At 41.7% G+C, this 240,671-nt stretch overlaps 7 protein-coding genes and 1 long non-coding RNA gene across 37 annotated transcripts; all 8 read right to left on the reverse strand.

Moving 5' to 3' along the window:
- Positions 1–376: 376 nt before the first annotated feature.
- Positions 377–45,366, reverse strand: LOC117245836 (F-box/WD repeat-containing protein 7-like). 2 transcript variants are annotated; one of them, XM_033609395.2, is made up of 14 exons: positions 45,108–45,366; positions 41,312–41,896; positions 20,980–21,062; positions 20,547–20,685; positions 19,070–19,204; positions 17,641–17,764; positions 15,015–15,151; positions 14,803–14,916; positions 10,778–10,959; positions 9,928–10,153; positions 9,597–9,663; positions 8,093–8,236; positions 7,352–7,501; positions 377–7,266 (listed from the first exon to the last, which is right to left on the reverse strand). In XM_033609395.2, exons 2-14 carry the CDS (start codon positions 41,855–41,857, stop codon positions 7,133–7,135), a joined length of 2,181 nt encoding a protein of 726 aa, XP_033465286.2. In that variant the 5' UTR covers positions 41,858–41,896; positions 45,108–45,366; the 3' UTR covers positions 377–7,132. The 2 variants fall into 2 exon arrangements, with proteins under 2 accessions (XP_033465286.2, XP_033465287.1); XM_033609396.2 differs by lacking the exons at positions 41,312–41,896; positions 45,108–45,366 and adding an exon at positions 25,386–25,684 and having other exon boundaries at positions 379–7,266.
- A 1,163-nt stretch (positions 45,367–46,529) lies between these two features.
- On the reverse strand, positions 46,530–49,992 carry LOC117246000 (C-X-C motif chemokine 10-like). The gene is made up of 4 exons (XM_033609648.2): positions 49,713–49,992; positions 48,080–48,200; positions 46,907–46,984; positions 46,530–46,809 (listed from the first exon to the last, which is right to left on the reverse strand). Exons 1-4 carry the CDS (start codon positions 49,774–49,776, stop codon positions 46,776–46,778), a joined length of 297 nt encoding a protein of 98 aa, XP_033465539.1. The 5' UTR covers positions 49,777–49,992; the 3' UTR covers positions 46,530–46,775.
- Positions 49,993–54,881: 4,889 nt separating this feature from the next.
- Positions 54,882–96,516, reverse strand: LOC117245814 (uncharacterized). Its single transcript, XM_033609358.2, has 14 exons — positions 96,274–96,516; positions 69,533–70,010; positions 69,167–69,337; positions 68,999–69,060; positions 66,388–66,490; positions 66,204–66,289; positions 64,819–64,919; positions 64,267–64,337; positions 62,104–62,211; positions 61,796–61,866; positions 61,460–61,577; positions 61,167–61,331; positions 60,585–60,680; positions 54,882–60,424 (listed from the first exon to the last, which is right to left on the reverse strand). The coding sequence occupies exons 2-14, from the start codon at positions 69,839–69,841 to the stop codon at positions 58,085–58,087; spliced, it is 3,801 nt and encodes a 1,266-aa protein (XP_033465249.2). The 5' UTR covers positions 69,842–70,010; positions 96,274–96,516; the 3' UTR covers positions 54,882–58,084.
- A 2,292-nt stretch (positions 96,517–98,808) lies between these two features.
- LOC117245928 (arfaptin-1-like) lies at positions 98,809–120,582 on the reverse strand. Its single transcript, XM_078163964.1, has 8 exons — positions 120,355–120,582; positions 115,107–115,200; positions 111,140–111,236; positions 110,388–110,500; positions 110,085–110,306; positions 109,433–109,590; positions 107,924–108,098; positions 98,809–106,028 (listed from the first exon to the last, which is right to left on the reverse strand). The coding sequence occupies exons 2-8, from the start codon at positions 115,164–115,166 to the stop codon at positions 105,876–105,878; spliced, it is 978 nt and encodes a 325-aa protein (XP_078020090.1). The 5' UTR covers positions 115,167–115,200; positions 120,355–120,582; the 3' UTR covers positions 98,809–105,875.
- Positions 120,583–124,146: 3,564 nt separating this feature from the next.
- Positions 124,147–134,275, reverse strand: LOC144459634 (sialoadhesin-like). 4 transcript variants are annotated; one of them, XM_078163953.1, is made up of 7 exons: positions 133,463–134,275; positions 132,719–132,751; positions 132,477–132,610; positions 132,261–132,381; positions 130,035–130,181; positions 129,753–129,884; positions 124,147–127,027 (listed from the first exon to the last, which is right to left on the reverse strand). In XM_078163953.1, the coding sequence occupies exons 1-7, from the start codon at positions 133,722–133,724 to the stop codon at positions 126,966–126,968; spliced, it is 891 nt and encodes a 296-aa protein (XP_078020079.1). In that variant the 5' UTR covers positions 133,725–134,275; the 3' UTR covers positions 124,147–126,965. The 4 variants fall into 4 exon arrangements, with proteins under 4 accessions (XP_078020079.1, XP_078020078.1, XP_078020081.1 ...); XM_078163952.1 differs by having other exon boundaries at positions 130,035–130,286; XM_078163955.1 differs by lacking the exon at positions 132,719–132,751 and having other exon boundaries at positions 130,035–130,286; positions 132,807–134,275.
- A 155-nt stretch (positions 134,276–134,430) lies between these two features.
- On the reverse strand, positions 134,431–222,059 carry LOC144459616 (protein NLRC3-like). 25 transcript variants are annotated; one of them, XM_078163782.1, is made up of 13 exons: positions 221,934–222,059; positions 220,848–220,994; positions 219,129–219,233; positions 218,692–218,927; positions 216,686–218,477; positions 215,125–215,301; positions 210,525–210,701; positions 191,035–191,208; positions 181,461–181,634; positions 173,634–173,807; positions 138,283–138,456; positions 135,875–136,048; positions 134,431–134,616 (listed from the first exon to the last, which is right to left on the reverse strand). In XM_078163782.1, exons 2-13 carry the CDS (start codon positions 220,973–220,975, stop codon positions 134,610–134,612), a joined length of 3,492 nt encoding a protein of 1,163 aa, XP_078019908.1. In that variant the 5' UTR covers positions 220,976–220,994; positions 221,934–222,059; the 3' UTR covers positions 134,431–134,609. The 25 variants fall into 25 exon arrangements, 24 of the variants coding, with proteins under 24 accessions (XP_078019908.1, XP_078019907.1, XP_078019909.1 ...); XM_078163781.1 differs by having other exon boundaries at positions 216,686–218,480; positions 221,934–222,058; XM_078163783.1 differs by lacking the exon at positions 219,129–219,233 and having other exon boundaries at positions 216,686–218,480; positions 221,934–222,058.
- On the reverse strand, positions 158,392–166,178 carry LOC144459650 (uncharacterized). 2 transcript variants are annotated; one of them, XR_013488490.1, is made up of 6 exons: positions 165,799–166,178; positions 165,142–165,224; positions 162,572–165,007; positions 160,800–161,807; positions 160,170–160,262; positions 158,392–159,506 (listed from the first exon to the last, which is right to left on the reverse strand). It is a non-coding gene; the product is annotated as an uncharacterized LOC144459650 (long non-coding RNA). The 2 variants fall into 2 exon arrangements; XR_013488489.1 differs by lacking the exon at positions 165,799–166,178 and having other exon boundaries at positions 165,142–165,326.
- Positions 222,060–223,173: 1,114 nt separating the features above from the next.
- Positions 223,174–238,555, reverse strand: ppm1ka (protein phosphatase, Mg2+/Mn2+ dependent 1Ka). The gene is made up of 9 exons (XM_033609512.2): positions 238,401–238,555; positions 236,088–236,251; positions 234,912–235,088; positions 230,336–230,508; positions 230,136–230,236; positions 229,136–229,301; positions 226,747–226,891; positions 226,497–226,631; positions 223,174–223,957 (listed from the first exon to the last, which is right to left on the reverse strand). The coding sequence occupies exons 2-9, from the start codon at positions 236,196–236,198 to the stop codon at positions 223,826–223,828; spliced, it is 1,140 nt and encodes a 379-aa protein (XP_033465403.1). The 5' UTR covers positions 236,199–236,251; positions 238,401–238,555; the 3' UTR covers positions 223,174–223,825.
- Between the last annotated feature and the right edge of the window lie 2,116 nt (positions 238,556–240,671).

Genomic DNA, 240,671 nt, shown 5'->3' on the forward strand with positions numbered 1-240,671 from the left:
TAGCTCTGACTCCATCTTTATGCTAAGCTAAGCTAAGCTAACTACATGATGACACTTTCAGTTGTGTTAATAATAATGATTAAAATCCAGTCATATAAAATACTTCACTGTGATTACTCTGCAGCACGGTGGTGCAGTGGTTAGCACTGGCGCCTCACAGCAGGAGGGTTCCTGGTTTGAACCAGGAGGCGTGGGTTTCCTCCAGGTGCTCCAGCTTCCTCCCACAGTCCAAAGACATGCAGGTTAACTGGTGAGTCTAAGTTGTGTCTCTGAGGTAATTTTGTGTCTGTGGATGTTTTGTCTTTTTTGTAGTCATTCTGTGTAATATCTCTGTAGTGATTGTGTGTCTCTTCTTGGTTGTTTTGTGTCTCGTTGTTGTTTCATGCCTCTCTCCTGTTTTTCTTTGTAGTTTTGTGTAGTTCTGTAGTAACTTTGAGGCTTGCTAGTTGATTAATTTAAGCATCATTTTACAAATGAAGGCCTGGGGGGCCCCTAACCCTTTGGCCCCTGGACCCAGTGGGTCTGTTAAGTAATCAGTTACATACAGTAATATGTCATTACCTTTTGTTTTTGCATTCTTCTGCATTGAGCGACTTTACTTTCGATACACTGTGAAATGTATATACTCTTACTGAACTAACGTTTTCAATACAGGACTTTCACTTGTGACGCCGGCCTGTGACTGAGTGGTGGTGGTGGTACTTTTACTCCAGTAAAGATCTGAACACTTCCTCCTCCGCTGACAGAACTACAAACACCTTGATGCTTTAATATCGTTCAGCTCTGAAACCTTTCTGCTCCTCTGCAGGTTTTTGTGGAAAAACCTCTGACGTGTAGTCGCACTGCCCTCCGGCGTGGTTACCATGGTAACCTCCCCATCAGTTTCTGGGCCAAACAGGATGAAACACACACACACACACACACACACACACACACACACACACACTGAGTTTGTTTTTTCTTATTAAGTTGTATTTCTGCAGAGAGCTTCACTCTGATTTACATTTTCGCGCACACACACACACACACACACACACACACACACACACTGGTAAATACTCATTCATTATTCAGATATTATTGAAAACTTTCTCCTTCATGTTAAAATGAATGTTTGCCCTATTTTTACACGTTCAGCTGATCTGCTGTGCGCTGATTAACAGACTCTCAATCTTACACCAGCAATTAATGGGAACTAATTAATTATAATTATAATATAATTAAGTATAATTTGATTATGACAAATTAAACACTGTCTCTGTTTCCCACATAATTAGTGCCAAACAGTGGTGGAAGAAGAGGCAAAACTACAGTGTAAAACTACTCCCTTACCCACGGTATCTCATTAAAGTCCTGCATTCAAAACCCTCAGTTTAGAGTGTGGGTGGAAGAAGTGCTCTTTACTCAGGTTTGCAGCCATTTTCTGTCTCTTTGTAGTTGTTTTGTGTCTCTTTGTAGTTGTTTTGTCTCTGTAATTGTTTTGTGTCTCTCTGCAGTCAGTTTGTGTCTCTTTGTAGTTGTTTTGTGTCTGTAGTCATTTTGTGTCTCTTTGTAGTCATATTGTCTCTTTGTAGTTTTGTGTCTCTTTGCAGCCATGTTTTGTGTCTCTCTGCAGTCATTTTGTGTCTCTTTGTAGTGGTTTTGCCTTTTGCAGTCTCTTTGTAGTCTTATTGTCTCTTTGTAATTTTGTGTCTCTTTGCAATTGTTTTGTGTCTCTTTGTAGTCATTTGGTGTCTCTGCAGATATGTTGTGTCTCTGCGGTCATTTTGTAACTCTGTAGTTGTTTTGTGTCTCTTTGAAGTTGTTTTGTGTCTCTGCAGATATTTTGTCTCTCTGCAGTCATTTTGTGTCTCTTTGTAGTTGATTTGTCTCTGTAATTGTTTTGTATCTCTCTGCAGTCAGTTTGTGTCTCTTTGTTGTTTTGTGTCTGCAGTCATTTTGTTTCTCTTTGCAGCCATGTTTTGTCTCTTTAGAAATTGTTTTGTGTCTCTTTGTAGTCGTTTGGTGTCTCTGCAGATATTTTGTGTCTCTGTGGTCATTTTGCAACTCTTTGTAGTTGTATTGTCTCTTTGAAGTTGTTTTGTGTCTGCAGATATTTTGTCTTTCTGCAGTCCTTTTGTGTCTCTTTGTAGTCTTTCTGTGTCTCTTTGTAGTTGTATTGTGTCTGTAATTGTTTTGTGTCTCTCTGCAGTCAGTTTGTGTCTCTTTTGTAGTCTTTCTGTGTCTCTTTGTAGTTGTATTGTGTCTGTTTGCAGCCATTTTGTGTGTCCCTAGTCATTTCAGGTATCTTTGTAATTGTAATATCTTTAAGCGTCTTTGAGTATCCTGAAAAGCGCTATGTAAACCCAGTGTATTATAGATCTGTTAAATAATGCAAATTACTCCCTCAGAGTTGCAGGCACATAAACAGCACAATAACCAATCAATAATTTATTATCAAGTTAAGAAAACATAAAACTGTGTAGATCAATTAAATTACCTCTGGACTTTGGAGGAGCATGTGTTTATGTTTCAATGTCAAGCAGAGAAAATACTACATATATATAAATCTGATAAAATACATATGCTGGCTGATATAACTCACAATACATGACAGTTAAATCATGTTTGCCTTAACTTTAAAACATTTTTCTACTTATCTAGCTGTCTCATAAGCATTTTCTTTAAATACATGGTGTGTAGAATTACATTGTAAATACATAATGGATCATATATAGATTTTATACTCACCGAGCTGCCAGTGCTGCTGCAGATTCTTGTAAAAAAAAGTCTTGTTAAAATCAGGCGTACAAAGTAAAATTTAATGTGTATCAAAAATTACAGGAATGTCCTGATTGGGCTCATCATAACTAAAGTGAAATAAACTGTAATAATGAAATTACTTCAATTAATAGATTCTATTTCTGTGCATCCTTAAATGGTTTTTGGAAGAAGTATTCAAATCCTTTACTTCAGTATTGATACTGACAAAATACTTGAGTACAAGTTTCTGCATTCAGAACCTTATCTAAGTATTTTCAGCAAAATGTACTTAACATGATCAAAAGTAAAAGCAGTCTTTGTGCAGTAAAATGTTTCAGAAATCTCTCTGTGAAAGAACACGTCGACCACTCAGCGTTTTTATAAAACTCATCTTTATTGATCCACATTCATCCCTCCATCCTCATCTCCTCTCTCCATATTTTCTGTTTCTCTTCTTATAAAAAGCTGAATATTTACATCCTCTTTGTGTTATTTACACTATTTTACACGATGACGTCACCAGAGCCTCACACCTGCAGAAAGATCAACTTTCACCGCATGGAAACATCACCCAGACCTCTGGTGATTGGCTGGAGGTGTTGCCTGGCAACGGCAGCTTATGTTGGATTAATATCTGGTAAGGGGAGTTGTTTTAAATCATTTATGTATTTTTTTCAATATTTGATAAGCTGAGGAGAAACATGAGGAGTGACCCTTTGGAGATTTAGCTTTGAACGCAGCTAAAGACAGATGAATCAAAGGATTGTATAGAGGCACAGGAAGGACAAAATCATTTAAATTCTTTTTTTTTTTTGTATATTGTGAAATATAACCGAATGAAATGAAATTAAAAAAAACAGAAAAATTCAGATGTTTTTTTATTCAACATTATTTAGTTGTGATTAAATTTCACAATTAAGTGGTCATTAAATGGCTTTTTCTGTGCTTCCTTAGTCTTTTTTAAATGTTGATTTGTTTTTCTTGCTAAATTACAATTTAATTATGAGCTAAATTCAGACATTTATGGCAAAGAAAAAGGGAGTTCATGAGTTGTTAGTAAGCTGAGGGAGACACGCGACCATTTACAGATTTTGATTAAAAGAAAACAGCTGCTGCTGTCTGATGACTCAAACTCCGGCTATGGAAGCACAGAAGGGACAAAGGAAGTACATTTTCTATATTTTATATTGTGAACTACAATCTGAATTTTTTTTGAAATGGTGAAACCTGAAATTACCCTTTTGAAAATCTAAAATGATGTAAATGCAGTGGTAGAGTTCAGCTTGAAGTATTCAGTAGTAATTAAACTTCATAAATAAATTGCCGATTAATTAAATGTCCTTTCTTTGCTACGCTAATCTTTCTGCATATTGATCTTCCTGCAATTTTCCGGGCTGTAGAGAAAAATTATGAGAAAAATTTGAACAAGAATCACTGATTAGAAGAAACCGCTTTAAACGTAAAGTTGGTTCATTAAAGCTATTTTTTTCTGATTTTAATTTCAGTTTCTTGCAATAAAAAGTATCTTATTTTACATTTAGCAAGACAAACTACAACATGTTGAAGGAAAAGCCTGATTACTGATTGAAACTAGTTGAGTGTACGGGTGATTTAGTGTACGGGTGATTTAGTGTTCGGCAACCCTACAGATCTGCACTGTGTTCTTTGACTCGTCAGCAGCAGAAACTCAGGTGTTACTAACAGCATTAACGATGGCACGTTTTCTGTCTTTACTTTCACTTTTGGCGCGAACACACAGACTGAGGATTTGCATTTTGAGCCAAACTGCAGCGTGAATCACTGAAACATGTGAGTGACTTAATGTGCAGTGCACTTGTAAAGGTTTTATAGAGGTGACGAGCAGCTTTGAGCGATTACATTAATCCTCCTCTGCTTTTAAAATAATGGTTTTTTAACCTTCAAAACAGGCGGCTGTGAAGCTTGAATCAAAGCGAGGGTTTGGTTTGCAGATGTAAGACTCTGGTTGTGACGGGATTATACTGGTTTCCACTTCAGTCCTCTCCTCTCTGCTGGATGGGAAACTTTCACTCCAGCCACTTTCACCAGTTGAGATAACGGCCAGCGTTTCCTGCGCCGCCATCGGCTCACAAACATATGTTACAGTACTGCAGGGCCGACACACATTAAGGACGTGCAGAGGCAACGGAGACGGGCAACTTCATGGGCAACTATGTAAAAAAACAACGGCAACAGAAAAATGCCTGCTATGACAGTACGATGGTGTATTAGGGCAATCATAGGTAAAACATTTTTAAATAAAATTAAATTGAGCCAGGGGAGGAGTAACAGTCACAGACAGCTCAGAGTTTTCAACATTAAAGTTGTAAATTTACCAGAAAATAATTTGGATATTCTCTGAGATTAAAGTGGTAAATTTATGGGAAACAAACAAAAAAAAAAAATAATTTTTTTTTAAATAATTGCTAAGATTAAAAATTCATAAATTTGTGACCAAAAAAATTAAGAAATTTCAAGTTTGAGTCGTAAATTTACGAGAAAAAAATCACAAATTTATAACAACTTAAAATCTCTGAGATTAAAAAGTGATAAATTTGCAAAACAAAAAACAAATGAATTATTTCCTGGTTTAAAGTTGTTGAGATTATAAAATCATAAATGTGCATGAAAAAACTGTGGCTGTCCAAGATTTGTATCATAAATTCAAAACTCACAAATTTACCATAAAAGAATTTGAATACTCTCGGAGATTATAAAATCATAAATTGGTGAGAAAAAAGAAGAATCTTTAAGATCAAAGTCGTAAATTAATGCGTAAAAAACAACCCTGAATATTCTCTGGGATTTAAGTGGTAAATTAATCAGAAAAAAAAATCTAAAATTTATGAGAAAATCTTTTTAATATTCTCTGAAAGTCATAAATTTGTGACAAACACTCGTAAATTTATGGCTTTTATCTTAAATTTCTGAGAAAAAAAAACGTTGATATTGTCCAAGATTAAAGTGGTAAATTTGTAATGGAAAAAAAAAAACCTCACAAATTTACAATACTAAATTTCAAATATTCTCTAAGATTATAAAGAGATAAATTTGAGGGAAAAAAAAAAACGAATGATTTCTGGGTTTTAATTTGTAAAATTTACAAGAATAAATGGACATTCTCTGATACTGAAGTGGTAAATTTACCAAAAAACCTCAAATATTATCTTGACTTGAGATTGTCAAGTCATAAATCTGCATAAAAATATCCAAGATTTATGTCATAAATTAAACACAAATTTACCATAAAGGACTTTAAATATTATGAGATTATAAAATCATAAATTTGTGAGAAAAAAAGAAGAATTTTAAGATCTAAGTCATAAATTTACGAGAAAATATTGAATATTCTCTGAGATTAAAGTAACAAATTTACTAGGAAAAATAGTGTTTGTTCTTTTGTTTTTTGTCAAGGAACCACGTTTTGTGTAAACAGTGTGCATTCAGCAGCTTTATACATCCCAAAAACTGAAAATAAAAAGCCAATGTTGGCTCACATGGGACACAAACCCTGGTCCCCTGGGTGAAAGTCCTGTGCTTGACTCATTCATCCAACACAAATTCCTCACTACAGTTTGTCTTGTAAATTTTGTTGATTTTTCTTGTGAAATTTCGACTTTAATCTTTGAAATTCTAAGGTTATTTATTATTACCCCAGTACCCTGCTCTATTTTTTTTTTAACCTACAGTGGCCCTAATAAGCCGCCGTAGGTTGGCTGCTGGTATGAAAACAATACTGATTCAAAGCAACATTGCCCGTCCCATTGCCTCAAGAAGTTGCCCGCGTGTCTCTGGCCTTCAAGATTTGGTACATTTGGATTGTTATGTTTATCGGCGTTGTAGAGCTCCTCATTGGTTCAGCAGCAATAGAAGTCAATGCCCTCGTCCCTCCATCGGTTACATTCAACCATCCATCCATGAACATCCATCTGAATCGTTTTTGATCAGCACGTATCCGTATGTCTGTCTGTCTGTTTGTCAAACATTCACCGTGTGTCGTAGAAAAGAACGTACATCCTTGTTTCTGTCCGTCAAAGCGGCAAAAACATTCATTTGTCGCCATGTTTGCGATGGTCATTTGGGTGATTGTGGCGTCCAATATGGCGTCGTCCATGTCAGTGCAGCTATATGAAGTCAAAGTTTTGATATTTTGGCCATTTTTGTATCATCCACATTGGGTATCCAGGTCATAGTGGATGTTCTGTCCGTCCAGCTGTCCTCCCAATGTGTCCATATGTCTGCCGGCCAATCAGGATGTGTTGCGACATTCATACCTGTCTGTCTGACAGCTGGAGGAAGCGGATCCAGCCATGACTTTGGTCAAAATGAAATTAACTTCCAAACTTCTTTTATGGCGTCTTTGCTTCATTCCTCACTCCGTCTCCTTCTTCTTGTCGTCCAGGTCGAAGTCCAGCACCAGCAGTTTGGTCTCCTCCGTCCCGTTCCTGCTGCCGGCAGCACAAACCAGCCGAGTATCGGACGCTCTGATTCGCCACACGACGCCACCTGTCGAGAGACAACGAGTGATTGATTTAGACTCAGGTATCTGTAACAGGTGAGTGTACAGCAGATGGTGGTGGTGGGTCCTGACCTGATCCGCGGCTCTGCAGGGCCACCACGTCTCGCAGCCAGGCTCCGGTCTTCAGGTCCCACAGTTTGACCGTCCCGTCGTCGGAGCTGGACAGAACCAAACCTCTGCAGAACTGCAGGCACGTCACCGCCGACTGGTGCTTGTTGGGACCTGAAGGAAACACAAGATAAAGTTAATCCAACAGAAACTGGCTCAGTGAGCTTTCCAGCTCCTCCTGGAGGACCCCAAGGTGTTCCCAGAGCAGATGAGATTTATAATCCCTCAAACATGTTCTGGGTCTGCCCCGGGGCCTCCTACCAGTGGGACCTGCCCTTAACACCTCCAGCGGGAGGCGCCCAGGAGGATCCTACGGTCCTATGTACCGTAGGATTGTGAACGCAGGACTCTTACATGTAACAGAGTACTTTTTTCACCGTGGTATTGCCACTTGTACTTCCTTCCTCTTCTTGTTTCCACTTGCTATAATGAATTACCTTCATGTCCTCTTTGTTCCCTCGTCTCCTCTCTCCGCATCTTAAAATAAACTTTAGCTCTGGTTTTACTTTATTTCTGATTCACTCTTCTTCTCCCTCGTCTGTGTTCTGTTCCCTGTTCCAGTGTTTCCTCTCCGTCTCCAAGAGGACTGCAGACTTGTGTGTTTTAGCGCTGACTCGGCCGCCATCATCTCACCTTCACGCTGCTCTCATTGTTCCCTCTGACACAAACCCTCTCAGGGACGTCATTGTTCTCTCACTGTCTCACCTTGCAGTGTGTGGAGGCACTGTCCCGTCCGCACGTCCCACACTCGGACCGTCGAGTCGGCGTTCCCCGACACAAGGATGTTGTCACGCAGCTCCATGCCGCTGGTCAGCGATTGGTGGCCCGTCAGCGTGTGGACACACCCACCTGGACGGGACAGTTTCAGGTTAGCGGTTTAACTTCGAATAAACAGGTTTATTTTAAACCACAATGTGCAGATTTATTTACACGTTTATAAAATCTTTTAAATTATTTCGACGAGTTTTTGACGACATAATCACTGAAAACTGGTTGATTTCATTAGAAAGAAAATAATTTTGGTTTACATCATACGGAAGCCAAGAGGAGCCGTGATTGCAATTTTTTTCAGTTGTTTATTTTTTTTTTTGAAAGAATGAACCATTTTTATTTCAGTTAAATGCATTTTGAGAAAAAGGAGTAGGCTGAAGCCCCGGGCTTATTTTTCCCTATCCTATATTTTGTTATTTGGAGATAACAAAGATTATTTTCTTGCAATAACAGTTTAATTTATGTAGATTCTCAAAAAAAAAAAGGTTGTTTTCTCGATAAAATAAGATAATCTATCACAAAAAAATGACTTTTTGACTCATTTCTTGTTTGATTGTGGCCAAATATGACACCTGACTCCAATAAACATTAGAAGTAATAAAAGCTAAACAACATTTTGTTTTCTGATTTGAACAGTTTTCATTTTTGTTTTAGATAATGTCATTTAAAAAAAAATTGCAAGCACTGCCTTTCCCGGCTTCCATAACTTTAAATTTATGTAGATTCTTACTTGTGTTGTAATTTGGTCTGAATTTTTTTTTTTTTCGTTTTATCTGACTTGAAATTCCAAATACTATTAAAAGTCTTTTTGCACCTTAACATATTTATAATATTTCACCGTGTGTATACATGTACGTAACTATATATGTTCCATCCTTTAGCGGTACTTAGTACATGATATGTTTTATTTTATTGTTTAATTCTTTTCTAATTTTGTTTATAAATGTTCTGCGTGTGTAGTGTGGAGATGGCTTTGACTGTGTTTTATTGTGTAATTTATTATTGTATAATATTAATAGGGATTTTATTTGGTTTATTTCAAAGCTAATGGACACAATTTCTTTAATGAAATGTAATAATCTTTAATTATTCTATTTCTAATTTACAGTGTAATTTTGTGATGATTGTTTTATAATTTATGGTACATATTTAGCTCTTAGCTAACTGCAAGAACAATAAATCCTTTACTAAACACTAGAATGTTGGAGAGGTGTTGATGTTACAATATATTTATTGTCATCAGCATAAAATGGGTTGAAAAATACTGGAACACTTTACCACATCGTAACAGCCTTTTAAATGACGATAAAGATGCATCAGCCTCTCAGAACAACTGATAATTTTCAGACTACATGTTCCTGATGAACTGGTTAATTTTTAACCAAGCGTATATTTACGTGCTGATTTAATTTATGTGTGAACTAAAGAGTGTCTCTACCTGTCTCTGCGTCCCAGACTCTGATTGACGTGTCCAACGAGCCGCTCACCACGAACACACCATCAAACTGCGAAGACAGAGAAGATATGATGAGTTAATAACACACAGGGACGTCATGTCTCATATAGAAAGGTGTAAGCACACTTAGCAGGACGTCAGCTCTGTGATCCAGCTGCTTGTTTGTTTAATTCTAAACTCAGAGAAAATGTGATTTTTATGAGAACAGATCAGGTTAGAATCAGAGTTTTATTTATTAATAAAAGGTCTTTACTATGTATGAGCTCTTCTCATATACGTGTGTGTGTGTGTGTGTGTGTGTGTGTGTGTGTACCTGCAGTGAGTACACTCTGTTGGTGTGCCCCTGCAGCGTGTGCAGACACGCCTCTGTCTCGGGGTCCCACACCTTCACCATGTAGTCGTAGCCGCCCGACACCACGCGGCGCCCGTCGTACTGAACGCAGCGCACCGCCGCCACGTGGCCCGTCAGCACGTGCTCGCAGCGGCCCGTTGACACGTCCCACACGCGCAACGTCGTGTCCCGGGAGCCCGACACCACCCTGAGAGACAGAGGGAGGGATGACATCACTGCAGCGCCGGCCAATCAGGGCAGTTTCAAGTTTGTCTTATTAAAATGAGAGTCAAGTGTGTGTGCTCACGCTGTGATGACCCAGTTCATCATCTCAGTGTGTGAGTGTGTGTGTGTGTGTGTGTATTGTATGTGAATGGTCCATGCATTGTGTATGTAGTGTGTAGATGTGTGTCTCTGCACGTGGTGTTTGCGTAGTGTGTGTTTATTTATAGTCTTAGCATGATTTATAATGTATGCGTGTGTAATTAATGTGTAGTTGTGTGTGCTTATTGTGTTTGTGTGTCCTTCTGTATGTATAGTGTGTATGTGTGTGTGTGTGTTGCTTTATGTTGTTAGTTTTGTTTGTGTTTATGAGAGTGCGTACAATGAATATACTCCACTGATGTTATACTGGTTGCCATGGAGACAAGCAGCAGGCAATGGGCATGTGTGTCAGTAGAGTACATGAGTGTGTTACTCTAAGTGTGTGTGTGTGTGTGTGTGTGTGTGTGTGGTAGAGAGTCTTTTTCTGGTTGTCATGGAAATGAATGCAGCAAAATGTTAGGTGTTCCTAAAGCGTGTGTGTGTGTGTGTGTGTGTGTGTGTGTCTTACCGGTTGCCGTGGAGATGCATGCAGCGCACAGTGGACGTGTGTCCGTACAGCGTGTGGACACACTCGCCGCTCTCGGCGTCCCACACGCGCAGCGTCCGGTCGGTGGAGCCGCTGATCACCGTGGCGACCGCCATCTGACTGCACCACACGCCGCCGGTGTGACCCGTCAACGTCCGCAGACACTGAGAGACAGAGAGCAACACTTTGATGAACAGATGCTCGTTATCGCTCTTCATTAAAGGAACATTCCACTGGTTTTATCAGTTGCATCGTGTCGTGACCCTGATGATGTCACAGTGATGTCATCGGGGTTATCTCAGCTTGGGCACAGACACTACATAAGTGTTACTTTCTTTTTAAAATCTGTGTTAAGATCTGGAGCGCATGCAGTCTGACATGTTGCTGTTGTTCCTGGCTTCATATGAGCAGAGGACAACTCTGCTAACTGCTACGCTAATTCATACAATGTAAAATGCCATAGACTTGTGCTAATAATATTAGCATGTTGTATTCGTGGGGGAAAATTTATAACCAGCCATTATAAATTCATATTAGTTCTTACTTTGTTGTTGTAATTTGGTCTGAATTTTATTTTCGTTTAATCTGACTGGAAATTCCAACTACTACCAAAAGTCTTTGCACTTTAACACAATATGTTTAATTTTATTGTTTCATTCTTTTCTCATTTTGTTTGTACACTTTCTCTTCGTCCCTCTTCCTCCATAGTTTTGCAATCCGTGCAGCTGCGCAGGCTATCATCAGGGAAAGTAACATGATGCGTTGTGCAACAGACACAACCATCCATGTGAAACACAGTGCACTGTATAGTTGTGCTGGATTTAACAATTTATTTGAGGTACTCAGCAAATCGTTTCAGCCCTGATTAAAACCAGGACGTAAGGTTGAAATTTTATTTTTACAAGAGCTTTACCCAAAAGAGAGACACTGACTTCAGTAACTGAGCTAAAACCACAAGACTGTGAACTCTAAAATGAATAAATTCACTGCTCACTCATGTGTTTCACTCATTTCTGTGTGTTGCACCATAATTAGCACATTTCACATTAAAATGCCCATTTACTGAACATAATTACACAAATCCCATCAAAAAATAAATTAAAAAATAAATTAAAATCCAGATTAGGTGACACTGCTAATTAAATTCAACAATTACATCCATCTTCTGTTAATTAAAGTGCAAATAAAGTTCATGTGCGTGTGTGTATACGTGTGTATGTGCGCTGAGCGTGTGTGTCGTAAAAGTGTGTGTCAATATTTGTTCCTTTTTCACAGCTTGAGGAGAGAGAAAGAGAGAATGCAGTTTCACCTTGAAGGTGTTGTAATGGTGGTTGCCGCGGCAACAGAGGGAAACTTTGCCTTGGCAACTGTTGCTGAGAAAGAGGAAGGTGTGTGTGTATGTGGGGGGGTGTGTGTGTGCTGCAGTACACAGTGAAACTACTGTGTTACTACTGCGATTATCGGCAGTGGGCGACCGTCAACCTGTCATCATGTTCCTGATCATAAAGATAATGTAACCGCCGTGAATTTTTTACAGGGAGACGAGCGGAAACACACGCCTCGTCATGCCTTCGGGGTATAGAAGTGGGTGTGTGTTTTTCTTTCTGCAGGGTGCGCGCACACACACACACACACACACACACAGAAACACACACAAACTAAGGCACACACTAAAGGGCAGGTCTAGACGCAGAGGAGAGCAGGTGTGTCTGGTTAAAGAATGTTCTACCGAAACCACATCGACAATAAAACACAGATCCTTTACTGCAGTAAAAGTACAAATACTTCACTGTGAAAATACTCCACTACAAGTAAAACATTCAAAACCTTACCTCAGTAAAAGTGTATGTCTGCTGAATCTACATATTAAACTATTCTGATGTCTTTGGATTCATGCTACTGCTGCATTAATGTGTGTGTTGTATTTCACAGCTGCAGACGTTTGAGGCTGTGCTCACTCTAAATGGAAATACACACAATTTACAGATGAGAGCAAAGACAGGACCGGCGTGTGACGGCTAACATACAGGCTAAAAGAGAGTCTTTGGACAAACACTGTGGACTGTCTCCTTGCCTTTAACACACATAAAGGTTGAGGACTCAAACAGAGGAGCCTCGGGCTGTCAGTGTATACACACTCTGTTTAAATAACATCTCAAAGACACACCCTGACTAACACAACTGGTCCGCCTGACACTAATCTATTCTATTCTACTGCTTTCTTCTCTATTCAGCCACATAAGCTTCATAGTATTCTGATGGGTCATGCTGACCTACATTAAAAGCCTCTGTTCTCTTCTATTATATTCTAATTCATGATGCTGACTGACTTCTAAGGGCGACACACACACACACACTCTGTGCTGTGTGACACACTGGCTGCGTCACACAGCACTACACCAATTGATGCAAAGGCTGCAACAAAATTCTGGATTAAATCCAGGTCGTTAAAATGTTAGAAAATGGTGAAACATGCTTTAAAATGACTGCTGATAATGCTTTCAACATGGATGCTGCTGTAACAAAGCTACTTATTCTAAAACACAGACGCTTCACACACATCTTCAACCCGACAGCACAGAAGATCTATACAATCAGCACAGTTTCAAGATCAGTGTCACCAACTCAGTCTCTGACCAAATGTCTCCCCTTCTGTTCCTGAGATATGACGTTTAATAATGACCAGAGAAGTGTTTTATGCAGAACATGATGATGTCACAGTGAAGTTGACCTTTGACCTTTTGGATATAAAATCTCATCGCTTCATTATTTTATCCTGTTAGACATTAGTGTGAAGTTTTGTCGTAATTAGCGAATGAATTACTTATGACAAAAAATGTGATGAGTGGGGTCACAGTGATATTTCACCTTTGACCACCAAATTCTAATCAGTTCGTCGCTGAGCCAGAGTGGATGTTTGTGCCAAATTTGAAGAAATTCCCTCAATGCGTTCTTGAGATATTGGGTTCTTGAGAATAGGGCAGACACAAGGTCACAGTGACCTTGACCTTTGACCACTTAAATCTAATCAGTTCATCAGTGAGTCAGAGTGGATGTTTGTGCCAAATTTAAAGAAATTCTCTCATTGCACTATGAGATATTGTGTTCATGAGACCTTTGACCACCAAAATTTAATCAGTTCATCCCTAAGTCCAGATGGACATTTGTGCCAAATTTGAAAAAAATTCCCTCAATGTGTTCTTGAGAATAGGGCTGACACAAGATCTCAGTGACCTTGACCTTTACCACTAAAATTTAATCTGTTGATCATCACTGTCAGTGGAAATTTGTGCCAAAATAAAAAAAAGAAAATCTCAATGCATTTTTGAGACATTGCATTCACAAGAATAGGACAGACACAAGGTCACAGTGACCTTGACCTTTAACCACTAAAATTTAATCTGTTCATTGTTGAGTCCAAGTGGACATCTGTGCTGAATTTGAAAAAAAAAATCCCTCAATGCATTCTTGAGATATCACGTTCACAAGAATACAACAGACCCAAGGTCACAGCGACCTTGACCTTTAAAGCACTAAAATTTTATCTCGTCATTGTTGACTCCAAGTGGACATTTGTGCTGAATTTGAAAAAAAAAATCCCTCAAGGCGTTATTGAGATATCACACTCACAAGAATATGACAGACCCAAGGTCACGGTGACCTTGACCTTTAAACACCAAAATCTAATCAGTTCATCACTGACAAGAATGGACGTATGGACAGATAATCCGAAAACATAATGTCTCCAGTCAAAGCTGTTGCCGGCGCAGAGGCTTAAAGACTTGTTTCTACGGAGACTACTGGTAAATGTAATTATGCAGCACTACAAAGTCGTACCAACTGCTTACAGCACACTGAGCAGTATAACGATACTACGATGTAATCTTAAGAGACAAACCAGACACCTCCCCAACACACACATACACACTTGTGTTTTATAGCTGAAGCAGCAGAAAATCATAATTTGCATAATCAATATGTCTGTCTCTGCTGACACTGCGCTCTACCTTGCCGGTGATGGCGGACCAGACTTTGAGCGTGTTGTCATCAGAGCCGCTGACAATGAGGTCACCACTGAACTGCAGACACGTGATCACGTGGTCATCGTGACCTTTCAACACCTGCAGAGAGAGAGGGACAGAGACCCGGATTTAATGTCACTAATCCATGTTTACATATCAAATACACGCTTGTCAGCTGGATCAGTGTGACTGTGTACCATGGGCTCCCGTGTGTCTCCCTTCCTCCAGTTGTTCTCTATGCGGTGTTGTCTAATGTAGGCCGATTTCCAAGGACTGACCGCCACACCTGGCCGTGAGCACTTCCTACGACGAGTTGACGCATACTCTGACACACCTGTGGAGAGGACGAAAGACAGTTTTGATAACCGTTTAATCATTCAAGTAATTTTTTAAAGCAAAATATGTAAAAATCATACTTTACTATACAAACACACACTAGAAAGAAATAATCGCTGAAGAAAATAATGTAACGTAAAAAGTTGCTGTAGTTTGTTGGCAACTGTGCAGTGTAAGCTAACGTGCTTTAATAATGGTAGTTGACTTCAATTAACACTACGATTATTTACTCTTTTATTAACGGTGTAAACGAACAGCAACTCAAACAACTTAAATATTACAGTTTTGTAAGCACTGCTAAATGCTAAGCTAACAGATACAGTAGCCTTAACTGGTCCTCCAAAGATAAAGACATACATTTCAACTCATCATTTAAGCTAACGCTAGCTGTTGTAGTGAAATTACAATCAGATAAGCTAGCAAACATGGCTATTAAAATGGCTGGCTAGAGTTATAAGCTAATATATACTATAAGCTAACATTAGCCACAGCAGTTGTCACTATCATAAGTTTAATTAGCACAACTGTTACAACTGCTGTCTAAGCTAACATTAGCTACTGTAGTTTCACTGATATGACAGCAGTGTAAGCTAGCATTAGCTGCTGTAGTTTCCCTAGTATGACAGCAGTGTAAGCTAACCTTAGCTGCTGTAGTTTTACTAGTATGACAGTAGTGTGAGCTAACATTAGCTGCTGTAGTTTCACTGGTGTGACAGCAGTGTAAGCTAACATTAGATGCTGTAGCTTCGTATCAGTGAAACTGCAGCAGCTAATGTTAGATTACACTACTTCGTATGAAGCGAGTCAAAACAAAATACTGTAGCGTTCAAACTTTCACGAGTAACGCAACGTGAGAATTCGCTCCAACACTTAGAATGAGTATTTCTGAACGCACCACTCGCATCATCTTCCTCCACTGTCTAAAACAAGCCAACAGAACTTGCTAGCCAGCACTAATGTCTGAGGAGTATCGTTGTGCCTCCAGCTAAGCCCCGCCCCCTAAAAATCATACTGTTTTTTGTGATATAAGCTGCCAAATGTTACCAACATGTTGGTTAAATGCTCTAAAAAATAATATTCAAAACACCTTCGTTGTAGAATCCATTTCGTTTCCTCATTACGACTTAAATCTCATGAAAACACCAAAATCAGTAGAACTGCTACTGATACTGCAGCACAACTTCTGCGCCATCCTACAAAAACCATCATCCATGCAGCTCTCTACACTAAAAGAGGGAGGCCTTCATATGGACTCTTTATGTGAACACGGTAAACACGATCCGAACTGTAGACTGCAGTAGTCTGAGCTAATATAAGTTTGGTTGTATCACCATAATATCGGATAAACCAACCAAAACTTCTCTACCTTTCATTCATGTGTAGAAGAATCTGATATGAGTTCATGTACCATCAGCGCTAACTCCATTATTATTTAACTGGCATTGTGCTAATGCAGATTATCAGCATTTATATTCTCACAGAGTGCTGGCTAATGCCAACAGTGATCCCACTGGTATGACAGGGCTGTAGTGCAAATACAAATTAGCCTTATTTATGAAGCTGGTGGGCTGCAGTTAACGCTGGCTTCATTAGTATGGCTGTGGCGTGGTGCTAACGCTAGGTAGGCTCATTGGTATGGCTGCTGAGTGCTGGCAGTGAATCTCGGCTGACTGGCAGAACGCCCAGAGAGAAACACACACACACACACACACATATACACGCACCACACAGGCACACACACAGAGCCACTGCATTGCGCTGAATGAAGGTGGAGTGACTGACTGACTGTGTGTGTGTAGCTGTATTTGCATGTTACACTCAGGTTAGAAAGCACTGTACATCCAGTAAGCTCCTGCCTTCTCTCCTGTTTTTCATATCTGCCCTGTGGAAAACACCTCCAGAGTCCGTGCACAGGCACCACATGATGAACGCTCACAGCCACGACAGGAAATACAACAGTTTCTCCTCATTTTATAGGTTTTGGAGACGATTCATCAAGATGTGTCGAAGCAAACGCAATCAAAGAGTGAAGAGGAGGGAAAGGGCGGGACGCTGTGCTGCACAGTCAGTGTTCCATCATTGGAAGTTTGCTTCCATAATTAAAGGACAAGTCTGGTGATGCATAACAAACACAAAGGCCTAATATATATCTTCTTCCTCAGCGCAATAGAGCTCCATTGTTTCCCATTAAAAACACATCAGTGAGCCACACTGCTGCACTGGGTCTCGTCCCTTCATCATCATCAGCACACACTGTAAATCATTTTGACTCAGTCCTACATACACCATCCTGCTGCCACAAATGTGGATTAATCCGCCATTGAAAATAGTCCCCAATACATGCTCCATTTCCTCCTGTTTGTCTAATAAAAACGACACTCAGCAGCTGTTTAATGAAACTACAGAGACCTGATTTGAGACCAGAGCTCTCATTCCCCCAGCAGAGTACACCCAGTACATGGCGCACTGTGTCTTTACTCTGTTTACCTTCTTCTCGGCACTTCTCCCTCCACAGCAGGTTGTCTTCAGCCAGGATCCTCCAGTACCTGCAGGTCTGAGCGGCCTGCAGCAGGTCTCTGGGAGCCAGGAAGGTCAGCACGTACAGAGCTAACTGCAAACACACAGACACACACATTTTAAACACTGCTGTGTCACTGATATACATGTTTCATATCTGTTTTATTATAGATCACATTATAGGACCGTGGGGGAAGAATTATTCAGATCCTTTACTTAAAGGTCCAGTGTCGAGGATTTCTGTCAGAAATTAAATATAATTTAATAAGTCTGTTTTCTTTAGTGTAAAATCACCTGAAGATAAGAATTGTGTGGAACCTTACTATCGTCTCGTTTGAGGACACTGGGACTTTATTATCGCCTAGTTGAAGGATATTGGGGTTCTATTGTTGTCTCATTTGAGGACATTCGGACTTAATTGTCGTCTCGTTTTAGGACATTTGGGTTCTATTGTCTTATCGTTTGAGGACATTGGGACTCTATTGTCATCTTGTTTGAGGACAATGGGACTTAAATGTCCTCTCGTTTGAGGACATTCAGACTATCATCTTGTTTGAGGACACTGGGACTTAATTGTCATCTTGTTTGAGGACATTGGGACTTAAATGTCGTCTCATTTGAGGACATTGGGACTTTATCATCTTGTTTGAGGACACTGGGACTTAAATGTCCTCTCGTTTGAGGACATTCAGACTTTATCATCTTGTTTGAGGACACTGGGACTTAATTGTCATCTTGTTTGAGGACATTGGGACTTAAATGTCGTCTCACTTGAGGAGATTGGGACTTTATCGTCTCGTTTGAGGACATTCGGACTTTATCATCTAGTTTGAGGACACTGGGACTTAAATGTCCTCTCGTTTGAGGACATTCAGACTTTATCATCTTGTTTGAGGACACTGGGACATAATTGCCATCTTGTTTGAGGACATTGGGACTTAAATGTCGTCTCATTTGAGGACACTGGGACTTTATCGTCTTGTTTGAGGACATTGGGACTTAAATGTCGTCTTGTTTGAGGACATTGGAACTCTACTGTCATCTCGTTTGAGGACACTGGGACTCTACTGTCGTCTTGTTTGAGGACATTGGGACTCTACTGTTGTCTCGTTTGAGGACATTGGGACTTCAATGCCATCTCGTTTGAGGACATTGGGACTCTACTGTTGTCTCGTTTGAGGACATTGGGACTTAAATGCTGTCTCGTTTGAGGACATTGGGACTCTACTGTTGTCTCGTTTGAGGACACTGGGACTGTGCTGTCGTCTCGTTTGAGGACACTGGGACTCTACTGTCGTCTCATTTGAGGACATTGGGACTTAAATGTTGTCTCATTTGAGGACATTAGGACTTGAGTGCGACGATATCTGTGTGTGTGTGTGTGTGTGTGTGTGTGTACCTCTTTGGGCAGCAGGGATATGAAGTCTCTCTGGAACTGAGGCTCGATGACCTGCATCATGTGTTTCACCTGACTGGTCTCACACCTGTCAATCAACTCGTCCAGAGCCAATAATCTCTCAGGACCGCTCCACGTCTGCGGGGGGTGAAGAGGAAGAACATGAGGAAGACATTTTGCTCTATTTGAGTGTGTGTCTGAGAATATTTAAGCATTTCTGTCTATTTGTGAGTGTGTGTATGTATGTGTGTGTGTGTGTGTGTGTCTGTGTGTGTGTTCTTGTATCCTCTGTTTGTGTGTTTCAAAGACTTTCCACGTCTCTGAAATTGTTTGAACTTTTTCCCCAAGCTACAAAACACAGATCCCTGATTTTCATTTGCATGTGTGTGTCTGTACTTGTATGTTTTTTTTAATATTATTATTAGTTACATAAGAGCAGCTCGGAGGCAGCGCTCCTCTAACGCTCAGTGTTTACGTGCAGCAAGCGGAAGATATTCACATACACACTTAACGCAGCACATCAAGGGATGCAATGAGTGTGTGTGTGTGTGTGTGTGTGCGCACATTAGTGTTGTCTTGGGAAGTAATCCAGTTGTATTTTGTTCCAGCTCATCAAGTATGACAAGTATCTATCATGAAACATGCTAGATAATGTGGGATGACGTGCTGACATTGACCTTTAATAAAAGCAATGAATTTCCCCTCAGGAGGATTAATAAAATAAATAAACTTAAACTTAACTTAAGCCCTGCCCCCGCCTTAGTTACTGTTGCTATGCATGTTAAAGTCCCGTTCTAGAACTTCCGTTCAACAGAATTTAGTTTTCAACGATACCAATCGCAGTTTTAACATTTGACATTCATACAAATAAAACAGCTTCTTATTTCGAGACCCTGACTGTTTATTTTGTGGCTAAAATGAAAACTCTATAGCCATCTAGCTAATTAAGCTAACGTTAGCTGCGATGTTATTCATAGCCCTGTTTGGATGCTTACTTCACAAAAACATACTTGGACAAGCAACAAAGAATTCAAATCTGTGTTTTCATTTTCATATTTTCAGCTGAATGTAAACTTCCCCAAATCCCAAGAAGATCTGCGGAAGCTAACATTGGCCAAAACTCCAATAAATTAGCATCTTGGCTCCCACACAGTGAATGCTGTAGTCCTGAATGGGGATTTTTCTAGCATAGCCTGAAACCCTAAGTAATAGTTAGCCAACGATGTGCTCCTCTGCTTTATAGGTAACACCAGTTTACTGCTGTTGGTAGTAAGCTAGTTAGCAGGGAATGCTAACAACAAAATGTGTTTTTGTTTTTCGAAAAGCTACAAAAAAAAGACCTCACCCTCCAACGAGAAATCAAAAGCTGCTGTGCCTAGTTACTGTTACTAAGCTATGATAGGATGATCACTGTTTGGAGGAGGGTTTTAGCTAACTCTTAATTATGCACTCAGTGTAAGGAAGTGACATGAGTCCTGACCTGGAAGGTATGAAGCCAGTCCTGCAGGCCAGAGGGGGGCGGGCCGGAGGTGACTCGCCGCCGCTGAGCCGAATGCCCATTGGCCAGCCGTAGGTCACCAAATGTTGTTGGTGTGGTGGCCTGAACCAGACTGGAAGGACTGGGGAGAGAGGAACAGGGATGTTAGCATCTGTACCAGTTAGCATTTCCAATGTGTAGTGAATTACCAGCTTACAAAATGCTTAAAAAAAGTTGCTATGATGAACAAACGAAAATTGTTTTTAGTTCCACTTATGTTCATATCCTGTTTTGCTAACAGAATGCTAATTATTTGTTTATTACAACAACAATAAGCTACTGCATTTACTCCTCGTTTGCAGTTAATAGCTGTTAAGAGTTTAAACATAAAGTTCCTATAGTCATCTATGGGTTAGTTACACAATCTGTGCTGTACCTGAGGTATCCATTGCCCTTGCAGTGCTTCTTCCCTGAAGGAAACGGACGGCCATCTGGACCATGATCCAACTTCCTCTTCATCTGGTGGGAAAAAGAGAAACAATGAGAGACAGTAGCGCTCACTGGAGGTTGGTGACAACATATACAGTCCACACAGGGTGGTAACTGGGGGGTCATTAGGGTCAAATAGCAATTTTTGCCCCAGGGCCCTCTAACCGGTTAATCCAGCCATGTCCTTCTTCTATTGAAATCTATCAAAATATATTATATTGTATTAAAATTCTATCTGGATACAAGACATATGAAATTACAGGTGTTAAAGGACAGTAAACAGTTGTTGCAGAGTCCACGACAATGAACAGATTCTATAGCATCTCTATAACATTACTGTAATGACTTATGATGCATGTATTCTAATCAGTTAGGAGCACACAGTGACTGTACTGTGACCTATGTGTAATTGTGCCAGGATTTCCTGTGTAGTATCCCTTTATAATCCCTAATTACACAATGTAGGAGAGTATCAAAAATGACCCCAAAATGCAGTTAACATGAGCTGCACTGTGTAATGTCTCTCTTTTACTTTGTTTTTATGGGAAAAGGAAGCAATAAAATGTCAATTTCTCGGGTTATATATTTCATACATTTTTGCTGTTTCATACACCATATTTGACCCCAAATTACATTTACAACAGCTGTACTGTGTAACATCCCTCTTTTACTTGTGTTTTAATGGTGCCAGGAGGCAAGAAATATAAATTTCTAAGCTTGTAGTTTGAAGCTGTAGAGAAGAACGAGCATTGGATACTTGAAATTTGTCTGATTTTAATTCACAGTCATAGATTTTTGACGTTTCATACACCATATTTGACCCCAAAATGTAGTTTACATGAGCTGTACTGTGTAATAGCTCTCTTTTACTTGTGTTTTTATAGGAAAAGGAAGCACAAAATGTCAATTTCTTAGGTTTTACTCTTGTAGTTTGAAGCTACATATACAGACAAGCATTGGATGCTAAAGTTTTGCTTGATTTTCATACAATTTCATAGATTTTTGCTGTTGCTGTTTCACTTGTGTTTTAATGGCATAAGGAAGCAAAAAGAAGTCAATTTCTGAGGTTTTGTTCTTGTAGTTTGAAGCTACGCACATGAACAAGCACTGGATACTAAAGATGTGTCAGACTTTGATTCATTTCACCGATTTTTGTGGTTTCATAGACCATATTTGACGCAAAAAAATCAACTGTACTGCTTGATATCCCTCTTTAACTTGTGTTTTTATGGTTTTTGGAAGCAACAAAAATGTCCATTTCATAGGTTTTAATCTTGTGGTTTGTAGCGTTAAGATGAACATGCATCTTTATTCACTTTGATTACTATGCACCAAAATACCAAGGGAAATTCCTTGTATGTGAAAACCTATCTGGCAAAAAAACCCCGATTTCTGTTTCTGATTCTGAGACACATTAAACTGCATGTGTCGAGGAAATGAGTTCCTACAAATGCTTGTGGGTTTCTGGGATGTTCCTGTGGTCAAAGAAGGGACCAGTCCACATTAATAAAAAGATGCAGATAAACTGCAGCCCTCTGTGTTACTGGAGAGACACTGAAAACACCTACGCTGTTAAGTAACACAAACGCAACCACCCAGAGGTCTGAATCAGCCTTCCATCCCTTTCCTCTCTGTGTCTCTCTCTCTCAGTGAATGAACGCAGGAATGCAGAAAATCGCAGGAATGTCACCGGTGCAGCACTCGTCTAAAATAGAGCAGCACGCGCTAACAGGCTGCTGCGCACGCACACGCACACACATACACACACACACACACACACACACACAGGAGGCTGGAGATGTACGGGACAGTGTGTGAGTGTGTCCTCCTTCCTCTCGGGCATCATAACTGGCTGCATAATCTGTGTCACTTTTCAAAATAAAATACAAGCAGACACTGAGTATTTCAGTCTGTAGATCATCACTGAGGCCAGAATTGAACCCCAAACCTCCCACAATGTCAGTGCTTCAACATCAACAACATACGGCTGTAATTTCAGCTCTTAACTCTGACCTAAACTCATAATCTGCTTTTCATTTTCTGACTTTTTTTCACCCTAATGTCGCTGGCTTTTTATAACAGATGTCGCGTCTGTGTGGATTTCATTAAGCCAAAAAGAAAAACTTCACCCGAGGATGAAAAACAACAAAAATGTGTTTACTGTTAAAACCAGAAGAATTCAGCTCTGCTGCGTGACATCTGTTTGTAAAATCTCTATTATATCCCTATAATAAACTATTCAATACTTTTACGGTGTTTGTACTTCTGTTGGCATCACTGTGGTGTTGCTATAGGGACTTACAGTGTGGCTATGATACATAAAGCAACGCACAGTAACCTTATTGTTCCTCTTGTACATTTTAAAGCTTTAACATCTCTATAACACAACTGTAATGATTTATGATGAGTCCATGATAATCAGTTAAGAGTACGCTGTGACCTTACAGTGACCTGTGTGTAATTTTGCTGGGATTTACTGTGTAATACTTCTATAATCTACATTTTCACAATAGATGGAAGCAAAGAAAGTCACTTTCTTTGGTTAGATCCGTGTGGTTTGAATCTGGTTAGACACACAAACATCAGATACTAAAGTTTTGTCTAACTTTAATTCATTTTCATAGATTTTTTTCTGTTTCATACACTAAATTTTACCCCAAAATGCAGTTAACATGAGCCATACTGTGTAATATCCCTCTTTGACTTGGGTTTTCACAGTGTAAGGAAACAAAAAATTGTGAATTTCTATGGTTTCAATCTTGTGGTTTGTAGCTGTAAAGATGAGCATGCGCCAGATACTACAGTTCTGCTTGATTTCTAATCCATTTTCATAGATACAGTTTCATACACCATATTTGACCCAGCAATGCTGTTTACACAAGCTGTACACTATGGAATCCCTCTTGTAATTGTATTCTCAAGGTGTTGAGAAGATATGTTTTCATTTTTAAGGTTTTAATTTTGTGATTTGAAGCTGTAAAAATGAATATGCATTGAATACTAAATAATTTTTGCTTGATTTGAATCTATTTTTATAGATCTGTACTGTTTCATACACCACATATGACCCAAAAAGGCAGTTTACAGGAACTGTACCATGTGGTATCCCTCTTGTATTTGTGTTCCTACAGTTCAGGGACTTGAAGTTTTGGTTAATTCTAATTCATTTTCATAGATTTTGGCTGTTTCATACACCATATTTGACTCCAAAATGCAGTTTAAATGAGCTGTACTGTGTACTCATGTTTTTATAGAGTAGGGAAGCAAAACTGTCCATTTTTACAATTTTAATCTTGTCGTTTGTGCTATGTCTTGCTTAATCTTAATTAATTTTCATACATTTTTACCGTTTCATACATCATATTTGACCCAAAAATGCAGTTAAAAGGAGCTGTACACGGTGGACATTTGTGTTCTCAAAGTGTAGGAAAGAGATATTTTCATTTTTAAGGTTTTAATCTTGTGATTCGCAGCTGTGGAGATTAATATGCATTGATTACTAACTTAATTCATATTCATACATTTTTTCCTGTTCAATACAGCATATTTAACCCCAAAAATACAGTTTATAGGAGCTATGCAGTTTTATATCCCTTTTGTCTTTGTAGAGTATGGATGCTTTATTTTCAGTTTTTAGGGCTTTAATTCTGTAATTTGTGGCTGTAGGGATAAATATAGATTGTATACTAATGTTTGGTTGATCTAAAGTTAATTTTCATTGACTTCTGCTGTTTAATGTACTATTTTTGACCCAAAAATCCCCTGGTCAGCAGCTGCAGTGTGTCATATACCACTTTGAGGGAAGTGGAAGGTTTTAATTTTAGCATCAGATACTCAAGTTGTTTGATTTTTATACATTTCATTTCATTCACAGGTATTTGCTGCTTTATTCTCCTGTCATTAAACATATTTTGCAGCAGTTTTAAGCAGGATTCAAACCCTGAACAATGCCTTGCTCACTGGCTCTGTGTGTTTACCTGCTGAGGCTCAAAGCACAGACACCTACACACACACACACACACACACAGCTGGGTGATCAATAATCAATAATGCAATCACAGAGAAAGAGATAGCGGCAGAGGAAGGACATGATATGAGGAGTCTCTCTTCCCCTCTGCCGGTTCCGCAGTGGTCCACACACGCGCGCACACACCGACACACGCACGCGCCACTGAGGCATTCCGCTGTCAGAGAGAAACGCCTTGTCATCCCGGTGCTGTCCGAGCCTGACAACCTCCAGTTCCTGCACGACAGCTTTCAATACATTCACGGCAACGGAGCTCGAGCCGCAGCTGCTGACATCAGCTGCTGACATCAGCTGATCGATCAGCCCTTCCTATGATCAATACTCACTTTGTAGAAGATGAGCTTCAAGGTGCCGTAGAAACCCATGGCTGCCCCCGGTAGGTACAAGCCTCCCGGAGACTGTAGAGGACTGTCAAAGATGTGTAATACAACTAGAAATGTTATTTAGAGCGATTAAATCCCGAAATCCAAAAGAAGTGTATCCGAGGATCAGAGGGCGTGACGTCAACAATCCATCCAGAAGTATAAAGGGTTCAGTGGACAGGAAACGGTCCGCGTGGAGCGCGTGCTGCTGCTGCTGCTCCAGGATTCAGTCTGTCTGCTCAGACTCGACCTCCACAGGAACACGCAGGGACATGCCTCTCTGTGCCTCGTGAGGGAGAGGGGTGGAGCCGCGTGCAGCGCGCGTGTGTGTGTGTGTGTGTGTGTGCGTGTGTGTGTGTGTGTGTAGGGAGCAGCACATTCTATTTAGAATTCTGAGGAAAATGTACCAAATGTTCTGACGTCAGGAGTTCAAACGTCACAGCCAACAGGTGAATGTTCACATGTAGCCCTGACAGGTAAGTTAAAGCTGGGGTATGCAGTTTTATAGATGAAGGTAAAATGCTTCAGAATTTTAAAATACACCCTCCTCTTAAAGGGTGTGCCGTATCACCTCATTCACGATAACACGGGCCCGGTCTCACTGTGAAATCGGCGAAATCCGGCGCTTGGGCAGTGACTTGCGGCGTCAGAAAACCAGCAAAAAAAGGTGCTCTTTAACGTCGGCGTGATACGAGGCCAGTTGCTGATAGCATTCTAACACACCATGGTAAACATTATACCTTCTACACACCAGTGTGTTAAGCACTGCGACTGTGAGCATGTTAGCAAAGGGAAGTAGCAGTACCACTGTGTACAAATGTTACAACTCTGTTACAAGTAAAAGTACTGCAAACTTTTACCTGCATACAGCATTCAGAGCATATCTATGATTCATTGGTTGTCTGCACATGGCTCTCAACATGGAGGTAAATGAGCCATTGGCTAGTGGCTAGCAGTGCTAACAGTACAAATGTTAGCTAATGGTGTTATTGCGAGGGGGACTGGAGAGTGGGCGCTACACTTCAGCGACAACGTGTGAATTGACCTATGGCTAAGCCACGCCCCCCTCCACTCACTCGGACAAACTATCAACATTCAGTGACGGGCGCTATGGCAGGTGTCACAGTACACGGCATTTCGCAGGAGGCAATTGATGATTTTTGGGGACATAACGATCAGATGTCATTGAGAAGTAACCAAAAGGGCCTAAACTACACATTGGAGGGATATATTCATCATTTTATTGTTGAGAAGGTCGATGAAAAGCTTAAATTACAAGCCAAAATTTACAGGTCACAGTGTACGCTTGTGAACCGCATCTGGTTGCCGTCACCATCAAAGACAACAAGTTAAAGTGCCACTGAAGTTAAGGTTTTTGGCTCAGAATATGAGAAAAGGATAACGGCCTTTTTACCATCTTTACCAAGAGTGTCTCTCCGTTAGTTTGGTGCTACAGTATTTACACTGAATCATTCAGCATAACGTTTGCCAACCTTTGTTATCTCTGCCATTACAGATAAGTTAATGAAGCTAAGCTCCAGAAGTTAACGTTAGCTTAACTAGAGCCCTTTGGACAACAGCTAACAATGATGTGCTATCACCAAAGTACAAAACTAGAACAAAATAGGCTAATGAACTCCCAGCAAACAAGGTGACATGATGAACAACGCAGCTAGGAGCTAACGTTAGGCTAACTTTAGCTAACGTTAGCTAGAGATGTTGAAGATAACTTTATATTTCTTTCCAGCAAAGTGACAATATGTTGCCTCAAACACAACGTTGACTTACCTTAGAACAGATGTAGACATCATTGTTAATCTTATTCACGTTGAGTTGATGTTGTGGTCTAACGTTACCACACAACTTTATCCAAAGGAGACACTTTTCTCAGTTGAGATGTGGTTTAAAGTGTAAAAAATACACCTGGTCGCCCAGCCTCTCAGGATACCTTGTGTCAGAGTTGCATGTACCCCATGCACACCGTTTGACCATTTTTAAACTTCAAATCTCAGAAAAAGCTCATAAAACCGAACAAAACTGACTTTCTGTAATGCATTTCAATGGACGTCCAGGCAGAGAATGTCCGAGTGTATGGGAATGGCTATACGCACTGTGATTGGCTCATCGTGTTTGAGGGCGGGACTTAGCCATAGGTCAATTGGTTGTTGGAGTTCAGATTTCTCAACTCCTGAGAATAGGCGTATGTATAACTCGCTTCATTTGCACTGCTTAGTTAGTGTATTTCCAATCAATGGCGCCACCTGGTGGAGATTTCACTGCACGCAATTGGATAACACTACAACCAATCAGAACAATACACGGGATGACGTATCCAGAGCGTTACCAGCGGAGCTAACTGGTAGATTAGACTCCTGCCGTATCCGGTCGGCAAAACAACAAAAACGTCCTTCTTGCAAAGGAGAGATTCGAGCGACATCTTCTGTTCCTCTTTTAGAGAAAAAGCCAAGTCTAACTCGTTCATTGTAGCCTATATCAGATACACCAATGTGATTGGTGCAGCTCGGCTCCAAGGGCATGGGTAATGAGCATCATTACTGATTGCCAGAGTGACTCACTGAGCAAATTCAAATTGTGCTCTCGCGGGAACTCTGGATTTCCAGGGTAACATTTACATACAGTCTCTTTCAAAATAAAAGCACTACGTCGGTACAACACTGCAAATTGATTTTTTTTTTTTTACCCCCAACAAAAACACATGGCTAGGTTTAGGAAAAATAGGGTTTAGCTAGAAAACTTAGAAGAAAGTTAGAATCTTACGGGACATGAACATGGCTTTCTCAGGTGAAAGTGTGTTTGTTGGACCCATCCACCACCACTCCCACCCGCCCCAGTTGGACTTTCGCCACCTTAACTTGCATCTCTGTCCCACCACATTTCCCCGACGCCACCGGCACCGTTAAACTATAACAGCAACTGGCCTCGTATCACGCCAACGTTAAAGAATGCCTTTTTTGTTGGTTTCTGATGCCGCAAGTCACTGTCCAAGCGCCGGATTTCAACAACTTCACAGGCTTGTGTTATTGTAAATGAGGTGATATGGCACACCCTTTAAGAGGAGGGTGTATTTTAAAATTCTGGAGCGTTTTACCTTCATCTATAAAACTGTTAGAATGCTAACATTGGCTAATTAGCACCAAGCACAAAGTAGCTGAGGCTCATTACTTTTGCAGGTATTTGATCATAAACCAAAGTAATGGACAAACTGTGCTCGTTGAAAGGTCAGAGGATCACCAAAGTTCTCACAGTTCACCCTCAGGGGAACATGAACCATAGTTCAAAGCAAAGCGTCCACTAATCATTTAAATATTTCAGTCTGAAACAAAGTGGTGGGCCGACCAAAGGACCGGCATTACCAGACGGACTAGAAGCATTATTGAAATGTGCCCAGCAGGAGGTTTGTCGGAGGTCAACGCTTTCTCACAGCTGATTGACCTCAGAGGTCGTCACACTGAAACTCCCACAGGCTCACACTCGCACATCAGGCAGCATTAGGAGCTGCTGGGGGGTAATTTGGGAGGCCAAACCTTCACCCAGAGCCGGAGGCGACAAAACACTCAACACCTCCCTCCTCCTCTCTCACCTGTTCACCTCCTCCTCTTGTTGTTTTCTCCCCTATGTCTCTCCACCTCCTTTTCTTTTACTTTCTCTTTACCTGGAGGCCTCAGGTTGTCGACACAAAACCAATCAGTCCTCATTCTCTTCTCTCGGCCTGAGTCTGTGTGTTATTTCAGTCATAAATGTACCCCACACTTACAAAAAAGAGAAAGGAACCTGCAATGTAAACTCAGGTGTCCAGAAAAATAGAAACACCTGTAGAGTGTAATGTTGCAGCCCTGCAGCCGCTCCGATCTGCTGACGCCGAGACGTGTTGGTGATGGTGTTGTGCCGCGTCGTATCACACTGACAGGTGTTTCCAATACTTTGTTCTCCAATGTATGTTAACTGAACATTGGAAACACCTTTCGGTACAATGCATTCCAATCCTGCAACGTAACACAGAGTTTTACCTGCAGACCTCGTGTGCTACATCCTCACATTTCAAACACAACAAGTGATCCTGATCAAGCATCGGCGGTGACGTGCCGAACAGATCGTTTATTGGCTGTAAATAATTATTCACCTCAGATACAACCTCCCCACGCCATCTGCCGACTGTTCGACCCCCAGGGCTCCATCCTACTCCTCAATCAGCCTCACCAGGCCCCAGATGACCTTTGACCTCTGGGCCTGTTAATCTGTAAATCTCTATATGTGTCATCATATCAGTTCCTACCACTGATCAATCCCATAATGTCCTGGACTCCTTTAATCAGTCCTCACTTCCTTTTTAATTCCTCTTTCCTTTCCTCCCCCATTTACCTCCCTTCTGTCTCTTCTTCTCTGTTTCTAATTTCCTACCTCTCTCCATCCTTCTTTCCTTTACGTCTGTTACTAATTCCTACCTCCTTCTTTCTCCTCCTCCATCTCTCTCTCTGTCTCCATATTGTCATAAATCTAAACTCTCCCTCTCTCTGCTTCCAATTTATGTCCTTTTCTTCTTTTTCCCCCAACCCTCTACTCCTCTGTTGTTTTCTCACAGTTTAGGTAAAACATGCTGCATTAAGAAAACAGATCGATTTTGGATGTTTAAAAACATTTGCAAAAGATTAAATCATATCACATCTGCCTTTAAATGTGAGGCAGTTGCAGGTGCACTGAAATGTACGTTAACGACAGCGGCCGTCAGTGGTGGAAGAAGTACTCAGATCTTTTATTTAAAGGTTCTGTACGCAACAGGCTAACAGACGCCAACAGAAGTAAAGAGAAGCTAACAGAAACCAATAAACAGATGCTAACAGAAGCTAACATAGGCTAACAGAAGCCAACAGAGGTAAAGAGAGGCTGACAGAAACCAACAAACAGAGGCTTGCAGAAGTTAACAGAGGCTAACAGACGCCAACAGAGGCTAAAAGGGGCCAACAGAAGCCAGCAGAGGCTAAAAGGGGCCAACAGAAGCTAACAGAGGCTAACAGACGCCAACAAACAGAGGCTAACAGACGCCAACCGAAGCTAACAGAGGCTAAAAGGGGCCAACGTAAGCCAGCAGAGGCTAAAAGGGACAAACAGAAGCTAACAGAGGCTAACAGAAGCCAACAAACAGAGGCAAACAGAAGCCAACAGAGGCTAACGGAGGCTAACAGAGGCTAAAAGGGGCTAACAGAAAACAACAGAGGTAAACACAGGCTAAAAAAAGCCTAACAGAAGCCGACAAACAGAGGCTAACAGAAGGCAACAGAGGCAGACAGAGATGAGCAGGGGCTAACAGAAGCAAACAGAAGCTAACAGACACCAACAAACAGAGGCTAACAGAGGCTAAAAGGGGCAAACAGAAGCTAACAGAGGCAAACAGAGGCTAACAGAGGCAAACAGAGGCTAAGAGAGGCTAGGTGGGGCTGAATTTAATAACTTTAAATCAAAGACTGTAAAAATAATGACCATATGTACAACAGTGACCATATTTAGGCGAGAGGGTGGAGCTCTAGAGGAACAAGCTGTGGGTCTGACTGAGAAGTTAAGGACACTATCAGCAGCCTGTCACTTAAAGCAACCTTGACCTTAATTGTGCATAACTTTAAGCCTTAATAATAATAATAATAATAATAATAATAAAATCACCCCAGAAGTAGAAAGTAGCGTGAGTTAATACTTCAGCTCAGTACTTAGTTACTTTTCACTGCTGGTAGTTATAAAAATATTTCTCTTAATGGTTAGGAAAACAACAATCAGTAATAATGTATTTCTAAAAGCGTCTCTTTTTTCATGTGTTTCTTTGCTGCCCTTTTGTTTTGTTTTTAAAACTCTCTCTTCTTCTGTGGTATGCAGACCCACTGACTCTCTCCCTCTGATGGCCTTGTAAAACCTGAAACTGGTGTGTGTGTGTGCGTGTGTGTGTGTGTGTGTGTGTGTGTGTGTGTGTGTGTGTGTGTGTTATACATTAAAACAGCTGACTCGTTCCCACACTTGCGGACTCTGTGTGTATGTGCTCATGTTTGTGTGTGAGTGTGTGCATGCGCATGAATGAGTCCTCTCCAGGAGTGAATGATGACTTGGGAGTGTGTGTCCGTGACTGTGTGTGTTTTTGTGCATTTTATGCTCGGAGCTAACTACCGTCAGACTGGAAACAGAGGAAACCACTTCAAAGACTGAAGCAGATGTGGCCTCTGTTTGTAGTGTGTGTGTGTGTGTGTGTGTGTGTGTGTGTGTGTGTGTGTGAGAGCTAGCTGGATTAGCCTGCAAGTGTGTGCAGAATCAATAAAGATTGAGAGAGGATCAGAGGAATGTGTGAGGGATTGATCTTCAGCAGCTGATGTTTCATCTCTTCCTCTCTGTGTATCTACTGAGTGGAGTTCAGTAGATACTGACTCACTAGCTATGTTTCCATCCAAAAGTGATTTGAATCATTGGGAAATGCGCATTAAAAGAGATACGAATCAGAACCGGAAACAAAACAAGTCTCGCATTCTTCTTCTATGTTTTCTGGCGGTTGGCAACCAGCTTGTAAATGCATTACCGCCTTCCCGACCCGGAGTGTGGATATCACCATGGAGAGAGGTGCGCTACGTCCGATTTAATTCGAACATAACTGTTTCCATCCTCCGTTTTGTGAATCAACATTTTTTCGAATCAACCAAAACCTGGCTAAAGCGAGCGTATTTTAGTTTGTGTGAATCAGGGGATTTTAATTTGAATTTTGGAGTTTCCATCATAATTTTCCGATGCAATACTTCTAGATGCGCATCTAAACAGGCTGATGGAAACATGGCTACTCTCAGCTGCTGTTTCACTACATTTTATCTATCCAAAAAAAAAAAAAAAAAACCATTAAAAAACCAACATCGAAAACTTCAGAGGTCTCCAAACTCAAAGACCAACAGTGTTCAAAGTGGTGTTTGAACAAAGTTCACTAACCAAATATGATAACAGAAGCTAACAGAGGCTAAAATAGGCTAAAAGACACCAATGGGCGCCGACAGAGGCTAACAGCAACTAACAGAAGCCAACAGAGGCTAACAGAGGTTAAAAGAGAATAACAGAAGCCAACAAATGTAAACAGAAGCTAAAATAAGGTAACAGAGGTAAACAGATGTTAAAAGAAGCTTACAGAGAGTATCAGAAGCTAACAGAGGATAACAGGTGCTAACAGGGGCTAACGGACACAAACAGAGGCTAACAGAAGCTAAACAGAGGCAAACAGAGGCTAAAAGGAGCTAACAGAGGCTAACAGGGGATGGCATGCCCTAACTTAAGCCAACAGAGGTAAACAGAGGCTAAAAGGAGCTAACAGAGGCAAACAGAGGCTAAAATGAGCTAACAGAGGCAAACAGGTGCTAACAGACACAAACAGAGGCTAACAGGGGCTAACAGACACAAACAGAGGCTAACAGAAACCAACAGAGGCTATCAGAAGCTAACAGAGGATGACATACCCTAACATAAGCCAACAGAGGCAAACAGAGGCTAAAAGGAGCTAACAGAGGATGACATACCCTAACATAAGCCAACAGAGGCAAACAGGTGCTAACAGGGGCTAACGGACACAAACAGAGGCTAACAGAAGCTAAACAGAGGCAAACAGGTGCTAACAGGGGCTAAGAGAAGCCAACAGAGGCTAACAACGCTAAAAGAGGCTAACAGGAGCTAGCGTTTATGAATATTTTAACTGTGGTATTTCTACTTTTACTTTACTACAATATCAGAGTAACTCTGGGACCATTCCTAAACTTAGATACTTTTTTCAGAGGAAATATAAACCAAGATGACCTTGCAGCTGCTGTGCAGTGAAAACAGTACAAACATTGAATATAACTCATGTCCTCGTACAGTCTGTTCCCAGGAAGTGGACCTGTGAAGACTTTTAGCCCGAGCTGAGTGTGTGTTTTGACAGTAATGACACGGCGAGCCGTCAGATTCTGAGCTGAGCGATCTAACAAGCTGACAGGATCTAAACACAGACGCTGCCGTGTTTCTAGTGGGAAACATTACAGAGGTGCAATGCAGCAAAAAACAGGTGCTGTACAAAGCAAATAAACACTACGGCTGCAGTGTGTGTGTGTGTGTGTGTGTGTGTGTGTGTGTTCATCAATAATGAATGCAGGGAGTGTTGCAGGGATGTAAGAGACTTAGTGCTCATGCATATTTTAATGAGTAGCTGTGTGTCTAAGCTGCAATCGTTCTCAGGGGAGGAATCAGGATTCAACAGTGTTAGAGGGAAGGATGAGGAAGAGGAGGAGAGGAAGGAAGGATGGAAGAGAGGAAGACAGGAAGGAAGGAAGGAAGGAAGGAAGAGAGGAGGAGAGGTCAGGATAGAGGAGAGGATGAGAGGAAGGAAGGATGGAAAAGAGGAAGAGAAGTCAGGGTGCTGGAGAGGAAGAGAGGTCTGGACAGGAGAGAGGAAGACAGCAAGGAAGGATGGAAGAGAGGAAGAGAAGTCAGGACGGGGAAGAGAAAGGAATGATGGAAGAGAGGAGGAGAAGTCAGGACAGAAGAGAAGAGGCGAGGAAGGAAGGATGGAAGAGAGGAGAAGTCAGGATGGAAGAGAGGACAAGAGGAAGGAAGGAAGGAGGAGAGGAGAAGAGGAAGGAAGGTTGGAAGAGAGGTCAGGACAAAAGAGAGGAGAAGAGGAAGGAAGGATGGAAGAGAGGAGGAGAACAAGGAAGGATGAAAGAGAGGAGAGGGAGGAAGGGTGGAAGAGAGGTGCAGAGGAAGGATGGAAGAGAGGAGAAGTCAGGACAAAAGAGAGGAGGAGAGGAAGGAAGGATGGAAGAGAGGAGGAGAACAAGGAAGGATGAAAGAGAGGAGAGGAAGGAAGGATGGAAGAGAGGAGGAGAGGAAAGAGGGATGGAAGAGAGGAGAAGTCAGGACAAAAGAGAGGAGGAGAGGAAGGAAGGATGAATGAGAGGAAGAGAGGGAGGAAGGAAAGGGATGGTGTGTGTAAAACAAAGAAACGATTTTCAGAAACTCTGTTTCCAGTGTTGACGACTAGACAGAGTTTTTGTCCCGTGACATCAGAGGGTGCGCCCTTCTCTCCTTCATGAGGCATCACAGCTGAGGTGACATTTTGTTCAATGGCGGCCGGGGTCAAACAGTGGTGTGAGTGTTTCTGCTGGTTAGCTAAACATCCACCTATCATGTTATGTTTCAATACTGCCCAATACTGCGCTCACACGCAGTTCTTTGCGTAAATGTGCCGTAATGTCTGAACAAAGCCGTGAGTGATTAATGTCACGTGACAAAAAGACATCACTTTTACAGCTCCGTGAAGACAGCAATGTTTCGTGCCTCATGTGTGAAAAGAAACTGGCTGACAGGAACTCCAGAGAAAGAAAAACAGAGCGGGGGAGCGCGAGAACGACTGAAGACTGAGGGTTTTACAGGCATTCTTCAAGTGTCGCCTTACATGCTGTAAAACAGTGTCAGGACAGATACAACGAGGAACAGGTGCTCTACTGTCGTGTCTACAAACACGCAGGTCAGTGAAACACCCACCGATGGAAACGCAGTGCTGTACGGTTGCCATAGTGATGATGCAGACAGAGAAGAAGACAGGGGAATTTGTACACCTGGTCTGTCTGAGCCACTTCCTGTTTCCTCCTTCCTGATTTAGTTGTGGTTATAGTTTACAGTACAAGTGTATTTTATGAAATCATTGAAAAAGGCTGAGTGAAAAAAAGAACAGCACCGACTGTGTTTTATCTGAATCACCTCTGAAACTTGTCATTTTATCAAAGTTAAATAAATCTGGTGTTGTGCTCACTGATGAATGTTTCCAGAGACATAACCAGGATTTTAAAGGTCTAGTCTTAAATTGAAGTCCCCCAACACACCTAGAAGAAAGCCTTTAAAACAGTGATACTCTGGGTGCTGGGTGGCTAATTATTTGTGTAATAATCATTAATGCTTGTTTGTTAACTGGCCTCCTTTGCAAAAATGGCCCCTGGGCAAAAATAAGTCTCCCTGCTGTAAAATCTTTTAATTTTGAGCACCATAATCCTTTTAGTTAATTGTTGAGTCCAAGTGGACGTTTGTGCCAAATTTAAAGAAATTCTCTCAAGGACTTCTTGAGATTTTGCATTCATGAGAATAAAATCGCAGTGACCTTGACCTATGACCATTAAGGTCTCATCAGTTCATTGCTGAGTCCAAGCAGACATTTGTGCCAAATCTGAAGAAATTATCTCAAAGCCTTCTTGAGATATTGCATTCATGACAATAAGATGGATGCAAGGTCAAAGCAACATTGATGTTTGAGCACCATAATTCTATGACTTCATCATTGAGTCCAAGCGGACACGTGCCAAATTTGAGGAAAATCCCTTGGTGTGTTCTTGAGATATCACATTCACATGAATAAGACAAACGAGGTCGCAGCAACCTTGACCTTTGACCACCTAAATCTATGAGTTCATTGTTGAGTCCAAGTGGGCGTTTGTGTCAAATTTTCAGAAATTCCCTCAAGGCTTTCTTGACCTTTGAGCACCATAATCCTACTGGTTTATCGTGAATACTGAGTGGACATTTGTGCGAAATATGAGGAAATTCCCTCAAGGCCTTTTTGAGATTTTGAATTCATGAGAATAAGATCACAGTGACCTTGACCTATGACCACCAAAGTCTGATCAGTTCATTGTTGATTTCAAGTTGACATACGTGCCACGTATAAACAAAATAAATAAATCCCTTGATAAGTTCTTGAGATTTCACATTTACATGAATAAGACAAATGAGGTCACAGCAACCTTGACCTTTGACCACCAAAATCTGTGAGTTCATTGTTGAGTCTAAGTGGGCGTTTGTGCCAAATTTGAAGAAATTCTCTCAAGGCCTTCTTGAGATTTTACACTTTTAATAATAAGATGGACACAAGGTCACGGCAACCTTGACCTTTGAGCACCATAATCCTACTAGTTTATTGTTAAGTCTAAGTGGACTTCTGTGCCAAATTAACAGAAATTCTCTCAAGGCCTTATTGAGATTTTGCATTCATAAGAATAGGACAGACATAAGGTCACGGCAACCTTGACCTTTGAGCACCATAATCCTATCACTGAGTCCATGTGGATGTTTGTGCCCAATTTAAAGAAAATCTCTTGCGGTTCATGAGAATGGAACGGACAGACGGATGGGCAGCCTGTAAACGTAATGCCTCTGGCCACGCCTCTCTCTGGCGTGGAGGCATAAACAAATGCTGACCATAGGAAAAACCTCTTCGGTGGACACAGCCCCCGAGAGAGTAACTGGCTCAGTTTTAAATACGTAATGTCAATTTAAACGTGAGCAAAACTTGGAAATGAAACGTGACTCTCGTATCGATTAAAGAAAAACTGGAGGCTGAATTATTATTCTCCTCTGACGACGTGTCGCGGTCAGAGTGTGGACGTGAAAGAATATAATTAATTTTCAGGCCACAAAGAGACTTCACTGTAACCGGAAGGTCGTAGGTTCAGACCTCCGTCCTGCTGACGAGCACAAGACTCCAGGAATGCTGCCGCAGCTCGAGGAATGTGTGTGTGTGCATGTGTGTGTGCAGTGCGCTGACTTGGCGGGATTGGTGTGGACCTAGCTGTCTGGAAAGCTGCCCGGATCTGGAATGTGACCCCGTGCACACACAGTATGAGGGTGTGTTAAGGTGTGTGAGAGTAAAAGAAACAGAGGCTAACTTATGATGGGATCCAAAATGAAACACACTATCTGCTGGATTAGGGCTCGGTGATGTGGACAACAATTCATATGTCGGTATTTAGAGGCTGACTGGTGATACATGATATATATCTCGGTATTTTCTACGAAACGGGCAACATGTTTTTAGCTGCAACTTAAAGCCACATTTGAGGTGTCACATGCAATTTTATAAAAACAGACTGATCAACAGTTACACCTGCAAAACACTAGTCAGCGGCAGGGTTCAAAACACACATTATACACACATTAAACATGGCTTAATAGAGACAATTTCAAACACAACTCAGCTTCACTATAACTCGCAGCATTCACAGACAAACACTTGTCTTTATCTGGACACATTTTCCCCACAAATACAACATGCTAATGATATTAGCACAAGTCTATGGCATTTTACATTGTATAAATTAGCCTCGTGGCTAGCGGAGATTTCCTCTACTCATATAAAACCAGGAACAACAGCGACATTTAACAAAGGTAACGTTACAAAAATCTGGCTCCATTACAGCTCACAAGGTTCACTGACAAAACAACTGTCTTATACTAAACACGTTTTACTAAAACATATATAGCATGCTAACGTAATTAGCACAAGCCTATGGCATTTTACATTGTGAGGTAAAACCTTAATTTGTGAATTGTGTCTTTTTTCTACGATTTCTAATCAGATTTAAGGCCTTTGCACACTTTTTCGTCATTGAAATTTTTGGAGAGCCGTGCAGAGTTTTATTAGTAAACTGTAACTTTATCATAAGAGGATGTTTTGCTGCCTCTCACAGCAGCTGGAGTCTGAGAACAAATAACTTCATTCACTGGGCCGACTGCCGGCGACTTTTAAGGTGGAACGTTAACTTGTAATGTTACTCAATGCATGAGTTGATGACGTGAATCCATCATCTTAAATTTCACTGTGACAACTTTGACCATCACTTTAGTTTGTATATGACACACACTTCTAGTAATGAGTGGATCTTCAAGTGTTTATCTTACTATGTAATGATGAAAACTCTGTGTGTGTGTCTGTTCCACATTTTTCTCCTCACTGACTTGGTCAATCCATGTGAAATTTGGCACAGTGGTAGAGGGTCATGGGAGGATGCCAATGAAGCAATATTACATCAATTGGCCAAAGGGGGGCGCTATAGCAACCGATTGAAATGTCAAACTTTGAATGGGCATATCTCATGCCCCGTATGTCATAGAGACATGAAACTTTGCACAGAGATGCCTCTCCTCATGAGGAACACATTTGCCTCAAGAACCCATAACTTCCACTTATATAGATTTTCCACCATTTTGAATTTTTTGAAAAACACTTCAAATGGATCTCTTCCTAGGAAGTTTGAGCGATCTGCATGAAACTGGGTGAACATAATCTAGGGACCAATATCTAAAGTTCCCTCTTGGCAAAAAGTGGAAAACTTACTAAAACTGAGCTTCTATAAGGCAATGAATATTGCGGAGGGCGTGGCTCATCACATAAAGGTGTATAACATCTCAAGGGTTTCACCCATCACCACGCAACTTTGTAGGCATATGACCACACATAATCTGAGGGGACCCCTCCATTATTGACCCCATCAAACAAAATGGGGGCGCTAGAGAGCTCATTTCTTATCTAGGCCTAACCGCCATATGGATTTTTACTAAACTTGGTAGATATGTAGAACAGGACGCCTCAAGGTGACTGGAGAAATTTAACTCTAATTGGCAACTGGGTGGCGCTATAACAACAGAAAAATGCTTCAAAATGGCTAAAATGCGACCGATCGCTGTGGCTCCCCCTGTGGACCAATGTTTTGTTTTTTTCTAATTGTTGGCATGACTAAGTCATGGTATGGTATGCTGTACATAATCACTGAAACTGTCAGTGTGTCATTCTGTCAGTCAGTCATTCTGTCTGTCCCACGTTTTTCTACTCACTGACGTGGTCAGTCTATGTGAAACTGCACATAGGCATTGAGGATTGGCATAGGTAGAAGGTGACAAAGCTACCAATGGGTATGGACTAGTATATGTTATTTTAGACTGAGTTATATGAACTCCATATATTCTAATCCTCACTCTGAGAAAAAAAAAGCATTGTGAAGTGTTGTTCCTGTGGGCTACAGCAACACTAAACCCCTGAGCTTGCCTGAGAAGGACTAAATGCACAAAGCTGCTATTTTTAAATATCCCATGGAGAGAGACTCTCACTGCAGCCTGTTCCATTTTGTTCTGAAAATGTCGGCGTGCAGCCTCGTTCTGTGGACGATAAACCAGGTGCAGACTTCCACCTGTGTCACCGCTTTTGAGGAAATACAGTGAGTGGTGGACGGAGCAGTGAGTGACAACAACCCCGCCCACATTTAAGAGGACTATTTGTGGTGGAAACACTAAACAGACCGAGGGTCTAGGTACCATGTCTGAAGGGTTACTGTTGGTTCTAAAGGCACCATACTGAAAGTGTTCGGTGGAAACAAGGCGAAACATTGATGCAACAGGTTTAATAATCTGATCATGTCAGACATAGTAACAGACAGTTCACAGCACAATGAATACCTTTACTGAAATATTGTGAGTTTAGTTAGCTGTTAATAGCTCTGCCCTTTGACCCCGACAGGATGTTGAATGCACGACTTCTACACTGTTGTACTGGTACCTGTAAAAGTTCAGAGTACTTCTTCCACCACTGCTATGAGAAATTAAATGTGCGTGTCCACATACCGGACATACCACTGCAGCTCTAATGTGCTTCTGTTCACACCGGTCATCTGATGCCAGAGCATGTGTGTGTGTGTGTGTGTGTGTGTGTGTGTGTGTTTAATCCTCTATATGTGTAGTAATCTAGAAAAAAATGCTCTTAGATTACAGAGCATGTCTCACCAGATTAGTGCCCCAGTTTTTCCAATCTGTCTGACTGTCCGACACACACACACACACACACACACACACTTGAACATCACCAAATCTGAGCTTCAATAATCAGCTTTGATTTTAATAACAGCGCTGCCTCTAGTGGTCACAGAGAGCACTACACGTTCACTACTCATCAGGTGTCCCAGCATGAGGAGGGTGTGGTAATGGTTCTGTACCAGTATGGCTGTGTGTGTGTGTGTGTTAAGCTAACAGTTCCCATGGGAGGAGACTTCATATCCCATGATCCCGATGGAGGAATCTGAGGAATGTTGACTGCTGCACATTCCTGCACACACACCTACTGTCTGTGAGTGTGTACTTGTACGTTACTGAAGTATTTCCACTTAACACAACATTATAATTTACTCCACTACATCTCAGTGGACAATATCAACTGGAAACAAAAATGGATCAAATTCTTTCTGACCCCAGAAAACACAGTGTGCAGCACAGTTGGTAAATTTACAGTTGGCTCTGTCTCATTAACTAACTTCTGTTAAATGTATTTACCATTAACTCATCTATATAAAAGCAATAAGGTGGAGGGGAAATGAAGTCAAAGAATATAACAAAATAAAACTATAAATGACTCATTATTTGGGAAAATAAACATTAAATTGTCTTTAAAATGCAGTATTTTTTTCAAACTTAAAAGTAAGAGGAGAACACACACTTTGTCACACACACACACACACACACACACACACACACACAGCAGCTGGTGTTCCCCTTGTTTATAAAGACGACAAAACAGGAGACACAATGGCACCTGAACGCCACACACACAAAGACGCTGACATCATCGACTGGTACCTGAATGCCACAAACACACAGGTCGCACAGAGCCAGGTGTCGCGTCTTCATCTGTGTTATAAAAAGAAGTCTGCTGTGTCGTTCATAGAGTGTGTAACGTCGCCACCTGCTGGCTGAACCCGCACATTGACACTGCTTAACTTTCACTGTTGTTTTACCGTGATGTTTGAGCTTCACTGTGCTGCGCTGGTGTCGTTTACTGAGGACATGTGACATGTGAGTGTGTTCGGAGCCAATCATTGGTCCAATCCAGCTCACTCAAGTGTGATGTGGAACGTTGTCTCTGACAGTTGCTGTTGCACTACTCTTTATATGTCTTCGTATACAACAGTGGTTGTAAAAGCTTGAATTTGTAATCGAGTAAAAGTACTCAGTTATGTTCCTTCACTGTTAAATCCCAACTGAGCTCTTGTTGAAACAGACTTGAGGAACAGTCCTACCTGACTCTGCAGGTGAAGCGATGGTGACGTCATTTCTGCCTTCTCCTCCTCCTCCTCTTCCTCCTCTCTTTCATCGCAGTTTGCCTCCTCCTCATCCTTCTCCTCCTCTTTCACTGCTTCTGTCTCTCCTTCCTTCATTACGTCTCCTCCGTCCTCTGTCCGTGTGATCTGATTGGTCGTCTCCGTGCCAAAAGGCTCGGACGGACAGGACTCATCCTCGATGGTGACTATGGCGACTCTGACCTCGTCTTCCTCCCCGTCCTCGCCTCCTCCTCTGTCTCCTCTTCCTCGGCACACAGAGGAGGTGAGGAAAGGAAAGGAGGTGAGGGAGGAGGAGGCAGAGATCGGAGTGTGTCCACCAATCTCTTTGTCTTTGGCACCTGCCTTCATCATCATCTCCTCCTCCTCCTCCTCCTCGTCTACCTCCTCTTCTCTCCTCCTGGGTGGGGTTTTTAGTATTCTGTCCTTCTCTCCCAGCCCACTTGTCCTCTCTTCCTCCGCCTCCTCCTCTTCCTCCTCTCTCCTTTCTTGGTGTTCTCTGTCCATCTTTGGTTTCGTCACACAGCAGCAGGAGAGAGAAGCATCCTGAAAAAGACACAAAGAGAAACATCAGGACATTAATTACAATAATTGTGACTAGAATTACCACCCAGAGGTGTACGCCTCCACACACCAATCAAATATCTCTGACAGTTTACACCATGTCAGTGAAAACATGAGGAAAAGATCAGTGTCACCAACTCAGTCTCTGACCAAATGTCTCCCCTTCTGTTCCTGAGATATGACGTTTAATAATGACCAGAGAAGTGTTTTATGCAGAATATGATGATGTCACAGTGAAGTTGACCTTTGACCTTTTGGATATATTCTGGATATCAACCAGTGTTTAAGATTCAGGGGGATTTAAACCCATTTCCAAACACTTTCATGCGGACACACCAAACTGACATCAAAGAACTAGCGGTGACGAAAGCCAACTGCTGCGTCGTCTACGTTGCCTCACGTCGCCCTGTGTCAGTTGCATTTGAACTAGGGTTGGGATCCGGATCCGGTTCTTTTTTGGAACCGGGTCCAAAGTTCCGGTTCTGGAACCGGTTCCATCACATTTGGAGTAACGGTTCCTGCAAACGGTTCCTAGATTGTAAAAAAAAAAAAAAAAAAACAACGTCACGTGTATTTCCATTAGAGTGCGGCACGGGCGCATATTTCTGTCCGAACCCGACCGAGCCTGACATTATCTAATCACTAAAGCACTGAGTTTGTGTCACACAGTTGTTATGGTTACAGGCTATTTAACAGGCCGGGCGTGCGCCGTGGGTGCTCAGCTGCGGAGAGGGAGACCTCCGTGTTTGAGACGGGAGTGGGCGGCGGGAGGTCCGAGGCTTCCAGCGAGGGGAGAGGGAAAAATATAACAAAATAAGATAAAATAGGAAGACCTGTCTCCCTCTTTTATTTTATTTTTAGCGTTTAATCAAGGCGGAGGCTGGCGGCGGGAGGTCCGAGACTTCCAGTGAGGGGAAAGGAAGAAACAAACAGCCAATGTGTGTGTGTGTGTGTGTTCTGTTCAGGTGTTGTCACGTAAATAACAGTGCCCAAGCATGAATGCATATAAGTATTTTTTATTACACTGCTGTGGTTAATTTGAGGTAATTATGTTACTGTAGAAATCAGAGAATCACTTTTTGTTGTTATATATTCTCAGGGAGATGATACAAGCTCTAAATCTGAAATACACACCACACACAAATGTGTATTTTCATCTAATTGTACTGTGCAACAGTTAGAATAAAGTTTTTGTATTTGTATGATTGCATTTGTGTTTATTATATACTTGTTTAAGTATAGCAAGTATAATGGATATAATGTAGGAATCGGTAAGGAATCGGAATCGTTAAAATCCTAACGAGTCCCAACCCTAATTTCTGCGCCTGTGTGAGAGAGAGCGGCGTGAGAGAGTGATACATCCTGTCAGCCGAGGGGTTTCCTATCTGTGCAGCCGAGCACCGCAGCACCTCCACAGACTATTACATCCAGACGGTCCCGGTGTTTCCTCCTCAGGCTCCACTTCACTCAGCTGCCCGATAAACCCGCTGCTTCTTCCCACTTTAACCTGAATAACAAACCAGGGCTCGGTGCGCCGGTTGGATCCAAACGGAGAGCTGGGGCTAGCTGGGAGGCTAAAGGCCCTGACACACCAAGCCGACGGTTGGCCGTCGACCAAAGTTGGGCCGTCACACTTTAACCTGAATAACAAACCAGGTTAGCTGGGAGCATGACCGGAGGGAAGCACAGCCAGTTAGCCTCCACTAGCCTCCCAGCTAGCTCCGGCTCTCCGTTTGGATCCAACCGGAGCACCGAGCCCTGGTTTGTTATTCAGGTTAAAGTGGGAAGAAGCAGCGGGTTTATCGGGCAGCTGAGTGAAGTGGAGCCTGAGGAGGAAACACCGGGACCGTCTGGATGTAATAGTCCGTGGAGGTGCTGCGGTGCTCGGCTGCACAGATAGGAAACCCCTCGGCTGACAGGATGTATCACTCTCTCACTCCACTCTCTCTCACACATGCGCAGAACGTACGTGCTACTTGGCCGTCGGATGTAGTCCGTGTAGTGTGTTCAAATACAACTGACACAGGGCGACGTGAGGCGACGTAGACGACCCAACAGTTGGCGTTCGTCGCCGCTAGCTCTTTGATGTCAGTTTGGTGTGTCCGCACATTAACTGGCTGTGCTTCCCTCTGGTCATGCTGTGGCTAACACTCCGCTAACCTCACAGCTAACCCAGTTTGTTATTCAGGTTAAAGTGGGAAGAAGCAGCGGGTCTGTGGGGCAGCTGAGTGAAGTGGAGCCTGAGGAGGAAGCACCGGTTAGCCCTGGTTTCAATACAGGCAGATTCACTCGCTACAGGGGCGAGGAAATAAAACCTGAACAGCCAATCAGAGTGATCTCTGTAATCGACAAGCTCCATTGCCGATTCAACATGCTTGACTAGTGCCAACGGTGCGGGACACACCGCAAAGACGAGGGCGACAGACGCTCACCGACGGCCGATGGTGTGTCAGCACCTTAAGTCTCCGGCAGTCGGCCCAGTGAATGAATTTACTTTTTCTCAGACTCCAGCTGCTGTGAGAGGCAGCAAAACATCCTTTCATTTTATAGTTACAGTTGACTGCAGTGTTCACAGCTCCACCTTTCAGTACCAGATCTGTGTGCTCGGTACCCCAACAGAGGGGGGACCAAACATGGGGACGGTTCCATTGGGACCATCCTCAACTTTTCACAGTGGAAACAGAAACAAACTGAACCGTACTGCTCGGTGCAAACCGGGCTGTAGAGGCCTGTAGCTGCAGACTGAGACCATCTGAAACTTCTCCCAGTCAGAGTTGTTGAGGAGGTTTTAACCGGGAGCTGACGAGGACCTGCTCCCTGTGTGGATATACACGGCTCACTCTGAGGTAACAAAACACAGCGATTCATATTTTCAGGTGCTCAAACACTGAAGGAAACAGACTCATTATATTATATTCCATGACAGCATGTCCTTGTCCAGTGCTGTAAACATCTTACAGTGCTTCAGTAACTCACATCCTGTGTGGAAATACAACTCTGGGTGTTTTCACTTCAGTTTTATGTTGCTTCATACTTCCCTACTAACGTTACACCTCAGAAGTTAATGCTGTTCTTCACAGACACATGAATGCAGCAGGAACATTTACTTCACAGCTAAACTTTACTGAAACACCTTTAACAGACTTCAGTAATGTTAGTTTAGAGATAAAGTTGTAAAATAAACCAGACTGACCTTTAATAAACGCAGAGTTCTCTCCTCCGGACTTTAAATTTTAAACGCCGGGATTTCTTCTTCTTCTTCTCCTGCTTTATTCCTCGTCTTTTCTTCTTCTGTGAATATTTCAGCTCAATATCCAACCCGTCATCTCCAAGTTAAACTTCTCCGCTGCAGGTTTGTGTTTTCATTCAGAGACTTGTTTTTCTGTCACAAACTAAAAACATACCAAACTCTTCTCTGCGCTGCTTCGCCCCGCTTGCACATGGAGCTTTGTTTGGCGCCGTTTGATGACGTCACGAATCTGGTCACGCGCCCCTCAGTGTTTTTTTTCCCCAACAAAAAAAATGTGTTTTTATTTTATTTAATTTATTCAATCTTTATTATTAACTCAGACAAAATAATCATCAACTTTTAGTCACAATACAAAAATCTAATAAAAAAAATTCACTATACTTCCTCTACTGTATTATTACTGTCATTATTATTATTACTATTAATAATAATAATAATAATAATAATAATAGTACATTTAATTTGTATCATTATTATTATTATTATTATTATTATTATTATTATTATTATTATTATTATTCTTGTTATTATTATTGATAAACAATTTGTTTTTATTATTTCTTAAAATAATGATCAACATATAGTCCCAACCATACTTCACTATACGTCATTATACTTACTACTTATTACAAGCCTCTACCATAATATTATTACTATTAATATATATTTTACCATTATGGGGTCCTTTCACTCTGTTTTACTCTAGTTACTGTTTTAATGGATTTGAAATGTACTCTATTACATTTTTATTGTCTCAGTGCTTAATTGTTATTATTATTATAATAATAATTATTATTATCATTATTATTGTTCTTATTATTATTATTGATTTATTTATTTTTAATCTATTTTTTAATTGTCATTATTAACTTCTTAATTAAAAATTAAATAATTATTAACTTTCAGTCACAATACTTTTGGCCAGTAAAATTCTTCTTCCTTCTTCCTTCTGTCTTTCTTATTCTTATTATTCGCATTTAAAACAATAATGATATAGTAGAGGCATAGTTTTGAATCAAAAAGCAAGTCTAGTGAAAAAATTTGATAATTATTTAGTCTGAGATAATAATTAAAATAAAAATGATAAAATAAATCAATAATAATAATAGAGAAACAATAGAAATTTAATACAATAGATTTAAATACTATTCAAACAGTGATAAGACTAACAGAGTAATATAAAATTAAAGAACCACATAAAATATAGACCAATAACTATAATAATAATAATAATAATAATAATTATAATAATAAAAAACATAGTCCAAACAAAAAAAAACAATAAGAGAGACAGACATAATCATATAATAATACTAAAGCAGTGTCAGGCTCAGAACAAAAAACAATCACTCAATGCTTCTTTGATTTTTATTTTTTTTATTAATTAAAAAACACCTAAATTCCCAAAATACAGAAAACTTGGTTCACAAGTCACATTTAAAAAACAAGGAAATAAAATAGAGCGGAGACACAGTCTCAGTGCTGTCAGTATAAATATGAGATAAATAGATATAAAGCTTTCACTCATGTCACGTCTACATTCACTGAAGGTGCATTTGGTGGGTCAGAGGTCATCAAACTTCTCATTGGTCCATGCTGGTGGACGGGAGCTCAGTTGATCAGGCTGTGGTGAGTTTTCGGTTTCCTGTATATGACAATAAAACAAGCAGGACGCACGTTAGACACGTCACAACACTGACAGATTATCACTCAGAGGATGAGGATGGGATTCATGCACTCACACGATGGAGGCCAGGAGTTTCTGCACAGCGTTCAGCTTGGGGTTCAGGCAGTAAGGAAAGCCGTTTTTGTTGGTGACCCTGTTGAAACGGACGGTGGAGGTGAGGTCAGACATTAAATGTAAACTGTTAGATAAATACGTCAGGCAGGACTGAAGTTGACTGTTATGAACTGAGGCAGAACCAGTGGCGTGAGGAAGTTATAACGGGCCCTAATTCACGCTGTCGTGCATCTTGACACAACCAAAGACTTGACACTGGACAACATCAGCAGACACATTACCCAGCAATCATCGCTGCAAATCTGACAAAAATATCAAAGAGTGTAAGAAATGAACCATTTAATTGAATAGTTTGTGAAGTATAGCAGTTTTTAGATCAAGCAATCGTTTACCCTAAAATGAAAATAGCGTTGCAGCCAGATCCAGTGCGACTGAAGTGAACGGTGACCAGTTTTAAAATGTCAAAAAAGAACACAAAAAACCCACAAAATGTCTCTGTGCTGCTCGTGTGGTGTAATCCAAGTGTCCGTAAGCCACGACATTGAAACTTGACCTGAAAAGACACCATTTACGCAACGTTTTTAGCCTAAATGTCAACTGTAGCCTCTCAGACCAGAGCAATGGCGCTAGATGGGATCAACGAGATCTCTCTCTCTGTTGTGTGAGTCGCTTCCTGGTAGCGTGTGAACACAGGTGTGCAGGTATTGTGAGATCTCGTTGATGCCATGTCGCACCGGTATTTGTGTACCTCACGAACATGCGGGCAGCTTTGGTCTGAGAGGCTACAGTCGACATTCAGGCTAAAAACGACGTCTTTTCAGGTCAAATTTGAATGTGGCGGCTAATGGACACCACACGAGCAGTATGGAGACTTTTTTTTTGTTTTGTTTTTTTTTACACTTAAATACTGGTAATACATGAGCACAAAAATATCTTATTATCAAATCTCTTTTTGTATTTATTTCAAATCAAATTTATTTATTTATTTGGGTCTCCATTAGCCACCACGAGGTGACAACTCTCTCTTCCTGGGGTCAGTACAAGGGAACACAATGTGAAACAAACATTTTAATTAAAAATCCAAAAAGGGAACAAGAACGTGCAAAATACAAAACCAAAGACAGAAAAATAAGTCAGCAACCATCAACACTGGCATTAATTAAAGATGTCTTACACAATCTCCACTCTGTTGCAGAAGATGGTCGCTTGGTAGATCTTGACTTCCTTTATGTCAGACATCGATCTGATTCTGTTCCTGACGCGTTCACACAGACACCTTCCTGACTGGCGGTCCACTGTACGGAGAAAGACAAGGGACAAAAAAAAACATTTAATAAGAATTCTTCCACCAAAACATGTATAAATGTAGCCTATAAAATGACAAACAGCTTCTTCTTTCCCAACTTTGATCGTTTCTGATCCACTCATGAGCCCATCGTACGTCAAAATGTCCCTGAGGCCTAAATGAAAATAAACTACCTGTAGCTAATAAAACATCAGATTAAAATATGAGCTAATTTGTGTTCTGTAACATGTTGTACATGTGTTATAATAATCATATAAATCAATAAAAAAACATTACAAATTAACTTGTTCAGAGGAATAAATAATAAAATATTAGTGTAAAATAATAATAACATTTACAACGTAATTTCTTTCCTTTTTTTGTCCCAGGGAAACACAGGAATCCACACAATAAAAAATAAGAAAATTAAGTTTTAAAGTCATTCAGTCCTACATTACACTAACTTTAAATACGCACAAATTCAATAATACACATTTATGAAACGACCTTTAACGACCTTCTTTCACATGAAAAACAGCTTTTTTATTATTTGCTACTATTTTTTTATTTACTATTTTACAAGTGTCTCACCCAAAGCTACAATTTACAAGGTAACATTGAACACATCATGAGAATATTAGAATTTACGTTCACCTGATATAATGTTTTACTGAATAGAGCTTGAACGGGTCACAATGCAAATCAATGCAACCTCAACGAGCTGCTTAGAGGTAATGATAACTAGCTGCTAACTGCTAACAGCTAACAGCTAACTTAAGGAGCTCTCCTCCTGCTGATGTCATGTTCCTTCTCTCCACATCCACTCCTCTCAGTAGTGCTGTGATAATTGAGTGAGCATCAGAGCACTTTTCCTTTGGGTGTTCCCGTGACGTCAGATAACTCCGCCCATCTCCCCCAGAGAGCAGGTGAAGTGCAACAATCTGGGGAGGGGGGCTGGGGGCCCAAAATATGCCTCACTGTTATTTAGTAGGCTTTGCTCTGGAGTTATGTTGTTGTGACATTATGTCATATTTCAAAATAGCTCAAAATGACTCAAAAATAAACAGATTCCCCCATCTGTGGCGTCCCCTGTGGCTGACGGCGCCCTTAGCATTCACCTAGGCTGCCTATGCCACGGCCGGCACTGCCCGTAGGTTTAGTTTTAGTGTATCCTCTCTGTGTATATATTTAAAGAATAGTATCCTTTAATTTAATTTAATCGAATTTGATTTAATTTAATTTGATTAAATCGAATTTAATTTGATTAAATCGAATTTAATTTAATTTGATTTAATTCAATTCACTTTAATTTCATTTAATGTAATTTAATTTAACTTAATTTAATTTGATTAAATCTAATTTAATTGAATTTTTTTTGTTTGTTTTGGTTTTTGTTCTCTGCCTCTTATGTTTTTGGATAAGTCATCTGTTGATAAAAACAAATCTTTGATAAAACAAACAAAGTACGGAATGAGCCCCACATTGTCTCTGTCAGAGTCACTAATACTGAATAAACACTCACTCTGAGCTGTAGAGATGCAGATGATGACAGCCAGGAGCAGAAACACCTTCATGATGTGGGACATGTTTGGTTTCCTCTGTGGTCGAGACGACGCTGCGGTGCGGGAGAAGAATCTTCCTCTGGTGAAGGTGATAGCAGGAGGACTGTGAGGCTAGGAGCCTGACGGTCAGCTTAAAAACTCTCATCAGACACTGACCTCATCGCACTTCCTGTCATCAGGGAAATTTTTCAGACTGGAAAGTGAAACCGCAAACAAACCGCAAACAAAAGGAAACCAGACTGGTTCTGCAGCCTTTCACTGTGGCTACATCACTAACAGCTCTGCCAGAGAAAGATTTTAAAAGTACATTTGAATATTACATATGAGAATAAGAGGATAAAAACAGTGGTGCAACTAAACTTGTACTCACACCGTTTTGTTTGTTATATGTTCTATAAACCCTCGGTTTGCAAAATTAAGGTGACACAAAGATGAGTTCAGGGCTTGTAGGTGACATTAGTTTTCCTGTTTATACGTACATATGTTTCATACAATAATCTAAAACTACAAGTATAAACTGTGTTGTCCTCTCAAAGTTCTATTAACAGTGTGGTGGTACAAAACCAACACCAGAACAGAGCAGTCAGAACTTTACAACGATCAGATTGTTACAAACAAACCAGCACTTTATTGAGATACTTCAAATATTTATGATGAAGTTATGATCTTAAAACTGCTCTGATAATGTACAAAATCATTTACTGAACTGTGTTCAGAGGTTGTTTGACATCAGACAGAGCCAGGATCATTACTGTGTGTGAAGCATCTGGAACTTTGTTTTTGTTTCCGTCTTGTTTTCTGTTTTTGTCCTTGTGTAAACAAAGTTTTGAAACCCCGTTTCGAGAAGGTTGCCGTATAGCACATGAGAATATTCTGTATAATAAGCTTCAGCTTCAGCTTCAGCCCACTGCTTTTCAGTCATTTCTTTCTGTCACTTATTTTTATTTATTCCCTTTTATTTGCATTCTTTTTGGAAAATTGTTAATATACACAACAATGAATACATTCAGATAAATATATATATGTATATATATATTTACATACGATCAGCATTAACGCGTTCATTGCAATGCAATCAAGGTCCAAATATAAATAGCTCGGAACTTGGCTTTAGTGCCAGAGCATTGCCGGTTCAAGTCCCCGTACGGACACAGTACGGACCGTGGACTTTAAATATGGGTGTGGAAATTACACAAATCAGCTTCACTATAACTCGCAGCATTCACAGACAAACACTTGTCTTTATCTGGACACATTTTCCTCACAAATACAACATGCTAATGTTAGTAGCACGATATGGCATTTTACATTGTAAAAATTAGCCTAGCAGCTAGCAGACTTTTCCTCTACTCATATGAAGCCAGGGACAACAGCAACATTTAACAAAGGTAACGTTACAAAATTCAGCTCCTTTACAACTCACAAGGTTCACTGACAAAACAACTGTCTTATACTAAACACGTTTTCCAAGCAAATACAACATGCTAACGTTATTAGCACAAGCCTATGGCATTTTACATTGTATAAATTAGCCTAGAGATGAGCATAGATTTCCTCTGCTCATATGAAACCAGGATAAATAACACACAAGACTTAAAATGCTATTTTTGTGGAGGCTTTATTGTCTTCACAATTTATTGTTTTTTATCTGTGAAGTTAAAGGAAATAACAGTTTCGTTTCCACTGAGGGAAATGGTTTCAGCTTACAGAGACAGACAGGAGGTCTGCGGCACCACGACGTGTAGTTACATTTTTGTGGAGGTGCACATCAGGCTACGCTGTAGATACAGCCTCGACTTGACACAGAAGTATAAATCCCATGTCACACTGTAAACTAAAAATGACAATAAGCATAAACACCGACAAAAAGAGGCATTTGCATTTTGGATTTTGGAACATCTAAACTTAACTGTTAACTACATACCACTCCAACTCAAAACTTCAAGTCTGAGCTGCCACCCACGAGCTTTATATTTGGTAACAAAACACTGATGTTCTGTTGATCTTTACAAGATCCCACTAAAGTCTTCACGTTTATTTGTACGTTATGTGTCTTTAACAATAAGCAGGACGCTGAACCAGATCCTGCTTAAGGCCCCTCAGAGGTCTAAGGTCGGCCCTCCACTGTCATGACATTTGAAGAGTGAATATGTCTCAGCATTAGATTCTGATCTTCATTTCCTTGTTATATTCTGTAGCTGTCAGACAGATGTACGAGTCATCTTCCTAAGGTCATGGGTTTGAAGGAAATGTTGGTTTTAATAGAAAGTGTGTTCTGATGTTAGCTTCAGGTTTACTTCCCCTTTCAGTGTTTCAAAGTGGAGTCACATCACAACGTGTTTTTCGCTCTCTATTTTTGATGTTCTTCTCTTTTCCTCTGTATTTTAGCCACAAGGATGGAAAAACAATCCCTACTTTTCTGTAACGTGTACTGCCGGCTGCCGGAGAGCTGATGACTGTTTAGACAGAACGATAAATGATGCTAAAGGTTCAGAAGGTGTCTAAGAATGCTTTAAAAGCAGGTTTCTGCCCGGGGGAAGTCACTCATCTCCAAAATGTCAGCTTTCAGAAACAGGCAGGTTTTACAGGGTCGGTTCACCAAACTGCAAAATGATGTCATATTTTCTCTAGCCACGCAGTAAGTTTTGGTTTTACCTGCCCAGATTTTGAGATCTCCTTGAGGGGTTAATGCAGAAGTGTCAGAGGTTCCCATCCATCCATTTTCAACTGCTTATCCAAAGCCAGACGTCCCTCTCTCCAGCAACACTTTCCAGCTCCTCCTGGAGGACCCCCAAGGTGTTCCCAGGCGAGATGAGATATGTAATCCCTCCAGCGTGTTCTGGGTCTGCCCAGGGGCCTCCTACCAGTGGGACGTACCCAGAACACCTCCAGCTGGAGGCGCCCAGGAGGATCCTGATCAGATGCCCGGAACACCTAAACTGACCCCTTTCAAAGCGAGGGAGCAGCGGCTCTACTCCGAGCTCCTCACCCTGTCTCTAAGGCTGAGCCCAGCCACCCCACGGAGGAAACTCATTTCGGCTACTTGTATCTACGATCTCATTATTTCAGTCACTACCCAGAGTTCATGACCATAGGTGAGGGTTGGGGCGTCGATGGACCAGCATTCTCAGAACCCATTGGCTGTATTCGGCGTCTGACTTCCAGCAGACGGCGATACAGCCTCTGGGGGCAGACCCCCGATTTTTTGGCATTCCGGTTTGATTTGGGTGGAGGAGGCGAACTTCCGTTTCTGACTTCCGTTTATATATAAGTAAATATGCTGAACCATTGCGATGGATTCAGAGTTTGCAGTGACGCCAATTATGTTCCACCTTGTTGATTCACCACACGGACCATTTAACCTGGCAACAACTGCAGCCGGCTCAAACGTGATTGGTCAATATCACGTGGACTACAAACAGCCTACAACCGGAAACCAGGGCTCTTCCGCTCTTATTCTGGAGGCAAGATCTCCGGGGTTTGCCTACAGATTCTACATTCACTGAATGTAGAATCTAGAGACGAATGGACCAGTAAATCAAAAGCTTCACCTTCCACCTCAGCTCCCTCTTCACCACGACGGTTCGGATCACCGCAGACGCCACGCCAAACCGCCGATCCATCTCACGCTCCATTCTACCCTCACTCGTGAACAAGACCCCGAGATACTTGAACTCCCTGGCTTGAGGCAGTGACATCCCTCCCAACCTGGAGAGGGCAAACCACCGGTTTCCGACAAGAGAACCATGGCCTCAGGTTTGGAGGCGCTGACTCTCATCCCGAGGGTGCATGTGTCACAAAATATACTCGTTGGAGTTGAGCCAGGCCTGCGCAGATTTGATCACAAGCAATCGCCACTCAATGCATGCCGGCTAGTTTTGTGTCCGACTTCATCCTGACTTGCTCTGACGTATTACAAAAGTGGACAGCGATAATCCTGCAAGAGCGAGGTTGCTGAACATAAATCACAGACTGTCTGTAAAACATAAAACAACTGGAGACTGAGAACAAACTAATATACGAGTCTGATTATATTCTAATAAATCACCATCATATCTGACAGGATGTGAGTGTTTCTGTGACTTCCTGTACAGACTGAAGGCCGCCTGATCTCATCCACTCTCCAGACGGGCGCAGTTCATCTCCAACGAGCTTACTGAATATCTTAAAACCCAGGCAAGTAAAAGGAGAACTCTCTGCACAGCTGGAAACCCCTCTGAGGTTAAGAGTGAAAATACACTACTTCCTGATCTGGGTGAACTGATCCTTTAATCATGGTGACAGTGCATTTTAAAGTGTGTTTCTTCATGGGAGCAAATAATCTTACAGTTTATCTTCAACATGATCATAGATGTTTGGACTTTAAAATCGGTTTATAGTAAAAACGTATTCTTTCCTAACCCTGGAAACAGGAAGTGAGTTCTGCAGAACCCTTTCAAAGTGACGCTGTGCTAATTTAAGACTCGGGATCTTCCTTGACTCACAGAGCAGTCAGAGGGAGTTTTATACGGAAGCCGAGGACGGTTGTGCTCGCATCCTTTTTTTTTTTCGTGCTTGTCATCATTTCCTTATTTCCTGATAACAAAGGTCATCTTCTCGTGATAACGGGTTCATTTGTGTTGATTCTCTGGAAACTTTTTTATTTTTGTTTTGAGATGTGACACAAGATCATTGACAGATATAAAACTGAAGTATGAAGACCAGAGTGTACATGAAATGTGTTTGGGATTTTTCGGCAGACAATGTAATGTTTATACTTAGTGTCTGTCAGTTTCTTATTGCTCTGTATTATGTAAAAGGAACTGATAAAAATAATGAATGTTAAAAGGGTAGTTTAAATAAGCTACGGCTTCAGTTTACACCTTTTTGGTCCTTTTTTTTATTTTATTTTAATCTTTAGCTCGTTAATGCTAAAAAAAAAAGCATCAAACTAAAATTTAACAAAAAAAAAAAAAAAAAAAAAAAAATTAAATTAAGTAAAATAAAACACAATTTCCAGATGCTAAATATTATTTTGGGTGACTTATCTTAAAGCAAAAAAAAAAAAAAAGCAAAAAAAAAAAAAGAAAAGAGGAATATATTAAAGACAGATTGAGCTCTGGTGAACAGAAACAAACTGTGCAGCATGCTGGAGGAATATTACTTTATTAATTAGCAGATAGATTATATTATATATATATATATATATCAAATATTAACTTCATACATACATAAATAGAGATACATAAACATACAAATATCGTCATATGAACAAAGTTGGCACTGCAGACTTTTCCCAGTGAGTCAGACACTGTTGGTTTGAATCAGAGACACTTTAAACATCCCCTCGTCTAAACTAATCACTCTTTTCTTTTACACTTCATGATTCTCTGTGATTTATCTAAAAATTTCTTTAAAATACAATAAAATCATTTTATTTTAATCAGGCCGGACGTACAGGGATTGCTCAGCGTGGTTAGTGACGTTAAAGGTGCAGGATTTAATATAAATTTAAGACATAAAGTTAATCAGGAGGAGACAGAAAAAGAAAACGGGACTCAGTCACGTCAGTTAACCAGAAACACTGCAGAAATGAAAAATATCATTACACATTTAGAGACACAGACATTTATTTTCTTTTTTCATCTTCCCTTGAAAACTGACCAATGTGGCAGCTGATTTTTTCATGTTTGATTTTCTTGAGAAGGCAAAGTACCAGCCTGTCGGAGAAGTTTCCAAGTCACCCAGGTCATGGTGATCTTAAGTGCTCTATCGTAGGCAACTGGACTTGTTGAGTTTCTTGAAGATGTTTCGCCTCTCATCCAAGAGGCTTCTTCACGTCTAACTGACTGGTGCGGAGTCACAGGCTTTAAACTCTGTGTGGGTGTGACCCTTACACAGTTGCTGAGGTCTCAAAAGAGTGTAGTGTCAGGAATAAGCATGTCTGTTGTTCCTTGCCTGTGGTGTGTTGCAATGTCTGTGACCTCTCAACAAAGTTAGGGCGTTCAGGCCTCTAAACCGACTCTTGTGTGGTGACTCTCCTTGCTCCAGGTTAGCTTTGCCTCTTGCTGTTGTATTTAGCCCTCTAGATCACATGCTGTTGACCTGGGACACTTGAAAAAACAGACGAAACTACGTCTTGCAAGGGCGCAGGTTGAGGAGTAGTTTGGTCCACGGAGGATAGTGCACGTCTCCAGATGTGGAATGCAGAATTTATCAAACAGCAACAGTCCACAGCACAGAAACACTAAGGTTTACCTCCAATTCCAAATTAATCTTAAAGTGAGGGCCTTCATAAACGCACTGCAGTGACACGTCAAAGTAAAAACAAAACTATGTCCGGCAACTTTTAAGGTGGAACGTTAACTTGTGATGTTACTCAATGCATGAGGTGACGACGTGAATCCATCAGCACACCTTAACTTTCACTGTGACAACTTTGACCATCACTTTAGTTTTTATATGACACACACTTTTAGTCATGAGTGGATCTTCAAGCATTTATATAAATTAATTTCGGCCGGGTTATATGAACTGCATATATTCTAATACTCGCTTGAAGAAAAAAAAAGCATTGTGGAGCGTTGTTCCTGTGGGCTACAGCAACACTAAACCCCTGAGCTTGCCTGAGAAGGACTAAATGCACAAAGCTGCTATTTTTAAATATCCCATGGAGAGAGACTCTCACTGCAGCCTGTTCTATTTTGTTCTGGAAATGTCGACGTTCAGCCTCATTCTGTGGACGATAAACCAGGTGCAGACTTCCATCTGTGTCACCGCTGATGAGGAAATACAGCGAGTGCTGGACGGAGCAGTGAGTAACAACAACCCCGCCCACATTTAAGAGGACTGTCTGTGGTGGAAACACTAGGGTCTAGGTACCATGTCTGAAAGTGTCTGGTGGACTTAAAGGATTATATGTGAAAACACCCTTAGAGACATCTTCCAGGCCTTCACTGGATAGCGCTGTCAGTTCTTCAAATATCAACTCCGTCTTAGATTTAAGTGCATCAATGGCAAGGGCGTAGGAACCGGGGGGAATATTGGAGACAGGCGCATTTGTCCCACCCAAAAATTATACCTCAGAGGAAAAAAATATTTTATTTTAAAATCTCTAACTCACTTGCCCCCCCAATGTTAAACTCATTCCTACGCCCTTGATCAATGGTGAAGTGAATCTGTCTCACTCTCTCATTGGGCAGCTGGTTGGGAGCCCTCAGATGGACTGCTGCAGCCCTGTGTCCTTTCGCCAAGTGTAAGCTGTTCGGCAAGATCCTGTGTTGCCTGCATCTAAAACTGAAATGCAGGTGGTTCCTGTAATCAGTCAGCTTCCTATATGTTCTTTCAAATTCCTGACATTTTTCCTCTTGTGACTCCAACGACCGGTGTAAGGGTTCACACCCACACAGAGTTTAAAGCCTGCGACTCCGCACCAGTCCGTTAGAGCTGAAGAGGCCCTTAGGATGAGAGGTGAAACATCTGCAAGAAACTCAAGCAGGTCGAGCTGCCTACGATGGAGCACTTAAGACAAAATAACTGCCATGAAAATGAAAGTGGAAGCAGTATAAATGGGTGTCAATGCAAGTATAGAAGCCTTGGTGACCTTTATATGACTTCAAAGCTCTTAGGAAAAGGAACTTATGTGTTAATAATAATCCAGCTGGTGGGGTTTAACACATAGGAATCAGAAGCTTTCCTTTACTGTATATTACTCGTGTTGGAGTGTCGCTGTTCTTGGTGAAATTCACCAAATGTAGCCACGAGTTAAGACACTTTGTGGACTTGATATAAACCCATTTCAGGCCGACAACATGTATCCAGTGCAGAGGATGAATGAGCCTTAAGAGTTCTGTGCCAAAAGTGTTTGTTGGAAACGTGGTAACAAAGAGCTTAGGAAGGTGAGTGCTAAATAAAATGCATGTTGGAGTCCAAATTAGTCAAAGTCAAAAGATTTCGAGTTCAAGCAAATAAGTAATTCTAATAAGTAAATTGTTTCATCACTATCATGTTTCACGTGGCACTGCTGGAACTGCCTTTATCCTTTAAGTGTACTTACTGCAGGGCTCTTAAATGGGATGCATCCTTTGACCACCGGCTTTAGTGCATAGGAGATAAAGTTCTTTAAAATACAACGAGGCCTTCAACCTCGCCTGTGTCTGTGCTTCTCATTGGAACGCAACCTTCTGTTTTTCTGCGGCTAAACTTGAGATGTTTGCTCAGGAATGTGTCCTTGCTTCCTACATAAATAAGAGTCCTTTCTTCATATTGGAATGTATCCTCTGACTTTACGTCCACTAAAGAAAGGTATAGGAGACACTGCTTCTGTTGGAATGCAGCCACCGAATTGCTCTTGTTATCTCCAGCTCGGCCTGGAGTCCCTGGAGTGAGTTGACTTGTCAGAGAAGTTTCCGCTGTTGGTCCGCCGGTGGCCTTTAGGAGGAGCTGGCGAATTGTGGACGGGCGAGCGAGTTGATGCCCTGATGCTCTGAGACCTCAGTGGGGAGGAGGACGAGGAAGATGAGGATGGGTTGAGGAGATCTGAGGATCTGGAGGTGGCAGGGACTCTTAGTGAGCCTGTACGGGTGAAAGGCATAGCGAAGGAGGAGGTGGTTTTGGGGGAGGATTTAGGGGAGGAGTCAGAGCCAGTGTGAGGTGAAGGAGCAGGAGGAGCAAGGGTAGTGCGGGTCCGTCTGAAAGAAGAAGAAGCGGTGCTTCGGGCGAAACCTGGAAGCGGTGATGATGACGGGGTAGCGGCTTTGTGCAAAGGTGTAACAGGCGCACTGACGCTGCCTCCACCTCCTTGAGAGAGCGCACGCAGCGTGGAGCGACACATCTTCTCCTCCGGCGGAGGTTTGGGTTTTGTTAACGGCTTTCGGACAGACGGCTTCCTTTGCAAGTCCTGGTTTTTCTCTCGAGCCGACGCCTGTGTACCTGGAACCCTCTGGTCTTTTGAGTCCTTGGGGTCTGGTGCCTTGTTGATACTGGAGCGCCGGGATGAAGGCGCAGTCGACGGCTTCTCTCCTCGCCGGACAGAGGTGCTGCTGAGATTGGAGGCAGTCGGTGTTGCAGTGCTTGAGGAGCCTCGCTGTTGGCCTGGAGGCTTTTCAGGGCGTTTAACCAAAGAGGAAGCGCCTCGGCTGGTCCTGGAGATTGGAACAACCCGCCTCATGCCCTGGTTCTCAGAGTTGGTGAGGGTGCGGACTGGTTTACATTTGTTGCCGGTGGTGGTGGCTGGTTTCATCCCAGGGGGTCGAGTTTTAGAGGTAGGGAGGTTCTTTGAGGATGATTTGGACGAATTTTCTGCCTTTCCATTAGTGGAGGAAGCTGCTTCTGTGTTTTCACTGGTTGCATGACAGGAAGCAGTCTCGTCCCTGCTCTGGTCACCTGTTGACTGTTCTTGGACAGTCTCCACATCTCTCTCCTCATTGGTGGAGCCCTCTGCTTCTTTCTCTTGATTGGCTGCTTCTTTAACTTCCTCAGAGGCACCTGCAGTGGATGCAGGCTCTGCAGGCTCTGCAGGGTGCCACCTAGGGGAAGAGGCTGGGTGCGACGGGTCGTCACAGCGGGAGACAGGCACCGGTTGGCTGCTGATGGGTACAGGCACTGGCTTCTCATTGGCCAACTGAGGTTCTGAAGGCGTGCGATTGGCTGGGGCAGAAGACACTTGTTTGCTTCCTCCCTGATTGTCATTTCTAAACTGATCCTGCTCAGTTTGTGCATGTGTGTTGTCAGTGTGCGTGAGCTCGCCGGCTGCCTCGCACACACCTGTCACACACCATACAACCACCGTCTCCTCTCGTCCTTCCTCTTCCTCTCGTTTTGGCAAGGAAGAGCTAGTCTCTGATTTTTCTGCAGGGTAATTCTGCGGCTTCTTGTCCACCTCTTCTTCTAAATCTGTGATCACCACATCGTCCCGGTGATGGTCATGGAGGCGACTTGTGTCGTTGTGACCGGTCATGGTGGCGACCTTGTCGAACACTTTCAGCTCAGGCACCAGCGTGCATTTCTCTAAAACCACAGACATGTTTCCTGTGGTAGAGGTGTTGCATTGGAACTTCTCGTCACTGCAGGAGATCCTTCCACGAAGATCAGGATCAGCTTTAGCGAGTTCCCCCCTCAAACCAGACTGTTGATCTGAAAGCGTTCCGAATCGATCTTTGCCGTTGTTGTTGTGGTCGGATTGCTGGTTCGAATCAGAGGTAGTTTTGACCTTAGCTTTATCTGTGGTGTTCACTCGAGTCTGGGTAGCATCGAAGCTGAGGTAAGTGGCGGTTGTATGGTTTTGCGTGCTCAAAGAAGTCTTGGGAGGCGAGGAGGAGGTTTGAGGCTGCTGGTTTTGGGGGAAGCTGAATGATGGGACTCTTAGCGTCTGAGGGGAGAGTCCTGGACTTCTGAGCTCTGGTGAGGCCGATAGAAAAGCTGTCCTCGCCTCTTTGTGTTCAGGGGTCGCCATCCCCAGGAGCGTGGTCAGTTCACGGTCTGCGGCAATGGACGGCGAGCTGGATGGGGAGTGTCGCAAGCGTCGTAGGCTCCCTGAGCGCCCCAGAGAATTATGGGAGTTGTTTAATAAGGGTGAGCGGGGGCGGTACTTAGGGGTCAGGAGCTCCATCAGCAGCCCGGCCTCATCATGTCGTGACATGGCAGATGACATGTCCGTCTCGCTGCTGCAGCGCAACCTGAAGGCTCCACCCACCTACAACAGAATCACATTCATCACCAGTCAGGCAGTTTTTTTTAATAGTATATTTTTGCACTTTGTTTAAAGTCATGAAACAAACCAATAAGTCAAATTCCTTGTAGGTAGAAAGTTACTCAGCAATAAAACGTATTATCATATGTGTGTGACCTCCTACCTCCTCACCGCCGGCCCATGAGTGCCTCTTCTGCTCCTCCAGCTCCTGTATCCTCCGGCGCCGCGCGGCCTCCTTCGCCTCCCTCTCCATGTTCTCCTTCAGAGAGACACAGATTTAGTTTTTTATCATTTCACAACTGCAATGTCTCTCTTTGAACACCAGGTGGCAGCAGAGGTCAGCTGTGCTCTGTATGGTGACACAGGTCCAGCTGCCAGATAGTTACTGTGCTTAAATACAAATTCAGAGTATCAGTACTTGAATGTAATAATTTATAATTCTACTTTTCTACATCCCAGAGGGAAAAATTATTATTATTATCATTATTATTATTATTATTATCATTATTATTATTAGTACTGCACTACATTTATCTGATGGCTTTATCAATTAAGATTTTTTTTACACACAATTTGAAGTGTTAATAATAATAATAATATGATGTTTAGTTATTAATTAGTGTTGTCACAGTACTGGAATTTTTAACTTTGATACGATACCTTTAAAAATATCAACACTTGTGGATAAACAAAACAAACAAAACTCATCTAGGTAAAAGTTTTGCTGATACTTATGTATGTGTACCTTGACAGCATGCGAGAACTTGGAGCAGAAGGTGTTGAAGATGCCGAAGCAGTCGTCCAGCCTGAACGTGTCTCTGTCTTCACAGAAGAAGTCGATCAGCTCGTTGCCCTCCCTCCTCAGCTGCTGCCGACTGCCGCGCAGCGAGCACAGAGACGAGGTGGCCGACTGAGACGCAAACAAACCCATGCAGAGGCGTGAAAACACAGCACGACACAGTGACTACATGGTGACAGAAACATACTGTGTGCAGATTCTCTGAAAGTTGTATGAACAAACTGCAGTGTCTGTTTCACCTGCAGGAAGCCGTCAAGTTGCTGCAGCAGCTCCGTGTCTCTCTGGACATTCTCCTCTACTGAGCGCGTGCGAGATGTCAGCCACTGAAGCTCAGCGTCCAGCGTTTCCACGGAGATCCTACAAAAACAAAAATATTGTGTATGTTTATTCACATATTGGCTCTGTTTTGCCGTTATCACATCAACTTAACGAGTTAGTATTATTATATTAATATCAAAATTACAATCAACACTCTCTACTGTGCTAAATCTTCTCCTTCCTCTGATGGGGCTGATGGGAAATGTAGTCTTAATTTGTATAACTGAAGTGCTTAGAATGTAACTAAGATGTGTGACCTGGCTGCAGGCTGGACGTGACTCAGCTTCAGAGGAAACTCCAACAGCTTTGTGTCTTTTTTCTGGGCTTCCTGAAGGAGAGAGAAGAATTGGTACAAGATCTGAGTCCTCACTGACATACTGCATACACTCGCCCGTAACAACAACACCAACAACACCTCAACACAGGTTTGACACCCTTAAATGGCTCTTAAAGTATCCTCGCAGTTCAAGATCTAAACCTTAAGTGATCCTCACAAAAGAACATGTACCACACCACACACACACACACACACACACACACACACACACACACACAGGTTACTGACCAGAGCGACAAAGTGCAGCAGGTTCATGCCTGGTTTGTTGGCCTTGGTGTCGGCCAGAGACAGAAGGGAAGACAGCTTGAAACCCACTGCGTTTCCTGCGTAACCTCCCTGCAACACACACACACACACACACACACACACACACACACACACACACAGAAAACACAGCAATTAGACACAAACACAATCCTGCAATGTAGAACTATTACAAAATAAAGCAAAACAACCACAAATATACGCAACACTACTACAACACGACATAAGACAACTAGATATGATACAAAGATACATATATTACTACAAACAACAACAAACAACTGCACAAAATGACCACAAAACCACCAGAAACAGACGCGAAACAACAACTTAGTTGGTCAAATGATTACAAAATAAAGCAAAACAACCACAAAGAGACACAAAACAATTACAAAGAGAAACAACACAACCGCAAACATACATAAAACAACCACAAAGAGACACATGACAACCACAAAAATATACAAAGCAATTAGAAAACGAAATAACATAGCCACAAAGATGCACAAAACGACTACAAAGAGACACAATACAACCGCAAAGATTCACAAGACAACCACAAAAATACATTAAACAACCACAAAAAGACACATAACAATCACAAAAATACAAAAAGCAATTAGAAACAGAAACAACATAGCCACAAAGATGCACAAAACAACTACAAATGGACATGAAAAACCCCACAAAGAGACACAAGACAACCACAAAAATATGCAAAACAATTACAAAGAGAAACGCCACAACCACAAAGAGACACTAAATGACTACAAATGATGAAAGACAGCCACAAAGATACATAATACAACCACAAAGATCTGCAAAACAACTAAAAAGAGAAACATTACAGCCACAAAGAGATACAAAATGACTATAAAGGTGCACAAAACGACTACAAATAATGAAAGACCTCAACAAAGATACATGACAAAACCACAAAGAGACACAAGACAGCCACAAAGATACGCAAAACAATTACAAAGAGAAACAACACATCCACGAAGATGCACAAAACGACTACAGAGGTACAAAACAACCACAAAGATTCACAAGACAACCGCAAATGATTCAAGACAACCACAGAGAGACATAAAAAAAATTAAAAAGAGACCCAACACAACCACAGAGACAAAAAACAATTACAAAGAGATACAACAATCACAAAGACACAAAATGACCACAAAGATGCACAAAACAACCACAAATGATGTAAGACAACCAAAGACACAAAACAACCACAAAGAGACAACACAACTACAAAGAGACACAAAATGACCACAAAGATACACAAAACAACCACAAAGATTCCAACGACAACCACAAATGATGCAAGACAACCACAAAGAGACAAAAAACAACCACAAAGACACATAAAAAAATACAAAGAGACCCAAGACAGACACAAAGAGACACAAAATGACTACAAATGATGCAAAACAACTACAAAGACTCACATGACAACCACAAAGAGACACAAAATGACTACAAATGATGCAAAACAACTACAAAGACTCACACGACAACCACAAAGAGACACAACACAACCACAAAGAGACATAAAAAACTACAAAGAGACCCAAAACAACCACAAAGAGACACAAAATGACTACAAATGATGCAAAACAACTACAAAGACTCACACGACAACCACAAAGAGACATAACACAACCACAAAGAGACATAAACAACCACAAAGAGACACAAAATGACTACAAATGATGCAAAACAACTACAAAGACTCACATGACAACCACAAAGAGACACAAAATGATTACAAATGATGCAAAACAACTACAAAGACTCACACGACAACCACAAAGAGACACAACACAACCACAAAGAGACATAAAAAACTACAAAGAGACCCAAAACAACCACAAAGAGACACAAAATGACTACAAATGATGCAAAACAACTACAAAGACTCACATGACAACCACAAAGAGACATAACACAACCACAAAGAGACATAAAAAACTACAGAGACCCAAAACAACCACAAAGAGACACAAAATGGTTACAAATGATGCAGAACAACCACAAAGAGGCATAAAACAACCATCTCCACCTCCTGCCCTCCTCCTCTGTTCGTGGTCTAATCATTTGTGAATGCATTTTTCCACTCACGGCGTTGAGGATGTTTCCAGCCTGCAGCACCAGGTGGAGAACAGCATGGAGCTCCTCACAACACATTAACTCTGGAGGAGAAAGAAGCCTTTATTTGCATCAGCACGCAAACAAACACACAAACAAACATCACCTGCTTAAAATCATCGTGTGGAAAATGAGATTCAAGAAAAGAAAAAGAGGCGGTGGCACATAGATACAGAGGAAAACATCTTCTCACACACACACACACACACACACACACACACAGCTTATAATCCTGTGTGCACCAGAGTGTGTCATCGACAGTGTTAGCATGTGGATGGTTAGTTAACAATTCAGGCAGTTATCAAGTTCACACACACACTGCTATAAATAGTCAAGGTGTTAGTCTGTAATGTGTGTGTGTGTGTGTGTGTGTGTGTGCGTGTGTGAGATGGTTTGATGAAGCGCTGTCTCTGCAGGTTTTAAGATGCTGAAGTCTCAGTGTGTATCAATCATTTGCACCGAACATGGAGACAAAACAAAGAAAACACGACTCAAAATATCACCTGACCGATCCTTCGGTTTTACCTCTGGTGGCCGAACGAAGAATCCTAATGTCTCGTTTCATGGCCTCGCACACTCCAGGAAACTCCTCCTTCAACAGCATGGACTCAATACGGACCGAGTAACTAAACACAGAGAAAACAATACATTATCATCCGACATTTTATAAACCTGTGTGACCTCATGAGGGACAACAGGGGACGCATGAGGGTGAGGAGAGAGAACTAAAAGCTCCTTAAAAGTGTTTTTATGTCAGTCCCTTCCAGCTACGCTCTCCCCGCTGGACGCTGCTGTTAGTCGCTAATGTTTCTCTAAATTAAGAGCACCCATCAGCTGCTTCATGGCCCATCAGTCTTTGCACCATCTGCTGCCACCAGAAACTCTGAATGCATTTGTTCTGGAGGAAGTCTCTTCAGATCCACAGAAAAACAACAATGTGTGTGAATGTAACAAGGAAAATAACGAAAAGAAAAGACCGACTACTCAAATTAAAGGACATAAATAAATAAATAAATAAATAAATAAACAAATAAACTAAAAGAATACAGACACAAGTCGTACATATCTGGGTAACAATTCTATGAAAGCACACATTTAAGTTTATTTTTTTGTTGTTTTAAATCAGAAGTATCGACCAATATATTGTCAGATTTTTAAAAATCTTGAATGTTGATATCAGTATTAGCTTTAATAAAACAGTACTGCTTGGGCTCTGACAAAAAATTATAATTATTTTCTGAAAGAAAATGAAGTAAAAAGTTATGCCACACACCAACCAATAAATAGATAAATAAATAAATAAATAATAAAAACAGTGTAAAAAATCACCCCAAACATACACAACAATGTCCCCTCCACATGCCAAAAACATCGAATAAAATAAATAAAAATTCTTAAAAACTATGTAAAAAGCCCCTCCACCACACACCAAAAAATATTTACAAAAATAAAAGAAAAGAAAAATGAAACATCCCCCTGAAAAAATAAATACATAGATAAAATACATAGATAATACCTAGAATATTAAATAAAGAAAATTAAAATAATGTAAAAAGTCTGCCCAACACACAAACGCCTGATAAATTAATCAATAAATAAAAGAAAAAAATAATTTAAAAAATGCTGTCATATAAGAAATAAAACAAATTAATAAAAATAACACACCAATAAATAAATAAGTAAATACAGAAAGAAAAAAAAATAAGAAAAAATAAATAAATTAACCCCCCCCACACACACATCAAAAAAAAAAAAAAAAAAAAATAAATAAATAAAATAAATAAAATAGATCTGTTGATAAAATGGGGCCCAGCTCTCTCTCAGGATGAGAATTAACTCCCTGATCACCAACATCACAGGTGACCGACAGCAAAAGTGCCTGATGGAGGTCAAAGGTCACAGCGTTTTACCTGGGGAGCTGAACCAGCAGGTACACAAAGGAATCAGCCAATGAGAGCTTAGAGACGTCGCCGCGGTACCCCTTCAGCTTCTTCACCTTTGGGAGAGAAAACACATGAAGAAGAAGAAGATACTAACATGATGTCATTAACGTGTGTGTGTGTGTGTGTGTGTGTGTGTGTGTGTGTGTGTTACCTCCTCTATCTCCGGCAGCAGCTTCAGCAGCTCTCTCAGAGGCTCCGCCCCATAAGGCTCACTGTTGCCACGGTGAATGTCGTCTACTATCGTCTGATTGGACCTTGAGGAGGATTTTACATTCAATAATAAGTCAATCAATGGAGAACTAATCGTCAGATATATTGATAACTGATTCATTTATCAGTCAGAAACTGAACATGTGTGACTGTCTGTTTTCTTTCACAGTAAACTGAATATATTTGTGTTTTGCACTGTTGGTTAAACAAAACTACATATTTAAAGACATCACTGAGCACTTGTGATCAATCTATCTGTCAGTGTGAAGGGCGGGTTGATCACGTCCCGTACAGATGTCCGTGTTTTAAGGCGGACTTCCTGTTAATGATTTCATCAGCTCAGTTTGCATAGTGTGAATAAAACTGTCACAGCATGTGAAATAGTTTATCATCATGAGACGACACTACTGTTATATTTGCTGGTAGTTTCTGTAAGACAGCAGCAGTGTGTGTCCCTCATGCCTGTATGTCCCTCAGTGTGTTTGGAAACATGTCGACACAACACAAACACGCTCAGGACACTTTGTGACTCCCTCAGTGTTAACAAACCAAACCCTCCTAGGTTATGGATCTCATTTTGTCTCCCTCTGAGTCTGTGCTTTCTTTTTCAACCGGGATGCAAAACAACTGAGTTGTGCAGTGACTTAAAAGTCTGGATTTTTATTTGACATACGGCTGCAGAGTCAGACCTCTCCAGCTCCTTTATAACGTCACCAGTTTAACAGACGTTCCAACAACATAAATTCAGTTATTCCTCAAAGTCACAGCAATGCGACATTTTGCTTCTCTTTGTAGTTCTTTTGTGCCTCATTTGTGTCTCTTTGTAGTCCTTCTGTGCCTCTTTGTTGCTCTTTTGTGTGTCTGGAATTTTTTATCTCTTTGCTGTTTGTGTCTTGTAGTGGTTTTGTGTCTATTTGTAGTCATTTTGTGTCTCTTTGTGGCTGTTTTGAGTCTCTTAAAGGCCGTTTTGTGTCTCTTTGTAGTCCTTTTGAGCCTCTTGGTGGTTGTTTTGTGTCTCTTTGAAGTCCTTTTGTGTCTCTATGTAGTCCTTTTTTGCCTTTTGTAGTCCTTTTGAGCCTCTTTGTGGTTGTTTTGTGCCTCTTTGTAGTCCTTTTGTGTCTCTTTGTAGTCCTTTTATGTCTCTTTGTAGGCCTTTTTGTGTCTCTTTGAAGTCCTTTTGTGCCTCTATGTAGTCCTTTTGTGTCTCTTTTGTAGTCCTTTTGAGCCTCTTTGTGGTTGTTTTGTGTCTCTTCGAAGTCCTTTGTGTCTCTTTGAAGTCCTTTTGTGCCTCTTTGTAGTTGTTTTGTATCTCTTCGAAGTCCTTTGTGTCTCTTTGAAGTCCTTTTGTGCCTCTTTGTAGTTGTTTTGTGTCTCTTTGTAGTCATTTGATGTGCCTTTGTGGCTGTTTTGCGTTGTTTTGTGGTTATATTGTGTCACTTTGTAGTTCTTTTGTGTCTTGTTGTAGTCATATTGTGTATCTTTGTGGCACTTTTGTGTCTCTTTGTAGAAGTTTTGTGTGTCTTTGTGGACTTTTTTTAATCTCTTTGTTGTTTGTGTCTCTGTAGTGGTTTTGTGTCTCTGAAGTCATTTTGTGTGTCTTTTAGGCTGTTTTGTCTCTTTGTGGCCATTTGATGCGCCTTTGCGTTGCTTCGTGGTCATATTGTGTTTCTTTGTAGTCATACTGTGTGTCTTTGTGGCTGTTTATATAATTAATATATTAGATTTGATTATTTATTTCAGTGACATCTTTAAAGCTGTGCGGGCCTGTTCAGTATCATCACTGTCCTCTAACATGACTTGGAACCAGTCACATGTTAACGAGCGTCTCCGTCTGCACTCTGTCACCACATGCTGGCATCACCACATCTGTTTACCCACAACACCCCTGGATGAGGGTGAGGACACACTCATCACGCCATCATGTCATCACGCACACACACCACCACCCTCTCTGTTAGAGTGACACCCTGGGTCATAGAGGTGATATTCGGTTCTCGAGTAATGTTCCTGTAAACTCCCGTCCATGACTGACATGTATTGACTGATCCACATGGAGCCAATCAGACAGCACAGGTATTACCCACCAGCATCGGCCAGAGAGAGAGGTGTAACCTGGTCAAGACCTTTTCTTATTTATCTCCTCTGAGAATCAAACCTGTGATCTTTAACATACAAGATGGTCTGTTGCTTTTCATCCTTCGATCTGACTTTCAGGGATGTTGATGTTGGATTTTATTTCCTCCAACTACATGCCCATTAGCCACTTGGCACAATCATTCCTGCTTTGCAGACAGCGTCATTAACAGGCGGCTCGCTCAGTGTGTGACGTGCACTTGTAGATAAAATATAGGCCTATATTAATGAAGGTTCATCAGTACGGTTTTGTATTTCTCTGTAATGTAGCACAGTGTTAACAATACTGTACTGTACAATACAATACTGTCTATTTTCAGAGAGAATTTCATTGACTTCTGAAACATTTGTTTGGAGAATATTTCTCTTCAGGTAATGTAAAGTAAAAAAGTGTTTGAGGTCACAACGTGAGATTTTACCTCTTGAACTGTTTGAGGAAAATCCCGATGTTCATCCCTCGCTTAGAGTCTAGGATGCAGACCTGACAGAGTGACAGACACACAGGGAGGTAAAGGTGAACAGGTGTCAGTTTGAGGTGAGAACCCAGTTGGAAACTGTCCACACGCACCCTCAACAAACACACACACCTCCTCTTTGGCCTCTCTGAACGAGCTCCTCGTCTTCCCTCCCCTGGTGGGCGTGGCCTCAGTGTTTGACTGATTGTCGTTTTGACCAAACAGCTCTTCGATGGTGCGGACGTCGATCTGGTACTGCTGCTGCACTCGGCCCTGAGTCCACAGGTTGGCCCGCCCCTTCACCTACAGAACAGAACAAGAACCAGGTCCAAAGGTCACTGCGGATCACAATTAAAACTAACCACAGTTAAACCAGGAATAGAAAGAGACGGCCTTGTAAAAACAGGAAGTCAGTAAGAACTGATGTTATGATACTCAAAATACTCAAAATATATACACTCTGATATCAAAATAATAAAATAAAAAATGTGACTCTACCTGATCCTCTGGTATCGTCTTCCAAAAGAAACTCCTCACTCTCTTCTTCTTCCTCAGGCCTCCTACAGGATCTCCTAGCCCTGGAAGCAGGGGTGGAGGAGGAGGGGGAGGGGGAGGAGGAGGAGGAGGAAGAGGAGGTGCTGGGGGAGGAGGGGGAGGAAGTGACAGTCTCGCCCGATTGTCCTCGACATCAGAAAATCCAGACGGAGGATGATGGGGAGACGTTGGCACGGTGATGGCCACGCCCTCCTCCTGGAGGAAGAATCCCTGCCTCTCATTGGCCGGGGAGACGCTGCCCATCACGTGCATCACCGTGGCCGATTGGATGGGAGCAAAGAGGGGAGGAGGCGGAGGGTTTGGTGGCGGACAGGTTGGTCACCGAGGTGATGGGTGACCATGGCGACGGGTGTGGTGATGATGAAGGTGGGTCATCACTTTGAGATCATCAGAGGTTGCTGAAGGTCAGAAGATCAGAGAGCTGGAGAGAAAGAAGGACAAAAAACTATTGAGAAAAACTTAGTCTGACAATTTGGGAACTTGTTACTCTGATGTCTGTTCATTAAATATGAAGCTACAGTCAGAAGTCTGTGAGCTCAGCTTAAGCTAAAGACTGAAGGAGTGACAAAATTACTTATTTAATGCCAAATCATGGTAGTTTTGTTGTGTAATCCTAACCAGGTAGCTTTATTGCATAAATCTAACCAGGTAAATTTGTAGCGTTAACCTAATCAGGTCATTTTCTTGCATTAATCTAACTAGGTTTTTGTTGCGTAAACTTATCCAGGTAGTTTTGTTGCGTTAACCTAACAAGGTTTTTTGTTGCATAAACTTAACCAGGTAGTTTTGTTACGTAAACCTTACCAGGTAGCTTTGTTGAAAAAAAACTAACCAGGTCATTTTCTTGCGTTAACCTAGCCATGTAGTTTTGTTGCATTAATCTAACCAGGTCGTTTTGTTGTGTAAACCTAACCAGGTAGCTTTATTGCATAACTCTAACCAGGTAGTTGATCTGTGTTAACCTAACCAGGAAGTTTTGTTGCATTAACCCAACTAGGAAGTTTTGCTGCGTTAACCTAACCAGGTTTTTGTTGCGTAAACTTAACCAGATAGTTTTGTTTTGTAAACCTAATCAGGTAGCTTTATTGCATAATTCTAACCAGGTCGTTTTGTTGCGTTAACCTAACCAGGTAGTTTTGTTTTGTGTTAACCTAACCAGGTAGTTTTGTTGTGTTAACCTAAATAGGTTTTTTGTTGCGTTAACCTAGCCAGGTAGTTTTGTTTTGCGTTAACCTAACCAGGTAGTTTTGTTGTGTTAACCTAAATAGGTTTTTTGTTGCGTTAACCTAGCCAGGTAGTTTTGTTTTGCGTTAACCTAACCAGGTAGTTTTATTGTGTAAACCTAAATAGGTTTTTTGTTGCGTTAACCTAACCAGGAAGTTTTTTTGCATTAACCTAACCAGGTAGTTGCGCTGTGTTAACCTAACCAGGAAGTTTTGTTGCGTAAACTTAACCAGATAGTTTTGTTTTGTAAACCTAACCAGGTAGCTTTATTGCATAATTCTAAGCAGGTCGTTTTGTTGTGTTAACCTAAATAGGTTTTTGTTGCGTTAACCTAACCAGGTCGTTTTGTTGGCTTAAACTAAATAAGTTTTTGTTGCGTAAACTTAACCAGGTAGTTTTGTTGCGTTAACCTAACCAGGTAGTTTTGTTGTGTTAACCTAAATAGATTTTTTGTTGCAAACTGTGTCAGTTTCATGACGTTAAGGACGTGTTTAAAACAGCAATCGTTAGAACTGCAACGTACGTCATTACATCATGTGTAATAAACTGTTGAATGATATTACATGAAAATTTACTTAAACCATCAAATACTTTAAATTAAATGTTTTATTAAATCGACTAATGATAAATGGAATAATTGTTTCAGCTGTACTTGTATAAACTGTTTGGGGGTTAATTTAGAACAAAACATCATCTAAAGTTTGTTTTGTTCATTAAAAACAAAGCTAAAGCTGTCAGATTAATATATAAGTAAAACAAAAGACTAAAGTACAGTGCAAGTACCTTAAACTTGTACTTGAGTTCAATACTTGAGTAAATGTACTTGGATACTCTCCACCACTGTACCTGGTAGTGTAATTTCACACAAAAGCACAAAGATAAAGTACAATAAAAGAACAGTGTTTGGTGTTCCCAGCCTTCTATAACATGCAGATAGTGACTTTACTGAATTATTTATTCAAATATAAATTACAGATGATGCAGATGGTGTCAGAGGAGGAGCAGTGCTGCTCAGCTAAATGTACACTGAGTCTCCTGCAGAGAGATAAATGACTCGGAAAAATACAGTTGGCACGTGACCATGTTGGACTCGTGCTGTTTTATTCAGAGAGACTGGTTCAAGTGTGTATGTAAATGTGTGTGTGTGTCACTTTCAAACACCACTTATAATTAAAATGAATTCATAACTTCATGTTCAACATTAACCTTTGTGTCACGATTGTGTTTGTTTTGCTGTGAACGATCAAAGAGCATCATTGTCCCCCTCCTCACACACACACACACACACACACACACACACACACACACACACACACCTTTCATTCACACCTGCTCCGCAAACATCACCAGTCTCACCTGAATGTTCAAAGGTGTTTCTTTTGTGACTGGATGTTAATTTAAGAACAAATTAAAATGAAGCTGCAGGAAAAGGACACAGTACTTTTACTGATCAGGGCTTATCTGTTATAATTTTAAAACGGTGTTTGGCTTCGCCTGTTCAACCACAGGACCACTGCTGCTGGATTGTCGGGAACCAAACACTGCGATGACACAGAGCTGGTTGAATATCAGCAAAGTTTCCCTGCTTTCCTTCACTGGTTCCTGTACAGCAGGGTCGGTCTTTGTTTCACTGTTATAATCATTAAAAAGCAAAAGCAGCATGTGTATACATTCAGTAGGCTATATCTTCAGTAGCTAGCTAGCTAACCCTACACTTCTCAGGGTTTGATTTTGGTTTTGGAACAGGGAAGAAACGTATATCTTTTTCCAACCTCTCCAGGTAACGAGTATCATTAATACACGACGTGCCCCAGGCACAACATTTAGCTCCAAATCCACAAAACCAGCCTGAAAATGAAGGAAATCTGAAATGACTGCATTAGAGTCAATGGAGCACAGCTGTGTTGTTGTTGGACTCTGGTCTGAGCCGGCCTGATGCTACGCTATGATTGGCCAGTCTGTGTCCAGGGGCGGGACTTAGTGAAGGTCGTGCACATGCACGCCACATTTTTCAATGAGTCAAAGGTCCATTTGTTAAAGTTGTTTAAGCCACAGGCCATAATACTGTCATATTCACAACAAAATGTTCTATGTATTCAAAACAACAACAAAAAAACATACTAACATAAAATAAAATAGAATAAAATAAAATGCCATTTCCATTGTGACATAAATGCAAATAAATGCAAGTAAAACTAAATCTTTCAACACCTTTCTTTACTTTTCGAACTTGGAACACGCCATTTTCATTCAATCTAGGCTCCTACTGCTGGCAAAGTATCGATAAGCGTACCGCTTCAAAAGCAAAAGTAAAGAAAGTGCCGTTCTCGCTAACAACCTATCAGCACATCGTTGACATGGAGATGACCGCCCATTTACACATGCTGACCAAACCAAAACACACACAGTGAAGGAGTCACGTGTTCAGCTCGCGGTCCACAAATAGGCGGCCAATTGCGGGCCACTGCCATAGACACTTCTATTGTTAGTAAACAGCATGACGTTTTTTGTGGGCGGGGCTTAGCTGTAGGACTCAACTTTCTGTTTTTGTTCGACTAAAACTCCAAAATCCAAAAATCTTTCAATTTACATTAAGCCCTAAAGAAGACAGCAAATCCTCACATTCGAGCAGCTGAAATCAAACAATCTTTTTTTTTTTTTTGGATAATAAAACGTCATATCAGAAGTGTTGTTGATTAATTTTCCTTCGCTCCGCTAACATATTCTGAGTATTTCTACTCTGCTTTGTTGACATGACGTCACTTCTATCAGCTTTACTGTACTCACTGTTATCTTTCACATTTTTATTCCAGGTGTTTTGACTGTCTCTTTAAATGCTTGTGCTCACAATAATAAGAACATTTACTCCACTGTACAGGAAGAGACTTGGGGCAGGAAGTCCATATATGGCTCTCATCAGTTAGACTAAATTTCTGCATTGCTATATTATTTAACACACACACACACACACACACATACACAGGGGTGATTCCCCCGTGTGAAGTTCTGGATACATGTCGACAAAGATGTACACTTCCTGCTGATGAATTAAAGATGAGTGTGAGTGTGTGTGTGTGTGTGTGTGTGTGTGTGTTACATAACCTCATCTCACATCTCTGTTTGATCGCTGGATTTCTTCCATCAAACTTCAAACTTAATCATGCTAACAATGTGTGTGTGTGTGTCGGCTGTAATACATTTCAGTCGTGACCTGATTGCTGCTGATCTGTTTTCTTACTTGGGGAAACACTGTTGCCTTCTCCACCAAACCCCATTTAAAGATGTAGTTAATTTTATGCTGCCTTGCTCGTGGGCAAAATCAAGTGTCTAGGATGAGTATTTTTCAGACTATTGTAGATATGAGATTAATTGACGGAGCGGGGGGAAAAAAAGACATAAAAAAAGAGCAGAAAGTAGCGTTTTCACAAAAAAAAAAAAAAATCAAGATTATTTTTATTTTAGTGTTTTGCTGTGATGGTATTAGTAGTTTTCCTTAAAGATCCAGTATGTAGGATTCAATTGATTAAAATATTCAATCGCAATTAATCACATGATTGTCCATAGTTAGCTAGCTAAATGTAAAGGAATATTTTTAAGGTCTTTAATACTCTTATCAACATGTTAGTGGACAGATATGTTTGCTTTATGCAGATGTAGATTATAATATTACTGCAACAATCCAAAACAATGATAAATACTGTCCAGATATAATATAATAAGTTAGTTTTCTTTAGCACAGAATCACCTCAAAAGACCAACTGTTGTGTTTCTGTCTATATCTGCTAAGGATAGACCGATACATCGGCCGGTCGATATATTGGGCCGATATTTGAGTTTTTTACTTGTATCAGCATCGGCCGATACGCGCGTGGGTTCGCAGATTTATTTTTCCCTGGCATGATTTACAGACAGGCATCCACGGGCAGCTCTGTGTTGCCGGAAGACCCTGCAGCGCACATGCACCGAATCCTACTGTGTACAGTAGTTGTTGTTTTATTTATGCTTCAGCTTAAATATTTGTTTATTTTATAAAGACATTACTGGAAGATTTAAGAGCACTGAACTCTTTCTTTTTTTATTTGAATGTATAATAATAATAATAATAATAATAATAATATTCTACCTGTTCTACCTCAACTTTCCATCTTGTTTTAGTATTTTTTACTGTTCAATAAATGTTTCTTATTTTAAACTTGAGACCTGTAATATTTGTTATCATTGTGTCATTTTTTTTATGTAAATTGAGGGAGCAAAAGCAGTATCGGCCCCAAATATCGGCTCAAGAAAATCGGCAGTCCATAATCGGTCATCGGCTAAGGGTGATGGAAAAAAATCGATATCGGCATCGGCCCTAAAACATCCATATCGGTCTATCCCTAATATCTGCACAGGGAGCAGGTCTTCGTCTGCAGAGACACCATGCTGCACTGCCATGTTTGTACTGTAGCCCAGAACAGACAGGGACATTTGCGTTTTCGTGACAGCCACCATAGTTAGCAGCATCTGCGCATCGACGAGATGCGTAACGTGAATCTAGTGTGACTTTAAGTCACAGTCAAACAGCTGCAGAAACAACCTGTAGATTTTGTGCAGAGTCACAGCCTGTGAAGTTAATATTTTACCTGCCTGCGTGGTGTTAATTTGAATCTGAGAGCTGAAGACAGACGCACTACAACAATCCTGTTCAACCAGCTCTGTGCTTATTATCATGCATTTAACAGACTGTTGCTTTTTACTGGAGACACACAGCTGACAGTTCATCATACTAAAATCAGTCCGTCGGCGGACAGTTTGTCAGAGAAATCATTGGAGGACAAAACAAGAGGAGGAGGAGATTTTTCATGCACTGTCACTGTCAGTTAGTCATTGTCTGGTCGTCAGCAGTGGTTTTCTTCCTGCTCTGAGCCGCTGTGCTCTCTGTATCCAGGTCACTGCTGGAATGTGGAGCAGAGACATCGGATGGATGCATGGAGGGATCATAATTGGGTCGGCGGCTGAGAAAAGCTAACTAACGAGAGTTCGTTCCAGCAGCTCAGCTCAGTTCAGTGTCACAGCAGATTTCCCAGCATGCATCTGAAACTGAGCCACACCACCAGCCTGCGTCACCCGAAGGTGTCGTTGGCAGCCCGAGAGTCGTGACAGCATCTGGAGCTGATGTGAAAACTCTGAGGAGCTCCCTGTTTAGCAGTTTCATGTAAATACACAGCGGTGGAAGAAGTAGTCTGATCCTTGACTCAAGTTAAAGTACCTGTACAACAATGTAAGAATCCTCCATTGCTACTGAAAATCCACATTTAACTATCAAAAGTAACCGTGCAGAAAATCTGCTCCTGTGACTGATGGTGTTGATAGTAGTAGTAGTACTAGTGGTAGTAGTAGTAGTAATAGAAGTAGTATTGGTGACAATGGCACTAATAGCAGTTGTAGTAACATCCACTGTAGTGGAATACTATACATAGTATTCAAAAAAGCAAAATATAAAAATACTGCAGTAAGTAGTTGTGGCAACATTAGCATTAGTCATACTACTCATAATAGTAGTCCTTGTACTTATTACAGACCATAGCAGCAGTAGTGGTAGTAGTACAGAAGGTTATACTACCACTAGTTTTGGTATTAGTAGTAGTTGCCATAGCCACGGTGTTGAAACAGTAAAAATATCAAAAATAATTGTTCCTGCAGTAGTGGTAGTAGTAGTAATATTAGTGAAGGCCATGGTATTGAAATACAAAAAATATTATAAATAATACCAAAATGTAAAAATATTGCAGTACATAGTAGTAGCAACATTAGCATTAGTTGTAGTATTACAGTACTTATTTAGGAGCAATAGTGGTAGTAGTACTTGTAGGAACAGCAGTGGTAGAACCACTAATTTTGGTGTAGTAGTAGTCGTTGTCATAGCTAGAGCAGTGAAATAGTAAAAAGTATTAGAAAAAATAAAAAAATAAAAAAATTATTGCTGCAGTAGTAGTAGTGGTGGTAGTACTGAAATATTAAAACTATCAAACATAATTCTAGTAGTAGTAGTAGTAGTGTTGAAACCTCAAAGCTATTAAAAATACCTGTTGTAGTAGTAGTGGCCGTAGTAGTAGTAGTATTGAAACCTTAAAACTATTAAAAATAGTAGTTCTAGTAGTACTAGTAGTGGTGGTGGTGGTGGTAGTAATAGTAGTATTGAAACCTTAAAACTATTAAAAATAGTTTTTGCTGTAGTAGTAGTGGCCATAGTAGTAGTAGTAGTATTGAAACCTTATAACTAATAAAAACAGTAGTTTTAGTAGTACTAATACTAGTAGTAGTAGAGGAAGTAGTGGTGGTGGTAGTAGTAGTAGTATTGAAACCTTATAACTGATAAAAATAGTAGATTTAGTAGTACTAGTACTAGTAGTAGTAGAAAAAGTAGTGGTGGTGGTGGTGGTGGTAGTAGTAGTATTGATACCTTAAAACTATTAAAAATAGTTTTTGCTGTAGTAGTAATGGCTGTTGTAGTAGTAGTATTGAAACCTTAAAATAGTAGTTTTAGTAGTACTAATACTAGTAGTAGTAGTAGTATTGAAACCTTATAACTGATAAAAATAGTAGATTTAGTAGTACTAGTACTAGTAGTAGTAGAAGAAGTAGTGGTGGTGGTGGTGGTGGTGGTAGTAGTAGTAGTATTGATACCTTAAAACTATTAAAAATAGTTTTTGCTGTAGTAGTAGTGGCTGTTGTAGTAGTAGTATTGAAACCTTAAAAATAGTAGTTTTAGTAGTACTAATACTAGTAGTAGTAGTAGAGGAAGTAGTGGTGGTGGTAGTAGTAGTAGTAGTATTGAAACCTTAAAACTATCAAAAATAGTAGTTCTAGTAGTACTAGTAGTAGTGGTGGTAGTAGCAGTAGTAGTAGTAGTAGTATTGAAACCTTAAAACTATTAAAAATACTTTTTGCTGTTGTAGTAGTGGCTGTAGTAGTAGTATTGAAACCTTATAACTATCAAAAATAGTAGTTCTAGTAGTAGTAGTAGTAGTAGTGGTGGTGGTGGTAGTAGTAGTAGTAGTAGTAGTAGCAGTATTGAAACCTTGTAACTAATAAAAATAGTAGTTTTAGTAGTACTAGTACTAGTAGAAGAAGTAGTGGTGGTGGTGGTGGTAGTAGTAGTATTGAAACCTTAAAACTATCAAAAAATAGTAGTTTTACTAGTACTAGTACTAGTAGAAGAAGTAGTGGTGGTGGTAGTAGTAGTAGTATTGAAACCTTAAAACTATCAAAAAATAGTAGTTTTAGTAGTACTAGTACTAGTAGAAGAAGTAGTGGTGGTGGTAGTAGTAGTAGTATTGAAACCTTAAAACTATTAAAAAATAGTTCTAGTAGTAGTAGTGGTGGTGGTGGTGGTGGTGGTAGTAGTAGTAGTAGTACTGAAACCTTAAAACTATTAAAAATAGTTTTTGCTGTAGTAGTAGTGGCTGTAGTAGTAGTATTGAAACCTTATAACTAATAAAAATAGTAGTTTTTGTAGTACTAGTAGTGGTGGTAGTGGTGGTAGTAATAGTAGTATTGAAACCTTAAAACTATTAAAAATAGTTTTTGCTGTAGTAGTAGTGGCCATAGTAGTAGTAGTAGTAGTAGTATTGAAACCTTATAACTATCAAAAATAGTAGTTCTAGTAGTAGTAGTACTAGTAGTGGTGGTGGTGGTGGTAGTAATAGTAGTATTGAAACCTTAAAACTATTAAAAATAGTTTTTGCTGTAGTAGTAGTGGCCATAGTAGTAGTAGTAGTAGTATTGAAACCTTATAACTAATAAAAACAGTAGTTTTAGTAGTACTAGTACTAGTAGTAGTAGAAGAAGTAGTGGTGGTGGTGGTGGTAGTAGTAGTAGTAGTAGTATTGATACCTTAAAACTATTAAAAATAGTTTTGCTGTAGTAGTAGTGGCTGTAGTAGTAGTATTGAAACCTTAAAAATAGTAGTTTTAGTAGTACTAATACTAGTAGTAGTAGTAGAGGAAGTAGTGGTGGTGGTAGTAGTAGTAGTAGTAGTAGTAGTACTAGTAGTAGTATTGAAACCTTAAAACTATTAAAAATACTTTTTGCTGTTGTAGTAGTGGCTGTAGTAGTAGTATTGAAACCTTATAACTATCAAAAAATAGTAGTTCTAGTAGTAGTAGTAGTGGTGGTGGTGGTGGTAGTAGTAGTAGTAGTAGCAGTATTGAAACCTTGTAACTAATAAAAATAGTAGTTTTAGTAGTACTAGTACTAGTAGAAGAAGTAGTGGTGGTGGTAGTAGTAGTAGTATTGAAACCTTAAAACTATTAAAAAATAGTTCTAGTAGTAGTAGTAGTAGTGGTGGTGGTGGTGGTGGTAGTAGTAGTAGTAGTACTGAAACCTTAAAACTATTAAAAATATTTTTTGCTGTAGTAGTAGTGGCTGTAGTAGTAGTATTGAAACCTTATAACTAATAAAAATAGTAGTTTTAGTAGTACTAGTACTTCTACTACTACTAGTACTAGTAGTAGTAGAAGAAGTAGTGGTGGTGGTAGTGGTAGTATTGAAACCTTAAAACTATTAAACAAAAAGTAGTAGTAGTTGTAGTAGTTGCTGTAGTATTGAAACCTTGAAACTATTAAAAATAGTAGTAGTAGTAGCAGTATTGAAACTTTAAAACTATTAAAAAAAAAGTAGTGATTGTTATTGTAGTAGTAGTAGTAGTGGTAGTAGTAGTAGTATTATTGAAACCTTAAAACTATTAAACAAAAAGTAGTAGTAGTAGTAGTAGTAGTTGAAGTAGTTGTTGTAGTATTGAAACCTTGAAACTATTAAAAATAGTAGTAGTAGTAGTAGTAGTATTGAAACCTTAAAACTATTAAACAAAAAGTAGTAGTAGTAGTAGTAGTAGTAGTTGAAGTAGTTGTTGTTGTAGTATTGAAACCTTAAAACTATTAAAAAAAGTAGTGATTGTTATTGTAGTGGTAGTAGTAGTAGTAGTGGTAGTAGTTGTAGTAGTAGTATTATTGAAACCTTAAAACTATTAAACAAAAAGTAGTAGTAATAATAGTAGTTGAAGTAGTTGTTGTATTGAAACCTTGAAACTATTAAAAATAGTAGTAGTAGTAGTAGTAGTAGTATTGAAACCTTAAATCTATTGAACAAAAAGTAGTAGTAGTAGTAGTTGAAGTAGTTGTTGTTGTAGTATTGAAACCTTAAAACTATTAAAAAAAGTAGTGATTGTTGTTGTAGTAGTAGTAGTGGTAGTAGTAGTAGTATTATTGAAACCTTAAAACTATTAAACAAAAAGTAGTAGTAGTTGTTGTTGTAGTAGTTGTTGTTGTAGTAATAGTAGTATTGAAACCTTAAAACTATTAAAAAAATAGTGATTGTTGTTGTAGTAGTAGTAGTAGTGGTAGTAGTTGTAGTAGTAGAAGTATTATTGAAACCTTAAAACTATTAAGTCGTAGTAGTTGTTGTTGTAGTAGTTGTAGTATTGAAACCTTGAAACTATTAAAAATAGTAGTAGTTGTAGTGTTGAAACCTTAAAAATACTTTTTGCAGTAGTAGTTGTAGTAGTAGTATTGAAACCTTAATGCTATTAAAAATAATTGTAGTAGTAGTAGCTGATGTAGTTGTGTGGTAGTAATGAAACCATATAACTATTAAAGATAGTAGTAGTAGTAGTAGTAGTGGTAGAAGTAGTATTAATAGTAATGGTACTATTAAAACTATAATTAAAACTAACTGTTACAGCAGCAGTAGTAGTTGCAGTAATACTAGCAGCACTAGTAGTAATAGTGTTCACAGTAGAAGTCGTAACAACACCAGTAGTCACAGCAGTGCTAACAAAGCCAGTGGCAGCAGTAATAGTAGTACTAGTGTTACTGTGATAGCAGTGAAAACAAAGTTGTTAAACTGAGTTCAATCATCAGTTCACACACTGACTCCTCATCAACCCCACGACCTCGTTAACCAATAAGAACCCTCCGTGTGAACCGGGTCAGCAGTTTGGCCCCGGTCTATTTTTACACTCTGAGACGCGTGATTGGATGATGTCAGTGATGTCACGGTCACTGGAGTTAAACTGGCCCCCCTGAAAACTGTTAAAAAGAAAGGGAAAGGTTTTGTTTTTGAGCGTTTGAGGGTGGAGAGATGAGAGAGGACACACACACACACACACACACACACACACACACACACACACACAGTGACCCCGATATTGTCATCTGCGAAATAAACAAACTGCCATTGTTTGTAACCTGGTCTGTTACCACGACGATCAGTGGCACTCTGACTGGTTGCCACAGTAGCACATGGAAGCTCCACTCCTTAGCATCTAAAACACACACACACACACACACACACACACACACACACAGACACACACACAGCTCTCCTGCATTCTCTCTCTACAACAGAAAGCATGATGAACCAAACCTCATTGTAAATTCTACTAATTTTGTGATGTCTTTTCTTTAAAGCAAATTCATCCAACCTTTAAAATTAACTCTGATATTTTCTGAAGGATTAACACGTGCTTGTCAATTCAGCTCAATAAGATCACCAAGTAATGTTTATTTTAATGGACAGGCACACCGCAAAAAAGTGTGTTTTTACTTGATGTACAACTAATTGCCCTCCAGGGACAAAATAAAGTTGAAGTTGAAAAAGAGATTTGGTGAAAAGGCTGAATCTGAACCACAGCAATATCCACATAAATAATAATATCCATTTTGTTTTTATCAATGCACCAACTCCACCTCAGCCAAATATGATAACTTTCTTTCAGCTGCTTTTCATATTTCAGCTTTTTTCCACACATATAAAGAACATGCGGATGGAAGTAGATGATGCAAACATACTTACTGATGAAAAAAAAGACAAAAAATCACCTAACTGTCACGATCAAATTTGCATTTAATTAATTAACTAAATGAAGCTTAAGCCTCCTTTTAACTTGTCAGATCTTGTGTACGTGTCAGAGATTACAGGGTTCTTTTATTTGTCATTTTCCACACAGAGTTGCACAGTGAAATGTAAATTCTAGCACTTTCACATTAATCAAACATAGAACTGCTCCTTAACACAAATAGCTAATCGGCCAATCACGTGGCACTCAGTGCATTTAGTCATGCAGACATGGTGAAGACGAGCTGCTGAAGTTCAAACTGAGCATCAGAATGATGAAGAAAGGTAACCTCTCTGTCATTGGGGTTAATGGGAGGTACCAGTTGCTATACCAACAGCCAGTGGAGCTGGACTGGGAAGCCAATGTGGCCGCCAGTGAAAGTGCAGAGTAAAACTCACACACACAAAAGTCACTGCAAACCTGTTTGAGAAATAATACACTGACAAATATTTACACTACAAATTCATTTGACCTCTCCTCTTGTGACACACACACATACACACACACACACACACACACACACACACACACAATACAAACCTTTCACTGAACAAACAACATGACCTCACACACACACACACACACACACACACACACAAACAGAACTGAAGATGACTCACGCCATGTGCCAAGTTATTATTACAAGTGATGAGTTATGAAACAAGGTTATCTGGAGGTTTTAGAACCTGTCAAAGCAAAGTGTAAAATTTAAAGAACTGACTCTGCGACTGATGTTTCATGATGCGTGAGATTATCATCAGTGGTGGAGCAGGATGTTACTGCTGCAGCTGGTTCAGTGGTTCCCAACATGAGGGGTCGGTCCCTCCACAACAGTGACCTCATCTCTACGCGTCTTATTTTGACACATGGACAGAAGAATGATGTCAAGGCTTCTGCCTTTGCTTTGATTCTTGACACAGAGGGGGGTTGGTGATTAGGGTTAGGCAACAAAACTACTTAAGAGTTAAAATAAGATTCCAGTTGACTAACGACTGATTGACTGACCGAGCACTCGTGATTTACAACTGACTAGGGACTGACTAACAACTCACATGAATGAGTGAATGCTGACTAACAACTGACTATTGACTGGTGATTAATGACTGACTAGCGACTGACAAACGACTGATTAATGACTTACGACTCACATGATGGAGCAATGACTGACTAGGGACTGACTAACAAAATCACATGAATGCTGACTAGCAATTGATTAACAACGGCAAATCACTTTAGTGAGTGACAACTGACTAGCAGCTGACTAATGACTCACGTGGATGCTGACTAACAACTGAATAACGACTGAACGAACGACTCAAGATTTCCTGACTAGTGACTGACAAACGTCTGATTAATGACTGACTAGCAACTCACGTGACTAACGACTGACTAGCAATTGACTGACGAACGGCTGATTTACAACTGACTAATGACTCCCACGACTGACTGACGACTAATTAACGACTAACTAACAACTTGCGTGATTAACAACTTACTAGTGACTGACAAACGACTGACTAACAACTCAAGTGGATGCTGACCAACAACTGATTAACGACTGACTAATGACTCGTGATTAATGGCTGACTAATGATTCATGTCATTGACTTACAACTGACTAGCGCTCATGTGATAAATAACTGACTAGGGACTAGTTAAGAACTCACATGACTACTGACTAACAACTGATTAATGACTGATCAGCGACTGACTACTGACTAATGACTGATTAATGGTGGACTAACGACTCACGTGATTAATGACTGACTTATGACTCATGTGATTGACCAACAACTGACTAGCGAGTGACTAAAAACTCACCCAACTAACTCATGACTAATTAATGACTGACTAAAGTGATTACTGACTGACTAGCGACTAACAACTCGCTTGATTGATTGACAATCGCCTAGCAAATAGGGCTGCAACGATTAGTCGACTAATCGATGACTAATCGACTATTAAAATAATCGGTGACTATTTTAGTAGTCGACTAATCGGTTTGGGTCATTTTTCATAGAAAAGTACTATAAAGTACCCCAAAATACTCTTACTGCAGCTTCTTACGTTTAAATATTGGCAGCTTTCCCATGACTGTCAACTAAAACCCTTTGGCGTGAGTACGATGTGATGTACGAAGTGACGTACGAAGTGGCGTGACATAATTTTGGGGTTTGGGAGAGACAGACCAACATTTTTCAACATTTAACACATTTTTCGATAAAATGATTAGTCGACTAATCGAAGAAGTAATCGACAGATTAGTCGACAATGAAAATAATCGTTAGTTGCAGCCCTAGTAGCAACTGACCAGCGACTCACATGATTAACAACTGACTAGCAACTGACTTAATGACTGTTTAATGACTTAATAACGACTCAAGTGACTACTGACTAACAACTGATTAACGGGTGACTAATGACTCGTGATTAATGACTGACTAGCAACTTACTAGCCACTCACGTGATAAACAACTAACTAGCGACTGACTAATGACTGATACACTCACATGATTGACTAACGATTCAACTGCTTATCGACTGACTAAAGGCTAACAACGCATTTGACTAACGAGTGGCTAATGACGGTCACGTCAGTCGTCAGTCGTTAGTCACGTCACGTCACGTTACAATGACTGATGTAATTGTTTGGCGTGATTAACAACTTAAAAAATTACTCAATGTTGACTTTTGGTTTCACAAGAGACACGAACACCGGTCTGATGGGTCTCCTCCCACCTGCTCCAAGTGGATTTCCCGCTCTTTACACTCCGTCTAATAAAGATGTGGATGGGTTTACAGGGGGCTGGTTGAAAGCCTGTGGCGTCTCATACAGATGCCAAAGGCTGCACTGTGCCCTCGCAGGGCGCTTTTTGACGCCCGGGCAGTGAGGCCAGGGCTCCCTTCAAAGGCTCGGCAGATAAATCTGAGGGGTTGTGTGAGGATTGATGGGAGAGGAAGAAAGAGGAAAAAGAAATCAAGTTGATACTCAAATGCCTCTTTTTTTAAATGGACCTTGTTCAGCCTCAGACAGTTATTCAAACGTCACCAGGTGAGAAGTTCAATTGTCCTTCTGGTTGAACTGTAAACAACTGATCGACATCTGAAATGTCAAAAAGGTTGAGAACTGCTGGTTTAACCTTTAACAACATGTTGTATTTTATAATCTTGTTATGTACAAAATCTGATAAACAAATTTGAATTCATGTTTCTTACTTTTTGGATGATTATGGTCTTTTGTTCAGATTTGTTGACCATGACAAAAATATAGAATAACAGCAGCCTTGTCCTTTTCACCACAGCTCACGAAGCAAAAGTTTCCAGATGACTCAGCAGTCCACAGGTGTGTCTCGGACGCAGGTGAACCACCTCCAACTCAATTAAACGAGAACAAAGAGTTGCTGGTGGAGTTTTACAGGACAGAACATCTCCAAACACAACACTAAGTGTGCAGGGAGTGGACGCAGACGTTATCCATTATCTCAATGAAAAGTTGCCTGGGACTAAAGACACTGAGGTCAAGTTGGAGTTGTAGTATAAATGACCTGCAGCAGGAACACCACCACCACCACCACTACTATCGGTTCACTGCTGACAGCAGCTGTCAGTCATGTTAATGTCTTTTTCCAAAATGCAGCAGCTGTCATTTCATTTCTGAACTTTCTCTGGTGACTCGGCGGAAAAAAAAAATTGTCTTTGGCATTTTAATATGAAGCTAATGTGAAAGTTTTGGATCCAGCGTGGTGAGCTGGGACAAAATAAGTGCTGGTTTGATGAAGGAAAGAGGACAGATGAGACGCCCAGACCCTCACAGCTAATCCACTGAGGTTGAGTTCAGATAGTTTCCAGCCTGACACGAATGTTTGTGGACGGAGACTCCATCACTGTGACGTCCGACCACTTTATGCTGATACAGTTTGACTTTCTGCAGGTGACACTGTTACATTTATAACTTACTGTGTGGAAGTTTGAGGAAAAACAGAGAAAACAAGTACAAATACAAACTCACTGGTTTTTAAATTAAAGACTTCAACGAACATTTACATTACCTGGAATTTACTTACTTATTACTGAATTTTGTGAAGTTGTTACAAATTAAAAATGACAAGAGCAGTTGACCTGTTCTTTCTCAGTGTTGGCAACTTAAGTAAACCAAGCTAGTTTGACTTAACGCGATCATGAGCAGGCTGTTCCAACAAATATTTTGTATGATTTCCTACTAAAAGCAATGCACCCAAGTTCGTACATATCCAGCGTATTTTTAAACGCTGCAATCACATGACCAATGCACTGACGGAAGTAAACAAAGAAGCAGTCCCAAATAAACAGACTTTCACCCATGACCTTCCCCTGGAGTCGTGTGCTCGGATCCATGTGAACTTTGAGTCATTTTAAGGTACGTCCTCACCACGTCTCTTTTCCTAAACCTAACCACAGTAACTTTACGGTAATTACGTAACTGTACGTTAAGGGATGTAGCGTAATGTCATTCATGGGGCGCAAAGTTGTAGGATATCATACGAACAGTTCTATGAGAATATGTTGTCATAACAAAGAGGATTTTGCATTTGGTGGAGTCAACATATCTGTGTTCAAGAACATACAAATGTGCTGGACTAGTTTGCAGCCAGCAGCATTATACTGATTTATGGCAAAATATAACAACTTATGTGGCCGATATCGATATATCCAATTTTTCCCCACCTAATTTACAGAGTAACTTAAGCGTAATCATTATATTAACGGACATTTTCAAGGGAATCTGGTTCCTAGATTTTTTTTTTCAGTAAGATCAGCTTGTCAGATTTTACAGTGCATGTTTTTTAAACTGTAAATCTTTGAAAAATTCCTAATTTGTAAACGTGAATTTGTTCTGAAATTTGGCGAATGATTCAACTCCCATATTTTGGAATTTTATTGATGGACTATTCAAAACACGTGTGCTCTTTGTGGTCATTCTTTAAGAAAATGCAGTTTTAATATTTTACCATGATTCGTGTGCTGTTTATGACCAGATTTGCTGCTTTAATGTTGTGCTCTGTAAAAAGTCATGTAAATAAGTTCTTTGGTTATAATTGAAATTTTCTATATTCCTTATGTCCTCCTGTGTCTGTTTAGCCATTATAATGAACAGGTTCTGATTTTTTATCATTAAAATAAACTCAAAATGAGTCACTCGTGTTCGGCAGGAAAGCGCTTACAGACTGAAAGTGTTAGAAACAGCAAGTTGAAAAGCATCAGTTGCAGCTACAGCAGTCAGAAAGAGAAAATTACTATAACATCATTTACACCTTTTCAGAGCAGGAAAGGTTTACACCCTGACAGCATCGTGTTGATGCTGTTTCTAGAGCTCTGAAGGATAAATTAGACAATCAGGGAGCAAACAGCTCCAGACAGCGGCTTGTGAGTCACAGCAAGCTGCTTTAAATATTTTTTTCCTCTCTCTTGTGATTTCTTCAGGTTTACAGGCCGGCTGGTTGTTGCTCAGCAGTCTGACAGATAAGCTCCCACACTCTCTCTAGCAGTGACAGATCTCCCAACGCCTCAGTTTGAGGATTACAGCAGCAGGTCAGCAGACTGAATACATGAGTGTCAGGCTGAAGGAGGAGAGCATACAGATTTCCAGAAAATGACTGAAAACTGCACACAAGCTCAGAAACCCTCCAGACGCCTTCCTGAATCCATAAATCCATAAGTTATCCAGGACCTGTTTTAGCTATAGAAATTATTTTCCAGGTCAAGAAAGGCTGTCCGAGAAATAATCCAGGCCGTCTCTGCCTAAGCATTTCATGGACAAAATGATTCTGAAACTAAACCACAAAAAAAAAAAAAAAACTTTCTTAATGTACCTTATGAATTACCTGACTGGAAAATATCCCAGAAGCTGCCAACAAATAATCATAAACATGATCAAAAATCATCCTGAAACTGCTTAAAAATCTGACAGAAACTTTTCCAGAAGTGACCAGAATGTCTCCAGAAGAAAGATCTTTAAAAAAAAAACAAAAAAAAAAAAAAAAACACCTAAAAACCACAAATACAACTTTGCACAAATTGAATATTTTCCAAATCCTAACAAGTTATCCCTAGAAACGAAAGCCTACAACCACAGGCTCTTTGGGCCTGTACTTACTCAATGCTAACACCAGTATGCTAACATGGTCACAATGACAATAATCTTCCCAGAAATAAGCAACAAACATCAAAGAATCGAAGAATCAACCCAGAAACAACCAGTAAATATTAAAGAACATTTCAAGATTCTACCCAGAAGTAACCAAAATACATCCAAGAAACCATCATGCCCTGTTTGTACATTTTCCTAGAGTAATGCACCACTATTCCTCTATAAGCAGAATTCATGTATAACCCACTTAATTAAGAGGCAGGTTGGGGTGGTGGAGGGGTCACAAAACACAGGACTTTCTCCCAGAAGACTGATGTTCATAACCATATGAACCGTTGTCAGAGCTGGCTCAATTCTCTGACAAACAAACGCAAGAGGTAATGTAACTTCAAGTGATATTTATTTAACAAACGTAGTCAACAGAAACTAAGGCTAACAAAATACAACAATCTATATCTGTAATGTGGAATGTCAGCAGTGACTGCGGGTGCATGGCTGTGTGTGTGTTGGATGCAAACTAAAATGAAAAGGGATAACAGGTGAGCTGCAGGGTCAAGCCGGGAATGGGAAGCCAAGAGAGAGACTGGGCGGATTCCACAGGTGTTCATAGCCGCAGCCCCGCCCACTAAGGCACACACCGGAGGCCCATGATCAATCGCGCTCTGAAACAGAAAGGAGAGAGGGCGAGCAAGACACCACATACGCACACATACAGATCTAAACAACCCCACCCCACTTGGGGTTGTCACACTGTTTGAGTTAAGGTACATCGTCACCATGTTTCTCTTCCTAAACCTACCATACATAACTTTACCTGCCTAAACCTAACCTACATAACTTTACGTTAAGTACGTAACGTCAATCATGATATGCTAATTCATTTGATAGCATACAACCATGGTATGTGCATTTTTGTAAGATATATAAGCTGTTGTATGAAGATGTGTTGCAAGAATCGACCCAGAAATTACCAATATACGCCAAAGAAATCACCTAAGAATCTGCCTAATAAATATCTAAAAAACAATCAAATAATCTACCAAATACATATCAAATGAATATCCATGAAATTATCTCAGAATCTATCAACAAATATAAAAAAAATCCAAGACTACTCAAAAACTAGCCAAGAAATCTTTCAAGAATCTACCCATAAATAACTGATGAATATCCAAGAAACTATCCAAGTCTCACATATAACCAATACATATCCAAGAATATATCAAATTAATATCCAGGACACCATCCAAGACTTAACCCAAAAACTAGCCAAGAAATCTACCCATGAATAACTGAAGAATATCCAAGAAACCATCGCAGTCTCACATATAACCAAAATTAAAAAAAAAAAAAATCAAAGAAATCATCCAAGAACTACCCAGAAATTACCAACAAAATATCTAAGATACCATCCAAGAATATAACAAAGGAATATCCAAGACTCTACCGATAAATATCCCAAAAAACAACACAAAACTTTACCCAATAAATATTCAAGGAACCATCCAAGAAGATACCTAGAAATTATTGACATATATCCAAAAAAAAAAAAAACAATCCAAGGCTTTACCCAAAAACTAGCCAAGAAATCTTTCAAGAATCTTCCCATAAAACACTGATGAATATCCAAGAAACTATCCAAGACTCATATATAACAAATAAATAACCAAGATATCATCCAAAAAGCTATCCAGACATTACCAAAAAAAATATCCAGGAAACCATCCAAGAATCTACCATAAAATTATCGACAAATATCCAAAAAACAATCCAAGACTTTACCCAAAAACTAGCCAAGAAATCTTTCAAGAATCTACCCATAAATAACTGATGAATATCCAAGAAACCATCCACGAATCTACCAAATGAATATCTATTAGACACCATCCAAGACTTTACCCAATAAATCAATCAATTCAAGGAACCATCCAAAAAGATACCTAGAAGTCAAAGACAGTTATCTAAGAAACCATCAAAGAACCTACCAAATGAACCTCCATGAAACCATCAAACAATCTACCCCAAAAATATAATATCCAAAATAAATGAACAAAAATTAGCCAAGACTCCACCCTGGAATTACCAATGAATATCCAGCAAACCATCAAAGAATCTAACCTCGAATTACCACTTAACATACCCAAGAACCTTCCCAGTAACTATCTGAGAAACTACGAACAAACTATTTCCAGAAACTATCCAGAATCACAGGCCGAGCACAAATACAGAGTAACCATGGAAACCCAAATAAAACTCTCTGCGGAGGAGAAGGCCTCTGTCTTATTTACCAGACAAACAACAGTAAACGTGTGTGTGTGTGTGTGTGTGTGTGTGTGAGATGGTGACTCGGGGTGAAGCGAGGACCCCCCACATTGCTGTGGCTCAGAACTGCTTTTTAAACAACATTAGCATGAAAAACACATCAGATTTGGCTCAGGTTTTTGGGCTCCGACGTGCCAAGAAAGTGTTAAAAAGTAAAAAAAAAAATCCCCTTTAAATCTCTCTGAGTGACTGATGGCTCCTTTTATTCAACAGAGGAAGTGAGAGATTAAAGTTTACTGCTGTGTTTTACAGTCTGACTGAGCATCGCTCGCCCCTGGGGTTACCATGGTGACAGAAAGCAAAAGAGAAGACAGGCAGTCCCGAACAGCGTCCTGTATCTAAAATGTCACCCTGTTGTATCTTCACCGGAGCTCCAGGCGGGTCAGGGGGTCGGACTGAATGCTCAACCGGCTGAGGGGAGCGCCGCGGCTGGGAGGCCCCGAGGGAGAAGCAGCAGGAGACACAACCACATACACACAAACACACACACACTTGTTTGTCTGCTGGAGGAACCACACACTGGACGGATGAAAGAGAATTTGTGAGACCTCACAGTCTCATAATCACAACAAAAAGAAGTCTGGTGCCAAGACGACATGTTGCTGGATGGGAGTGAAGCGCAGGCTGCAGCAGGAAGTTACTTATCACAACAGTTTCACCTGTTGATCCCATGTAGCAGATAGCTGACTGTTTAATGCAGCAGATAAAACAAAAAGGTCTGATTTGGTCGACTGGAAATTTCCTTTACAGACAAACTTCTGTGATGCTGAGTCAGTGTCAAAATGCTCTTCACTCAGTCCCTCCCTGCTCACTTTTCCTACAGAGACCTCATTTATAAAGACACACTTAAATTCATCTTAAAGGTGGAAAAAATGAGCGCAGTTCTGTTGGAATGATGATAAAAACACTCCAGAGAAGACGAATGTTCAGGCGCGAATAAAACAATATGTGTGAGTGAATTACATATAATGTAGCGATGCAATTAGACGCGAATTCACGTCGGCCGGCGCTATGGACGCGAAGCAAATGATGTGCTTCTTCGCAAGAGTTGAAAAATCTGGGGCTGTACTCACAAAGCTTCCTCAAACAAAGAGTTGCTCCTAGTGATGAAATTCTAAGGATGATTTTAATGAAATGCTACAGATTAGATCGTAATATGTGTGGTCAATCTAGAAGTTTTTCTTTGCCTAATTTAGGAGTTCTCTGAGAGTGTTGTCAGAATGTTTGTGAATACAGCCCCTGAACTTCAGTGACCGATTCGCACCTCGATAACCAATCAGCACTGAGATCCTCTGGGGACGTATGACGCCGAGGACGTACCGGCGGAAGTTCATTCGTCGGAAAAACGGAGGAGACGCTCATCGTGTCGGTCTGTGGCTGCCCAGAGCTCTATGACATCACGTCCTATTTCTTTAAAAAAAGGAAGAAAAAGGAGCTCGCCTGGAGGAAAGTGAGTGAGTCAATTGCGCCTCCAAGTGGTGAAAATCCGGTATTACCGACTTGATGCGGTTTTTCACAAAAACCGGACCGTTTTTTTTTTTTCCTCATACCGACCCAACCCTACTGGTAAGTTGTGGAAACATTTGTCTGTTACTTGTTTCCAGCTACTTTACGAGCAAGTTAGCACTACCCCAGTTAGCATAAACCGCTACATCCTCTCTCGGGATAATTTGTGTCTTTTGGGCTCTCATGTACACGTGATTTCACGCGCATATGAAGCGAGTCAACACAAAACATTCTAGGGACACGAAAATTTGCATCATGTTTGGTGTGAACACAACATTAAGTTTACAATGACCCAAAAACACAAGCGTGTTTCTCATCAAGGTTTGAACTTATAAATACAGAACGTCTGGTGCAAAAGCCGACGTTTTAGTCCAATAGAAGCAGCTCGGTGGATTTCACATTCGCTAAATTCACCGGAAGAACACGATTCGTGAGAGGTCAAAGGTCAGGCTGCAAGAAGTGTATGATAGAGTGTCAGTGAATGTGAATGGAGCCTGGTGGAGTCAGTAAGTGCGTTTCCATTAACCCTAGAAATGCGCACAATCTAAATATCGCAATAAAAGACTGGTAATGGAAACACCTACATTTCGAAAAAACACTCAGATATCGAGAAAAAGTTTTTACGCTCTCATGAGGTGGTTTTTCAGACGTGTCAATATAGAAGTATATCGCAAAAGTGTAATAGAAACACTTTTTTCGCAAATATACGTCACCGGACATGACGATGGGGGGGTCACATGACCGGTTCAGGGTTCACTCATTCAAACAAGATGGTTTGGACGGAGGTGGAGACCGAGTATTTTCTTGAGCTAACTACCACTCGCTCTCTTCGTCTTCCGTTGTAGACTTCTGCAACAGCAGCAGTGGCAACCAAGATGATTGTTCCAGCTCGCAAGAGATTTGGAATGTCCATCGTACTTCCGCAAACAAAGTGGAGTCTCGCCGGACGAGATTTTACGAGAATTACGGCTCATGTGCAAAACACCTTTTAATGGAAACACCTGCAAGTCGCAATTGTACTTTGTCGAAACTTTAGAAATATTGCATTTATTTTGCGCAAAACTGTGATGGAAACGCGACTATTGTCTCGCAGCACAGGCAAAAACAAGTACACATACTTGGGTTTAGGGCTCCACGTGTCGCGATGTATTTAATGGCCTCCACCCTGAACGCCATCTATGTTTGAGGGCAGTGATGGTTACATTTGAAATGGACGGATCTATTTTTGTACTTAAAGAAGAATAAATGAGCCTCTACTAACAAGAGAGGACAGTCTGTAGAGAACATGTTCTGATGTGCTCTTGAGCAACACACCCTAAATGGGAGCATTAGATTAAAGTCATTCAAGAGTTGTAACATCCAAGTGTGACCAACAAGGTAAATAAAAGTAGGAAAAAAACAAAAGAAATTACGACCACATTATCTGAGTCTGTAACCTAGCTGTAAGTTTCTCTTGTGGGTAGTTTGAGCTGTATGTTGACTCACCGTGTGAGTTTAAACACCTCGAGGCCTGAAAACCTGCTGAGTACTGAAACCTTTTCTCTCTGCAGATATGATGTAGTGTCTGTATGCACGTCATCATATACAGCAAGCAGCTCACATATATAACATTTGATGATCAATTCACTGTTTTGGTCACTCTTTAAGAAATAAAAAGGTAAATATTCACCACTTTCAATGTAAATGTTTTTACATTTTCATACTCTTACATGATGAGAAACTGAATGTCTGTGAGTTTTGGAGCGTCGGTTGGATAAAACAGCACATCTGGAATCATCACCATGGACTCTGGGACTTGTTACTGAAAATTTTCACTATTAATTAACAATTAATTTGTTAATAGAGAGACGAATTAGTAGTTTAGTCAATAATGAGAATAAACATTACATTCACTGCATTGTTGTGACACCACAGTGGAAAAGTACACAAAAAAACAACCACAAAACTTTCACAACTTAGACCCAAAGATGATTTACAAATAAGTCATTACTGCAGTACTGCACAATTCAAATTCATACAATTCATAATTCCACTTTACACGTCCACATGAGACGTGCAAGGTACCCTGGGTGTGTTGGTTGTTGACGTGCTGGGACGCTGTGTCAAGTTCAGCCTGTTACATGCATTGTCTTCTTTCAAAATACACTTCTGTTTTCACAGCAAATTTAACGTTTACATACAGTCTCTTTCAAAATAAAAGCACTACGTCGGTACACGTGGTTACATTTAGGGAAAAAAAAAACAGGGTTTGGCTTTAGAATCTTGCCGGACATGAACACCGCTCTCTCAGGTGATTTGTTGGACCCATCCACCACCGCTTGTCCCAGTTGGACTTTCGCTGCTTTAACTTTCGTCCCTGTCCCGCTGCTTTCCCCCTGATGCCGCCAGGCGCTATCAAACCACAACAGCAACTGGCTGTGTATCGTGCCAATATTAAAGTACTCCTTTTTCGTTGGTTCCTGACGGCGCAATTCACTGCCCAAGCACCGGATCTGAATGACTTCAATGAGGCTGCGCTTGCCTGATATATTTCAGGCTAATGGCCCGTTTTCAGGTAAACTTATAAATTAAGATTAAGCTTAAAAGTTGTTTGGAAAAACGTCATTTAAACTCTGTTTTTAGCCTCATTGTAGGGGGGTAGTCAGAGCTACAGGCTACAATGAGGCTACAATGAGGCTAAAATGACGTTTTTCCAAACAACTTTTTATGTCAGGGCTTCAGGACACTTGGATCACTACGGACGAGCAGTATGGAGATATTTTGTGGTTTCAATTATGTGTTTTTGGACATTTGAATCTGGGACGCCGTCAGCCTCCATTAGGTGGAGTTGTGTTGCTACCTCCTCTCCCATTGGATCTCCACAAGTGTTGTGAGGACTCTAAAGCTTCACCTGAGCCTCCCTCGGCATATGGGTAAGTAAATAATGGCTGAATTTTCATTTTTGGGTGCACTATCCCTTTAAGCTGTGTGAATTTAGCTAAGAGTGTAATGTTAACAAAAGTTAACCGTTAGCTTGTTAACAACTGTTAGCTAACAACTTAATAGATAATGGTCACCGCTGTGCAATGCATCTTGGGATAGGCTGGGCCGCGCAGGATTCATTAGTTGTATCCTCCAAATTCTGGTAAAGAAGGCTGCATTTGAAGGAAATGGGACGGCCTTGGTGGCGCCGCTGCAGCCAAATGCAGCCTTCGAAGGCTGCAGCACCTGAATCAAGACGCAGCTTACGTCTCCAACCTTAGCCCCAATTTTGTTTGCATAAATTCATGTTGCTTTTATAAACCAATAAAAAGAGAATGGAAAGCAAAAATGACCATCTCCAATACAACAGTGACTCATGTTGCATATATGACGTCATCTGGTGATACTTTTCTTTCCCTTTTTTGCATATCATGCAGCTCTAATCACAAATAACACACCACAGAATATAAAGCTCCTACAGCACCAGGGATGAGCTTCATCAGCAGACTGATATTACAGAAACATCATCAATATCAAGAGAGACACAAATACTGCAGATAATTACAGCAATATTTCGCAGGTATTTAAACCTCTGAGCTAATTGGTGTGATTTCTCGGCCATTTAGCAACTTGGAAAGAAATGTCCTACAAATAGCAAAAAAAAAAAGACATATTTAGATTCTGGTTTTAAATAACGGAAAAAAGGTGGGAAAACTATATTCATAATAATTATTATAACTGTATTTTAAACTATGTTTCAAGAATTATTATAATTTTCAGGCACTCCTTCCAGGTCGTTTGTTTTTAACTTTATTTCTTTTTCTTACTAATTATCTTGTTTTTAATTTTCTCTTTAATTATTTCTTGCTTATGTTTTGGGTCCCATGTTTTTAAGAAACCTTGCTCAGGTTTCAAAGGGTTAAATAAAGAATGTCAGGAAAAAGACATTAAAGAGAAATCGCAAACCAGTACTGACATATTTAAAATAAAGACAAGCTTGACTCAGAGCAGCACAGACACACTGTAGGTCCCTGAGCACTATATAATAATAATAATAATAATAATAATACAGGAATATCACAGGACATTAATACACACCGCAGCAAACAGTGTCAACACCATGCACAACACAACAGCTCCACACACGTCTGCTGAATCAATATTTAAACCAAGACATTAAAACATCACACAGCTCAAATAAATAAACTCACCGCTGAGTTAAAGGCATCAAAAACAAACTGGAGGAATATTCTGGAAACATTATTGCTGTGCCATGAGAGATAAAATTATCTCAAAGTGTCACCACACCAATAAAAACTCACCATGATGAACCACAGGTATTAAATAAACCTCTCAACAGATATAATAGGACTGATACACATGGTTTAACACCTTAAAGTATCTCACACACGCAGCCGAAATATTCCAGACATTAGACTTCACAATATAAAGCACAGTGGGAGCGTTGTAGAGGCAGGTTGTGGGCTTAATCTAAAATAATGTGAAAATGTGAGTGCAGTCTGGTCGGCGTGAAGCGTCACCGTGTTGAGCAGCCTGTTAGCCTGCAGAGTTGATGTCGCTCAGCACTGACATGAACAGACAGTCACAGTGAAGTCAACAGGGCTGACACAGAGCAGAGTGCGGGGGGTCATCTTCACATGAACTTACCGGAGTGAACGGCTCCAGCGCCGCGAGCTTCCCGCGCTCAGAAGCTCCGTTTGAAAACCTCCAATTTTACGGCAAAACAAGATCCACTGGTCCCCGGTGACTCCGGCTGGCATCCACAGGCAGCGCGCGCGACTCGGCCGACCGACACACTGACATCAGTCGCGTGCGAGTGCGCGCGTGTTTGTGGGAGGGAAACAGAGAAAGAGAGAGAGAGAGAGAGAGATGGGGAACCTAGGCACCTTGCGCATGCGTGATCACTCAGGTGGAAGGGAAGGCGCTTTCACTCGTACACGCCCACCTGCACACACACACACACACACACACACACGCCACAGTTAGTAAATTTGACATTAAAGACTGTGTGTGTGTGTGTGTGTGTGTGTGTGTGTGTGTGTGTGTGTGTGTGTGCAGCCCAGATAAGCTCTACGAGCTCCGCCCTTGGCAAAATAACTAGTCAGGCTTCCCTCCTCACACACACACGTGCACACACACACACACGCGCGCACGCACACACACACACACACACACACACAGCAGTTTTCCCTCTTGTTTGAAAAGCCCAGACGTCATCGATAAACAAATATTTATCAATTAATTATCAATTTTAAAAAGTAGGTAAGACAAACAGGAACCGTTCAGACAGCTGAGCGAGGTTATAGTTATAATCATAGTCCAGTTTTGGCTTGTTGGTTTTAGGCGAGCCGGTTGCCAGAAAACTCGCCGCCCCTGCTGGTCGGTTAAGAAGAGCGAGGAGTCAGCAGTCAGTGATGGTATGAAACTGTCACTAAAACAGGTTTTTCAACGGCTGTTAATCACCACAACTACAAGAAATGTGCACACAAATTATGAGGCTGATCGGTCCAGTAGTTTGAGATTAGCTGCAGACAGACAAATTCTCAGTAGGCCAAAAAAGTAACATAAAATAGAAATATTAAAGTATAAGTATCTCTGCACTTGAGTAAATGTTCTTCCACCGCTGTTAACTTTGAGCTGGCCTCAGCTGACCTCTGACCTTTGATACAGTTCCTCTGTTTCTTGTAGATAACTAAAAAGTGGCAACAAGTGGTTTTTAGGCGAGCCGATTGCCAGAAAACTTGCCGCCCCAGCTGGTCGGTTAAGAAGAGCGAGGAGTCAGCAGACAGTGATGGTATAAAACAGTCAATGAAACTGTTTTTCAACGACTGTTAATCACCACAACTACAAGAAATGTGCACACAAATTATGAGGCTGATCGGTCCAGTAGTTTGAGATTAGCTGCAGACAGACAAATTCTCAGTAGGCCAAAAAAGAAGCAATATTAATGCAAAGTATAAGTACCTCTGCACTTGAGTAAAGGTACTATCACCATTGTTGACTCAGCCTCAGCTGACCTCTGACCTTTGATACAGTTCCTTCTTGTCCTCGTTATACTGTCCAGACGACAAGTTAATCAACACTTTTCACTTCATTCAGGTCCAAAGATGAACCACTTAAATAAACACACAGAGAGTGACAGAAGCTGAGAGAGTCGTTGTTGTGAGGAAACTTTACTCTGCTGTTGAAATGTTTGGGAAAATGAGCCTGGATGCAGCAACAACACACACTCGCATTCACACAGTAGAACCAGGTGTGTGTGTGTGTGTGTGTTGGTGTTGCCTGGTGAATAATTGCTTCTCTTTAACAGAGCAACAAACCCACAAACAGACCAGAGTCCTATTCTGAAACACACACACTGCATACTAATCCAAACTGCAGTGTGAGTCTGTGGTGTGTATCACCATCCCAAAGGTGCTCTATTGGACTGAGATCTGGTGACTGTGGAGGCCATTGGAGTACAGTGAACTCATTGTCATGTTTGAGATGATGTGAGCTTTGTGACATGGTGCGTTATCCTGCTGGAAGTAGCCATCAGAAGATGGGTACACTGTGGTCATAAAGGGATGGACACGCTCAGCAACAATACTCAGGTAGGCTGTGGTGTTTAAACCATGCTCAGTTGGTACTAAGAAAATCTCCCCCACACCATTACACCACCAGCAGCAGCCTGAACCGTTTGACCTTCAGCAGCTCGTCTTCACCATGTCTACATGACTAAATGCTTTGAGTTGCTGATACGTGATTGGCGATTTGCGTTAGGTGAAAAACACCCAGGCTCTGTGCCACAAACACCGGTGGAATTGCCGAGAAGTGTTGCCAAAAGACAATCTCTACAGTACGTGTCATGCCATCGACCATCCCTTCACTTCTAGATGACAAATTCTGTTCATACACTACGTCACTTTAGGAACGTTGATCTGGTGTATTTGTGGTTTGCAGGAACTTACGATGCCAACATTTTCTTCTGAAGGCTGTTTAAGATAACCGCCAAAGAAAGTCAGAAGAGTAACGTGAAAGCTATGCTGTGGACAGGAAGGTGAAAACCAAACTGTGGGAAACACCTGAAATCTGACGACCAGGAAGAAGATTTAACACACGCATGAAATTAAAGCCGGTAAAAGTTTCAGTTACAGAGTCAATCATCTCAGGTTAACATAGTAAGTTGGTCTTTAAGTCACATTTTTGGTTTAATAGATTTATTTGGCAGTTACATACAAACATTTCCAACAACAATAAAACAATTTAAGTAGCATTTACAATTCCAATAAAAAAGGAAAATCCCACTTTAACCTTTTACTTTTGGTCTTTTGAGATGGACCGCAGACTGATCCAGAGTCAGTCTTTATCTGAGAGGATTTCTTTGTTGCGAGCGTGAGATCAATCTGCTGGAGGAAAGTCAGGGGATAACCCACACTGAATGTGCTGCTGCTGGAAGAAACCCAAAACAATTTGACAATAATTAAGGAAGACTGGAGTCAGTCACAGGATTTTTGTCTTACAGTAGTAGAGAAAAGACACTTGAGGGACAGAGCACAATTTAGAAATGAATCATAATTGTACGTGTGATGTTGAATATGGAGCGCAGGATTCTGTATCTAGTTATCTCTTTGTTTTCTGGTGATCATAGTATAATCATTCTTAGCTTAAAAGGGAAGCTTTTGACCACATCTCCTGATCTTCCTCAGTGGATAGAGTTTGCAGACCGTGTGCTGGACCTTACGTTGACAACAAAAAAGAAATGGTCGACTTACTGACTTTATTTTATTTTTCATTTATCGAGCAAACTCGATACGTTGAGGAAGAGGCAGTGGAAGATGCAGATGAAAGCTTTGGAAGAAAAGCCAGTAAGTGGACCTTGAGTTAAGATTTCAGGTCAAAAATTAACTTTCTAGTTCAAAATTAGCGTAATGACCTCAAACAGACAGTCAACAAAAAACTGCTTGTTATGCCTGGTTCACACTATACAACAGTTTTGTCCGTTCCTATTTTTATTATTATTATTATTACTATTATTTCAGTCACTGTGTCTGTTCACGTGCCAGGCGAAATGTTGTAGTAACGTAAAAAGCCCCACCAGATGGGCGGAGCTACATTTGAAGTACGGCATGCAATCTATGATAGTCACTGAATCCTCCACAACAAGTTCCTGCAATTGTTTCACAATAAAAGCCTTTTTAGAAAATGGAGGGATTCTCTCAACTGAAGTTATAAGGAGCTTTTAATTTGAAATGGATACAGGAAGTATTAAGTTTGAAATGACGGTGCGATGCATTAATTTTTTCAAGGCAACGGGAGCGAATAAAAAGTGAAAATATAAAAACACAGAGGGATTAATAAATAACGGCCCGTTTATAATGTCGTCTGTTTCAAATGAAGCTGGTAGCCTCTGCAATTGTGGTGAGTAAAATCCACTATTTTTTTTCTTTTTCTTTCTACTTTATATCCTCCGTTATGAAGAGGTAACATTGATTGCTAGCTTGATGCTAATGGCAGTACTACCTTTTCACTCTGTGTGGTAACGTCCCTACAGGGAATATCAATAAAACTGGGCTGTTGTTTTCGTACAGTTTCCACGGCAGCACATCGCTCTGTGTTCCTATTGGTCAAAGTGACGGCTGTGACGGGAGAAGTCGTGAACTACAAAAAGAAAATCAAACATGCCAGACTTTCTGTTGGAACGTCGTGGGATGTCCCAGACGTGGCGTCAGTTGTCGTCTACCATGACACACTACACGAGATGAAACGATGGATTATCACGTACGACACTCATTGTCGTTCACGACCCATGCCGATACTGTACGTCGCTGCGTCGGGGTATAATCGGGCTGGTATCGTGTAGTGTGTACCAGGCATTACAGTATGCTAGGATCACTAAAAACTTTTTATTCTCCTAGAATATCAACTTAAAGATCTTAATTTTGCCAGTTCCCTCTTTAATCTGCTGTACAGTTTACAACCAAACCCTGTTGTGTTTCTTCCTCATATAACAACACGGTAAGTTGGAGCTGGTTTTGGCCTCAAACATGTCACAGGAACTTCATCTTTAAATTGAGTGGAATTTCCCTTTAAAGCAATATGTAAATGGATAGTTCCGATTTTTTTTTTTTGAAGTGGGGATATACAAGGTACTTATCCATAGTCCTGGTATTACCTATGTAGATGGTGGTCCAACAGTTTGGAAAAGCAGACAATCCCACCACGGAAGCTAAGCAATGCACTGCTGTGGATGGGGGCAAAGGTTAAAAGCGATAAACATGTACGCTACATTTAGAATATTTTCACTGTTTTAACTTGCAGTTGGATGGTGATTTACCAACGAGGAACTGAAGCTGTTCTCTAAATCCAGACTGCAGTGACATAAACAGTCATTTCACCTGGTGGAACACGGGAGCTGCTGCTCAACCGCTGCCTCAGTCGGTTGGTTTAGTCGTGATATTGTGTGACTTTGTAGACCAGCAACTCCTGTGTTCAGTGATTTAAAATTAATGTATTTGCCAATGGAGTCTGGTGGCTTTAAAGAGAGCAAACGACAGAGTGGTAAAGCAGCGAACATATTCAGAATATAGAGTAGACTTAAACTGTTTTGTTTTTTAAAGAGTGTTTTTGTGGGCTTTTGCCTTTAATGGATATGGCAGTGTGTGAAATGGGGAGACAGAGAGAGAGCGGGGACTGACACGCAGCTTAAGGGTCGAACCCGTGACCACTGCAGCGAGGCAATGCCTCTGTACATGGGGTGCTGGCACTATCCACTACTCTACCGACGCCCCTGATTTTATTTTTTAATGGCTAAAATAAGCTGCCCCCCTCTGCATCAGTGCATTGCTCAGCATCTGTGGTGGTACTCCTGCCTGCTTCTCTAAACTGGGGTTGTGTTGACCGCCATCTACACTGGCTATGGATAAATACCTCATACAACCCCACTTCAAAAAGTCTGTATTATCCCTTAATTCACGTGGGACAGTTCTGCTTTTAGAAGACAAGGATACAAATTCACTGGCAGTGTACAAATCACTTTTTAAGGCGAGGTTTTGACACATTATTGCACAGAAAGCATCAAAAGTCATTGCATAGTTTTCGGGCCTGAGGTACAGTGACACAAACAAAAACACTCATACATGTTAACAGAACAGTCTGAAAGGAGTAAATTCACTGAACACATTCAGTGCCACAGCAAATATTAAAGGCAGATTATGCTTAGATATAGTGCAAAGAGTGCGAGGACAAAATAAGAGCAACATTTTACATTGTGCTGCTGTTAAAAATTGACACAAATTTAAAGTATTTCTGCATTTTTTTGTCTGCTGAATTTGGATGAACGGGAGAGCCTGAAACATTTTGGTCTCAATCAGAAGAAAAAAAACATACAAAGGCTGCAAATCTATTCAGCATGTTCTACTAGACTGAATATAACTCCTTTTTTACACCATAGTATTTCAGAGTAAAAATCTTTTTCCTGACAAAATTGCATAGTGTGAAAGGAACAGATTGGTTTTAAACTTGAATACAAGTCACCTCTCCTCGCCAATACACAAGAAAATAATGGATGATAATGATAAAAGTTCTTAAGTTGCAGAAAGTTAACATACAAACTAACTGGTTTCTTACTGTGTCACTGTCTGATAAAATAGTTAAAACTGGAGTGTAACTGGAGAACATTCAGAAGCACCAACTACTCTTGGTGGTGGTCGCAATTTTAGTCGGAGTGAATAAAAAATGTCCAGGTAGTTGTGGTTTAAATTTAGGGGCCTATAGACTAATGATGATACATTGTTAAATCAGACGGACAAGAAAAATACAACTTTGGCTACTGATGAAACTTTGCCGAAAACACTGGCTACAACTACCGTTTCTTTAACAACAAACACGACAACATCGTCGATGTACAGCAAAATTTTTTTTGGTCCGTAGTCATCAATCAACCATCCAAATAATTGCAGGAGAAGTAAATAAACACTAAAATGTTCGGTACTGATGGAATGTTGTCAAGCAGAGCTAACCTCTCTTTACCAACGAACAAGGCAATATTGTCAACATATAGCAACATTTTTTGGTTAATGACAAATTATTCATCTCTACATGTTGGTGACCAGCAGCCAACCAAACGAGCTGCTGAAACTAAATCTGTTGCTGGTAAGTTGACGGCTGGTCATCCATCATTTGTCCAAATCTTCACAGTATAGACATAAATAAACACCAAAACTTTGGCTACTGATGCAACATTGCCAAAAAGCCACAACCTTTTCTTCACAAAACATAAAGAAAGACAACATTGCTGGCATAATGCGACTATTTTTTTTTTAAAAAGTACTAGGGTCAACATGTTGTGGAGCTTCTTGCCATGTAGCCTAAACAAGTGGAAGAAATGACCAGTTGCCGAACAGACCAGAAGACCAGTCCTACTGTAACTAAATGTGTGGCAGGCAGGTTATGATGACAGAAAGCCATCTTTGGCTACTGATGAAACATTGCCAGAGAGATTGCCTACAACCAACTTACCTGGCATTGAAAACACACAAAGCATCATCATTGGCGTATAGCAACATTTTTTGGCTTGTAGCAAAATATTGGTCTCTACACATTGCTGAGCTTCTTGTCATGTAAACCAGAGGCGGAAATAACCAGCAGCCAATCTGACAAGAGCTGCTGAATCTAAATCTGTTGCTGGTAAGTTAATAGATTTATCGCTTTTCTAAATCTCCACAGGACAGTCAGTAAATAAACATTAGCTCTTTGGCTACTTATGGAACATTGCCAAAAAGATTGGCTACAACCAGCCTTTCTTTAACAACAAACAAGGCAACATCGTCGACATATAGCAACATTTTTGAGTTCACAGCAAATTATTGATCTTTACAGATTGCTATGTAAACCAGAGGAGAGCTACTGCAACTAAATCTGTGACTGGTACGTTAAGTTGGCTATAAATCAACCATCCAAATTATCACTGGAAAAATACATTAACACTAAAACTCTGGCTACTGTTAAAATATTGCCTGAAAGATTAACTGCCAACTGTTACAATAGCTATGAATAAGGCAATATCGTTGACAGACAGCAATATATTTTGGTTATTCGCTAATTATTGGTCCCAACAGGCTGCTGAGCATCTTGTCATGTAAACCAGAAACGGAAATGACCAGCAGTCAACCAAATCAGTGCCAAATCAGCCCAACAACTGGCCACATCTTCACGGGTCAGACAGTAAATAAACACTAAAACTTTGGTGACTGATAGAGTGTTGACAAAATGAGCCAACCTTTCTTTAACCTTTGAATAAAGCAATATTGTTGACATACTGCATTTGTCACAATTTATTGGTCTCCACAAGTGCTGAGCATCTTGCCCTGTAAACCAGAGGATGAATGACGAGCAGTCAACCAGATCAGTGCTACTGGAACTAAATCTTTGGCTGGAAGTTAGCAGATGGCCATCCATAACTTGTTCAAGTCATCACAGTACAGACAGTAATGTAAAACTAAAACGAGCCACTGATGACTCATTGCCAAAAAGATTGGCTAAAAACAACCCCTCTTTTCAAAAAAAAGGCCCATGGTCTGCATACTGCAACTTTACTTTGACTTGCTGCAAATTATTGAGATCAACCCAGTCCTTGAGCTTTTTGCCATGGATACCAGAGGATGAAATGACCAGCATTCAACCAGAAAAAAAGCTGCATCCATGATTTATCCAACTCTTTCATCATTATTTAACTCGCTGGCTCAGCATTGAGAACAGTGAAGCTGTTTTCCAACAAATTATTGGTCTCAACAGGCTGTTGAATGTCTTGCCATGCAATCCAGAAGAGGAAATGACCATCAGCTAACCAAACTAGTGCTGCTTTAACTTAATCTGTGGTAGGTGAATTAAGTTGACAGTTGACCGTCAATCAATCATCCAAATCTTCACTGGACAGACAGCAAATAAACGCTATAACGCTGAGATTCTGCCATGGACACCAGAGAAAGAAAAAGGCAACACCTAACCAGAACAGAGCTGCTTAAACTAACTATGCAGCAGGTGGCGGTCAATCAACTGTCCAAAAGTTGTTCGGGGTCAGCATTCTGTCAAATCTGAGTCCTTTCGAATGCCTTATGAAACTCATTTGAATTCAGCATTCAACATTTACAACAAAAGGTTTAAAATTGAAAGATTCAGCTGAGATTCTGACTTTTTGTTAGTTAGAAAAGGCACAGACACTTAGTTTGTAGCTAAAACCCAAAAATATGAAGAGCAAAAGACGATGTGGCATATTTTACTTTAACAGCCAATTTTTTCAATGAGCTATTTGATCCAAATACTGGAGAGCGTCGATGACTGATGTGATATGGTCAGTTAGAATACACACAATCTACTCATAGAGTGGTGATACTATGACAAGTCTCTTTTACATCACAAATAATCTTTGGCCAAGAACAAACACTGGCTTGGAGATAAGACATTAACCAGAGAACAGCCAGGTTTGATTCCTGCCTTTTAACAAATAACGTTAATTATCTACAGCTGAATATGATGTATGAAGCCAAACCGAGCTGGTGCAGAGTTGCTGATAGTACCAGCCCCTATGGAAAAACCAAGCTGTTTTCCCAGCAGTGGTGTTGAGGCACTTTTAGTTTAACTGTGAGTTTCTGACTGCAGTGGCTGAGGATTTTTAAAGTTCAAAGAAAGGCTTAGTGCCTCACAGAGGATTATGGATTTACTCCCCAACACAGTGAGACAGAGGAAAGAAAACCAGGAGGGGTATATATGTGTCTCTGTTAAACAGGTCAAAAGTCACAAGTACTGTATGCCTCTGAATCTATAGTATAGAAAGAGAGATAATTCTTGTCCTAAATATGTCAAGAGTTCAAAATAATAACCTCATTTTTTCAAAACCTTTCTAAATTTTTTATCCATAATATTTTGAGACCCAGAAAGTGATGAAATTCCACCTTTCAAATGTCTTTCCAGACCTGCAGGAGCCCATTCAACATCCAGAATAATCAATTTCCCTCTGAACTATCTAACTCCAGATTTTTGTAGCAAACAGAGTTTTTTTCTAAGTTTTCCAGAGGTTGGAAATCGATCCCTAACCCACAAACTGGAATATAAATAAACTACCTACCGACCGAACTATCCCAAATTTCACATCCCAACTTTTTTAGTCCAAAATTCCCAAAACAAGCCTCACTCTGACTTTTCCCCCCAGTAGCGTCTATTTATACCAAAACATCTGCTGAACCCAACATCAGTCCACTTGCCATGATGGGTCAACTCTCCAGCCAGGAGGGGGCGTCTACGCTGGGGTTGTTGAGGTGTTCGGTGGCTTGCTGAATGTTTTGCTCCAGGAAGCTTTGACACGATAAACTGTGAGCAGCAACGGCGCTATGAAGCAGCCACAGCTGGTTATGGAGGACTTTAACCTGCAGAGAAAATGAGGGATTTGTCAAGTCTGAACCATATTTTCATGAATATTAATTCGCAACCTTATTCTGTCGTGTACAATATCTGATTGTTTCAGTCATTTTTGAAGCAATAATATTAACTACTGTCATGTTGCAGCTTTCCAAATGTGATAATATGCAGATTTTCTTCACGATATGTGACAGTGAATGGAATATCCGAAGGTTTTGGACTGTTGGTCAAACGCCCTCCCAAAAAAACAAACACACAAAGAAAAAGACATACTGAAGACGTCAACTTGGAATCTGGGAAATTGTTAATGCTATTTTTTTGCAGTTTTTTAACATTCCGTCAACCCTCTGAATCCCAGGCAGCTTCGGGGTGTTTTTTGTTTTGGTCCTGTCATATTTTACTCACAGAGGCCTCGTTGTTTTAATTCAATATATGAGTCCTCCACCTCTATGGAAACAGCACAATCATGGGTAGAAGCAGAGAGAACTTAAAAAAATCCTTTGTGCAGTATAACAGTAATTGTGCTATGAATAGTAAAAAGAAAAGCAAAAAAAACAAAGTTAAAGTTTTTGATAATTAAACAAAAAATGGAAATAAATGCTAGAATCTATATAACTAACATTTTTCCAAGTCCAAACAAACGTTACCAATATTGGAAAAAAATGGCTCCTCAGGCTACACATAAACAAAACAGTTTATTTTTGCATAAATTGAGAATGTTTCAGTGTGTTTTTGCAGAACATGACATTGTTTGTCTCACAGTGTTTAAAAAATGAGATGGACGCAAGGACACAGTGATCTTGACCTATGCCACCAAATTTTAATTTGACCATACTTGACTCAAAGTGGATGTTTGTGCAAAATTTGAAGAAATTCCCTCAAGGTGTTCTTGAGATATCTCGTTCACAAAAATGAGACAAATGCAAGGCCATAGTGTCCTTGACCTTTGATCACCAATTTCAAATCAGTTCATCCTTGACTTAAAGTGGATGCTTGTGCCAAATTCAAAGAAATTCCCTCAAGGTATTCTTGAGATATCTTGTTTACAAGAATGAGATGGATGAAAGGTTATGGTGATCTTGAGCTTTGACCATCAATTTCAAATCAGTTCATCCTTGACTAAAGTAGATGTTTGTGCCAAATTTGAAGAAATTCCCTCAAGGTGTTCTTGAGATACTATATTCACAAGAATGCGATGGGAGGGGTCACAATGACCTCAACCTTTGACCACCAAATGTTTATCAGTTCATCCTTGACTCAAAGTAGATGTTTGTGCCTAATTTGAAAAAATGTACTCAAGCTGTTCTTGAGATATCGCATTCACAAGAATGAGATGGATGCAAGGTCATAGTGTCCTTGACCTTTAAACCACAAAATTCAAATCAGTTCATCATTGAGTGAACATTAGTGCCAAATTTGGATAAATTCCCTCGAGGCATTCTTGAGATATCACCTTTATGAGAATAAAGCAGACAAGGTAAGTACCTTGACCTTTGACCACCAAAAACAAAGGAGTTCGTCTTTGACTCCAAGTATAAATTTGTGCCAAATTTGAAGGCATTCCACGAGAGTGGGATGGACAGAAGGCTGGACGGACAACCTGAAAACATAATGCCTTCGGTCACGACTGTTGATGGCCCGGAGACATAAAAACATGATAAGATGTAAAAAACATGTTCTTTAAGTAAACCACTGTGACTAAAGCCCCTTTCACATGGGACAAATAATCCACTAACACTCACTAACAGGTTACAATGGTCATTAATTCCTGTGTCAAATGAGTTTGCGGTAGTCAGGGGTATTTATTGGATCCAGCTCTGATCAACTACTCTCTCTTCAGGGTTCATTAAGAACGATATGTTGACCATCTCAAGGTTTACCAGACACTTGTGATCCTTCTCACCTTGTTTTCCTGCAGCAGCTTAACTTTGACGGACAGGGCGTCCCTGATCCTCTCGTACCTCTCCCTCTGGTTCTGGAAGTCTTTCTGGGCCAGCTCCAGTTTGGGCAGAGTGACGGCGTCCCGAGGTCCCAGGTTCAGCTCCTCCAGGTCGACCCGGTACGCATCATACTCGATCCTGGAATAGAACAAGTCTACATGGTCATCTAGTTTTGGGGTCTGGTAGTGGTGGACTATCGCAACTGAAATTAACATTCAATTTAACCACACAAACAACATGAAGTTATAAAGTTATAACCCAGTTTATACCTTTTTCTTGTGGCTCGGTAGCAGTTGTTCAGTGTCTCTTTACCGGTCTAACACCCAGTGGTTGGAAACACTGATGGTAAAGGTATCAGACTTCCTCAAAGTCAGGATAATTAAAGTCCACTCTATTGTTGCAGGTCCTGGATACACAAGTAGATCCAAGCGGACTCTGGGAGCACATTATGTTTTCATTTTCTGTCTGTTTTGGACTGGTTCTGACGGTGCCTGGATCTCTTTCAGATCTGGTTTCTTTAATTGGAAACTCTTTTTTTCATGGTCTGTTTCTATCGATTGATCTGATCAAGTTCAAGAGTTTGAACCTGTAATTCCCCTAACAGCATCTCTTAGCTTCCTATAAAGGAGCTTTACTTGTTTACTTATTAGACCCTTTTACTGCTGGTAAACAGTATGAAGTTTTTTGGTGGGCGGGGCTTAGCTGGAGGCAAAACAATTCTCCATAGGCATTAGCTAGCATTAGCTAGCATTAGCTAGCAAGTTCTATTGTCTTGTTTTAGACAATGGAGGAAGATGATGTGAGTAGTGCGTTCAGAAAAACTCATTCTGAATGTGGGAGCGCACTCTGACACAAACTGGACCGTTCATAAATTGGAGGCGCTGTCTGAATGTAGCGTTGGGTTGTCCAGAGCAGCGCACTCTCAGAGTGGCAGAGCGCACTCTGGACACTCTGTCTGTGGAGACGGATTGACTTAATTAACTTAACCATTGGTTCATTCATGTAGAAATATAACGCTCCGTTTCTTCCACCAACAGGGCTCTCATTTTAGTGTAGAGCGTCAGACTGAATTTACCAACGCACCATGTCAGGTCACTCACTCTCCGGGACCGCCAGTGTTACTTGAATAAGTAAACACTGACCAACGGGACCAGACTGGCCGACCTGTATGATCTCACTCAGTGGATGGATGATGTCACAGGAAGCCAATCTTACAAAGGAGGACCACACTTGTTTGTTTTGCTATGGAAGCTAACGTTAGCTAATGTGCTAAAAAGTTAGCGTTCCAGAGAAACCCAATATTCCTCTTAATCCCTCCCCAGTTTCAGATGAGGTGGACATGATAACCCTTAATACACATAAACACGTCATGTTTCGCCTCCAGTTAACAAACTGATGTCATTTTGACGTCGGCCCTAAAACCGTCTATGTAGAATCCTGGTGTAACTGGTCCAGGTGTGTTTTCCACCCACCTGGCGGCCTCGTACTGTTTGGCGCTGATCATGGTGTCCTCGATTGTTTTGTTGACCAGGGTGTTCATGTCAGATGTGAAGCCGTTAATGGCCGCTGTCAGAGTCTCACCGCTCTTTGACAGAAACCTCTGAGCCTCTGCGTTCACACCAAACTCCACCTGACAGAGACGGAGAGAGTGAGAGACACCACCTGACCTCCATCATGGCTGCCTGGTTTCTGATTAAGACTCAACAATATAGGAGAAAAAATCTTTTTTAGGCTAATATTGCAATTGCAAATCAGTACGCAGCTTTTTTAAAGTTCCTTATCTTCTGTATTATCTGTTATACACAAATAATAAAACTCTCTAGAATATGGCCAGCTCAACATTGAATACAGTCGACCCATAAACTGCTTTACTATTGTAGCTAGAAATCTAGTTAGCTTGATGTGCGAAGATTTTATATCTCATGTCAAAGCAGATAAACAAATTCCTTCCATTTTTATTCTTGTTTTTTTGTTTTCTGAAAGGCTAAAAAGTGAAAGACAATCTCCTAACTCTTTGAATGATGTGCCCTAGTTACAGTTGCTAAGCTGTGATCGGACAGTCGCTGTTTGCCAAGAGTCATTTGTAGCAGCAGAGGTTGTGAGCAATGCAACGGTTGTACTCACATGCAGTGTTGGTGTTTTGAGGCTGAGCTCAGTGAAGGCGTCCCCCAGTGTCTTCTGGGTAACTGTAAACTGAGCGAGCTGATTGGCCAGCGTCTGAGCCAGCTTGGTGACGTTTTCGTAGCGCAGTCGGTCGTCTTTGAGCAGCTCAAGGCGAGGCTCCAGGTCCAGGTCCACTGTACGAGATCCACGGCCAAGCTTTTCTGACAGAGCCTGCCTGGTGCACTGCGGGGAAGAAAACGTCGTCATTGATCAGACTGATTTGTATTGATTACGTCTTTTACCGATCCTTTTGATTGCTCTCACCTTGTAGGTGGTGATGCTCCACTTGCGGACTTTCTCCAGCTTTTCAGTGGCCGGGTTTTTGTTGTTGGCTTGAACAACCACAGGTCCTGGTTTCTGTGGTGTCACTGGGACGTCTGGAGGTGGAGGGGAGTGTCAATGGAGAGTTACTATGACAACAGGAATTTTGTCTAACTAATTTAGGGGCCGTACACATGCCGCGTCTTTAACCGCCAGGAAAACACAAGGTCGGGCACTGGGCGCTACTCTTGTGCCTATTCTGTGCCAAAATTCATGGTTGCCAAGGCAAGTTGTGTACGCCCCCTTAATGACTTTAACACCTGTTTGTTCCAGTACTTTTAGCTTACTTTCAGGTCATTAGCGCTCCGTTAGTAGTGGTAAAAATTAATGAATGATCAGACTGAGGTCGCTTGAATCAGGGACTAATTTTGTCACAAAGTTGTATAATGGCCTAGAGTTGGTTGGTTGGTTCGTAACCAGACCGAGACCACCTCTTCAAGAAAGTCTCAGTCCGGTTGTTGTGGTGCGCACTGGAGTGTGATTGCTGTGTTCACACCTGCCCAAACGAACCGCACTTAGGGGGCAAACAAACTTGAGTTCAATTGAACAGAACCAAACAGGGCAGGTGTGAAAGTAAAAGTCAATGTGAATACATCAGTGGATATAAATGGACACACACAATTTGCTTCAATGCACTTAAAGCTTAAATGCACCGTAAATGCCCCGTAACTCTCTCTGCTTCTTCACTCGTTTACCTTTGCTCTGTTCTGTTTCCATGGCAACCTCTGGTGTGGCCTCGGCTGGACAGGAAGCGACACTGTTGTCAGTGTGGTTGCAGTTACTGTTTGCCTCCTGTTAACAAAAAAAAAAAATTGCAGAAGATTTGTAAGTCCCAGGGGCAAGCATGGTTCTGGGTTGATGTTGTCAAGGTGCCCAATCAGCCTCAAGACTTAAGCTGCTACTGGTTGCTAACTGGCTGAATTGGTTGGACGTATACTCAGAAAACTACTCGCAATCTTTACCAATGATCATCATTCGGTTATTTTCTTAGCATTGTCCATGACGTCCGTTTAACTTTCAATAACACAAACTTGCAGCAATGTAAATTTGACTCTGAAAACTGTTTGCCTCCTTACATCAGCGACACCTGTGCGCACTGGGATGAACTTAAATACCTTGGCCTGTCTGCCAGTGATATAAGCCACCTAGTGGTATGGTGGGATACTACATGTCACACAAATCAAACACATGGCTCCAACACATGCTGAGAATCTTCTTCTTTGATATATTATTATCATATTATCACAGCCTACTGGCCTGTTAAGTGCTCAGAGTTGTTTTTACATTCTAGTGTTGACTGAGACGTTTTGTAAAATGAAGACTGTGTAGACAGGAGTTTTTTTCTTTAACAGAGTTTTCCTAAGTGTAGACAGGGTTGAAGTCGAGTACTTCCAGTAGCTGAATTAAAGGCTGAAGGAGCTGGTTTTGACAGCAAGATTACAGGTTTAAATCTCACTCTCCCTCCCTCACCTGCTGCATTCTCTCATGCTGGGATTTCAAATTTCCAACTGTACTTGAATGCAGCCTCAGTTCCTAGAACAGGAACGTCTCCAGTACCCGACAGTAAAGAGGTCAAAGGTCAGAAACTCAAAGCACCGTGACAACACATGGAGGGATCGCTGTGGGAACCCGGAGCTTATCAGGGGGCCAATCAGAACCCAGATCAAAAGGTTGTGAGGTTGCCACGGAGATGATGGCTCCCCGTTGTGATTGGCCGCAGGCTAGGGAGGTCGGAGGTCACCGGAGTCACTCAAGACTCAGGAAATGGTCACCTGACGCAGATGAGGGGTAACGACACACACTCAAAAACACACAATACGGCTGTCGTCTACGATTAAAAGAGATTACAACAAGAAAAGTCAACTCTGGACGTCGTCCTGCATGTTCTCATTTGTTTCCAGGAAGTGATGTACACACACACACACACACACACACACACACACCTGTGGAGGGCTCATCGGGCCGAAGGAATTTGGCTCAAAGTTGTTGTGTCACATTGAAGAGACAGCGAGGCATGTAGTGACGCAAAACAAGTCTCGCACACACACACGCGCACACCTTTGCCCTTTCCAAAGGTTAGAGAAGCTGCTGTTTGACATGAAGGTTGCTGGTTTCTTCAATGAGCTTTTAAAGGGACAATCAACATAAAATGTAAAGTACCACTCAAACCCACCAGGTCTCATTCATGACATATCAGTAAATCTGTGAGTACCACATAAAAAACCATCTCCAGATTCACGAACACCGCAGAAAACTCTGATTTGATCGTATGCACGTGTGTATGCTCATGAATGCCAATCAATCGTAAACTGACAGCGCACTCCTGCTAGTCAGCCATTAGCATACACCCCACACAAATACTTCCAGCGCTGTCCGTTAAACTGAAGATTTCGTGGTTTTTTTCCTGTTCTTGTTGCTTTCTGTCAGCGAGTACTCTGATAAAGTACCCCATCATTCTGAAGTGTTTGTTTTTGCCACTGACAGGCTCAGATTGGTTTTCTGAGTGTCTGACAACATTATGGAAAGGATCCCTACAGGGACAGACCTGTTTGTTTAAGAGTAAGATCCTCTTTGTTTCACCAGAAACAGCCCTGACATCACCATCGCCAGACAAACCAGACTCCGCACATTTTCACATCTAACTGGATAAATTAAGGGTTTATTTCAACCAAACCAGAGTTGGTGATTGACGGGACAGTGTCGAGACAAACCAAGACGGTTTTCGTGAGTTTTATTTTGTTTCTGTTGACTTTAAATGAACTGACTGTTTATCTAAATGGAGTCTGGTGGGTTTGGCAGTAGAGATTTTGAGGCTGTTTCTAGTTAAACAAAAAGGATCTTCTTCTTAAACAAAAGGGTCTATCTCTGTAGGGATCCTTCCCAAAGTGTTGTCAGACAGAACAATTATCTGAGCCTGTCAGTGGCAAAAACAAACACTTTAAATTGACGGCGCTCAATAGATCGTTAACATTACAATGAAGCTTATTTTGCCACTGCTGGCTGCAGCACTCTCGCTCAGTACTGGACTCATTTAAAAAACCGTTGTTCCTATTAATGACTTCGACAGGTTGAAAACTAAGAGTTACCCTTTAGTGTTTGTAGAAAGAAGTCTCCCTCTCATTGTCAGCCATTAGAGGAACTGCAGCTTGGGTCAAAGAAAATTATGGAAAATGACATCTCTTTTTCACAACTGGTCTAAAACACATCTGATTAACATAAAACTACTGAATACAGCTGCTCTGCAGGCAGGTGAGTCACCTGCTGACATCAGGGCGGCAGCAGGTGACCACTCCTGTTACCTGCTGTCACTCCATCACCACTAACCACAACAATTACCGCCTTATCAGAGGAGCAAACGCTCGCTGTCACTGTTTGTCACACCGGTTTGCTTTTGTTGTCGTGACGACGCTCTGATAACATTGTGGAAGCTGTTCCTTCCCTTTTATTCAGCTGGTTACGTAACGTGCGAGTGTGTGAGGAATATCTGTGAAGAACAAATACATCAAACACATGTCTGTTTTATATGTGTGTAATACACTGATAACACGCTCAGCAGCCAGTGGGAGGAATAATGAGTTTGTAATGTTGCAGCCAACAGCTACACTGCAAGAGGATGTGTTAATGTACAACCCTGCATGGATGGAAGTAAAAGTACAAACATATTATAGTCTAATTGTACTTTAAATACAAAAGTACTTGTTCTTTGAAGAAACTGCTTTACACGGTGATTATTAGTGCTGATGTATCAACGTGCAAGCAAAGGCACGATGGTGCAGTGGTTAGCACTGGCGCCTCACAGCAGGAGGGCTCCTGGTTTGAACCCAGGGTGGGGGAGCCCTTCTGTGCGGAGTTTGCATGTTCTCCCCGTGTCAGCGTGGGTTTCCTCCAGGTGCGCCGGCTTCCTCCCACAGTCCAAAGACATGCAGGTTAATTGATAACTCTAAATTGCCCGTAGGTGTGAATGTGAGTGTGAATGTCTGTCTCTGTGTGTCAGACCTGTGATAGTCTGGTGACCTGTCCAGGGTGAACCCTGCCTCTCGCCCAGTGTCAGCTGGGATAGGCTCCACCCCCCCGCGACCCGTAACAGGATAAGCGGTTACGGCAAATGAATGAATGATTGTGCAAGTAGCAGTCAGCGAAACTAGTTTGAACTCTTCACACAGCAAGGTAGTTTGTCAGTGGCAAAAACAAACACTTTTAGTGGACGTATATTGGCAGCGTACAGTTGCCCATAAGGATTGCATTGCAGCCTGTTTTGCTGCTGTGGCTGCGGAGGTCTCTCAATACTGGACCAGTTCCAAAAATATAGGAAAAGAGGGTCAAGTTATCCCTTAACTACAGTGACTGAGTTAATGTGCTTAGTCACTTGCCACCACCAGAATCCACTTATCATAACGTGCACATCAAGGTTCTTTCAGTCTAGAAGCAACAGATGAAGCTTAGTAAAGTGTTTCTGTGCTCTGCTGAGATGAAGCATGTGCTAATGACAGTCCATACCTGTATGACGACAGCCCTGCAGGTTTATATACACTGTCCTGAGTTTAGCGGATGAAAACATGTTTCAAAATCATCACCTGTCTTTTAAAAACAGGTTCAATGTTTGGATTCAGTTGAAGAGAGAAGAGACAAACAGTAACTCGAGGGGTTTACATGCTCTCTCACCCTCGGAGGAGTCTCCTCCTTTTCTGTGACGCCTCCTCTCTGCTCCGCCACCTCCATCATCTCACCCCTCCCACTTCTCGTCGTCTTCTCTCTCCTGCAGACAAAACAGAAAGACGTCAGTTTACAACATTTCCAGGCATTTTCACTCTGAGATAATAGAAACCAGAGGGCTGCCTTGCTCATGAGCACGCTGACAATAACGTCTGATCCCTTGAGCAGAAACAGAAATATAATTTAATACCAATGTCATAAATTTAACACTTGAAACATACATGATCACTGCTGGATACTCTCAGCTGACCTCAGTGGGAATTCAACCCTCAACCCCGTCAAGGTCAGTGCTTTGTAAAATAGCTTTGTTCAGGGGCTGAACAGCAGAGCTCAGTGTGTCGTTTCTCTGGTGAGTAATGTCAGTGTGGTTAAACAGCAGCATCTAGTGGTGAAAACGCAGAAGCACACGTGTCAACACACCACACCACACCCTCATATTACTGTCATCTATCAGCATCTGGCGGCCAAACACTGCTCGTTACTGCAGCATGGTCAGTTAAGTAGTAAAGTAAAAGTCCTCACATGCAGCACCATCTGATAGTGGCGGTGGGCTGGAGCCTGTTCCAGCTGACAGAGAGGCGGGGTTCACCCTGCACAGGTCACTAGACTATCACAGGTCTGACACACAGAGACAGACATTCACACTCACATTCACACCTACGGGTAATTTAGAGTCACCAGTTAACCTGCATGTCTTTGCACTGTGGGAGGAAGCTGGAGCACCTGGAGGAAACCCGCGCTGACATGGGGAGAACATGTCGGAGCACCTGCAGAAAGCATCTGGCAGCAGCAGATGTTTTTATAGTGCCGGGCCGCCAGAGATTACGAATGTGTGTGTGTCTTAATATAAAGAAGTGGAACAGATTTCAAGTAACATTTGAGGTTTTTGGTGAACACATTTTAAACAACAGCCAAAACAGCGTAGATTCTAACTTTTTCCCAAAACTTTAGCCCTTTTTAAACAGGAATTGTGCAAATTTGCAGGAAAGCCCAATCAGTGTTTTTTCAGCATTGGTAGTACAAAAACAAAATCGGGGAGTGCAGCAAAATGCCGCCTACATACTTTTGTTTATACAGAATGCGCCTTTTTCAGGGCAATAGAGTGTGCCAGTAAACCCGGAACTCCGTTAGCGCTTTTAGCACTTCCGGTTCTCTCGTCTAAAAGTCAATACGTTTTTTGAATGGGATAAAATGCCTCAAATAAGGTCTGTGGTTAACAAAAGCTTTTATTCTACAACATAAAAAAATACCCTACTTGTGAATTTTGAAGCTTTTACGTGTCGTAAAAAAGGCGGTTGCTAACAAGTTGCTCAATACGACTACAAACCCTGTTGGGGACATTAAACGTCATCACCCCCGAACAGGCGAGAGTGCTGGCAGTCCGCCATTACAGCTTCTTATTTAACTTAAACAGTCCGATTTCCCCATTATACAATGTTTTTAAAATAAAGCGGCTGAAAGCAGTTGAAAGCTTAGTGGCGGTGACATCAAGAGTCATGTGACCGTGGAGTAGCCATGTAGTCCGTTAAAGCCTAACGTTAGCTTTTTACTTCTGGCAATCGCATTTAAGCTTCAAATGCGGTATGAAAGGTGTTCATATGCGAAGATTATCTCGCTGAACAAAACCTGTAAGTATCATAAACTTGTGTTAGCCACAGAGCTTATTTTCTGACATAATCCAAAACGCAATGCAAAAATCACATTCACTTTCTCTTCCGGGAACCAGCGCGATGCTAAACTTCCGGGTTTTGACGTCAGCCCTGGCACACTCTATGGGGGGCGTGAGCGAATAACAAAACGTGTAGCTCAGCGTGTGACGTAAACAGTGACGTGGGAGGGAAGCCGCGGCTGGTCAGTCCTTCGGTGATTCTCTCATAAGTCGGCCCGTCCTTCACCGTCCCCGTCATCTGACGGTTAATAGCCTCTTCATTTGCGAAGACAAGGAGGGCGCGCTATTCCTTGTCTCCCCAGTTGCTCATCTTTACAGTGTCTGTCAGGTTTGTGTTTCCCTCTTGCTACTAGCTGCTCGCTAATTCCTGCTATCAGCTATTTCCTGTTAATCCACCGCCAGTGGCTCGCACGTACGTCGTCATCAACAGCTCCTCCCAAAAGTCATCAACAGCCCCTCCCGTGGCGGAAGGCCGCCTTGGTCTGTTTAAACCAAAAGGGTTCCGCCAATATGTCTACACTACGAGGCGGAAAATTGGGTACATCGGGTCAGCTCGCCAATCCAGCTCCGTGTGTCTAAACGCTCGCAGCTTGCCGACAACATCACAGAAAATCTGGCAGTGTAAAAGGGGCTATTGTGTTCATTCCAAACCATTTCCAGGCCATGGAAACAGTTTTTCTGATTTCATAACTTTTCCAGGAATTCCACGACCTGCTTGTGTCTGAGTATTTTAACGTTGCCGTACATCCATTTTTTTTCCTTGGGTAAAAGATCGGAGTATTTCTTCCACCATTGCTGATTTCAGGGAAGTAAAGGCCGACCTAAATGCTTCAAAGGTTCGGTCGTTGCCATGGTAACCAATGTCCGTATCAGTATTCAAATGCTTCGATTTTTGAATCGTTTTCACCACTAAAAAAGTGGAGGAAATTGAAAGGAAGTGGCAAGTGTCGGACACGAATAAGGCCTGTGTTACCGGTGCAGTCATTGAACCCCACTTCAAGTGTTACATTGGCTGTTAGACGCAAGACGAACTGTAGACAGTCGTCCGCAGCTGCCGACTGTAGTGAAGCACTTGATTTTCATCTAGTGATGAGGCCTGACCTGTTGTGTTCAGAGTTAACAACTTCCAGAAACATTGTTTGCAATAGTCCATCTTCCACCTTCTCTCTAGCGCTCTGTAACACACAGCGGCGCCAAGTCCTTCTAAAGTTGGCTGATTAGTTATGAATATGATTTATTACTATCCCCCGACATCCCCCCACTCGCACCCCTAGGCCACATCGTGTCCTGTTGAAGCACTGAATATTTGCAGGTGATTAGCACTGAAGTTTTGAAGCCTCCAAAACTGATACTGGGGACAGCCCTAGAAATACGACTCTAAACTCAGTCTGAAACAAACCAACAGCAACATGAAGCAGTAAAGAGCCACAGCCCTGATTTTATGTTCCATCAGAGGTTTACTTTCAGCGCCATCTTGTCTGTTATTCAGCCTCAAAATTTCAACAAAGTTTTAATAAAGTACAACAAAACACACCATCTGAGTCACTTCTGTCATAAGAACGTCACAGACTTTAAGCTTACTGTTGGATTCATGATGAAATGTCTGCTGCAACTTCACCACTTTCCTGTCGTAAGTCATAAAGTACTACAACTTTATTTACAGGAAGTGCAAAGTACAAACACCTCAGTAATGTTTCTGATGGGTAACACAGTATACAAAGCTGAACTCTGACCTCTTAAAGTATGTCACAAGCCCCACACCACCCATGTAAATCACGGCTGACACATACAAACTGTAAAAGTTTGGTCTCTTTGTTTCTGCATATTCAGTAAAAATACTGTTTGATGGTTCATTTCTGGAGATGACAACAAGAGTGAGACGACTTTTGTTAAACATTAAAATGTGGTTATCTCTACTTCTGCTTATCAGAGGAAAGATAAATTTAACTTCCGCGTAGAGCAAAGTGAGTGAACTCGACAAACTCATATTACAGTGATGCTGCCTTATTAATAAAGTGATGATTTCAACCATATGACCACGCCATAGACATCACTGAGGGTTGAGCACTAAGGATTTGGGGTATTTGAGTGAACTGGTCCTTTAATTAAAAGTCTAACGGTAAATTATAAGGAAAAAAAAACATAAATAAAGAATATAATAGAGGTGAGGGGGAAAAAAATCAATACAGCATAGTATTGTGACATTTTTGAGTGTCAATATCATATAAATTTTTTTACTATATTAATTATTAATATTACAACTACAAATTTAACTTAAGGCAGCCTGCTATAATAATATAATCAGTTACTTTTTTGGTCCACGAGAAACAATTTTCTGGGAAAAAAAAAAAGTAATAAAGTATATAAAATTTAAATTTAATCAAAGCAAATTAACTGAAATTAAATTAAATAAAAAATTTAAATTAAATTGAATTACATTTTTAAAATTAATTTTTTTAATTAAACAGACTGAAAACTTTATTAACTTTTATTTAAAGTTGAAAGCAGCTAATAATTTGCAATAAATCGCAATAGGCCTATATTTTATGGTAATACTCAGCATATCGCAATATATTTAATATCGCGATAATATTATATCGTGACTTAAGTATCGTGATAATATCATATTGTGGATCCTCTGGTGGTTCCCTCCCCTATAATACAAAGATTACAAGATGAGGAATATTAAATTTAAAATATATAAATACAATTAAAATAATAAGTTAAATAATTCTAAAAAAAACATTTGCTATATATTACATTTAATAAACAATAAAAACACAAGCATCTGGGATATACATTTTAAATTATTTAACATTATTTAACTTATCTAAAGAAGAAGAAAGCTTTGGCAGGTCAGAGCATTTATAACAGATATAAATATGACTGAAACAGTAAAATACAAAACAACAATAACGCAGGGATAAATGGTAAATGAGAAATATCGCATAAAATATAAGAAATAATCTACGAAAATGTTAGATGTAGAAACTATAAAATGAAAATAAAAATAAAAAATGTGCAATATTTAGAAGCTCTTTCTGATTTATTAAAAACAGATTTCACACAGTGGAAGTTTTCCTGTATATTTTCTTTAACAATAACACACAAACAGTTGTCAGTTTATTAGGTACACACAGTCTGATATTAATGAGGGTGGACAAAATATTAGAGACACTGAACGGTACAAGTACACTACCTGAGTGACTCTTACCTTCCACTGCTGCCTCTGAAACGACCCTAGAGTGCATTAGCTTTGTCTGGGTGTACCTAATAAACTGGTAACTGAGTTTAAAAGTGTTCAGTTTGCTGTTGTTTCCAAGCTAACCTTACTGAAGACACTGTGTTCCCGTGTAAGCCAGGTGAACTCTGCAGCTATGTGAGCTGTATCCACACGACACAACGTGTTTAGAGATGAATAAACCAGCAGCTTCAGCTCGTTAAAGTCAAAATAAACCAAGTTAAATGACTTTTAATGAGGTGAAGCCGGCTAACAACACACAGGAGGCGGGTTAAACGGGTTTTTACCTTCACAGCGTTGAAAACAAACTTCTTCTTTCTTCGTCTGACCGTCACTTCGTCTCCTGCTGTCTGCTGTTCCTCCAAGTCTTCATATCTAGCTGTGACAAACTGGACCAAACTCCGTGCACAAAGTTCCCGAGTTAAAGTCAGGACGAGTCAAAGACACCCGGAAGTGTTTTCCAGCCGTTTCTTTCGCAGAGAGGATACTTGATTTGTTGTCCTTGGGCGTACCGCAGGGGCGGTGACAACCACCCGTCAGACAGGATGTGACCACGCTGTTGTACTGTTTGGGCTTTTAAGGTTTTAAGAAGAAATGAAAAATAAGAATACAGCACTTAGAGGTGGAAAAAGCATTCAGGTACTTACAACAGCTATGGTGGCCAGGAAATATACAGATCTTTTCTTTAAAGTCACACATTGGAACAAAGTACATAACAGTAAAGAAAAATAAAGACAACTAAATTATATTAACAAGGAAGATACAGGCCTACACTCATGTACACATAGCTTAGATAGATAGATAGATAGATAGATAGAGCAACAGTACTCCCTGACAGTAGTGGCCCCCCAGCAGAAAAATGCACCATCCCACACCACAAAAACTCCTCAGGAGCGGCTTGAGGAACGTGACAAAAAGTTCAAGGTGTCGACCGGGCCTCCAAATCTAAGGCCCTGTTTAGACGATAACAGTTTCTCTAAAAACGGAAAAGTCTGTCCTTTGCGTTTTAAAAAACTTCTGCGTTTATATGACGACGTTATTGAAACGATCCCCGTTCACACGGAGCCGCAAAATCTACGAGAAACGCTGTAGTATGCACACCAGGCCACTGGGTGGCAGTGTAAATTTGCAAAGCAACACCACAGCATGACGCCATGCGCCTGCGCTGAAGCGCCTTCCTCTACAACGCGGTGATTACAAACCAAAACAAAGAAGACACAATGGCGAAAGCACGCACAGATAACTTTGTCTGGATGGACGACGAGGTGGAGTTGCTGCAGTAACAGATCTACACTTCACTTCAAATCAACAGGGTGAGCAGCACAAACAGAGCTCGGCATTGTTGTTGCGACGGTCGGCATGCCTAGTGACTGGAACCGTAACGCGCATGTGCGAAAAGTCTCTGTTTTCAGAGGAGCTGCATATTGCACGTTTACATGACAATGGAGATGCTGCCGTTTCCAAAAAGTTGCACTCTGGAACCCGTTTTCAAAACGTTGCGTTTTCAGGCACCCAAAACGCCACTGTCATGTAAACGATCGGCCAAAACGCAACTTAAGTTTACCGTTTTCAGTTGAAATCGTTGTCGTCTAAACGGGGCCTGACTGAGCATCTAGGAAGTGCTGGTACTAGGGCTGCAACTAACGATTATTTTCATTGTCGACTAATCTGTCGATTATTTCTTCGATTAGTCGACTAATCATTTTATCGAAAAATGTGTTAAAAAGTTGAAAAATGTCGGTCTGTCTCTCCCAAACCCCAAAATTATGTCATGTCATTTCATACATCACTTCGTACGTCACTTCGTACATCACTTCGTACATCACTTCGTACTCACACCAAAGGGTTTTAGGCCCTGTTTACACGTTGCCGGCTATTTTCATAAACGGACTTTTCACCGTCTCCGTTTTCAAAAAGATCTTCGTTTACACTTACCCGTGTATATATACACAAGAGCATGCCAAACCTGTAGGTGGCAGTGTAACGAGAAGCTCAAGCCTTCCATGTATCCATTGTCACCATAGCAACATAGGTCGCACTTTTTACACAGGCGCAAGTTCTGGCGCATACTGTGACGTGGGCTGCCTATAACTCCGTTTATCTGCGTTTATCTCAGTTTACATGCAAACGCGCAACCGGAGTTTTCCAAAATCTCCACTCTGGCCGGAGTTTTTAGAAAGACTCGTTTTCAGAGGAGAAATCTCCGTTTGCGTGTAAACGAAGGGCACAAACGAAGGAAGATGTCTCCGTTTATCAAAATCACCGAGTACGTGTAAACGGCCTCTTAGTTCACCATCATGGGAGAGTGTGTAAAGCTGCCAATATTTGAGTGTAAGAAGCTGCAATAAGAGTATTTTGGGGTACTTTATAGTACTTTTCTATGAAAAATGACTCAAACCGATTAGTCGACGACTAAAATAGTCACCGATTATTTTAATAGTCGATTAGTCATCTATTAGTCGACTAATCATTGCAGCACTCTGGTGCCAGACACCACAGGACACCTTCCAGAGGTCATGTGTCCATTCCTTGACAAGTCCGATCCAGGGAGGCCCCACCGTGGATTAGGAGTACCTCTGAGGTACCAGCACGTCCCATGGATGCTGGATCAGATTTGGATCTTGTGAATCTGCCTTGAGCTTTAGTCTAGTCTGAGGACCCCAGGTGCAGGCTGTGCAAAGCTCCTGAGACAGTTTGGCACAAGATGCAAGCTGCAAGCAGGAAGAGCGTACATGGAACACTGTAACCAAGTGTCTGGCATAGCGTACAGGAACATGTGCACTGAGTATGGCCTGGAAGTCCCAAGGTCACGATGGAAAACACCTTCTAAGGTGGTTAGAATGACTGAGCTAAGATCCTGTGGGGCTTCCAGATCCAGACTGACAAACTGGTGAAGGCTGACCAAACGGACATCTATCCATCTATCTGTTCTGTGTATCTGTTACGTGGGGCAGGCACAGCTGCTAAAAGTCTTAAAGTAGAATAAAACTATTTAAGAGAACACAACATTTTGGGACTACAAAATGAAATTCAAAGCACACAAAGTAAAATGTCCAATTAATTAACACTTAGACTTTGCTGTTTATTTCTTTACCCTGTGAGAAAACAGTCATTTGAGCAGTATTTAGAAATAAAGATAAGTGTACTACACATTAAATCCTCCAGAGGGCACCAGGACGTCAGACTTTGTTCTTGTTTGTTCACTAAAATAAATAACACTCACATACATTTCTTGCATGTGAGGCTCTGTTGAAAGGAATTTTATAAATACTTAAGAACTATTGAATCTTTTATTTACATTTTTAGAAAATGTTTTCCTGAATCTCATCGTGCTGTGACCTTTGACCTCTTTACTACTGCTGCTGCTGCTGCTGCTGCTGCTTGAAATGATGCTGGTGTTGTCTTTGATGGGAGCCAAATGTTCAAAGCACAATAGATTTGCAATAGTTTAAGTTAATATCACAGCTGGATAGTACGCAGCAGAGACTCACACCTTTTAGACCACCAGACAGGGACGGTCACATGAAGCCTCATCAACCTTCACTCATTCATTAACCATCTGTAACCGCTCATCCTGGAGCAGGGTTGTGGGAGGCTGGGGCCCATGACCACCCTCACCCTGGACAGGTCACCAGACTATCACAGGGCTGACACATAGACACAGACAACCATTCACACTCACATCCACACCTACGGACAATTTAGAGTCACCAGTTAACCTGCATGTCTTTGGACTGTGGGAGGAAGCTGGAGCACCTGGAGGAAACACAGGAAGATGCAAGCTTGGTACAAAAGGCCTCCAGACAGCTCTAAAGCCCTCTCACTGTGACCCTTTTTTAAAAAAAATTATTTCTTTTTATTTTCTGAGCACATTAGATGGCGCTCCTGGTTTAAAGAAAAAAGCTCAAGGACTGGATATTCAGTGTGCTTTCAGCCCTTTGTTGAACAGAGGGCGCCATCTAGTGGGCTCAGAAAATAAAAGAAAATGGAGCTTCATTTTGCAACCACTACCTTTTAGACCACCAGGACAAACTATAATACAATTGAATAATTTCCACTCATTTGACTTTTTTGTTTTTTTATTTATTTATACAAGTGAGGCTGACTTGTATTTTCAAGTTAAACCAACTTGAAATGTCTTCAGCCCGGTTTTCACCAAGCAGAACAGTTCGGTTCAGTTCGGTCACAAAGTTGTGGATGGTACCAGTGGAACCGCCCCCCCTCTGTTGGGGTACCTAGCACAGTAGTCTGATTGGTCAGTAGAGGACGGTCACTCTGGCACACGACGTGATTTTGCCAAGTAGGAAATGCCCCTGGATCAACATCTCACACTGCGTTCCTGGACCAACACTGCAATCAACCAATCATAGCCCTCTGACATCATCAGTATGATTCTTCTGAAATCCCTTTGTGCTTCTTCAGAGCTGAGCTAGTTTTCTAAATTGAAGTTCGTGCAATTAACCAAAATCCTCCTAAGCTACTGCAGGGTTAGTGAGCTAGTTTGCTAACTAGCTGGGCTATGCTAACAGGTAAGCTCGCCACTAGGCTAGAATATTGTTCAGTAACAAAGACTAAGGATAATATCATTTTCAGTTGCAAATTCCTACACACTTTCCCTCCTTTCTAAATGTTGATCCTGGATATAGTTTTGGTTAGGTTTATGCAGGACCACCATCGTCATCATCACACTGATTCTGGATTATTTGTTTATGTCAGGGATTCTGTTCAGGATCAATGTGGCAATGGTGCCCTGGATCAAACAAATTATGCAGGATAGAGATGATGATCAAAAAACAAATTATCCAGGGTCAACGTGACGAATAGTTGTGACTAGGCTATTGAAAAATGTGTCCTTCGCAGGTCTTTGCAACTGCAAAATGACATCATCCTTACTCTTAACTCTCGTTAAGAGTAAAGGTTACGGAAACAGCTAGCTTACTCTTGTTAATGAACAACATTTTAGCCTATTGCTGAGCTTACCTGTTAGCAAGCCAACTTGCGAACCCTGCAGTAGCTGACATGGTTTTTGATCAATATTACTTGTTTTTACATTGTGCTAACTTCAATTTGTAAAACTAGCTTAGCTCTCAAGAAGCACAGGACCAGGACATCTGATGATGTCAGAGGGCTGTGATTGGTTGATTGCAATGTTGGTCCTGGAACAGAATATGGGATGTTGATCCAGGAGCATGTCCTATTTTGCAAAGTCACATTGTGTGTTGTGGCTGGTTCTGAAGGTTACGTAACCACTGTTCACACCGTGCAGAGTTTTACATATATTAGTGAACTGTAACTATAAAATGAAAGGATGTTTTGCTGCCTCTCACAGCAGCTGGAGACTGAGAAAAAATAACTCACTGGGCCGAATGCCGGTGACTTTTGAGTTGGAACGTTAACTTGTAATGTTACTCAATGCATGAGTTGATGACGTGAATCCATCAGCACACCTTAAATTTCACTGTGACAACTTTGACCATCACTTTAGTTTTTATATGACACACACTTTTAGTCATGAGTGGATCTTCAAGTGTTTATATAAATTAATTTTGGCCCGGTTATATGAACTGCATATATTCTAATCCTCACTCAGAGAAAAAAAAGCATCGTGGAGTGTTGTTCCTGTGGGCTACAGCAACACTAAACCCCTGAGCTTGCCTGAGAAGGACGAAATGCACAAAGCTGCTATTTTTAAATATCCCATGGAGAGAGACTCTCACTGCAGCCTGTTCTATTTTGTTCTGAAACATTTAAGAGTACGGTTTGTGGTGTGGTGACGATGCCTGAAGGTCACTTTTGGTTCCAAAGGCACCATACCGAAGGTGTTTGGTGGCAACGCGGTTTTACAGAGTGCTTTCATGTTTTCTGGCTCTTTGGTTTCTGTTTTGCATTATTATCATTTAGCAGTTTGTGCATATTATTGTCACTTTTTCCTTGTAAACTGGCCCCAAACCTTGTTAGAATTAGGATGCTGAATACATCATGTGTCAACAGTTTACAAACTCTGTCACCAGCAAGCACATAAATGCGATGAATCAATACAGATTATCAACAAAGTCTGCCCAGCTGAAGCTCTGGTTTCACAGGTGTGTTTGTTACAGCGCATAAACAGGGCAGCAGGAACAAAGCAACACCTCACTGACATTGTTTCCTGTCGTTCAGCAGATCAACGTTTCACTGCCGAATGTCTGTTTGACAGGAAACTACATGGCGTTTAGCAGAAAACCTGCTGTTGTTCTTTGACCCCACCATGATCCTACCTCTCTGCTCTCTGAGTGGGTGTTTTCATTTTCGCCTCTACGACGTCTCAAAGGAGTTAAAATGAACACAGTCCAAACATCTACAGCGGTATAATTTCACTTGTAGTGGAGTATTTTCACAATGTGGTGTTAGTACTTTATTTAAGTAATGCTTTTTCTACCACTACATTTCATAATAATGTGTAACTAAAAGGCTTATATTCAATGTAAATGATTACATGTTAACAGCAATAGTAAGTGACAGCTTGATAACCACAAACACGTCCACTGCACCCACCCTCTGAAACTCACACCACAAACACCTCCGCTTCTGTCAAACCAGCTGCCATGGCAACAGTGAGCGCTTCACGTCGGACAGCTACCAGCCGCCTAAAAAGCCACAAGGAGGTTTCGGCCTCGATTCAAAAACAGGTGTGAAAAAAAAACAAAGAAATGTTTATGTTCTTTTTGCACAGCACAAACTCACACACATGAAACCCAAAATGTTGAAACTGAATAGACGGAATGATGAAAGATAAATATAATGTGAAAAAGATGAAGAAAAGGATCAGACTTATTTAAAGTAAACACGGGATGCAACAGGAAAATTGATGTTTTCCTCTCTCTCATCTTTCACTGTTGATGTGTGATGTCAGCGGTTGTCATGCAGCCATTTCCATTATAACATCATTGGATGTTTGCCTTGATTTCCTGGCACGCTGCACTGTAACAAAAAAATAAAATAAATAAAGATGCATATTCATGATAAAAAAGCTTAGCTTAGCATACAGACTGGAAACAGCAAGCCTGGCTCTGTCTGAAGCTAACAAACTCCACCTACCAGCTCCTAGAAAGCTAACTGATTAACTGCTTATATCTAGTTTGTTTAATCCATGCAAAAAACAAAACAAAAAAAAAACAGTACAAGAGGAAGTCATTCAGAGAGCTGTGGTGGCCGAATGGCTCCAGTGCATACCACCTAATCACAATGTCACCTGTTTGATTCTGACCCGGGACCTTTGTTGCATGTCATACCCCCTGCCCCTCCCCTTGTTTCCTGTCTGTCCTATCACTGTCCAATAACAGAAAATACTCCCACAAATCAGGGCCACCGTAGGTAGAATATGATTAAGATGTTGAAAGAATAAAAACTGGATTTTTAGTTGTTGGGTTTGTTTGTTTTTGTCAAGACACGACATCGCAACTTAATCACACCACTGTTTTCTTTTTCTGTAGATCTGCAACTTTAACCTTCTTTTTCTAGCAAATTTCTGACTTGATACTCTCAGATTATATTCAAGATTTTTTTCTTGTAAATTTTTGATTTTTTTGTTCCTCATAAATGTACCACTCAGAGAATATCAGAATTGGTTCCCTGTAAATTTGCTATTTTAAAGGGAAATTTCGGTTTATTTCAACCTGTCTCCTATCGTCCTAAATTTGTTTCAAGTGACTAGTGACATAAAAATAATAGTTAGCATGTTAGCCGTTAGCCTAGATACAGCTGGGGTGCATAGTAGCGTCAGACCTGTTAAAACGTAAGTGAATGGGCAACCTTCAAGTGCAAAGTTAGTCCACTAAACAAGCTTTTTTTCCACAAAGACCGCCTCATATCGTTAGGATAAATGTCAGAGAACATATAGAAAATGACATGTAAACGTGTTGTCTTACCTTACTGGTGTGCTGCCATGTTTGTTTACCATTTAGCTCTGCTTTCCAAAGCACTGCCGAAATATATCTCGCGAGCTCTAGATAAAGCCCAGCTGGATACTACTCCAGGTGGAGGTGTTTCGTCCTCGGTCACATCCAGACCTTGAAAATAAGGCTGCAACCGGTCCCATTCCTTGCAACAGAGGCATTCCTCTTCTGTGGGCACTGGGGCACAGCATTCACAGGTACACCACCAATCTCCAGAGCTACACAGCCTTGCAGCAGCCATTCCTCCTCTCTCGTCCTCTACCTGTTGCGCCTCTCTCTCTCTCCTCCTCCGTTCTTCACTTTCACGAAGCTCTTCGTCAGTGTATTCTGGCTCAAGTAAATAAGGGCAGCCATCAAGCTCTGCAAAATCAAATTCCTCCTCAACAAAGTCGAAGTCTGGCAAAAAGTCAGCCATTATTCTATAAATCTTTCATAAAATAAATGAATGAACTTTTCAGGCTACTGTCCGGTTCTGCCTTCCAGCTGTTGCTGCTTGTTCTCGCGATATTTCGGCAGTGCTTTGGAAAGCAGAGCTAAATGGTAAACAAACATGGCAGCACACCAGTAAGGTAAGACAACACGTTTACATGTCGTTTTCTATATGTTCTCTGACATTTATCCTAACGATATGAGGCGGTCTTTGTGGAAAAAAAGCTTGTTTAGTGGACTAACTTTGCACTTGAAGGTTGCCCGTTCACTTACGTTTTAACAGGTCTGACGCTACTATGCGCCCCGGCTGTATCAAGGCTAACGGCTAACATGCTAACTATTATTTTTATGTCACTAGTCACCCCCGGATCTGTATTTTATCTATTTTTTTCAATCTACAATGACCCTTAAATGCCATTGTAGGCAAAAATGCCCCCCAAAAACTCTTTAAAAACAACATGTTATGATTTCCTGGGACTATTTCTTGGTCTGGAGCAGTATTGTAACTGGAGTGTTGTCGTGACAATGAATGTGGAAATATTCCTCCACTGCCGGGTTCAGACTTCATGATATCAGCTTGACTTGGCGAACGTAAAGCAGCAGGTCTGCAAAATGCTGCATCTTTGACGCCTCACGATGTTCGGCCAAAGCATTTTTGATTTTTTTTTTCCTTCGATAACATGTTATCTCACAAGTGTAACTTCAAACTATAGGAGCACAGACTCTTCTTTAACTGTAACTGTGAGGCAAAAGAGGAATAATGCAAAAGACAAAGATAGCACATACAATAAAGATGGTGCTGCGACGGTAAAAAAAGGAACAAGGACAGAGTCCCTGACTGTGTTTACAAACACAAGACAGCCAGCATCAAACACACACCGCCTGTGGTGGCTATCAAATACCAAAGAATTACCGCCTTGTGGTTGTACGCCTATGCACACCAATCAGATTTCTCTTACAGTTTACATTCGTGTCTGTGAAAACATGGATGCTTCACACAAATCTGTACAGTCACCACAGTTTCAAAATGGACACCCAAGATCAGTGTCTCCCCTTCTGTTCCTGAGATATGAAGTTGAGTAATGGCCAGAAGAGTGTTTCATGCAGAACATAATGATGTCACAGTGAAGTTGACCTTTGACTTTTTGGATATAAAATGTCATCATTCATTATTTTCTCCTGTTAGACATTAGTGTGAAGTTTTGTCACAGTTAGTGGTCTAGTGGTCGTACGGACACTGCAGTTCAGCTGTGTTTTTTAATCTCGCGGGACAGAAATTCAACAATCTGAGTTTGAGCTTTAGTTAGTGCAGCTGTTCTCACCTCTTGCTCTGTCTCTGTAAATGAGTCCCAGTAAGATGGTGGACACCAGGTAAGGAGCTCCAACCACCAGGTGGCGCAACAGAGCGGAGACAGACAGCAGAGGAGGTGGAGGATCACGGCCTGCAGGAGGCGCTGCAGAGAGAAACTGAATCTGAGAGACTTCCTGGTGCTCGTCAGCAGTCGGAGCTTTTTGGACTCGACTTTAAATCCCATCACATTGCACTGCTGGTTTTATGTATGAAGAGTTGAAGACAAATGTAACTTGAGTGAAACCCCCCTCACCTCTGACAGTCAGCCAGCTGTCTGCTGATCCTCCAGCTCCAGAGACGTTACATCTGTAGAGTCCTTCATCAGATGGAGAAACACTGTGGATGGTCATGTTTCCTGTGGAGCTGCTCCTGATGAAGACGCCATCTTTATAGAAATCAGCTGTGAGGTGGAAGGAAGACATTGTGACTCTTGGTCTGCAGCTCAGAGTCACATCGTGTCCCTCCATCACAGGGAGGACTGGACTGTCCAGGATCACTGAACCAGCTGACGGACATGAAGAGGAAACACATCATCTATGAGGAGCTGATACTGGTCACCTCTGATATGATCTGTATCATGTACGGCAGTGGTTACCTCCGCTGTTGGCGTGTGCTGCTGTTGTGTGACTATTAGTATGAGTCTAGCGTCAAAGGCTGCCCAGAGTATTGGGTCCCTTTAGTCAGCTATACGGTCAAGTTTTAGGAATCTTGGTGTCATTTTTGATCATCATGTTACATCACTGACCCGAACTTGTTTTGTATAACTAAGAAATATTGGTCTCGGCCTGAGCTGGAGATGATTATCCATATATATAAAGATATATTCTATCCCAAACCTGATGGGGAGCCAGGGTAAGGAAACTAAAATGGGTGTGATGTCGGTTGACCTGCTGGACCTGGTTAACGGCCGAGCAGCAGCCTTCTGGATTATCTGAAGACAGCTCACAGATGAGTTACAAAACACTTCAACACATTAAATCAGCTCATTGTCTCTCTGTGGTTTAAAACTCATCAGTCACTTTGCTGAGTTCAGGACACTGATGGCACTTGGGATGAAGGACTTCTTAAATACATTTTTGGTTGCCAGAGGGACTCTATACCTATTGATTCATTTCAAGATACTTGTTTTCACGTGTAAGCCCTTCATGGTCAGGCACCTGAATACATCAGTGATCTCCTCCATCCCTATATCGTCAGTAGGTCTCTTTGGTCTTCAGAACAGGACCTACTGACTGTCTCCTGCTCCAGACTCAAAACAAAAGGGGACCGTCATGGTTCCAACAGTATGGAGTTCTCTTCTTTTAGGTTTACGGCCTGAAGTCTTCTTGGAGACCTTTCAAAAAACAGCTAAGACCCATCTTTTTAAAATGGCCTTCGTCCCACCCTAAATTGTCCAGTGCTTGTTCCCTGGTGTGTTTTTCTTTTTGGGTCCTCAGTAGTCTGTATTTGCTCTATGATTTGTTTACTGTTATATTGCCTCCGGTTTTATTTTTGTTTTATTGTGTATACATATACACCGATCAGCCAGAACATTAAAACCACTGACAGGTGAAGTGAATAACATTGATCATCTTGTTACAGTGCAGTGTTCTGCTGGGAAACCTTTGGTTCTGACATTCATGTTGATGCTACTTGACGTGCTCCACCCACCCGAACACCATTGCAGACCAAGTAAACCCCCTGCCAGCAACAACCCTTGTCAGTGACAGTGGCCCCCCAGCAGGACAATGCACCATGCCACAGCACAAAAACTGCTCAGGAATGACCCGAGGAACGGGACAAAGAGCTCAAGGCATTAACTTGGCCTTCAAATACCCCAGATCCCAACCTGATCAAACCTTTGAGGGACGTGCTGTTACCCCAGAGGTACCCCTGAACCATGGTGGGTCCTCCTTGGACCGGACTTGGCTCTGACCTGTCAAGGCATGGATACATGACCTCTGGAGGGTGTCCTTTGGTGTCTGGCACCAGGGCGTTACCTTTAGATCTTGTGAGTCCTGTGGGTTGTGAGGTGGGGCACCAACACATCTTACAGATGTTTGATCAGATCAGGATCCAAGGAATTTGGAGGCCAGGTCGATGCCTTGAGCTCTTTGTCTCATTCCTGAGCAGTGTTTGTGGAGTGGCATGGTGTATTGTAGCAGAACACTGCACTGTAACAAGATGATCAATGTTATTCACTTCACCTGTCAGTGGTTTTAATGTTCTGGCTGATCGGTGTATATACTCACATGTATCTATTATGTTCTCTATTTCTGTCCTTATCTTGCTGCCACAACTACATTTCTTCTTTGGGATCAGTTAAGGTTTGTCTCGTCTCGTCTCGTCTCGTCTCGTCTCGTCTCGTCTCAACGAAACCCTGAAACTAAACCCCCTCTGTGCTGTCTGAGGTAAATTCCTTTCTAACGTCACCTCTAAATGAAATCCAACACAAGTCCCTGCAGCACCAATATTCACTATATTCATCTCTCTGGCCTACCAGTGACGCTGATGTTGACACTGTCACTGGTTTCTCCCCGTCCAGTTTCACACCAGTACACTCCGCTGTCTGTGGCAGGGAAGGCAGCAGTGATGGAGCAGGAGGACGGACATGGACGCACCTGAAGGGGGACGGAGCAGAGGAATTGTGGGTAACAAAACCGCAACAGTTGGGGTCCAGGGTCATAACCATGTCTGAGATGATGCAAGGACAAACCTCTTCATCCTCCGTCCTCTTCATCACTCTCCATCCAGCCACCTCTTCCTCGCTCTGCTCCTCTCCCTCACAGCTCACAGAGAAACTGTCATATTTAAAGAACTGGGATCTTTTGGGGGAAACGCTCAGAGAGACTACAGGAGGGACGGAGACAGGAGGACAGTCTTTAAAGTCACATCACCACTACCTACAGTACATGTACTGTGTTGTTTCATATATTACATCATAAGTTCTGATCTCACCTGGAGCAGAACCAGAGTCCAGAGAATTCAGCACTAAATCACACAGAGGGAAATACATGACTTTATGAACACACTTTATGTTTCTCACCTCTGTTCTCATCTGAAATACGAATATGATAATCCAGCTGAATGGTGGACACGCAGAGTCCAGAGTGCTGCTCAGAAAAGTCTCAGAAACGTACACAGAACACAACAAGACAACAAGGATCTGACATGAACTTATTAAACTCACTGAGTGCTCATGGAAATATCTGCTTTATTAAATATTGATCAACTCCATGCAAACATTCAAAATCAGACTCAAATGATCAGATGACTCAAGATGAGGGAACAAAGCACTGTTAGATTTAAATATTAAAGTAAAGCTCATCAAAAACCTGAGAAGATGTACAGATGGTGAAAGGTACGTGGAATAAAAGTATAAAGTCAATGGAAAGTACAAGGAGCTCAAAATGTAGCTCAAGTACAGTACTTAGTTACATGCCACCACTGCTGTGTGAGGATGTCCACATACTTTTGTCCACATAGAGAAGTTAGGAGTTTTTGAAATGTGTGGTTTTGGTGCATCGCCATGTAGTTTATAGGAAAATTAAAGTTTGCATTCAGTCTTAAACAAGAACAAAGAGACAGAATGTGAAATAAGAAGAGACACAAATCACTCCTGCAATTAATAAAATGTGGAAACAGAATCTAAAAAGTCACAACAGTAAAAAAAATACCTTGTTGAAAAAACACGTTACTCACAGAGAAGAAGAGAGAGAGCTGCCACCTTCATCCTGACCTGCTGCAGACAGACAGACAGACAGACAGACAGACAGACAGGCCCACTTGAAGCGAGTGATCGCCAAATAAAGCTCCATGAACAATTTTTATTTTCTGAGCCCACTAGATGGTGCTCTTGGTTTAAAGAAAACAGCTCAAGGACAGACAGTCCAGTGTGCCTGTAACCCTTTGTTGAACAGAGAGCACCATCTAGTGGGCTCAGAAGATAAAGACAAAGCTTCATGAGACTTCATTTGCTCATCACTACTTGTCGCCTACTTTACTTGAGTATTTCCATTTTCTGATACTTTATGGGCCACTTTTTACTCCACTACATCTCAGAGGGAAATATTGGACTTTTTACTCCACTATATTTATTTGATAACTTCACTTACTTTGTAGATTATTAATACAAAATACCATCAACTAATAAATGATATTATTATAGATTAAACTACGCAGCAGTTTATAAAGTCATTAAAATGAGCTCCATCTTTACCAGCTGCAACATTAAAGTGATGAACACATGAATGCATCAATAATTATAATCCATAATATAAATGGACCATTCTGCATAATGAGCACTTTAACTTTTGCTACTTTAAGTGTATTTTGATGCTGATACTTTTGTACTTTTACTCTAGTAACATTTTGAATAAAGAACCAGTAATGGAGTATTTTTATAGTGTGGATATACTATTTTCACTTACAGTAAAAGATGTGAATACTGTGACCACTGGAAATATGGAACAGTATTCTGATGATTTAATGCTAAAATGTGGGTGCACCGTCATGAAACCAAAAAATATAAAGTTCTTCCTTTTGGATTGGAACGTCAATTAATGTTTAAGGAGCATCAAATTATCTCCATCTACTGGTGACTAAAAGTAACTACAACAACACTGTGTTTAAAACACACAATAACAACAAAGTACAACAGTTGACAAAAGTCCTTTTGTAGCATTTATTTGAATCACCTCACTATTATACAGTATATATATACACACACACACACACACTCACACAGACACACAGAGACACACAAACTGATGCTGCTGCTTCAACGTCTCTGGATCATCAGCTGATCCTCTCAACACGTCCACCGTCCTGTTTACCACTTTAGAGTTGGTCACCATCTGATGAGAGAAGAAGACAAGAGAAGTTATAAACCAGCTGTCAGTCAGTGATGTAGCACATCCAGTATAAAGACCAGTAGGGACTTCCTGTTCAGAGCAGAGTGGAGCGGCTGTGTAGCGTAGTCGGCTTCCTTCCAGCTCTCATGTTAACGTGTTGGAGTGAACACACTGAGCTGGAAGCTCACAGACCTGCAGAGACTTTGGGCATCAAGTCTCTTTACTCTGCAGATTTCACTCAAGTACACAGTGGAAATAAACTGCTGAGAGTCCTGAACGCATCATGGCTGCACAAACAGAGGGATTCACTTTAATGATGGATTTACTGAGTCTGTTAGAACAAATGACTGATGGACAGATGTATCATGTTAAATGTTCTACATGTTCATCCAAAGACTGAACAGCAACACATCAGCTGTGATTACTGGACTTCAGCAGAGCTTCTGCTCTGTATAAAGAACACATGGTTACTAAATGTAATGATGGTTCTATAAAATAAGAGCCAGTGATTTGTAGGCTTCAGTCAGACTGATCTCAGAGCTGTGACAAAGATGAAGACAACAAACACTTTAAAGAGGACATATTATGCTCATTAACAGCTTTATATTTGGATTCTGGGTTTCTACTAGAACCTGTTTACATGCTTTAATGTTCAAACTAGAATTACCGCCTCATAGTTGTTTGCCTTATAAAGAAATCTTAGCTTCAGTAGAAAAAGCCGTTGAACACAGGGTATTCACAACAGTCTGAAGTCTGAGGTTTTTGTTCACAGGGATTACTTTTACATACATTTACCTCATTATCTGAAACTTTGGCCACATTTAATACCAACATCCTTCATTGTAACACTATAGGCTATATAAAACACACACACAGAAACAGGAAAGCATAACAGGTCCCCTGTTATCAAGGTCAGATTTGATGGTGTGACAGTTTGATGAAGGAGGACAGCTGTCTCTATACATGTTGTGATGCTGTCAGCTGTAATCCAGCTTCACTTCCTGTAGACATGAACACAACAACAGTCGTCTTCACATCAACTTAAACACATGATCTCAACAAGCTTCTCTCTGATCTGATTGGCTGACTGTTCTCTCTGTCTGTCTCTCTGTCCTCTCCTGAAGACTGTCACCATTCCCCTCTTTGAGCCACTGAGAAGGTCTGAGGTTTACAGGAAGTACTGGATCTTTGCTCTGATACTAACTGTGTTTAATATAATACTGCAGAAACCAGCATGGACCCACTCCAACCCTCTACTGACCTCAGAGTCTCCAGTTTACAGTGTGGACTCTCCTTCAGATCACACAGCTGCTTCACATCTGAATCCTGCAGCTTGTTGTAGCTCAGGTCCAGCTCTCTCAGATGGGAGGGGTTGGACTTCAGGGCTGAGGCCAATGAAACACAGCTGATCTTTGACAAACTGCAGTCCCTCAGTCTGAATAAAGAATAAATGATGTAGATAGAAATCATTAATAAAACAATCAGATGTGTTCAGGTGTTAAATGTGTAGCTCAACATTACTATGTCCTGATCAATGAGCTTTGCTCTAAACTGAGTAGAGTGACTTTGTCATTGTGTTATTGTGCTGATCCCAACAGGATGCAGGTTAAAGACTGGAAAATACAAAAAGTGAAAAACAGCTCTCATAAATATCATTGACAACGTGCTGCTACTTCAATAAAGATGTAGTGACTTCACCTCTTAAACTCTGCCAGCTCCACCAGTGGCTCCATCATCACTAACTCATGTTGTGCAGCCAAACACAAATCACTTATTTAAAGAATCATGAGGGTAAATTTAAGTTGAAATCAAGTGTTTAAAGCAGGGCTGTTCAATTACAAATTCAACTGGGCCGGATTTTAAACCAGAAAATGTTGATGGGCCAGACATTTTCAGCAGCAGGCAACCTATTGGAAACTTTTTTGTTTTAGCTATTGGTGATGACACATTTCTAAACAGGTGCAAATTACTGTAGTAAAAGTAGCAATGTTTTTAGTGTCACATTTGAAATAATAAAAAACTAGTCACATATCTGACAGAGGAACATCACATAATGCAGAAACAGAATAAAGAAGAGCTGTCAATGCACAGAAGCATAACAAGTGACATTCACAGTAACTAATAACACACTCTATCTCTCTAACACACACACACACACACATACACACACACTTCCTGACGTTTACCTTTAAGGTCAAGTGTTTATGAAAATACACAGGATATAGTTTTATACAGTCTATGGCAGCAACAGTCATGTTAACAACAACAAAGTCACTATATAAACTCAATAATATCTCACTGGAAACAAACCTAACATGTCAATAAAATAAATATTACTCCTGACATCACAACACTGAGTTATGTTATATAAGCATGAAGAACAGACATCAGTATCAGTCATTCATCCTGCTCTCTGTCCCACCTCTACTGAGGACACTCACTGTCCACAGGTAGGCTGTCTCAGCTACATTTTAAGATAAGTGACAAACTAAGTTAAACAGACTACATACAGACAGCTTTCATTTTAGTTTGCTTTATCTATTTGCTATTGGTCCCACTAGTGTGATGTGCTTGTGTAAAATGTGATTGTAAACCATAACGGCGGTGAATGAGGGACAGAGCAGATTGAAATATGTCTTTCTACATGCTGAACACGTGTATTGATAAAGCACTGGCTTTTTACTGCTCAAGGTTTTATTGAGTCTGCAGCATGATGATACATGAAACCAAAACTTTACAAAGTAACAATGAAAGAGACGATAACAGCGGAGCTTATTAGTACTACAGTCTTGATTCATTTTGCCCCGGGCTGTTTAATACAGAGTCTCCACACCAATCCCTACCCAGCCACTCTGAGGTTGCTTCTGGTCCTGATATAGCCTGCAGGCCGCCAACTGAATAGGCCTGCTTTAAAGGTTAGGAGTGAATTTTCAACTCGGTTTTTCTGCTTAAATTAAAGTTATACTATGCAGGATTGTTGCTTACAGTTTGTAAACACACTTGCCAGTGAAAGTGAAAGTAAAAGCCAACCCCAGATTCATTCTTGTTTGGCATTTCTTCTCACTATATTTGTGTTTTCAGGTGTTGTATCTCTTTGATTCCTGCTGCTTACAGTCTGGCATCTGGTCCCCACCTTTTTATAAAGCCCTGAGCTCACCTAACACAGGCAGAGGGCAGAGTCTCTGCAGATAAATACACCAGCACACGCTGAGAGTGGCTCATAAGTGATGATTGAGAGGGATTATTTCTGTATGAGTCTATACACTGTTTTTTAAAGATTATTTTTTGGGCTTTTGCCTTTAATGTACAGGACAGAGTGAAATGGGGTGAGACAGAGAGCGGGGGGTGACATGCAGCAAATGGTTGCAAGCCGGAGTCGAACCTGCGACTGCTGCAGCAAGGCGTTGCCTCTGTACATGGGGCGCCGGCACTATCCACTACCCTGCCAATGCCCCACTATACACTGTTTTGAAGGAAGATCCTGCAGAGTTTATCTTTAAGGTTTTAGCTCCACATTGCTCTGCCACAGTCAATGGATTAAACCACTGAACAAGACAAATAGACTTCATTGTGGATCAGTATAATATCAGCCTGATGTCTGCAGTTTAGTGTCAACACAACTTTCACATCATAATAATCTCAGCACAGGAGTAAAAAATGGTGTCTGACCTCAGAGTCTCCAGTTTACAGTGTGGACTCTCCAGAAAATCACACAGCAGCTTCACATCTGAATCCTGCAGGTTGTTGAAGCTCAGGTCCAGCTCTCTCAGATGGGAGGGGTTGGACTTCAGAGCTGAGGCCAGAGAAACACAGCTGATCTCTGACAAACTGCACCACGTCAGTCTGAATAAAGAATAAATGATGTAGATAAAAATCATTAATAAAACAATCAGATGTGTTCAGGTGTTAAATGTGTAGCTCAACATTACTATGTCCTGATCAATGAGCTTTGCTCTAAACTGAGTAGAGTGACTTTGTCATTGTGTTATTGTGCTGATCCCAACAGGATGCAGGTTAAAGACTGGAAAATACAAAAAGTGAAAAACAGCTCTCATAAATATCATTGACAACGTGCTGCTACTTCAATAAAGATGTAGTGACTTCACCTCTTAAACTCTGCCAGTTCCACCAGTGGCTCCATCATCACTAACTCATGTTGTGCAGCCAAACACAAATCACTTATTTAAAGAATCATGAGGGTAAATTTAAGTTGAAATCAAGTGTTTAAAGCAGGGCTGTTAATACACTTTGATGCAGTAGAGATGCTTGATTATCAGGAATGGTGTCGTGTGAAATGTCCTGAACACATGTATTTCAGATATTGTCAGGAATTATAGAGCAACTTTTCTTCTTCTTCTTTGTTTTTGATGGCACTTCCAGTTGTTTAGATTTTCAAGGCAGAACTGTGGGACTTTTACTCTGGAATATCTCAAAATACTGATACAGTAAAAATACTTGAGTTCTGTGTCTGTATGTTGTCAGACATGTCCTCAACATCAGGAATAATCTTTTTCATTTTCATTTCCAGCAACACAAAAATCAAAGAATAAAGACGTTTCCCTCAGAAGTTAGTGGTATTTACTTTTTAATTTATAAGGGACACTGGTAATTAATTTGACTCTTATTCTGAATATAATTCAATTCATTGTATTTCTATAATGTTATGTATTTTATAACACCTTAATTTGAAAATCAAAAGTCATCATTCTGCTAACTTTGCTCAGTCTGTCACTAGCTCCCCCATCAGCTCCATCTGGGCTGTTTGAAGGCATTATTCAATGTAACACATATTAATGTCAGTACATGGATGCACTACAGTTGTAGCATTAGCTGATGTCACCATGGAGATTAGAGTGACTGCCAGCTTGACTGTAGTTCACTCTGCTACATTACCAACTGTACTGACTAGCTGTAGCTGGGTAGCTACCTCGCTAACACTGCAAACAGATATGATAAACATGAGTAACATGACAGCTGTCAGCGGCAGGATTATATTTGACTTTTAATAAAACTTAACCAGTGTTTAACTTTTCAGCAATGTATCTCATAGTTTGCAACTATTACTGTGAGCACACCGCCTGACTCTGCTCCACCTTCTTAACTGTGATGCCTACCTTGGTGCCGGTGCTGAGAGTCTAGAAACAATGGGAGCGCCCTCATTTCCCATCATGCCTGTCTAGTGCTGATCTAGTGTTTATTTAGAAGTACTGTGTTTTCTGTTAGGCCTATATGCTCCAGAATGCAAATGTGACTGTGTATTAATACATTGTAATGAATCATTTAAATATTTTTGATTAATTTTATTGAATAAATGGTTGCTACGGCAACTAGGGTGCGTTTTTGCGATGCCCCAATATCCAGATTCATTCAACATATATTCAGCAGTGAGTGTACCAAATTTTGTGCTTTCATCACAAAATGAACGATAGTTTGGCTATGCCGCCCCACTATTATGCAGGATTGTTGGTTACTGTTTGTAAACATGTTCAACAGCTCAGGTGAAGGTAAAAGCCAACCCCAGATTCATTGTTGTTTGGCATTTCTTCTTGCTAAATTTGCATTTCTTTCAGTGTTGTATCTCTTTGATTCCTGCTGCTTACAGTCTGGCATCTGGTCCCCACCTTTTTATAAAGCCCTGAGCTCACCTGAGCGCTGTGGGGGTACACGCCCAGAAACTTCCCAAACACAGACAATAAGAAGAAAGTAAGAAAACACAGGCAGAGAGCAGAGTCTCTGCAGATAAATACACCAGCACACACTGAGAGTGGCTCATAAGTGATGATTGAGAAGGATTATTTCTGTATGAGTCTATACACTGTTTTTTAAAGATTATTTTTTGGGCTTTTGCCTTTAATGTACAGGACAGAGTGAAATGGGGTGAGACAGAGAGCAGGGGGTGACATGCAGCAAATGGTTGCAAGCCGGAGTCAAGCCTGCGACCGCTGCAGCAAGGCGTTGCCTCTGTACATGGGGCGCCGGCACTATCCACTACCCTGCCAATGCCCCACTATACACTGTTCGTAAGTGATGATTGAGAGGGATTATTTCTGTATGAGTCTATACACTGTTTTGAAGGAAGATCCTGCAGAGTTTATCTTTAAGGTTTTAGCTCCACATTGCTCTGCCACAGTCAATGGATTAAACCACTGAACAAGACAAATAGACTTCATTGTGGATCAGTATAATATCAGCCTGATGTCTGCAGTTTTTAAGATAACAAAACGTCTGAGATGCTTGCTGTCTACACAGGGCTTTAAACAGATGACATTAACATAGGACATATCAAAGTGCTTGACTTATATATAACATTCACTAAAGTGCTGGACGTAATCTTCAGAGTCTGTTATAATAAAATGTATGCCTCTGTGCACCAGTCGAGTTTCTCATTACATCCATGTCTGTAAAAACATGGAAGCTTCACACACAGAAGATCTATACAGTCAGCACAGTTTCAAGATCAGTGTCACCAACTCAGTCTCTGACCAAATGTCTCCCCTTCTGTTCCTGAGATATGATGTTTAATAATGACCAGAGAAGTGTTTTATGCAGAACATGATGATGTCACAGTGAAGTTGACCTTTGACCTTTTGGATATAAAATCTCATCACTTCATTATTTTATCCTGTTAGACATTAGTGTGAAGTTTTGTCATAATTAGTGAATGAATTCTTGAGTTGTGGCCAAAAACATGTTTTGTGAGGTCACAGTGACCTTGACCTTTAATTTTTGACCACCAAAATCTAATAATTTGATCTTTGAGTCCAGGTGGACGTTTGTGCCAAATTTGAAAAAATTCCCTTGAGGCATTCTTGAGATACCACTTTCACTAAAATGGGACGGACAGACGGACGGACAACCTGAAAACATAATGGGCCTCATTCACAAACAGTGCGTACGCACAAATCTGTGCTTAAACTGTGTGTACGATCGTTTGATGCACAAATCCGGGATTCATCAATATTTTCTGACCCGAATTTGTTCTTACTCTGCAAACAAATTTAGAACTGCCTCAGACCGTGCGTACGCACAAATGAGGAAGGCCGAACTGACTTAGAAAATGCAAACATACCTTTTAAGTACATGCAGAGTCTATAAAACCACATTCATGAAAAAGAGATTTAATTAACATTTTTTAAAATCATTAATGGCCAAATGAATTAAATTACCATGAAATTGACACACGTTCACCCTCATCATTGTGACAACAACATGAACAGAAAAACTATCACTCCATCAGCGTGCAGATGATCTGTAATGCCGACTGCCATATCCTTAAGGCTGTGGCCCGCTGGCCAGGAGGCACCCACGACTCATTTATTTTGCAAAACAGTACAGTGGGAATGCGTTTGGAGGCAGGGGCTGTGAGAAGTGGATGGCTTGTTGGTGAGCATCTTTTGTTCTAGTCTTTTATTTCAGTTGTTTTAAGTTAGTATTTTCAGTAAGTCTCTGTTCCGTTAATGTTAAAATGTTATATTGTTTGGGTGACCGGGCATATGGCTTTAAAACATGGCTGATGACACCATAAGCAAACCCTGAAACCCCTCAAGAGGTGCGCTATAATAACATACATGCCCACACACGCGCCGTAGAGCGCACTTTTGGCGTGCTTAAGGGCCGTTGGATGTGTTTGGATCAGATACAGCCGGTGGCAAACTACTTTATACCCCTGAGAAGGTGTGCAAGATCATCCTGGCATGCTGTGTCCTCCACAATCTTGCAATGACTCATGGCATTCCTGTAAGACCCGGCGCCATCGCTTCTCACAAACTTTGAAATTTACTACTTCTCTCCTCGTGTAACCGCTTCCTTCATTCATGAATCAACTCTAGGAGAAATGGGGGCGTGGTAGTATGCTAATCACAAACTGCGAGCACGCGCCTGTCAATTTAGAATGATTCTGATTCACACACATACGCAAGGTGGTGAGAACAAAATTGGCCGGTGTGCAGGTGTCATGAATCCCACAGTGATTTTGCGTACGCACTTATTTTGTGCGCAAAATAAGAACATTTCCACACACATATTAGTGAATGAGGCCCAATGTCTCCAGTCACGGCTATCTCCGGCACAGAGGCATAAAACATAGAATGTAAAGTTTCAGCTTTAGAATAAATAACACACACTGACCATTATATGACGCTTGTCTTGAGTTATGCGGCTGTAAAACAGTGGACGTGTCATTTCCTATAAATTCTTCACAATAAAAGTCCCATGTTGTTTTGTTATTTTAGCTTTGTTTAGCTTTTATTGTGAAGCAGCCAAAGCAGAAAACATTGGGTTTTCATCTGCAGTGACTTCATACGAATCTTATCCGTCTGACAGCGAACATGAAACAGTAAAATAAGGCAGATATCTGAAAGTACAAACAGCAACGCAGGAGAGAAACTAAACTTCAAACCACAGAGATTCAGTTCAAAGATACAAAACTTGTGAACACACAGACACTTTGAAAACTCTGGGCTGCTGCACAGACACCAGTTGAGCCTCAACACACGCTTGTTGGAGGGGGCGGAGCCTGTCAGCTTCAGCTCCACTAGTTTGGAGTCCACATGTGTCTGTCTTTGGTTTTAGGTGGATTACAATAAGAAATGACACGTTTGGAAGATTTTATTCCACTTACAGTGATGTAACCAGAGGCTGTTAACTCAAGTAACGTCACCTGTGTGGGTCGAGGAGGAGGGAGAGAAACGCAGCCCAGCGACAGGAAAACACAGTAAAGACTCTCATACTGAGCTCAAATCAAAGCAGTGCACATAAACAAGGTCAATAACATCAATAAAATATTTGCTTTCTTTCAGGGGGGTGGGGGATCCCACTGATAGAGGAAACACTTGATAGCAACTGGGATTGTTCCACAGCACATCAGTCAACACATGGATGCATAGGGAAACAGGAGCCAGTGAATGCTTGTCATTTAGAAATGAGATCACATAGACGTATGAATCCAGATCATTAATGGTGCAGTCCTAATGGGCGTGTGAGTGTGAAAGAATATCAACCTGTCCTTAAAGTCCAAGATGTTTCCAGTGCAGACTATTTATTTGCTTATTGTTGCAGTCTAAAGGTCTGTGACTTCAAATGATTATGTGACGTTAACATGAAAACAAAGAAACCTCAGAACCTCAGGAATCTTAAATTCTCTTTGGATAAATCTCAAACTTGATGGTGTCTAAACAGGGTCCAAAACTAACATTCGCCACTCGCCAATTACGGGTAGATTTTGTCTCTGGCTGGTAAATTTTTAAGACCGCTTGTCACTCTGGCGAGTTATTTTTTTACCAGCGAAAAATGCATTTTTTGTTACTGTAGAACGGTGCTGGTATCGGCTGGTTTCCTGGCAGAGTAATGTGTATTTCAGGCAGAGACGATCTTTGGTCACGTAACGCCAGGGCCACACCGCCCGCTGGAAGCGCTGTGAATAGCCTTGAAGCGAAGCCAGTTTCCTCGATCGCTGCCGAAACGTACCTGAACAGCCGAGCACACAAGTATGTGTTGTGTCAGAGGAGAAACGAGCCGTTCACATTTCTCTCTTTGTGGCAGGTAACCATCCACAAACCTCACCGCACTTTAGGGACTGTTCTTTACTTATTCACTCATTTACTCATTATGACATCTATAAGGAAAGTCTGCACATCTATAGCTTGGAGCTAAAAAGGGCGCGGCAGTCCTTTTTCTCTGAGATTATCAACAAAAATAACAACAATGCATGGACTTTATTTACTGTTATTGACAGACTGACAACCCCATCAGCGTCAGTCCCTCCTGAACTGCTATCCACCAAGGCATGCAATGACTTTGCTTCTTTTTTCACAGACAAGATTTTAAAGATAAGACAGACAGTCTGTAAATCCAACACAGTGGCTATTTCACCTGTGCCTCATAAGACTACTCCAGTTAATTTGGCACTTTTTCACCCATTAAATTATGCTACTTTGACAGACATAGTTAGAAACCTTAGGTCCACTACCTGCTGCCTTGACACTCTGCCTACAAGCTTTTTTAAAGATGTTTTTAACTGCATAGCATCAGATATACTACAGATAGTCAACTGTTCTCTTCAGTCAGGCCTTTTTCTGACGGCCCTGAAGACTGCAGTCATTAAACCTCTCTTAAAAAAGCCTAATCTGGATGCCTCAGTAATAAATAACTACAGGCCCATATCAAACCTACCATTTTTAGGAAAGATCATTGAAAAGGTTGTTTTTCAGCAACTTAACACCTTCTTGGAGCAAAACAATATCTTTGATGCCTTTCAGTCTGGATTTCGAGCACATCACAGCACTGAGACTGCACTTGTAAAAGTTTTAAATGACATTCATCTGAGCAGTGATGCATCAAAGATTTCGGTTCTGGTATTACTGGACCTCAGTGCTGCATTCGACACAGTTGACCATAACATACTGCTCGACAGACTAGAAAAGTTTGTGGGACTTTCTGGCACTGTGCTAAACTGGTTTAAATCTTATTTACAAGACAGGGAATTCTTTGTGTCACTTGGCAATTATGAATCTGTGCGAACAAAGATTACATGTGGAGTTCCTCAAGGGTCCATTCTTGGGCCTCTTCTGTTCAACATCTATATGCTCCCTCTTGCTCAGATTATGGAATATCATAACATCTCCTACCATACTTATGCAGATGACACACAACTTTACATAACAGTGTCACCAGATGACTACAGTCCCCTACATCTGCTAAATAAGTGCATTGACGAAATCAATACGTGGATCTGCCAGAATTTTCTACAACTAAACACAGAAAAAACTGAGATAGTTGTTTTTGGCCCCAAAGAACAAAGATCAATAGTCAGTGCTCACCTTGATGCCATGACACTAAAACCTACAAATCAAGCCAGAAATCTTGGTGTAGTTCTGGACTCAGACCTAAATTTCAATAGTCACATTAAGACAATTACTAAATCAGCCTATTACCACCTTAAAAACATAGCAAGAATAAAAGAATTTCTTTCTAAACAAGTTACAGAAAAACTTGTTCATGCTTTCATTTTCAGCAGGCTGGACTATTGTAACGGTGTCTTCACAGGCCTGAGTAAAAAATCAATCAGACAACTGCAGCTCGTCCAGAACGCTGCTGCCAGAGTCCTCACCAACACCAAGAGAGTGGAGCACATTACACCAGTGCTTAAATCACTGCACTGGCTTCCTGTATATCAAAGGATAGACTTTAAAATCTTGTTACTTGTCTATAAAGCACTAATTGGTCTCGGGCCTAAATACATCTCTGACTTACTTGTACGTTATGAAGCATCCAGACCCCTCAGATCATCTGGAACAGGTTTACTCAGTGTTCCCAGGATCAAAACCAAACAAGGTGAAGCAGCCTTTAGTTTCTATGCTCCCCGCCTGTGGAACAAACTTCCAGAATATCTGAGGTTGGCTGAAACTGTCAACTCATTTAAATCAGGGCTTAAATCATTACTATTTACTGCAGCTTACCAGTGAACTAGATATGTGACTTACTGTTAGGATAATCTGTAGCTATTGTTTTTATATTTGTCTGCTGTTGCTTTTGCTTTATGTTTGCTTTTTAAATGCATTTTCTGCACTGTTTTTCTTGCTTTTAGCTTTTGTTTTTAATGATCTATTGTTCCTTTAATGTTTTATCTTAACATATTTCTCTTGTAAAGCACATTGAATTGCCTTGTGTATGAATGGTGCTATATAAATAAAATTGCCTTGCCTTACTTGTATGTTAATCAGTTGGTGCAGTTTCACTTAAGTAAAAAAAAAAAAAGACTGAACAACTTTCACTTGTATTGGAGTAATATTTGACCAAGAGTATCTTTACTTTCACTCAAGTCATGTCATTGAATACTTTGTCCACCACTGGTCAGACATTCATGTTTATATAGGGCAGGCCCTGCTGTTGCAGTCTGGTTGAGCTAAAATCTCATGTCTCAACTGTCCAAAGGGGACTGAAGTCAGTGATTCATGTAAAATTCCTTAATGAAAGATTCTTTTTGCACTGTAGTAAGAATACTACAGAATTTATTAACCCAAATATTACACTTAAAGGGCCACTGTGTAAAATGGGTTGAAAACAGTGACATCAGTGGTCAAATTCTAGATTGCAGGGCTCACTCGCTCACCCCTCCCGTCGGGTAAATGACGGTGGCCTCGTAGGGACAAAAAGCCTTGCGCAGACATGAGTTTTTCAGCAAATAGGACCAATTCATTGATCTGTATATATATAAAAGCATAATTATAAGGCTATGAAAACCAAACGAATTTTATTTTATAGCGATTTTACACTTAAATAAACATATTAATGGGTAGAATATTCAGATTCAGATTTGACAATTAACCATGCCAAATATTACACACTGGCCCTTTAACTGTTGAAACAGTTATTCATATTTTAGCATACATTATTACTAATATTAGTGCACACTATTAAAATATTGATTGAGAATCGCATACAAGACCCAAATGACATGCTAAATAATACTGATAGCAAATTACAACACTTAAAAGCAATTTTTATTTGGTTGGCTGTAGGGCTGGGACTCGTTAGGATTTTAACGATTCCGATTCCTTACCGATTCCTTCTTAACAGTCTGATTCCTTACCGATTCCTTCTTAACAGTCCGATTCCTACATTATATTCATTATACTTAAACAAGTATATAATAAACACAAATGCAATCATACAAATACAAAAACTTTATTCTAACTGTTGCACAGTACAATTAGATGAAAATACACATTTGTGTGTGGTGTGTATTTCAGATTTAGAGCTTGTATCATCTCCCTGAGAATATATAACAACAAAAAGTGATTCTCTGATTTCTACAGTAACATAATTACCTCAAATTAACCACAGCAATGTAATAAAAAATACTTATATGCATTAATGCTTGGGCACTGTTATTTACGTGACAACACCTGAACAGAACACACACAAACACACACACACACATTGGCTGTTTGTTTCTACCGCTCCCCTCGCTGGAAGCATCGGACCTCCCGCCGCCCGCTCCTGTCTTAAACACGGAGGTCTCTCTCCACTGAGCACCCACGGCGCACGCCCGGCCTGTTAAATAGCCTGTAACCATAACAACTGTGTGACACAAACTCAGTGCTTTAGTGATTAGATAATGTCAGGCTCGGTCGGGTTCGGACAGAAATATGCGGCCTGTGCCGCGTTCTAATGGAAATACACGTGACGTTTTTTTTTTTTTTTTTTGTACAATCTAGGAACCGTTTGCAGGAACCGTTACGCCAAATGTGATGGAACCGGTTCTGGGACCGGAACTTTGGATCCGGTTCCAAAAAAGAACCGGATCCGGATCCCAACCCTAGTTGGCTGGTAAAATATCTGCCTGGCTGGTAAAAAATTTCACTTACCAGCCAGCCTGGCTAAATGTTCTAAATCATCATTTCTCTGCCTTTCATAACCAACTGTTCAGCCATTTGGAAAGACACAACATTTCTGAAAACACTGAAAGCTTTATAACCTCAGTCAAGGATTTATATTATATATATCCAAAAACAAACAAACAAACACCTACATAAGCAAGTGAACTGACCTCAGAGTCTCCAGTCTACAGTTTGGACTCTCCAGTCCAGCACACAGCTGCTTCACTCCTGAATCCTGCAGGTCGTAGTTGTTACTCAGGTCCAGCTCTCTCAGATGGGAGGGGTTGGACTTCAGAGCTGAGGCCACGACTTCACAGTCAGTGTCTGAGAGTCCACAGTCAATAAATCTGACATGACACATATATTACAAAATCTGTTATTGTCAAAGAGACACTTTATATTTACTTTATGGATTTGATGATAAAACAGTTTGAAATATCCTGTTTTGATGGACTGAAAATAGTTAAGAATAAAAAAAGAACACAAAGAATTCAAACTAATTAAAAGCTGATTCATGACCAGAATTACTGCCTCGTGGTCGTATGCTTCACCAGTCAAGTTACACTTACAGTTTACATCCATGTCTGTCCAGACTCATATGTGTCCATGACAGTAGACAATGATTCAAATATGGATGTTGCTGCAAAGAAGCTACTTATTCTAAAACACAGACGCTTCACACACATCTTCAACCCGACAGCACAGAAGATCTATACAATCAGCACAGTTTCAAGATCAGTGTCACCAACTCAGTCTCTGACCAAATGTCTCCCCTTCTGTTCCTGAGATATGACGTTTAATAATGACCAGAGAAGTGTTTTATGCAGACCATGATGATGTCACAGTGAAGTTGACCTTTGACCTTTTGGATATAAAATCTCATCACTTCATTATTTTATCCTGTTAGACATAAGTGTGAAGTTTTGTCATAATTAGTGAATGAATCCTTGAGTTATGGCCAAAAACATATTTTGTGAGGTCACAGTGATCTTGACCTTTGACCACCGAAATCTAATCAGTTCATTCTTAAGTCCAACTGGACGTTTGTGCCAAATGTAAAGAAATCCTCTCAAGGTGTTCTTGACATGTCGTGGACAGACTGACAACCCAAAAACATGATGCCTCTGGCCACGACTGTCGCCGGCGCCGAGGCATGAAAAAAGAGATAGCAACAACTGGATAAAAGCAGTTTTTAGGACTTCAGAAATCTCCTTTGGCAAATGATACAGATCTTATTTTAAATGTTTAAGCATAGTGGTGAATAAACTCAGGTATTATCTGCATGTCTGATTCTATAAAACACCTTACACAATCTGTTTATGGAGTAATAACTTTACTGCTTTCACTCAGAACCATCAAATACTGCCATACTGTGATGAAATGCTGCTGTGATAAAACCTCAACAACAACCTCTGAAGTCCATCATTTGTTTTATCAGGTTCACATGGCGCCTCCATCACATAAAGGTGAAAAACTGTAAACTGGAACAATGATTAGAAATAAATAGAAAAACTGTGTTCATGAACTCAACAGCTATAAACACAACCAACTGAAACATCTACATGTTTTGCACTCACAGCATTTGAAACAGCTCAAGAACATCTGTGACAAAATACAACAGACACATCATTTGAACATTTTATGAATAATAAGAATTTCATAGTGTGTATATTTGAAGAATTAAACTACTAATCTACAATGATTTATGATGTTAATCACATCTGGACTTACCCAGCCTTTCTGCAGTTCCTCACAGCTGGAATCAGTCTCCGTCGTCCAGCGTCTGTTGTGTTGTATTTCTTCAGGTCCAACTCATCCAGAACCTCCTCTGACATCTGCAGCATGTAGGCCAGAGCTGAGCAGTGGATCTGTGAGAGTTCCTTCTCTGATCTGTTCTCTGACTTCAGGAACTCTTGGATCTCCTGATGTACTGAGAGGTCGTTCATCTCCAGCAGACAGTGGAAGATGTTGATGCTTCTGTCAGGAGAGATCTTGTTTGTGTTCATCTTCTTCAGGTTGTTGATGGCTCTCTGGATGTCTGTCCGACCCAAAAGGCCTCCTAACAGTCTCTGGATGATTTCTGGACTGTTGTCTGTCCGACCCAAAAGGCCTCCTAACAGTGTCTGGTTGGACTCCAGAGAGAGGCCATGAAGGAAGCGGACAAACAGATCCAGGTGACCATTTTTACTTTGGAGGGATTTCTTCATGGCTCTCTGTAAGAAGACATCCAGGGATCTGTAATTATCCTCGTCTGTCCCCAGGATGTCCTCCAGTACCTTTGTGTTCCTGTAGGTGAAACAGTGGAACAGGTAGACTGCAGCCAGAAACTCCTGAACGCTCAGATGAACGAAGCAGTAGACTGTTTTCTGGAAGATCACAGACTCTCTTTTGAAGATCTCTGTACAAACTCCTGAGTACACCGAGGCCTCTGTGACATCAAGACCACAGCGCTCCAGGTCTTCTTGGTAGAACATGATGTTTCCTTTCTCCAGTTGTTCAAACGCCAGCCTTCCCAGCTTCAGAAGAACGTCCCTGTCAGCCTCCGTCAGCTCCTGTGGACTGGTCTCATGTCCCTCATCATACTTGTGCTTCTTCCTCTTTGTCTGAACCAGCAGGAAGTGTGAGTACAGCTCAGTCAGGGTCTTGGGCAGCTCTCCTCTCTGCTCTGTAGTCAACATGTGATCCAGAACTGTAGCAGTGATCCAGCAGAAGACTGGGATTAGACACATGATGTGGAGGCTCCTGGATGTCTTCATGTGTGAGATGATTCTGCTGGACCGCTCTTCATCACTGACTCTCCTCCTGAAGTACTCCTCCTTCTGGGCGTCAGTGAAGCCTCTTACTTCTGTTACCCTGTCAACACATGCAGGAGGGATCTGATTGGCTGCTGCAGGTCGGGAAGTTATCCAGACCAGAGCCGAGGGAAGCAGCTTCCCCTTGATGAGGTTTGTCAACAGCACGTTGACTGATGACTTCTGTGTGACATCAGTCACAACCTCATTGTTGTGGAAATCCAGAGACAGTCTGCTTTCATCCAGGCCGTCAAAGATGAACAGAACTTTACAGACAGCGAGCTCCTCTGCTGTGACCTTCTGTAATGTTGGATGGAAAACACGGAGCAGAGTGAGAAGACTCAACTTCTCATCTCTGATCAAGTTCAGCTCCCTGAACGAAAGCAGAATCACCACACTGACATCTTGGTTTTCCAAACCCTCGGCCCAGTCCAGAGTGAACTTCTGCACTGAGAAGGTTTTTCCAACGCCAGCGACGCCGTTGGTCAGAACCACTCTGATGTGTTTCTGTTGGTCAGGTAAGGCTTTAAAGATGTGCTGACACTTGATTGGAGTTTCATGGAGGGTCTTCATCTTAGAAGCTCTCTCAAGCTGCTTCACCTCATGTTGGGTATTAACCTCTTCACTCTGTCCCTCTGTGATGTAGAGCTCAGTGTAGATCCTGTTGAGGAGGGTTCCACTTCCTGTTTCATCACTTCCTTCAGTCACACGTTCACATCTCCTCCTCACACTGATCTTATGTTCATCTAAAACCTCCTGCAGACCACTGTCTGCTGAAAGAGAAGGAAACATGTCAGACTAAAGAAATAAATCTGGACTCTGATTATTTTCATGACCAACATTAAAACAAGTAACACAAACAAATGAAGGTTTTATACATTAGTTTTATAAAATCTTTCATGTCTACACTTTACAACACAAATAAACTAAGAAGAATCCTGTTTTCAGACATGATGACATCAGCAGACAGATGTACAGTCTTACTTTGTACAGTGCTGGTCTGACTGGCTGTCTGCAGTCCAGCTCTTGTTCTGGATCTTTCTCCACACTGGGGACAGGAGGAGTCTCCTGATGAAGCAGACTGGTCCCAGTATGAGCTGATGCACTGTCTGCAGAACCAGTGTCCACAGCTGGTAGAGACTGGATCCTTCAGGACGTCCTGACACAAACTACAGCAGGACGGCTGCTCCTCCACAGAAACATGACTCCTCTTCTTCTCTCTGTGGAGATGAACACATTATTTAGATCTCGTCCTGCAAACTGTGCTGAAAATTATTTGCTTTATTCACACACTCAGTCACAGGCAGTTCAAATATCTCATGGTGGAGCTTCATGAAAACCTCCTGAGTAATGTTGTGCTCCACTGTGAGACGACTTTCAAGAGGCAAAAAGCTCCCTCATGTTTTTCAACAGTCTCTTACTTTGTGTCTGAGGGTCCAGGTTCATTACTGAAGTATGGAGGATGACCCATGGACCAGTCACTCTTCATAGACAGACAGCTGGACACTGGAGACTCTGCTCTCTGTCTGTGGAAACAACAAATGTTTGACACATATTATTAGTCCTTGTAAAGACCAGGTTCAAACAGTATCATCGTTGGCGCTGCCTGTGTTTTACCCACCAGCAACTACGTGTCTCCTTTATCTGAACACCCTTGTAAATATACAGGTAATTTAGTTTCCTTCTTATTTCTTCTCTCAGTGCTGCTCTTAAATAGCATCTTCCGGGGCGCTTTTTTTTTATGTTCTGAGAGGCCTTTTTAACCTCTCTTTAATTCTGGTGTGTGAATGAACTGTCAGTGAATCAGTGATGCAGATAGGAACACTCGCAGGTCTTTTGATCCTTTTTTGGCAAAGCTACTATCTCTACCTGGCGTCACTACCTGTCATGGAGCAGGACATGGCGCACCAGGGAGAGTTACACTGAGCCGGGAGTTTCTTTTTTCCCTGCAGACTTCGGTAGCCGGGGAGATACCAGCTGGTATCCCGAGGGCGATATGCAAGCCGATTGTAAAGACCCAGAAAAGGGGAAGAAGAGGTGGTCTACGCCGGAGATTAAAGACTCTCAGGTTGAGTGATCGCCGCAAATTCCCCCCACTTCCTACAATTCTCCTCGTAAATGTCCAGTCTATCAGGAATAAGATAGATGAGCTGGAAGTATGGGCCAAGCTCAAGAGGGAAATCAGGGAGACCTGTCTCCTTGCCTTCACTGAATCATGGCTCAGTGACTTGGACCGGGACGAGGACTTTTCACTCAGCAGGTTCGGAACCCCGATTCGTCTGGAGCGGTCTCCGGAGATTACCGGGAAAAGCCGAGGAGGAGGAGGAGTGTGTTTCTATGTCAACGAGAGGCATTGTAACACAGTGAAGGTCAGAGAAAGAATATACACAACTGATCTAGAACTGCTGACAATCTCACTTCGCCCCCTTTATCTGCCGCGTGAGTTTCAACAACTGTTCTACACATTAGTGTACATCCATCCGCTGATCAGCTGATCGCTGACGTAACGAGCAGGCTAGATGCTGTCTGCACCGAAAGTTGTCCTTGGAGATTTTAATCTTTGTAAACTGAACATGGTCTTAAAAACATATGAACAGTATGTGACCTGCACCACTACACAGAAGAGCACTATAACTGATGTGTGCTATGGTACAGTAAAGGAAGCATATACATCCCTGCCAATGCTCTCACTGGGTGCTTCTTATCACAACGGTGTGTACCTTATGCCCGTGTATAAACCCACCTTCAGACGTGTGGACAGAAAGGAGAGAACTGTCAAGAGCTGGTCTGAAGACAGCATTTCCTGTCTTCAAGCATGCTTTGAGTGCACGGATTGGCAGTGTTTCTATGATGGCTGTGATGATATGAATGAACTATGTGACACTGTTTCATCAGTTTCTGTGTAGACTCTATAATTCCATCTAAAACTGCTGTCATGTACCCAAATAACAAACCCTGGGTGACTAAAGAACTCAAAGCTGTAATCAATAAGAAGAAGAAGATTTTTTACACTGGTGACCCTCTGGAGAAAAAAGCTGTCTCCAGAGAAGTGAGGGATGAAATAAGAAAAGCCAAAATTCAGTACAGGGACAAAATAGAGGAACAGTACTGCAGCGGTGACCTTAGAGCCGCCTGGCAAGGGATAAAACACATGGCATCCATAAACCAGTACTCTGGTGAAACCAGGCAGCTCATTACTATTAGTGGTGTAAATGAGGCTGACCTGCCTAATGCTTTTAACTCCTTTTATTCCCGTTTTGAAAGGTCGGACTTTTTATGCAACATTTCGACATTGAGGATGTCTCTAAAACCTGAAAATGAAAAGGAAAAGTTGCTTCTTTGTTCAAACAGGTGAACATCAGGAAGGCGGCTGGTCCTGACGCCATCTGTGGACGCACTTTGCGTCACTGTGCAGACCAACTCAGTGAGGCGTTCACAGTACTTTTTCAGATGTGTGCAGAGAGTGGTTACTTGCCCCAAATATGGAAAACATCCACTATTATTCCTGTTCCAAAGTCAAATCATCCAAGAGATCTTAATGACTTCAGACCAGTTGCACTGACATCTCTTGTGATGAAAAGCTTTGAAAAAATCTGAAAAGAAAAAGTGGTCTCCTTAATTGATGGCAGACTAGATCCACTGCAGTTTGCTTATCAAGCTGGTGAAGGTGTTGATGACGCAAAACTTTTCAGTTTAGACAGAGCACTAGAGCACCTTGAAAAACCCAAATCCCACGTGAGACTTTTATTTGCTGATTTTTCTTCCGCTTTTAATAAGATGCAGCCCCATATTTGAATTGAACAGCCAGCCTCTTATTTTATGCTCCCGGATCAGATCTTATTGTTGCTTTAAACTTTTTAACAGACAGAGTGCAGCGTGTCTTTGTTAACGACCACACGTCTACGCCCATCGCTTCTAGCAGCATCTAATGTAACAAAAACAAAGGAGTTGATCATTGATTTTAGAAATAATAGTGCAAAGCCAAAAACACAGCCTGATACATGGTGAACCAGTCCAAATTGTGGAAACCTATAAATACTTAGGAACTTGTTGTGGTGTAGATTATCAGATAATAATAAAAACAGAATCATCTTCCGGTCAGTTTACAGTAGAAACAGTCTCTTACTTTGTGTCTGAGGGTCCAGCTTCATTACTGAAGGTTAGAGGTTGATCTTTACTGTTGTCACTCTTCAAAGACAGCTGACAGCTGGACACTGGAGACTCTGATCTGTCCCCGTCTGCCTCCAAATCAGCCATCTTCCCAAATCTGAGAGAACTGTAACACACATACACAGTGTGATGAAGTCAGTAACTTCTTATTTATAGGACATGATTACATATTGGCTGGGTATTGTTATGACATACAGTAGGGGAGAGCGGGGTCAGTTGGGATGCTTTTGTATTGACACTAAATAACCTTTGATTACTCACAGACTACTTGAACAGTAATGAAAATAATTTGATCTCTGAACAGATACAGGCATCTGCTAACTATTTATCAGGTTTTTAGAGCCCAACCCAAACGTGAAAGGCACAGTTTTGTTAAATGTACAAGGAGTGCATTTTCCCAAAGTTCTGACTCCCTGGGACAGTTGGGACACCGTGTTCTGGGCTGGGCTTTAAATATATATAAGCTGGACTTACAGTTTACATCCATGTCAGTGAAAACATGGAAGCTTCACACACAGAAGATCTATACAATCAGCACAGTTTCAAGATCAGTGTCACCAACTCAGTCTCTGACCAAATGTCTCCCCTTCTGTTCCTGAGATATGACGTTTAATAATGACCAGAGAAGTGTTTTATGCAGAACATGATGATGTCACAGTGAAGTTGACCTTTGACCTTTTGGATATTAAATGTCTTCAGGAAACTGTCAGACTTGACCGCAGCTTTTGTCAGTAGGCTCGTTGGAGATGAAGTGCGCCTCGTCTGGAGAGTAGACGAGATCAGAGCTGCAGCAGGAGGCGGTGACAAAAAGCTGCGGTCAAGTCTGACAGTTTCCTGACAGTTTCCAGCAGCCTTCAGTCTGTACAGGAAGTCACAGAAACACTCACATCCTGTCAGATATGATGGTGATTGATTCAAATATAATCAGACTCATATATCAGTTTGTTCTCAGTCTCCAGTTGTTTTAATTCTGATAGATTGATTTATTAAAATCTAACCAAAACTCAGTGTAACAAAGAGCAGGGAGAGCTGACTGTACACTCAACATCTTCCTATCCAACAAAACTGCGCCACAATCCCTCGGCAGAGTCCCCCTTTTCTCTCTGTGTGTCTATAAAGTGCTGCTGCTCGCGGTACTAGAGCTTTTCACTGTGACGCACATTCAAAGAGTTGACACAAGAGCGCGCCCGAAGCACCGGAGCGTGCAGATCCGTAGCTGCGCGCAGGCCTCGTGTTTAACAGGAAAAGCCTGGTTGTAAAAACAGCGTCAGATGATGGTGGTGGTAAAAGCAAGTGTGATGATGAAGCTGTGAAGATGTGGCACTGACCCAACCGACCCTACTCTCCCCTAGAACACACTAAACAATGAATAAACATCAACACTCACCGTGTCTCACACGACCTGTCTTCCTCTCACTGCTCTGTGCACTTTAAAATGGAGTCTGAACACACCACTGACTTTAGACTTTCACTTTCGCTCTTCCTCTCTGTTGGCACCTCCCCCCCTTTGACTCATGGGAAATTATTTATTGACAGTAACACAGAGACTTGAGACTCTGCTGAGAGTTTCTGCTCTGCTTATTTTATGGACTCTGTTGCTTTGCTTTCATCTTTAATAAACCAAATCTACCAGCACAGAAGCTCAACAATGTGCTGATGTGGACGGGGCCACTTTAAAGAATCACTATCAGTGTAAGTGTAGGTTATATCTGAATATTTGCTCTGCTTTACCTCACACATGAACCAATCGACTCTGCAGCAGAGCAGCAGCTCAGTGATCTGCTCAGTTAGATTTCTGTTTTTGTCAGTGGAGTCTGGTGGCTTTGATATAATGGCTTCAGTTCCACATGTCTGTGTGACAGCAGGGTAAAGTGGTGAAAACACTCTAAATATAACGTACACTTAAACTGCTATAGATGTATTGTGAGCCTTTCAAGGTGGTTAAAAACTAATAACTGAGGCAGAGTTTGTTTAGTTTGATTCATGGACGTGACACGAGGATTTTCTACCTGGAAGTTCTTGTAAATAAACCCTGTGATTGGGTCTGTGCTCAGAACATTCCTCTGGGTGCTCTCACTGTCATCTATAACATCTTTCCTAATTCACTGTCTGTGGAGCAGCTCCAGAAAACTGATACAGCATCGGGTCAGAATTTGGTGTCAACAACATGGAAGCATGGATCCATCCTGCCTTGTATCAACGCTTCAGGCTGCTGCTGGTGGTGTAATGGTGTGGGGGAGATTTTCTTAGTACCAACTGAGCATGGTTTAAACACCACAGCCTACCTGAGTATTGTTGCTGAGCGTGTCCATCCCTTTATGACCACAGTGTACCCATCTTCTGATGGCTACTTCCAGCAGGATAACGCACCATGTCACAAAGCTCACATCATCTCAAACATGACAATGAGTTCACTGTACTCCAATGGCCTCCACAGTCACCAGATCTCAGTCCAATAGAGAACCTTTGGGATGTGCTGGAACGGGAGATTCTCATCATGGATGTGCAGCCGACAAATCTGCAGCAACTGTGTGATGTCATCATGTCAATATGGACCAAAGTCTCTGAGGAATGTTTCCAGCTCCTTGTTGAGTCTATGACACCAAGAATTAAGGCAGCTCTGAAGGCAAGTGGCCGGTGTGTATATAGCTATGTAGATATGTGTGAATGTATTTGTACAGCATGATGTAGTTTGTCATAAGATCCCTGTAGTTCTGACTCACTATGCTGATGTTTATAGTATTTGCTTTTGTCTTGTTTCAGTGTTTTTACCGGTTTAAATCACCTGGTCCGTTTGTTTTGGAGAGGAAGAGACCTCTGTGGATAATATGGCTCACGGTAAAAACCTCATCAACAATGAACACTGAAGGAATTTCAGCTGGTTGCAATCTGCAATCATCACTGCTCAAAAAAATCATTTGTTGAATTTACTTAATCCAGTTATGTCAATCATTTCCACTAAGCTGAGTTGTGTTACATATAATTTAATATTATCATTAAGATGGCAATAATCAACATAGCCGGATTAGGCAATTACAACATTATTTGGTCAACTGGGATTTAATTAATAGGTCAGTGTCCAAATAATTAAAGTGACCAACATAAATTCAACAAAATGTTGTTTCTTTTGCTTTACTTAACTGTGTTGATTAATGCCAACATGACAATATTTCGTTATACTGACTTAACTCACTTATGTAAATGGAACTTAACTGTTGGATCTATATTACCCAACCGTATTTAGTAAGACCAATGAAACTATACTTTGTAGCTCCAACTTAACTGACTTCAATATGTGTGACAACCACTGGATTTTGTTTCACTTAACTGGTTTTCATTGTTCTAATGGCAGTAGTTTTAAGTGAACTTACTAAACCTGATTATGTCAACAATTTCCACACAGTGTAGTTGAGTAAATTCAAATCACACTACTTAAGTACTGTGGAAAAAACAAACATTTATTACCAATGCAACACAGCACCATCAATAACCAACCTGGTCAGCTGAGTATAAAATAATGGAAACATACAGACTGGTTTAGATCACCTTATCAATTAACATTTTCTTTCATTGTTCTTCACAGTGTTTTACAATGTTCATAAAAGAGTAAATAAGTAGAAAATAGTGTCCAGTTCACTCTTACAGTGAGCTACCTCAGTTGGCTATAACATAAGGATATGGCTGGTGATTTTCTATGTTCTAAAAAATAATAAATAATAAAACAAATTTCCTTTTTCTCTGCTGCTTCAACAGAGTTAAAAAAAACAAAAACATTTTCAAAATGGCAATACTTGTTTAAAGTCAACATGTCCTGCTAAATATATATCACAAATAGCAACTTAAAATGTTCACATTAATTTGGTGCCTATGAGTCTCGCTCTGTACTCTCAGTCTATCACCATATAACACTAATTTACTTTCTCTCACTGTCATATTCTTGCTACAACCCTTTCAATACATCTTATTGCCCTCTCATTCACACCCATCTCTTTGTCACACCCTCCATTTGTTGCTCTCCCCTTCTTTAACCAACTTAAATGAAACCTCTCTCTCGTAGTTGAACATTTTGAAAGTCTGTTAAAACATATTCAGACATCATTTCAAACTAAGACCATTAACAGTTCAAGGTGTGGATCCAAAAGTTTTGAAGGTGAAACCCAATGTCCGGGTTTTCCTCTGTGCCGTTTCAAGAGTATTCCACAGTCTTTGGTGCTCCACACTCTTCTTACAATGTCTTGTCTAAATTGTTCCTTCAAACAGTTTATTTTTTAGCACTTGAGCCTTTGTTGAGAGGTGGTTGCCATCCAGTTCCATCACAACTGTTTGTAGAACCTCAAATGTGTACCTTAGCTTTGTTGGGTAGCTCAAGTCCAACGAGGCCAAATAAAATGGCAACTGCATTTGCAATGTTACCAAGGTCATGAAGCACTTCCACACCTTCCATGATGATTCCAACATCTTCCAGGTCGTCTGTGGGTTCTGCACCTTCCTTCTTTATAGTGAAGACTCCCAGGATCGTCTGCTCCATAGTCTCCTGCTTGTCCTCAACATCCTTAAAAACAGAACAAATAAACCTTCAGCCAAAACACACACCAGGGAAAAACTTTCTTTAGCTGTGACGTCTATCCAGCTCCCAGATTACTATCCCTCAAAGAGTACATTTGGTGAAGCTTTTCTAGTTTTGACATTATCTGCTTTTGGTTTCTTAGTATCTGTTGTCAACCACAGATATGAAAAAAGCTTTACAAAAAGTTACATTTGAGAACTAAATAGCATCTTCCTCAAATTATACATTCAAACAGCATCCTACAAACTGCTGTTAATGTTAGTGAGAAGGGATTTGTACAACGCAAGCATAGCCGTTATCAATCTGTGCTGAGGGAAGCACGGCTGTGTTAAAGGATATGTCTGGCAATTTTCTATATTTCTCTTATTGTCAACAAATGTCATGTTTGGATCAAAACCAACAAGGATCTACTAACAGGTATTGTGAGTGTGCATCCAAAGCCTGATATAGCTTAGTCCTCTGTCTCATAGACATCCATTGTTGTCCAAAAACTATTAAAAACAACCCAATGAGTCACACTACTGCACTGGGTGACATGGTCCTTCATTGCCAAGAGGTTGGTCATGTTAGTTTGTTTAGAAACAGCTCCAAGAGTATAAACATCGATCACATGTTCAGTCTTTGAAAGCAGAGGCCAAAAAAACTTACAGTGTACTCCCTTATGAGGGTTTCAGGGTCTTCGTTGAGGTAAACAATTAGTGCTTTCAGTACGCAGGCTCTTCTTGTTTCAATGGCGTCATTCTGCAGCAAAGAACAAAGGCAACATGTAACAGGGGTTATATTATTATTGTATTGTGTTGTATCCTAGTATTGGCTAGTGGTGTTGAGAGTGAATTGGGTGCCCAGCAGAATCAGCAAACAGTCATCAACAGGACACAAATGATCATCCTAACATTCACTCACAAACTGATAACGTGAGGTCAGTTTGCATTTATAAAACCGTTAGCCCCAAATCCACACACAGAGAGGTATACAGTACATGTTAGTCATGTTAGTACATAGCAGTCTTCAGAGTAGGAAATTAAATGATGTTCTCTATTTCATGTGGAAATGAATATGCACTTATTACCAAGAATAAATATACAAGACATGTATTCATTGTGTCCTGAGGTGCACCAATTAAAGAGCATTTTAAGCAACTGTGCACAGCTGTCTGAACAAAAATGTCCTCCATCAACCAGATAATGTCTTCAATATTTTGTTGTGTGCACAATTAATACGACCTTTACACCCTTAAAATACTGATTTAGTTATCAACACAATACAATAATGACTGACCTCACGCTCAGAAAAGAGGGCTGGCCATCTTCTTTTGAAATCTGCAAGAACGGCTTGTCTTCAATCACCTCATGCCGCCTGTAAGCAAATGTCTGTTCCATTTTCTCCTTAACTACCTGTTGGTTGTTGTTCTTTTGCACTTCAGCCAATAGTGCCAGCCTCTCCTCCTCAAAGCTCGCTTTGGTTTGTCCTGTTGGATAGTCTGGACAGTAGTTTACCTCCGCTCTTCTAGGCTCCTTCACTTGATTTGGTGCTGTGCGTGTATCACTCTGTTTACGCTTGAAGGAGTCGACATTGAGCTCTCAACATCCAATGTTTCGCAACTTAGTGCGGTAGTTTGCCATTTTATATTTCACACTAATCTTCCACCCATAGAAGCCAGTAACAGAACCTTGCTCCCTTAAACATGGGTGCTTCTTCACAAGTGCTTCAGCAACTGCATCACATTCAGCACTTGAGGGATACGCTTTATATTTGATGAGTTGTGATGCCAAACATTCAAGGATGTCGGACTTCATTCTTGGACTAGGACTGAAGAGGGTACCATTACTTTGAAAGTCACTATTTGCACGCTGGAGTTGGATCTCTACATCATAGACAAACTCGGGCACAGGAAAGACGTCTGGCCATGGCTTACATCTGAGGGATGACGCCGACGATGACGACTCAGAAGATGAAAGCATGTCAGTGTCCACAGATGAAATGGAAATGGACTCATCCAGGCTGGATGTCCGTGGAGAGAGGCAAGAGCTACTTGTAGATGAGGCACTTTGGAGATAAATCACTTTGACAGTAGCCTTATTTTGAATGTCTGAGGTGCTTGTCAGGTTTATGAACTCATCAAAATCATTGTCCTTATATTGTAGTCTAAAGTCTCCTGACACCTCACATTGTCTCTTTATCTCACTGTTGAGTTCTTCAACAGAGTCTGGTCTTCCCAAGGGCAGGATAACTTTTGAAGAGTCATTCTCTCCAAGGATGATGCGAAGCACTGCTGAAGTAGCCATACTGGTCAACAGGTTATTGTGAAGAAAAGCAGAAGAAGAAAATGATTAAAAACCAGTCATCATTAATACAATTCCACTAAGTTGACAGTATCGGGTAATCATCAATACTAAAAAGCATCAAAGGCATTAAAAGTACTGGTTTAGAGTAAAGGAAGTATTCCTAAAACTGTTTAACTACAGACTGATCAGCACTGTGTCAACTTAGAACAGTTGTTGTTTTTAATAAAAGAGAAATTGTACACAACTTAAAAAGTTTAAAAATGTGATTTATCAGTATGTTTTTAAGACATTTTCTGAGTGCTATAAAAATAGCAATTTTGTTGCAGGTGTTCCTTTAAGAAAATAACATCAGACTCACAATGGGCAGTCGACCTAGTGCCTACATTACCCAAAATGCAACTGGACTTCATTCACTTGACAGTACAGATTGTGTGGTGTGCCAGTAGCAGCCAACGTAGCCTCCAGCAGAGATGAGGAGCGGGGAAAACAGAGGTCTTGTTCTTTTTTCTTTTTCTTTAGCTAGGTGCACTTCTTTTTAACTCCACCCCCAAGATATGTTTCATTTTCAAACTTGTAGTCTTCTGTCCCAGCAGATGCAGGCTCAAGTGACATCACTTCCCCCCCCGAGCCACAAAAGACTGGTACTCACTTTCGTGTGTAAAATCAGTTCAGCTCTCTCTTAATAGTTAGAATTCTATGTCTTATTTTACCCTCATTCCCATAATGACATTCAGTGAAACTCAAATAAAAATGAAGAATAATTACCAGACGTGTGTATGTATCTTTTAAGGGTAACCATTGGGAGAGTCCCACACTTGGAATCAACCAGGGGATAGTTGTCAGTCAGTTCATTTAACTCAGCCAACACGATCTCTCTTGCTGAAGATGACTGGAGCTCAAAAGCTCTGTAGTGCTCTCTGTACCATGAAGGTCATTTGCTGCATATGAAGATCAATGTGTTTTCCAATATACACATTTGGAGTACCTCTGCAAATGCAGGCAGTCCACTTACTGATCCATGCACAATAATCATTCCATTTCCATATTCTATGCCATTACTAGAGACACTCTGTGCCAGGGTAACTGTTGTGAGATCTGGGTGTTTCTGAGTTAGGTGAAGTGCTATGTCCTCTTTCATGACATCTACTGGAATTGTCGAGACGTGTGTCACTTCAAAGGCCGAGATTTTACACTCTAAATATGCCACAGACTCCTCACAGTGTACAGGTGCAACAACAAGCTCTGTAATATCTTTCAAGTCTAGAATCACTTTCCAAGCTGGCTCATCTTCAGGGATCAACTCCCCAATCATAAATGGCAATAACCTTAACAAACACCAATTTTCGTGGGCGTTGCCACCAATTGTTTTGCGATGCGCAAAATTATGTGGCACCAAATGAGGGCGATTTTTTTTGTTACCCCATTTGTATTGAAAGTTTTTAATGCGCTTATTGAGGTCTTCAAGCGTAAACAACTTCTTGGAAATAAGCACACCAAAGCACAGTGCAAGTTCAACTGGGACTATGCCCTCAGAAAGATCATGGACAGCATCAGGGGGATACCCTGATGTGACACAGAAGTGGGCAAGTCTCTCTGTGAAAATACACACTTTTTTCACACCAAAAAAGCTACCTCCTTTAGACTGTGCAGTATTTATATGGACTTGATGAAGCTCTTTGTTTCTGGGGATAAATGCACCTGATTTTACTTCTTTGACCTGAGTTTCTGCCCACTCAGCTGTGCAAAACCTACAGAAATATTGGCCCCCGAAACTCTCCATGAAGCCGGCTATTCCATGTGCCGCGAGGTTGTCTGACACCACACACTCAAGTGTCCCCTTCACAAATATACCCAGTTGTGAGACAAAAACACCCTGCTGCTCCAGAGTAACAAGGTCTTGGAGTAGTGGCTCAAATATTTTGTGATAGCCGTAAGTCTTCACATCATGGCTTTTACATAAAAGAGCTAGGTATATTGAGGCCAAAGAGGAGTGGCTGCCAGGAGGCAAATTTCCCAAAATCCAACAGACAGCACAAAGTTTGTGTGTTTTACGTGAAGTACCGAGGGGGTTACAAACTTCAAAATCATCTACATATAGACAGACAGAGATTCTTAATTCCTCCCCTGACAGAAAATCATTATTCTTGAAGTACTGGCCATCTTCAAAAAATCTATAATGTAGGTGGTCATTCACTATCTGTTGCTGTCTCCTCTGTTCAACAACCTTGCTGAGCACATCCTTTTGATTAAGTAGCTGATGTCAAAACTTTAGCAAAGGAACATACTGAAAACTTCTTTTAGCCTTTGCATCAAGTATATTCTGAACCGGATCAACCATGTTGAAATGATCTTTGTAATATTGCTTCCGCTTAAAAGCTGTGGCTAATGGTCCATCCTTTCCTAAAGCTTTTGACAGAGGGTTAGATGAACCAAGTGCACAGCCCAACTCTTTGATGAGCAACTGGTCAACTTGCAGGTTATGGTTATTGAAGAAATGAGCAAGAATGTTGTTAGTTACAGGCACCAGGGCAGAACTAATCAAAAGCTGCAACTCGTTTAGCAGCTCATCAACAGCAGAGCTTGGTACATGGAAACAGTTCTCCAATTTTAATAAAACAAATGCTAATTTCTGTTCTATAACTTTTAGCAAGTCATCTTTTTCTGGCACCAGTGCACCATCTTCAAGTTCGGCATCATCAAGAAACTCATCACTTTCTGTCAAACATGTATCTCCCAAAGTACAATTCAGTGAATCTGCAGAGACATTTTTCACAATTCCAGCTTTGAAATTGTTCAGTGTATATGTCTTGTGCTTTCTGTTCTTATGAGTTTGATATGTTCCATAAATATCTGTCTGAAAGGAACAATCATTAAACACACAACAAATGGTTTCATGTCTCTTCAGATGGCTGTTAACATGAGTAAAAAGTTCTCTCAATGAGGCAATGTCACTACGTGAACAATGATGGCAGTTAAATGTTGTGCAATCTACTGATCTTTGAGATGTCTGATCAATGTGTGATCTACACAGGTGACTCCCAAGGGCATTCCAAGTTTTAAAGGTGCATGGACAATTTGAATATGTGCATGGATAAGGGTGTCTGCGGCCAAAACGGCCATGTTTTAACCTGTAGTCCTTCAATAACTGATATCTTGTAGTCTCTTCTGCAGCACACTCTTTACACTTCCACATTCATGTTCCTGAAAATTAAACAAACAAAAAGAATCACTCATATATTAGTAGTACAGTAGTGTTAATCTTTAAGATACACACCGAGCCTTCATTATAATGTTAAATATTTCTGGTCATTAAATGGTGAGCCCATTGTACTTACCAGTACTTAAAGAGTCACAGATAAATGTAGAGCGTCCCTGCCCAGCCTTCAGACTCAGAGATGTTCTTCCAGGCAGAGATGTCCTGTAATAACACATTCACCGGACTTGTGGTTATAAAACAGAAACTATGTAGAACAAAGGCACTTTTAGTTTTACAAAAAAAAAAAATCTGTTGTCTCTAAAATGAGACACACTTGTAAAACTAAAGTTACTGGTTTAAAACTGCCTTTGAATTTTGCTATTCATGCTATGGATGAATGGCTGTCCAAAACTCACTTTGACTTTCTTGCCACAAAAACACACAAGACACGCACTGATTGTCCTCTGCATACTCTCAATGCAGAGATACAGCTGTCCATGGCATTAGCAGCATATGGATTATTTTGAATGTTGTATTAACAGATACTGTGTTTACAGGAATGTTATACTATCATCAGAACAAATCTGCAGCCTCCAACCTGACAAACATAACGCTGATACAGAAACACCAACATTTAAACCAAATGAAAGCACAAAAATCCATAGATTTGACCTGCTACAGCATCATTCATATCTGCTCTGTAACTATATTCTGTGATCTGCATTGAGAAACAAAGGAGTCTTGTTCTAACAGTGTCCTGCTTCATCTTCCATAGCTGGATGAAAAGTTCACACACCTTTACTGCTCCATGGAGTCCTCGCGCCGATGCCATGCTCGTGCCTCGTGCTCATATCCAGAGTGAAGTTCTGAGCGTGCGCAACGTCTTACGGGATACGGGAGCTCACCTAGGACTTTCTTAATGGACCGTTTGGATTGTGCAGTTCACTCAGCCCTGTTACGTTGCATCAAATCAAGCAGCTTTTGTGACTTTAACAAGTCTTACATTTAAGTTAAACTTGCTAAAGTGGACTAGGTTTAAAAAGCCAACACAGGTGTATTAATTAAGTTGGATATAGGTGCATTGATTTAATTCAACAACTCACAAAGTTCACTTTTTTGATAGATGCATTTAAGTCTTTAACACTGAACCTTTAAGATTAAAACTCAAAGAAAAACTTCAAATGTCCTCACAAGTCTGTTGTGGTCTGGCTGTGTCACAGGACACTGTGGAAGAAAATAAAACACAATGTGAATGGAACTGAAGTAATAAAACCAGCAAACAAACTGAGCCTGACAAACTCAAATTGATCATCAAAGAGTAAATGAATGTAGTCAGTGAACATTATTCCTCACTATGATAAGAACACCACTGAACTTGTAGCCACACGTGGCAGCAGCTGTCTGGAGGACGGTGTTTTTAGTTTAACATGAGCAAATCCTTTGTTCCTTTTTTCTCTGTGTGCTCACAATGTCCAAAAAAGCACAAAAGCAGAACATGTGAAGAGCGTCTGCACACTGCTCCCATTAACATATAGGTCTATTTCATAACATCAAGTGACGTTTCAAGTGTCAAACTCTTGAGACAAAGAATACACACACCTTCAAATACCTACGAGGCCAGGTCACCTGACTGCTCACCTGGTCCTGGTCTGGTGGGGAGTTATGAAGCACATGCACCCTCAGGTGTGGGGAGTCTGCTTCCTGGCGCCAGAAAGTCTGTAACAAACATTCAAATATTCAGTAATGCATTCATACAAGTCAAGTTTAGGAACTATCATCATTCATTTTTAGGCAACTGCATTTCAAATGTTGCCTCAAACTCACCTTTATCCACAACCTTGGTAAATTAATTCAGTATGAGAGTTACAATTCAAACATATGCAGTTTAATTATTTGGTGTGCTGCCTCTGATGGCCTTTGAACATGTAGGCTACAGTAGCTACAGGAAGTAGGAGGGACAGGACTTGTTGTTAGCATTTAGCTCCACTAGATGGCGCCACAGAGCCATTAAACTGCAGCAGCATCTCAGACGCAGTTTTTCAACAGGTTGATAAACTGAACTACATCAACAGGGATCTTTATAACTATGTGACTACGGATTTTAATGCTGTGTGACGTTCAGAGCCAGCAGCTCTTCCTCATACTCTGACCAACAACAGGAAGTGGCCATCTTAAATACCCATGATGCCGGCACAAGTCATGTGACATCATTAAATAAAAGTAAAGAATACATTATATATTACATGTATTCATCAATAACAGTCAGTTCATCAGAGATTACTAAAGAGACTGACACTAGAAGCATTTGTGTGCACAGTTTTAGGAGCTGTTTTTACATGTTTTGCATTTTCTAATTGCATTTTTAACATCATTTTGGTTGGAGGTCTAATGGTACATGTATGTATTTGTCCAAAACTCTTTAGTTTTTCTATCTTCTTTGGTTTAGTGTGCCGGCAATAATGAAGCGTCACCATCACGTGATCCAAGTAATTACTGTTGAATTAGCCTAATACACTCCAATAAGGTCCACGTCTTAGCATGTGTGGAACGTAAGTAACAGAGACAAGAGAAAGTTCACAGGACAGAGAGTGGTGGATGGTGCAGACCGTGTTCATTTGAAGTTAGGTCAAGTTATTTCTCTGGAAACACAAACATTTTATTAGGGCTGCATGATAATATGGGCACATCATCAGTACTGCTCCATATTGGCTTTAAAATGAACTATTTGAATCGGCCAACATGCTTTTTTATTTTGCACGATGAATGAATATCACATACAGTACAGGCCAAAAGTTTGGACACACCTTCTCATTCAATGCGTTTTCTTTATTTTCATGACTATTTACATTGTAGATTCTCACTGAAGGCATCAAAACTATGAATGAACACGTGGAGTTATGTACTTAACAAAAAAAGGTGAAATAACTGAAAACATGTTTTATATTCTAGTTTCTTCAAAATAGCCACCCTTTGCTCTGATTACTGCTTTGCACACTCTTGGCATTCTCTCCATGAGCTTCAAGAGGTAGTCACCTGAAATGGTTTTCCAACAGTCTTGAAGGAGTTCCCAGAGGTGTTTAGCACTTGTTGGCCCCTTTGCCTTCACTCTGCGGTCCAGCTCACCCCAAACCATCTCGATTGGGTTCAGGTCCGGTGACTGTGGAGGCCAGGTCATCTGCCGCAGCACTCCATCACTCTCCTTCTTGGTCAAATAGCCCTTACACAGCCTGGAGGTGTGTTTGGGGTCATTGTCCTGTTGAAAAATAAATGATGGTCCAACTAAACGCAAACCGGATGGGATGGCATGTCGCTGCAGGATGCTGTGGTAGCCATGCTGGTTCAGTGTGCCTTCAATTTTGAATAAATCCCCAACAGTGTCACCAGCAAAACACCCCCACACCATCACACCTCCTCCTCCATGCTTCACAGTGGGAACCAGGCATGTGGAATCCATCCGTTCACCTTTTCTGCGTCTCACAAAGACACGGCGGTTGGAACCAAAGATCTCAAATTTGGACTCATCAGACCAAAGCACAGATTTCCACTGGTCTAATGTCCATTCCTTGTGTTTCTTGGCCCAAACAAATCTCTTCTGCTTGTTGCCTCTCCTTAGCAGTGGTTTCCTAGCAGCTATTTGACCATGAAGGCCTGATTGGCGCAGTCTCCTCTTAACAGTTGTTCTAGAGATGGGTCTGCTGCTAGAACTCTGTGTGGCATTCATCTGGTCTCTGATCTGAGCTGCTGTTAACTTGCCATTTCTGAGGCTGGTGACTCGGATGAACTTATCCTCAGAAGCAGAGGTGACTCTTGGTCTTCCTTTCCTGGGTCGGTCCTCATGTGTGCCAGTTTCGTTGTAGCGCTTGATGGTTTTTGCGACTCCACTTGGGGACACATTTAAAGTTTTTGCAATTTTCCGCACTGACTGACCTTCATTTCTTAAAGTAATGATGGCCACTGGTTTTTCTTTAGTTAGCTGATTGGTTCTTGCCATAATATGAATTTTAACAGTTGTCCAATAGGGCTGTCGGCTGTGTATTAACCTGACTTCTGCACAACACAACTGATGGTCCCAACCCCATTGATAAAGCAAGAAATTCCACTAATTAACCCTGATAAGGCACACCTGTGAATGTTTTCAGTTATTTCACCTTTTTTTGTTAAGTACATAACTCCACATGTGTTCATTCATAGTTTTGATGCCTTCAGTGAGAATCTACAATGTAAATAGTCATGAAAATAAAGAAAACGCATTGAATGAGAAGGTGTGTCCAAACTTTTGGCCTGTACTGTACATTGAAGAGTACTGTATTTCATGTCTCCATCTGCTGGTGGGCCGTCACTATAAGAGCATGCATGTATAATATGATGTTAATTCCACCACAGAAGAGACTTGATGATCACTAAAATTAGCTGCTGAAGAGTGGATCGCTATCGGTTATCGGTCATTGGTCAAATGAGTTGTTACATATCGGCAAAAAAATCCAATATGGTGCATCCCTATCTTGAATGCATATACAAGGCTTCAGCCCTGCTAAAATATTCATCTTGTTTTACAGTTTTGATGCCTCCTCATGGGTGATAGCCGCGGCCAGAGGCATTATGTTTTTGGGTTGTCCTTCCATACGTCTGTCTGTACCAGCGTGTGTCCGTCAGTCCCATCCTTGTGAACGTAATATCTCAAGAATGCCTGAAGGGAGTGTCCTCAAATTTGGCACAAACGTCCACTTGGACTCAATAATTAATGAATTAAAATTTGTTGGTCAAAGGTCAAAGGTCACTGTGACCTTACAAAACATATGTTTGGCCATAACTAAAAATAATTCACAAGATAATTAAGACAAAATTTCACACAAATGTCCGACAGGATAAAATGATGATTTTTATATATCTCCAAAAGGTCAAAGGTCATGCCAGTGTAATGCAATCTGGGCAGTGAAGAAAACTCTCCCAGCAATCCGGGCTACCCTGCATGACATCATCAGTCAGTCAAACCCGCACCGGAGGATGGAGGCAAGAGCTATCAGTGCATTCATTGATGAGAAGTTTGTTTTGCATCTCATTCTGTTCCAGGATGTTTTCACAACAACCAAATTCATGTGGGATCAGCTGCAGTCCCCCAGTTTTGATCTGGTAGCAGCAGATGATCTGGCCCAGTCTGTAATCACTGCACTCTCAGAAAAGCGCACAGAGGACACATGGAAAGAAATCCGAAAGCAAGCAGAAGGCCTGTGTGGAAAGACAGGAATTGCAACACAGACGCCACCACGTGAGAGAAGACCGTCCCAAACAGCTCCACATCTGGAGGATTTTATTGTGGAGGCCCCGTTAGAAAGAGCACGCGTAGACGGCATGGACGACCTGAAAACACACTCTTTCTATCCTGTTATAGACAGGTTGTTAGTGGAGATGAAACGGCGCTTTTCAACAGATACAAATGATGTACTGAGAGGTGTGCCAGCCCTGTGTCCCAAACACACATCTCTCTGGACAAAACACGCATACTGCCCATGGCCCGTCATTATGGAATAAGTGAGGAGAACTTGTCTGCAGAGCTCCAGTTTGTTTGTGCCACAATAGGACGTGTTGTATCTATAGATGCATTATTAGTGTTAGGGCAGGAAGTGCGTTTGGCTTTAAACATGGGAACATTTGCAGTCTCTCCAACGTTGCTTCTGCGTCTTGGGAAGCCTCAGCGCCTTCCATACGGACAGCAGGGAACAAAATCCTTTTGGCATCTTCACAGGAGACTCAGACGTCGCTGCGCAGTTATATGTGAGCTCGTGTTAAAGCGTGAGAAAAAAAGGAATACTTGGCACATCTGTTTCCAAACAAGTGCGTAGGAGAGGGACGAGAAGAATACAACTTGTAGAAAAGACTCCCGCACACTGTCTCACTTGCAAAAATAATGATTTCAATGCTGCAACGTTTCGGTGACTAGACCTTCATCAGGCAAACAGTTGTGTAACAAAGAGAAGCCATCTTAAGTAGGAGTGGCTGTGAGTTTGACATTAGTCACATGACCCACGTGCAGTGGAAAGGCTAAATAACAAACATCAATTAGTGTAACAATCAACATTATACATAGAAAAAGAGGAATAAAGAAGTCAAATTAAAAACTGCACAGTGACAATCTTAAACACAGCCCAACAAGTTGAGATTAGATAGGTACGTTCTTGAGAATAAATGCTTAAGTCCTTATTGTTAACGTGCATTCTCTAAAAACATACATATCCAAATCTGGAAGGTACATTAAAAAATGAAGCTATAGGGGTTGTTTACATCAAGAATAAGCATCAACACACAAATAGGAAACTTGATAATAAATGCAACAAGGCCTCCACAATGTCACAGAGTAAAGATGACGTCAGACAATAGTCACATTACACTCCGCCCTACCAAGGCTGTATCCTATAAACTAAGTGGGTTCTGATCAAAACATCTGACTTCAGTGCTGTTAACCCTTTGTTGAACAGAGAGCGCCATCTAGTGGGCTCAGAAGATAAAGACAAAGCTTCATGAGGCTTCATTTGCTCATCACTACTTGTCGCCTACTTTACTTGAGTATTTCCATTTTCTGATACTTTATGGGCCACTTTTTACTCCACTACATCTCAGAGGGAAATATTGGACTTTTTACTCCACTATATTTATTTGATAACTTCAGTTACTTTGTAGATTATTAATACAAAATACCATCAACTAATAAATGATATTATTATAGATGAAACTATGCAGCAGTTTATAAAGTCATTAAAATGAGCTCCATCTTTACCAGCTGCAACATTAAAGTGATGAACACATGAATGCATCAATAATTATAATCCATAATATAAATGGAGCATTCTGCATAATGAGCACTTTAACTTTTGCTACTTTAAGTGTATTTTGATGCTGATACTTTTGTACTTTTACTCTAGTAACATTTTGAATAAAGAACCAGTAATGGAGTATTTTTATAGTGTGGATATACTATTTTCACTTACAGTAAAAGATGTGAATACTGTGAGCACTGGAAATATGGAACAGTATTCTGATGATTTAATGCTAAAATGTGGGTGCACCGTCATGAAACCAAAAAATATAAAGTTCTTCCTTTTGGATTGGAACGTCAATTAATGTTTAAGGAGCATCAAATTATCTCCATCTACTGGTGACTAAAAGTAACTACAACAACACTGTGTTTAAAACACACAATAACAACAAAGTACAACAGTTGACAAAAGTCCTTTTGTAGCATTTATTTGAATCACCTCACTATTATACAGTATATATATACACACACACACTCACACAGACACACAGAGACACACAAACTGATGCTGCTGCTTCAACGTCTCTGGATCATCAGCTGATCCTCTTTAGAGTTGGTCACCATCTGATGAGAGAAGAAGACGAGAAGTTATAAAGCAGCTGTCAGTCAGTGATGCAGCACATCCAGTATAAAGACCAGTAGGGACTTCCTGTTCAGAGCAGAGTGGAGCGGCTGTGTAGCGTAGTCGGCTTCCTTCCAGCTCTCATGTTAACGTGTTGGAGTGAACACACTGAGCTGGAAGCTCACAGACCTGCAGAGACTTTGGGCATCAAGTCTGTTTACTCTGCAGATTTCACTCAAGTACACAGTGGAAATAAACTGCTGAGAGTCCTGAACGCATCATGGCTGCACAAACAGAGGGATTCACTTTAATGATGGATTTACTGAGTCTGTTAGAACAAATGACTGATGGACAGATATATCATGTTAAATGTTCTACATGTTCATCCAAAGACTGAACAGCAACACATCAGCTGTGATTACTGGACTTCAGCAGAGCTTCTGCTCTGTATAAAGAACACATGGTTACTAAATGTAATGATGGTTCTATAAAATAAGAGCCAGTGATTTGTAGGCTTCAGTCAGACTGATCTCAGAGCTGTGACAAAGATGAAGACAACAAACACTTTAAAGAGGACATATTATGCTCATTAACAGCTTCATATTTGGATTCTGGGTTTCTACTACAACCTGTTTACATGCTTTAATGTTCAAACTAGAATTACCGCCTCATAGTTGTTTGCCTTATAAAGAAATCTTAGCTTCAGTAGAAAAAGCCGTTGAACACAGGGTATTCACAACAGTCTGAAGTCTGAGGTTTTTGTTCACAGGGATTACTTTTACATACATTTACCTCATTATCTGAAACTTTGGCCACATTTAATACCAACATCCTTCATTGTAACACTATAGGCTATATAAAACACACACACAGAAACAGGAAAGCATAACAGGTCCCATGTTATCAAGGTCAGATTTGATGGTGTGACAGTTTGATGAAGGAGGACAGCTGTCTCTATACATGTTGTGATGCTGTCAGCTGTAATCCAGCTTCACTTCCTGTAGACATGAACACAACAACAGTCGTCTTCACATCAACTTAAACACATGATCTCAACAAGCTTCTCTCTGATCTGATTGGCTGACTGTTCTCTCTGTCTGTCTCTCTGTCCTCTCCTGAAGACTGTCACCATTCCCCTCTTTGAGCCACTGAGAAGGTCTGAGGTTTACAGGAAGTACTGGATCTTTGCTCTGATACTAACTGTGTTTAATATAATACTGCTGAAACCAGCATGGACCCACTCCAACCGTCTACTGACCTCAGAGTCTCCAGTTTACAGTGTGGACTCTTCTTCAGATCACACAGCAGCTTCATGTCTGAATCCTGCAGGTTGCTGAAGCTCAGGTCCAGCTCTCTCAGATGGGAGGGGTTGGACTTCAGAGCTGAGGCCAGATAAACACAGCTGATCTCTGACAAATCGCACCACCTCAGTCTGAATAAAGAATAAATGATGTAGATAGAAATCATTAATAAAACAATCAGATGTGTTCAGGTGTTAAATGTGTAGCTCAACATTACTATGTCCTGATCAATGAGCTTTGCTCTAAACTGAGTAGAGTGACTTTGTCATTGTGTTATTGTGCTGATCCCAACAGGATGCAGGTTAAAGACTGGAAAATACAAAAAGTGAAAAACAGCTCTCATAAATATCATTGACAACGTGCTGCTACTTCAATAAAGATGTAGTGACTTCACCTCTTAAACTCTGACAGCTCCACCAGTGGCTCCATCATCACTAACTCATGTTGTGCAGCCAAACACAAATCACTTATTTAAAGAATCATGAGGGTAAATTTAAGTTGAAATCAAGTGTTTAAAGCAGGGCTGCTCAATTACAAATTCAACTGGGCCGGATTTTAAACCAGAAAATGTTGATGGGCCAGACATTTTCAGCAGCAGGCAACCTATTGGAAACTTTTTTGTTTTAGCTATTGGTGATGACACATTTCTAAACAGGTGCAAATTACTGTAGTAAAAGTAACAATGTTTTTAGTGTCACATTAGAAATGATAAAAAAAAGTAGTCACATATCTGACAGAGGAACATCACATAATGCAGAAACAGAATAAAGAAGAGCTGTCAATGCACAGAAGCATAACAAGTGACATTAACAGTAACTAATAAAACACTCTATCTCTCTAACACACACACACACACACACACACACACACACACACTTCCTGACGTTTACCTTTAAGGTCAAGTGTTTATGAAAATACACAGGATATAGTTTTATACAGTCTATGGCAGCAACAGTCATGTTAACAACAACAAAGTCACTATATAAACTCAATAATATCTCACTGGAAACAAACCTAACATGTCAATAAAATAAATATTACTCCTGACATCACAACACTGAGTTACGTTATATAAGCATGAAGAACAGACATCAGTATCAGTCATTCATCCTGCTCTCTGTCCCACCTCTACTGAGGACACTCACTGTCCACAGGTAGGCTGTCTCAGGTACATTTTAAGATAAGTGACAAACTAAGTTAAACAGACTACATACAGACAGCTTTCATTTTAGTTTGCTTTAACTATTTGCTATTGGTCCCACTAGTGTGATGTGCTTGTGTAAAATGTGATTGTAAACCATAACGGCGGTGAATGAGGGACAGAGCAGATTAAAATATGTCTTTCTACATGCTGAACACGTGTGTTGATAAAGCACTGGCTTTTTACTCCTCAAGGTTTTATTGAGTCTGCAGCATGATGATACATGAAACCAAAACTTTACAAAGTAACAATGAAAGAGACGATAACAGCGGAGCTTATTAGTACTACAGTCTTGATTCATTTTGCCCCGGGCTGTTTAATACAGAGTCTCCACACCAATCCCTACCCAGCCACTCTGAGGTTGCTTCTGCTCCTGATATAGCCTGCAGGCCGCCAACTGAATAGGCCTGCTTTAAAGGTTAGGAGTGAATTTTCAACTCAGTTTTTCTTCTTAAATTAAAGTTATACTATGCAGGATTGTTGCTTACAGTTTGTAAACACACTTGCCAGTGAAAGTGAAAGTAAAAGCCAACCCCAGATTCATTCTTATTTGGCATTTCTTCTCACTATATTTGTGTTTTCAGGTGTTGTATCTCTTTGATTCCTGCTGCTTACAGTCTGGCATCTGGTCCCCACCTTTTTATAAAGCCCTGAGCTCACCTAACACAGGCAGAGGGCAGAGTCTCTGCAGATAAATACACCAGCACACACTGAGAGTGGCTCATAAGCAAGGGCGGACTGGCCATCGGGAGTACCGGGAGATTTCCCAGTGGGCCGCTGGGTCAGTGTGGGCCGGTACAGCCGGAGGAAAAAACAACAACTTTAGGCGCAGTTGGGCTGGCCTTTAATATGATAACCAATGTTCACAGTTTCTCTAGTAGTGTTTGGCTCATCATCTTTGGCCCATGTGGGTGTGTCACACCCCTTTCACCTCGTTGTTGAGCTGTTGGCCAATCACAGCCGAGGGCTGAGGGCCACGGGCTGTCCCGTCCTCCTTCTGCATCAATCAATCAATCAATCAATTAATCAATCAATCAATCAATCAACCAATCAATCACGCAGAAGTCATGGTGAAGAAAAACATGGAGAAGAAGCACAAGGGAGGCGCAGAGAAGATTAGGGGAAAAAAGAGACAGGCATTGCTGCAAATGCTGCAAAATGTCAGAAACTGAAAACCCTGTTTTCTGCTGCTGGACCATCCTCTGCAGCATCAGCAGCAGCACCTGTGGGTGATGCAACTCAGGTAAGGCGGCTGTAATGGGATCATTTTTTTGCTAGCTTGCTAACTTGTAGCACAGCGCGTGTAGTTTGCTTTTTGCTGTCAGAACGTCATTACTGTGTACAGACTAGAGCCAGACAGGGCTCAGTGGCATTAGTCAACATGGTTAAGTAGTTAATAAAGTAACGTTAGTAACATCTGATCTATCATTATCTCTTGTGTATTCCCCTTAAAGCTGCTGAGGTAAATGCAGCTCTGCTGTCTTAATTACTTTGCTAATTCATCAACATTAAAATGTCATTTTTTCCTTTTTGTGTGGGCATTGTTGGACAATATATAGAAATTGAGACAGTCTAGTACATGCACTGCCAAGGGGAAAATGTAATGTATTGTTCTTAGTGTATTATTCACAGTCAGATTATAAAACTTAAGCTGGACTTTTTCACTATTTAAGAGCATTTGATTGTGCTTATCTGAGGCACCATCTATAGGTTAATGTGTTCAACATTTTTCTATAGAACATAAATGAAATTGAAATATTCTGACAGTAATGTTCCTGCATATTTAAAATATTAAATATCAAACAACATGATGTAGCAAAATGTTCCTCAATACATGGAAGTGAACTTTGACATTTCAAGTACATTTACTATATGTTAACAGTTAGTAGGGCTACAGAATAATATGTTCACTCAAGCCTACATAAAATAAACTTAATGCTCACTCAGATTATGTGTTCTGTTAGTGTATACTTTTCAACATCTTCTCCTTTCACAACACTTGGAATGTTTTGGATGAATTAAAGCCTCTTTCTTTTAGAAGCATTCAGAAGAGACCATCACAGCCTTTTACTAACCTTTACTAAACCTGGTTTAGGGAGGGACCATTGTGTACTTGGGAATGATACACATATAGTACATTACATTACACAGTGCACTTTTTCACCTGTGTTTACTTATCAATCAAAACACTGTTTTTCCATTACCTATATTACTGTTTATTGTAATCAGAGGTCGACCGATTAATCGATGAATCGGGCCGGTCTAACGCCATTTTGAGGTAATCGGCTCAGACTGATTCCTGTGCTCACGAGACCGATGACCAGAAGAGAAACCTTAACACAGTGTTAAACTGTTGCACAATGTTGGTGTTCTTGAACGTGCCCTTAACACTGACGTCGTAGGCTACACACAGGTGCAGCAGAGCAGACTGTTTCTCCGTCTCTCTTCTCTCTGTTATTCACGTGTAGTGTTGCTGCTGCCATCATAAACAGACTGGAATACTGAGCAACTCACGCCAGTCAAACGCAACTGAAGGCTGTGTGTATCTCCAACATGTTGACCAGTTTCACTGGTGTTTGCAGTGTAGTAGAAAATGCACTGGAGACGGTGAAAGCAACACGCAACAAGTGCCCGTGAGGTGTGGGGCTTATTACAGCTCAACCAGGACAAAACTGAAGTTTTAATCATCGGCCCTGAGTTAACACGGAGACGCTAATGCATGCTTTTATCTCCAGTCGTATTGATTACTGTAATGCCCTGCTTTCTGGTCTTCCCAAAAAAAGTATCTCAGGCCTACAACTTTTACAAAACTCTGCTGCACGCGTGCTGACGAAGACCAGAAGGCAGGCCCACATTACACCTGTTTTAAAATCACTGCATTGGCTCCCCGTGTCTTTCAGGATTGATTTTAAGGTTCTTTTAATGGTTTTTAAATGTCTTAATGGTCTTGGGCCTTCTTATCTTACAGAATTGCTTGTATCCTATGAACCCTCGCGGACCCTCAGGTCCTCCGGCACTGGCCTCTTAATTATTCCTAAAGTCAGAACACGTGCTCAAGGTGAGGCATCTTTCCAGTATTATGGCCCCCGTCTGTGGAATGGCCTGCTGGAGGACCTTAGGGCTGCAGAGAATGGTGATATTTTTAAGAGCAGACTCAAGACCTACCTATTTAATCAGGCTTTTAACTAATATTTTTCTTAGTTTACTAATGTTTTATTGTCATTGACACTTTTAGTTAGGCTTTAACATCACTCTTAGTCTTTTACTGATGTTTTAATGTCATTTTTAGTCTTTTACTGAGGTTTTAATATGATTCTTAGTCTTTTATTGATGTTTTATGTTATTCTTAGTTTTACTGTAGTCTTAATTGTTATTTCTTCCATCTATTGTTTACCGTTTAATATTATATTTTAATCTTATTTTTAGTTTTTAACTCCAGTGTTTCCTCAGTGGGGGGCCTCTGCACTGGGGGCTGTGATTGGCCCTGGCTGCTCTGATGCTGCCTCGTGGCAGGGTTGGGGGGGTCTGCACTCTGCCTTCATGGCGGTGGTGTGGGCCCCTCCATCTTTTTAACCTTGTAAAGCACTTTGTGCTACATTTATGTATGAAAAGTGCTTTATAAATAAAGATTGATTGATTGACTGATTGATTATGTTTGCTAATCAGGGAAGCACCGCGGGTACTCGTATAACGAGTTTGAGTTGCTTTGAAATGCACATTCACCGTCTCCAGTGCATTTTCTAATTGCCTATACTGAACACAAATATAAAGGGCTAAGTGCTAGGAGTTCTCCGTTATTCACGTGTAGAATTGGCGATGCAGTCATCATAAAGGGGCTGGAATACCTTGTCAACATGTTGGAGATACACACAGCCTTCAGTTGCGTTTGACTGGCGTGCGTTGCTCAGTATTCCAGTCTGTTTATGATGGCAGCAGCAACACTACACGAGAGAGGGAGAGAGAGGGAGTGAAAAAGGTGAGACGGAGAGAGAGAGAGGGGATGGAGGGAGAGAGGAGGAGTGAAAAAGAAAGGGTGAGAGAGAGAGAAAGAGGGTGAGAGGGAGAGAGAGAAAGGATGGAGGGAGAGAGGGGGAGTGAAAAAGAAAGGGTGAGAGGGAGAGAAAGAGGGTGAGAGGGAGCGAGGGGGAGAGAAAGAGGGTGAGAGGGAGAGGGGGGAGAGAAAGAGAGTGAGAGGGAGAGGGGGGAGAGAAAGAGGGTGAGAGGGAGACAGGGGGAGGGAGAGAAAGAGGGCGGGAGAGAGAGAGTGAGAGAAAGAGAGTGAGAGGGAGAGGGGGGAGAGAAAGAGGGTGAGAGGGAGAGAGGGGGAGAGAAAGAGAGTGAGAGGGAGAGGGGGGAGAGAAAGAGGGTGAGAGGGAGAGAGGGGGAGAGAAAGAGAGTGAGAGGGAGAGAGAGAGAGAGGGAGAGAAAGAGGGTGGGAGGGAGAGAGGGGGAGAGAAAGAGGGTGAGAGGGAAAGGGGGAGAGAAAGAGGGTGAGAGGGGGAAAGAAAGAGGGTGGGAGGGAGAGAGAGGGAGAGAAAGAGGGTGGGAGAGAGGGGGAGAAAGATGGTGGGAGGGAAAAAGAGAGAGAGAGAGAGAGAGGGAGAAAGAGGGAGAGAAAGAGGGTGGGAGGGGGGGAGAGAAAGAGGGTGGGAGGGAGAGAAAGAGGGTGGGAGGGGGAGAGAGAGAGGGTGAGAGGGAGAGGGGGAGAGAAAGAGGGTGAGAGGGAGAGAGAGGGAGAGAAAGAGGGTGGGAGGGAGAGAGGGGGAAAGAAAGAGGGGGAGAGAGAGAGAGTGAGAGAAAGATGGTGGGAGGGAGAGAGAGAGAGAGAGGGGGAGAAAAAGAGGATGAGAGGGAGAGAGGGGGAGAGAAAGAGGGTGGGAGGGAGAGAGGGGGGAGAAAAAGAGGATGAGAGGGAGAGAAAGAGGGTGGGAGGGACAGAGGGGGAGAGAAGAAGGGTGGGAGGGAGAGAGGGAGAGAAAGAGGGTGGGAGGGAGAGAGAGAGAGAGGGGGAGAGAGGGGGAGAAAAAGAGGATGAGAGGGAGAGAGGGGGAGAGAAAGAGGGTGGGAGGGAGAGAAAGAGGGTGGGAGGGGGAGAGAGAGAGGGTGAGAGGGAGAGGGGGAGATGGGGAGAGGGAGAGAGAGGGAGAGAAAGAGGGTGGGAGGGAGGGAGAGAGAGAGAGAGAGAGAGGGGAGAAAAGAGGATGAGAGGGAGAGAGGGGGAGAGAAAGAGGGTGGGAGGGAGAGAGGGGGAGAAAAAGAGGGTGAGGGGGGAGAGAGAGAGGGGGAGAAAAAGAGGATGAGAGGGAGAGAAAGAGGGTGGGAGGGAGAGAGGGGGAGAGAAGAAGGGGAGAGAGAGAGGGGGGAGAAAAAGAGGATGAGAGGGAGAGGGGGAGAGAAAGAGTGTGGGAGGGAGAGAGAGGGAGAGAAAGATGGTGGGAGAGAAAGAGAGAGAGAGAGAGAGAGAGAGAGAGAGAGAGAGAGAGAGGGAGAGAAAGAGGGTGGGAGGGAGAGAGGGGGAGAGAAAGAGGGTGGGAGGGGGAGAGAGAGAGGGGGGACAGAAAGATGGTGGGAGGGAGAGAGAGAGATAGAAAGAGGTTGTGAGGGAGAGAAAGAGGGTGGGAGGAGGAGAGAGAGAGGGGGGAGAGAAAGAGGATGAGAGGGAGAGAGGGGGAGAGAAAGAGGGAGAGAAAGAGGGAGAGAGGGGAGAGAAAGAGGGTGAGAGGGGAGAGAGAGGGAGAGAAAGAGGGTGAGGAAGTGGGAGAGAAAGGGAGAAGAGAGAGGAGAGAAAGAGGGTTTAGGAGAGAGGAGGAGAGAGAAAGAGAGTGAGAGAGAGAGAGGTGAAAGGGAGAGAGGGAGAGAAAGAGGTGAGAGGGAGGAGAGAGAGGGAGAGAGAAAGAGGGTGGAGGGAGAGAGAGGGAGAAAGAGGGTGAGAGAGAGAGGGGGAGTGAAAGAGGTGTGAGAGGGGGAGAAGAGAGGGGGAGAGAGGGAGAGAAAGAGGGTGAGAGGGAGAGAGGGGGAGAGAAAGAGGGTGAGAGAGAGAGAGGGGGTAGAGAAAGATGGTGAGAGGGAGAGAGGGGGAGAGAAGGAGAGAAAGAGGGTGAGAGGAGAGAGGGAAAGAGAAAGAGGGTGAGAGGGAGAGAGGGGGAGAGAAAGAGAGAAAGAGGGTGAGAGGGAGAGAGGGGGAGAGAAAGAGGGTGAGAGGGAGAGAGGGGGAGAGAAAGAGAGAAAGAGGGTGAGAGGGAGAGAGGGGGAGAGAAAGAGAGAAAGAGGGTGAGAGGGAGAGAGGGGGAGAGAAAGAGAGAAAGAGGATGGGAGGGGGAGAGAGGGGGAGAGAAAGAGAGAAAGAGGGGGAGCGAAAGAGAGAAAGAGGATGGGAGGGAGAGAGGGGGAGAGAAAGAGAGAAAGAGGGTGAGAGGTTTTAGCTCCACATTGCTCTGCCACAGTCAATGGATTAAACCACTGAACAAGACAAATAGACTTCATTGTGGATCAGTATAATATCAGCCTGATGTCTGCAGTTTAGTGTCAACACAACTTTCACATCATAATAATCTCAGCACAGGAGTAAAAAATGGTGTCTGACCTCAGAGTCTCCAGTTTACAGTGTGGACTCTCCAGAAAATCACACAGCAGCTTCACATCTGAATCCTGCAGGTCGTTTCCACTCAGGTCCAGCTCTCTCAGATGGGAGGGGTTGGACTTCAGAGCTGAGGCCAGAGAAACACAGCTGATCTCTGACAAACTGCAGCGACTCAGTCTGAATAAAGAATAAATGATGTAGATAAAAATCATTAATAAAACAATCAGATGTCTTCAGGTGTTAAATGTGTAGCTCAACATTACTATGTCCTGATCAATGAGCTTTGTCCTAAACTGAGTAGAGTGACTTTGTCATTGTGTTATTGTGCTGATCCCAACAGGATGCAGGTTAAAGACTGGAAAATACAAAAAGTGAAAAACAGCTCTCATAAATATCATTGACAACGTGCTGCTACTTCAATAAAGATGTAGTGACTTCACCTCTTAAACTCTGCCAGCTCCACCAGTGGCTCCATCATCACTAACTCATGTTGTGCAGCCAAACACAAATCACTTATTTAAAGAATCATGAGGGTAAATTTAAGTTGAAATCAAGTGTTTAAAGCAGGGCTGTTCAATTACAAATTCAACTGGGCCGGATTTTAAACCAGAAAATGTTGATGGGCCAGACATTTTCAGCAGCAGGCAACCTATTGGAAACTTTTTTGTTTTAGCTATTGGTGATGACACATTTCTAAACAGGTGCAAATTACTGTAGTAAAAGTAGCAATGTTTTTAGTGTCACATTAGAAATAAAAAAACTAGTCACATATCTGACAGAGGAACATCACATAATGCAGAAACAGAATAAAGAAGAGCTGTCAATGCACAGAAGCATAACAAGTGACATTAACAGTAACTAATAACACACTCTATCTCTACCACACACACACACACACACACACACTTCCTGACGTTTACCTTTAAGGTCAAGTGTTCATGAAAATACACAGGATATAGTTTTATACAGTCTATGGCAGCAACAGTCATGTTTACAACAACAAAGTCACTATATAAACTCAATAATATCTCACTGGAAACAAACCTAACATGTCAATAAAATAAATATTACTCCTGACATCACAACACTGAGTTACGTTATATAAGCATGAAGAACAGACATCAGTATCAGTCATTCATCTGCTCTCTGTCCCACCTCTACTGAGGACACTCACTGTCCACAGGTAGGCTGTCTCAGCTACATTTTAAGAGAAGTGACAAACTAAGTTAAACAGACTACATACAGACAGCTTTCATTTTAGTTTGCTTTAACTATTTGCTATTGGTCCCACTAGTGTGATGTGCTTGTGTAAAATGTGATTGTAAACCATAACGGCGGTGATGAGGGACAGAGCAGATTGAAATATGTCTTTCTACATGCTGAACACGTGTATTGATAAAGCACTGGCTTTTTACTGCTCAAGGTTTTATCGAGTCTGCAGCATGATGATACATGAATCCAAAACTTTACAAAGTAACAATGAAAGAGACGATAACAGCGGAGCTTATTAGTACTACAGTCTTGATTCATTTTGCCCCGGGCTGTTTAATACAGAGTCTCCACACCAATCCCTACCCAGCCACTCTGAGGTTGCTTCTGCTCCTGATATAGCCTGCAGGCCGCCAACTGAATAGGCCTGCTTTAAAGGTTAGGAGTGAATTTTCAACTCACTTTTTCTACTTCAATTAAAGTTATACTATGCAGGATTGTTGCTTACAGTTTGTAAACACACTTGCCAGTGAAAGTGAAAGTAAAAGCCAACCCCAGATTCATTCTTGTTTGGCATTTCTTCTCACTATATTTGTGTTTTCAGGTGTTGTATCTCTTTGATTCCTGCTGCTTACAGTCTGGCATCTGGTCCCCACCTTTTTATAAAGCCCTGAGCTCACCTAACACAGGCAGAGGGCAGAGTCTCTGCAGATAAATACACCAGCACACACTGAGAGTGGCTCATAAGCAAGGGCGGACTGGCCATCGGGAGTACCGGGAGATTTCCCAGTGGGCCGCTGGGTCAGTGTGGGCCGGTACAGCCGGAGGAAAAAAAAAACAAAAAAACTTTAGGTGCAGTTGGGCTGGGCTTTAATATGATAACCAATTTTCACAGTTTCTGTGTTGGCCAATCACAGCCGAGGGCTGAGGGCCACGGGCTGTCCCGTCCTCCTTCTGCATCAATCAATCAATCAATCAGTCAGTCAATCAATCAATCAATCAATCAGAAGTCATGGAGAAGATTAGGGGAAAAAAGAGACAGGCATTGCTGCAAATGCTGCAAAATGTCAGAAACTGACAACCCTGTTTTCTGCTGCTGGACCATCCTCTGCAGCATCAGCAGCAGCACCTGTGGCGGCAGCTCTGGCGTGTGACCAGGTGGGAGATGCAACTCAGGTAAGGCGGCTGTAATGGGATCATTTTTTTGCTAGCTTGCTAACTTTTAGCACAGCACGTGTAGTTTGCTTTTTGCTGTCAGAACGTCATTACTGTGTACAGACTAGAGCCAGACAGGGCTCAGTGGCATTAGTCAACATGGTTAAGTAGTTAATAAAGTAACGTTAGTAACATCTGATCTATCATTATCTCTTGTGTATTCCCCTTAAAGCTGCTGAGGTAAATGCAGCTCTGCTGTCTTAATTACTTTGCTAATTCATCAACATTAAAATGTCATTTTTTCCTTTTTGTGTGGACATTGTTGGACAATATATAGAAATTGAGACAGTCTAGTACATGCACTGCCAAGGGGAAAATGTAATGTATTGTTCTTAGTGTATTATTCACAGTCAGATTATAAAACTTAAGCTGTACTTTGTCACTATTTAAGAGCATTTGATTGTGCTTATCTGAGGCACCATCTATAGGTTAATGTGTTCAACATTTTTCTATAGAACATAAATGAAATTGAAATATTCTGACAGTAATGTTCCTGCATATTTAAAATATTAAATATCAAACAACATGATGTAGCAAAATGTTCCTCAATACATGGAAGTGAACTTTGACATTTCAAGTACATTTACTATATGTTAACAGTTAGTAGGGCTACAGAATAATATGTTCACTCAAGCCTACATAAAATAAACTTAATGCTCACTCAGATTATGTGTTCTGTTAGTGTATACTTTTCAACATCTTCTCCTTTCACAACACTTGGAATGTTTTGGATGAATTAAAGCCTCTTTCTTTTAGAAGCATTCAGAAGAGACCATCACAGCCTTTTACTAACCTTTACTAAACCTGGTTTAGGGAGGGACCATTGTGTACTTGGGAATGATACACATATAGTACATTACATTACACAGTGCACTTTTTCACCTGTGTTTACTTATCAATCAAAACACTGTTTTTCCATTACCTATATTACTGTTTATTGTAATCAGAGGTCGACCGATTAATCGATGAATCGGGCCGGTCTAACGCCATTTTGAGGTAATCGGCTCAGACTGATTCCTGTGCTCACGAGGCCGATGACCAGAAGAGAAACCTTAACATAGTGTTAAACTGTTGCACAATGTTGGTGTTCTTGAACGTGCCCTTAACACTGACGTCGTAGGCTACACACAAGTGCAGCTAGTCTGGGGCCGTTAGTGGCCGTTTTGGTAAGGAACCGGAACCAGGGCGAGTGAGACAGGATCCGGAGTTCGATGGATGCGCCTGTCCGTCAAAATAAAAGCACCAAGCTAATAAAAATGTGGTGAAACTTTTAATTTAAAGAATATAATTTACAAGAAAAGCCCCAAGCCATTAAGTTAATCAATTTTCTTACACCCCTCATCACCCCAAATCGATGGTGTGCCAGAATTTAAAGTTTTACTTTGGTGAATTTGATGAATTCCGCGTCCGCTCTCTAGAAAGGAACCAGAATCCAGACAAAATTCAGAGTGAATAAAAACCAGGCTCTTCATTTTATGTGAAGAGTCTGGTGACGCGAGGCTAGGTGCAGCAGAGCAGACTGTTTCTCCGTCTCTCATGTCTCTGTTATTCACGTGTAGTGTTGCTGCTGCCATCATAAACAGACTGGAATACTGAGCAACTCACGCCAGTCAAACACAACTGAAGGCTGTGTGTATCTCCAACACACAAGAGGGTGGGAGGGAGAGAGAGAGGGAGAGAGAGAGGGAGAGAGGGGGAGAGAAAGAAGGTGTCCTCTTCAGTTTTTGGTTTGAAATCAGCAAACCCTGAATTTCTGAATAATATTAGAAATGTAGATATAATCATTTTGAATGAAACTTGGAATCAAAAGCAAAATCAATATAACTGTCCAAACAATCATATAGAACTTATTATACCCTCTGTAAAACACAGCCATACTAAGAATGGCAGAGACTCAGGTGGTTTACTCACATGGTACAAAGGAGAATATAAAGATTACATTTCACCAGTTAAAAAAGGTACAAATTACATTTGGATTAAAATTCACTCAAATATTCTGGAAAACAACAGAGATGTCTATTTATGTGCAATATATATTCCACCCTCAAACTCCCCCTATTATGCAGAGGAGGTTTTTGAGGAACTCCAGAAGGAAATTTCCTTCTACCAAAGTTTAGGGTCAGTCTTAATATGTGGTGATCTTAATGCCAGAACTGGTAGAGAGCCAGACTTCATTAACTATCAAGGAAATAAACATATCTTCAAACATTCCCCTTTGTACCAGACTTACATAAACACACAAAGACAAAGCTATGACAGCATGGTTAACACAACTGGCAAACAGATACTACATATGTGTAAAGGCTTGGGTCTGTACATCGTTAATGGCAGAATCAGAGGAGACTCTCTGGGCAAACTCACACAATGCTCTGTGTTAGGTAGTAGTGTTGTAGATTATGCCATTACCGACATTGAACCACAATATATAAATGCATTCACTGTATCACCACAACAGCCCGTTTCAGACCATAGCCAAATAACCCTATTTCTGAAAAAGTCATTGTCAACCACTGTGAATCCAAACCCTGAGCCGAGGCTGTTTCCTCTGCCGAGGAGATACAGATGGACAGAGGAGAGCACTGCTGCCTATACCGCTGCACTAGACTCTGCTCAAATTCACAACATGCTGGATACTTTTCTCAACACCCAGTATCAGCCTGAAAGGGAAAACATAGATTTGTCCACACATCACTTAAACACAATATTTATTCAGTTGGCAAAAGAATCTAAATTAAAAATCTCACAAATTAAAAAATCCAGCATGAAACAAAAAGAGCATTGGTTTGATAAAGAATGTGCTGTATCCAGACAAAACCTGAGAAAACTGTCAAACAGAAAACACAGGAACCCAAGTGACCTAATGGGACGGCTTGAATATGTCCAAGCTCTGAAAGAATACAAAAGACTCCTTCATGTGAAAAAATGCATTATATGGAGGGAGAACTCAACAAAATTGAAAAAGCTATAAATGGAAACACCTTTTGGAAATTATGGAAAAACATCAACAGAAACCCACGTACAGAGACCAACCCAATTCAAAATGGCAAAATCTGGAAAGATCACTTTGATGACCTCTATAAAAATCCAGAGTGTCACGGTCTGAATCCCAACCAAATTGTGACAATAGACAAACTGAAAAAACTAGAAAGGACAGTGAAGGACAGCCAATGTGCCCTTGACTACCCCATCACCATTAAAGAAATACAGCACAAACTCAAAACCCTTAAAAATGGAAAAGCTTGCGGTATAGACAGCATTAACTCAGAGATGCTGAAACACAGTAATTTAAAACTCCAACTTGCCGTGCAAAAACACTTCAACCTGGTGTTGGCAACTGGATATTACCCCAGTCTTTGGAATAAAGGTCTCGTTTCTCCTATATTTAAAAATGGAGACAAGTACAACCCCAACAATTACAGGGGCATCTGTGTTAACAGCAACCTGAGTAAACTCTTCTGTAGCATCCTTAACACCAGATTAATCACATATCTCACTGATCATCAGATTCTGTCTAAAAGCCAAATTGGCTTTTTACCCAAACATCAAACATCTGACCACATCTACACTCTCCATACAATGGGTTATTTTTACAACTTCTACAATATGGAATTGGGGGTAAAATATATGATCTAATCAAATCCAAATATTCTGACAACCAGTGCTGTGTTAAAACTGGAAACAAAAGAACAGAGTTCTTCAAACAAGGAAAAGGGGTGCATCAGGGTGCAACCTGTCTCTACTCTGTTCAACATTTATATCAATAAATTGGCCACTCTTCTTGAACAGTCCCCAAGCCAAGGTTTAGATCTACAAGGCAAAGAAATTAAATTCCTCATGTATGCAGATGACCTGGTTCTACTGTCCCCAACAGAACATGGTCTACAGCAGGACCTCTCTCTGCTGGAGACCTTCTGTCAAAACTGGGCGGTAGATATCAATCTTGACAAAACCAAAGTCATGGCATTCCAAAAAAAGGCCAGGTTACAGGAATCAAAGCATGTTTTCAGTGTAAGAGGGGCCACACTTCAGCATACAATGGAATATAATTATCTAGGCATCATCATCAGTGCATCCGGCAGCTTTGACAAAGCAATAAATTCCCTCACAGAAAAGGCACGCAGGGCCTACTATAGCATCAAAAGTTCACTATATAAATTCAATCCTCCAATTTCAATTTGGCTGAAACTATTTAACAGTGTAATCAAACCCATACTTATGTATGGAAGTGAAGTGTGGGGCCCTCTAATTACCCAGAGGCACACCTCATGGGACACCCAATCTTCAATTCTGCAAGGAAATCCTCAAGGTCCACAGAAACTGTCCAAACCATGCATGTAGAGCAGAGCTGGGACACTTCCCTCTCTCTCTACACATGATCAAAAGGTCAATTAAGTTCCAGGTTCACTTAGCACAAGCTGATCCTGACCCCTATCACCACAGAGCCTTTCTCAGTGACAGCATCTGTCCAGAGACAGAGCCTCTGAGAAACACCAGAGAAACCTGCCACCTCAAAATCCAAGACCTCCAAAATCTCTCCAAAACTCACCTGGCATCTATCGACAAAGAGAACAAAATTACTTACATTGACAATTGGAAGAATGAAATCAAATCCATCAATAAATTAGAATGCTATGGCTTACTGGATAGAGAATATTCTCCAGCACAATATCTGGTCAGCATAAAAAACCCCAAACAGAGACGCACATTGACAATGTACAGACTCACTGACCATCAACTACAGGTTGAAAAAGGTCGGCATAAGAAAGAATGGAAGCCCAGAGAATTAAGAGTATGTAAACACTGTTCCTCAGGAGAAATAGAAACTGAGGTCCACTTTCTCCTCTCCTGCCCCCTGTACCAAACTGAGAGAGAGGCTTTCCTACAGCAGGTAACTGCAGCAGATCCATCATATCAGGGAAAGAAATGTGATGAACTGTTTAAAGTATGTCTGGGAGAAGATCCACAATTTATAAAATTAGCTGCACAATATGTAACACTCTGCCATGATACCAGAGAAACACACGAATGCTGATCAGAACCATTACTGCTATAATGTAATATTGTTGTTTTTTATTTTATTGTTATTATTATTATTATTTAAAATGAACTATATGTATATGTTTTTCATTGTATATGACAACTTGTAATTGCCCAATAATACCCAATCTTATTAATCCTTACACACACACACACACACACACACACATTATCCTATATTTTCATTCATTTCATTTATATGTATTTTAACCTACGAATTGTATTTTTTGTTTTGTTTAATTGATTCTTGATGCTTTGGCAACATAGTTCTCTTAATATTAATGCCAATAAAGCAAATCTGAATTGAATTGAGAGGGAGAGAGCGAGAGGGAGAGAGGGAGAGAGAGGGAGAGGAGGAGGGTGGGAGGGAGAGAGGGGGAGAGACAGAGGGAGAGAGAGAGGGTGGGAGGGAGAGAGGGAGAGGAGGAGGGTGGGAGGGAGAGAGGGTGGGAGGGAGAGAGAATGAGAGAGGGAGAGGAAGAGGGTGGGAGGAAGAGGGAGAGGAAGAGGGAGAGGAAGAGGGTGGGAGGGAGACAGGGAGAGGAAGAGGGAGAGGAAGAGGGAGAGGGAGAGGAAGAGGGTGGGAGGGAGAGAGGGGGAGAGAGAGAGGGTGGGAGGGAGAGAGAAAGAGGGAGGGAGGGAGAGAGAGAGAGAGAGAGAGAGAGAGAGTGAGAGAGAGAGAAATAGGGAGAGGAAGAGGGTGGGAGGGAGAGAGAGGGAGAGAAAAAGGGGGAGAGGGAGAGAGGGGGAGAGAAAAAGGGTGAGAGGGAGAGAGAGGGGAAAGAGAGAGTTAATCTACAGTCATGCCAATAAAGCTTATTGAAATTGAAAATTGAGAGAGGGAGAGGAAGAGAGAGAGAGAAATAGGGAGAGGAAGAGGGTGAGAGGGAGAGGGAGAGGGAGGGAGAGAGAGAGAGAGAGAGAGAGAAAGAGGGTGGGAGGGAGAGAGGGGGAGAGAAAAAGGGGGAGAGGGAGAGAGGGGGAGAGAAAAAGGGTGAGAGGGAGAAAGAGGGAGAGAATGTTTTCTCAGTGATGCTGCTGTTGCATTAAAACACTAAGTGTTTTTTTTTTTATTTAGTCAATTCCAAGAACATTCAATAAATGTTAACATTTAGGTTAAACAGTATTGTGTCATTTGTTATCAGATTCAGTCCGAGATCCAAAAGCACAATTCAGGAGGCAGAGAGCAGGTGAAGCCTGGGCTTGAGGCGAGGGACAGGAGACCCGTAACGACAAAATATTGTGTTTTATCAGATGGGGGAGAAAAAAGTAATATCAGCCATCGACCGCCCTGCTCTCTCTCTCTCTCTCTCTCTCTCTCTCTCTCTCTCTCTCTCCCTCCCTCCCTCCCTCTCTCCCTCTCTCTCTCTTTCTCTCTCTCGACATCAGCATAATCGGCCTAAAGGCCATATCAGTCGACCTCTAATTGTAATGCAGCTTTTTTTCACCTCTTCTTTTGGGAATTGCCCAAAACTTCAACCTAATGTCTCTCTTCACATCTCCTGCCAGGTTGAGTCACCATCCCCACAGAAGGACTGTGGCAGGGAGGGAGAGGAGAGCAGCCTGGTCGTACTAGTCCAGGTAAAGCCATATTCATACATAGCATTTTTTAATTCATCTACAGTAATGAATTAAACATTCATTAAAAAGTGCTTAACACCATAATAGTGTACTACTATTAAATTCTACCATTTTAACATTTCACTGATAGTGTTGTTTAAGTGCTTTACTAACATAAACAATCTCTTATCTAGACCGAAGATGATCATGCATCCACCGCCAGCATCCCCGCCCCGATCCCTGGAGAGTGGACCGGTCAGGTACCAAATTCCCAGGCTGCTTTGTTGCCCCAGTCCGCCCCTGCTCATAAGTGATGATTGAGAGGGATTATTTCTGTATGAGTCTATACACTGTTTTTAAGGGAGATCCTGCAGAGTTTATCTTTAAGGTTTTAGCTCCACATTGCTCTGCCACAGTCAATGGATTAAACCACTGAACAAGACAAATAGACTTCATTGTGGATCAGTATAATATCAGCCTGATGTCTGCAGTTTAGTGTCAACACAACTTTCACATCATAATAATCTCAGCACAGGAGTAAAAAATGGTGTCTGACCTCAGAGTCTCCAGTTTACAGTGTGGACTCTCCAGAAAATCACACAGCTGCTTCACTCCTGAATCCTGCAGGTCGTTTCCACTCAGCTCCAGCTCTCTCAGATGGGAGGGGTTGGACTTCAGAGCTGAGGCCAGAGAAACACAGCTGATCTCTGACAAACTGCAGCCACTCAGTCTGAATAAAGAATAAATGATGTAGATAAAAATCATTAATAAAACAATCAGATGTGTTCAGGTGTTAAATGTGTAGCTCAACATTACTATGTCCTGATCAATGAGCTTTGCCCTAAACTGAGTAGAGTGACTTTGTCATTGTGTTATTGTGCTGATCCCAACAGGATGCAGGTTAAAGACTGGAAAATACAAAAAGTGAAAAACAGCTCTCATAAATATCATTGACAACGTGCTGCTACTTCAATAAAGATGTAGTGACTTCACCTCTTAAACTCTGCCAGCTCCACCAGTGGCTCCATCATCACTAACTCATGTTGTGCAGCCAAACACAAATCACTTATTTAAAGAATCATGAGGGTAAATTTAAGTTGAAATCAAGTGTTTAAAGCAGGGCTGTTCAATTACAAATTCAACTGGGCCGGATTTTAAACCAGAAAATGTTGATAGGCCAGACATTTTCAGCAGCAGGCAACCTATTGGAAACTTTTTTGTTTTAGCTATTGGTGATGACACATTTCTAAACAGGTGCAAATTACTGTAGTAAAAGTAGCAATGTTTTTAGTGTCACATTAGAAATAAAAACAGTAGTCACATATCTAACAGAGGAACATCACATAATGCAGAAACAGAATAAAGAAGAGCTGTCAATGCACAGAAGCATAACAAGTGACATTAACAGTAACTAATAACACACTCTATCTCTCTAACACACACACACACACACACACACACACACACACTTCCTGACGTTTACCTTTAAGGTCAAGTGTTTATGAAAATACACAGGATATAGTTTTATACAGTCTATGGCAGCAACAGTCATGTTTACAACAACAAAGTCACTATATAAACTCAATAATATCTCACTGGAAACAAACCTAACATGTCAATAAAATAAATATTACTCCTGACATCACAACACTGAGTTACGTTATATAAGCATGAAGAACAGACATCAGTATCAGTCATTCATCCTGCTCTCTGTCCCACCTCTACTGAGGACACTCACTGTCCACAGGTAGGCTGTCTCAGGTACATTTTAAGAGAAGTGACAAACTAAGTTAAACAGACTACATACAGACAGCTTTCATTTTAGTTTGCTTTAACTATTTGCTATTGGTCCCACTAGTGTGATGTGCTTGTGTAAAATGTGATTGTAAACCATAACGGCGATGAATGAGGGACAGAGCAGATTGAAATATGTCTTTCTACATGCTGAACACGTGTATTGATAAAGCACTGGCTTTTTACTGCTCAAGGTTTTATCGAGTCTGCAGCATGATGATACATGAATCCAAAACTTTACAAAGTAACAATGAAAGAGACGATAACAGCGGAGCTTATTAGTACTACAGTCTTGATTCATTTTGCCCCGGGCTGTTTAATACAGAGTCTCCACACCAATCCCTACCCAGCCACTCTGAGGTTGCTTCTGGTCCTGATATAGCCTGCAGGCCGCCAACTGAATAGGCCTGCTTTAAAGGTTAGGAGTGAATTTTCAACTCACTTTTTCTACTTCAATTAAAGTTATACTATGCAGGATTGTTGCTTACAGTTTGTAAACACACTTGCCAGTGAAAGTGAAAGTAAAAGCCAACCCCAGATTCATTCTTGTTTGGCATTTCTTCTCACTATATTTGTGTTTTCAGGTGTTGTATCTCTTTGATTCCTGCTGCTTACAGTCTGGCATCTGGTCCCCACCTTTTTATAAAGCCCTGAGCTCACCTAACACAGGCAGAGGGCAGAGTCTCTGCAGATAAATACACCAGCACACACTGAGAGTGGCTCATAAGCAAGGGCGGACTGGCCATCGGGAGTACCGGGAGATTTCCCAGTGGGCCGCTGGGTCAGTGTGGGCCGGTACAGCCGGAGGAAAAAACAACAACTTTAGGCGCAGTTGGGCTGGGCTTTAATATGATAACCAATGTTCACAGTTTCTCTAGTAGTGTTTGGCTCATCATCTTTCGCCCATGTGGGTGTGTCACACGCCTTTCACCTCGTCGTTGAGCTGTTGGCCAATCACAGCCGAGGGCTGAGGGCCACGGGCTGTCCCGTCCTCCTTCTGCATCAATCAATCAATCAATCAATTAATCAATCAATCAATCAATCAACCAATCAATCACGCAGAAGTCATGGTGAAGAAAAACATGGAGAAGAAGCACAAGGGAGGCGCGGAGAAGATTAGGGGAAAAAAGAGACAGGCATTGCTGCAAATGCTGCAAAATGTCAGAAACTGACAACCCTGTTTTCTGCTGCTGGACCATCCTCTGCAGCATCAGCAGCAGCACCTGTGGCGGCAGCTCTGGCGTGTGACCAGGTGGGAGATGCAACTCAGGTAAGGCGGCTGTAATGGGATCATTTTTTTGCTAGCTTGCTAACTTGTAGCACAGCGCGTGTAGTTTGCTTTTTGCTGTCAGAACGTCATTACTGTGTACAGACTAGAGCCAGACAGGGCTCAGTGGCATTAGTCAACACGGTTAAGTAGTTAATAAAGTAACGTTAGTAACATCTGATCTATCATTATCTCTTGTGTATTCCCCTTAAAGCTGCTGAGGTAAATGCAGCTCTGCTGTCTTAATTACTTTGCTAATTCATCAACATTAAAATGTCATTTTTTCCTTTTTGTGTGGACATTGTTGGACAATATATAGAAATTGAGACAGTCTAGTACATGCACTGCCAAGGGGAAAATGTAATGTATTGTTCTTAATGTATTATTCACAGTCAGATTATAAAACTTAAGCTGGACTTTGTCACTATTTAAGAGCATTTGATTGTGCTTATCTGAGGCACCATCTATAGGTTAATGTGTTCAACATTTTTCTATAGAACATAAATGAAACTGAAATATTCTGACAGTAATGTTCCTGCATATTTAAAATATTAAATATCAAACAACATGATGTAGCAAAATGTTCCTCAATACATGGAAGTGAACTTTGACATTTCAAGTACATTTACTATATGTTAACAGTTAGTAGGGCTACAGAATAATATGTTCACTCAAGCCTACATAAAATAAACTTAATGCTCACTCAGATTATGTGTTCTGTTAGTGTATACTTTTCAACATCTTCTCCTTTCACAACACTTGGAATGTTTTGGATGAATTAAAGCCTCTTTCTTTTAGAAGCATTCAGAAGAGACCATCACAGCCTTTTACTAACCTTTACTAAACCTGGTTTAGGGAGGGACCATTGTGTACTTGGGAATGATACACATATAGTACATTACATTACACAGTGCACTTTTTCACCTGTGTTTACTTATCAATCAAAACACTGTTTTTCCATTACCTATATTACTGTTTATTGTAATCAGAGGTCGACCGATTAATCGATGAATCGGGCCGGTCTAACGCAATGTTGAGGTAATCGGCTCAGACTGATCCCTGTGCTCACGAGGCCGATGACCAGAAGAGAAACCTTAACATAGTGTTAAACTGTTGCACAATGTTGGTGTTCTTGAACGTGCCCTTAACACTGACGTTGTAGGCTACACACAGGTGCAGCTAGTCTGGGGCCGTTAGTGGCCGTTTTGGTAAGGAACCGGAACCAGGGCGAGTGAGACAGGATCCGGAAATCGATGGATGCGCCTTTCCGTCCAAATAAAAGCACCAAGCTAATAAAAATGTGGTGAAACTTTTAATTTAAAGAATATAATTAACAAGAAAAGCCCCAAGCCATTAAGTTAATCAATTTTCTTACACCCCTCATCACCCCAAATCGATGGTGCGCCAGAATTTAAAGTTTTACTATGGTGAACACTTTTACTTTGGTGAATTTGGTGAATTCCGCATCCGCTCTCTAGACCGGAACCAGAATCCAGACAAAATTCAGAGTGAATAAAAACCAGGCTCTTCACTTTATGTGAAGAGTCTGGTGACGCGAGGCTAGGTGCAGCAGAGCAGACTGTTTCTCCATCTCTCATGTCTCTGTTATTCACGTGTAGTGTTGCTGCTGCCATCATAAACAGACTGGAATACTGAGCAACTCACGCCAGTCAAACGCAACTGAAGGCTGTGTGTATCTCCAACATGTTGACCAGTTTCACTGGTGTTTGCAGTGTAGTAGAAAATGCACTGGAGACGGTGAAAGCAACACGCAACAAGTGCCCGTGAGGTGTGGGGCTTATTACAGCTCAACCAGGACAAAACTGAAGTTTTAATCATCGGCCCTGAGTTAACACGGAGACGCTAATGCATGCTTTTATCTCCAGTCGTATTGATTACTGTAATGCCCTGCTTTCTGGTCTTCCCAAAAAAAGTATCTCAGGCCTACAACTTTTACAAAACTCTGCTGCACGCGTGCTGACTAAGACCAGAAGGCAGGCCCACATTACACCTGTTTTAAAATCACTGCATTGGCTCCCCGTGTCTTTCAGGATTGATTTTAAGGTTCTTTTAATGGTTTTTAAATGTCTTAATGGTCTTGGGCCTTCTTATCTTACAGAATTGCTTGTATCCTATGAACCCTCGCGGACCCTCAGGTCCTCCGGCACTGGCCTCTTAATTATTCCTAAAGTCAGAACACGTGCTCAAGGTGAGGCATCTTTCCAGTATTATGGCCCCCGTCTGTGGAATGGCCTGCTGGAGGACCTTAGGGCTGCAGAGAATGGTGATATTTTTAAGAGCAGACTCAAGACCTACCTATTTAATCAGGCTTTTAACTAATATTTTTCTTAGTTTACTAATGTTTTATTGTCATTGACACTTTTAGTTAGGCTTTAACATCACTCTTAGTCTTTTACTGATGTTTTAATGTCATTTTTAGTCTTTTACTGAGGTTTTAATATGATTCTTAGTCTTTTATTGATGTTTTATGTTATTCTTAGTTTTACTGTAGTCTTAATTGTTATTTCTTCCATCTATTGTTTACCGTTTAATATTATATTTTAATCTTATTTTTAGTTTTTAACTCCAGTGTTTCCTCAGTGGGGGGCCTCTGCACTGGGGGCTGTGATTGGCCCTGGCTGCTCTGATGCTGCCTCGTGGCAGGGTTGGGGGGGGTCTGCACTCTGCCTTCATGGCGGTGGTGTGGGCCCCTCCATCTTTTTAACCTTGTAAAACACTTTGTGCTACATTTATGTATGAAAAGTGCTTTGTAAATAAAGATTGATTGACTGATTGATTGATTGATTATGTTTGCTAATCAGGGAAGCACCGCGGGTACTCGTATAACGAGTTTGAGTTGCTTTGAAATGCACATTCACCGTCTCCAGTGCATTTTCTAATTGCCTATACTGAACACAAATATAAAGGGCTAAGTGCTAGGAGTTCTCCGTTATTCACGTATAGAATTGGCGATGCAGTCATCATAAAGGGGCTGGAATACCTTGTCAACATGTTGGAGATACACACAGCCTTCAGTTGCGTTTGACTGGCGTGCGTTGCTCAGTATTCCAGTCTGTTTATGATGGCAGCAGCAACACTACACGAGAGAGGGAGAGAGAGGGAGTGAAAAAGGTGAGAGGGAGAGAAAGAGGGTGAGAGGGAGGGAGAGAGAGAGAGAGGGGATGGAGGGATAGAGGAGGAGTGAAAAAGAAAGGGTGAGAGGGAGAGAAAGAGGGTGAGAGGGAGAGAAAGAGGGAGAGAGGGGGAGAGAAAGAGGGAGAGAAAGAGGGTGAGAGGGAGAGAGGGGGAGAGAAAGAGGGGGAGAGGGAGAGAGGGGGAGAGGGAGAGAGGGGGAGAGAAAGAGGGTGGGAGGGAGAGAGAGAGAGAGAGAGAGAGAGAGAGAGAGAGAGAGAGGGAGAGAAAGAGGGTGGGAGGGAGAGAGGGGAGAGAAAGAGGGCGAGAGGGAGAGAGAGAGGGAGAGAAAGAGGGTGGGAGGGAGAGAGAGAGAGAGAGAGAGGGAGAGAAAGGGTGAGAGGGAGAGAGAGAGAGGGAGAGAGAGAGGGTGGGAGGGAGACCTTTGACCTTTAACCTTTCCTTTAATGGCCAGAAATATCACTTACATAAAAGCACATGCATAAAATCAGCCAACATACAGAGCAGAAGCAACAAACGGAGCAGACATTCTGTGTTTCAAAAACTGAGAACTAGGGATTGGTCGACCACAGAGCATAAAACATTCCCCTCCCCCCACACAGACACAAACTCTTCTAGATCAGAGACCATTCTGTAATATGTAAATTCAACTTTCAGCCGAGTGGCAACCAAACCCCTGAACATGAGCGTGGCATCAGTCGACCCCAGACCTTTCATCCTGTTCCTCCTGCTCAGCCAGATGCTCATTTTGGCTTGCCCTATCAAGAAGTTGACTAAGGACACCCGGCTGCGCTGGGCTGCTGTGTACCGAGGCCCAAACACAAACAGACTGTCTTCCAGAACCTCTCCTAAACCACTCAACACCTGCTGCAGCACAGAGAAAAGACGACTCAGTCTTGGACATCCGAGCCACAAGTGCTGCAGAGATTCCTCACAATCACAGAATAAACACTGACTCCCAACCCCAGGATCTATATGTGCCACATGTCTGTTTGTAGCCACGGCCCCATGCACCACCCTCCACTGCAGATCCGCAGTGCGTTTCTCTATGGGGGGTTTGTACAGAGACCTCCAGCTGCCCTTGGGAGATGAACCTGGCGTCAACACACCCGACCACCTAGACTCCTGTACACTGGCTAGTGATGTTCTGTTGAGAACCTTCACAGAGACTGAATACAAGGCCTTCTTTGATACTCCTGAGAAGTCTTGTATGACTGGTGTTCTAAAAGACAGAAGGGCTCCAACTTCCTCCACCTGTTCCTCCACCGCAGCACAGACAGACAGCGATGGAAACTCAAGCCCAGTAACCGGCTCATCCTCCACAGACTCTTCTGCCAGTGCTCTCCTGAAGGAACCAGGAAGTGCACTGATAACCTCTTCTATCAGCCTCTCCATTAGTTGAAGGGATTTTATGCCGGTCTCCTGACTTAACATGGCAGCTGTTTTCCACTGTCCTCCGGATCTTAGAGCAGCCATTTTTGTGAGCCCAGCTCTGATGAGAGTTCTCCGTACACTGGCAGAACTGAGCATCCTGCAGCGTATCAGTGGGTTGTAGAACAGGGGCTCTTCCCCTACACTGCCATAGACCTGGGAGCAGTCCCTCTTTGTTCTTAAAACTGTTCTCCAAGCATGGAGCACAGACTGATAAAAAGCTGAGGTGGTTGTGAAGTACATGCCAGAAAGCTCCAGAAGAAACAGGTGCTTATCATATTCCAGTTTCATGACTTTCACTCCATACCTGTGATTTATGGTATAACAGGCGCTGCACCGTTTGAAGACGGAAAGCTGTGACACGACTGCGAAGGTCAATCAGGCCCTGACCTCCTTCCACCACAGGTAGAAACAAGACAGCAGCTTTAGTCCAGTGACAGCCTCCCCAGAAGAAATTCACCAGCCTCTTCTGCACCTCCTTCAGAAGACTGTCCGGAGGCTCTACAGCTGTAAACCGGTGCCAGAACATCGAGGCAATCAAGTTATTAACAACCAAAGCCCTCCCCCTGTAAGACAGCTGAGGCTGGATCCAAGTCCATCTAGACAATCGGGCACTGACCTTCTCAACTACGCCCTCCCAGTTTTTATTCATGAAGCTCTCACTGCCCAGGAAAACACCTAGGAATTTCATTCCCTCGGTGTTCCACTGAAGCCCAGCTGGTAACGTTGGCTTCTGTTTATTATTCCACTCTCCTAGCAGCAAACCTTCAGATTTGGACCAGTTAACTTTTGCGGAAGATGCTTGTTCATATAGAGCCAACTTTTCCTCAAGAATTTTGACATCATTCTGACTCTTTAGAAAGACTGTAACGTCATCAGCATAGGCCGACAAACTAACAGAAATAGCACTACTTTCGGAGAAGGTTAGCCCTGACAGACCCTGTCTGAGCTGATTTAAGAGAGGCTCAATGGACAGGGAATAGAGCATTCCAGATAAGGGGCAGCCTTGTCTGATGCCCCTCTTGACAGCCACTGGTCGACTGAGTCCGCCCCCCACTTTTAAAAGAACACTGGCTTCAGAGTACAACAACTTAATCCATGAAATGAATTTCCCCCCAAAACCTTCAAGTGTTTTGAACAAGAAACAGTGATCCACCCTATCAAAAGCTTTCTCTTGATCGATGGAAAATAGGCCAACATTCAACTCGTGTAGTTTGGATATGTCAATGATGTCTCTAATTAAGAATAAGTTGTCCATAATTGTGCGCCCAGGGACACAATAAGTTTGACTGTAATGTATAACAGTGTCCATGCACTCCTTGAGTCTGTTCGAGAAGCATTTTGCCATTATCTTATAATCTGTACATAACAGTGATACTGGTCTCCAATTTTTTACTAGTCCAAGGTCTCCTTTCTTTGGCAGTAATGTTAAGACTGCTCATGTGCAACTTGATGGTAAGGTCCCAGAATCCAAGCAGTTCATGGAAACTTCATGCAGGTCTTTGCCCATCACAGTCCAGAACCTCTTGTAGAACTCTGAGGGAAGTCCATCAACCCCTGAGGCTTTACCACTGCTGAGCTGTTGGACTGCTGCAGTCATTTCATCAAAGGAGATGGGGGACTCCAGCGAAGCTACCTGTGCTTCACCCAGCTGAGGCAGTCCTTCCAGCATCTCCTCCACACACTCCAAGTCACAGCTCCCAGCACTGAAGAGGTCAGTGTAGAAGTCTATGGCCAGCTTCCTCATCTTTACTGGATCTGTTGTTGTTGTTGTTGTTCCATTTGGAAGCTTAAGATGCATCATCACATTATTTTCTCTAATTCTTTTCTCCAGCTTAAAGAAAAAAGAAGTTGGGGCATCTATATCTTTAATAGTGGAGATTCGAGTCTTAATCAAAGCACCCTTTGCTTTCTCATGCAGAAACCTACCAAGAGCCTTTCTACTGTTTTCCCAGGTTCTGCTATTACCATCACTGCCTGAGATTATTTCTTCTTCCAGGACCTTAACTTCTTTCTCCAGCTCTTCAAAGCAAATTCTCTCTACAGCACCAGTGTGTTTCATGTACTGCTGACAGAATCTAGATCCTGTCTGACCTAGCACCTCTCACATTACCCTCCACAGCTCTCACCCATGTGTATTGCCTGACTGTCGGGTTAAGTTTTCTCCAGACATCTGTGAGGTCATGTCCTGCGACTACACTGGACAGAAGTGAGGCTGACGGTGGATGAGGCTCCTCTGAGTTTCTATCAACTGTATGATGTGTAGTGCAGTTCCAGTCCCCTCCCATCACTATCACTGTGCTGCTATTGAACTCTTTAAGTTTGTCATTTAGTTTTCTAAACAGCCTTAATCGATCAGCACCAGATGTGTGTCCATACACATTAATAAAGACAAAAGAAATGTCTCGAATTGTTGCCTGAATGATTTGGATTCTGCCCTGCTCTACATTACATACTGAGACATTTGTTAAATGGAGGCACTGTGAGAAAAGAATAGCAACCCCTGCACTAAGATTGGTGCCATGGTTCAAAAAAACCTGACCCGCCCAGCCCGTTTCCCAGTCTACCTCGTTATCGGCTGAGCTATGTGTCTCCTGTAAGAGTAACACATCTATGTTTTTACTTCTACTCAGCTCAGCTACCATCCCTCGCTTATCCCTATCCCGTCCTCCATTAATGTTTAAGCTTCCTATCTGCAGCCTTTCCATTGATAAAAAACAGAAGAGGAAGAAGAGGACAGAAAAACCTTTCCAGGAAAAAGACACCTCTTGTGAACCACCCATTTTAATATTCACACATTGAGAGAAGTCCTCTCTCACTTTTCTTTTCTAATTTTGGTCAGTAGTTTTTTCAGTCGAAACCTCTTCTGTTTGCTCAGTTGTTCATAACCAACCACTCTACGAATTTTCATAACCGAGCGGATGAACATGTCCACATTTGGAAAGAAATCTGTTACTTCCACATCCTGCCTGCCATAACGTTCATCGAGGAAATCATTGATTTCCTGTAATGTATATGACGGTGGGTCATCCTGTGACACAGCTTCAGAAAACTGTGACAGGTTGTCATCTTCACACATTTCATCATCTTCATCCTCAACATTTCTTCTGCAGGACTCAGCAGTTACACAGTCAGCTGTCTCTTCCTGCCCATTGTGGCTGCACCCAGGCTGAGCCTCAGTCTCATTCACATCACTTCCGTGAACACCATGCTTATCTCGCTTGTAGAAAAGGCCCCAAAGTTAATGTATATTTGCTGCTGTTAGATATGTTAGAAATGGTGTTAGTTGATTAATGGGGGAGCAGAGCCCTCTGCTGGGTTTATATCGTAACTGACCGCACTCGGTCGGGGAGGGGGTGTGTGTGGCCGCGGTGAATGACGGGATTGAGAAGTTACCGTCAGGTCATCGATCCGTGTTATGGCGACTGGTCTGTGCGTGAATGAAGCATGTAAGTACGTGTGTGTATTGTGAGTGTGTTGGATTGTGTTGCTGCAGTGGTGGATGTATCAGCCGGATGATGTGTGGCTGTAGTATTCGCCATGCTGCAGCCGCGTATGCTAGTTATAGCCGCTAGCTTATGTCTCCGACGAGTGTATCGAGTGCCATGTGATATGCCCGTGTTTATACCGATCGTTATCATGCCAGTTATTCAGCGCGATGTTACGTGGAGTGTTGTGTTGGTGCTGAGAGTGTTCATATGTGTCGATCTATGGGTGGGCTGGTTAGCTGGGATGTGTTTCAGAGCTGTAATTGTGCCAGTGCTCATGTTGTTTTATGTTCATTCAATCTGAGCTAAGTGGTTTCTTTATGATTTATTCATTATGTATTTGTCATTCTTACGTGCAGAACCACAGAACCAAACAGCCTGTAAGAGGGAAAATAAACAGGATCTGACAGTCACCGGCCTCCTCTTTATTGAGTCTCTGGAGTTTTGTCTGAAAGTGGTGTCCTGGCCGACACCCCGAAGTGGACTCGGTGATACCCCTGAACCAACTACCCACCCCTAGGGTTCTCCACTACATTTGATGGTCCTTCGAGCCGGATCACTGGGTTCACCTCAGAGATGGATCAATCTTCAGAATATGAGGCTCGTGGTGCACGCCCTAGACGACATCTTCGTCCCCCAGCCCGCTACGCAGACTACGATATGGATCATCGAGGCTACATCAGTCAGAGATACAGAGAGGACACAGAGGCTCCTCACCAGGAGGGAAGGGCCCGGATGACCCCCCTCACCTCAGATCATGATTCTTCCCCACGAAGCTACCAGCAGAGCCGGGATGCTGTTCTTCAAGAGACGGACCTGTGCGGTGGTGCCGAGGGTCCACAGCACATCCAGGGGAATCAGCTAGCCCCTCAGCTAGCAGTCATCAGAGAGGGAGCTAGGGGAATGGTTTCATGATCGCTGTACGTCGCCATATCCAGCGCTGCGCCCCAGACACCCACCTGAGGATATGAAAACAGACTTAGAGGATATCCGTCACGAGAGACACCTCCTCCAGTGGACCCAGCGCCGCATGTCAGCAGATCTGGTGGAGCTCAGAGCACTGCGAGCAGACATGGGACGGTTAGTGGATGCTGTTCAGAACCTACAAAGCCACTCCACTCCTCATACACATCAGCCTGAACCCGTGCAGCTACTGCCACCGGCTGCACCTGTTGAAGAGGATGACTGGCCTGCACCACCACCGTGGCCAGATCCAGTGATGACAGGGCTGTTACCTGCTGACCTACCACCCCCGCCACCACCACATAACAATGTTCAGGCAACAGTCGAGTCTCCATATGGTAGGGAGGAGGCTGTCCCAACCCCCATTTCTCAGCAGTTTGGGGTCTGCCACAGGCAGGAGTTACAGTGTGGCTCACATGTTGCTCGCCTGCTGAGCAAGTTACCACCTGAGCAGAGAGCCGAGTTTCGCCGCAGCATGTTCCATCGAGGCACACAAACTCACACCTTACCTGATCTGTCGGAGTGGCTGAAGTATGAGTCCTGGTGTCAGGATTCTGAAGGACAGTTAGCAGTGAGAGGGGCTAGGGAGAAGCCAGTGTCCCGACCTGATGGTCGCCAGCGTACTCGCCCCACTACTGTTCTCCATGGTGGGAAGGCCACTGATGAGACATCAGTGGTTCGAGCCCCGAGCAGCTCCTTCAAGGGGAAGAAGAGTAAGCCTTACTGTTCATTCTGCAATAATGAGGAGCACTATCTCAGTCAGTGTACAGCAGTCTCCAGACTGACCAAGGATCAGCTAACCGAGTGGATAAAGAGCAACAAGAGGTGTTGGCGCTGTGCACGGTCACATCAAGCTGCACAGTGCAACCTGAAAAAGCCATGTGGCCTCTGCCAAGGTAAACACCTCCAGGTGCTGCATGAGGTCAACGTGAGGTCATCTAAAGCGCCAACAGCAGCACCGGCGAGCCATGCTACGAGGGCCCCAACAGAGGTGCTGTATCTAGACCGACCCACAGAAGGTAGCCATGTCCTCCTGAAGGTCGTCAAGGTCCGTATTCACTATGGCGATAGGACACTCAATACCTACGCCATATTGGATGACGGTTCTGAGAGAACTATGCTGCTGCCAGATGCAGCAGAGAAGTTGGGGGTGCAAGGACCCCCAGAGGACGTGCCGCTACGCACCATCCGCCAGGAGGTCCAGACACTCCGTGGTGCATCAGTGTCGTTCTCCATTTCTTCCCCTGCGAAGCCAAAGATCAGGTTCAAGATTACAGGTGCATTCACCACTGCTCGCATTGGACTGGCTGGTCATACCTACCCCATGAAGCAGCTCAGGAAGAATTACAAGCACCTCATTGGCCTTCCTATACAGACCCTCACAGATGTGAAACCTATGCTGCTCATTGGGAGTGATCATCCCCACCTCGTCACCCCCATTGAACCCGTCAGGTTGGGACCTCCTGGAGGACCTGCTGCCATCTGCACGAGGCTGGGTTGGACACTACAGGGCCCAGCTAGTGTAGTCTGTCACCTCGCTCGACCACAGCAGTGCCTCTTGACAACAGTAGCACCCCAGGTGAGCGAGCTGATGAGGCATGTTGAGAGGCTATGGCAGGTTGATACAGTCCCATTCAGGAACGAGAAACTAGTCACCCGTTCAAAGCAAGACCAGGAGGCCATCAGCATCCTTGAGACGAAGACCACCAGAGTAGAGGTCGACAGCATACTCCGTTATGCCACCCCACTGCTGCGCCGGAGGGACACGCCGCTCCTCCAGGCGACCAAAGAAGCCGTTATGCCCACCTTACAAGGTGTGGAACGGCGGTTAGCCAGAGACCCTGCACAGGCTGCAGCCTACCAAGTGGAGATGGAGAAACTGATCAAGGCAGGCTCTGTCATCAAGTGTGGCCCTGAAGTACCAGTTGAGGAAGGTCGTGAGGCATGGTACATACCTCACCATATGGTGAGCCATAATGGCAAAAATAGGCTGGTCTCCAACTGTTCCTACCAGTATCGAGGGCAAAACCTTAATGACTACCTGTTGCCTGGGCCGACCTTAGGAGCATCACTTCTGGGAGTCGTGCTTCGCTTCCGAGAGCATGCAGTAGCGGTCAGTGGAGACATCAGAGGCATGTTCCACCAAGTTCCCCTCCTCCCAGAAGATCGTGCCTTGCTCAGGTTTGTTTGGCGGGATGTCAATCAAGGAGAGCCACCTGCGGTATATGAGTGGCAGGTGCTACCGTTTGGAATGACGTGTAGCCCCTGCTGCGCCACGTTCGCCTTACAGCGCCACATCACTGATAACAGCCAGCCAGATGAGGAGGTGAGGACCTCAATTGAGAAATGTTTTTACGTGGATAATTGCCTCCAGAGTGTCCCCACCATCACTGAAGCAAGGCACCTTGTTGACAAACTACGAGCCCTCCTAGCATCTGCAGACTTTGAGCTGCGTCAGTGGGCCAGCAACGCACCAGAGGTGATAAGCCACCTACCAGAAGAAAGCCGCTCTGCTAGTGTTGAACTGTGGCTGGCTCAGGACAAGACAGATGCCCCAGAATCCACTTTAGGGCTAAGGTGGCTCTTCCACACTGATGTCCTTGGCTACAAGCATCGTCATGTGGAATACGGCGTTCCCACGATGCGCAACATATACAAAGTGCTGGCGAGTCAGTATGACCCCTTGGGGTTCATCCTACCCTACACCACCAGGGCTACGATACTCGTCAGGCACCTGTGGGACAAACAGAGGGGATGGGATGACCCGCTGCTACCTCAAGAGCTTCTTCAGCGGTGGAAAGCTTGGGAGGAGGAGCTACAAGTCCTGCCTCAGGTCACCATGCCCCGACCTTATTTGCGGAAGGAGGTGGACCCTTCCGGTCTTCGCAGAGAGGTGCACATATTTTGTGACGCCTCTGAGGAAGCGTACGGCTCAGTAGCATACCTCCGGACAACTGACAGACATGGTGGAGTGTATCTGTCATTCCTGATGGCACGCTCCCGAGTTGCTCCCAAGCGATTTCACTCGATGCCTCGATTGGAACTCTGTGGTGCGCTCACTGGCGCACAGCTCTCACAGGTGCTGGGAAGGGAGCTTACCATCAACGTTGATCAGACGATCCTGTGGTCCGACTCTACAACGGTGCTGACCTGGCTGAAGTCTGAATCCTGCAGATTCAAGGTCTTCGTCGGCACCCGCGTGGCTGAGATACAGGAGCTGACCGACAGGCATGCCTGGAGATACGTTGATTCAGCAAGGAACCCTGCAGATGACGCGACCCGAGGGAAAAGTTTGAGGGAGCTGATTGAGCCGAATCGATGGAGCCAGGGACCCTCCTTTCTCCTGCATAGTCCAGACTCCTGGCCAGAAGACCCGGCGGTTGACCCAGCACAGGATACATCAGAGCTGCGCAAGTCCGCCTTCTGTGGGGTTACCGCAGTTGCATCAAGTCAGCCTACTTTAGACCTTAACCAGTACAACTCCTGGAGGGAGCTGCTGGAAGTAACAGCACAGGAGTTACATGGGGCGGCCGGCTCTAATGATCACCCTACTGCTGAAGACTACCATCGAGCTGAGCAGTTGATACTGCAGAGGGCCCAGATAGATAGTTTTCCGCAAGAGTACAGCCTCTTAAAGGGAGATAAGTCGGTCCCTAGGAGCAGCCGACTACTCACACTGTCTCCCGAGCTGGATGAGAGTGGAGAGCTCATCCGTGTTGGAGGACGACTCCGTCGGGCCGAGGACCTGGAACTGACAGCTCTTCATCCAGTTATCCTAGACCCAGGCCATCCAGCGACTAAGCTCTTGATCCAAGACTTTGATAGCCGCCTCCACCACCCAGGCCCTGAGCGAGTGTTCGCTGAGCTTCGGCGCTCCTTCTGGATCCTGCGAGGGCGTGAGGCTGTTCGACGCTATCAGTACGGCTGCGCTGACTGTCGGCGATGGAAAGCCAAACCCTCTGTACCAAAGATGGTGGACCTGCCACCAGCCCGTCTGCGCCTATTTAAGCCCGCTTTCTATTCCACGGGGATGGACTGCTTCGGGCCCTTCGAGGTCAAGGTGGGCCGGCGCCGGGAGAAGAGATGGGGAATCATCTTCAAGTGCCTCACCACCAGGGCGGTGCACTTGGAGCTCCTGACGACTATTGATACAGATGCCTTCTTGATGTCTCTTCGTCGATTTATCGCCCGCAGAGGAACACCTGCAGAGCTGTTCTCTGACCAAGGGACAAATTTCAAGGGAGGGGAGAGAGAACTCCGTGAGACCTTCATCGGAATCTCTCCCGCACTACAACAGCTCCTTGCACCACAGAAGATCACCTTCCATTTTAACCCCCCAGCAGCCCCCCACTTTGGCGGGGTGTGGGAGAGGGAGATACGCTCCGTCAAGAGTGCGCTCTATGCCACAGTGGGTGCTCAACCCGTCCCCGAAGAAGTGCTTCACACCGTGCTTACTGAAGCGGAAGGGATTCTCAATAGTAAGCCTTTGGGTTATGTGTCTTCCAATGCCAGTGACCCCGACCCAGTGACTCCCAATGTTCTTTTGATGGGGCGGCCCGATGGGTCTCTACCTCAAGTAGTCTACCCAGAGAACGAGCTCATTAGTCGCCGCCGGTGGAAGCACTCGCAGGTTTTGGCTGACCACTTTTGGGCCCGTTTCATCCGTCTCTACGTGCCGAGTCTTCAGGCTCGCCAGAAGTGGCAGGCCTCACCAGTTGACATCGTTCAGGACTGCGTGGTGATGATCGCTGATCCACAACTACCCAGAGCACTATGGCCTATTGGGAGAGTGGTCAAGACTCATCCCAGCCCTGACGGGCATGTCAGGTCGGCTGATGTGAAAGTGAGAGAAAGGGTTTACACCCGGCCGGTTGCCAGACTAGTTGTCCTCCCTGCACTTCCGTCTGGAGAAGATGAGGACAATTCCACTCCTACGCCCTCAGTCCAACCATAGACTTTGTTGCCTTTATTGATGAACAAATGTATTATACACATTTGGGGGCGGCTGTAGAAAAGGCCCCAAAGTTAATGTATATTTGCTGCTGTTAGATATGTTAGAAATGGTGTTAGTCGATTAATGGGGGAGCAGAGCCCTCTGCTGGGTTTATATCGTAACTGACCGCACTCGGTCGGGGAGGGGGTGTGTGTGGCCACGGTGAATGACGGGATTGAGAAGTTACCGTCAGATCATCGATCCGTGTTATGGCGACTGGTCTGTGCGTGAATGAAGCATGTAAGTACGTGTGTGTATTGTGAGTGTGTTGGATTGTGTTGCTGCAGTGGTGGATGTATCAGCCGGATGATGTGTGGCTGTAGTATTCGCCATGCTGCGGCCGCGTATGCTAGTTATAGCTGCTAGCTTATGTCTCCGACGAGTGTATCGAGTGTCATGTGATATGCCCGTGTTTATACCGATCGTTATCATGCTGGTTATTCAGCGCGATGTTACGTGGAGTGTTGTGTTGGTGCTGAGAGTGTTCATATGTGTCGATCTATGGGTGGGCTGGTTAGCTGGGATGTGTTTCAGAGCTGTAATTGTGCCAGTGCTCATGTTGTTTTATGTTCATTCAATCTGAGCTAAGTGGTTTCTTTATGATTTATTCATTATGTATTTGTCATTCTTATGTGCAGAACCACAGAACCAAACAGCCTGTAAGAGGAAAAATAAACAGGATCTGACACAGTCACCGGCCTCCTCTTTATTGAGTCTCTGGAGTTTTGTCTGAAAGTGGTGTCCTGGCCGACACCCCGAAGTGGACTCGGTGATACCCCTGAACCAACTACCCACCCCTAGGGTTCTCCACTACATCGCTCGTTCACTTCATTTTCCTGTTCAGCAGGCTGCGGGTCACCGGTTGCGGTGTCACCCGCTGCCGGCTGCGTCGTGTGCGAGGTACTGCTGCCAGCCTCACCTTCAGGTTGCTGCGCACCTGAGCTGCCCGCTGCCTGCTCCCTGTGCGGGCAGGATGAACGTTTGTGGCCGACATCACCACACTCAAAACATTTCATGCTGCCAGCACTTGCATACACAGTGTAAAACCCGTTTTCAAACTTGACTTTAAAGGACATCTCCAGAGTTTGCCATTGATTATTTAAATACATGAAAGCTTGCCTCCGCAGGGACTGAACGTGCTGCAGTCTGGCGTCTTTGCAGCCCAGACGAACTGTTCTGAAACCACTAGCGAACTTTCCAAACCGCGCCAGTTCTTTTTCAAGCAGCTCATTCGGGATGAAAGGAGGTCCACCTGACACGGTGACACGCGTAGATGGCACAAACAGCGGAGACACAGCAACATACTGATCATCCAGCACCAGGCCTTTTTCAACCAACAGGTGAACCAAACGCTCCTCCCAAACAAAAGCCACCACGGCTTTGCTCATCCGAGAGCCGTACGTGATGTTTCCGTGTCCGATCTGTTCTCCTAGAGCCAGGAGCACCTGCTCTACCGTGTACCGAGCGTCAGCCACTACTCTGACCCCATGCCTGATTGACATGGGCGGCGAGCCCTCCTCGGGGAGGGACGCCATGGTTCACGGTACAAACGCCACTAGTTTGCTCCTTACAGCGATAACAACAAATCAATGAATGAAACTTGTCTTACCTGTCACCAAGAAACATGCAGAGAGGAAAAAGGAAGATCAAGGTGTCACAAACTTTCCCATTCACTCGCTCCACACAGCCACTCACACACTCACTCAGACTCCCAGCATGCAGTGCAGAGAGACAGAGAGAGACAGAGAGAGAGAGAGAGAGAGAGAGAGAGAGAGAGAAAGATGGTGAGGGGGGGGGGGGGAGAGACAGAGGGAGAGAAAGAGGGTGAGAGGGAGGGGGGAGAGAGACAGAGGGAGAGAAAGAGGGAGAGAAAGAGGGTGAGAACGTTTTCTCAGTGATGCTGCTGTTGCACTAAAACACTAAGTGTTTTTTTTTATTTAGTCAATTCCAAGAACATTCAATAAATGTTAACATTTAGGTTAAACAGTATTGTGTCATTTGTTATCAGATTCAGTCTGAGATCCAAAAGCACAATTCAGGAGGCAGAGAGCAGGTGAAGCCTGGGCTTGAGGCGAGGGACAGGAGACCCGTAACGACAAAATATTGTATTTTATCAGATGGGGGAGAAAAAAGTAATATCGGCCATCTGCCGCCCTGCTCTCTCTCTCTCTCTCTCTCTCTCTCTCTCTCTCTCTCTCTCACTCTCTCTCTTTCTTAATATCGGCATCGGCATAATCGGCCTAAAGGCCATATCAGTCGACCTCTAATTGTAATGCAGCTTTTTTTCACCTCTTCTTTTGGGAATTGCCCAAAACTTCAACCTAATGTCTCTCTTCACATCTCCTGCCAGGTTGAGTCACCATCCCCACAGAAGGACTGTGGCAGGGAGGGAGAGGAGAGCAGCCTGGTCGTACTAGTCCAGGTAAAGCCATATTCATACATAGCATTTTTTAATTCATCTACAGTAATGAATTAAACATTCATTAAAAAGTGCTTAACACCATAATAGTGTACTACTATTAAATTCTACCATTTTAACATTTCACTGATAGTGTTGTTTAAGTGCTTTACTAACATAAACAATCTCTTATCTAGACTGAAGATGATCATGCATCCACCGCCAGCATCCCCGCCCCGATCCCTGGAGAGTGGACCGGTCAGGTACCAAATTCCCAGGCTGCTTTGTTGCCCCAGTCCGCCCCTGCTCATAAGTGATGATTGAGAGGGATTATTTCTGTATGAGTCTATACACTGTTTTTAAGGAAGATCCTGCAGAGTTTATCTTTAAGGTTTTAGCTCCACATTGCTCTGCCACAGTCAATGGATTAAACCACTGAACAAGACAAATAGACTTCATTGTGGATCAGTATAATATCAGCCTGATGTCTGCAGTTTAGTGTCAACACAACTTTCACATCATAATAATCTCAGCACAGGAGTAAAAAATGGTGTCTGACCTCAGAGTCTCCAGTTTACAGTGTGGACTCTCCAGAAAATCACACAGCTGCTTCACTCCTGAATCCTGCAGCTTGTAGTTGAGACTCAGGTCCAGCTCTCTCAGATGGGAGGGGTTGGACTTCAGAGCTGAGGCCAGAGAAACCCAGCTGATCTCTGACAAACTGCAGCGACTCAGTCTGAATAAAGAATAAATGATGTAGATAAAAATCATTAATAAAACAATCAGATGTCTTCAGGTGTTAAATGTGTAGCTCAACATTACTATGTCCTGATCAATGAGCTTTGCCCTAAACTGAGTAGAGTGACTTTGTCATTGTGTTATTGTGCTGATCCCAACAGGATGCAGGTTAAAGACTGGAAAATACAAAAAGTGAAAAACAGCTCTCATAAATATCACTGACAACGTGCTGCTACTTCAATAAAGATGTAGTGACTTCACCTCTTAAACTCTGCCAGCTCCACCAGTGGCTCCATCATCACTAACTCATGTTGTGCAGCCAAACACAAATCACTTATTTAAAGAATCATGAGGGTAAATTTAAGTTGAAATCAAGTCTTTAAAGCAGGGCTGTTAATATACTTTGATGCAGTAGAGATGCTTGATTATCAGGAATGGTGTCGTGTGAAATGTCCTGAACACAAGTATTTCAGATATTGTCAGGAATTATAGAGCAACTTTTCTTCTTTTTCTTTGTTTTTGATGGCACTTCCAGTTGTTTAGATTTTCAAGGTAGAAATGTGGGACTTTTACTCTGGAAAAATCTCAAAATACCGATACAGTAAAAATACTTGAGTTCTGTGTCTGTATGTTGTCAGACATGTCCTCAACATCAGGAATAATCTTTTTCATTTTCATTTCCAGCAACCCAAAAATCAAAGAATAAAGACATTTCCCTCACAAGTTAGTGGTATTTACTTTTTAATTTATAAGGAACACTGGTAATTAATTTGACTCTTATTCTGAATATAATTCAATTCATTGTATTTCTATAATGTTATGTATTTTATAACAGCTTAATTTGAAAATCAAAAGTCATCATTCTGCTAACTTTGCTAAGTCTGTCACTAGCTCCCCCATCAGCTCCATCTGGGCTGTTTGAAGGCATTATTCAATGTAACACATATTAATGTCAGTACATGGATGCACTACAGTTGTAGCATTAGCTGATGTCACCATGGAGATTAGAGTGACTGCCAGCTTGACTGTAGTTCACTCTGCTACATTACTAACTGTACTGACTAGCTGTAGCTGGGTAGCTACCTCGCTAACACTGCAAACAGATATGATAAACATGAGTAACATGACAGCTGTCAGCGGCAGGATTATATTTGACTTTTAATAAAACTTAACCAGTGTTTAACTTTTCAGCAATGTACCTCATAGTTTGCAACTATTACTGTGAGCACACCGCCTGACTCTGCTCCACCTTCTTAACTGTGATGCCTACCTTGGTGTCGGTGCTGAGAGTCTAGAAACAATGGGAGCACCCTCATTTCCCATCATGCCTGTCTAGTGCTGATCTAGTGTTTATTTAGAAGTATTGTGTTTTCTGTTAGGCCTATATGCTCCAGAATGCAAATGTGACTGTGTATTAATACAAAGTCACAGTGTTTATAATGTGTCTGTTCAGAACATGGTGGCTTATGTTGCTAATTGTCATTTTTGTGCTGGTTTAGAGTTTCAACCAATAGAGAGGTGGCTGTTACATTTCTTGAGACCAGCTGTACTTTCTAACATAATCTGAACAAATGTAATGTTGGGACTTATAAAGAGCAACTATTGCATTAAGTATCAAATAAAACCCTGTAAGAATATTATGATGGGATATAAACAGCTGTTGACATTAGCTGGAGAACCAGGTGAGCTCCTCTGGTGTGTCGGTTTCGGCCCACGGGCAGTGCGTTTGACACCCCTGGTTTACAGGTTAGGAGCGAATAATCCAGTCATTTTTCTGCTGAAATTAAAGTTATGTTATGCAGGATTGTTGGTTACCGTTTGTAAACACGTTCAACAGCTCAGGTGAAGGTAAAAGCCAACCCAAGATTCATTCTTGTTTGGCATTTCTTCTTGCTAAATTTATATTTCTTTCAGTGTTGTATCTCTTTGATTCCTGCTGCTTACAGTCTGGCATCTGGTCCCCACCTTTTTATAAAGCCCTGAGCTCACCTGAGCGCTGTGGGGGTACACGCCCAGAAAATAAGAAGAAAGTAAGAAAACACAGGCAGAGGGCAGAGTCTCTGCAGATAAATACACCAGCACACACTGAGAGTGGCTCATAAGTGATGATTGAGAGGGATTATTTCTGTATGAGTCTATACACTGTTTTTAAGGAAGATCCTGCAGAGTTTATCTTTAAGATTTTAGCTCCACATTGCTCTGCCACAGTCAATGGATTAAACCACTGAACAAGACAAATAGACTTCATTGTGGATCAGTATAATATCAGCCTGATGTCTGCAGTTTAGTGTCAACTAGGGATGTCAGTCTCAGCTAAAGATTAACCTCTGCCAGGCGACTGCATTACAGCTGTGACTCTAGACAACAACACATGCTGCTCAGCTGTGACCACTGGAGTTGTCCCTCCTGACTTCCTTACAGTCAAGATGGCGGCTAAGATAACAAAACGTCTGAGATGCTTGCTGTCTACACAGGGCTTTAAACAGATGACATTAACATAGGACATATCAAAGTGCTTGACTTATATATAACATTTACTAAAGTGCTGGACGTAATCTTCAGAGTCTGTTATAATAAAATGTATGCCTCTGTGCACCAGTCAAGTTTCTCATTACATCCATGTCTGTAAAAACATGGATGCTTCACATCCATTGTCCCCCGACAGCACAGAAGATCTATACGATCAACATCATTTCAAGGTGGACACCCAAGATCAGTGTCACCAACTCAGTCTCTGACCAAATGTCTCCCCTTCTGTTCCTGAGATATGACGTTTAATAATGACCAGAGAAGTGTTTTATGCAGAACATGATGATGTCACAGTGAAGTTGACCTTTGACCTTTTGGATATAAAATCTCATCATTCATTATTTTATCCTGTTAGACATTAGTGTGAAGTTTTGTCATCATTAGTGAATGAATTCTTGAGTTATGGCCAAATCATATTTTGTGAGGTCACAGTGATCTTGAACTTTAATCTCTGACCACCAAAATTTAATGATGTGATCTTTGAGTCCAGGTGGACGTTTGTGCCAAATTGGAAAAAATTCCCTTGAGGCATTCTTGAGATACCACTTTCACTAAAATGGGACGGACAGACGGACGGACAACCTGAAAACATAATGTCTCCAGTCACGGCTATCTCCGGCACAGAGGCATAAAACATAGAATGTAAAGTTTCAGCTTTAGAATAAATAACACACACTGACCATTATATGACGCTTGTCTTGAGTTATGCGGCTGTAAAACAGTGGACGTGTCATTTCCTATAAATTCTTCACAATAAAAGTCCCATGTTGTTTTGTTATTTTAGCTGTGTTTAGCTTTTATTGTGAAGCAGCCAAAGCAGAAAATATTGGCTTTTCATCTGCAGTGACTTCATACGAATCTTATCCGTCTGACAGCGAACATGAAACGGTAAAATAAGGCAGATATCTGAAAGTACAAACAGCAACGCAGGAGAGAAACTAAACTTCAAACCACAGAGATTCAGTTCAAAGATACAAAACTTGTGAACACACAGACACTTTGAAAACTCTGGGCTGCTGCACAGACACCAGTTGAGCCTCAACACACGCTTGTTGGAGGGGGCGGAGCCTGTCAGCTTCAGCTCCACTAGTTTGGAGTCCACATGTGTCTGTCTTTGGTTTTAGGTGGATTACAATAAGAAATGACACGTTTGGAAGATTTTATTCCACTTACAGTGATGTAACCAGAGGCTGTTAACTCAAGTAACGTCACCTGTGTGGGTCGAGGAGGAGGGAGAGAAACGCAGCCCAGCGACAGGAAAACACAGTAAAGACTCTCACACTGAGCTCAAATCAAAGCAGTGCACATAAACAAGGTCAATAACATCAATAAAATATTTGCTTTCTTTCAGGGGGGTGGGGGATCCCACTGATAGAGGAAACACTTGATAGCAACTGGGATTGTTCCACAGCACATCAGTCAACACATGGATGCATAGGGAAACAGGAGCCAGTGAATGCTTGTCATTTAGAAATGAGATCACATAGACGTATGAATCCAGATCATTAATGGTGCAGTCCTAATGGGCGTGTGAGTGTGAAAGAATATCAACCTGTCCTTAAAGTCCAAGATGTTTCCAGTGCAGACTATTTATTTGCTTATTGTTGCAGTCTAAAGGTCTGTGACTTCAAATGATTATGTGACGTTAACATGAAAACAAAGAAACCTCAGAACCTCAGGAATCTTAAATTCTCTTTGGATAAATCTCAAACTTGATGGTGTCTAAATGTTCTAAATCATCATTTCTCTGCCTTTCATAACCAACTGTTCAGCCATTTGGAAAGACACAACATTTCTGAAAACACTGAAAGCTTTATAACCTCAGTCAAGGATTTATATTATATATATCCAAAAACAAACAAACAAACACCTACATAAGCAAGTGAACTGACCTCAGAGTCTCCAGTCTACAGTTTGGACTCTCCAGTCCAGCACACAGCTGCTGCACTGCTGAATCCTGCAGGTTGTTGTTGTCACTCAGGTCCAGCTCTCTCAGATGGGAGGGGTTGGACTTCAGAGCTGAGGCCACGACTTCACAGTGAGTCTCTGAGAGTCCACACCCAATAAATCTGACATGACACATATATTACAAAATCTGTTATTGTCAAAGAGACACTTTATATTTACTTTATGGATTTGATGATAAAACAGTTTGAAATATCCTGTTTTGATGGACTGAAAATAGTTAAGAATAAAAAAAGAACACAAAGAATTCAAACTAATTAAAAGCTGATTCATGACCAGAATTACTGCCTCGTGGTCGTATGCTTCACCAGTCAAGTTACACTTACAGTTTACATCCATGTCTGTCCAGACTCATATGTGTCCATGACAGTAGACAATGATTCAAATATGGATGTTGCTGCAAAGAAGCTACTTATTCTAAAACACAGACGCTTCACACACATCTTCAACCCGACAGCACAGAAGATCTATACAATCAGCACAGTTTCAAGATCAGTGTCACCAACTCAGTCTCTGACCAAATGTCTCCCCTTCTGTTCCTGAGATATGACGTTTAATAATGACCAGAGAAGTGTTTTATGCAGAACATGATGATGTCACAGTGAAGTTGACCTTTGACCTTTTGGATATAAAATCTCATCACTTCATTATTTTATCCTGTTAGACATTAGTGTGAAGTTTTGTCATAATTAGTGAATGAATTCTTGAGTTATGGCCAAAAACATATTTTGTGAGGTCACAGTGATCTTGACCTTTGACCACCGAAATCTAATCAGTTCATTCTTAAGTCCAACTGGACGTTTGTGCCAAATTTAAAGAAATCCTCTCAAGGTGTTCTTGAGATGTCGTGGACAGACTGACAACCCAAAAACATGATGCCTCTGGCCACGACTGTCGCCGGCGCCGAGGCATGAAAAAAGAGATAGCAACAACTGGATAAAAGCAGTTTTTAGGACTTCAGAAATCTCCTTTGGCAAATGATACAGATCTTATTTTAAATGTTTAAGCATAGTGGTGAATAAACTCAGGTATTATCTGCATGTCTGATTCTATAAAACACCTTACACAATCTGTTTATGGAGTAATAACTTTACTGCTTTCACTCAGAACCATCAAATACTGCCATACTGTGATGAAATGCTGCTGTGATAAAACCTCAACAACAACCTCTGAAGTCCATCATTTGTTTTATCAGGTTCACATGGCGCCTCCATCACATAAAGGTGAAAAACTGTCAACTGGAACAATGATTAGAAATAAATAGAAAAACTGTGTTGATGAACTCAACAGCTATAAACACAACCAACTGAAACATCTACATGTTTTGCACTCACAGCATTTGAAACAGCTCAAGAACATCTGTGACAAAATACAACAGACACATCATTTGAACATTTTATGAATAATAAGAATTTCACAGTGTGTATATTTGAAGAATTAAACTACTAATCTACAATGATTTATGATGTTAATCACATCTGGACTTACCCAGCCTTTCTGCAGTTCCTCACAGCTGGAATCAGTCTCTGTCGTCCCTCGTATGATGTGTTGTATTTCTCCACGTCCAACTCATCCAGAACCTCCTCTGACATCTGCAGCATGTAGGCCAGAGCTGAGCAGTGGATCTCTGAGAGTTTCTTCTCTGATCTGTTCTCTGACTTCAGGAACGTTTGGATCTCCTGATGTACTGAGAGGTCGTTCATCTCCAGCAGACAGTGGAAGATGTTGATGCTTCTGTCAGGAGAGATCTTGTTTGTGTTCATCGTCTTCAGGTTGTTGATGGCTCTCTGGATGATTTTTGGACTGTTGTCTGTCCGACCCAAAAGGCCTCCTAACAGTGTCTGGTTGGACTCCAGAGAGAGGCCATGAAGGAAGCGGACAAACAGATCCAGGTGACCATTTTTACTTTGGAGGGATTTCTTCATGGCTCTCTGTAAGAAGACATCCAGGGATCTGTAATTATCCTGGTCTGTCTCCAGGAAGTCCTCCAGTACCTTTGTGTTCCTGTTGGTGAAACAGTGGAACAGGTAGACTGCAGCCAGAAACTCCTGAACGCTCAGATGAACGAAGCAGTAGACTGTTTTCTGGAAGATCACAGACTCTCTTTTGAAGATCTCTGTACAAACTCCTGAGTACACCGAGGCCTCTGTGACATCAAGACCACAGCGCTCCAGGTCTTCTTGGTAGAACATGATGTTTCCTTTCTCCAGATGTTCAAACGCCAGCCTCCCCAGCTTCAGAAGAACGTCCCTGTCAGCCTCCGTCAGCTCCTGTGGACTGGTCTCATGTCCCTCATCATACTTGTGCTTCTTCCTCTTTGTCTGAACCAGCAGGAAGTGTGAGTACAGGTCAGTCAGGGTCTTGGGCAGCTCTCCTCTCTGCTCTGTAGTCAACATGTGATCCAGAACTGTAGCAGTGATCCAGCAGAAGACTGGGATTAGACACATGATGTGGAGGCTCCTGGATGTCTTCATGTGTGAGATGATTCTGCTGGACCGCTCTTCATCACTGACTCTCCTCCTGAAGTACTCCTCCTTCTGGGCGTCAGTGAAGCCTCGTACTTCTGTTACCCTGTCAACACATGCAGGAGGGATCTGATTGGCTGCTGCAGGTCGGGAAGTTATCCAGACCAGAGCCGAGGGAAGCAGCTTCCCCTCCATGAGGTTTGTCAACAGCACGTTGACTGATGACTTCTGTGTGACATCAGTCACAACCTCATTGTTGTGGAAATCCAGAGACAGTCTGCTTTCATCCAGGCCGTCAAAGATGAACAGAACTTTACAGACAGCGAGCTCCTCTGCTGTGACCTTCTGTAATGTTGGATGGAAAACACGGAGCAGAGTGAGAAGACTCAACTTCTCATCTCTGATCAAGTTCAGCTCCCTGAACGAAAGCAGAATCACCAGACTGACATCTTGGTTTTCCAAACCCTCGGCCCAGTCCAGAGTGAACTTCTGCACTGTGAAGGTTTTTCCAACGCCAGCGACGCCGTTGGTCAGAACCACTCTGATGTGTTTCTGTTGGTCAGGTAAGGCTTTAAAGATGTGCTGACACTTGATTGGAGTTTCATGGAGGGTCTTCATCTTAGAAGCTCTCTCAAGCTGCTTCACCTCATGTTGGGTATTAACCTCTTCACTCTGTCCCTCTGTGATGTAGAGCTCAGTGTAGATCCTGTTGAGGAGGGTTCCACTTCCTGTTTCATCACTTCCTTCAGTCACACGTTCACATCTCCTCCTCACACTGATCTTATGTTCATCTAAAACCTCCTGCAGACCACTGTCTGCTGAAAGAGAAGGAAACATGTCAGACTAAAGAAATAAATCTGGACTCTGATTATTTTCATGACCAACATTAAAACAAGTAACACAAACAAATGAAGGTTTTATACATTAGTTTTATAAAATCTTTCATGTCTACACTTTACAACACAAATAAACCAAGAAGAATCCTGTTTTCAGACATGATGACATCAGCAGACAGATGTACAGTCTTACTTTGTACAGTGCTGGTCTGACTGGCTGTCTGCAGTCCAGCTCTTGTTCTGGATCTTTTTCCACACTGGGGACAGGAGGAGTCTCCTGATGAAGCAGACTGGTCCCAGTATGAGCTGATGCACTGTCTGCAGAACCAGTGTCCACAGCTGGTAGAGACTGGATCCTTCAGGACGTCCTGACACAAACTACAGCAGGACGGCTGCTCCTCCACAGAAACATGACTCCTCTTCTTCTCTCTGTGGAGATGAACACATTATTTAAATCTCGTCCTGCAAACTGTGCTGAAAATTATTTGCTTTATTCACACACTCAGTCACAGGCAGTTCAAATATCTCATGGTGGAGCTTCATGAAAACCTCCTGAGTAATGTTGTGCTCCACTGTGAGACGACTTTCAAAAGGCAAAAAGCTCCCTCATGTTTTTCAACAGTCTCTTACTTTGTGTCTGAGGGTCCAGGTTCATTACTGAACAATGGAGGATTAAATTTGGACCGGTCACTCTTCATAGACAGACAGCTGGACACTGGAGACTCTGCTCTCTGTCTGTGGAAACAACAAATGTTTGACACATATTATTAGTCCTTGTAAAGACCAGAGGTGACATCACAACAAGTCCTCCGACCCATACGACCACACTGATCCTATGTTCCTACCCTCTAATACGACCCACAGGAGTGTTTCCTAAATTAGTGCCCCTACCAGTGTGGTTAGGTTTAGGAAAAGAATCATGGTTTGGCGGTGACCTCCCTACATGGACTCTGTTGCTCCTACATTATGTCATGTGACTTCCTGCTCTGGTCCCATCATAATCACTACAGCAGCTGGAGGTCACAGCCGACACTGGACATAAATATAATGAAGAGTTGATGAATGAGGAAAATGAGAGAGAACAAAGAGTAGGAGAGGTGACCATTGTGGAGCAGGAAGTAGCAAAGATTAGTAAGGATGAAGTGAGGAGGGCACTGAAGAGGATGAAGAGTGGAAAGGCAGTTGGTCCTGATGATATACCTGTGGAGGTATGGACATGTCTAGGAGAGGTGGCAGGAGAGGTTTTGACTAGGTTTTTCAACAAGGTCTTAGAGAATGAGAGGATGCCTGAGGAATGGAGGAGACGTGTGCTGGTGCCGATTTATAAGAACAAGGGAGACGTGCAGAGTTGTGGCAACTACAGAGGGATAAAGTTAATGAGCCATACGATGAAGCAATGGGAAAGAGTAGTGGAAGCTAGACTAAGAGCAGAAGTGAGCATCTGTGAGCAGCAGTGTGGTTTCATGCCAAGAAAAAGTATTATAGATGCAGCATTTGCTTTGAGGATGTTGATGGAGAAGTACAGAGACAGTCAGAGGGAACTGCATTGTGTCTTTGTCGCTCTAGAGAAAGCATATGACAGGGTGCCAAGAGAGGAGCAGTGTATTGTCTGGAGTGGCAGAGAAGTATGTTAGAGTGGTGCAGGACATGTATGAGAGCTGTCGGACAATGGTGAGGTGTGCTGTAGGTGTGACAGAGGAGTTTAAGGTGGAGGTGGGACTGCATCAAGGATCAGCTCTGAGCCCCTTCTTGTTTGCTGTGGTGATGGACAGGTTGACAGATGAGGTTAGACAGGAATCCCCATGTACTATGATGTTTGCAGATGACATTGTGATCTGTAGTGAGAGCAGGGAGCAGGTGGAGGATTTTAAGTACTTATATTAGGGTCAACAGTCCAGAGCAACAGAGAATTTGGAAAAGAGGTGAAGAGACGTGTGCAAGCAAGTTGGAACAGATGGAGAAAAGTGTCAGGTGTGATGTGTGATAGAAGAGTAGCAGCAAGACTAAAAGGAAAGGTGTACAAGACGGTGGTGAGACCAGCGATGTTGTTTGGTTTAGAGACAGTGGCACTGAGGAGAAGACAGCAGGCAGAGCTGGAGGTAGCAGAGGTGAAGATGAGTACACCAGAGGGACAGCTCATGTTAGATGTCTCTATCTATCCAAAAAAAAAATCATAAACGTAACTGTATAGCAGTAACCAGTGTAAACAAATGTGCACTAACAAATCACAGGCAGTTCAAATATCTCATGGTGGAGCTTCATGAAAACCTCCTGAGTAATGTTGTGCTCCACTGTGAGACGACTTTCAAAAGGCAAAAAGCTCCCTCATGTTTTTCAACAGTCTCTTACTTTGTGTCTGAGGGTCCAGGTTCATTACTGAAGTATGGAGGATCATGTTTGGACCAGTCACTCTTCATAGACAGACAGCTGGACACTGGAGAGTCTGATCTGTCCCCGTCTGCCTCCAAATCATCCATCTTCCCAAATCTGAGAGAACTGTAACACACATACACAGTGTGAGTCACCAACTCAGTCTCTGACCAAATGTCTCCCCTTCTGTTCCTGAGATATGACATTTAATAATGTCAGTGATTGATTGGACAGCTGATCGGACTGATCTGATACAACATCACTGGAGTTTCATACAGAGTGAAGACAGATAAGAGATTAAACTCAAATGTGTCTCTGATAAGTTTTATATTTTATTTGTTTTCTGATTCACCATCGAGTTAAAAATATAAACAAGAAAAGGAAACAAAGGACTTTATTTATATATATATATATATATATATATATATATATATATATATATATACACACATGTATGTATAACATTATGTGTGTGCAGACACAAACTCCATTAAAACTTTCTATAGCTGTTAATAAAGCCTCCTGACAGCTGATCCAGCTGTGATCAGCTGCGAAATCTGGTTTTGGGATGAACCCTTGGATTCAGCCCAACTGCAGCGCCTGCCTCGAAAAACACAACGCATGCCTAGTTCATCGGGAACGAGCCTAAAGTTTAGGGAGTGTCCGTGCACTGATCTGATCTGAGGGCGGAAACCAAAACTCAGTGTAACAAAGAGCAGGGAGAGCTGACTGTACACTCAACATCTTCCTATCCAACAAAACTGCGCCACAATCCCTCGGCAGAGTCCCCCTTTTCTCTCTGTGTGTCTATAAACTAGAGCTTTTCACTGTGACGCACATTCAAAGAGTTGACACAAGAGCGCGCCCGAAGCACCGGAGCGCGCAGATCCGTAGCTGCGCGCAGGCCTCGTGTTTAACAGGAAAAGCCTGGTTGTAAAAACAGCGTCAGATGATGGTGGTGGTAAAAGCAAGTGTGATGATGAAGCTGTGAAGATGTGGCACTGACCCAACCGACCCTACTCTCCCCTAGAACACACTAAACAATGAATAAACATCAACACTCACCGTGTCTCACACGACCTGTCTTCCTCTCACTGCTCTGTGCACTTTAAAATGGAGTCTGAACACACCACTGACTTTACACTTTCACTTTCGCTCTTCCTCTCTGTTGGCACCTCCCCCCCTTTGACTCATGGGAAATTATTTATTGACAGTAACACTGAGACTTGAGACTCTGCTGAGAGTCGAGCATCATATGAGTTATTACAAAAGATCACAAACACATGAGACAAACACAACTGTTTCATCTGACAGTAAAAAGTATTTAACTTAGAGTAGAATAAGACAGAATATCTTTATTGTCATTGTGCATGTACAACCACATTTAATGCAGCCTCCTCAGAGCAAACTCTCCATGGCTCCTGAAAGTGGTGGCCTTTGCTCTTGACTCTACTGTTCTTCAGATAGCACAGTTGGGATGGGGGCGACAAAACACCGGGAACGTTGTGGAATGCTCAGAAAACATCTGTTTGGAACAGCCATCAATTTCCGGACAGTTGATACGGACACTTTAGAGTCACCAGTTAACCTGCATGTCTTTGGACTGTGGGAGGAAGCTGGAGCACCTGGAGGAAACCCACGCTGACACGGGGAGAACATGCAAACTCCACACAGAAGGGCCCCCCCACCCTGGGTTCAAACCAGGATGCTCCAGACTAACTGTTTCTTCAGTCGCAGCACTGTCGCCTCTGACTGGACATTTTAGGAGCACATTTTAAATCATCCTGCAATGCAGTTATTCACATTTTTGTCCATTTTAACTGCATCATAAAGGGTTAGTTCACATTCACCAAAGTCACACATGAACACAGTAACGGCTTCAGTCCCCTGTAGGAAATCGCTGCTTGACAGCAAGCTAAAGTGGTTCAAGTTCACACACATATTGGTTTTATTTCTAGGTGGCTAAAATATATTTTGCCGCTGCCCCCGTCCACAGCGGGACATTGCTGAGCTTCCATGTCAGTACTCCTGCCTGCTTCTCCAAACTGGGGGTGTGTTGACCGCCATCTACTGCAGGTAATACACTGACTGTGGGTACGTGTCTCATACAGCCTCACTTCAAAAGATCCAAACTGTCCCTTTAATATAAACTGTGTGTCACAGAAATGCTTTTTCTTTTTCTCTTATGGTTCCATACCATTCATTTATCTTTAGTATTTATTCAGGGCAGTTTGGCTCCATGTTCTTTCACAGCAAAGCTCCAGAAACACAAACACACAGAATCAATACAACAAACAAGGTGCAGTTATTATAGGCAGGTTTTACCTTGGCTTTTATTTCTTCATGTGTTATTTATCATCTGTGTTTCATCTGCTTTACTTGTGACATAAAATTGGCCATTTTCAACATCAGTAAGTTTCACTCAAACGGCTAAAAATGTTTAGCATTTTATGTGATATGATGAAGCAAAGTGACATTTCAGTGACATGGTTCTTTTTGTTTGGAACAAAATAAACCCACATTTATCACCTCTGTAAAAAACACATCAAATCCACTCTGACCTCAAAACTCAAAAAACAAAACTTTCTTCCTGACAAGTCGACATTTTGGACATTTCAAATGGGACTGGGCGAACTGTCAGTGTGACAGAAATACAGGAGGGATATTAAATGTTTTGTCTAAACACGGATTGACAAACAACACTGCGACAAACCTCTCTGTATGTACAACATATTAATTTACATCCTATGTACACGGTTGACGAGCTGACACACACATTAATACTACAGTCAACTCTAAAGCTCTGAAGTTACTGTGGATTCTCCGCTGAGTGTCGTCAGATGAATTCAGGGGGTTTTATAATCATTAAAAAAGATTAAAAATGTTTGTGTCCTTGAAGTCAACTTCATGGTGTTGTTTTATGTGTGTGTGTGTGTGTGTGTGTGTGTGTGTGTCCTCTACGCCCATCTCCCACTTGAACAGAAGTTTCTGCTGATGCTGTAAACGACGGTGGAGCTCTGATGTTTCCCCCAGGCTCCGAAAGGGACAACGATGATGGTGGCGTTGTCCTCTGAGCCGTACTGCAACGCCTGAAAAGAATAAACACACACACACAGAAATGTTTTTCCACATTTTCTGTCACATAAACTTGCTCGTACTCCTGATTCCATTTCATACATCTTGATCATTGTGAAACCAGGTGCACGTTCACAGGCCTCACTTTCTGGATGTGGACACTAGTGATGACCAGATGAAACCTCAGGAGCTATTTGTCTTTATTGTCTGAGCCCACTAGATGGCGCTCTTGGATTACAGAAAAAGGCTCAAGGAACTGTGGTTCACTGCTTTCGACCCTTTGTTGAATGAAGAGCTCCATCTAGTGGGGTCAGGAAGTAAAGAAAATGGATCACTAGGCTTCATTTAAACATCATTCTGTAAATCAGTCTCCTCGACTCATTAGACCTGTCGACATGAAGAACAGCAAGAGGAAGTGCTATTTCACCAACTGTGTCACATCAACATCGGAGGTTCTCCAACAGAGCAGCTGTCATCACACACAGCTGTGGATATTCATGGTGTCTGTACCACTAAGGGCTGATTTCTAGTTGTGTGTAGGCTTCATGCAGAGGCCATGTACAAAACACTAGGGGGCGGAGGGTTACTGAGAAGTGCTGTAAAGTTTGACCAAAAACACACCTATAACACACATTAAACACACATAAAAGCACGGTAGGCGTCCTTGGCATTTCCATAAAACAAATCCAGTGTCTTATTCTGCCTGGTGGGACAGTCTACATACTGAGAGAGTCGTGTTGTTAAAATCCCCTGTTATTGAGATAAATGCACGAGGATGCTGGGTCTGAATCCAGGCAACAGTAATGAGTGTGTTTACATGGACAGTTTAATTCCCTTTTCATTCAGAATGAAAGTTCATTCCTATTAAAAGTGATCTTGTAAACACCTAATTCAGAATGAAAATGGCCAATGCGATTGAAAATTCAATCCGATGTAAGGCGCTGGAATATTACGTTTCTAATTCCGAGTGAAAGAATTTCTCGCACTTGTATACACTCATTCCTCTTTAAGTTCATTCCAGTCTTTCTGCGCATGCTCGTTTCCTTGCCCTTCTGGCGCGATGACGTATATAGCGCGCGCGTGACAAGATGGCAGCTTCTAAAAACAAGAGATTGCACTCACCGGTTTCCATTTGCCAAACCACGGTCTTCTATCTCCCTTCTTCGACCCTCTACCTCTCTTCTCCTCCTCAACAGACGAAGCATTAGCAGAACAAGGTTGTTGTCGTACTGCTGCTTCAAGAATATAAGCAAAGCATGCCTGAAAAAGGCACTAAGAACGGCGTCGTCAAGTATCTTGTTATCTGGAGTGAGGACTACAGTGTTTCCTTCCGGTAAACGTAAACACGTAACATCCGCCCCGTCCCCTATCCAATCAGAAACCTTCCCTGCTATTGGGAATGAATATTTCACATGTAAACTAGCAGTTCAATATCCTGACAGCAAATCTTGTCCTTCACCGTGATAGGTCCAGCATGACACCATTTATTGTTCACAAGCAGCATCAGTCCCCCACCTCTGTTTTTGCTGTTCCCCTTCGCACCCCTGTCCGCTCGCACAGTACAGAAGCCTGGTAGGTTCACACAGGAGTCAGGCACATTGTCAGCAGCCACGTCTCCGTGAAGCACATGAGACTACACTCCCTGTAGAGTCGTCGGCTCCTCACTAGTGCCAGAAGCTCGTCACACTTGTTTGACAGTGGGTTTACATTCCCCATTATTACAGATGGCAGGGAAGGCTTGTATCTCCACCTCCTAGCCTTTAGCTTCGCTCCTGCTCTGCAGCCAGGTGTCTAACTCCGTAAGTGGTTCCTCTCAGAGCCAGAAGATCGTCCCTCGTGTACACAACTTTACTTATCAGTGGAAAAATTACCAATCATTAAAAAACAAAGAAACACACTCAAACATGACTTAAAAGCAGGAGCTACTCAGACTTGCTGCCACGCTAACCAGTGCACCTTTCAAAAGAAAAAGAAAAAGAAGCCAGGGACAACAGCAAGTAGCTTTCCAAACTCAATCACAACTCACAAGGTTCACCCACAAACTATCTGTCTCATACTAAACATGTTTTCCAAACAAATACAACACGCTAATGTTATTAGCATAAACCTATGGCATTTTACATTGCATAACTTAGCTTTGTGGCTAGTGGAGTTTTCCTCTATAACTCACAAGGTTCACTGACAACACATTTGTCCATTGCTGGACACGTTTTCCCCCACAAGCACAACATGCTAACATCATTAGCAAAAGCCTATGGCATTTGACATTGCATAAATTAGCCTAGTGGCTAGTGGAGTTTATCTCTTCTCATATGAAGACAGGATAAATCACACACAAGACTTAAAATGCCACTCTATGGAGGCTTTATTGTCTTCACTATTTATTATTTCTTAGCTGTTAGATAAAATAATTAAAAGCTCCACCTCCTGCTAACATTCACATAACAGTGGTGAATGAAAATGCGCTTTGTGTTTTTTTTTTTTTTTTTCTGCGGATTTCCTGAAAATTCAGTTAAGGTATTTGGATGAAAACTTGACTCGTAACTCTGGTACCTGCTCAGCGATGACGTCAGCAGCCTCTGTGGGGTCCTGACACTGGTTGATGACATCACAGATCTCCTGGTCGCTCAGCAGGAAGTTGATGCCGTCGGTGGTCAGAGCCAGGAAGGAGTCGCTGGCGTGCTGGACCTGCAGAGACACACAGGAGCTCAGATAAAATCTTTCATCTCAGCACATCGACGGGTAACAGCGTTGAACCTCAAGTTTTTTGATATGAGCCAACAAAGCGTCCAGTGAAGCTCACAGTGAGCCGTCGTGTATCCGGTTCTGCGATGACACCACTGCCTTTCAGGTGGAAGTCTCCGATGCTGCGAGTCATGGCGAGCCGCCCGTTAACATTCGCCACACCGACGCTGTTCCATGTCACGAAGCCGCCGAACCTCTGGATCCTTAACACAAACGCACACAGTCAGTGATAGACTGTAACTAAATACATTTACTCAAGTATTTAAGTATAAATTTAAAGGACTTGTTCTTTACTTCAACATTTCCATTTATGCTCCTTTAAAGGGGAGACCGGGGACAGCTGGAACATGTTTTGGTTTGATGTCATTTCTTAAAGCCATGTGGATACATTATTATATGTGTAACTTGTATCTGTGTTCGACTTGTTAACAGTCATCAGCTGTTTCTACAAGCAATGCAAAGCACAAGGCGCAAAGCACTGCTTTGTTTTTCTAAGTGAATGCCACTCCATCCCATCACCTCCTTACTCTAACCATCACGTGTAATAAATCTACTGTTTATTTAATTATTTTAGTTATTCGACAGTAATCATAGTGTAGTTGCTGCCATGTTGAGGCAGAGGGTACTGTGTGTACCTCCGGTTGAGGGTGAGAGGCTGTCAGCAGATAAACAGAGATCTGTGTGGGTACATGAGACCCTAAAAAAGAGGCTGGATCATGGGGAGTAGCACCAGTTGGTCCAGGAGCTTCTCCTCCATCATGGACGTTTACAGGCATATTTCAGGATGACTTGGGGGCAGTTTGACAACCTGCTATCAACACCAGGTGCCTAGAGCACAGAAACACAAGGTGCGTACACAAAACGCAATAACCGTTACAAAAAGCGCACAACATACTGATACAGTCAATTAAAAATTCTTCCATGACTTTTTGTATAGGTCCCATTGAATATTGCAATAATAATAATGTGCGGTTATCACAAAATCCCACTGCACACCATTTCAGAACCACTGCTCTACTTGGAGACATTTACGTTTTCACATCGACCACAGTAGTTAACAGCTGTGAGGATAATTCGGCTCCCAGTAAAAACCTCCTGAACACTGGAGGAATTCTAACCGGCAGAAGTTTCAGCTGGTTGTAATCTGCAGTCTTCCCCCTAAATCTTACACACTGTTCCTTTAAGTACATTACTTTAAGTAAGTATTTTACGTCTACTTCAGAAAAGGATCGAGATATTTCGAGACTTATTGTCTGATGTACTGAAATACCTGTCCTTGAGTTTTAGGGAGCGATCCTTTCATATTTAGAGGATTATAAATCAGTGACAGCTGACGACAGATAACGACTTTGACTTCTTGTGTTTGTAGGCCACAGACTGATGTGTTAAAACACGTGCCTGGGTGAGTTAAACATAGACTCGTTCCGCTGTTATGTAACACCGGCTGAAGGGAAACCCAAACCGGTCCCCCTGCAACAGACCAACATACTGCAGAGTCTATTTATGCACAGCAACCTGAACCTCTGACCTTATTCCACACCGTTCACTCTGTACAAAAAATACATCTGCAAAAACACAATCTTCCCTCTGTATGGCTGAAAATATAAAGAGTCTGCATGCCAAAGTTTTCATTAATAATTTCCACAGCTGCAAGAACAAAAAGCCCAGAGTAACATTAGCACCATGGGAACATCACTTTAGTGTCTGGTTTCTTACACACAGAACAATGCTCCAACTGTCTGTTATTTATCTTCCTCGTTCCTTTTAGCCACCAACATGTGAAGTTCCAGACTGACGTTGGACAGAATGTTTCATCCTCCTTTAATAGCTGTAGAAACAGTGTTAACTACTCCTACTAGTTGTATTAATAGCAGTAAATGTGATAGCAGAGGTAGCATCTGTAAAATCTCACTGTACAAGTAGTGTTTTTGGACGTTTGAATCTGGGGCGCCATCAGCCTCCATTAGGTGGAGTTTTGTTGCTACTCCCTCTCCCCTGGGATCTCCACAAGTGTTGTGAGACTCTAAAACTTCACCTGAGCCTCCATCGGCATATGGGTGAGTAGATAATGGCTGAATTTTCATGTTGGGTGCACTATCCCTTGAACAGGTGGTGTAAATCCAGGGTAACTAGCAGCTATCGCTCGTTCAGTCACGGAGGATGAGGGGGGACGGGGAGGGGGAGGGGCGAGCTAGCTCAGTTGTGTTTGATAACACTGTTGAATGTAAAAAAAAAAGTGCCATGGAGCGTTGTTCCTGTGGGCTACAGCAACACTAAACCCCTGCGCTTGCCTGAGAAGGACTAACGTGATTATTCATTTAATAATACCTTAATTTAATACTGACCACACGAGGTCTCCACAGGTGACAGGTGTGTATTACTAAAAGCACTGTAGTGGTAAAAGTACTGTTGTAATAATATGTAATCGTGGTAGTAACAGTGTGTACCTTTGTCTCTCGTCCTTGCGATCAGGTGTGTGATCTCTGGTGAGCATGTTGGCTTGTCCCTCTCTGCACACCAACGCCCGGCTGTCTCCAGCGCTACCGACCACCAGCTCCACGCCGTCACGCAGCAATGCAACCGTCGCCGTGGTGCCGGCTGTCAGGAAGGAAGCTAGGGAGGGAGATGGAGGATGGATATGTAGTGTTTAGTACTTTTTAAGCACTTTTTACTTCATGTTGGGTATGTAACTTGTAGTTTCACATACTCAGTACTTTTTAGTATTTATTTTTATTTGTTTGTTTTTTGGTACAGTACTATGATTGTAACTAACTTCACTTGTTACTAATCTGTAAATGTATTTTCACACTTTTTTTTTTTTTTTTTTTTCACAAACATAAAACTGCTTAAAATAAAAATAGTAAAAAAATAAATTTAAAAAAAGTGAAATATTTTTTACATTTTAGTACTTAGGTTATGTTAGAATTTTAAATACAGTGACTTCACTCCTAGTGTTTTTCTTCTTTTATTATATTCATAAAAACTGAACATATCAGTGTACGTTGAGGGAAGAATATTTAAGGACTGAACTTAGTTGCGACATCAAAACAGAACAGTCAATGCCTCAGATTATGATGTATCAAAAAATATGAACTAAATAATGTGAGCTAACAATTTATATATTTTTTGCCCCTATTTATAATAAACCTTAAGAGATGTAGCTGAAGCAGCTTTGCAATAAAAATAAACACATTAAAACAAAGGCAAATAGACAATAAAAACAAATAATAAAAAAAGTAGATGATAAAATATTTAAGTGAAAGTAAAAAACATTTTTATGCCTACGCTCCTTATTTCTTTCCTAGCACTTCCTCCTTTCAGACCAAAAATGCTCCTGACACTTCTACTGTTGAAACTTAGCAGTCAGTAGATACAGCATGTACTCATAAAATGTACCATCTAGTAGGTATTATTACTTCTGTACTTGTACGTGTGTGTGTGTCTCACCATTGTTGAAGTAGCTGAGGTGTGTGTGTAGAGCCTTGTCGACGTCTAAAAACGCTTTCTTTAAAACTTTCTCCAGGTCGTCGTCGTCCTCCAGAGCATCTCTGAGCACAAACAGTCAGTAACTGTGTTAATGTTTTAAAGTGTAAAACTTCGTACGTGTTTTACTATTAACTTCACAATAACATAACATAACATTCAACCTGATGAACTTCTCCATGAAGGTGTAGCAGTAGTCGGCGGCGTGCGGACCGCCGTGGCCATCGAACACGGCAAAGTACAGCAGGTTGTCATGGATACGGGCGACACGGAGGCGGTCCTCGTTCTGCTTCCTGTGACCCAAAACAGATGCACTGCCAACCCGGGACAGACTGACCTGAGAGGGTTAATTCATCATGTCATCTGTCTGTTCATCTATTCATACAATCATTCATCCATTCATTAATTCTTCTCATTAATATTTTCATCTTTATGTTATTCATCTATTCATTCATTCATTCATTTATTGATCCATTCAACCATGTAGCCAGGTACTCATCCATTCATTTGCCAATACATCATGTTCATCCACTCTTCTATTATCCATGTAATTAATCCTTTCACTCATTTGTCACACATCCATTCATTTATTTATCAATTTATTTAACCATATAGCCAACTACTCATCCATTCATTCAGTCATCCATCCATCTGCTCATTCTCTCATCTACCATGTTTTTATCCATTCATCTATTTATCCATCTCGATTATCTTTTCATCCATCGACAATTCATCCATTCAGTTATCAGTTTATTTATCCAACCATGTAGCTAACTACTCATCCATTCTTATCCATCCATCTGTTCACCCACTCATTCATTAATCTATCCATTTGTTTATGCATCCATCTATCTATCCATCTAGTTTATCCTTTTATCCATGTTATTCATTCATTCATCCATTTATCAAGTCATACAACCAACCATGTAGCCAACTAGTCATCCATTAATTCATCTATCCATTCACCTACTTATTCACAGATTTATCCAAAATTATCCACTCATCTGTTAATCCGCCTATTTCATACTTTCATCCATGTATTGTTTACCCATTTATCTATGTATTCATTCGTTCACCCATACATTCACCCATTTATTCATTCCTCTATCCATTTGTTTGTTTATCCATTCATCTATTCATCCATCTAGTTAATCCTATCATCCATGTGTTATTTATCCATTCATTTATCAATTCAGTCATCCATCTATTCATCTATCTGATTTATCCAACTCACAACAGAGGACACACCCTGGACCTGGTCATAACCTATGGCCTGTCCATCGGTGTGTCCTCTGTTGTCGACCTGGCTGTGTCCGACCACTACTGTGTATTTTTTAACATCACCAGTTTTAACCAGGAGGAGGCCCCGGTGAGAACAGTGAGGAGGCGCTATCTAACTTCTGAAGTGGCTGCAAATTTTATTGGGATTTTACAGAGCACTCCTGCTGAAATTTTACCTGCACCTTGTGATTTTATCGTTGATAATTTTAACAGTAAACTGAAGTCAACTCTGGACTTAGTAGCTCCACCTGTAACTAAAACAATAAAAAGAAACCCTACACCCCCGTGGAGAAAAAACGATGAAATCAATAAACTGAAAAGAGAATGCAGGAGTGCTGAGAGAAGATGGAGAAAGAGTAAACTGACCGTTCATTATGAGGTTTTACGTCAACAACTCAAAACCTACAATAACGCAGTCAAAAAGGCACGAATTTCCCATTTCTCACAACTCATCACCAACCATAAAAACAACCCCTGGCTCCACTTTTAATATTTTAACAGGCACTGATTTTAATAAAGTTCTTAAGACACCAACAGATGATCTTTGTGAAGACTTTGCAGACCACTTCAGAACTAAAATCAAGGACATCAGATCCAGCCTGTTATCCAAGAAAGTTTTGTCTGTTAACACACCTGGACTGTTGTCCTTGCCTGAGGAAACACTGGAGAGTTTTGCCCTGGTTGATGCAAGGACACTTAGTCGAGTTTTCTCGCAAGTAAAGCCCACAACCTGCCTTTTAGATCCAATTCCCACATCACTTTTAAAGACGTTTTATGGTTTCTTTGAGGAGCAGTTTTTAAACATCATGAATTGCTCTCTTCAGACGGGTGTCTTCCCAACCGCCTTTAAAACGGCGGTGGTGAAGCCCCTTCTGAAGAAGAGTAATTTAGATCCCAACATTTTTAATAATTACCAACCTGTATCCAACTTACTGTTTTTAAGTAAAATTTTAGAAAAACTGGTTTTTAACCAAGTTAATGACTTTTTAAATAGAAATAGCATTTTAGAAAGGTATCAGTCTGGTTTTAGGAGGAACCACAGTACCAAGACAGCCCTTCTAAAGATTATAAACGACATCAGGTGGAATTTAGATAACAAAAAGCTCACAGTGTTGGTTCTACTGGATCTAAGCGCCGCTTTTGATACGGTAGACCATCACATTTTATTAAAAAGACTCAGACACCTGGTCGGCCTCTCTGGTACTGTTCTTAACTGGTTTTGTTCTTATCTCACAGACCGATGCTTTTATGTAAGTATGGATACATGTTCCTCAGGAACCCATGAAATTGGATGTGGGGTTCCCCAAGGCTCAATTTTAGGTCCACTTCTCTTTAATCTTTACATGCTTCCCCTTGGGGACGTCATCAGGAGACACGGCATCAGCTTCCATAGTTATGCCGATGACACACAGCTGTACATCGCCGTGTCTCCTGATGACACAGGGCCAATTGATGCCCTTTTTAACTGCATTGTAGACATCAAGTCATGGATGGCAGAGAATTTCCTGCAGCTCAACCAGGACAAAAGTGAGGTTTTAGTTATAGGTCCTGAAGGCAAGAGAGAGAAACTTTTACCAAAACTACAGGATCTTAAACCAACCCAATCAGTAAAAAATTTGGGCGTGACTTTTGACTCTGAGCTGAATTTTATCCCACATATCAAAAATATAACGAAAATAGGTTTTTATCACCTTAAGAACATAGCCAGTTTCTCTCTCAGGCCAGTACGGAGGTGCTAATGCATGCTTTTATTTCCTGTCGCTTAGATTACTGTAATGCCCTGCTCTCTGGTCTTCCCAAAAAGAGTATTTTAAATCTCCAATTATTACAAAACTCAGCCACACGTGTGCTGACGAGGACCAGAGGGCGGGAGCACATTACACCGGTTTTAGAGTCGCTGCATTGGCTCCCCGTCCGCTTCAGGATCGATTTTAAGATTCTCTTACTCGTTTTTAAATGTCTTAATGGCCTTGCGCCTTCTTATTTATCTGATCTGCTTTTACCATATCAACCCTCGCGGACCCTGAGGTCCTCCAGCACTGGCCTTTTAACCATACCAAAACCCAGAACAAAAACCCATGGTGAGGCAGCATTTAGCCACTATGGCCCCCACCTGTGGAACAGCCTGCCGGAGAGCCTCAGGACTGCAGAGACTGTTGATATTTTTAAAAGAAGATTAGACACACCTTTTTAATCAGGCTTTTAACTAATATTTTAAACTCTTCTTATGTTCTTATCTGGTTCTATCCCATTTTATGTTGCTGCTTTTATCTTGCTTTTTAAGATGATATTAATCTTAACTTTTTTTGTTTTTATTTATCACTGGTACTGTATCTATTCTATTTTATTTATAATTGTATGTATTTTATTTTTGGTACTGTATTTATTTTATTTTATTTATTCTTTTAGTCCTATTTTATGCTTTTAGTCTTTAGCTTTTAACTCCAGTGTTTCCTCAGGGGGGTCCTCCACACTGGGAGCTGTGTCGGGTCTGCTACTGGGGGTGCTGTCCTTGGGTCCCTTCGGCCCGGCTGGCTGGGGGCTCCTCCCTTCAATGTGGGGGTCCACCTGTCTGTCGGAGTTGGGGGGCCTGGGTGCTGGTCCCCCCCGATGGCACGGCCTGCGGCTCCTCCCAGTGTGGACGGCCCCAAAGGTGGCGTTTCCTTGATCCTCAGCGCCATGCCATGTCTCCCTATTGTGTGTGATTGTGTGTGTGTGTGTGTGTGTGTGTGTGTGTGTCTAGTATGAAGGGTGGGAGGGAGGGGCTTTCTTTGTAATTGTTTTTCTTTCTTTAATTGTGTTAATTGCTTTTAATTCTGTAAAGCACTTTGTGTTGCATGTCCGTGCAGGAAAAGCGCTCTACAAATAAAGTTGATTGATTGATTGATTATCCTTTCATCCATGTATTACTCATCCATTTGTCATATAGCCAATCCAACCACTCATCCATTCATTATCTATTCATCTATCCAGTCATTTATCCATCCGTCTTTTGTATTACTTTGTTATACTATTAATCATCCATAATATTTATCCATGCATCCATCTAATTCATTCTTTCATCCATATTTATTTATTCATTCATTCATTCAGCCATGTTTTGTATTTGTTAGTCCCTGCATACATTCATCTATTTCACCCATTCCTCCACAGATCTATCATTCACCTATTCATTCACCTCACCATGCTGCCAACTATTCATTCATTCATCTACTCATCCATTCATTCATTCAGCTATTCATACATCAACTCGTGTCTTTTTATCATTCATTTACCAAACCATGTTGCCAAATATTCATTCATTTATTGATCAGTTAACGCATCCATTTATCTTCTCTTTCATCCACTGATTCATCTCTTCATCCTTTAATCCATCCTTGTGTCAGTTTATTGATCTGCTCCATTAATTCATTCATCTGTTCATCCATTCATCCACACATTTATCATTCATCCAGTTACCTGTGGAATGGGTTTTCCATATCTGATACTGGAGGGCAGCAGTATCGGCTCTTCTATCCTGTTGTCCCAGATACCGAATGAGTCCCAGGTGACCGGCCGGCCGCTGCCGTTGCTGTCACAGAGAGTCGACCCGCTGGCGCGACGCACGCCCACCACCCCGAACAAGGCTCCGCCCACCTGTAGACAGACCAATCAGACAATGAACAAGGTTGGCTGAATGTTTTTGCTATTAAATTGTGAGGATTGAGTGACAATGTGCAAATTAAAACTAAATGACTGTGCGGTCTGGTAGGACTGGGTGGTGTGACGATTATACTGGGAGATGATACTGACAAATCTGTCGGTCGTCACTGATTTTGCCGTAGCATTTACATAAATCATGGTCGTTATCCGTTTGATAAATCCAGGTATTTAGGGCCGGTGTGGGCGAATCCAATTGAAGAAGAAGCACTCAGATACTTAACATAAGTAACAGCAGAAATACCGAAGTCTGACAGAACTACATTCAGTGTTTTCCACAGAATCTGTGTGGCGGCAACTGATGACGGGGGCGGTGGCGTTGGGTGTCTTGCCTGTGTGTTCTTGTGTTCCTGTCCTTGTGGAGTTTAGAGTGGCAGAGTGAATAATTGATCAGTAGATCCGATCAGAGCTGATCAGATCAGATCGATGGATGAGGGTAGCAGCTTGACCCAGCTGAATGAACGATTAAGTTTCTCGTCACTGCGCCTCATGTTCTGTTGCTCCGTCTGTGTCCAGAGTACGCTCCGCGGTCTGAGAATGTGGTGCAATTAATAACTGGTAAATGGACCTGCATTCGTATAGCACCTTTCTAGTTTTCCAACCACTCACACCGCTTTTTACACTACGAGTCACATTCACCCATTCACACACACATTCATACACTGGTGGCTGAGGCTACTGATGGACAGCCATCAGGAGCAGTTTGGGGTTCAGTATCTTGCTCAAGGATGCTTCGACATGCAGACCAGAGGAACCCCTGATCTTCCGATTAGAGGACAACCCGGTCTACCTCCTGTCCCAGAATTCCGATTGTTACTTCAGTAAAAGTACAATAAAAGAAGAAAAGTGGTAGAAAATGGATATACTCATGTAAAGTTCAAGTGTGTCAAAACTGTATGTAAGTACTGTCCAGTATGTGAGTAAATGCAGATTCACCTGTGCAGAAGCTGCGGATATTTCTGGTGAGGAGCGTACGGCGAGGAAGGTCTGCCTGGTGACGGTGGAGCGAGCACATCGGAGCAGGTTGAGCAGCGCTGGAGATGACATGTCTGACTGTCTGTAACAGCTGTGGAGGAAACACCTGGCCGAGCAACGGGTTTCTGAAATATTAATATAATGTCAGACAGGGGCCAAAAATCACATCCTCAAATCGCTTTGTCCAAGAGAAATTGAATTTGTGACAAGTCCATACTGATCAGTGGTGGAAGAGGATACAGACCATTTACTGACAACACTGACAGCTCCAAGTGAAAGTCCTGCGCTCAGTGAGTGTCTAAGTACTATCGGCTAAATACCAGAGGTAAGATCAACTCATTGGGTTGCAAGTCAATGAGTTGTCACAAGTCTGTTTTTGGATTAATATTACTGCTGTACTCAAGTACATCAAAGAAACAGTTTGTAGTATTTTAGGTATTCTGGCTCAGTTCAGTTTGGATGAGAGGGATGGTCAGCTGTTGACAACATTCACAAGTTCAATCCTTCAAGCTGGCTGACATTCACAGGGATTATCTTCCTCATTGGCTCTTTCCTATCACACCTTCCACTCCTTAACTCTGAATGTGACCATGTACTCTGTAAATAGCCCTCCACCTCCTGCTGTGTTTCAGCAGCGTGTCGCCTCTGGTCCGTCACAAGCAGGGTCTGACTTCATCTTTTCACCTTTACTCCAGTTCCCTCTGACGCAGTTTCACCTTGTACCAAAGCGTGTCTGTGAAGTATCTTGCCAGAGTAAATAAAGTTTGTTACCACTAATATAACGCCGATTGCTTCACAAACAGCTGATGTGTCTGGACATAAACTCACTCTCACTCTCCAGCCACCAGAACACATGTCAGAGAGGCTTAATTATATGCAAACAGTGTGTACGAGCTCTACATGGCACTCCAGAACAGTTTGGACGCACTGAAACACATGTGACCTCTCGCTGTTGACAAAACATAACAATGTACATGTTCGGGTGCACGTGGGTGGATCAGGAGGTCGTGCACTGACCCACATACTGATTTACAAGCTCAGGATAACAAACCACTGGAAAGATTTAGAATTAAATACATAAAACAAAACATACCGCAGGAAACAAAGAGTATTAAAAAAGTATTTGTAGTCTAACTAACCATGAAATATTTTCTTTGGATTATCATACATGAGAACATTGCCAAAAGTTTTTAGAGTGCTATCAAAGTATTGTAAGATTAAAATATTATACAATCATTATAGACAATTAAAATGTATAATAAGGTCACTATAATCTCATTTTAATAAATGTCACTTCAAACACACGGGTTAACAGCAGCGGTGGAAAGTACATTTACTCAAGTAGTGTAGTATTTACTTTTTCCACTACAACCCATCTCAGCTTTATTGACTCGGTTCGGCAAAAGGTGAAAGTGCCTCCCAGGGAAACAGAGTAAAGGTGACGACTTCACGAGTACATTTACTCAAGTAAAATTCTGAAGTAGATTTCGGCCCTATTTTACTTGAGTATTTGCATTTTATGCTAAATCTACTCTACATTTCAGAGGGAAGTATTGTGCTTTTTACGCCACTGTATTTATCTGGCAACTTTAGCTACTTGTTGTTTTTCCGGATTCAGATTAATAATTCAAATATAAACAACAAATGGAATATTATGTATTATTATTATAAATTTAAATGTATTTTGTATTTATTTTGCCGACTATTTACAAAGAAAACATGGCCACGAAACCCACACGAAAATCACCAAAAATTAACTTTATCATAGCCAAAAACTGAAAAATAAATAAATAAATACATAAAAACGTAAGAGTAAAATAGTGACATTTCACAAAATCACTTCGTTGTACGTCTCATTTAAATTTGACCAAAAATAAACTGTCTGCATTAACTGGCCAGCCAGGATTTCAAACTTTCAAACATCAATGGAGAAGTTTTAGAAATCTAGGAACCAGAGGGTCATGCATTTTTCTGCCTGTCACTCAGGGAGGCTCAAAGAAAAATATTTGTGGCTTCAGGGAAGATAAAAACAACAACAAAACAAAGTCACCGTCCTCCTCTGATAATTAAAGAGCAGTCCCTTATATTAAATAAAATATAAGAATATTAATGATATAACAATACTGATAAATAAAATAAAAACACTGCATTAACACCACTATGTCTGCAGAGTGCTTGCACACCATGGTGTTGTCCTTTGACTCAAGTTAATTATCTTCTTCCATCACTAGTTAACAGACCAACAAACTCAAAATGGCGGCTGTAAAAACTCACTTTCTTCTGTTTTCTGTTATTGGTGATTTTTCCCACCGGTGCTGTTTCCGTGGCAACAGGTGTCCTGCGCTCCAGCAGCTGCCTCGAGTCGTCAAGGCGCCCTCGCGCTGTGGCTGTTGAGCTCGAGGGGGCTCGGCTGGAGGGGTACTGAAGTTGAGCCACAGCCGTCCAATCAGAATCCGAGCACAGTGGCAACGTCATCGCAGAACACGGGGGGAGAGGGCGCGCGTGATTTTGGCGCCAAGCCAGACCACGAAGAAGGAAAGGAAGATGTGTCTGTCTTTCTCCCCAGTGTACCTTTGACTGGTCCTTATGTCTGAAGTAACACAAACTCCAGTGACTAAAGTGTGTAGAGATCTTAACCCTTTCATGGATGAATTATTGCGACCTCAGTCAAGATTTTTTTTTCTTAAGTGTTTTTATTCATGACAAAAATATTTAAGTTCTTTTTTTTTTAACATGTATTTTCCACGGGGCTTTTCACGTGTCCACTCAGGTGGACAGCATGTGTTTTAAGATTTGACAAAATATGAACCAATCAAAAAATGATATATATCATGGGAAAGTATAAAAATAGATTTTAATGCTGTTAAATTGGAGTGTTCGTATTTTTAAAAAAAACAAATTCTAACATTTTTGTGTTGCACTGACAACACCTGGCCAGCTGGTGGCAGTGTGTGGCAGTGACACACTAGGGTCCAGTGTAGTGACTTAATGCAACTACAGCCATCTTGCCCTAAACATGCCCCTTTAACTCTTTGTACTGTCACAACCAGAGGTGGGTAGTAATTAGTTACATTTACTCAGTTACATTTACTTGAGTAACTTTTTAGATAAATTGTACTTTTCAGAGTAGTTTTAATGCAAAATACTTTTTACTTTTACTTGAGTTTTATTGTTTTAAAGCAACAATACTCTTACTTGAGTACAGTATTTGGCTACTCTACCCACCTCTGAGTACATAATTACATATATATATATATATATATATATATATATATATATATATATATTTATGTACAGTATATATAAGAATATATTTGTGTTTCTTGTGCCTTGATTTATGTTATGTTTGTAAAGATTTAATTTATTTTTGTTTTAGTTAAAGGGGTACCGTTTAAAATACATGAATTTGCAGATTGTTATTTTATTGATTGATTACGTTCATGTTCTTATTTTACAAATAAATCAGACGTTACTCAACAGTTACTCAGTACTTGAGTAGTTTTTTCACCAAATACTCTTTTACTCTTACTCAAGTAATTATTTGGATGACTACTTTTTACTTTTACTTGAGTAATAATTATCTAAAGTATCAGTACTCTTACTTGAGTACAATATTTGGCTACTCTACCCACCTCTGGTCACAACACAAGTGTCCACTCCAGTTATTTGACTTTATTCTTGAGCTTGGCATTTTCCCATCTTACCCCTTTTAACTAGGTAAAAGATCTGAATACTTCCTACACCACTGCTTTTATGATTTTAGCCTCTAGATGGCAGCAAATCCTAAATACTCTAATGACTGACACGGTCACTCCATTTGTTTTACTGCTCCAGTTTAAAACTCCAAACTCAAAATCTGATGATCTGATCTGCAGGATACTGTAACCCAATGTACATCTGCAGACCATGGTTAATTTTGAAATTTTAATTCTGTAAATCTTTTAATCTGGAAAGCACGATGTTTTATAGCTCGAAAAGTGCTATATAAATAAATTATTATTAATATATACAGCAGGCAAATAAAATCACACAATTACAATAATGCAAAAATAAAATACTATAAATTATCAAGAACAATTTGAGATAGACAAAACTGAAAATAAAACGGATCAGACAGGTTGGAAATACAACAGTGTTGTTTAAAAACTAATAAGGTCACTGATTCCCCCTTGTTTCATTTTTTAAAGTATACTTATAATTAACTAATCATAAATGCGGAAGCGTATTGCATTCACTTGACAAACAAAAACAAAATCTGTTTTATTGAGTATTTTTTTTGTTTTGTTTTTCGAGGTAATTATTTTCTGTTTTTTTGTGGTAATTTTTTTTTGTTTTGGGTTTGAGACACTGGGAGATACTCTTGTCTCTAAGTCATATAGATGGTGTTATCATTAGTTTGTCAACTTTATGCAGGCACCTTATGTTTCCATTATATCGAGCTGTCAGGAAAGGAATGAAAGCGTCTGTTGTTCTATTGCTCTCTTAACTCAGAAAAAAAATACTCAGAAAAACAGAAACAATTACCCCAAGTGAATGCAATACGCT

The sequence above is a fragment of the Epinephelus lanceolatus genome, chromosome 22, assembly GCF_041903045.1.
Source record: "Epinephelus lanceolatus isolate andai-2023 chromosome 22, ASM4190304v1, whole genome shotgun sequence".
NCBI classification, from domain to species: Eukaryota; Metazoa; Chordata; class Actinopteri; order Perciformes; family Serranidae; genus Epinephelus; species Epinephelus lanceolatus.

Excerpts from the sequence above, each read along its gene's own strand:
- LOC117245814 (XM_033609358.2), bottom strand. The coding sequence starts at position 69,841 with ATGCACGTGATGGGCAGCGTCTCCCCGGCCAATGAGAGGCAGGGATTC. Across the intron at positions 66,290-66,387 it reads TGCTGCCGGAGATAGAGGAG|GTGAAGAAGCTGAAGGGGTA; the intron begins GTAACACACACA and ends TCTCTCCCAAAG. Across the intron at positions 61,332-61,459 it reads AACTTGACGGCTTCCTGCAG|TCGGCCACCTCGTCTCTGTG; the intron begins GTGAAACAGACA and ends TTTGCGTCTCAG.
- LOC144459616 (XM_078163781.1), bottom strand. The coding sequence starts at position 220,975 with ATGGATGATTTGGAGGCAGACGGGGACAGATCAGACTCTCCAGTGTCC. Across the intron at positions 218,928-219,128 it reads CCTGGACCCTCAGACACAAA|AGAGAAGAAGAGGAGTCATG; the intron begins GTAAGAGACTGT and ends TCATCTCCACAG. Across the intron at positions 215,302-216,685 it reads AGGAACTGCAGAAAGGCTGG|ATTTATTGGGTGTGGACTCT; the intron begins GTAAGTCCAGAT and ends GTGTCATGTCAG.
- LOC117245836 (XM_033609395.2), bottom strand. The coding sequence starts at position 41,857 with ATGGACAGAGAACACCAAGAAAGGAGAGAGGAGGAAGAGGAGGAGGCG. Across the intron at positions 9,664-9,927 it reads ACAGAGTGTACTCACTGCAG|TTTGATGGTGTGTTCGTGGT; the intron begins GTACACACACAC and ends CTGTCTTCGCAG. Across the intron at positions 8,237-9,596 it reads AGTCTGGGACGCAGAGACAG|GTGGGTGTGTCCACACGCTG; the intron begins GTAGAGACACTC and ends TGTCCCGTCCAG.
- ppm1ka (XM_033609512.2), bottom strand. The coding sequence starts at position 236,198 with ATGTCATCTCCAGCGCTGCTCAACCTGCTCCGATGTGCTCGCTCCACC. Across the intron at positions 235,089-236,087 it reads TATCCGCAGCTTCTGCACAG|GTGGGCGGAGCCTTGTTCGG; the intron begins GTGAATCTGCAT and ends GTCTGTCTACAG. Across the intron at positions 226,892-229,135 it reads CGCAAGGACGAGAGACAAAG|GATCCAGAGGTTCGGCGGCT; the intron begins GTACACACTGTT and ends GTTTGTGTTAAG.
- LOC117245928 (XM_078163964.1), bottom strand. The coding sequence starts at position 115,166 with ATGATGGAGGTGGCGGAGCAGAGAGGAGGCGTCACAGAAAAGGAGGAG. Across the intron at positions 111,237-115,106 it reads AGGAGGAGACTCCTCCGAGG|GAGGCAAACAGTAACTGCAA; the intron begins GTGAGAGAGCAT and ends TTTTGTTAACAG. Across the intron at positions 109,591-110,084 it reads TCAAAACACCAACACTGCAT|GTGGAGTTTGGTGTGAACGC; the intron begins GTGAGTACAACC and ends CGTCTCTGTCAG.
- LOC144459634 (XM_078163952.1), bottom strand. The coding sequence starts at position 133,724 with ATGAAGCTTTGTCTTTATCTTCTGAGCCCACTAGATGGTGCTCTCTGT. Across the intron at positions 132,382-132,476 it reads AGAGGACGGAGGATGAAGAG|GTGCGTCCATGTCCGTCCTC; the intron begins GTTTGTCCTTGC and ends GTCCCCCTTCAG. Across the intron at positions 129,885-130,034 it reads CAGCTGGCTGACTGTCAGAG|CGCCTCCTGCAGGCCGTGAT; the intron begins GTGAGGGGGGTT and ends TTCTCTCTGCAG.
- LOC117246000 (XM_033609648.2), bottom strand. The coding sequence starts at position 49,776 with ATGTCCCACATCATGAAGGTGTTTCTGCTCCTGGCTGTCATCATCTGC. Across the intron at positions 48,201-49,712 it reads CTGCATCTCTACAGCTCAGA|TGGACCGCCAGTCAGGAAGG; the intron begins GTGAGTGTTTAT and ends TTCTCCGTACAG. Across the intron at positions 46,810-46,906 it reads AAACTCCTGGCCTCCATCGT|GAAACCGAAAACTCACCACA; the intron begins GTGAGTGCATGA and ends TGTCATATACAG.